A 288,358-nucleotide genomic window follows, 5' to 3' on the forward strand; every position below is an offset into this window, starting at 1 on the left:
CAGAACATCTCAAATGGAAGAACTCAGCCAGTTGTGCTCAGCTGGCTCTCCAGTGCTGTTACAGGAGCCTGGAGTTCCCCATCCTCCACAGTCCTCTCTACTTCCACAGTCTTTCACTGTTTTCCTGTATCAGTTCACCTGCGTGGACATCAAAAGCAACCACAACTGAACAACCCAAGGAAGTGGCTCTGAAGTGACTACTCATAGCAATTCCATCATGAGATCTCCAGATGAGAGCAGTCAGTCTTACAAGTGTTTTCTTTTTTTTTCCTCATCATTGCTGCAACAAGTTTCTAACAGTCCACACAAGAAAAAATTAATGCCTTCTCTTTCACTGTTTGCTACAATCTGAACAGAAGATTTCATAAGAAAAAAAAGTGAAAACTAAAATACTGGGATAGAGAAGGACCTAACTGATCCATATCTAGTGATTGGTAACTTGTACTTTGTGCACTGCAGATGGTCCAAATACTAGTGAGGTGGAGCAGATTGCATCGGTGATGGGAATGGGAGTAAAAAGCTGAGCATACAACAAAACACAGCACCGATATTATGCCATCAGGAAGCACGTGAAGCACAGGATGCAGGGCTGTTCCATGGCCTGGATGCTGCTGTACAAGGAACACAGAATGGCTGACACTCTGCTATCTACTACACCTGATGCAGCATGAGGCTTCAGTATTAAACCTGGAAGAAGACCACGGTCTACAAGAACTAATATAAAATAATGATGGGATTATATTTTTATTCCTACATGGGAATAATGGTAATTTTACTCTGAGGACCTTCTAAGATACTGTTAGTAATTTTTTATTTCCTGTTTTACTTCTCAATGGCAAACATAGTAAACAGGTGCTGAGTAAAACGCATGTACAGATGTCGCCTAAATGACCGTGTTATTTTCAATTATTCCTTTGTACTGCAGCCACTGCTCTCTCAGCACCTGTTTTTCTTCTCAGAGCAGGACCTAACAGGAAGCCAAGAGACAGGGGAGGCTTGTGGGTTTTTTTTGTCATAAGAAACCGCTGAAAATCCAAAATAGTAGCACTGTGTAAATAAACAATGTGCCCACTTAATCTGTTGTTCTCAGAAAAGGACACAGGTGATCGTCATCACCTCTGCGTGCTGTGCTGTCGCTCACGCAGCTACTGTAGGTTTGGGGTGGTTTTTTTTTTTGGTTTGCACATTTTCATTTCCAGCTTGACTGTGCTGCAGCCCCGGACTGCCAGCAAGAACAGAGCCCACATGACAGCCCCACAGTGCTGCTCCCATAAGCTGGCTCTCAGCATTCAGCAATTAGATGTATTAATTCTGCCTTTGACATGCTCAGTCCTACAAGACAGGGCTCAAAGACACCCCCTTAAGATACATGTATCAGGTTAAAAAAAAAAAGCTAACCCTGAAATTACTTCAGCAGTAAATTCTGAGAGGTCTGATCTGGACAGGTGGCTTTTGCCATGTGCTTACACCAACAAATTCCAAAAAGTTAAAAGAATAAATAAAACTAAAAACAGCCTCAGGTAGGCTCTCCCTGCCTTGCAGCTATAGGTTGAGCAGAGCGAACGTGCAGAGCTCTCCATCTCCCCTCAGGTGCCACCCCGCTGCCCTCCCCACGATCCCCAGCAGGTCCCATATGGCACCAACACAGCACTGTGGGCGAGAAGGGCCCACAGCCACCATCTCGTCCACCTGCTGCTGTGGGCAGGGACACCTCCCAGCTGGGCAGGTTGTCCAAAGCTTCGTGATACACTCATCCCAAGAGACACCACGACCCAGCTCATGGTTTGCTGGGAAGCCATGGACAAAAGCCGCTTACCTTACAGGCGGCTGGGCACCCAGGGCAGGAGCCGGTCCTGGCAGCAGCAGGCCCACATTCTTCTGCAGCACCCACAGCTGCCGCCGTCACTCCCAGCCCTCCCTGCTCACTCTGTAAATACTCACAGAGCAGGAGAGCGGGCGTGGAAAGAGGGAAATGTTACGTGCACAGCAAGCCTCTGCCTTATGTGTGAGGAAGCAGCCTGACATATCGAGTGCAAAGAGCTGGGGACTCCCAGGAAAATTTTCTCCAAAGCCTGAACACATTTGAGGATAAAAACAGAAATATATTTTTTAACATTAAGGTAAACTGAGTCTGAGAGGCCTGAGCCTGCTATATCCCAGCAATCCGTATGATTTCGTTGGAAGGTGTATTTCAATAGATGTATCACCAAAATCCCCCTCCCCATACTTGGTGGTACTGCTCGCCATGCTGTCCTACATAGCTAGAAACAAATAAATAGCACTGAGGGCACGTGGCTAACCAAACACACTAGGAAAGCACTACATGCTGACTCAGACATCTCACAGCTGGGAACAAGGAGCACCCAAGGAAAGCCAGTGCTCACTGTGTAGGCAGCAATGAGCATTCTTCAGGTGCCTCCAAGCTGGCACCAGGAAGCCATGAGCAGGATATGAGCTGTCCTTAAGAAACCAACTCCCACCGCACCTTGCTTTCACCACCTGTCTCTGCCCACTCTTATCAAACACAAAGCCTCGACAGTGACATTACTCAGTGCTGATAAGCAATGCTAGATCTCACCCCCACCTGCATCCCTCCTTTGTAGAATAAAAGTGAAATGTCGTTACCTGCTCCAGCACCTCCCATGGAAGAGACCAGAACATTTTGCTTAAGAAAAGCCTCAAATGCATAGCCAAGGCTTTGATTTTCTGGGGTGGCATATTCACCCACAAAACTATTTGATCAAAGTAAGCCATTCGTTTGCCTGGGTACTTCTGTCATTTTCTACGGTTCATTTGTGAACTTTTTTTTTTTTTTTTTTTTTTTTTTTGCCCACAGAGAGTGTTACCAACAAAAACTTACAGCAAAATTCTCCATGCTGCATTAGGCAATCTGCCTTTAAAATAAACCTGGTCAAAAAGATCATAGATCCAAGTGTCAAAAAGTTTTCTAAATACTGACAGCAACTCGTTAAGAGCATCTTATTTTAATAGCAAAATTTTTGATTTCCACAGCCAGAAGGGGAATCCAGAAACCAATGTACACAGTCTTGCAATTTTGCCACTCACTGAAACTACAATTAAAATCCCTACTAAAACATGATCCAGCACACGAGAGATGACCTAGCATAGCTCCTCTGACTCTCTTAAGCATTTTGGAAAGTAACTTACTTCCAAATATTTTTAAATATAATTTCTAATATTGACATCATCTAAACTAATTCAAATTGGAATGTTCATGCAAATAATACAGTTTTTATTATTAATGTTTGTTTTGCAAATGAATAAAAATTAGTTTAATACTCCTACTGCTGACAAATTATCTTCAATTAAAATGCTGATGTACAGAATAATGAAAAAGGCTGTAAGTGGATGAGCTGAAAGTGAGAAAAATCTTGATATGCTGCTATTGTGCACCTATGTTTTCAAAATAAAGTGTCCATTTTCTCTGTGGGAAATATTGACCTAACCAAGTGATAGCTGTACTCTCCTGGAAACTTCCTAATTCCTGTAAAGACAGCTAACAGCACTCACTTCAAGTCATATATGAACGATCATCTCAGAAATCATCCAGAATATGAATAAAAAATGAGGATCTACCAGGTCATTGAGCTGTGTAGTACTGTATTATTTTCACAGAAGAAGAAATTGTGTACAAACAGCAAACACCATCAAAGCACACTTTATGCACATTAAAGGAAGTCATTACAACTCAACCCAGCAGGACAAGATGCCACCTCTGAGTTAAGGCACCATCGCAGAGTCCCAGAGAAAAATTCCTAAAGGTTATTTGTAGGTTCCTTAAAAAAAATTAGAAATCTAAATGGCAGTGAAAAAGAATCAAAGTATTCAACGCTCGTACATGAATATTTATTCTTCAATGCTCATCTCCTATACATATTTACACATGGAATATTGCAATAAGGCAAATTTAAGGTGTTCTGCGTATATGCAAGTCAGGAGGAGAAATAATACATCAGGGGTAAGAAATTGCTTCTCACTTCACTCACAGATGCATAGCTGTGTAAGATGATTTCTTCATTTATGAGATTTCATAAAAACTAACTTGCAGATGCTATTTGAATCTGATATACATTTGTGTTACCAATATACTCAAATAAACTATTCTTTATTACACTTTAATGAAATATAGAATTCCAATGTAAATAACATTTCTCTGTGGGGGAAAAAAAGCCAGCACTATTTATAAGACGGAAAACAATTTTTTATTCTTATAGAAAACAATATTAAAAGGGACAGTTCAAAGGAACCTGCAGGTAGAAAAGAGGTAAGCTATAGAGACACAAAATGGACACAAGATTTGAAATATATATATACACATATATACACAGTGGTTTTCACCATGTTTCCAGATGAGTAGAAAATCATCTGTTGTTTCCATCACTGCTTTTAGTTGCTACAGAACGCGCTTACAGGAGGGTGTTGCAGCACGTGGAGACATTCACACCACCCCATGCAGAGCACGCTGCTTCAAGCACTCAGGTTCTGGCCAAAGGAGAGTTCAAAGCAACCAGACACAAACACGGGTTGTGCTCCTCTCGCCCCTGTTCAAATCCATCTTCTGTTATAGTTTTACCTACAAGTAAGGCATAGTGGTTCCAGTACTACATTAAATACCGTTGGACAATTGGAAAAAAAAAAAAAATCATCACAAACTCTTTCCAAAAAAGTACTTTATTAGGGAGGATAAAAAGCGCTGTTCAGACAGTCCGAGTAGGTGCGGCATTCTGTGCCATCAGGCTCCTCCATCTCAAAGTCATCTGGATCTGGGGGCAGCTGGTCAGTATCTTCATCAGAGGTCGAAGGGCGTGTGAGGATTATTCGAGGTATCTTTAGGAAGATGCAAAAGATTGCAGAGAAAATGAGTAAGGAAGAGTTTAAAACTGGTACTATGAAGGTACAGGTGATGAGCAAGAATATATGAGAGATGTAACACCACAAGGCTTTCTGAGGGGTGAACTGTTCTATGCCAAAAACTACAGTGATAGTTAAAGCAAAATTCAGATAAACTGCATTTTCTTCTCATTAGCTAACTTCTAAAAAGCTTCTATAGAAAGGAAAATTTGTCTATTTTAAAACAATCTTTTATGTAAGTATGAAAATATGAAAACTATACATACATATAACTTTATAAAATCTATACACTGAAAAGCAATACAAATTAAAAATAATAAATTTTAATAATAAAAGCAGATAAAACAGTAAGTTCATGCACCTAACAAGCAAATAATATATAATAAACTGTCTCCCTTGCCAGTAGTCAGAAAATTTTCAAAAAAGGCAGTAGTTCTTATGTATCTGTTACTCTGTTCCATTTCTTCAGACCTTCTAAGAGCGCTTAATGTTGACACCATACAACTCAATCATTGATGCATTATTTCCTTGCCATACACCACTTGATTTGGGAAACGACACATGCACAGAGATCCACCACCTGCACAGGGCCTGGCACCCAGCTCACAGGCAGCCACACCACACATAGGCACCAAAATACCAACATCAAGCCGGATTCTCACATATCATACATGCAAACCAATTTTAAAACCAGCCATATTTTTCTGTTACATTCCCATTTCTATTGAACACTCTCATATCTCCTTTTTCTTTTCTTCTTTTTCTTCCTTCTTTTGCTTAGACTAAGGAGGACACATTACTGGAAGCATTAAATAACCCTCTATAGATCAGAAGTACTGGGAAATTTTACTTCTGCCAATTTGTACAGCATTTACAAGATCTCCACCCACTGGAATTTCTCTTGATAGGTTCATTGCTAAAAGATGTTTAGTGACAGCCAGCTGCTTTGTGCTACAGCAAATGCATATTCTATATGGATAGGTATATATCCTATACGTACAGGTGGGTGTACTGGGTCATACTGCAGAATTCCACCACCTCAAAAAACAGAGATGAGGCCTTTGTATTTCACTAAGAAAGCTTTTCTTTAAATATTCTGTCTCTTCTGAAACATGCTTCTTGCACGCAACTTTCAAATACTACTATGGGACAAAGCCTTACACTCACAAAGTGGATTTGATTTACGTTTCTTCACAAAGAAAACAGGGAAAAAAAAAACCAACAATCAATGTCAGTGAGGCCTAACTCTAAAAATTTAAACTAGTAACATGAAGTTCTTGTGGGTATCCTGCTCTACCACATCATACACATACACACACTGTTTTGATATGGCACTAAGATCCTTTGGAGATTGTTTTTTAGGGCACTCTCATTTTAGAGATCATTCATTTGAGATATCATAAAAAATTGTCTTATTTTTCTTTTAACTAAATCTGAAAGAAACATAAATCCAAGACTAACAATATTGCCACTGGAGGAACGAATCCCACAGGATGTTCAAGTTCTGGCATGAAATCATCTTTTGCATCTCTCCATATGTTTGTTCAATACACTGCAAGCTGTATTTAGGCTTTCACAACTTCTCTGAAAACTTACCTCATTTCCTTAATAACACTCCCTTCCCTACACCCACAGTTGAAACATGTGGTCTGCAGACCGCACGCCTGTAGAGCCTAAGCTAAAGTTGAGCTCTTGGAAGGCATCCCATCCCCACCAACAGTGCAACAGACTATGATCTCCTGTTAGACATCCACCTGCCCACTGGTTCATGTTTGTGCAACACTGCTGTGGAACCTGTACTGATGGCATTCATTAAACAAGCAGCGTTGGAGGAAGTCTTCCATCTAGTCTTTCACACTGCTCTGTGTAAAAAAGAACTGGCACCAAATGACCGATCAACTTTCTATGGTGGAGGCTTCTCAGCCCAAAAAGGCTGCAAGGGCTGGAAATCTGTGCTCCCAAGAGGAGAGAACAGAACTGGCTCATGGCTAATCCACTGCAACTTGTGAATCCTCCAGGCAGATGACAGGTCTCACATATACCCACTTAGTGCTGTTTCAGACACTCATCACCGAGTTTCTACAACAAACCAAATTTACTGGTCCAAGCACAATCGTCTCCTCCATCTCTCTCAGCTTTCTGCACATCTCATCTCCTTTACTACTCTCTGTCTGAAAACCCACACTAACCTTTACCATTCCCAAGCCCTACCTGTTCTCTTCTCAGTGGCTAATTGACATGATAGGATTTGGAGGAGCCCAGATTTCCTCACAACTACATCATAAGCGCTAATAGGTGCTGGCTGTGAGCGGTGATACCTATGCAATTGAAGACTGGAAGCAAACACAGCTGAGAAACAGAGTCTGCTTTTTTCCAAGATTAGTTGCAGTGAAAGGAAACTCAAACCTCTACATCCAGCATCAAAAGCTATTGATTCATGACCTTAAAAACAACAACAACAAAAACAGAAGAAACCTCCATCATATTGTAACCAGTGTGAGTTTTCCATCTTTTCCCAGCTGTTCCCTAGGAACCTATAACTTTCCACCCCTACCTTCACATTCCCCCTGACTGCAACAAAAATCATGACCTAAGCTTTATCTACTTCCTTTTCAGTTCCAGTTCCGATTTGTTTGTTTAAAAGCAAAACAAAACAAACAAACAGAAAAAGCAGAGTAGGATAACTCAACAAGTACATTTTCATTGTATCTTTGCCTTTCGTACAGTCCTTTTTTCACACTCACTGCTTCTCTTCCCAGAATCCCAGTGGGATTCCTTATGCTCTTGCTTTCACGTTTCTGCATTTTATCTTCACTAATCACAGCTTCACCCTATTTAACTGGTAGGCTTTGCTTCTAAAGTTTTTTGGGTTTTTTTTTTTTTTTTTTTTTTCAGACAGGAGAACACATTTCACACACAAAAAAAACGTCACAGTAAAGATGAAGCAAACTGTCTCCAGTGCCCATTACAGACAGTTCAAGACACAGATTTATAAAGGGAACAAAGAAAACCTTTCCAGCATGGGCTGCTGAACTCTAAAGTCGCCTGCCTAAAGAAGGCGTGTAATTTCCATCTTCTACCAGTAATTCTTCAGAAAATGTTAATGTTGGTGTAGGAGGACAGTTTAAGCAGGATTCTGCAGTGTTCCATTGTTTTACCCCATTAGTTTTACCAAACAGTGCCTGAGCTTGCTCAAAATATTTCTGTTGAAATTGCAGAGTCCTCCTACTCACTTTCCATCATCAACTCATTATTAAGCAATTATCAATTCAAAACCATAAAAATAAGTGTTGGGTGTTGTTGGTTTTTTTTTCAGAAAAAAAAAAATGTGTAATTAATTATTTTAAACCAATTACTGTTTTCCGTTTCCCCCTTAAAAACATTTTCTGTGCCTAAAAAGTAAATTTGAAAAGGGACACATTCTGCATCAAAACCAATGTAATCACTACAGGAATTTCTTTTGTTGCTCTGTTTGCATCTTTCTTACTCTTAGCACTTTACAACATAAACACCAGGACTTAAAACACTAAAAAGGGATGCATTTTATTTTGATTTATAACTGGCCATCAGTAAAAATCAAATTATTTCAGACACTCATTTTATGGATTATTATCCTCCATTGAAAGCTGGAGTCCTTCAACTGAAACGCAATCCACTACAACAAGCATTGAAACAAATCAGTCTAAATAAGTCGGGTCAATCAATCTGCTGTGTTGGTTGCAAAAATTAATTCATATTGACACTGGAGAGGAATAAATATGCAACTGGCTATGATGTTTCAGCTGCAAGTATCTCCTTAAAGCTGAGAGCGATGGCACAAAGGCAGCCATTGGGGAAAGCCAGAGTACACAAGGAAGATCCCAAATTTTGAAGAATAGGGATTAGAAAAGCATTTAGATTGGTCTTTTGGAAGAAAAATCAGACTTAGTTTCGACTCTAGTTCAAGCAGGTGACTATTTAATATTCCATAGCTAGAAAACAACTTTAATAGACATGTATATACCTAATTCAGCTTCCCATATCTAAATAGTACATATACTAGAATTTTGACTGGCACCAGTGCTAAGACTATTATTTGGACACTTCACCTAGTGAAACAAGAGAGAAAAAAATCTACATGGTTGAGAGCATTTATAGGGGTTTATATAGACATGAATCATGTTGTGATTTCATACTTCATTTTATTATTTTTTCATCACTGGTGATGGCAATAGTACTTTAGATTTCAACAAAACAAAATTCAAGATTCTCACCAAACAATGAAAACTTGTCCTTGCTAGGTGCAAAAGACTGAAGTTGAAAATGACTGTATTTGCAAAAGGAACTGCCTAAATCAAGTTTCCTTCCTTGACCTGAGTGAAGGAGGGCATTCAGTCATGCCTAAGCTATGTTGCATGCAGCTGGAACTTTCAATAACAAGTTTAAAAAGATGCCAAAGTATACCCAACAAGAAAAGGAGAGAATGAACTGATCATTTTATCCAGGGTTCAGACAAAAACAGTATCTCCTGTTCTTTTTAATAAAAGTTTTGTCAATAAAGACAGGGACAGTACATAACAGCAGCCTTCTCCCCAAAAGAAAACAGAGAGAAAATATAAGTTAGAGATGAAGAAAGAGGTTTAATGAAATTGTGGTGTATTTGTTATTAACAAGTAATTTCCCTTTCCAGGGGGAAGCAGAAAAAGTAGGAGGAATGTGCAGAGGAGGATGACACAGTTCATCCTTGCCCCTTGAGCAGCCACAGCACTTGTGAGCACAGCTGAAGCCTTGCATAGGAGCTTTGGAGCTATAGTTTTGAAGGCACTGTCTCGGTCCTGACAACAGCAGTGAGAGTGACATCAGCCCTGAGCTGATGTTGATGAGGAGCTCATCCTTCCTCCCTGAGCTGGTCACTATTCTCATGCTCTCCTTTGTGATTTGATCCCAGATCTGTTGCAGCCCAGCATGGTTTCCTACAGGCTTAATGTGCTCAGCAAGTGCTCAGTCCAGGCGCTGTCTCCTAGAATGTACTCTGTGGGATTGATATCTTTTAGAGGCTATGATTAAAATCAGGTTTTTTCATCACTGATTACTAGGGTAACAAAAATATGCTTTCAACTTTATTTAATCAGTTTCCCAGCGAGTATTACATACTCTATTTGGGCACATCACATTTAGAGCAAAGTTCCTTTCTCTTTTTTGTCAGGCAGTTTTGTATCTACCATAGGAGGGGCACTAGGCAAGGAAGGTGGAGTTCAGTCAAATTACTTGGAGTTTTCCAGAAAATCCTAGATATAAATGAAACTCATATCTGGTGAACTATATGAAAAAATATCTAAAGGAATTCATGGGGCAAAGTTATACTAAGAATTAAACTGAACTACTAGATTGAAACATTTAAAGGATTTAATATAGTTCCAAGTATCCAAAGTATAGGCATTTTTATGATGTCTATAGTCCCAGAAAGACATCAGAGAAGACGACATGATGGCACACATCATTAGGGGCAAGAAATGCTGAAACCTGTCAACAGTCTCCATTTGGTGTCAGATAAAGCTAATTGAAAAGTTTAGCCAGGGCTTGAATGAAAATATTTTGATGGAGAAAAGCTGTGCAGAACTGGTTCAATGTTTGAGTGGAAAGTAGGGTATAGGTACTGTGGGCAGAAGACAGAAAAATTGAGAACTGAAAATAAACATCTCAGAATCAAGCAATATTACTTCTCTTAAAGTCAACATGGGGCACTACTGGCAATATTTGGTCATCTGTATCACTGATTTTTAATTTCTCAAAGTTAGAACCTCCCCCGCAAAGACAGGCTGAGGGAGCTGGGCTTGTTCAGCCTGGAGAAAAGAAGGCTGCAGGATACAACGGTGCAGCCTTTCAGTACCTAAAGGGAGCCTACAAACAGGAGGGGAATCAACTCTTTGAAATGGTAGATAACGGCAGGACACGGGGAAATAGTTTTAAGTCGAGGGAGGGAAGATTTAGGTTGGATGTCAGGGGGAAGTTCTGTACAGAGACAGTGGTGAGGTGCTGAAACAGGTTGGCCGGAGAGTTTGGGGATGCCCTGTCCCATCCCTGCAGGTGTTCAAGGCCAGGTTGGATGGGGCTCTGGGCAGCCTGGTCTAGTATTGAATGTGGAGGTTGGTGGCCCTGCATGTGGCAGGGGGGTTGGAGATTCGTGATCCTTGAGGTCCCTTCCAACCCTGGCCATTCTGTGATTCTGTGGTAGGCACACAGTATTATACACACAGGCTGCATGTGGATAGTTGTGGTTCTAATCTGCTATATTTTGATGTACATTTGTATTTTAAGATTACTGTTTTAAAATCCAAAGTCTTAGTTTAAGCTCGGTTATAATATTTTTATTTTCATATTCACATACTAAAAAAAGTAAAATAAACAGATTCCACATTTTTGAGGTGTGATTAATGTAACTGAATCAAATCTTAAAGCACAGAATGTCCAAAAATGCCTAACTGTAATTAAAGTTCTAGGGCTCTACACTTCTATAAAATAATTGTAAGTTAAAACAAAGGCAATTCTGTTTTTCCCTTTGCAAAACAATGGCTCTGATTGAAAGAAGTTCTCATTACCTGTCCAATGAGTTACTGCTCATTCATATAGTCACAAAATTCTTAAACCTGGCAGGCTTGTAGATTTGAACTTGGGTTTGGCTGGACTAGTTAACAAGTACAATGAGCCTTTCAAAAGACCTTTAAGCAACTAAACCCATGAAGAACAGAGAATAAACCTTAATGCAGCAGAGGCATCATCTTTTGTAATGTCAGAGTGGAAGGCTTGGATATAGAATGGAAAATGGCAGCAAATGGCTAGAGGGCCATGGCTGGCAAATGAGAGACAGCAATATTACCACAGATAACATATGTGAAAAGGATGTTTGGGATGTTTATTAACATCCAGTAAAAATAAATAGATGAAGACAGATTCCCTGCTAGAGGGCTGGAAGCAGCGATGATGTGAAAGAGTGGGAGAAAGAAGAGAGGCACAGAAACAGCTCATCCAGCACACAGTTCAGCTGTTGCAGGAAAAAATAACAGAAGCCCTTGACTTCTTTGACGCTGTGATTTTCTCCTATCTTTCCTCAGAGTAGGTGCACTCAGTTTCTCTTGAAACACAGAAATACAAAAGAAACAAACTTTCCTTGATTCCTAGAGGAGGAGAAGATTCTGTCATGTTTCAATGATCAACTGCCATTTGTTTATCTGAAGGTGCAAAGTGTATTTTCCATAAGCAGCAAGCACTGTAAACACCTTTCAGATAACAGTTACTTAGGACGAAGATGAATTTCACCAGAGTAAAGCCAGAGGGAGATGAGACATTGACCAGTTCCCTGAGTCAGCAGGATGCTCCTGAAAAGCCCATAATCCATAAGACTGACATGTCCTGCTCTAGGCTAAAAGGCAGTAATATACACAGTTTTGCTACAGCACAAAGATGTTGATAAAAAACAGAAACACCAACTTTTCTCCAGAGAAGAATTTGCACACTCGCTCATTTTGACAGCTGAAACATCTTCAGCCAGTTGGCTGCCTCTGGGCGCTTTGCTCTGAGATACTACATAGTCTTGTCTGTCTGCTCCTCCCTCTGCAGCTGAAGGCCTCTGGGGAGAGGCAGGAAAACTTGCTGCATTGTTTTACCAAGAGGAACACAAGAAATGATCATTTCCTTTCTTTGACTAAATACACTAAAAAGCCAGACAACTGCTACAAAAGGTTCAGCCCACTAGCACTGTACGAATCAGCCCTACCAACATCAATTGCTCTAACTGGAAGCCTCGTTTCCTGCCATGTGGGTTAAGACCATACAGAAACAGCTATCAAGTACAGCTGGATCAAAAAAAAAAAAGAAAAAAAAAAGAAAATGATGGAAGCATTCTCAATTGGAAAATGAAACTGGTCTGAATGTTTCACAAGATGACATTTAACCAGAAGCTGCAAATAGAAAATTTCTTTAAGCAACTAAGTAAAGAAGCAACCTTTATTAGAGCATCTTAAAGACAAAACACAAAAACATAGAGGAAAACAGATCTTTGATTGGAGTCTTTTATATAATGTGAACTTTCGTTTCTCACCATTAGCTGAGTTGTGAGTGGTATTGCTACAAAAGGACAAAAAAGGCTGGGAGAAGAGGAATCAAGCAAAGCATTCCTCTGGCATTTGCTGCAAGAGACACAGTTGCTGCTGCCTGAGACTTCAGTCTCAGTACAAGTGGGATGCTTTTTGACCTTATAATTCAAATATTTTCATCCTATTGTATCTTCCTAGTAAAGCTTGAATTTCAGATGTGCAGGCAGATGACTGAGTGTGGTAGGTCTTTAGATAGCTTAACTTTTTACCAAATCACATAAAAATGGATCAGAATTCTAAAAAACACGTTGGAGGCTCAGCCATTTCCTTTAGCGATGTTTAAGGTAGGGGTAATTTTGTCTGACACCAGCTAAAATACGGGCAGTCTTAGCCTGCAATGTAAGCTCCCCTTAAAGCAAAAGCATAAAAAATGAGCACCTGTAGGTAGCAGCTGAACCTCTCCTTCCTAAAAGAGGAGTCCTGGGTATGATGCTCTTCCCATCAGCTAGAATCCTGGCAACAAATTAAGGTGAAGGGAGTAGACATCATTATTAGAGCTTCCAAACCACAGTGGTTCGTATGGTCTGATCTGCTATGCTGGTGCTTGACCAGGAGCTGAGCACTTCCAGAAGTTGAATTCTGGCTGCAGTGACAACCACCAGGGACACATGGCAGGGTCACTGATCACTGGTACGCGCTCTACTTTGACTCAGCCTGTCAAAAGTTTTGTGCCAGTCTTTACTATCTTTACTAGATAGAATTAATGACAGACAAAACACAGTTATTTAGCAGGATTTGTTAGTTGCTGTGGTCATTGTACTTACTGTTATGACATGGTTTAATGGCTGGAAGGGGCTGCCTTTAGATGAAGTTTCAGTAGGACCAGCATCATGTGTGTTGGGTTCTGAAATTAGGGATCCCTTTAAAAACAAAACAGCAGAAGTGCATTGTTTATTCCAAACACTGCTCAAGGAAAGCAAGTCCCTCCCTCTCAGGTGACTGTACAAACACCTAACCCTTTTGTTACATATGGCTGCACAACAAAAGCAAATAAATTTGCAATTCTTGTTCCCTATCTGCTGAACACACTGTATATTTGAACTGCTGAAATGGCCAGTTCAGAATAAGAATGTATAACACAACAAATCATGATCAAAATACCAGACTCCTGCAGTTCACCTGAATTAATTAATTCCTTCTCGTCTCCCACATATACCGAGTCAGGTCTTTAAATAGATGAATGATTCTGCCATCTTGTGGGAGACAGAGAAAACAACTATTTGTAGGATAGCTGACTGAACAGTACAGAATGTATTTCTCTTTTTTTTTTTTTAACCTCCATCATTAACAGACATTATTATATAGTATATTTCAAATAACTCCAAAACTAATTATGAATTACAACCTCACAGAGGAACATGAGCAAATCTGTTGGTTTTTAAGATATCAAAAACTCCTCAGAAGTTGAAGGTACAATAACTAGAAATCTTGACTTTTTCCTTATGATCTGTTGATGTTAAATGAATAATGAATTAATTTCTCTCTCATCTTATTTAAAATAAAAAAAAATATATGAATAATTCATTTCTAAAAAGGAAAAGGTAAAATGATCCAGAATTTTGTCAGGATGTGAGGGTCAAACTCAAAATCTACTGTGAAAATCAAAGAGCAGGCCAGAGTGCTGAAAAAAATGTGATCAGAAAAGATGGGGAGTGGAGCTGCCAGAGACACACATTTATTACTTGGCACTGTAAGCCTCCTCCAACAGTGGAGTTACTTTAAGCTGTTCTCTCCTGACCAAAAATTTCCTTGGAGAAGCAAGCAGACGTAGTTTGTACTTATTTGTAAGACCTGCAATAAGCTCATCTAGTATAACTAATGTAGTGTCAAAAGAAAGTTTCTAAATACAATTGCATTTGTGCTTACCAAGGCCACTATTCTCCTTTACATCAGCCATTAAAGTGAATAATATTTTGTTTAGCACATTGAACATAAAGATCAGAAAACCAGAATGTAATAAAAAGGAATACCAAGAGTAAATATCATTCTAGCTTCTTTACAACAGACATAAGTCACTCTGAAAGTAATGCCTCCTATTGGTTTCCATAGAAACTGCAAGAGATGCAAAAGAATACAATAACACTATTTGATAGAGCAAATTCTCAGCTACAAAACACTATTTTTCAACATAGTCACCAACATCAGCTATGCAATTTCTGCAGTGATGAATAAGAGCCTTCATGTTGCGTTCATAAAAATCTGCACAAGGGAAGGTGACCCACAGTTTCACAGTTGTTATGATGGCATAATTAATATAATAAAAGTTGTTATGATGGTTGCTAGGAAAATGTCATCCAGACAGTTCATCTTTCATTGGCCTGGACAGATGGAAGCCAAATCCGGACTATACCGTAATACAGTCCAGCCAAGATTAGCAATGTGCTCCAGTCTTCAAACTGGTATGGGGTCTGGTGTTATCAGGCTGCAAGAGAAAGGTTGTCTTCTCTCGCCTGACTCTGAAAGCTTGATCCTTCAGCTTAGTTAGCATCATAATGTAGTGGTCAGAGTTGATGGTCTGAGTTCCAGGAAATCCAGAAGGATCACTCCTTTACTACTGCAAAAGACAGCAGATATCCATCACTTCCCCTGCCGAGTGCTACGTCTTGCACTTTTTTTTTTAACAGGAAACTCTCTTCTTCAGCCTCATATTGGTTCAGTAGTTCCTGACAAATTTGTGTACAGTGTTCTTTCTATTCCTGTGTGAGCATTCACGGGATCCACTTGTTGCAAACTCTGCAATATTCCAGTGTTGCCACCATAATTTTCAACATACTGAAGTCAATATCCAGCTCTGTATACAGTTCCCTAGTCAAAATCTGCCAGATAAGTTGATGAAGGATTTTCATTTTGTGGCGTGACAGCTCTGCATGGTCATCCAGAACATGGCTTGTCTTTCACGTCATTACTGTCACTGTTGAAATGCACCACCCATCACCTCACTGTGCTCACATCCCTATTGTGTCTCCATAAACATTCAGTAAGAGTTGATGCATGTCAATGAGTGCAAAGGTTCCCATGTGGAGGAATTCAGTGACACATTATTGCTTCATATTCACTTCCATGTCTGATGCCTTTTTGTCAGAGTGCTCCTCTGCTGCCATCTGTCACATGGCAACAAAATGTACAGAATTTTGGCAGGAAGGTTCAGTCTTTACAGTCACCCCACCAACATCCACCTCTGATGTTTGTGGGCCAACATAATAAAATAGGAGGCATTACTTTCAGAGTAGCCTTTATAATAATTTGGGAAGTATCTGAAAAGCTAAGCCTAAATCTAGATCTCCAGCTCCCCATATCTGATTGCTTTGAATTAAAGCTTACAACAAAAGAACACACTCTACATTTACAAACAAAACAACTACCTCTGCCGCTCTTTCTCCTGCTCGTATCCCAGCCACATCTGCTGGACAATCTTTTGGTAGTCGTGTAATCAAAATTCCCTGGTAACAAAAGAACACATTTCAAACCTCTCACAGTTTCTTCTACTGTTCTTAGTTGTAAAAAGCAAATGGAAAGTAATTAATTTTCATGTGTTGTTCTGCTGCCTCTATTAAAGTAGAAACTAGAGTCTTAAGAATATTAGCAGGCAAAAAGGCTTTCATGATCGACTATACACACCACAATGCACAAAAGTCATTAATTGTTTATACCATGCCATGGGGGACAGACTAGGAAACAAGGATTTATTTAAATGATAATTGAGAAGATGCAAAAAACATCTCTCTTAAATCAAGTTAGCTCCTAGGAACGCGCAAATAAAATGGCAGAGGCAAGCGGATTGCAAACAGAGTGACACAGGCAAAAAGTGGGAATTAGCCAACGGTGTTCCAGCCATGTGGTTGTCTTTGGAAAATCATTTTTTCGAAAATCAGGTTCTCTCTTCCAAAGTCACTCCTCCAGGAGCTTTCCCATCAAAATCAACTGTCAGCTGTTGCTTTGAGAAATAAGTTGCCCATGTTTCCCCTTGTCAATTTTATTATTATGACAACCTCAGAGGACAACCTCAGAAAGCAAACAACAAAACACATTATCTGAATAAATAAATAAATGAAAATAAACTGCTTATCAGTCTCTTTCTAACAAGTACTAGATAAATGTTGAGTAATGAAATGCACCTCATCATTGTCTTTATATGGAGATGAGCCCTTTCCACCAGCAATGCTAATACCAAGACTCCCCATTTGACTGCACACAGTAATGGTTATCTGGAAAAGAATTATAGTTGATAAGTGGCCAGATTAATATAAACATTGCCTATTAATTACACAAGCAATGAAAATGTAGCTCCCATTCTCAACACCAACAGTTTTACCCCATATAAAGCTTAGCCTAGAGAGAACCTGTGCTATTCTTCAATACCAGCACACGCTAGGCTAGACTTTACTTTCCTATAACTACAAGAATGCATTATTTCTAAAATTCAGGTTTTCACATGCCAAAACATTATAAGGCTGTTTACTGAATGTGTTTTGTTTTATCCACAGAGTCTTCAGCCTGAAAACTCTTCATCCTCTGGAGAAATGCAGACCGACCCACTTAGCTCATAAAACCCACCAATTTACTGAGCGTTCATGATGGCAACAACACTATCATATATTAGGAGCAAAAAGCAAATATTTTTGTTTACATTTATGAAAAAACTTTTCTTTGAATCGCCCCTCATCTACAGTCTGAATTATTTACTCCATTCTTTTGAGAGCAAGTAATTGAATTTGAGCACTCTTATTGTAGCATCATCAAACAGACTTTCCATGTATGTGCTGCTCGGTCAGACGACTCAACATTAACCACTGACTTAAAATATCAATATTTAAATATTTTTTAAAGCAGCATACATTGTAATCCATCTAGCTACTCTCTTCTTATCCTGCCAGTATTGGCAAAAATTCAGTAAAGCTGCTCAGTAACTTAGATGAATTTTTGAATCTGTATAATGTAAAGCAAAGGCCACGTAAATTACTTTCACATCCTAAAGACAGGTTATATTCAAGAATTATTCCCATAAGTTGTCAATTTTTCTTTAATATATAACAATTCTTGTTACTTAATAACATGAAAATTGCTAAAACCACTATCAGGCTAAAGACAAGGAATACTTTGCTGCAGAGTAGCTGACTCTGAACGTAAATCACATTTCAACTCATCACATAAGAAAAATGATTTTACTTTCACTGATTTGGTTCATCTCTCTAAGACATTTCAGGCTTGAATAATTTCCGTGTTTGATAGTTAAGAATATTTCAACACAGCTGTGTTTTGAAAATTGACAAATGTGCAGTTATTCTTGCATATATAACATAGTCATTTGACATTCCTGATTTTAAAAAGGCATGAAAATACCCTGTCAGTCAAACAGAAAACACTGCCAAATTTAGCTCAGATTTACCTGCACACAAAGAACTCACTAGTAACTGTCAGCAATGCTTTGATGACAGGACATCAGTATAGGTGTCCCACCAGGACAGGTGGGCTGTCTTTTCTGCTGCTGTATCCCCAACATCTTGGGCTGTAGCACAACTTTGCATTTCCACTACTGTCCCTTGCTAGAGCTCATCTGGCATGTTTCCTTCTCACGTCCTCTAATGAATGCTGAGATGTGATACACTCATTGAATTCAGAATTTTCTCCATAAATATCAGACCAAACCTCACAGCTTCCACTGTTAAGTCTCCTCCTGAATACTGCTATCCACTCACAAGGGATGGAAGCTTGTCATGCTTTGAGGGTCATGTCACTGCTCCCACATCATGCATTTACAGGTGTAGCTGACTGTCCACCTGCACATAACTTTGGCTTGACTTACAATGGACCAAAGCTGGGTGTACAACATGAGACAATACTGAATGGCAGCTACAGAGGGCAGTTTGTTACCTTAAGCGGAGGCTGTGTCCCATCTGCAGTTCTGGAATCCTCCAGAAATCTGCTGCTCTCTCCGGACAAACTGCCTGCTGAGACAGGGGCCTGCGCCTTGCTGTTAGTCCCTGCAGCAGTTTTCCCCTTCGCTGCTGACTTGTGCCTGTCTTGAAGAGCTGCTCTGGAATTTCTTTTATCTCTTAAATGAACATCGTTATCAAAGAGGCTGCCAGAAAACTTGGAAATAGGTTCCTAGGGATTAAAGATCAAACAGGTAAGCAAAGTAACCGCACAGAGTAGAGCTACGTGGCACCCAAGTGCTACATGTAAATTGGGATTTCCTCCTTTCTATCATATTATCATTTGCTTCACTGAAGCAAACCTCTAATTTTAAAGCAAATGCACACAAACATATTTTTGTACAACTATTTCTGTAGGCATGGTTTCCCTCTGTGTGGTGGTGGAAGTTACAGGGCCAGGATTCACACAACATTTTACCCTGATGTTCACAGGCACATAGACCTCACACCCCTCCCCATCCCCATCCAGCAATGTTCTTCTGTATTTGAGCTCACAATGGTGGGAGGGAAGGTGAATCCCAGCTTTGTTCGACTGCATTAGTGAAAAAAAAAAGTAATTGGATTGACTTTATTGAGCTACAAATGGCAGTGGTTGGGGGACTGCAAAGTTGGCAGCAATCCTAGAGGGTCCGGTGGACGCGCAACCTCGTAAGTGCGGCATTCCAAATGCAGCTTTGACTCCTGGTTGTAGAATGTAGCTATGTTGAGATGCAGAACACTGAACAGACAATGTCACTCTACGCTTTGCTAAACCGTGAAGGTTTGAGGAGAGAAATACACAAGAAACATTTAGATTTGTACTGAGGGACATGGTTTAGCGGGAAATACTGGTGATAGGTGGATGGTTGGACTAGATGACCTTAGAGGTCTTTTTCAACCTTGGTGATTCTATGATTCTGAAACACATCCTCCCAATTATTTAAGTTTCAAACAAGACTGTCTGCAAAATAGAATAAAATTTTCCGGTTATCAGTTTTGCTTGGGAAGGTGGCTAAAAGAGATCCAGCCATGATCCTTCAACTCCATCTACATTTTATGGTTGCTTTATTTATATTTAACTGATTTTTTTTCTTCTTAAATTTGATGGGAAGTGTTGTATCAGATTTTCATATTACCATTGTCCTTATATCTTCTGCTGGCAGTAAAACAATGTAGCAAACAAATGGCAATGCCTTTGAAAATAAACTGCAGAAATGCCTTTAAAGCCAGAATTACAAAGGCAGTGGTAATACCATGAGCAGCTGCACAGAAACCCCATTGGACACTTTATCTCTAAATCTATGTTGGAGCATTCCCACAATGTCTATTTTGTTGGGATGAAAAGAAGCATCATGGACCCTCATGAGAGCAAGCAAGACATGACTGCTTCCTATTCCCACTTAAAGTTAAAAGAGAATTTGTTTAGCTTTAATTTACATTAAAAATATATATATCATTATTTCTCTAGTGGGAGAGATTGCTTTCTGGCAGCCCAGGGACATGTAAGAGACCTAGATTTAGACTAGATATTAGGAAGAAATTCCTTACTGTGAGGGTGGTGAGACTCTGGAACAGCTTGCCCAGTGAGGTTGTGAATGTTCCCAACTTGGAAGCATTCAAGGCCAGCTGGATGGGGCTATGAGCAACGTGGTCTAGAGGGAGGTGTCACTGCCTAAAGCACAGGGGTTGGAACTAGATGATCTTAAAGGTCCCTTCCAACCCAAACTATTCTATGATCCACCTGCATGCGGCCATGCCCTGCACACAAGGACTAGGAGCAGGGTTGGTGAAGGGACTTAGTGTCAGCAGATGGGGCTTGGAAGGAAGGCAAGATCCTGCCTGGCATGGGGTCAAAGGAGCAAGAGGATCAGTTCCTCCCTTAAATCCCTACAGACCTCTGGGAAAGCCTAGTGAGCAGTACCCTACAAGGCTGTGAGAGGGCAACCTCTTCTTCCAAGGCATGAATGAAAGACAGCCAAGTTGCCACTCCCCGATGGAAATGTGGTAGGGTGCAGGCAAGAGGAATTGCAGCATCCAGATCTTTCAAAACATCAGCACCCTGGGAGAGCACTGCACAAAAATACACGTGCAGTGGAGAAGCACATGTACATCCACCACTTGGGAGGCATTGAGCTGTAAGTGCCATGAGCAATCCTGGCTCTGGGCAGCCTGGTCTAGTGGTTGGCAACCCTGCCCAGGGCAGGGGGTTGAAACTAGATGATCTTTGAGTTCCTTTTCAACCCAGGCCATTCTGTGATTCTATGATGATTCTATGAACCCACTCACTCAAAAGAGATGGAGGGATGCTGACAACTAGAGATGCATGTAGGAAAAATATCTTAAAAAAAAAAAAAAAAAGTATGCATCTCATCAATGAGCAAAATACAAGTCTTCCTGTGCAAGTTGCATTGTACTCTTAGAAGTTAGGACCATCTAACTGCAAAGAAAGGAATAAAATAGTGAACAAAATTCTGCCCCATCTGTTACAAAACACAAGCACAGACATGAAGGTACAAATTAGAGCTTCAGGGAGGTGGCAAATGCAGCCTCTCACGAACCCAAAACACTCAGCCACCCAGCTCGAACAGTTTGTAGTTTCTTGGCGGACACAAAACATTCTCTCTCCTAAGTTAAAGGAAACCACCTACGTCTTCATCAGGATCCTCCAGTTCTTCCGCTTCTTGCTCGGGGCTGATCCTTCCTTCCCTCCATTTCCCATTGGCAGAGCTGAGTTTGTACAAGTTACCACCATGAAAACCTTCCTTTCCTTTTAATGAAGTCCAGCGAGAGCCCTGGGAGCTCCAGTTATGGCCACTGTACAGCTTAGGAGACTTGGGAAGCCACTTAATAGAGTCCTGACAGGAAGAGGACAGAAAAAAAAAATAGACATTGTACTGATTTTAAGAAAGTCACAGAAATACATACATGCAGAAATTGTCTGGAAAGTTCTGCAAGGTATTTAAGTATCGTGTTCATACCGGGTCTCCCCTTTTTACCTTGGGATGTACCTTCAGTCCTAGAGACACTTTGCCAGTTACAAATCAATACCGGTGATATAAGGAGAAAACAAAGGCTGCTGACATGAGAGGAAGCCTTCAGAGACTCAAATGAGTGTGGAGCCAAGCTCACCTTCAGCATCGTAAAGAATTACATAATGAACAACAGTCTTCAATAAAGCTACACCCTGCACTATGAAGAAAACAAACAAGAATACTTAGACATTTAGTGACTTTCATCTCATGCCCTGGAGTTTAAAAAAATAAAAAACAAAACCACAGCAAACTACCAAAGTCACTCCTCTCCTTTTACACTATTGATTAAATAAAGTGTGCCGTTTCTTGAGCGGCCTCAATCAAAAGCAGAACCCTAAATCAATGCATTAAAGTTTGCTGATTTTCAAATTATAGTCCAGTTTTCCTCAAATATCAATTATTTATTTATATCCAGAAAACCCTCTCTGCTTCATACTGGGTTTACACACATCAAGTTGTATATACCTTAACTTCACTGAACTTCAGAAATCATTTTTCACAATAATGCTTTCCTTTCTTTGAAGCATTAAACTTGCCTTTAAATTTCCTCAAGGCGATACAAATCCAACAGCAGAAAGCATCCTGATACCATATCAATAGCACCATTAGCACACATGCTTCACCCAGGCAAAGAGATGGAGAAAACAAACTAATTAAAAGAGTTATCAATGAGTTTATGGTAGGGCAATCAGAACACAGTGATTTCAAATTGTTAGAACAGGTAACTGATTTAGATCTAACACTTCTCTAAGCCTCAATTTTTCCCCTTTTAAATGCAAAATGGTTATATTCACAGAAACACAGATTTCTTGCTGTTATCAGCACCTAAGATGTCACCACCTCTACAATCTCTAAGGCTGAGAAAGGAGATAGGACAAGGCTGTCTGTGCTGGACATGCTGATCCATCTTCAGCTGCCAAAGGAGTTCCCCTTAGGACTCTTCTTTCACTTCTGGGTCTGGCATGGCTAAAAAAACTAGGAAATGGAATAGCACAATATCCCACTGTCTCTTTGGAAATAATTACAGATTCTTCTGTGAATTTTGAAAAGATCATAGCTCAGACAAAGGACTATTTGCATTTACATTGAATCAGTGATCAGCATCTGTAAGAAATTTGCTGTTAACTCGTATTTCATCAGAGAACGGAACGCAAGAGCAGCACAAACAATCATGAAATGTTAATGACTCCCATTCCTGACAATGCCAAACACTGAGCAGGATATCTCATGGCATTTCTTTATATTTGCCTTGAGCAAGTAAACACAGGATACCACTAAACAGAAACTTTGCTTCCCATGAATATTAACTAGGAGCATAGAAATTCTAATCAGATTATGAAACAGCATACTAACTAAAATTGTTTGCTATTGTTTCACAGAATCACAGAATCATAGGGGCTGGAAGGGACCTCCAGAGGTCATAGAGTCCAACCCAATGCCAAAGCAGACTCCCTAGACTAGGCTGCACAGGGAGGCATCCAGGCAGGTCTTGAATATCTCCATTGAATGACACTCCACAACCTCCCCGGGCAGCCTGTTCTACTGCTATGTCACCCTCACTGTGAAGAAGTTCTTTCACTTTGTTTAATTTCAAGATAGCTACTGTGACACCTCCTAGCATACAGTATATTGCCATAAACAGCCTAAGTCCTTGTCAGCTTTGAAGCTCATCAGAAAGGCATAAAGTGATTTCACTCTAGATTTAAATATAGGTATATGTGCAGTAGAAATTGCAACAGTTCAGCTACTACATAGTAGCTTCACACTCCAAAAATACAATTATCTTAAATATATACATATATATATATATATACTGCAGTAATTCCTTAGCTCATTCTTTATTCGAGTGAATAGTCTAGGACAATGCTTTGAGAAATACTGTCAAATATCTGAAGAGAGGAAAAATCAGTTCTCCTTACAGACCTTAGAGATGTTCATTGGTCTTCTCACTACCCAGGTAAAAGCAGGAAGTTTCTGCTTGTGTTTTATAAATGGGGAAGATGAGAACCAAAAGAATTTAAACAGTCAGTGTCTTAAGTCATGAGCAGCAAATACAAAGTGAAGTGTTTACTCTTACGTTCTCTTTAAAAATAAAACAAAAGGGAAGAGGAATTTAATTCTTTCAGTTTCTTGGATACTTGGGTTGTGTGACAATGCTGGTTTTGCGAATCTAGAAGAAATGCTTGGGGATAACAGTATGCCTCAGCATTTGTTACATTACATGGAAATATATTTTCAATGTCTTTTCATCAGTAACGACCCTTTCTTACTGGTAAACAGCTCATTTCCCTATGATATTTAACAACTATTAATTATTATTAACTATTATTATTTGTTTAACAACAAAGCAAGTCGGATGAGCTCCTTTTTTTGCCTCCTTCCCACCTGTTTTTCATGTTTTCCAAGGCGGTCTCTTCAGAACATAAATATTCCTCTGTATCATACCCCTGGAGGTTAAGAGGACAAATTGTTCTCATAAAGTACAAGGTGTCCAGTCTGATAAGATCTTGCTAATAAATCCTCTACAGAATGAATTTCCTTCAGGCAACAAAGGTTTGCAAAGTCTGTGTATAACCTTAAATCATTCTGTCAAATGAAAAAGAATCTAAAACACCCTAATATTAAAAGACAAGAAATGAAAACCACCCACATGTCTTAAGTAGCATACCTACACTGATAAACAAACAGTACGCTCACAGCAATAACCCAGTAACCAACTGCAAGTAGAAACCAATGTAAAACTGCTGGAGCTTTCTGTAAACTAGAGTATTTTCATAGTAATACACCTGGGGTTTCAACTGAAAACCCTATAAACCTTGTCCAGAAACACTTTAAGTGATTAGTAAAAATGGGAAAGAAAATGTCTTTAAAAATGAATTTCCAACAACAGAAAACACCATTTTTCTTTTAAGTACATCTATACATAAGATTCAGTATTCTGTTCATCGGAAAATATTTCAGAATCATTCCCTTTTCAAATTACAAAGAGCTAAAAGAGCTTTGTGTGATTCATATGAAAGACGAATGAAAGCTAACCAAAATGCTGTAGAAACAAAGGCATACTTGGATATGCTGCCTGAACAGGTTACTGAAGCAAGCCTTCAACAGGCAAACTTTGCTAGCAGTAAATACATGACTTAACTTTAAACTTAGATGTTCAAGTATTAATAAGCCTCAATCTCTCAATTTCCTAAAGACACTCTTAAAAAAAAAAGTTGTAGGTTATGCTGAAAGCATCCACTATGCAAATTCCCTTCAGACTCACAGATTTCTCCCTTTTGAATAGCAACAGATCATCCAAATAATCACTTTCTGTTGATTCAGATTCAGTTTTGATTTTATGTTGCTTGGTGAAGTACATAATGCCATCAATGAACTATACGTGCAGAGAAATTCACTCATGTTTATAACCTTGTAGTGCTTTGCTTAATATTCCAGAAATCTAGGATAATCGTACCTCCTATAAGCAATTTCAGAATGATTTAATGCAGGCCATTTATTCTGAGTTTGGGTAAAGCTGGAAAGTTACTGGGAGAGACCAGAGAGAATCAAACTATTTGCATCAGTAGCACAGTCCCGTAATTTGCTCAAGGAGCAAAAGGAGGTAGTTTTAGTCTGATATCAGATTAACTTTTAAGTATTAAGTCCTATCTCGGCGCTATTCTGGGGATGCTCACAAACAGAAATTCAAGTTACTGATGATTTGGTGGTATTCACAAGCTGTGTGTGCATCCATGGATTTTAAGTAAAGTTACTACAGTCAGTACTTGTTCACGTTCACTGCAGAGGAGTTGGACTAGACATCCTTTAAAAGTCTCTTCCAACTCCAATGACTCAAAGATTCTACAAACTTACTTATCTAGAGAGTGTTTGTTTTGATTATGGTTACCATGCCTTCAGCTCATAACCCAGATATTTCAGTCAAAGACCCCTATGCATCCCGCTGTTCCAGATTCCAAGGCTGGCCATTCTGTTGGCTTTACTGATAAAATGCATCACATCTCCAACATCTACCAGAAGAGCAGATAAGATGGCTCCTGCAAAGCAGCCCTCAAACCAAGTGCCTGCATTTCCACTCTGGAAATCTCACATTTTTCATTAAACTGGTTGAAATCTGAGTATTCTGCTGAATTCAGAACAAAAAAAGAAAGGCAACATCCCACTGAAAATGTCATAAATGGCTTGGGAGGAAGGGAACACCCAAAACATTTGATAACCAAGGCCAATTCACTTTTCTCATCTTCTTTGACAGTAACCTAAGCACGGAAACAGACTTGTGTGTTTGGCAGAAATAGAAGGTAGGAAACATTCTCACCAAGCCAACTGAAAAAAATCAAAATAATGCTATTTCCCAGATGCAAGGCAAAGAAAGGCAGTGAAATCTCCATTTACAAGAGGTCTACGTATTTCTTATAATAGCACACACCAATCTCAGTGGGAGGGACACGATTCACAGCTAACCATATATTCAACATTCAGGCTACATCAACTAACATACTAAAGAGTATACTTCACAAAAATTTAGTTCTTGGTATCATTACTTTCCTCTCAAAAGTTAAATTCATAAGCATCAAGTAATGAAACATGCTGAATAGCTATATAGCCAAAAATAGTTCACTCAGCACAGGTAAAAGCACTCCCCGTTAGACAAGGAACAGTCTGATCAGCTTGTCCTGGACACAAACAAGTAATTTCTTGGGGGGGGGGGGGGAAATTAATGTGCATGTTTCTAGTACCCACTTCACAACCACACACTGATTATCAAAAACATGAAATGCAAGCTAGAAAAATAGTCTTGACATATAAATTATATAGAAACTGTGAAAAACATCTGCAGCAAGAAAAGGGGGATGGAAAAAATCACTTGCTACACCAACTATTGCTTTTGCTTTTCTAAGCCTATGGAATTGTGACTTTCAATAAAAACAGGTTAATATTAAATCCACTCCATCACTATGGTCAATTGGTTTTCCCTCGTTAACCATTTAGCTAATAACAGCATGCAAATAATGCAGTGTTACTTTCCATGCATTAAACCACCTCCCAAATGGCTTACAAAGCAATTGAAAGAGTAGAAGTTTAAAGAGGGAGAAAAAAAGGAAAAAAAAACTTTAAAAAATATGTTCACTATTCAGGCTCCCAAAAGCATCAGCAAGACTAAAGAAGGCCAGACAGGGAGACTAGAAAGGGAAAGCTCCTGTTTTCAAGGACAGATTCTCAAATTCCTTCAGGACCAGGTTTTTCTGCCTAAAAATAGGGTTAAAATTGCCTGGATCTGTATCGGCACTGTTGGGAGTACAAGTGTACTCTTTATCAAATGTCATGTATGCAGACCATTTGAGAGATCACAGGAATCCACTGATCTGGGCTACCAGCATGTTCAATGGGTGGAATGATATGCAACCCCTCCTTTTATGATGAACCCAGTGGGAACCCAACATTTAGACTGGGGGAAAGAGAAGGTAGCAATTTGCCACTGTTTGGACTAGGAATATACACGCATTCTTCTACCTATTAAAAAAAAAAAAAAAAGACACTCCTTTCAGGATAGTAGTAAGATGGTCTCACAGTAGACATCAGCTCCTATAATCTCTAGATGAATCACATTTTGAACTAACTTTATTTTCTTTTACGAATCAATGGAAGCAAAGAAACACCTTCAGTAAGCAACTCAGATCACCTATCTTCGGCTTGGATGACAACAGGGAGACTAGACTACTCATCCACCTAGGATGAAATTACATGACACCATTCCAAATGAAAGCAACAGGTCTGGATCCCTCATTCACTGCTGTCCTTTTACGTTTAGCTAACATGGCAGAAAAACTGAAACAAATATTTCTCCCATGACTCAAAAGAAAAGTAAAAAGACTCTCAAGCAATTACTTCATATCAAAGTTAAGACAGCAAGTACTGCCTGCTTTCCAACTAGCTTTTGGGTTGCAGAACTGTTTCCACAAGCCTTCCAGAGCATGCAAAAAGCAATTACCTAACAGAATAGAACAGTTCAGTTCAAAAAAAGCTTCATCAAGTACAGCTGCCTGACCACTTCAGGACTGAACAAAAGTTAAGCCCCATTTCTCTGCCTCTTTAGGGGGACTAAAAGCCCATTTTTAAAAATAAAACAATGACAAAGCAAATATCATAAAGCTATTACAAGGTTTATGGATAATTCGGACTTCATCGGGGGGAGTAGGTGCATGGTTTAAATGCCCTAAATCATAGAATCTCAGAATCACCAAGGTAAGGTTGGAAAAGACCTCCAAGATTATCCAAGTTCAACCGTTCACCTAAAACCAATACTTCTGCACTAAACCATGTCCCTCAGTACAACATCTAAACGTTTCTTGAACGCCTCCCAGGATGGTGACTCCATCACTTCCCCAGACAGCCTGTTCCAGTGTCTGACCACTCTTTCAAAGGCAAAAAAAAAATCCCAATATCCAACCTGAATCTCCCCTGGCACAACTTGAGGCCATTCCCTCTAGTGCTGTTGCTAGTTTTGTGGGAGAAGAGGCTGATCCCCAGCTTGTCACAACCTCTTTTAACGTAGTTATAGAGAGCAAGGTCTCCCTTGAGCCTCCTCTTCTCCGGACTAAACAATCCCAGCTCCCTCAGCCACTCCCCATAAGACTTGTGCTCCAGACCCTTCACAGCTTTGTTGCCCTTCTCTGGACACACTCCAGAGCCTCCATGTCCTTCTTGGGGTGAGGGGCCTACAAGTGAACACAGTACTCAAGGTGCAGCCTCACCAGAGCTGAGCACAGAGGAATGACCACTTCCCTGCTTCTGCTGGCAAGACTGTTTCTGACAAAAGCCAGGATGCCACTGGCCTTATTGGCCACCTGGGCACGCTGCTGGCTCATGTTCAGCTGAGCATCAACCAACACCCCCAGGTCCATTTCTTCCACATAGTCTTCCTGCCACTCTGCCCCAAGCCTGTAGCATTTCTTGTGGTTGTTGCGTCGAAAGTGAGGGACATGGCACACGGTCTTGTTGAATGTCATCCCACTGGTCTCAGGCCAGTGATCCAGACTGTCCAGATCCCTCTAAAGGGCCTTCCTACACCCAGGATGAAAATGAAAAAGGCTGTATCTATCATCAAAGATAAAATAGTCTTTCTGCCTTTGTCTTTGGTCCAACTTTTTTAGGAACTCATTTTCACCTCATTCACAAGGATTTGCTAAGTTTTGCTTGGGTTCTAATGGTTAGCGTTTCCTCTTTTTTGTTGTTTTTTTTGTTTGCTTGTTTGTTTTTTTAAACTTTTGGTTCTGCCAATACCAGTAAATACTTTAAAAGACAAATTCTACACAAAATTAGTGTCAACTATATCAAAACCTCATTTTCTTTCTCATGTTATTTTAATAGCAGCTTATCAAGAATAATTGCCAGAACTCTACCTTGGGAAGAATGCAGCTTCACCATCCATGAATTAACGTAACGCCTATCAAACCATAGCAGCTCTTCCAAAGAGATTATGCCTCAAAGATTAGGAGGAGTCATTGGGATGAGAAGAAATAAAAACTCAAATATATTTTGCCAGTTCAGGTTTGAATATTTGGAGATGGCTTGCAATACCTACTTGTGTGATTTAAAAATAGAAAGGAATGCAGTCTGTAGAAGCCTCAAGTAATAATTTAAGAAACTACAAAAACAATCAAATACTGTAGATTGTTATTAATTTTAACACAGAAGCTATCATGGCTCACTCCTTTTCCTCTTTCCCCAAAAATTCTATTACAACCAATGCATACTAGAATAAACTTCAGGTGGAAGAATGGACGTGGTTAGCCATACGTGCAGAAGCGTCATGTCTTTCATTTTGTTGAAATTTGATTTCACTGCATTAGGTCACACTAAAAATGTAAGATCTCTGCCCTGAACTCAGACTGCTCAAGTCTCTTTGCTGAAGAAGTTAGAGACTTTTGTTAGTTCATGGCACACAGAGAACCCGTAGAACCAAAAATCAATGTTTATCAGCCTTTTGCAAAATTGTTACTTACTGAATTCAGCTCAGTTAATTCTTACCTTTATAAACAAACCAGAACCCACAGATTTAATAAGACCTTGAAATCACCACTGGAAGTGCAACACGGTAACAATGCCAATTTGTAGAGTGCAACGTGGTAAATGCCAATATTGATCCATACATACTTTAATTGCTATTTTAATGATACAATAAATCTATTGAAGCTTTTAAAGATTTTTATTATTATTATTATTATTATTATGGTTTTATAAACTTGTATAAAACCACCAAAGCACTTAAAAGAATCATGCTTTCTTGTGTAATACATAAAACTAGAATTATACTGTGCTTCCGAAAATCGTGCTGCTTTTGAAGTTATTTTTACAGATGGCACATTTGGGGAAAAAAAAAAAAAAAAAAAGCATGAATTTCTAGTGACTGCAATGCAACACTGCATCCAAAACAAGTTGTTCTGTTACAACTAAATTAAAGTGTGAGTGCATAACATAATAAACAATAGCAGTTGGGTCATTTTAATCTTAATTCCATATATAACAAAACTAACATTTGTGCTTTGTGAACTAAAATCCCATGATATAAACATAAATTCCATTTTGTAAAAATCTCAACAAATTACTGTCTGAAAAGAAAAACACAGTTAAAACAGGAGACCAAGTTTAAATGTACTCACTTTCCTCAAGAACTGCTATTTTAAGACTAGAATGACATACGAGACACAATAAGGCACAATGGGTGGTACAAACAAATGAATACAGTTGTCCATGAAACTTGTTCTCTTCCACAAATACTAAAATATGTACCGCTCAAGATAAATTTTCTCTTAAAAATGAAATACATCATTTTGTTATGAAAGTTCTATACAAAATTTTAAAATTTACACCATCTGAGCTGCCAAAAAAATTAAAAAAAAAAAAAAAAAAAAAAGAGAGAGAGAGTGTATCAATTTTCCACAAAACTAAATTTCTCACCAGCACATCCAGCCACTGGGAAGAAGATATCCCAGCACTCTGGAAAAGAAAAGCATTATTTCCCCTGTGTTTATGACAAAAATATTGTATTCTGCGTACAGTAGTGTATTATACTTAAAAAAAACCGTAGTACTATTAAAATTACAATATTGATTTGGAAATGATTGATTCGCTGCCTGGATGAAATAAGGCACTTCCTTCCAGTGGGTAGTACTTTTCACATATATGGAGACGATGAATCAGGCTCTGGTTAAAAACAAAAAGGGAGCTCAGTGAGGTCCCAGAAGACGACAGGAACATTTCAACAGCAGGGGAAGACACAGGAGGTAAAAACCTGGAGATGAAATTCTACACAGAAGTGGTCACTCTGTCAATGGCATTATTGACCTCGTTTTTGTTTGAATCCAGTCCTTTAGCAGCATTCATATCATTCCGTAAATTCTCCACTGTCTTTTTCATGTTCTTTAATTCTCCAGGGTGTGGAGTGGCTCGCCTTAGAAGTGTTCTCTAAAAATAAACAGTGCAATAAGTGGTTTTGCCTTTGTCTCTGAAAAACAACACACGCTTTCAAGGCTTTAGCATTTGCATATAAAATACTACCTATTCATTTTTTTTTCTTCTTCATTTTTCCTCCTTTTCCTTTTCAAACTACTATGCTTTATTTTGAAAGTTATTTTCATAGCTGCTTGTTTGTGAAGACAAATAAAAGACGTTTTAAGAACTATTTAAGAGCAAAAGTTTTCCCCTCTTGACCTACACATCTGAAAGCCACTCAAATGAAGTGCAATTACAAATTCTGAAGTAAAGATTCTATCATAAGTATAGTTGGGATTTTTTTATTTTTTCAAAAATATCCAGGTGATATAAGATCATATTTCAAAATAAAACAAAAAATCATGATCCGGCTTGTTTTGAAAAAATCCCACAAGATCATACACATGCAAAGTATATGCATGCCATTGACATGTAAACTACAGAGGAACTGATGTCCCAGCTATAAATAAGCGGATTGGTCAAGACTTCTTTAGAAATCACCACCCTCCCCAAAAAGGATCATAAGCCTCTTTTTTCCCTGTAAAGGTCCTCATGTCAGTCCACAATACCACGACTGAAAACAGTTATCATTAACAACCCAGCCCTGGTAGGGGCATTCTTAGGTAATACAGTTGTTAACAAGCATCATTCTGAACTTTCTTATCAGTCAATCTACAAACAATGCTTGTCAAAGACATTTGGTTTCCAGCTTCGGGCTAAGCAAGCATCTTATTTGGAAACTTAAATGCTCATTTCCCTACCAGGTAAGAATCTTTAGAGCCACTTTCCAAAGAAAGACCATGCTTATAGCACGCTACAATCCAGACAGCGCTCTGAAGTACTTCAGGCTGAGCTCTAATGAGAACAACTAACAAGTTTTTAGAGCATTCAAGAGGCATGCCAAAACATTTGATTGAAGCATTCTTAATCTTTACAGAGATTTATACTTGTTAATAAAAGTTAGTAAAGTTAAAGATTAAGTTGCATTTTGATCTACAGGACATGCAGCGCCCAACTTGATGGAGAGGTCTTTAAGTACAGTGACAGATGTTCCCACATCCTTGGTTTAAGTGGGAAACTAATGAGCATTTCAATGCAAACAGTGAAAAAGAATAAAAGAAGAAATGCAGAAAGAGACCAGAAATAGAAATGAGAGAGAAACAATGTAGCTGGGTAGCAAACTTAGCGGAGACGCATGCCAGAGTGCTGGAATCCTAAATTAGATTCTATATACTTTCAGGCAGTAAAGCTTCACAGATGCAGAGGAAGATCCTATCTTGTTTCTGGAAAGCTGGAGAGAAAGCATCCTGAGGAAACACAGGAAAAGAAAGCAAAACAAAGACTGCCCTGCATCAGAACTTAAAGTTATATTCAAAGCAAATCAAAAAGGAGAAAAAAAAAAAAAGCAGCATTTCATGTCAATATGAAAAGTTTCAGCAGTCAATATGAACAGTTTCTACAATTAGTATGACCAAAATGCATGCAGTCACAGCTGAAATATTTACAGCAAAACAGCTCAGATCCTTTTCACACTTTCGCATTAAGATTGCAGTGCCTGCAGGTGTCCAAACTCTTGGAAAACATACCATTTCATTATCCTCTTCATCTTTTTCATCTTCTAAGAAGCGAATTGCACTGACTCTGTTCACTGCCCGTTCATTCCATGTCTCATCTGACATTTCATTTACCAAACTCTCCAACGCACCACATCGTGGCAGGTTATCTGCGAGAACAGCAACATAACTGAAGATTCACAGAAAGTCTAAAACATCAGCATGCTACAAGCGTCAATAACTGCAATGTCCAGCCAACCTCCAATCCAGATATGCAACTGTCTATTTATGTATTTTGGACAAAAAAACAGAGCTAGCATTAGTTTTCTGTTATCAAGTACATGTGATAAGTAGTTTCCATATAAACAAGAAATTTCTATACTTGGGGCTATTTCAGGTTTGTGATGGCTTTACAATCTGAATATATAACTTAATGTACTTGCCATTATATGTTTGTCTTTCAGATTAGATTTGCTACTTGTTAGCCAGTGATATGGCCTTCCATATCACAATATCATTACTTTTACTGTTGCTAGACGCACATGTCCAACAATCTTAATTCCAAGTCTTTTATTCCTGAAGCCATAAGAAGAAATTTTTGGAGAAGATGAGATTTTCTACTAGTCAAGCCTTTAGAGAGACATTCCGTCTCCATTACCCTTCTTGAGGTAACTAATTTTCTCATAATCTAAAGAGGTTGATTCATTTATTTTTTTAATTCTTAATGTAATTTGTACTACCATAAAACCCTGAAATTCACACACAACAGCCATTTCCACACTTCAGCTGTTAAAACAGTTCCTATTTGCTCCAGCTCCACAGTACTGAAAGACTGAATTACCGTCATCTAAGCACAGTCACTTAAAACACAGATATCTACAGCTGAGCTCTTCTCCTCAGGCTCCCTTTGTACCTGAGAGAGAGCAATCCATGTGGTTTATTCTAAAAGTTGATTCTGAGACAGGATACATTACTCTCCAATGGTTACAGTAAGAGTTTAAATATTTGGTGCAGGTAAATCCCCTTCAATGTTTACACACCGCTATAAGAATTTTGGAAGACAAATAACATCCAGAAGCCACCGGAACAGCAAACAGTGAAGACGAGTTTACAGTTCCACTTGAGAGGCAAGCATAAAGTGTAAATGCAACTTAAAACTATGCTTCTATGTTTGTTGAAGAACACAAATTACTGTAAAGTAGATCTGCTTGAAAGAAACCTAGGGCGCTAAGAAGTAAAACATCTACTGCTTATTACTGGCAATTCAATTATTTTTCTGGCAAAGAGACTGTAGCAGGAAGACCAACCATTTTCATCATGTATATATGTGTAATTTAAAATGCATAAACAATGTATGCAAATATGGACTCCATTACTTGGCCCACTGGCAAATCTCAGAATTAATTAAGCCATCCTCCTCCAGGTCTGTATTTCATACATTGTAACCGCTGGCATTTTATTGTCATTAACATTCCCAATCATGTTTGCAAGTCTTCTGAAGCCTAGCACGATTACCGAGAAATAATTAAAAGTAAAAATTAAACCAGAACTGTGCTCAGTAGAGTTGATGCACAGATTTCAAAAAGCTTGATTTACAAATCTTTACAGAACAGAAAACACAGTAAACAAAGAAGTATTTCTATTATGCAATCAAAAACTCACTCTAAGCATTTACCTTGGCAACCAGGCTCAGAAGGCATTTGAGGAAGTAATACACATGTTAAGATCTTTTCTCCTGTTTCAGGGTCTGTGTCAGTCTGAAACGTCAGCAAAGGTTGGGACTGGTTATCAGACAACCACAAAGCCTTCAGCTTTAAGGTGGTCAGTGAGAAGGGAAGATACGTCAGCCTAGTTCAAAAAAAAAAAAAAAAAAAAAGGAAAAAGTCAAGGTAACATCTGGGAGACTTATGAGTCAACTTCATGAGCATCTATTCAGTACACAGCTTTGAGATGGAATAAATTGGAGTGAGGTTAATGCCTCTAATACAAGGCATTATAGTATTCATCAACTTGAACTATTCTTTTAAAAAGAACCTGCAGCTTAATTCCCTGTAGCTATGAATAAGCTAAAATAATGCTGAGCTTTTTTACTGCAGTAAACTGCCCTGGGACGCAGATTGCTGCTTCTGCTCTGGAACCTCACCTACACAATTGCCACAACAGAAGTGCTTATGAAGTAATTACATGGCACAGATGAGGTGCCACTTGTCTTCCATTTATTTTCTTTCACTTTAGTTCTTGCTAAGCAACTGCATTTATTTGCTGGTTTATGCTTCAACCTGATCCCTTTTGCACTTTGATTTCTGAAGCGTATCAGCTAAGATTCATGAGAAGCAGCGCAGCGAAAGTTGCATTATTTGCCACTCATGCTAGTATCCCTAAGATACTCAATATTAGTGTTACTTCACATTAAGGTAGGCAGTTTCTGCTGAAGCTCTACAAAATTGTCTAGGTTATCAGGTTTAATTCACAAATACAGATCCAGAGGGGTTTTTAAATCCTATCCTCTCCTTAAGTGAAAGCAATCCAGAATACCTTTACACAAAAACACATGATTTATGCTCCTTTGTGCCAGAGAAGATTACTTCGACATTTTCAACAGTAATGCTAACACTACAGTCACAACTGTCTTTTTGCAACTTCATTATTAGACCGAGTGTTGTCTGTCATCAGAAAGAATGATGTAAAACCAGCAAAAGAACACGACACACAAAAGTCTTACCTGTTTCCAGCAACATCCAGGACATGGAGTTCAGTGGCTTGTGAAATTTCAGAGGGAATTCGAGATAATCTGTTGTCACGTACAGAAAACACATTAAGACTGCAGCATCCCCCAATCTATATTAGAAAGGAGAAAAAGAAAGACTTTTTGTTGCAGTAATGTAATATAAACAATGGCATGCAGTACGGGTCACGTAAGATGTCACTGTACATTCAAGTTACAATGCCTGCCAGACACTTCACCCAGAGGAACAGACTGCAAACAAGTGTTAACTTAAAAGAAGCCTGACCTGAAGACAGTATGCTCTAGTAGTTTCTTAAACAGCTTTATTTGAGAATAATGTGTACCTTTACAAACAGGTCAGGCTCTACCTACCCTTTTATCACCTTCCAAGCCAGGAAGAAGTCAATAACCAGCCACTTTGCTGACTACCCTCAGAAAAAACTAGCTTTAACATTCAACTTTTTTTAACTCAATGTTTACATACTAATTCTCTTTCTTTCCTCATGCTAACTTTATTTTGTTCTAAGCAATACTGAATCAAATAAATAAACCAATCAACTCCTGACATTTATTGAGTCAACAAAGTGTGATGAAAAGTTCACAAAAAGTAGAAAACATCTTTGTTTTCTACTGAAAAGTAGATAACATCTTTGGTGTCCTGATAGAAACATCTCATTTCAGAATAATTCCCATCTGGACTGGCCAATTCAGTCTAATTTCCTATGTCTCTACCAATTTATCCAAACATAGGCATCTTCATTCCTAGGCTAATTTTCAGGTGTAAAGGATGAGAGTTCAGTTTTACCCTTAAAATATCTGTAATTTGTATCAAAGGTATTTCTCAGAAAAATAAAGCTTTTATCTTAAATTAAAAGAAAACGTTCCACCTTTTTGTTCCAGATGGTAAATGCTACTTCTATAAACATCAAGATAATTAATTTTAGCAGCTTGAAAGCTGTTCTAAGTAACTCTTTGTTTCTAGTCACAAAGAAAAACCTAGCTTTATTTGCTTATCTTACATAGCTTCAAAAAGCTCTACGGCTTATTTCTCAGTTACAAAATTCATGAGCAGGAAAAAAGAAGAAAACAACAACAACAAAAAAAGTGCATTTCCTCCCTTATTCCAAATATTACCATCAAAATATTGAAAGCCTTTTGAAGCTTTCCAGTTAAGCAGACTTAGATCTGAAGTATAGACAGCAAACCCACTAGAAGACCTCATCTGAAAAAATTAGTGACTTCTACAGTAACATACACGTAAGAAGGTTCTTTTCTTACAGTGCAGGCAACACCTCATTTAACCTTGGTCTCAAGTAACCAATTCTGGGCTAGAATTGCCTATATATTCTTGTTAACTGTCAGTTCTGACTCTGCAAAATCCACAACCCAGTCCAAAACAAAGTTTTAGATTACAGGCATACCACAAAAGTTTTGCTGTAGACAAAGTAAAAATCATTTCAATTTAACCTGTACTATTTACCAAGCAAAAAAAATGCATTTTAGAAAGGATGCCACCGTGAGTTCGAAGACAAACAAAATGAGCATTCATAGCCCACTCAACTTCCTTTATATTTCAAGTACATTTTAATGGAAGAAGGCAGCCATGAGCTGCTCATGGCTTCTGATTCACAAGCTGTTTACTGTGCAAAGTTACAGTACAATATTCTGTTGACAAAACAAAATCTGTGTTGGTTTCCCTTAAATCATTGCCACCTATGATGCAGCTATTTCACGAGAGGATCAGCCTTTCAGGGTCCATATGTACACCAGGAGCAGCAATCCTGTTAGCTATTTTAGCTTGTGAATCAAAGCCCTTAGAAACCAATGCTCAACTCACACGCAAACCTTTTGTAGTACAAAACTCCTGCTTATCACTTGAAAGCAAGTATAGATTCTCAAATAACGTGCCTTGATGCATTCATAGAATATGGAGAGCCATACATTAAAAAAAAAAAAAAACCAGTATATATGCTGTCTAATTAGTTTATCTGACACAAGGAGCCATGAAAAGCAAGAGATACAATTAAGTGAATGTTGATGAGCTGGCAAGTGATGCCCTAACTGTAGACAGTGTTTGTTTTACTAAGAATGAAGTTTGCATTATTCAGTCTTAGAGCATGAAGATCCAAACAGTTTAGGCAAACAAACAAAGGAAGCCATGCAGCCCTGATGAGATTGGCACTTCTCTACTTGTGACAATGGAAAAATGCAGCAGTGGAACCAGCCAGCCCAAGACATCATGCATTTAAAGCAGTTTAATGAAAGGTAACAGTAGAACTGTGGACTGAATAATACTTACAGGGTTAGCAATTTACCTGACCCATAATTTTCCAAGCGGCTAACAATTAAGAAAATACAAAAGATGTTCAATTTATTTTTCTTTATCCATACTGGACAAGAGCATGCCAACAAATGGAGACAGAACATACATTCTTCAACTCTAAAAAGGGTTAGATCTTGGAAGCTGCTGCTGTCTTCAGCTACTTTTACTTTGGGCTATCAGTTAACAGATAGTTATTCAAAGTCTGTTTCACTCAGAGGTAGTGAAGACATTTTTTTTTTTTTTTAATTTTTTTTAAGAGGGCAGCCGAGGGGAGATAACAGACAGATACAGAAATCTTTTTATGAAACTTTCAAAAACACAGGCAGCACCTAACAAGCAGTTAGCATCAGGCGAGATATCACAGAGAAAAAAGACAAGCCAACAGTTAAATTAAAAAAATCACCTTCATTTCATAAAAGACTGCACTCATCCGGCAGTACAGAAAGACATCAAACCCAACATTTGAAGAAACCTAAACATGAAGTGTTATCACTGAGGCACAGGGCACACACCGAAGGCATGCTGAAAGGAAAGCATCGCTTTGACCACAATGAAGTAATACAATACAGGGAGCTTTGTTGGTTTGGCTGAAAGTCATTAACGGACAAAGAACCAGGCACGCTCTGCTCATGCTTTCCCTGGTTTTCATCACATGCTTACAAAAGACCTTGCCAAACCATGACGGAGGCACCAAGTACACAGTTTGGACCACAAGCCCATTTAACAGTTAAGCACATCGTTCATTTTGAGCACAAGACTTCACTTAATGGACAAATATGTGCTTTATTCTAGGCACACAGATAACTATTCTAAACTCTGGAGGCTTTACCAAGCCCTCACATTCTTCTGTAGTGAACTGGGTACAAGGAAAACATCTCTAAAGAGTTGTGTATGTCTACGTCACATACAACTGATCAGAGCATTATTTCACTCTAGCCACTTCAGTAAGAGTTATTCACTTCTCCTATCCCACCATCTTCAGAGAACAGTCAGCTCAGACTAAAAACAAAGAATAACAAAAACTTCAGTCAGACTGAATCTAAGATAGAAAATGATTGTTAATACAAAGGGCTAACTCTGAGATAATTGATTTTACAGTACAGCAAAGCCTGAACAAAACCTACAAGGAGCAACTGAAGGAACTGGGGCTGTTTAGTCTGGAAGAGAGGAGGTTGAGGGGAGACCTTATTGCTCTCTTCCAATATCTGAAAGGTGCTTATAGCAAGAGTGGGGTTGGTTTCTTCTCACTGGTGACAGGATGAGGGAAATGGCCTCATGTTGTGCCAGTGGAGGTTTAGGTTGGATATCAGGAAAAACTTCTTTACAGAAAGGGATGTTCAGCACTGGAATAGGCTCCCCAGGGAGGTGGTTGAGTCACCATCCCTGCATGTGTTTAAAAACCGCTTGGATGTGGTGCTGAGGGACATGATTTAGCGGAGGGTTGTTAGAGTTAGGGTAGTGTGGTTAGGTTGTGGTTGGACTCGATGATCCTTAAGGTCTTTTCCAAATTGAGCGATTCTACAATTCTGTGATTTTTTTAATGCTCATCTGAATCTGGACGGCTTTCTACAACTATGGGTGCCACTAAGATTTCTTTAGGTTTCACACAAAACTGGAGGTGTTGTTCTTCTGTCTCATTCTAATGTTCAGCTTCCTTTTTCTGGAGAAACATTAAGACCTTGGACATACACAAAGAACATGTCAACTCGTCCTACTAAAACTCCCCTCCACAATCTCATCACAGTCAGTGTTCACCACTTCAGTCTTCCACTTTCTAGACATCCACATACTCAGTACCAACTTAACAGTCCTCTGGAACTGTTGCACCTTAGAACTTCTCTTCTGGTGCTGCTGACGACTCCTTTACTGCATGGTGGCTGCTATTTTGACACTTCCATTAGATGAATATTTTTTGATCATCTGACTTCTGTAGCAGTTTTCTGTAAGAATAACCTTGCAACTGCCATTTGTTTTTTCTTATTGTTGACATCTCTGCATTCAAGTTATAGCTTTCTGTAGATGAACCCATGAAGAGTTTACAGATTCAATCCTCTCTTGCCTTGTAGATCCCTCCCAAAAACTTACTTTCCCTCCCTCTCTTGAGCTTAGCTGAGCAGTCACAGCCACTCATCATCACTGATCAATTCTCAGTGACTATGACATACTCTCATTAGCATTCTAAAACCAAATCACAAATTAGAGGTGGGAAACTTAGAAAACCTGAAAGTTACTTTAGTTGAATAAATGTGTTTTGATCTCAGCAACTGCTAACTGCCCAAAATTTATGAACCAATTTCACTGTCCTTTAACAGTTAGCATCTTTCACAGAGGCATAAGAAATGCAAGAAAATACAATATTGTTATAAATATTATGATTACTCTTTAGTATGTGACCAGTTGAGGTTCATCTCTTTTGTTGGTCATTTCTTTCTCTTAGCTTTTAGTATAGCTGTCAGTATCAAGAACTCTCAATAAGCTTATACAATTCTAATTTAAACAGTTACTACCTTTGTTGTAAAACCTTTTTCAGGGTGTCACAAACCAAAACCCTGACTGCATTCAGAGCAAATAAAAACAGAGTTTTCCTTGGCCACAGACTAGAAGGATTAATTCTTTAATTGCAAGCACAGCAATATTAGAAGTAGAAGAAATTGCATAATTCATAAATAACACTAGCAGCTATTCCTAACTTTACACTGGTTAGGAGAATTTTCTGCAAACTCACTTTAACATCCCCTGCACCACCAGTGAATGGTATGAGAGGAACCCGGCAATAAAGCTTCTCTGTCGTATGACTCAAGCCAAATTTTCCTACATTTTTCCTCAGCGTCTTTTTCCCCTTTGTGAGATACAAACATACTTCTACAAAAATGAGGAAAAAAAAAATCTAAAATGTAAAAAGAGCAGCTACTGCCCCCAAAAAACAATTACAGTTTCATCAACTGTAGCAGTAAATCTCAGCCATAATACACCTCAGAGCTAGGAAGACATTACCAGATCTCTGCAAGTTGTAGAGACTCATTAACGAAAGCACATGAAGTGGAAAACATTCCAAAGAGATTATTTATGTAAGTGCCAAAATCAACACTCCAGTTTCACCAGCATTTCAGTGCCAGAGTGGGATTTCAATATGAAAGAGTCACCAGGCAGGTCTTTCAGGTTTCAGGGGAAAAACATTTGTAACTACAAACAGGTTTAGACAAACTCAGTTCTTGCTGAAGTATGCTACAGCACTCACTTCACTGAGAGTGATCAAGCTGCAAGATGAGATACTGAAGATGAAATCTGACAGTGACTCAAGCCTTTGTCAGGCATTCAGCTGTTTCACATTTTATCTTATATATCCACACCAGATACAGAACAACCCTTGAATCAGGAAACTTTGAAAGGCTATTGCAAGCAAATTCCTCAATAATCTAAAGTCAAGAACTCTTACACCAGAAAGCAGAGAGTGATTTTACAAGTGTGCATAGAAACAGTCTGGCAGAATAATGGCTTGTCAGGCTGACCCAAATCCAATCCAATTAAACTGCTAACAACTACAGAAACAAAACCCAAGCAAATGAACAAAAAGCTGAAATTCATACATTATCTCACTAAGTTATATAAGAATATCATAGCAGGCATACAATTTCTGTCATTATATACATACATACATATGTGTGTGTGTGCATGTATAAAAAATGTTCACTACTTTGGAGTGAACGATAAAGATACCAGTGGGTAAACTTATCTGTTGCATGTGTTCTTCTCCATAGCATGAAGTCCCACATTTTCCATATGCATTTTACAAGACTGTACCTTTAACAGAAATTCGTTAATTCATGTTCCAAACCCATTTCTGATAGGGATGAAGATCGTGACAGCACAGCTGGTCTAGCAGAGCTTAGGTGTTCAATCAATACATTTTGCTTTTCTCTTTTTTTTTTTTTTTTTTTTTTTTTCTCTCCAAGCCAGTAACAAAAGAAGTGTAAAAAGAACATTCCATTCCACCACAATACCAAATCATTTCTCCCTGCCAACCACAGGGAAACTGATCATTGGCATCTTTGCTGTTAGTGCCCTCCCCATCCACTCCTGTGGATGCTTTGCATAACAGCAAACAGCACTTGTTACACCTGTGTGCTCTATTTACACAATTGTTTTTTAGAGCTATGAAATTTTTTTAGAAGGCAATCTGAAGAGTTTGAAGAGAGAGTATGAAGTCACATGAAACAGAAGGTGAAAGTGTTTGCTCGAATGAGAAAGATATTTAGGTGTGGAGACCTTTACAGAAAATAAATAGATTTATTTCAAAGAAGTGGATTCCAAGGAGCTGTTTCCTCTGTTTCTCTGCCAAGTTTCTTGTAAAACATCCTTTCTCATCCTTATTTCAAGGATTTCCTACAAATCCTTAGCTCCTGTCATTCCAGAGACCACCTTTCCTTTTCTCATCACTCACCTTGCTCAAACACAAATTTGCCCCTTACTTTAGGCCATCCTTTGTGCAAGTACCCACTCCCCTTTCCATCCAGTGCTGAAAGTTACACGCAGTAATGACCTTCACACACACTCCTGTTCTTCACTTCACCCTTTGATGTCCCCAACTCCTTCACTAATCAGGCAAAGCTTTCTCCCTCTACCCTTCAATTCTCTATTTTTTGTTCAGCATCTGTAACTTCCTTTCCCATGGCCAAGACCTCACTTCTGTTATCACATCCAGACAAATGTATCCCATATTTATCCTGCTTTACTTGCTCCTGAATCCAAATCTTCTGCTCTTATGCTTTCCCCTGATCCTTCCAAGCCACATTTCTTGCCCTCACACACTTTGTAAAAGACCCTATACACCATCTCCAAGTCCCAGCAAACACAGCCAATACTTATCTTACAGGTTATCCCCCACAGGGTAATAAGTTACTGCCCCTGAATCAGCAAACAGAGGATACATTGATTTTCCTGTGATGCTTTCACAGTCCAGGCACTCCACATTTCCTCAGTTTGCCTTTAATACACACACATTATATGGAAGACTCCCTTCTTTCCAACTCCATTGATATGGTATGGTCCCCTCTTTCCAGTACCTGAAGGGGACCTACAGGAAAGCTAAGGAGAGACTTTTTATAAGGGCAGGTAGCAACAGAATGAGGGGAAATGGCTTTAAACTGGAAGAGGGTAGATTTAGACTAGATATTAGGAAGAAATTCTTTACTGTGAGGGTGGTGAAACATTGGAACAGGCTGCCCAGTGAGGTTGTGGATGTTCTCACCCTGGAGGCATTTAAGGCCAGGCTGGATGGGGCTGTGAGCAACCTGGTCCAGTGGGAAGTGTCCTTGTCAATAGAAGGGGGGTTGGAACTAGATGATCTTAAAGGTCCCTTCCAACCCAAACCATTCTATAATTCTATGATATAACTAACCAAGAAAAGTTTCTATACACTACATAAACTATTAATGGATCATGCATCAGTAAAACCTTCCATGCTTTAAACTATAGGCTAGTTTAAAGCTAAACTAGACATAATTATACAAGCACAGATGCTTAGGACACTCATGAAATGCATTAAGTTCTTTGTAAAGACATGGAAAGCTTTTTGCTGAATGAGCACAAAATCACACTGTCATTACATCCTAACCCAGAAACAGTTTTCTCAAGATCCTGTCTCTTGCTAGCATCTATGCAATTCATCTGGGTGCACCTTTGGTAATTTCCTCTTTAGCACTAGTGGCATCTCGATGCAGGAGTCACAGTCCTGCCAGAGGAGCTGCAGTACTCCTGTCTTTCTCTTTCCTCTCTCATCAAACGCACTTTCAAACCAAACCAGAAAGGAACAACAAGGCAGCCTGTTTTCTGCAACCAACATATTGAAGCTCAGACCAGGCCATTGGAGAATCTCTTGGACAAAAGCAAGAGAAATAGCAGTGCAAACAGAATTAGTTCTCAGTTACACGCTTTAACCAATCACAAGTAAATGAGAAAAGAGGATGCAGCATAAATATTGATCTGATCTCTTTCCAGAACTTAAACTTGTAAGGCCACCATTATATTTAGCTTCACACCAGAAATTCTACCTTCATTCACTCCTTATATTGTTATAATATACAAAAAGCACTTCAGGGAGCACTTTCAGGTAATACTTCTTTACTGCAAGCATACACACTAGCACAGGCTGCCCAGAGGATGTAGAATCTCATTCTTGGAGATCTTCAGAAGCCAGAAGTAGAGTCCTGGGCACCTTACTCTGCGTGTCCCTGCTTGAATAGGTCCAGTTGGACTCAGAGATCCCTGTCAGCCTCTGTGATTCTGTGTAGAAGTCCCAGAGAGCATAGCTGTAAGGTTTCAGATATCACTGATTCTGGTCACTTCAGTTCCTCATATTAAAAGTAGTCTGAGATCTCCACAATTAAGAAGACAGTCAAAACAATATTTTTTCATAATATGAAAATCCTCTTTTCAGTCTTGCTCACAAGATTGAGTGTAGAAAGATTGCTGGCAGAATTTTTATACTATCTACAGAAGAAGCATACCTATGTTTAAAAATGCATTCACTTAAACAGAACTTTCAGTTTTCAAATAGTGCTTGACCTGACATCCACATTGAGAATAACTAGTCACAAGTTGATTAGATCCGTCTCTTGTAATGAGAGACATTTTGCACTTCCAAGCCACCAAATCAACACATATGTTGCTCAGATTTAATCTGTTGAGATCTTATGGGCACATTTCTGGTAGCAACCTTTTCGGGAAGAACATCCAGTGGATCAAAGCCATCTGCTACTACTTTGAAGAACACGACATTAGAATTTTCTGTTTATATAATCACATCTATTCAAGTTAATTGCATTAGATTTACCTCTTTGGGCAAAGATATTAATTTGTTTCTATCGGCATTCAAATTGTTCAGCTTCTTCAGTTTTCCAATGCTCTTCGGTAATATCTGTGCCAACAGAAACAAAGAAATATGCAAATTAATTCTGTAAACACAAAAAGACAGAACAAAACTCATCTCAGTTTAAAAATGAATTAAGAGACTGATCCATTTTCAAAATTAGTATGTAGTTATTTCTGGTTATTACCGTGCCTTCTGAAGGAGTTCCAAGGTTTTATCTTGCAGAAGAAACGTCTAAGAATTTCAGTTCCTAACACTAATTCACTCATGAGTTATCTCTGCCCTAAGATGGTAGACAGATGACAGCTGCAAAGAGAAGCACGTATGCAGAAATAGTACCATAGTACCTAAGAGGAAGCTCCCTAGGTAGCCAACTGAGAGGTAAGTCTGTTAGCTAGGTGCTATGAACTGACCTCTTTCCAAAAGACATAAACTCTTATCATGCTTAAGAAATGCTCTACGTTAGATTTTTACAAACTTTTCCACTTTCGATTTCAAATGTCAACATAATGTGAACACAGCTTTGAAGAAAGAGAAGAAAACACCTGGTGGGAGTCTGGAATTTCATTTTAATTGACTACATATCATATTTAGTACCTCACTGAAGCAAATCAGCAGAGCAAGAAACAGTATGACAGCAGTTCTGCATCAGTTGGAGCTTTTATTCAGTTCCAACAAGCCTGATCCAGATAATGCAAAACAAAAATTGGCGAAAACATAATGCAGCACAACCTCTACATTAAAAACACAACAAAGTAAATGATACCTGCACCCCAGGTACTCCAGTTCCCTTAGTGATCATGAAAGATTCAAGAGTGAATATACATAACTGCTTACATCTTTAGAAGAGAGAATTTTTACTATGCACAACTTGATCTTCAGCACTCATTTAACAGGTTAGAAATAAAATACATTTAAAGAAAGCATGCTACTTAGCAAGTAGGGATGGTGAGTAGCCTTAGAAGCTAAGTGAATCAGCACTTCCCAACAAGCCTTTTTACCGCTAGCCGTTTGAGCAGTCAAGAACATACTTACCTGCAGTTGATTTTCTGTTAGAACTAGTTCAGTAAGGCTTTCACAGTCTCCAATTGAATCTGTTAGCTGAATAAGTTTGTTCTGATCAACCTTTAAAATTGACAGCTTTCTCAATTTTCCTAGGCAGAGGAAGAATACATTTGTTTGGCTTAGTAACTTTGCTTTAATTATGAGAATCATCCTGCTGAAAAACTTTCATAAATTCTCCAACACAATTAAATGCTCTTTTTCAGGTAAGATAATAAAGAAGCCTCCCAAACAGAAACCTGCAGTTCAGGTGGTGCACAGAGCTCCGCACCTGGACGGAATAACCTTGCGCACCCATATAGCCAGGAAAGTGACTGGAAAGTGACTGCTAGGAAGGACCTCAGGACCACAGTGGACACCAGATTGAATATGGACTAGCAGTGAGCTGTCACCAGATGTAAATTAAACAGGCTAAATTTGGGAAATTTCATTCAGCAGATACAATAAGTTGCTGTGTTTCATCTAATGGACACTGATGAGGCCACATCTGTAAAAGCATGCTCGGTTTTGTGTCTCAAGCCCCTGCTAATTCAAAAGAAATGGGGAGAAGGCAGTGGAGGTCCAGCACAAAGCTATTTAGGGAGCTGGGACACATATGAGCTGAGGCTGAGGGAGCTGGCATTGTCTACTCCAACAGAAGGGCAGCCAAAGAGGCACCAAGGAAGAGCCCACAACTATATAAAAAACTGCGACAGAGGTGACAGAGCCAAACACTTCTCTGCAGTGCTGGTAAGACAGAAATGGCCACAAATTCAAGTGTGGAAGGCCTTAGTGAGACATCAAGAGAAGTTTCCTCACTTGGAGGTGGTGCTGCACTGAAACAGGCAGCTCAGGGGTGCTGGAGCATTTTTGTATTTATGACAAAAGCACACAGAGAAAATGCTACAAAGCACATGCAAACTAGGCTTGGCACAAAACGGCCTTGCCCTTCACAATCACCTTCCCTAGCAATGGATCTCTATTTATAAGGATTATTAAGAATAGGCAGCTCCTCTTGTTTAGCAGCTGGTGTTATAGACAAACTTCCCTCTTGCAAATCTGCATGATCTATACCCTTCCAAAAGATGATACATCACTTATGATGTACAACACTGCACTGGCTAGCTCACACCATAAGAAAGGGCTGCTACAGCTCTACCAAACACACACTATTCAACTGCAGGACAGGATTTAGCCCACACCCTTAAAATTTAAGAAATATTTATCTTTTCTCAGGCTCACATAGCATATGGAGAGAGTGGGGATGTCTGTCCATTCTTTTCCACTTTCTTATTTAAATTATTTCTCTGCTACAGGATTGAAAAGGGAAGGAAAAGCACACTCTCACATCAAGAAAAATTCTGGAAAAATAGCTGATGAGTAGTAAAGAAATAATGTCTCACTAGTTACTTCACAGGCAAAGATATTTACTTTAAAAAGGAAATTTGTAAACTGTTTTTCAAGTGTCACAAACCAGAAGGGTTGTAGTTCAGATCCACAGGGGTGAAGGCTGAAACTGGAAATCTCCCACTGGGTCCCATACAGGATTAACCACATCGTCCAGCTCAAGATAATTACACACCCCCACTAAAGAGGAAGGGTTCTTTGTAACAATACCATCAGCCAATCTTAGCAAGTGACCTACAGTATGTTACAAGCTAGAATTTTACAATGTTGAAGAGTTTTGACCATAACTTACACACAGTAGGAACAGTGAGGATATACTAACTTTTATTTTGTTCTAGTAAGTACCAAGTGCAGGCCAAAGAAGAATTAAGAGGTTACGTAGTAACTAATTACGTAGACAATTAAAATACTAAATTAATAGTTATGCATTTCATGCTAAGCAAAAAAAAAAAAAAAAAAGCTAAGACAAGCTCATCTCTTACACAAAAAGAGAAGACTTCAGAAGACATGAAAATAAACGACTTCCAGTTTACAGAGGATTAAACAGTTCTGAATGATAACATTCATTCTATATTTACCAATGCCATCAGGTAAGACTTGAAGTAAATTCTGAGAAACAAGCAAATCTGTTAAAGAAGTCAGACCATTAATTTCTTCAGGAAGGCATTCCAATTTATTTTCAGAAACATCCAGACAAAGCAGGTTTTTCAGGTTTCCTACTTCCTGCAACACAAGGTGAAATTTTAGTCACGCTCCAACATGTCACAAAGCAATTTGAAAAATGTGCTACCACATTGAAATTCCAGAAAGAAAAGCAACTCTTTGTATGACCTCTAAATGTTGAAAGAAATATGTAAGTAAATTTTGCATGATAAACCAACCAAGTTGCAGTTTCTTATTCTATATTTCACAACTGGCTTTAGTAGCCTTACAAGCTACACTAAGCATACCCAGGCAAGCACCAACCAAAACAGAGTAAAAAAAAACACAAGGAAAGAACAAAAAGCTGTTTTTTTTTTCAGAACTGATTATCAACCTTCACATAACTAATGTCTGCCCCTCCCAATTAATCTTAGGCAAATTAGGATTAGTCTCTCCTGTCCAATACAGCAACATGCCATGACATCTAGGGATTTCATATCTTCACATCTCCCAGCTGCAACAAATGAAGAAATCGGAATTGGGAGTGTTGCTCTAGCAAGCATCTTTGAAGTGCCAAGTTATACTGCCATCACCTACAATTATGATTACTTAATTTTTACAATGGTAATCTGACAATCAGCTTAAAAGTCTGACAGAGAAATACCTTTCTCCCTATTAAGTATAAGAGCAACCCTCCCATTCCCCATGTGCACATACACCCCTACACGTGTTCTACAGTAGTTCACGCTTCAGTCATTTAAATGATCTTTGGGAGAACAGAACGATAGGAGGAAGAAGGGAGTTGTCCTTTACTTTCACAAATACTGTATTTTCATACATAGACAGCCCTGACTCTAACTCAAAGGATGGCTTTTTTTTTTTTTTTTTTTTTTAGAAAATGTTTGCCTCTCAAGAGAATCTTTCATTAAACACACACATAGCTTTTATCCTACAAGTTCATCCCTCAGACATCAAACAAAACACACAGTTACAGCCAGCTTCAACAAAAGCAGCTGCTGAAGTCACTTTTGACCTTTTATGAATGATTATCAGTGTTTAAATAGATATACTTAAAAAATAATTAGGCCAAGCCAACAACCAAGTCAACAAAGTCCACTAAACTGTAACCAATTTCCAAGTTACATTGTTGACAGTGAGATCAATACAGCAAATGACAACAAGCTGAACAAGGAACACGGGAAAGCAGGTTTTAACTTGGCTCTAAATGAAAAAGGAAAAGAAACCCACCCACACATTATAGTTGTTCTTAGGGAAGGGAATTTAGAGTGCTGTAAGCTTTAAATGCTATGGTCCCTCTTCCATGACTGATGTCAGATGGGGGATTGCCTCCATAGATGAAAGTCTCCCCTCATGGCAACAGTAGAACCATTGTTCTACTACCAAGTAATGCATCTACGTGGAAGATGACAGTCGAAAACAGTGATTCATTCTCAAAATTGTCAAAACTGTGACTTAGATAGGTATAAAAGGCGAGGATTAGAGCAGCCAGTTAGTGGTTCCCTGATCATCGCACCAAGATCATAAAGAGTATGTCATCCTGCAAACCAAACAACTCTATTAGCAAACAATTTGTCTATTAGCAAACAATCCCTTTAACAAAAAGTTTAAAACGAAGTGTCTGACAGCATACGTGATTATACTTGATAACGTATAATCCCTTAAAGAGGAAATTATTAAAAAACTTAAAAATCCAAAGCCAAACCCATGCAAAATGAAATAAGAAAACAAGCCAGTTTTAGATTGTCTCCTTTTAGATAGTAATGAAAAGGTTTTCTTTTAAAAGCACCTTCAATACAGTATCACTAGAACCCATTCTTACCTGAGGTATTTCAGCTAATTGGTTTCCATCCAACCAGAGGTCTTTAAGATTGAAAAGTGCACCAATTGTTTCTGGCTGTAACATAAAAGGTAATGTCAAGTAAGACGGGACATATAAATAAATGGCCATCCCATAATTACTATTTGAGTAAAGCAATTCTTACTACAAGCATTACTTAGAGGTACCACAGCCAAATGCAGCAAGAGTGACTGTCACCATTTGGAAATTCCATCCTACAAACTAATTATTTAATATGCTAGACATCAGTTGACATGGAACTAATAAATTGCATGCATCCTCTTCATCTACTGCAAATCCAAGATTCAACTGAGCCAGCTTAATGAACATTACATACCTCCTGGTATACTTGTCTGACACAATTAAAGACATTGCAACTCTAAAGTCTGCCTCAGCATTATCCCAACGATTCCCAGTTCCAATTTGGAAATACAGTTGAGCATGCATCTGTGCTCACCCCTTCCAGTTCTCAACAAATGCTCGTGTGGTCATTTTGACTGTTAGTTCTAAGCTTGTGACCTTCCACTCTTTCATTTTTTCCATAGAAAGTGCTTGTGGAGTACTCTCATTCTCTGGAGAAGAACTGCAGGAGTTTTTCAGGCAAGATAATACTGCACTGAACAAGATGAAGCAGATATGGGAAGCTCTAACTCACTGCCAAAATGTACATATAAAAAGACTTCGCCTTCCGTGTATTCTTCTTTCTTCAATTTTAAATATCACATGGCCTATTTAAATTACTTAAGTGTGAAACAAGACCCATGTGCACTTTCTGTGGCATATTCTCTTACCAAGTGATAAAGTTCATTGTTTCCTAAATCAAGTTCTTCTAGACGCTGCAGCTGGGCAAGTGATCTGTGAGATAAGTCAAAACAAAACCACATCAGACTGAACCAACAGAAACCAAATGTATTTGAATGAGCTCATTTTACTGAAACTTGTATTTCAAATTACTACATATCGCAGACAGTTAATTTTACTGGGCATAGACTTCCTACAGCAACATCTCACTGAAAAAAATAATTTGGTTTGTCAGCATAATTGTATGCTCTCGAAACATAAAACTTAGTGTAAGCAATCAGATGATTATTCTCAATTTTAACCATCAGTCCTTGGGTGGACACAGTTCGGTATAGTTGGTTAGATTTATTTCAGGGGGCATTTACTGTTACGCAAGTGAATAATAATTCCACATTGTGGTCACATGTGACAGTACCTAAAACAGTGCTAATCAAGACTCACTAAATTCATCATTTGTCTTGTCAACCTAACCTATCAATTTCTGTAGAATTTTGGAATGGATTTGAGGATGCAAAGAAGCAAAATCCCAAAGGGATGTAAGAAGTTCTCTGAACGTGATACAAAGCATTAACTTCCTACTTCAAAGGCAGTCCACTGTAGAACTTTTGCTTACCTTTCCCAAAGCTGCAGTAATACAAAAACCAGAGACTTGTCAGTTACGTTACTGACACTCCAGATTTTCCAGTAGCAATAAAATTGTCAACATCTACGATAGCTTCTGTCTGACATTGAATGGAGAAACCTAGCTAGCAGTTCATAACTTCTGATCACTGACATTTCAAGTTCCCTGTGGCTCACAGCTATAAAGCACAGCAACAGAGGTACTGGGTAGATTGACAGGAAAAAGGGTTCCAAACATAACTGGGGAATAGGCAGTGAAGAAAGGAAACTACTCCATTACAGATAGAAACAGCTTCTTCCAAGCAAGCAAAAGGGACCCCCAGACTGTAAGATAACTCAATAATCATACAAAAAAAATCACAAACTACTCAGTCACAATACAGACGGTATAAAAACATCCAATTTTTGTGTCCCCCAACAAACCACTAGGGGAAGAGGGAGACAGAATTCAGCCATTGATAGGTCTAGATTTATATAAAGGATTTGATCTCCAGATTTTTGAAGCTTTTGTTCTCCTAAGTCCCCAACATGAATATTAATTTAAATTTCATGAAGGTACATATATCAATTCAGAGCCAAAAACTAAGAGATCCCACTATCCTGCCTGAAAACAGGAAAATTCAGCACAAGAGTAATCCAAACTACCACTCCCACTAAGCTCAGCTTAGTTAATACAGGAAGAAATATCTGACATTAATATATTTTATACAGAATAGCTATGCCCAGGAAAAAAAAATGAAATAAAATAAAAATAAAGAGACCATAGACTCCAGCAGCTAACCAGTTACATCCACAAAGAATGGATGTAAGTAGGTGTTGTTAAAACAAAGCTGCATTTCCTAATGGTTATCAACCTGAAACTGGATATATGTTTCTAGCTGTCATTCTGTTTCAGATGCCAGCATGTTCATAATCAGAACATTTTACACTGCCCCAATTTGAAATGTCACTTACTCGGGTAAATATGTCAGCAAATTCTCTCTGAGTTCCAGTGAAGCCAGGTTATAAAGACTAAAAGAAACAAAAACACAAGAACAACCAGTGTTTACACAGTTTATAACAAAAACGTTAAGAACAGTTATGGTTTTAATCAAAGCATATGCAAAGCATATGAGTGGAAATCTTTGCTTGTTTCTCTGTAATACTACAAAACAGAACAAAAGCTGGAAAGTGAACAGACAAAACATAATTTTCCATTTGCTAAGAAGAAAATTAATAAACAGAGTATAATCAGGTGAACTGAATTTGCACATCTGCTTTCAGAACCTGTCACAGGCTACAGAAGTTACAGAGCATCAGGTAAACTCGCTGCTGTTAGAACCACAGCACGCTCATTACCGTAAGTGACATTATGCTTCTAAGCGGCTCACTACTCCATATCCCAGGCTTTTACTAACATCACCATAGCAACATTCCGATTTTTCAGGGGTTTATTTATGACTAAATGGAACACAAGGAGTCGGACATTATTCCAACACGATAATCTGCTCTAATCCTCCACTGTCCCGGGGAAAAATACAAATCAGATACAGTGACTACAAATAAGTAGTTCCCTGCGACATAATATGTTCTCTATTGGTGTGCAGGGAGGAGGACAATATTGTATACCTTAAATAACTAGATTAAAAATATACATACATCACCAAATTTGAAACACCTGTTAAATCCAAGCCTAAAATGTTTGTTTATCTAAGGAAATATCTAAGGAATATCTAAGGAAAAAAAAAAAAAAAAAACATATACAAAGGCTACATAAAGCTGACACTTTTGTTTTCACTTCAAACAATACCAACATACTGAATCACATACAATCATTAGTTAGTGCCAGTAAAGAAAAGCAACCAGCATCCTGAATAAAAAGCTCTATTTCGTGACTCCTACAGAAGCAGGGAAGGCAACATAATTGATGCAATGAGTTATTAAAGGAGACAAAAGATTTTTCATAGATTGAATTTGGATGGTGTCTGAAAAAAATGCACCTTACTTCAAGCATCAGTTTTGCAATGCATTCAGAAAACACTGAATGAAATCTCAGAGGAGGTTGGACTACATTCTGAACAGTCCTCCCCAGCTTCTAAAATAAGCAAATGTTACCCAGTGTGCTCTGCATTCCTCCTAAAGAAATACATTTAAAACATACCATATGGGTACAGATATTTTAGTATAAATTATCATAAGAACAATTAAAGATAAGTGAGAATAACTCAATTAATGTCGCCCAAAAATCATTTGACAGAAACTAGGTTTAAGGAAGCCATCATTCCAATGACACAACTCTAAGATAAAAATTATAACACTAAAAACATGAGTGAGGATGGGACACAGTATCTAACATGCTTGCATAAACCACACCAGCAGAGGGGGAGAGGGAAGCAATGATGGAGGACCACTTCTCTCCAGAGCTTTCATAACACGGGTCTGCTCGCACTCAGATCACCACCTTTGAACTTCAACGTTTTGGTTTACAGGTTTCCTATCCAGAAACTTATTCCAATCTTCCTTCAAATTTTGCACTTTCTCTTCAAGCTCATATTAGGTCAGTCCCACGATCCACTTTCATCAAGAGAACACAAAAAGGACGCGTGCTCCACCAACATGCACGTAATCTTGTGTTTACAAATCATCCTGCCTCTACTTATCTCCCTCCCCATCGACACTGATGTGCCGATGAGTAAAATGGTGCAATAATCTCTTAATTTCTCTTCTTACATCAGACACCACTTCAGCTGTGGTTAAACAGAAATCTTTGTCAGCAAAACCACGTTAAACAGCAAGAACGTGGAAGCCACCTCCGCAGGCTGTCTCATTGTATCATTAAACTGGGACAGGTCAGTGAATCGGCTCAGGAAATTGATCCTCCTTAAAAATAACCCAGTGAAAAAGAATAACACGGATCCCTAATCCAACATACCGTAAATCCCCTTAGACACCTGGGCCAACACAACTGCCAGAAACGTGTAACGAAAGCATCAGTGCTGCCTAAGCCAGCTATGCCATGAGAAGCCCGAGGGTAGCTGTGGCCCTGGGGATAGCCAATTGAGAGCTGCATTTGAATCCAGCTGCTTATCATGTGCTTCAGAGTGACTGCAGCCGATCCCAGTCCCACGTTAGGTTCTCTTCTTATGCCACCTGCAGGATTATGTCTTCACACTTAGAGACACAGCTTTCCAGAAGAGAACTTCTTTACTCTGCAGTTACTCTTACTCACAGTGTGCTTACAATTACAACTTCACCCTGGAACAAAAAAGAGCCATCTCCCTCCACCCCTTTAATCTATCCTTTGTACTTCTTCCAGGTTCTTAGGTCCAGCCCAAACACAATATAAATAGACCCCAGTAGGCAAAATGAAGTAATGTTAAACAAAGGCAACTAAGTTTACATCAGCAAAGCTGGTCCATTAGGCTGAAATATTATGATTAGGTGGATCTTCCTGAAAAAAAAAAAAAAGAGGCCAGAAAATGTGAGGAAACTCATGATGCTTAAACCTCTACAAGTCACAGAACTGCTTCCAGCAAAGCTGTGTGTTGCAATTTAAAATGGGAAGACATGATAATTACCAAATAAAATAGCAGGCAAAAATGGAAAAGACATGCTGATGTACTGGAGCACCAACTTGATACATTACAGAGGGAAGGTCGCATCTTTCCCTTATATTTACCAAGAACTTCTTAGTCCATTATACATTCCTATTTTGCTACTTTTAACATATGTTAACAGACAGGACTTTTAGCCACATGCAAGAAAAATCCTTCGTTCTTGCTATTTTTCAAACACATTGCCTTATTTAATAACACATTCTCTGCAGAAAATGTATTCTTTCCCCCTTCTCAGGTACAAATAATGGTTTTTCACAACATTCTAATTGGAAGAATTTCCTTCTTTTCCCTCTGCCATTAATTTTACGGGTGCATTGTTAGTAGAGACTTTTTGAAGATTTTCAAAGGAACTAAAAGAAACCGTACCTTAACAGTTTCAGAATATTTCCCTAACCCCAACTTTAATGTAAGGGAGAAAAGCAATCACTGGGGGTTTTTAATATCAATCTGTAAAGCACACAGGCAGACCAGCCTACTCTGGCAAGAGACACAGCTCTGTCAGCAGCTGTTCACGGCCACATTTTGAAAAACAAACTGCAGAGCATTGCAGACTGCTCTAGAACAAAGAGACAAACAGCTTCCACTGCCCACAAAATCAGGAAATGTTCAAACAAAACATCATCCACGTTCTAAAGGGGGAAAATAAGCTGAGTACTTTTCCAAGGTCACTACTGTAAGAAGCTACGAAACTTGTAAAAGCATTAATATTGTAATAATTCTCACCACAAGAGCTACCACACGCACTGAATGGTGTGCATGTGTGTGAAATTACCGAGCACAAGGCAACAGCAAAATCAGTCAGAGGATTCAGTAGCTGAAATACAACAAGGCTTTCCGGATGATTTCCGCTTTAAAAGTGGAATCAAGCAGAAAGTAAAGCTTCAACATGGCTAAAAATGCCACTTTCAGTACAAGCCAGGTATGTTTATTCTGTGCTGTACTTGAAGTAACTTTAGATGCTCGTGATGACAGCTAGAAGAACAAAAAGAGAATGTGAAAGCAATAACTGAGAATAAAGCTAAGAGCAACAAAGCAGTCTGTAAATGCCGGAAACGTCTTTTCCTGGACCTATTTGTCAGGACTCAGAGACAATTTCACAATCCAACATGCTCTACAGAAGAGGTACGCCTGGGGAACTTCTCAAATACTCCTTCATGCCAACCTCTGTGCTCCTCTCAAACAGAGGGAATGCTAGAACAACTCTCTAACATCTGAATTAAAACAGATTCCTGCTCTTTCAAAGCGAGTTCATTTCTCTTTGGATTAATTGCAGAGAATCTATCAGCAGCAATGCCCTAGAAAAGTCATTTAAAAAGTGGATGACTGCAGATAACAATAGCTAACTGAACTAAACACTTTAACCTACAAATATAAGTTACTAAATACAAACCTGAGATGAGTTCTGCTGGTGCTTTAAGGCACAGTGTTATCATTAAGGCAACAGAAAGTCAGCCTTAAGAGTGACAACAGAGAGTGTCATCAGGCTCATTCTACCCCATCCCTTACCACATCATGACAGTGAGTGTTTAAGCACTGGCTACAGAAGTAAAGGCTTCTGAGGAAAGAATTGGAAAGTATAGTGGGAAGTATACACGTACTGTGAAAATGAAGAGAAAGAAATATGAAGGTGGAAAAGAAGAAATGTGAAAATAGCTTAGATTAAATAAAGATGGAGAATAAGAGGACTAACATGAAATGTAAAGGTGCTTAATTTAAAAAAAAAAAGAAAAGAAAACCAACAGCCTTCTCTTATTTCCTTAGTAGAAGTGTCAGGTATTCTGATTTAGAAACTGGCACTGCTGAGCATACAGGAAAAGTCAGACTTTGGGAACCGATCATAAAATGATAGAATCACCAAGGTTGGAAAAGACCCACAAGACCAGTCCAATCATTCCACCCATCACCAATAGTTCTCACTAAACCATGTCGCTCAACACAGCGGCCAAATGTTCCTTGAACACATCCAGGGTCGGTGACTCCACCACCTCCCTGGGCAGCCCATTCCACTGCCTGACAACTCTTTCAGAGTAGTATTTCCTAACTCCAGCCTGAATCTCCCCGGTGCAGCTTGAAGCCTCTAGTCCCATTACCTATTACACGAGACAAGAGGCCGATCCCCAGCCCACTACAACCTCCCTTCAGGTAGTTATACAGAGCAATGAGGTCTCCCCTGAGCCTCCTCTTCTCCAGACTGAACAATCCCAGCTCCTTCAGCTGCTCCTCATAAGGCCTGTGCTCCAGACCCCTCACCAGCTTTGTTGCCCTTCTTTGAACATGCTCCAGGGCCTAAACGATGGAGCAAAATTTCATGAGATGAAAATGACAAATTCTTGCAGAAATCTAATTCGCACCTTTCCAGCATGCTTCAGTTGACTAGCGGAATGCAAAATCTTAAATGCAATTTTGGAAACAGCAACTAATAAAGACAGATCTTTTCCTCCCCCCATTTCTAAGATTGCAAAGAGAAACAAAAGATGGGAAAGTTAGCACAGTCTTCATGTTCATATGAAACAAAGGCAAGTCCTACTAATAAGAATGATTCTGGGCACAGGAAGTCACCATTATCCTGACAGAATAAAGGAGAAGTAGCAGTCCACGAGATGCTTTGAGCTCTTACCTTTAATAAGCACTGTAGTGTAACACTTCACATGGGCAGTATGAGGATGGTTTTATTAAGGACGTCAGAAATAATAAGATATCAAAACTAACCTGCTGTAATACTCAAATGAAGGCATTCAGAAGCAATGGGAGAAGTAGATGAGGAAAATAAGAATGTCTTCTCAGAAAGTAGCAGTACTAGTAGTAGTAGTACAGGTACATCCCTGGTTCATCAGGGGATGATTTCTAAGAACAAGCATAAAACTCTGCTCTTCAGAGGCTACTGTATGAACACGATCAAGACTCAGTAGTTGGTCCAGTATAACGTTTTTTATGCAGCTACAGGCATGAGTACCCAACACAGTCCAAGCATACAGCATGAAGAAGTGTGATATGAAGTCTGCTTTCTGGCTATCTGCACCAGTTCAAAGGATTTCAGCCCACTGGGCCAACACCTAGATTGCTCTGACATTGGTAAGGTCCTGCCCCTACACCTTTACATGAGCAAACATTCGGCCACAACACTGGAGTAGGAAGGAAAGGAGTTTAAACTCAGCATTCCATCTTTTTCTGAGCAAACAAGCAACATGTCAGTCTTCCTGTCTGCCTAGAGTCTTCTGAGTCACCAGAGGCTAACTAATACTACAACACCAACAAACAAAGCATATGAAAGAAGTGTTGTACTTACATGCACTGCAGCCCATTCTCCCTCTGCAAAGGAAACACGTACAGCCCTGTCCCAGGACACAGCAGTTACGTGATCCTCTGACAGGATCCTACCAAGCTACTCCCATCCCACACAGCTTGTGGCTGTAGACTGACAGTTCACTCAGCACTGCAGGCTTAGGGCTGCCACAGAGTCTGAACAATCAGCTCCACAGGCGTTTTTGGCATAAGGTCACTTTCAACACAACAAAAGTAATGCTACCTTTGCAGGGAACGATTGCACTTCTCAAATTCCCTATGGTTCCACAAGCATATAACCATGAAGTCTGTGGTCTATACTCTCCCAGTAGGTATTTTACTCCCTTTTTTTAAAAGACTAAATATTATACACTTACTTTGCTTGTAACAACTGCTTAATATTGACATAATTAGGCAAAGTCGCCATGACATAACCTTAAAATTCGTATCTATTGTACCATAACTTATCACTAAGTACAGAATTGCAGCTAGCTTTTCGATCTTAAGACATTTATTTCTCCAAGAAGTCCAGTTTAATCTGAAAGCTTTTGTTTCCTCCTCTAAATGTCAGTTTTAATCTCCTGCCTTCATGTTTGGCTCCCCTTAGTTACAGAAACCAGTTCTACAGTGTGCATGATAAAGGAGAGCTCTAATGAATTTTTGCAAGAAAATACAGAAGAATTTAAAGAGAGACCTTAGATCCATACCATGCAATTAGGAAGTGTTTTTTTACAAATTTTTAGCTACTGAATCCTACAAATTTCTAGGTTTGCCAGAAACTACAGCAAGTATTATTTTCCTTTATGAGAGCACTCAGCCATTCAAAGCATACTTTCCTCATATATGTGAAGTCCTACTGTTCTACCTCGGAATATGTAATGTTATAAGAACTGCAATGCAAGATAACTAGGTTTAGTTTTGATGAAACTTATCACATATCCTTATCAGCATGCCTAAAGACCATTCATCCAAAAGTCATCTTTAAGACCATTTACTTTTCTTCTTTCTAGAGGCAAAGCAAACTTTGAAGTAACTTGCAATAAAGTTAAACACTATTTTCTGCAAAAATTACTTATATAAAATACAAGGGAAAGGAACAATAGTTTTCTCTTTCTTTAGCAATCCATCACCAGACTTGAGAAGCAGGATAATGTTCTAGTAAGAACAATGAGAAAATGTGAAAGAAAAGACTTGTGTTCTTTAAACTTGCCATTTTCTACGGAGCTGTGAAAAGCAGATACTACTTACAAACAGTGCTTCCTTGAAGAACTGACTTTAAATAGGCACCAAGGAAAGTAAAGATGGTAATTTTGTCATTCTAGACTCCAACAGGAAAGACACAAAGCCAGAGGGAGCACATTTGAATCATAAGTTTCTTGTATCAAACTGTCAATACAATTAGCTCATAAAAAAAGCTGCAGACCTTCCACAAGGGAAAATGGAAAGCAAAACATTAGTATCTTAAAAGGCACTAAATGGAGGTAAGACTGGATAGACAACTTAGCACAAGTCACATCCCAATTCTCAAAAGGGGGCAAAGTACTACAGTTTATGACCAAGAAACTCCCTAAATCCGTAACAGAGGTAGCCTAAGCTGCTAAGAATGGTTTTCTGCATACACTTAGTTTCCAAGTTGCTGAAATCAGTTGTATTCTTCCCATGTGCACAGCAACAAGCAAGTTCCAAAGACAGGGAAACTGAACTCAGTATGACCTTCAAAAGGGATCAGTAAGAGGCAAGAGAGATATTTGTAATTACGGCACAGCCTGTTCACTTCTGAATTCACTTTCTTCAATTCACTTATCAAGATTACTAAAACAGTATGGGGACACTAAGCCAATTCACTGTTACAAGATTTCATTTTGAAAACCTCTTCCATTCCACTCATACAACACTAGTTTTTCACTATTTAAACAAAATCTTGAATTATATAATTCAATATAATAAAATAATTGCTGAATACACGTGAAATACATCTTCCTTGTGTAGCATACAAGATGTAATACTTATTTAAAGGCCAGATGGCCCTGCATTCACTATTGTATTGTTGAACAGTAGTCCTGAAATAAATCTTCAAGTTCCTTAAAATTTAGTTTTGCCATTTAGGAAGCAGCTGTGATTAACACCGACTGCTCCACCTACTCAAACTCTGAAAATATTACTTGTCATGCTAAATTCAGATTAGCCAGAGAGAAAAATTTTGCTACTATTTAAATCAGCCTAGCCAGGCCACCTATAAACAGTTCTCCTTCTACGTGTTTGCAAAATAGGCCTCCTCCTTACTTTCGCTGTATCACGAAAAACCTTACTATGCTAAACCTTAATATTGACTTGCTCTAGGCAACTTTGAGAGCTTTTCCCACTCTGAGCAATGCTACCAGATGTATAATCTACACTTGTGATACTCTAGCATGCTAAGAAAAACACAGCCAAAGACTGGCCCAGGAATTCTTCAGCAAAATAAGCATGCGCTGATCTGCTTCTGGATCACGTGCATCAAGAGCATCATCCTTGCCTTCTTTTATCTTTCATTATCTTTTATTCTTCAGACTGTCCTATTCAGATCATCATTACAGACTGTGAATTCAGATGTTGCTGAAAACCTCTAGAAATAAAAACATATTATTAAAAAATCACGCTTAGTGACTTTGTTTCCCTAACATGAAATTTGGATACTTGTGGTTCCATGACTCTCAAAAGGCAAGCCTATAACAAATCTTTCTGCATGGCATTATTCCTAAGTGCTCTAACAGTTGCTCTACTCTTCTCATTGTGTTCATTTGCATTACAAAATGCATACACTAGCTGCAGACATTAGGAGGAAAATTTCTCTGCTTACCTGGATATTAATTCCTTTTTAGTAGTAAGATCCACAGATCCATTCAGCCTGCTTGCAGCTTGGGGGTAAACTAGACTCATCAGTCATTGGCATCAGAAGAATATCCCTCCCACCTAAATAAATTCTCACTTTCCAATTATAAAAATTTCTAATGCCAAAAAAAATGCTGTTCTGCTTTCCTACATCACAGACTGTACAGTTCTCTGAAGAAAGCTGGCGTTACAAATCATGGGAATACTACAAACTATGCTCAGGCATAGGCAAGATTGATGAAGAAAAGCTAAAGATTAGATAGGAGCTAGATGTTTCAAATGCTGATGGGCAGAAGGCCTTAAATCATAACTTCAAGAACAGTGGTAGAGTTATGCACCTTACTTCAGCCAAAAAGAAAGCTGTACCTGCTAATTTTATTGTCCCCACACAGTGAGACAGAAAACTAAGTCCTTTCAGCAAGAAATGCCTATTTGAACGTTTTTTTGGCTAGGGCAGATTCCTTTTGAAGCACAGATCTGAAAGCCCAATGCTAGATTAAACATCAGAGACTCACATAAAGGCTTTCAAAGATACCTGGACTTCATTCAGGATAAAGAACCACATCTGAATAAACATACAATGATGACAAACAATCTATCTTCTCTTTTGAGATATTAAATCATGAGTTTGGATGAAAATCTTTGTTGGTAAAAAGGCAGTATAACACTGTAGGGTGGGAGGAATTAATTCCGAGGTCAGTACTATGAAATTAATACATAAGGACAGAATGTGTTTGAAAAGTACATATATCTGATCATTCATAGCACTGTAAGGCATACCTGAGGAAGGCTGATAGACACCTTGATTCCTGAATTTCAGAAACAAGCTGTGCCCTGTGTTCTGGGTGTAACATAAATAAAGAACTACTGAAGAAAGACTCTGGAAGCAAATAGAAATTCCTAAATGCTACCCATGGCAATAAGAATGACCACATTTGCTCATTGAGCAGCTCTACCATCACAAGCAGAATACAGAGGGAAATCAGTCTTGCTTCATTAGGCTGAGAAACGTTGAAAGGACACTCCCACTAACAGCTTAAATTGTGTAACCTGTTTCTCTGAACGGTTCACCTAGGTAACAGGAAAACTCCTGCTTAAGATAATTATTAGCTTTAATATCTCACATACATTAGCACTCACTACTTTACTCCATGCGACACATTAAACATCGGAAATCACGGAGAAACACAAAAAAACCCCCAACATTGCTTACATTATAACATCTCAACTGTTACCACGTCCCAAAGCAGAGCTTACTAAAAAGAGATGTGACACAATAAAATTATATACAAGACACAGGCTTAAAAAACGAAAGGTTTTATCTAACAAGGGAAAACTTCTAGCGTGTATACTGGCAACTGATAAACAGTCTGAATTGGTGACACAGCTGATACACACTGAGACCATCCACGCACAAGGAGACAAAAGGGAATAGAGAGGCCTTGCCTATGTTCATCAAGCATCCACTTGGGACCCTAAAATACACTCAATTTTGGCAACACAAAGGAAAAAGAAAAACTTGAAAGGGCTATGCAGAAGAATTCTTAACGGCACAACAAAAATATAAACAGCAACTTTACATATCAAAAGCTAGAATACATTATGATACTTGCCTGAGACAGCAAAGCTGATCATTGATATTCATCTTATACACCAGACAATAGGAAAACTGGATTGGATATTTGGAAGACCTGCTTCCACAAAGAAGTTTCCCACAAGTGAAATGCAAGTCTTCTGATCACTGTACCACATTGAGTTGAATTTGATCTCAAATTCTGTCACTGACTGTATAAGGTGATTTCCCAGACAAGACTTTAAGGCCACGGAAATTTAAGATGCTTTTTCCTGATTTTCCAAATCTTCCCGTGGCCAAAAGACCAATAACAAGCACACAGACTCCAGGTTTTTTCCCGGGGCACAACCATACCAGAATAAGTCAGCAATATGCCACTATGTACTTTCTTGCTCAGGATTTGACTGATCGTATGTAAAGCACATAGCCCAAGTCTATTCCATTAAATAATAACATGGATCTTAATGCAAAGCACAAAGAAATTCCAGCAAGGCATTTTTAAACATATCCAAACACCTAGAAGAGTCTTTTTTCATCTCTTTAGCCAGAAAGAGACACTTCAGCTTGACTTTCTTTCAAATATTTAGCATTTTGGAGGTCCCAGAAAGCCAGGAAAGGCAGGAGAAAATGAACAGAGAAGGGAACAAGCAGCACAAGTGTGCTGTGTTTGGAGAACCCACAGACTGTTCCATTGCTTTTACCAAAACATAAGGCAGTCAACTGGACCAAATTCACTTAAATGATGACTTCATGCTTAAAATAAACTATAAAACTTTTGTGAAATAAAAAGGAAAAGCTGCACCTGTTGGCATCCAGACTGAAAAAATAGTTGTATTATTTATAGATGTAAGTGTATTCAAAAAAAAAAAATGTTTATGAAATTCACTCTCAGTGGTAAATGTAAGAACTTCAAGCTGCAGTCGTAATTGACTGCAAACAAGACCATTCAATCATTTCTAACTATAGTTAGACAGAATATCTTTCTCCTTGTCAACAGTGTCTGAAATTCCTTCGTTTGAAGAAGAGAAAAGGAGCATTGTTCTGTTATTTAACGTGAAGCGTGAGGTGCTTAGAAATAAATAAATAAAGTCACCAGATTCAGATCATTTGAATGTATTCCAGGAAGATCAACATTCCCCAGTAGACTTCAAGAACAATTACGTTTTTGTGGGACGTGTCATTACTTTCCCTCCTCTTCTGTTAATATCCTTCTATCTTGGAAAAGTCCAGGCTTACTTCCCAACTGCCATATTTCATTCTACTCTGAATACCCGACGAGCCAAAAACAAAAGCTCAACACATTTGTCCCTGCCTCTTTAAGCATAAATCGAATTAGCATAAATTTCTGCTAAAAAATTCAAGTGTTTTTGTATAAATAAAATATACATAATTTCAGAAAGCTATTCTGGGTGCGTTTGTCAGACTGAAGTAGGCCTATCAGATTTGAATAAAAGCCTAGCCCTCCAGGAAAATTCACCAAGAACAAGCATATGGCCCTTCTTGAAGCAAAATAGAGTCCCAGGGTTTCAGCTTCAGCATTGGCAACTGACTTTGAGGAAGAATGGGTTACACTGCCGTGTTCCGTAACAGCTCATATAAAGTTTAAATAGTTTCACAGCACCTTCTTGGACTGTTAAGGATCAATACTAGAAAAATTATTATACATATTCTTCTATAGTTCCACATACTGACATTTCTGCAAATGCCTGGTATTCCCATTTTAACCAAAATTGTTTCTATTCATTTGCTCCTAAAGAGAGCTTACCACCAGCCACATTTGTCAAATGACAAACAGGCTAAGCAAGGAGATAGAGCCACAGCAGTGACTTGTCAGGGAAGCCAGTGACCTTCCTCCAGGTATTAGTAGTAAAGAAGCAGTCTACTTTAAAATCTGAAAATCATTTCAGCTTGTCATGTTTCCTGTACTCATTTTCAGAATCAGGAAAGATCCAAAACTTTAGCCCTAGGTTTTCAGTAACTAAGAAGTTTGAACAAATCTGTTCTTAGCTGTCACTACTATGAAAAGCTGCATTTAAAGTTCTGTGAACTTGTTGTAGAAAAGGAAGAATGTCACAGAAGCCCCAGCCCACGCCATTTTTAATAAGACTTTGTCATAGTCAGTGGGCACACATTAGCTGTACCTGTTAGTGCTTGTGGAATGTTTTAAAAGATATTTCCTACTTCTATTGCTCCTGGACTGGTGCCCACTGACAGCTTTAATACTCACAGGAAGTGGCTAAAGCAATGCTGGTCTGGACTTGACTACACTGCAGGAGCTTTTAATAAGATCCCTTCTGGAGGACTCTTCTATTTATAAAGTTGGGCTTTAATGAGTGTTAGGGACTAAGCTGGCTCCCCAAAGAATTCTTGTTAAAAAACACTCCACTTTATGAAAGGATGTCCAAGATAAATAGGCCTCTACTGTTAGAGGACTCAACATCCAAGTTGTTCTTCCTGTGTTCCTAGGCTTTCTGAAGGAAGAAAGAGATCAAAGTGGTTTGAAGTTGTTCAGTACATGAAAACTTAGAACAATACAGGCACAGTAACCATAAAGGCAGGTACAGAGAGACACAGAAAACAAACTATCACGTGTTGCCAGAAAGTTCCATCTCTCTAAAACAGTACGTTTCCCAGCAAATCAGCAAATAAGCCTTTGCAGCTATTTGCCAGGGCCAAATACTACAGATGTCTCCCTAAGCTCAGTGAGAAACTGGACAAATATGTGGATCAGGATTCATTATGTCTACTATTAGACAAACCACAATCCAGGAAATCCCCTGAACCAGAGGATGGTAAGAGAGGTAATCAAACATGCATTTTTCTTAATCCACATCAGTACAGCTGTACAAGAAAGGTGGGCTAAATGTGCCCTTGGTCTAAACATTCTCGTATGTTTAATTAAGGAGATGTGGAATTACCTTTTCTCCTTCAAATCTCTCCACTAAGAGAAGAGAGATTCCTGTTTTGCAAGCTGGATAGTTGTTACTATCAAAAAGAGACAAATAAATGAAGTTCACTTTTCTTGTGTTTCTGCTTTAAAATTCTGTCCCTGCAATGATGCTCTACTTTCCAGAATTAACAAACATCTCAAAAGCTTATCAAATTTCATCTTAAGAGCTGCTTTGTGAATTTCCTTCTCCACGGTTCTCGCTGGAGTTCTTTCAGAACCAAACTGCTGCTATGGTTAGAAGCCCTCTAATTTCCAGCCTGATCATAGCCAGCTTTTACCCGTTTGTTCTTGTGCCAGCACTATTTGGTTTTGAGCTAAGCTGCAAGCTGGCTGACATGTTTACAATAACGGATCAATGGCCTTTACTACAAAAAAGGAAAGTAAAAGGTCAATTCTGCATCATAAAACACCTATTTAATTTTGCATTTAAAAATCCAAGTTAATCCAAATCCCTGAAAAGAGAGCCTAAATATACACACACATGATTCAGATTCTGAATTGACTTGCTAATGGTAAGTGAAAATGCAAAGAGATTCTTTTTTAACAGACTGATTAAAAAAAGCACAAAGCTGTAAATGACTTCATAGGTATATCACATTATATACAATTATGCATGTGACTTACACAGTATATGTACCAGGAAAGAAAATAAATGAAATAACAAAAAGGCTAAAGAACACTTACTTCCCAATGTTTTCAGGTAGTGCTTGCAGAGAGATATCATTTACTGAAAGACACGTTAGATTCTGTAATTCAGGAAAGCTTTCGGGCAACCTATGGAGATATTAATTCAAGTTTAGGACTTCCAGCATAAGCATTCACATTAACAGAATACACAGAGGAAAAAAGAACATGTTGCAGAAAATTAGAGTCTTTTTAGCCAATATACACAGAGAAGGGGAGGGATGTCTATGTTCCAGCATAAATCTTGAAAAATTCTAGGAATCACAGTAAGAAAAAAAACATTAATCTCTTTTCCTTGCCTCCAATTTGCAATGTTACAAAGCTATATACATATAGCTGCATTTAAAGCATTATAAAAAATTAAACTGAAAAAAAATACTCTGCTGGTATTTTCCTGCATCTGCTAGATGGTAAAATAATTACATCAATTACTTTGATTTAAGCTTCAGTTATGTACATGCTTACAGCAGGGCCATTTTGTGTTAGATAGCAGGCTGTTCTTCACTTGCTGCTTTTTGAAGAAACACTTTGTTCACCAGCAAGACAATGTTCTGTTGTTACAGCATTTCATATGTACTAGTCCATGTGAATCCCTCTCTTCTCACATTAAAAAAATGCAAGCAACACTTCCAAAATACCCAAAGCCTTCAGGTCCAACACCCAGTTTCCTGCACTGCTTGGCTTCCCTCTGCTCACACTGAAGAACTCCTTCACCCTCACCCGCAGACAGCCAGGTTGCACCAAACCTGATCCCCCCAGCATACAACCTAAGCTCAAGCTGTAGTTTGGTTCCTGCTCCCCACACCACCCAACTCTGGGCACACAGCATAATCCACAGACTGCTAGCAAACTGGAGATTCAAGTGTATGGGCAAGCACAGCTGTGTGTGATGGGGAAAAGGGAAGAGGAGGAGACAAATTACAAATTCTTGTGTGCTCAACCTCATACCGCGCTGTTTGTCATTTTCTGTCTTTCGTTAACAGAACATGTTTGGTATCTCTACAATGTGAGTGCTACTGTGACTGTTCAGCCCCCTTAGGTGTACAATAGTAATAGCATACTTTGAAAAAGCAGTTTTTACCATTTAGGAGCTAACAGTTTTAAAACTGTAGTTAAATGGTTTATCTATAGCATATAGCAGACTTCTAGTCTAACCTACTAAAATGCACCTCCTTCTTATTAATATAAACCTGAAAGCAGCTGAAAAGCAGCCACTTTTAGCAGCCACTGAAATCATTCAATTTGACAGTGAGACAACATTCTGTATTAGTGGAAGCACATTGATGGGGAAGTTCTACAACTGGCTTTTGAGCTCAGAGGAAACAAGAGCTAGGATCAATGGCTAAAAAAGGTTCCAGGATATCAACAAAAGGAAATGACTGCTAGGTTTTCTCACTCTATCTTGGGTAATTAGTGCCAAGATCTAAATGCTGTAGATACAGGTAAATACAGGTAAAACTGAAATTGTGGACTTTATCATAGAAAGTACCAGGCTACCATGTATAAACAGGTTGAACTGTCTGCATTTTCTAACTTACTAGACTGGTTGGAGTGATGTTTTCCAGTACATATATACATTTTTATCACGAATTTTTAAAATTCTCCTACAACCACCAGCAATGAGTTATGAGATCTATTTTAACCCCATTAAAAAGCCCTACAACTCTTTTGTCAGTTCCTCTCAGCTGCAGTCACGCATTACAGATACTGTTTAAAGAGATACAGTACTTGGGCCCTAAGCCTTATTTGGTTCACAAAATGGAGAATGATAGCTAACATGCTACTGCTTAATATGTTTTATTTCAATACCATCAGATGCAGCTCTGTGTTGTACGTACAGCACACTCATCTCTGAGAAAATGCTGTGCAGTGACTCTCATCACTTTATCTAAACATCAGCTCAGCTTCAGTTTGCTTTACCAGATTTTTGTGGTATTATTATCCTCAGCATATAAATGGGCTACAGAGGCAGAGGGATTAAGATCACAAGTGTCCCTTTAATGCTTAGAGAGCCGAATTTCCAGAGAACTTAGAATGCACTATGCACTATATTCAAAGCGCTGCTCTGAAGAATCTCAGCTGCCAATGTGGGAGAAGCTGCCCTGCAAAACCGCTGTAGCAGCTTAAGATATTACAGACACTCAGCTGTTTGTTACCACTCACGCACTCCAGCCAGCCAGCCAGCTAGCCAGCCAGCTAATCGTGCAAGTATTGCCAGCCTATCTCAGTGCAACGCAAAGAGAGCTGGTTAACGCCCACTGTGAATGCTCTGGTTTGTGTGAATTTCTAAGTATCACAAAGGAGCTCTGTGGGACAGGCCAGTTTAGGAAATGGTTCTCCAGATAGTGTTCAAAGGCTCCAGCTAGCAGATCACCTCTTCTGTCTTTTGTTATCTCCGGTCTCGGTTCACTGTATGAATTCCAAACTCTTCAGCAAATGGAACAGAAAAATGTAAACAAACCTCTTCTGTAAGTGTGTAATCCCTCGACTCCATCAGAACACAGACCAGGAACAACAGCAGCAACCAGTGATAGAGCAGTGCTTTTTTGCCACATGTTACTGCACGTCACTGTGTCCCAATTGACAGGAGAGTGTTGAAACACTAGTCTAAGCTTTAATCATTAGGAAAAGCCATTATCTGCAGCAGCTGAGCTACAATCTATTCCAAATTGTCAGGCACCTGGATTTGTGCCAATACATTCATGCTTACCATTGCTTTATCTCTCCCAGGTATGAGCGTGGTTTTCCTATGCATTTAAGAAGAGGAATGAAAATTACTTAGAAGAGAATCAGATTTGCATTTTTCCTGGTTGGCTAACAAATTTCATCCCCTCCCAAATCTGAACTTTTGCTACAGACCCTGCCAGAGACAGACATTGTTGGCAAGATTTCATAGAGATCCTAAATCACAATTCTTAAGGGCTTATTTAAAATTCTAATTGTTACAGCAAGATTGTAATTCTGGTATGGCAAGTACTAAGAAGAAGATGGAAATTACCTAGTTAGAGGATTCCCACTGAAATCTGCTACCTGTAGTGCCTTGCAGAATGAGATGCTTTCTGGTATTTCAGGAATATCTGCAGAAGAAAAAGAAAAAAAAAGGGGAAAAAAAACATCATCAAGAACTGTACAGCATCTACACTGAAACTATTGCCTCATTTCATGCGGTAATGTGCTACTGCAAGGAGTTATCTTAGTATCTTTCAAGCCATTTCAACATGCAAGGCTGCTTCATGCCCAAGTATTCACACTTGAAACCAGAGCAAGAGCAGCTACCAGCACAGAGCTGCATTACACTTTTTCAAATCCCATTTCACTTTCCTGCTCTGCACTGTTTTTCCTGATCCCAGACTGTTCACCTGTGCTTCAACCAATCTACATCAGCCTCCGTCCAGCAAAAAAAGGATTCTCTCTGTTCTAAGATTGTTCTGAAGAACCAATTAAAGTCTGAACCTTCTGTAATTTGATCGATACACACCTACAATTTGTGCTGGCAGAAAGTACAGGGGGAGGAAGAGCAAGGAAAGGAAGAAGAGAGTGTTCAAGGTTCTGTTCATAACGCACACTCATGGAAACAGAACCACACTAAAGATAAGCAATTTGAAAACATTATTCAAATCAACAGGTCCCAAATCAGTGCTAGCATGCTGTTACAGAAAGGCAGAAAGTAGTAAGAGTTACTCATACATGAAAACAGATTTTTTTCTTCTACCTCCAATACTATGTGTTTATCTACTGAAACCAATCATGCTACCATGAACACAACATTTTCTTTAGGGCCTCTTACTTCAGATTTCTATGAGCAGCCTGCGGGCCCTCTGTGTAAGCCCTTGTTTATTGAGATCCAGCAAGAATAAAACAGACATGTTTGGTTTCCTTGTTTAACAACTTAAGATTGATATGATTCACCTGGAAAGGGATTTAAAAAGAAGCCAAATCTTAAAATAAAAATCAGATTTGTGCTTCTGGGGTTTTCCTATTTCCATTCTTTCAGCATAGTACCTCTTTCATCTCCTCACACATTAGTCCCTTCTTATAGTAGGGACAAACAGCTAGGAACATCTAAATAACTACAAGAAAAAAAAAGTCATTATGAATGCCTGACTGAATAATCAGAGGTAATAAATTCTTGCAACACATGAAGTTCTCAGAAGTATTTGCTTGCCACTAATGCCATAGAAAGTAAAAGTAATGAAGTCATTGTAGGGACATTGCTGAGTCCTAAGAAACAGACAACTTTCTTTTTCTTTTTAAGCATTCATGTGAAAGCATTCCCTTTACAAAGTGCTCTAAGGAATAGAAGCAGCACATAGAACTGAAAACTTCCCCCTTCCCTACACAGAGAGGCCCATTAAATCAAAACAAAAAATCAAAACTGCATTTACAGTCTACAAAGCTGCTGCCTTTAATCACATCAGTCCTCTATGTGAGCACCATCTGTAGAAGCCTGAATTTACACTACAAGATTACTGAAGACAAAGGTCCTACCTACACTCAGCAGACATTAAAACCTCTGCCTGGTGTTACAGCAATGACAAATATGGACACTGAGTTCTGCTAATCACCAGCAAATTCAGAAGTTCATTATCCACCATCTAATCCTCATACCACCCTTCTCTGGATAACCAGTTGGAAAATGAACAGAACAGCATTGGCTCACTTTCTCTTACTTTTTAATAGCTTTGTCCCTCTCGCGCACCCTCTCCCCTTCCCCACATCAAAACTAGACATCATTTAACACGAGCCTTAATTAACTCAAAGTAGATCTTTATTTTGAACTATGGGAGCCCAGGTACTATTTGTCACTCCCAAAAGGAATAAGGGAAAGGCTGTTGATGTAGTCTACCAAGACTTCAGCAATGCCTTTGACACAGTCTCTCACAGGCTTCTGCTGGGGAAACTGGCTGCCCGTGATCTGGACTGGTATACCCTTCTTTGGATAAGGAACTGGCTAGAGGGCCGTGCCCAACGGGTAGTGGTTAATGGAGCTAAGTCCAGCTGGCGACCCATTACAAGTGGTGTCCCCCAGCAGTCGGTACTGGGGCCTTGTTTAATATCTTAATACAACTATATCTTGTTTCATATATTTATTGGTGACCTAGATTAAGGGATTGAGTGCACCCTCAGTAAGTTTGCAGATGACACCAAGTTGGGAGGTGGTGTTGATCTGCCTGAGGGTAGGGAGGCCCTTCAGAGGGATCCAGATAAGCTGGATCGCTGGGCTGAGGTGAATGGGTTGAGGTTCAACAAGGCCATGTGTTGGGTCCTGCACTTTGGCCACAACAACCCCATAGGCTTGGGGATGAGTGGCTGGATTACTGTGAAGAGAAAAAGGACCTGAGGGTGTTGGTTGATGCTCAGCTGAACATGAGCTGACAGTGTGCCCAGGTGGCCAAGAGGGCCAATGGCATCCTGGCCTGCATTAGAAATAGTGTGGCCAGCAGGAGCAGGGAGGTGATCATCCCCCTCTACTCAGCACTGGTGAGGCCACACCTCAAGTATTGTGATCAGTTCTGGGCCCCTCACTACAAGAAAGACAATGAGGCCTGGAACACGTCCAGAGACGGGAATGAAACTGGTGAGGGGTCTGGAGCACAAGTCTTATGAGGAGTGGCTGAGAGAGGTGGGATTGTTTAGTCTGGAGAAGAGGAGGCTCAGGGGAGACCTTACTGCTCTCTATAACTACCTGAAGGGAGGTTGTCATGAGGAGGGGTTTGGCCTCTTCTCCCAGGCAACAAACAGGACCCAAGGAAATGGCTACAAGTTGTACCAGAGGAAGTTTAGGTTGGACATAAGAAAGAACTTTTTCTCTCAGAGAGTGGTCAGGCAGTGGAATGGCCTGCCCAGGGAGCTGGTGGAATCGCCGTCCCTGGCAGTGTTCAAGAGGCATCTGGATGAGGAGCTATGAGATACGGGTTAGTGCTTGCGGTAGCAATGGTGATGGGAGGACAGTTGGACTAGATGATCTTGGAGGTCATTTCCAACCTTGTGATTCTATGATTCTATCACTGTTTTACATCCTCAGATGACTCAAAATAACTTGTCTTTGCAGACCAGTCAATGTCCACAACTTTTATACATGCATCTATGTACACATACATCTTTTCTGTATACAGATGCACGTATCGTGTGTGAATTATTCTCCTTAATTAAGTAAAAAGCAAACCTTGAGTAACTATTTTAATTTTTTGAAAAACAACCTATATACACATGTATACACACATATATATACCAAAAAATATAAAGCAGAAGATAAATTTTCCATGACAATACCATGTCTCTGAAACTACACATGCTATTGATTTCATCTATCAACGTGTGGCTTCATTGCCATGCTGTAAATATTTCCTCTTCTATTTCTAAGCATTCTTAAACCAAACTATTTTGATAATCTCCTTCTTTTACAAGTCTTAGCTATTATCTGTAAAAGCTAACAGTTAATTATCTGAACTATGTAAAATATACTCCAATATTAATTGCAATACAGCTGCACACAAATTATTTATAATTTGGATGCATTTGCAAACAACAAAATCAGTTCTGGAATTAACACATACTTTCCCATCCTGCTTATTCCAGGCTATAAAATCATTACGTGAGCAAAACTTATCACTAGAAAATGATAACAGATACAAGAGAAATTCCAGTTTCATACTAAGCTTTTTCTTCACATTTAAAGCGCATTTTCCTCCTGCTGATAATGCTTTCGCAATTTGCTTTTCTCCTCTATCAAACTGAATGAAGAACAGAAAAAAAAAAAAAAAAAGTCCATCCCTTTGGATTGAGGATTGTTATATGTTCAGTAAGCAAAACAAATATAAATATTGAAAAGATTTATCAGCCAGAACAGAAGCAGATTACTAGCAGACATTTTATCACTACGCATGATGACCACTGTAGGATTATTTTGAACAAATAAGCTCAGAAGAGAAAAGGAGCATTTTAATATATGGCAAAAAAATCTGGAGTGATTATTATAGCAGAGGTGATGACAGTCCATAACACTGGCATAATTAACTGAATTGCAATGTAGTATATCAAAGTACATTAAAAAGTCCATCTATTTCCTAATGGATTGAGCAGCTTTTGCCATTATTGCTTACTACTCGGTTTTGTTACAGACATTAACACATAAATCACTGCCAGCATCAGCAGCAGTATGTTAGAATGCTTTTCTTGCCACCGCTGGATAACTGACTCAAATCCTACTTAAATATCTAGGATTCTTCTAATACCACACACTGATGAACGCTCCACGTTTATATGATGCTCCCAGATGTTCTGGCATACAGATTGTGCAGCACTGCTCATAGTAAAGCTATAACCAAGCATAAGCCCTGTGACGTATGACAATGCAAATGCACCGGCAGGAAAAAATTCATGCCAGCAGAAAGTGGCAGTCATGTACAAGAGTGCATATACATATATACATACACAGACACACACACTTCTATTCAAGATGCCTCTTCAGATGTGTATCATCCTTGGAAATTCTGTACTGTATCAGTGCAAGAATTACTTATAAAAAAATCTTTTTACTCTCTGCTAATCTATTTTTGTTGAAGCTTTTTACAACAGCAATATGCCCCAATTTTTTCTCATTCCTTCTTCCCTTCCTCCGATGGCTGCAGGAGCTGAGGAGGAAGAAAATCTTCATTTTAAATTGATAAAGCCTCTTGTACAGCACTTTTTACTGTGTCTTTATATAAAATTTGAAAACCAGGCGATATTCTTTTCTTTATCCAAAGCCTACGTGGCCTGCATTCTTTACATACTCTGCACCAGTGAACATCATTTCCAATTATCAGTATCAAGATAGCAATGGTCAGTAAGGTCAGAAGCTGTGAGAGGACCATTAGACCTGAGCTACTTTCAGCTGCAAAGGCAATACGGAGCATTCTGCTTTGGTGGGGCTGGTTGATGAGCCACATCTATGAGCCACACCACATTTACACCCAGTAAACCCACTCCAGACTCAAAAACTACGAAACAAGGCAGCACTGTTCTTCAGGAGACAGATAACCAGACACTAAGCAGATCACATTCATCCCATTCAATACATGGAAGAATTTTCCTCTGTCTCTTCTCACATTACACATATATTATATGCACGAGTTAAAGGCCCAACAAGCCCATTACATCATCAAACACTGCGGTGCTTGAGCAAAGCAGGAGTCATGACGTTCCGCTTCCTTTCATAAGAACATGCACTGGTTTGGGTTGGAAGGGACCTCAAAGCCCAGCTGGTGCTGTGGACAGAGCTGCCTCCCACCAGCTCATCTGCCCAGGGCCCACCCAGCCTGGCCCTGAGCACCTCCAGGGAAGGGGCACCACAGCTCTCTGGGCAGCTGTGTCACTGCCTCACTGCCCTCTGCATGAAGAGTTTCCTCCTAATGACTATCCTAGATCTCCTCTCTTTCAGCTTAAAACCAACTCCAAGTGGTCCTTGCCATCCACACCACAGAGGCTTGAAGGCTGAAGCCTGACTTTGTAAAAACTATTCTGCCCTGCTCACCACCTCCTCCACCTTCCAAGCTTGAGAGGAGCAAACTATTCAATTAACCAAATGCCTTGCGAGGAGGAATTTGTGCTGCAAACGATTATTTGCCTTTGCAAAGGGCTCTTCAGCTGCTAAGCTCAGCTGAGGAGGTTGTTATTTCACAGACAGCAACAGGGCACCTCTCTCCCTTCCTGAGGGGCTGCTTCCTCCAGCAACACGGCTGAAGAAGGGTTAAACCTCCCTCCCTTTCCACATTAAAATCATGACATGTGGAATGATAAGCTCATCGCCTTTTTTTTTTTTTTCTCCATTCTAAAAGTCAGAAGGTTCTGCTACAAGCCCTGAAGGATGAAGTAATCAGCCTCTTTACCTGAAGTGTTACAATTTCTGGGACAAAATGTGACAGGAGTCATGTTGTTCTTGCAAAGTCTATTATGATTGAGTGGCTCTTGTACAAGTTGTAACATTTTCCTTTTGAAACTCTGAGGCTGAGGATATACAAGACACAAAAGAAACAGCTCTTTAAAGAACCGCCCTTACAGCTTTATGGAAAATACACAAACAGGTTCAGGGTGGGTTTTCTCAGCCAAATCCCTTACTATTTAATTAACAACAAACTGAATTGAGGTAAGTATATCTCTTCCTCCTCCTCCTCATTTCTGTACACTTCCCTCTTCCAAGGGAGGAGAGAAACAGGGAAAAATGTTGTTCACAAAAGAGCATTTCATAGCTACATAAAGAGTAGGCACGTTACTTAAAAGAAAACTGTGTGAAGACTTAAAAACAAGCTGGTTTTTCGAATAGTTGACATGCTGAAAATAAACAGACTGTCCTTCTCAGCTGCAGCAACTATCAGAAACGTGGGATCACATGCTGCAAATGGTAAGCATGAGAAAAAGAAAAGGGCCAGGGCTGAGGGAAACTCAAAGATTAGATCACAGGGAAACAGTAGTTTCAGGTGAATCCAACGGAACAGCAGAGCTCAGCAAGGAATTACATCTTCTGTTTTTCATCAGCACCTAACAGCCAGAGCGTTAAACAAGGCTAGGAGATGCTTTTATGAGAATTTCTGTCTTGGACCTTGAAGTTAGCAGAAATTAAAATCACAGAATCATAGTATCATAGAATGGTCTGGGTGGAAAAGGACCACAATGATCATCTAGTTTCAACCCTCCTGCTATGTGCAGGGTCATCAACCACTAGACCAGGCTGCCCAGAGCCACATCCAGCCTGCAAATACGTTTTATAAAAGCAAGGAAAAAAAGAAAAGTTAAAACTAGTATTCTACCTGAGAAGCTGCAGATGACAGATACTGCGTAAGCACTGCAACAGTCAAGCTGCATGTTTATTGGCATCTAACCTTCTCCATGAAAAGCCCCAAGAAGCTCTACAGAGAAAAGAATGAACAAAGCCTGTTTTGCAAATCCTCATTTTATGATCTCTAATCTAGATTACCCACAAACTGAAGTATTTATTTTATGTCACTCCCATATGGATTGACATTTAATGCTTGACCAAAGCTTTCTGTTTCCAGCTTGGCCTACTGGTTTCAGAAAAGCCCCACCTTTGAAACCTATGTCTCCTCTTGAATTTGGATGAAGCTATCAAATTTGCTAGATACACATCAAGGTTGCTAGACACCTAAACCAGCACAGTTCCCTTAGAAAAAACAGTAAAATCTGGCATAATGTACCACGATGGAAAAATCACTATGTTGCAAAATTCTAGTAGTCTGCAGTAGACATAGAATCATAGAGTCACAAGGTTGGAAAGGACCTGCAAGATTATCTAGTCCAACTGTCCCCCCATTACCACTGCTACCACAAGCACTAAACCATATCTTGCAGCTCCTCATCCAGACACCTCTTGAACACTGCTAGGGATGGCGACTCCACCACCTCCCTGGGCAGCATTCCAGTACCTGACCACTCTCACATTTTTTGTCCCCAGCACTTTTCTTTAAGAATCGATCCCTAAAATTCACATTTGAGATACGAAGATGATATTGTGCTAAAGCACATGTCTTAAACTAACTTCAGAAGAGGTATGGGAAACAATATAAAGAAAACATGCCAACAGAAATTAGAATTGTCCAAAAATTACTCAAAAAAAAAACACACAAACACACCACTGTCAGCAAGCAACTATTTGAAAGTGTGAAAAACCTGTTTTCTTCTGGTCTGCAGCTAGGCAGCCTTACTACCAATTAGCACCAAACAAACAAACAAGAATAAAATCACTTGCCCGATTGCCACACAGGCTAGAACTTACTATCAGCAGGAGTGATCTGCTGCTAACAAACTACAGCAGTTACTGGTGGGATATCCCATGGTTTCCAGGTATTCACAACAAGGGTTACAGTGAGTACATCCATAACATGCATTCTTGTCAGGTAAAAACCATCTACCACAGGAAAAGGAGTGCACAAAGGACACAGAGCAGTTCTGAAGGCAAAAAAGCAGCCTACCTAATCTAGCAGCTGAATATTTTAACAACAAATGTCTGTTTGCAAACCATACTGCCTCACTGCATGTCTTGCTGCCTTCTTCTTTCTTGCCCACTCAGCAAATATTAACCTACAGAAATGTCTCAGCTTACTACTTACTGCCAGAACCATACCAGCCTATTTGTGTCAGGGCCACTAGTGCCAAGTGGAGGGGAAGAGGACTTCCATGGAGAGGGTTCACATGCTGGAGAAGCACAGCAGAGGCAGACAGAGACATCTGAGGTTGAGCCAAAGATCAAAAAGCAGCAGGTGGTACATGAGAGAGTGTAGCCTGAGAGGAACTACAGGATAGGCTCAAAAGAGTTAGAGTGCTTCTGCCTACCTAGCTGATGTTCTCAATGCAAAACAGCTGGGTCACCAGCCCAGGCTGACTTGAAACAAGCATTCAAGCCTCTTCCTCTAGTCAGTACTTCTAGTTTGAAAACAGTGGTTATCTGGCTTTTTTGTGGGAATACTTACCCATTCTGTGGGCAGAAGGGAGGTAATTCTACAGAAAAGATGACAGGTATGTCTCTGATATAAGACAGCTGAATAAAAGGAGAAAGCATTGGTGTGCATGCCCCAACACAAACAAGCAATGTGAAGCCTTAAGAGTGAAGCAAGGATTACACATCTCTCCTGCTGCATTAACTGATGTTCTGTATATCAGCCGTGTGTGCTCACAAAGCATCTTAACAAAGCTTTAAAATACCTCTGTGATTAAGATGTACACATCACACAATACACAATGATTGTGGTGTTCTGAGGATGACTAAGAACTGTAAACAGACTTTTAAATAGATTGTAAAGTAGCTGAAAAGAATAAACCCTTCAAATAAAAAGCAGTAATATCAATCAGAAATTAAATACTGTTGCTGTTAGTTTCTGAATGTACAATGACAACTGAATCACAGAATCATAGATTCCTTAGAGCTGGAAGGGACCTCTGATGGCCACCTAGTCCAACTCCCCTGCAATACCACAGCTAGATCAGGTTGCCCAACGCCTTATCCAGCCTCGCCTTTAAAGTCTCCAGGGATTGGGCACCCACCACATCTCTGGGCAACCTGTTCCAGTGCCTCACCACCCTCACTGTAAAAGATTTTTTCCTTATATCTAACCTAAATCTGCCCTCCATGAGGTTGAAGCCATTTCCCCTTGTTCTGTCACCACAGACCTTGCTGAAGGGTCTGTCCCCTTCTTTCCTGTATCTCCCCTGTAAATACTGAAAGGCCACTATCAGGTCACCTTGCAGCCTTCTCTTCTCCACGCTAAACAGCCCCAGCTCTCTCAGCCTATTCTCGTAGGAGAGGTGTTCCACTCCATGGATCATTTTTGTGGCCCTTCTCTCAGATCTATGTCTTTCCTGTACTGAGGACTCCACAGCTGGATGCAGTGCTCCAGATGAGGTCTCAGCAGCACAGAGTAGAGGGGCAAAGACTGAAGATAATATAAAATAAGAATTTCCCAGTCTACAAACATAAGCCATTTTGGAAGCAAGGAAAAGGTAAAAGAAGGTTCTCTGCATTTGGGACATCAGCTTGCAGCTGCCAGAAATTGATCTCAAAGATCTTGGACACAGGTCAGACTGTCAGCCCTTAGCAGCAGCAGGTCATCTCTTCTTACACTACCATGTTACTCTTGTTTGGATGCTTCTGAGGAATTTGCAATTATTTTTACGTAAACTACTGCATATTTGCCATAATGTAGCAATTGTGTCAAGATGGGACTTTAGAATTGCAGATCTTGATTTCAGCATACTTGTATCCAAAACAACTGTACTATCAACAGTGTCATAAGCTCAGTTTAACCAGAAATTGCAGAAATGTTATTAAACAGCCATTTCCACAGCACAGAACCAACTGCACATATCAAAATTGAAATATTATCATTAACAGAGTAATAAACCATGAATTCAAAGTAAAGAACCATCCTGAGGACTCAGCATCATGCTGAGTCAAATATGTCTTAACAAGATCTGCCCACACACAGATTGCTTTAGTAGCTGCCACAGCAAACCTACCACTCCTGAGTTCAGAAAGTAACTGATCACAGCTGCACGGAGACAGGAGTCAGAAAAAGAGCCAGCATAATCCACCTACAGAGACCATCAAAATCCACTTAATACTTTTCCACTGCTTTGAGACTCAAGGCTTGGACACAAGAGAAAACTTGAAGGTTAGCGAGAGCTTCCACAGAGGATCACTACTGTCTTGCTGCCAGCTAGAGAACAACAGGCAGCATAGATCTGGTCTACAGCCATTACATCCATTGCATGACTAAGTTCTTGGTAAGCATGTTTAATGAGAACAAAAAGAGTAGCAGCAGAGAAGCCTGCCAAGCTTTTATCACAGAGAGACAGCAAACATATCCACAAGCGCAAAAGGCTCATCCCCCACACAGGCAGGAGGGTTAGCCTTCGTGGCAGGCAGGGGCACACAGCAGCTCTGTGCAACGGGGCTCCCACACCTGGGGGCGGCCACCAATGCCCAGCAGCCACTGTCCGGTGGGAAAGCTCACAGGGATTTTCCGTGGCTGAAACTGAAACGAACTGCTGAGCCACCTGTCAAAGGCGAGGAAAGGTACAGGAGGTTTTTTTAAAAAAAAAAAAATCCAGGACTCCACACTATAATATGTTATTATGAGAAATTACGCCAGCTAGAAACTTACTTCAGATACAAATACTATTACTAAGCAGGTTAACACCTTGAGGGGCATTTTAAAGAACATGCAATATCAGGAAAAGCGTATCGGGGAATCTGGAGGATTTAATATTTATCAAAGGCAAAGAAACAAGAAAATGTTCTTGTAGCAGGGATGCACCAAAAAGGAATGAACCACATCTGCAGCAGCGTGGCTTACACACACAGCAGACATACTCCCGTATATAAGCATGTGTCACATTAACTGCAGAAACTTTATGCTGTACCCCTTCTGTCTGGAGGAAGCTACAGAACGAGAAAAGCCATTAATATGGTAATGAATGTGAGATGGCAGGGCTCTAAGCTCTGTGAGTTTAGCCCCTAGGGGTTGCGAAGAAGAAAAAAGGAGGAGGGGATGCTGCAAGAAATCTCTGCGGTACCAGCAGCACGGGCAGCAGCCTGCTACAGTGCCAAGGGATTTCAAACAGTGGCACGTGCTTCTGGAGAGAAGGAAGCTTCAGCACAGTGCCTGCTGAGCTGCAGGAATTGAGGCACATCTTCCTTGCTTTGGATTGCATTACTTTTCTGAATCACAGGGTCTTCGGAGACTGAGAGTGGTCCCACGTGCTGTGGGAAAACACAGAGCACGCAAGCATTTCGTATTCTGCCTAGAGGAGAATCTCTTCTGCACCACGTAGGCAAAGACTTATTCCAAAACTCAATGCAAAGCATGGGAGCCCTGCCCAAACTACGTGTATTTTGCTTCAGCAAGACAGGGTCCCTGCAAAACTCCCTGGTGATGTGAGAATTCCGGACAGGATTCACCTAAATATGGGGCTTTGGAAGGATCCAGCAGTCATCTCAGACACACAGCAGATGAGCAGCAGAGTTCTGTGTGTCAGAAGATGCTACCTGGAACACTCCTAGTCTCAGACGCAACTTTGCCATTAACCCCAAAAGCTCCAGCAGCCACTGTTAAAATGCAGCAGGCCTGCTTTCTTTAGCTTTGAACCGGCTCACCAGCTGCTTGAACAACCTGACACTGAGAAGCAGAGATGAACTGTACTGATAGATAACTCTTCAAGTGTTCATCCTCACTATGCTATCTACTTAGCAAAGCTCTCCTCTGCCCTCTGATATTGCTATCTTTGGGCTTATCATACAGCCTTTGCTCAAACATCAGTCTCATCAAGGCTAGAAAACACAGGGGGATGCTTCCTTTGAAACCTACATTAATTCATCCTCATAAAGGAATAAGAAATAGCATTAGTGTGCAAAAAAGAAGGAAAACTTCAAGATCACATGGCTCTTAGCCTTTCCCCCAAATCCTCCTCCCCTTGCACCAGTAAGGCTGTCTTGCTTATTGTAACCAGAGCTCATTCGTGTACACTCCGCACAGTGAAAGGAAAGAGCACAGGAACATCAAGTTTACATCTCCAGAAGATTTTTATGTTTTACTTTGAAGGATTCTTGCAGTTTGATACTCACTCATTAACCAAAAACTGCTTGAAAGGTCAACTACATACTCAATCTTAATATACACAAATGTGCCTCAGATACTGTAAAGAATCTGAGAATATAAGAAAGCCACACTTGAAGAGTTTCCCTGCTCACCTTTGCTGGGAGCCCGTGGACTAGAGCTACACTGAAAGCACATAACATTGCACTGCACAGGCAGCCGGAGCTGGTGCCAGAGAGCCAGGAGAGATCCTGCCAGAGGGCATCAACCCACCTCCAAATACGCACATCACCACTGCACAAAATGCAGAGATAATGCTTCCACCATGGCCTGGATGTGTCCTGAAGTTCAGCTGTACGAGTGACACATCAGCTCAGGGAACTTCAAAGATCAAATGTAGACCAAAGGATTAGATGGAAACAAGGAAGGACAACACGTTACCATTTTATTAAGAGGGAGATGGAAGTACTTTGTTTATTCGAAAGACTTTCATCTTCCTCCTCCAACGAGAGGTTAAAATATAAAGGGCTACTACTGTACACAGATCGTTAAGTGAATTTATATTTGCATTTTTAAGCTCTTGAGGAAACAGAATGGCCAGAACTGAAAGCAATTAGCGCAGCGAACCAGACAGCTAAAATAACAAAAAACACAGAACAATCATCTCTTATTTCCCGAGTTCAGATGTCACCATCACACTTTTCTATTCATGCAGCACAGTGCATTTTGAAAAGCCGGGCTGTTTTTCTGTGCCTGAAAGGAATACAAAGAGTTCCTATTTTTTTTTCCCCTCCAAGTAGTTTAGTAATTAGAAAAACAAAAAGTGAGGAAATGCAAACCACTGAACGGGAGAAATCTTTGGCAGGTTGCAGATCTAACATATTGGAAATTGAGTTCAAAATACAAAAGCTAAGAAACCAAAATACTGCAAAATAGCCAAAACCTCGTGTGAGAATTTCCCCCTGCAGCATCACATATGCTGTGTGTTTTGCCATTTAACTCAGAGAGCCAAATGAGTTGCGAGACAACCTAAACATGACTAAAGAGTGGAAAGTAACATCAGTCATTTTCTGTTCTGCAGTGGTTTCCCTGTAGCACCTCACGATGTGTTTCGGTGTTAAGCCAAAGAGTCAAATTGTGTGTTATCTGTGAGTGTCCTCTGGGATGGCAGTACCAGTCACCTTCTGCAATGAATCACAGAGAGGAATCAGCAACGCAATAAAACGCATGATTAACACTGAACTTTGGATGTAGGAAAGAAATTGCTTCCCGCAACCTGCATACGTCCAACACATCACTTCAGAAAACACTTCCTCATGCAGTAACTTCTAATGACACGCATGCATCTACCCGGCCATAAATGTTCACACCATCTGTTCTTGTTACACTTGAGCTCTCAAGCCAACTTTCAAGTCAGGCTGACAATAGTTCACATGGCTCTGATCCATCAGCTCTTTTGCAGCTAGTAATTCATTTGCAGAAAGAACTACTCAGCCAACACAGTGTTTCCTTTTCACTGAGATCTGTCACAGACAGCACCAATCTCAGCCAAACTCAGTAGCCAAAAATACTGCACCAACGAACGCTCATCTATTTCTAAAACATTTTAGCTAATGTGATTTTTCTGTTTTTCAGACCATTTCTTTCCAGTTTTCTTCTCTTCCAAGGCTTGCAAATGTGCATAGCATTATATGGTTCACAGATATTTTTTTTTCAGAAACTGCCTAGAGACTCATTACGCTTCATCAGTTATATGGTCAGACAGCATTAAAAGCACCAAACTAATAAAGGGTAGATACAAAATGCAGGTAGTTAAAAGAACATGAGGTGACAACTGAATGTTCTTCTGTGACAAAGAGTCAATGTGATATTACAGTGTAACAAAAAACAAGGCTTCCTTTTGCACTATTTCTTCTCCTAACATTCAGTTACACCCCTCTCCTATTTACAAGGTTGCACAGCCGTGCCCCCTCCCAGCCCACCCATCACACACCTCAGAGAGCACTCTGAGCATATCCGAGGAATACAAGGAAGCAAAAATAGCTGACAGTTGCTCTAATTTGTTAACACTGATTCACTCTTTCTAGACCACTGGGTCATAAGGCTGCTTAAAGGTGACCCAGCAGGCCCTGACCTTCTTTGAGAATTGCTAAGTTCACCAGGATACAAGAAAACAGCCAAAATCCAACCCGCTTTCACTCCACCATGGCTTAGGACAATATAAGCAGCATTAGCAACTTAACAACAGAATGACAAACCCATATGGTTTCTAACAACATATTCTAAAATACAGTTTCTTCCAGCATCCTTTTCTGAATTTCTCTCCATAAGTAACAAAACATTCATTTACTAGAAGCAAAATGAGAAACACAAGCACTCTGACTCTTGTTAATGACAGGCAAAGAGGGGAGTAGAAAGAAAGAACTGGATTTCTAACCCAGAGGTACCTTTTCTGGGACAGATAGGAATTCTTTTTTCTCTCAATCTCTTTTTCTTTTTAAATTCTCAGCATTTTGGAGAGCTCAGGGAAAGAAATCAACATTGTGACAGATAAAAAAACAGGGTTTAAAGCATTCTACAAACTGATAAATAAAGCAGGCTCTCAGAAAGGCAGAACTAAAGTCCAGCATCATTTTACTGTTCTATTTCCACCGCTGCCTCTCCTCTGCTCATTCCTTCCTTTCCATTTAGAACTTCAGGTAAATCCATGCGTCACACAGAAAAGCATTCTGCGAGACACAGATAGCAGCTTCAGAGACAGAAAAACACTACTAACCCAGCTGTGTAGGTCCTGTGGTATGACAGTACAAAAATCAAAAGAAATTAACTTTGCAGCTCACCATTTCGAGACAAATCCAGTTCCACCAGCTGCATGAAATTCGCTATTTCTGGAGGGAGCCGCTGGATTTCATTATCACTAAGTCCAAGTTTCCGCAACTTCACAAGTTGGAAAAAAGGCTGAAAGAAAGAGAAACTCAGTGTCAGAAGGCATTTGTAAATCTCACATGAATCCGATAAGCGATGAGCAACAACAGAATGCGAAAGTTACACTGGAAGCTGCTCACCTCATTTGAGCTGAAGTTATTGCTTAGAATCGGTTATGTCTCTTTAAGACCTCTTTCAGAACTGCATCAGAATGAACGCTTTAATTTTTACATGCAAACACTAACTGCAAAGCCAGCCAGTAAAGATCACAGCAGATACACGCTAGTGAAATCCAGAGTGCCTGCTTCAAAATCATTAATGGGGTGAGGTTATCCATCAGGGTAATTAAAAGCATCCTAATTACACACCAGGGCTCATTAGGAAGTTAATGCACAGAGACACTTCTAAAGGATGATCCAGAAAACTCACACGGAGGGGCTGCCAAGATCTTTCTAACAGGCGACTGCAGGAACCAACTAGGTTATGGAGCTGCTCTCCCCCAGGAACACTTCCTTTCCAGTCTCATAAATCCCACGTTCCTGTCTGGAGAGTGGCCCCATTTCAGAAGGACTAATGAAAGTTGCGTGTGATGCACATGACTTCGAGCCTCTCCAGCACAAAGAGGAACCAAACCACCATCTGGCTCTATGATCAGCTTCTCCAGCCTCTCACACAGGCATGTGTACAGCCATGTTTCTGCAGTCTATGTCCAAGGGTGACTGCAGATACTGCAACAATTGCTTACCAACTGCAGGCACAACAGGGAGGGAAAGTGCATGCAAAGCAGGCAGGACACTAACTGCACCCCCAAGCTACATCCTGGCAGCCCTCAGGAAAAAAGAGCCATCAAATCACACCAGCCAAGCATGCAAAGGGCATCTTCACTGCACAGACTCATAGGCACAGCAAGGCACATCAGCCCTGCACTGCACTTATCAGGTGCAGAAGCAGCTGCTAATTGAGAGGCAAAAACGGTCTTTAAAAAGCTACTAAGACACAGGCACCCCTAGTGAGGGCCAAGAGCCCTTATCACAGCCTTTCTCTCTTCCAGACAGGCATTTGAAAAAGCCTGAAGCCCCATTCCTGGAGGTGTTCAAGGCCAGACTGAATGGGGCCCTGGGCAGCCTGGCCTGGTATTAAATGGGGAGGTTGGTGGCCCTGCCTGTGGCAGGGGGTTGGAGATTCATGATCCTTGAGGTCCTTTCCAACCCTGACCATTCCGTGACTTGACAAAAGTGGTGGGGATCTGGGCAGAAATCCATACTGTTAACTACATGGAATCTTGATGTTGAGTTCCATGTCACTGGGCTGCACAGACATTTCTGCACAGCAGTCAGAACTGGTCCACTTGATTATCTGCGATCCATTCTTGGAAATGAGCACCTCCATTCTGTGGGGTTTTTCTTTTTTTTTTTTTTTTGTTGGTTGGTTAGGGTTTTTTTTTGTTTGTTTCTCTGTTTTAGGTGCTGGAGTGCATATAGTGCATATCACAATTCATAATTACATTTTCCTATCGTTAACATCTTCTAAACCGAAGGCATTCTTTTTTGCTAAATGTTTGTTAATGTGATAAAACCAACAGTCAGACAGAAGCCTAGAAAAGCACTTAAAGACACATTTGTTAAAACACAGCAGGATTACATTCCACAGAAGAGATCCCAATCTGTCCTAGTACTGTCCAAAAAATACTTGGCAAGACCTACTGAAAAGGTGTCTGGCTGCAGTTTTTTCTCAGCCAGTTTGTAGCTGCTGAGCTACACAACAAATACTGATGTGCTGATAAAAACCTTCTCATAAGCAACAGTTGTCCTTGCAAGAGATCCTTCACAATCACAAATGAGAAAAAATAGAAGGAACACAATTAAAAGACAGAAGATTAAGAGACAAAATGATCATTAAAAAGGTATTGAGAGGTGGGGATCCACTGGAAGGCTTAGAAGCCCTCACCTCACCCACTGTCAGGGACGGATGCATTTATTTACTAGATGTGCAAAGCACACCTGTGCAACAAGCAAATTACACGACATCTAAAGGCACTCTTGTTTCTGTAACAGACTACTTAAAATAAATGCAAACCAGGAGCTCTGTTTCTAGTTTGCATGACAATTTCTAATGCATGACACAGTTTCCTTGATAAAATCATAAAGTGCAGTTATGTGAATGGCGTTTCTTTGAACTTTGTGCTTTGTTGTTTTTTTTTTCCCCTTAAACTACAGAACATAACAACTCCTGCCTGCTCAGTACATCCAACTCCCTTTTAGTAACTGCTCATCCTTTATCCAAGGCACAACATGAATGCTCTCGAGCACTACTGCAGTCACACAATAACTCCTTACTGCTGTATTTGCTTTACCTGTCAAAAAGTCCACAGGGAAGACAGGAAATCAAGAGTGTGCGGAATAGAGCTCAGCAACTATAAATAGCTTGTATATAGCAATATTTGATATGGCTACAGTATACACCAATCAGAAATGTTTCCAATATATTACATCAAATAGAGTTCAGGTCCTATTTGAAAAGCTGTAACAGCTGAAACACATTGCAGCTCCTGCATAAGGCAATCCAGGGCACAGCACAACATCCCCACAACACGCTGTAATAGCAGGGTTTGACTGCAGTCCCGACGTCTCTATGGGTATCTTGGCAACACTTTTAATACTACTCAGTTAAACCAGCCTAATTAACAGGGCTTCAATGAGACAAATAATTCCATGAGCATCAGCACTAACAGAGCCTACAACTTTCTATTCAGCAGCAATTTCCAGCCTTAAATTGAAGCTTTTCTTACTATCAAAGAATGTATAGAGATTTCTCTTATACATCTTGAATGGAGCCATTTTCTCACTGGAAAACTAATCAAGCCTCATCCACTCAGCCCTATATTTAAAAATAAACACAAAATAAAACCACGCCAACACTTCATTCTGGCAAAATTGGGTTCATGTCAGCCAATGGAAGAAGAAAGAAAAAAGAAACTGACTGAAGAGATAAGCAAGTAACTCACAGAAAGAGAGCTCATGTGAGCCAGCGGGGTTTGTTTGTTACAATGCAAGTGGCACTCTTGATTCTACAAATGAAAGTTAACAGAATTAAGCCAAACCAGTTGGATTGATAAAACTCAAGATTTTCCCTCAGGAAAGCGGCCAAAATGATGCTCGTCCCTTGAATGAGCCACTTGTGCAACAAAAGCATGAATGCCCAAAAACGCTGCCTCAATTCTTCAGCACCTTTCCTCAAAAAAAAAAAAAAAAAAAAAAAAAAAAAAAGATGGAAACAGCTGTCAACTGAAATCAAAAACACAGGAGGGCAGGAACACCTACTTGGAGCTACAGCTGTGTAAAGGGAGGAGCAGCATTTCAGTGCTAGAGCCTTCTAGTACTAGAGACACGGCAAAGCAAAACTCCATTTGGCACAGGTAGCGCAAATAAATGATAGCAGTCGGAAGCAAAATGTTTCTATATAAAGGTCATTACTAGCAGCAAAGACAACAAACATTAGAGGCGAATGTAATCTACTGACTGATTTTCAGCAGAAGTAAGAACGAGAGGGAGAGGAGGAGTGCTGCAAATTATCTCCGGGGTTGCAGGGTTGTATTTACACAGGAGAAAGATTTATTTACTTACATATTCTGTTGTCACATGCACTTGAGCTGGTGCTGACATGCTTAAAAATTTGTAAGTGCTTGCTTTTATGTCACATTTCCCTTTGACACCACGCTGTCTCTGCTTGTGAGAATTCACCAGTGGTACTACAGTACCTTACCAGGTCCTGATTCTTACTTTACTTATTTTCCAAACTTGTCAATGACCAGCAGAGGATATCGAAAGGACATTTTAGAATTAAACTACTTTTAAATTACTCCGTGCTACTTTTTAACTCTTCTTTGCATTCCTGCTTCAAATCTTCCTTCAAGCTTCATCTTCTTTTCCTATACTGTAAACAAAATGAAGGAGGGAAAGGCTTTGCTATATTTGTTCTTTTCCCCTGTTCAGTTAGTTGTCCTCTTCCAATACCCAGATAGCTAAAATTGAAATCAATCCTTCCCCCATCTTTCTCATACTGCTTCAGAAAGACATCAGAAAAGTCACACGTTTTTCTTTAGGCAAACACAAATGGAAGCTAAACTCATTTTTGGTAAGCTAACAAAACCCATGAGACAGTCTTAGGACGTAGCCAACACAACTCCCTCCACCCCTCCAGTTAGGCCCTGAATCACTACACTACAGAATCACTTGGGTTTGGTCCCTGGAAGTCGCTTTCTTGTTTTTGTAGTGGCAGGGTTTCAGCAAAAAAAAAAACAGGGGAAACCCAACCTTTCTTTATGCTAACATGTAGCCCACTAATCAGGACGCTACAGGAAGAGGGTTACATCTCGTAAGGCAGAATCAGTGCTGAGTTCTAGCAATCTGCTTCTCTGTGGAGTGTTTAATAAGCAAGTTCTTGCATAGGGATAAACACAAACACATTCCTCATGTTTACAAGAAGAGCAAGCACAAGGAGAGAAGAGTAGAATCCTCATTCCTTCCCCACTAGCCAGAAGGGAAGGATAAACCTGCTGATATGTGCTCTTCCTAATGCAGCCCAGAATAATGCCTTTGCCATGAGGGAGTCAGTTTGTCCATCAAGGCCCCCAGGGCCTTTTTCTTCAAAGCTGCTTTCCAGCTGATTGGCCCTCATACAGCCTGTACAGCAGCACAGGGTGAATCCCCCCCCAGGGGTAGAACTTTGCATTTCTCTTTACTGAGCTCCATGAGGTTCCTCTCTGTGCATTTCTCCAGCCTGCCAAGGTCCCCGTGGATCGCAGAACAACCCTCTGATGGATCAACCCCTCCTCCCAGTTTCATCTCATTTGCAAACTTGCTGATGGAGCACTCTGTCCCATCACTCAGATTATTAATGAAGATGTTAAGTATTACTGACCTCAGTATCAATGTCTGGTTACACCATCAGGGAATGACCTCCACCTGGACTTTATAGCACAGATCCTTGAGCCTGGCAAGTCAGCCCTTTTTCAGTCCACCTCACCATTCACTTATTCAGCCCATACTTTCTCAGCTTGCCCGTGAAGATATGGGAGACAGTGCTGAAAGCCTGGCTAAAGTCAAGACAAGGAACATCCACTGCTCACCCCAGCCACCAAGCCATTCATCTCATAGTAGAAAGCTATCAGATTGATGAAGCACAATTTCCCCTCCATAACTCCATGCCATCTTCCTGTCCTTTATCTGTCTGGAGCTGGTTTCCAGAAGGATTTTCACCATTACCTCCATAGATGAGGCTGATCAGACTGTAGTTTCCAACTCCTATCTTCAAGAAGGAAGATGTGGTATTTCTTTTTTCTGGTTCTCTGGAAACTCCCCTGATCACCAAGACCTTCTGAAGATAAGCAAGAGTGGCTTTACAATAAAACTAGCTAGCTCACTCAGCACTTGTGGGTCCATCCTGCCAGGTCCCATGCACTTGTCTATGTTCTCATTATTTAAATGTTACCTAACCTGATCATCCTCCACTAAAAGCAACTCTTTCTTTTTCCAGACTTTCCCCATTGATCTCAGGGACCCAGGATTGTTGAAGACCAGCCTAACAGGAGACCAAGATGAAGAAGTCTTTCAGCACCTCCACTTTTTCTGTGTCCTCTGTCACCATTTCAGCATTCTCCCACGTTATTCCTGTAGTTTATAGGTCATTTTCAACTGAGGTGAAACCTGGAATTTTCCTTTTCTTTTGCTGCTGATATACTTACTGATTATCATTTTGTCCTTATTAGCCCTTCCTAGATTCAATCCCAAATGGGCTTTGACCTTCTTAACCACATACAGTGTTCCTGGGGCACTCCCAAGTCAACTGTCAACACTCCATCCTCTTCTATGCTTCCTTTTTGTCTGAGTGTTTCAGGAGCTCTTGTTCATCTACGTAGACTTCCTGCCACCTTTGCTTGTTTTCCTGCTCATTGGAATGGTCTTCCTGAGCTTACAGGAGGTGACCAATGAAAATCAACTCTCTCTCCCATATCCGTCTCCTCTCCAGGACGGTGTCCCATAGACTGTTCCAAGCAGATTTCTGAACGTGCCAAAATCTGCTCTCCTAAAGTCCGTATCTGTGATCCTGTTTTTCGCTTTGTTCCTTTCTCTCAGGTTCCTAAACTCCACCATCTCACAGTCACTGCAAACAAGGGCACCATGGCTGCTACAGCCACAGCTGCCCCATCTACAAATCTCAGTGTGTCCTTTCTTGTTTATAAGCAGGACGCCCAGTAAAGCACTTCTGTCCGTTGTCTCCTTAATAGCCTGTGATAGCAAGCTGTCATTAGTACACCCCAGAAATCTCCTGGATCGCTCTCCCCATTAGGCTGTCCATCCAGTTAATGCCAGGCTGCTTCAGGTCTGCTGTGAGTACCTGGGTCTGCACATGAAGCTGCTGCTTCTAGTTATCTGAAGAAGGTCCCATTTATTTCTTCCTGATAGGGCAGTCTAGAGCAGACAGTAATGTTAGTATGCGCATTAATCCCAAGCTGCTCACAACTGGCCCATCATTCAGCCCAACCTTCACATATTCCCTCTGCTCTCTAAATTAAAGTTCAAGTTCCTCTCCCTGCCTTCCCAGTCTCTCCTGCTTAAAGAGCCAATATTCATCCACTGCAACACTCCAGCCATGTCAGATACCACACATCTCCACAATACCAATGAGATCTATCAATTTCAAAAAGCAAATAAAATTTACTAGATTTACACTTTGAGAAGGGACAGTTACAACCTCTACATACAAACCTAAAAAGAAGTTTAGACTATCAGTTCCTTCCACACCAGAATACCAGCTGTCAACCAAGCTGCATCATGAAAGAAATTATGGCAGAACAGTGAAATTTAGTCTAAGAGATATTTTCTAAAAACAAGGAGTGGTATGAGAAGAACAGAGTGCCCTTATTTTTAAAGAGCTTTCACAAGATTCTGGGATGATAACAGCACCCTGGATTTCAACACCCCGTGTAATAAAGAGATGCACAGACACTGCCCGAGCTGAATGCTAAGCGGCAGCTTACGTTTCTCCAACACAGAAACTGGAGCATGGGAGGTGGCCACTGTCTAACCAGGTCCCTCGTGGAAGTGGTCTCACCTCAGTCAAAGACCGGCACAGAGAAGCATTGGCATAGAACAGAGAATTTAACATTACAGATGACAGATACAGCTATGGGTAAGCTGAAAGAAGTGAAATGACTGAGTTACATCAGATTAGGTCTACAAATCCTACATATAAATAATCCCCAATAGAAGAAAGAGTTCAGCAGTCCTTTAAGCTAAACTGAGTGCATAGATAAAATTCTGCCTCTTCTTTTTTCTTCCCCCATTGGAGTTTTCATGTAAGAAACATCTGCTCAAAGTCTCATGGGAAAGTGGTCTTTTTCCTTTGAGTAAAGCAACACAGTAGTAGTTAGACAAAACAGCAGCAAAACAAGAGACAGAAATTACTTCCACTACTCACCAGTGAGAAGAACACTACTGATTTAAGATAAAAGCTAAAATAAAATATTGCCATCATAGGTTCTTAAGAAATTTCCATTTTCTAGGAAATAGGAGGAAAAAAGCAATGCTGAGATCAAGTTTTCTACAGCAAATTCAGAGACAGAGAGAAATTAAGCTGACAGGATGTACTGGCCCTTAAATTCTGATGCTCAGGAACAGGAGACAACACTTAATTGACCACAGGCTGATCTATAGAATTGAAAGCATCCATTTTTACCTGATGCTTTTCATTAGGTTAGCTATTGAAATGCATTGTGCAGAATGTGTTATTTTCTTCTATCAAAGCAATTTGCCAGAAAGCTTACTCTTCAGTGAAGTATAGCTCTTGACACATAGCAAATGATACACTACACATTACAGCTTAGCCTTCAAGTTTTCACTCACAAGGAAAATAAAAATGGTTTAGATTTAAGAAGAAAAACACAGGCTACATTTTTAAGTCGCTCTGTGCTCACAGGTGCCCACATAATACGTTTTTCCCAGTCAAATCAGATACAGCAAATATTCACTGGAAGGCTCTCGGATGGAATACTGCACACCCAACGCAGGAGGAATTTTTTAACAAGAGCCATACTCTTCAACTGGCCCTAGACAAAGGCCTTATTTTTAAGTCTGAAGGGTGCAGCTCTTTAATTTCTCTTGTAAAGCACAAGCAGTGAGAAGCATGTTGACAGCTAGAAATTGCTGTTCTGTGGGAAAATATCCACAACTGCCAAGAAAGGATATAGAGACCTCAGTATTGAGGAAAACCACCAGAAGCTTAGTGGCACAGCCTGCTCCTCCACACATCCCACCAGGCTGGCTCATCCTGCAGGAAGGGCAAGAGGAGACGATGGAACCTGCAAGGCAGCAGAGGAAGGGGAGGGAGCAGAGGGAGAGGGAACAGAGGGAGAGAGCAAGAAAACATCTTCAAGGGCAGTCAAGAATCAGGCACAGAAGGGATGTGAGAGAGAGGAAGCAAGGAGCAGAAAGAGCATTTAGACTGAAGGAAGTAAGCAAGATCCTGGGACATCCAAGGACATGGCAGGAAGGGAAAATATGCGTGGGCAGGGCAAGGAGCCTGAGACACCAGTGGTAGCAGCTAAGAAAGGTCACTGTCAACACAAACATGGGCAAGTTCTCTAGCACACTGCTGAGTAATGAGGCAGAACGGTTAGGGAGGCCTGGGAAAGGAAGAGGAGTGCTGAAATGGGAAACCAAAAGGATCCCTGTGCAACAGCAGAAGGATAATTATTTATTCTTTTTATTGAGCTACTGTAAAAATTATTAATTTGTGTTCCTGGGAGGATGATGGGTATATATTAAAAAAAAAAAAAAAAAAAAAAAGTAGGGAAGAAGGTCTCATCTTGGTTCATGTATGCCTTAATACAGAAAAGGAGAAAACAAAGTGGGGAGCAGAAATAATGGGGAGACATTCAGAGTTCTAGAACGGCTCTGGGCGGAAGGAATGTCAAAGATCGCCTAGCTCCAACTGCCTCCTGTGCGCAGCGCTGCTGACTGCTACATCAAGCAGCACTCAGGCTGCCCAGGCCCCCATCCAGCCCAGCCTTGAGCAGCTCCAGGGTCGGGGCACCCACAGCCTGTGCCTGAGCCTCACCGCCCGCTCCGTGACAAACTTCCCCGACACCTGATCTCCATCTCCCCGCCTTTAGTTTAAAACCATTCCCCCATCTCTACCTGCCCCGTGTAAAATGTCGATCTCCCTCCTGCCTGAAGCTCCCTTTAAAGTACTGGAAGGCCACAACGAGTTCTTCCCGGACCCTCCTCTCCTCCAGACCGCACGAGCCCAGCTCCCTCAGCCTCCCTTCACAGGAGCGGCGCTCCAGCCCTCCGACCATCCTCGCGTCCCTCCTCCGGACCCACTCCCACAGCTCCACGTTTTTCTCGCTCTGGGTGCCCCACACCCGGACGCAGAACACCACGAGGGCCCCGCACGGCCACCCCTCGCTCTCCCGGCGCGGCGCGGCGGCCACCTGCCGGGCTGCTCACCTGCGCCCTCCCTCCACCGCGCTCGGGCGACGCGGCGGCTCTGGAACCGGTTTCGCCCCGCCCGCCCCTTCCCCTCCCCGCGCTCACCTTGGGCAGTTCGCGGAGCTGGTTGGCGTCCAGCAGCAGTTCCTCCAGGCTGCGGCTGTAGCGGTAAATCTCCTCGGGCACGGCGGCCAGAGAGCAGTGCCGCTTGTCGATGGACTCCACGTGACGGTTGCACCGCCACAGGGGGATGCAGTGGAACATCACCGCGGAGCGCGCCGCCCCGCCGGGGGGACGGGCCGTTGGGGGCCGCGGGGCGGGCGACGCCGCTCACCGCCGCCCCCTCCCCACCGGCCGCTCGCCGCCGCGGGTCCCGGCGAGACGGCGGCAACGCGCATCCAGCGCGCCCCGGCGGAGGGAAGCGGCCCCGGGCGAGCGCGCCGCCGGCCCCGGGAAGGGGGAGAGAACGGCGGGCGGAAGCCGGAGCGCGGCGGGAGCAGCCCCCTATTGTCCCTCGGCGGGCCGCTGCCGGCCCCGCAAGGGCGTCGCGGGGCGCCGGGCGCTGCGCTGCTGGCGGACGCCGCGCATTCCCGCGCCTGACCCGGAACACGGCGGCCGCTCCCCCTCCCTCTCTCCCTCCCCTCCTCCCCCGTCCCGGCTGACATCAGCGGGGCCGGGCCCCGCCGCCCCGCCCCGGGCCGCGCCGCCGCAACTTTCCGCGGTCCCGCCGCCCTCATCCCGCGGCAGAGGCGCGGGACGAGCGGTGTGAAGGAGCTGCGGTGCCCTCAGGCCACCCCGCCCGCCCCCGTTGCCCGCCTTTGGCCCTGCCCGAGGCGCCCGTCAACCTCACGGAGCGTCTGCGGGTCGCGTCAGTGTTTTCTTTTTCATGTTTTCTTTTTCAACTATTCGAGCACAGAGTTATGAGGAAAGTGGTGAACTGAAAGTACGGGATGCTTAAACGAGCACCAGAGCCATTGCTGATCTTATTCCAAAAAAAAAAAGAAGAAAAAAAAAAAGAAAGAAAGAAAGAGAAGGAAGAAATCAATATGCTACGCTTAAGGCTTTCTGAAACGAGAGCCCCATCCAGCCTAACTTGGAATGTCTCCAGGGATGGAGAAGACACCACCTATCTGGGCAACCTGTTCCACTGCCTCACCACCCTCACTGTAACAAACTTCTGCCTTATTTCCAGCCTAACTCTCCTCTCTCAGTTTGAGATCATTTCACTTGCCCTATCACAACAGACAATGCTAAAGAGTCCTTCCCCTCCTTTTAGATACCGAAAAGCCACCATCGGGTCTCCCTGGAGCCTTCTCTTCTCCGTGGCCTCGGAGGGTCTCCATTGCTGGGTTCTGTAACGCCAGTTTGGGAACACACACGGTGATGTAAAATAGACTTGAAAACAGGCATCTGACATCAGAGCTTCTCTTGAAGTAGTACTACTTTCTTGCATAATGATAACTGCGTGCATTTACAGGAGTGGGGCGGAAGGAGAAGTTTATCATAGCAGCCTCTGCCCTTCTGTCCCTGCGTGCTACTGCAATAAGTAGTCATAAAATCACTTACTTTTTTTTTCCCCTTAAATGAACTGATAAATCTTGCAAGCTACGTTTGTCTAATTTCTGTGGACACTGCAGTGATCTGTCTATTTTATGGCTTTTTTGGACTGCGTGTACTGTTACAGTTTGCTGTCCTACAAACTAATAAACTTTTCAAAAGTTATCCTTTGTGTGTATTATTATATAATAATATATGAACCAATATAATCAGTAATTGAAATAAATATGTGGAAACTCCCCATGTATCTAAGTAAAGAACACAAAAAAGTCAGAGTGGAAAGGACTGTGAACATCTCTGACTTGATAACAACTAAGCTGAAAAGCTGTTTAGAAATCAGCAGGAAGTGATCAGCTGTACTGAATTCTGACCATGCTGTGATTAAAGATGTGTGTTGGAGAGAAAGTGTCAGTATTTCAGCATACATTTAATCCCTGTGGGTGTGCAAATTGTTTATAGCACATGAAAACAAAAGCTGTGATTGATCTTTCTCATCTTGCACGTGAAAAGATCTTCACCTGCGGACTTTGAGAGGAGTCTGATCCACTGCAAGTCTGTGGTTAAACTCATGGTGTGGAAACAGGCATCAAGGAGGCTGGGAGGCAAACAGTTGTTGAGGAAGCAGTATTCTCACAGCTGAACGCATCACCCTGAACTTCAGCTTGCAAATAAACCCATCCAGTTTGGGTAGGTGTAATGAGTTACTGGTCTCTGCTGCTCTGAGAATCAGCAGAATCAGACTGCCCCGGTGAGCAATCAGAGGATGACAGTACATTGACAGGATTTGTGCAGGCACATATGTGACAAACTTCTTAACGGGGTAATTGTGCCCCGCAGGGATAAGAGAAGCACTGCCTGCTCCGACAGCAGCGATCCTGCTGGTTTACACAGGTGAGTGGCACACCTGCAGAAGGAAGCAAGGGCTGTTCTCTCCCAGTTCTGCCTGTCTCCAACTGCCATTTGATAACCATTTGGTTTGCTTCCATTTTATTTTAAGGTTTTTTTTTAATCTAAGTCCTTCTCTTTCCTCTCCTTTTTTTTTTTTTTTTTTTTTTTTTTTTTTTTTTTTTTTTTGCTTCTTAAAGTACTTCCATAATTTTATATACTGTTTCCCTTGACTTTATTTACTCAAGACAGCTAGGTTTTGTCTTACAACTCTCCCAGCAATGCCCTGAGCTTTTGAGGTGTATGGAATCTGTAAGAGAGGCAATGCCACAGACATTTTTTGGTAGAGAAATGAATGCGTGCAGCAGGTTCTTTCTTGGCAAGCTGCTTTACTCAGCCTCAGGCAGACACGATTAGACTTCTCCAAACTCAGCTTTGGAGGGGAATAGATGAACTCTGGTTCACCATGATGCCACGGTTCACATTTTTTTTCTATTGTTCATACTGCAATCAGGCAACCCACACCAGGCTTTGTGTCCACCACCGTTGCTCTGCTAAAGTGCATTAAGGTGCATATAAACACAGGAGAAATTGTTACCAAAAACCTTCTAAAGAGGATGTACTCCTGAGGGCTGACTACACCCCAGTTACTCACAGCACGTGTGCAAGGAGCAGTCTCACCTACACAGGACTGCCAGCAGGGCTGTGCTGCGTGTAAGGGATCACCTTCTCAGCTGGAAATGGCGGCAGGTACTTGCTGCACGTTCTGTCATGTCAGAACTGAAATCTGGGAGACAGGTTACAACTGAAAACTTAGTATCTTCTGGACTATCAGACAAAAATCCTACAACCACTACCAGTTTGGTCTGGGTATGTAGGCAAGAACATCAGTCCTTTTATGTGCTTGCCAACAAACCTATACATATATACAGAAAAGTAGTTTTATATATATATATATATATATATATATATATATATATATATAAAACTACTTTTCTGTGATTTTAAGGACCTCAGACAATGAAATGTAAAATACAGATAAGGTGAAGCTGACCTCAGGAGCATTATTCCCAGTTATCATTCAGGAGAAGTGAGAGCAAGGTTACACTGCAGATCCCTTCCTTGGCACCAATTATGCAGAACTGCTCTCTGATTTTCCGAAAGGAACACTCCGTTTGTTTGCAATTCAAGCAACCAATGTCAAATTTTGAGTTCCTTATAATAGGCTTGATAATAGGCCCTGGTTTTCAGTGAATGTGAAGAAGGTGACTGCTGCAGCAAAAGCAGGAATAACTGAGTCAGGACAGTAAAGAGCATTTTGGAGTACAGAGGGGGAGAAAAAAAAAAGAGAGAGAATGGAGAGAAATAGCTTTTAGCATCATCATAGTTTAAGTAGTTTATAAAATTCAGAGTTTAAGACCCACTCAAATTAACAATAAGAAAATAATGAAAAGGGAAAAAAAGCACACCAAGTTCCTGAAGCTACTTCTGCATTAAGGCCTTCTTCCCTCCCGCAGCCAGGTTTCCCAGTGCCCTCAGAGAGGAGGAGATGCAATTACAGAGCGTGAAGAAGCAGAGGTAAAACAAGAAAGGCACAAAGAAAGGAGAAGGAGAGACTCACAGACTGCAGGTGATAGCAGCAGTCCAGGCTGCAATAATCTAACCAGCACTCTCAGTACACAGGCCTTAATGCCACTGGAGGAGGAGTTAGCCACCCCTGTGAACATTCAACTGAGTACTGCTAAACTACCAGCAAGCAGAAAGCCTGCAGAGCTGCTACAGCGCTGGAGTTTGCTAGCACTGACCTACTCCTCTCAGTTTTGCTGGATGAGGACTCCAACCACACTTATTCCTCGGTTTTTATTTGAATTGTTTAGAAGGGGGTTGTACAAGCAGCAGGTGGGTGGAAATACGAAGCATTCCTATGTTGATTATAGCTACAAAAACTGCAATGAATTCTGGTTACAAGCATCACATCCACAAAGTTTTTGTGCGTCTGAAATAATTGGTATGGAATAATGTTAATGTACCATTGTTACAAAGATATCCCTATGAGTTCCAATGAATTACCATCTGCTAATGCAAAGCTTCAGTGGCACATGCTGCCAGCGGTGCATTTAACACATTCAGCGTGTTTTTGTAGTGCTATAAATAGCAATCACTTTGAGCAATAGCTGCTGCATCACTTCTCTCCTCCTCTCCACTCCCACCCCCAAACAAATCGCTCACGTCACCTTTTATTTGAACACAATGAGCTGTAATCACATGAGGTATTACTTTGCTTTAATCCTATTTGCTTCAGTTTGGTTTGTAAGGAGTGGCCAATAATATGTGGTTCCATTGTATCCTATGGTTTCTTATTTCACACCAACTTTCTGGGGCTGACATCCATCATCCTCTTTGGCCAGAAGAACAAATTAATAGGTTCTGGCTGGTAGGGAGAAGCTTGTGACTGGGGATGTTTTTTTCTACCTTTAATTTTTTTTTTTTTTTTTTTTTTTGTCCTTTGCTTTCCTTTCCATTGCTATGCTGTCACAGCTGTTGGCTAGATTGTGAGCCCCAAATATTTTTCAGGCTTTCACTATTTTGCTTTGTCCAAAAAAGGTCTGATCTCTCACAGCAAATTTTTACTTCTTTTACTGTCAAGCAAACAAGTAGAGCCACAAATTCAGACCTGTGTTTGATTTTTTTTTTGAATCAACACCATAATTTAATTAAATATCACTCCACTGTGTGCAGTTTAGTGCTCCATTTCCCATGCCCAACAGAGACAACCGAGCTGCTGTGTTTGGGATTAAAATGAAATAACAGGCACCAGGAGGAGGTAAGTCACTCTACCCTGCATTCAGACCTGACAGAGAAACTTGGGGTTTTTGGTGGGCATCAAGCCACACCTTCATCCCATACTCTTCATCCACTAGATGCGGAGGAACCCATTTCCCAGTGGGCTCGAAGCCATATTCATTCAGCATTACTGTACAGGAAGCTGCAGCATTACTGTGCAGCATTACTGCCTGCTGGGGAGCTGGCCCAGGCAGGCTTCATAGAATCATAGAATTAAAATACTTTGAACTGAAAGGGACCCAGAAGGATAACCAACCTCAACTCCTGCTTCCACACAGGCCCGTCCAAAATTAAACCCTATGTCTGAGAGCATTTTCCAAAAGCTCCTTGAATTCCAGCAGCTTGGGGCCATGCCTACTGCCCCTCAGCTTTCTCTTCTCTGGCCTCAACGTACAAAGGGACTTCAGCCGCACCCAATACATCTTCTGTACTCATCACTGTCCTTGTTGGGGCAGAACTGTGACAGTGCAATGGCAGCAGCAAGTAACTTTGCTCATGCCAACACCATCTTTATGGGCCATTACTTTGGTACTGATCAATAGATCTGGAGAATACTTTGCTGAGTGATGGGAAGCAAAAGCAGCTAACACTGGAGGGTAGTAAAAATTTGACAGCTTTGAAAAAATATTTTAATTGGCTCATAATGTATATATACATATAGTTGTTGTATGGTTCATAATTTCCTTCTTCCTCCCATCTTAACTGGAAGGGAAGTTTAATGCCCTCAGGGTAATCACATGGGGTCTTATCTGCAATTATAGATGCACATACAATTCCACATTTGGAATTCATAAAGGCAAGTTTTAATGTTGATTATACTCTCCACTAATTTCCTATAATAGCTGTTTAGCTCATAGAGTGCACATTAATTAGACTGTTGTGCTTTAACTATTTTTGCCATAGATTTCTTTTTCAAATCATAAAATACAATAGAAAATGATTACTGATCTTCAGTAAAAAGAATGAAATATCTGACATTTCTCCATAGAAAAAGAAACATAGAATATGAAAGTGACTTATTTAATGAATCAGATCAAGAATAAAGGAAATACAAGCAGAATGTATTTAGAATGCCCGATAGAAAAATTGTAGTGAGCAGTTGCACCAGGTAACATTTTTTCTGCCTCTGTCGCAGCAACAATTGCAGTTAAGAGCTGATGACTGAATGCAATGAGTGACTAGGTGTTATGTAGCAGAGCAATGAGAAGCACAACTGCCTTCAGACTCAAATGCCCCTCTGAAGAGATATCATGCTGAATACCAAAAGGTAAATTAGCAGTGCAGGACATATATACTTCATATATATGATCTTCTAGTTATGAGAAAATATATAGTTGGAAAATAATTAGCTACCATTAAAAATAGGCAAATTGTAAAAAAAAAATAATAATAATAAATCCCATGAGCTTACTGTTTGCAGCAAAATGGTAAAGCATGAATGTCCAGGTCACAGCATCTATTAAACCAGCTATCTCCTTCTGTACAACCTGTGTTAAAACTGTCACAAACAATTGTTATCAAAAGAATTCAGGTCAAGTAAATCTTGGCAAACAGACATACTGTGGTGAATTAGGAAGTTTATGGACACTTATCAAACGCTCTGCAGGCCAACAGAAAGTAAACGGAAAGCAAGATGAGATGGAGTGGGACTCTGGATACCTTTCATGAACTCCCAAAGGCAAGAAACTGCTGTCAGATCATCATCAGCTTTCCTATGAGAGAGGGTTTCTCCAGATATCAATGTGCTTAGTAAAGACTGTATTGGATTTTAAGAACGTGTTCAAATTAATTTGATTATATGAAGAGATGAGATGACTACAAAAACTTGAAAATATGTGTACCAGAGAAAGATCTGATGATTCTGTTGGACACAAGCCTGAAAAACTGACTTCCTCCAATCACTATCTGTCGTGCAATATACACTTGCTCTTGCCCATTGGTGGGAATCCTCACATGGGAGTACCATCAACCAGAGGTGAAGGTGGATACCGCTCACTACAAAGTACCACTATTTATTCACCTCACATGCAAACACAGACCTTAAAGCTGAACATCTTATTCAAGATTTATACCATTCATTTATATTCAATGCTTCACCCAGATGCCCCACAGGCCTTGTAGACATAAGGGAATGTGAAACCTTGGCCTCCTTCCTGACACATGCTCCTTGCAGCCCCAGCTGGCAGGACGACACTGGTAATCCTGCTGCCTGCACATCCACCATCTTGTTCCGTACAGTGCTGGGTTTTTTTGGAGGGAGCTGGGTTTGCCTGCCTGATGCTGGATACTTGTTTCACCTAAGGAAAGCCTGGCTGGTCCCAGCCCAGAGCTCCTCACTGCATCCCTTGAACCATGCACGGTGATAAGCTCTGTCAAAACTGTATGGGCATGAAGGCAATGTCCCAAACACATCTCAGTCATCTCCATAGGGATGCCTTTCCACTCATGGAAATCATTGCCTGGGTGAGGAGGAAGTTAAAATCTATTAACATCCATGCTTAAAGGCACCAACGTTTTGTAACCTGCTTGAGCTGCTGGTACTCTGGAACAGGTTTGAGCTCTCATCTCAAAATCAGTTTAGTGGGTTCACTTGGTTGAGATCTTTTAAATGTCTTCAGTTTTCAGCCTGAAGCCATACAGACATGGTTCACCCAGTCTTGGTCCAATGCAGATGTGGCAAGATGATACAGTTTTTGTCTCAGCCTTCCTCTCTCTTCATCTTCTACAAGACCCTTGTGAGACCAAGGAAGTTCTACACTACACCATGAATTAATCTCAGGGCTGAAAACTGAGTAAAGGGAAAAATGAGAGGAAAACAGATATAAGTGAAGCCAGAAACAAAATTATTTGGCACTTTCTAGCTTCTGCAGAAACATGGTAAATCCTGCATGAGTCTCTTCTTCCCTCACACTGATATCCAAATGCTAAAAGTTTCTGACCTTCGCGTGCGCTTCCCTGCTCATCTTCCTCTGCTGAAATTCCCTCAAACTGAAAACAAAACCCTTCTTCACATTTTGAAATCTGTCTCAGAAGGGAGCCTTTTCTCCTTCTGTCATCACAAATGATGAGAGGAGCTGATAATCTCTATCACAAGTTGGCTCAGCACCGCCTTCTGTGAGATCTAGTTTCTACTTGCTCATAATCTCACCAGAGATGTTTTCTACCTCATGAGTCTGACTCAGATTCAGATATTTTGAAGAAAGCATCAGCTAAAATGATCACATCTTTCTGATGTGTTTGCCAGAGAATATAGCATGCAGTACACTGAAAAGACACACAGTAATCTTGCTATCCAGACCACCTTGCTTTAGCAAAAGTCATTTTAGCAGAGAGTTACAACTTTTGCTGCAACAACCATGACATTTGTACAAGATCCCTTTGGGAAAAAAAAAAAAACAAAAAAAAACAGTTTGCATACATTCAGCAGTACATGTGCCTAACGAGTTTAATATTTAACAGCTAAAAATCCCACATTCTCCATGAACTCATGGACACCAGTTTGAACATAAGTCAGCAGTGTGCCCTTGTCACTAAGAAGGCTAATGGCGCTGTGGGCTGCATTAGGCAAGGTATCACCAGCAGTGAGGGAGGTTCCTTCCCCTCAGCATTGGTGAAGCCACATCTGGAATCCTATGCTCATCTGGGGGCCCCTCACTACAGAAGGGAGTCCAAGGCCACAAAGATGAAGTGGCTGCAGCACTCTCTGGTGAGAAGCTGAGAGAGCTGGGACTGCTCAGCTTGGAAAAGAAGAGGCTCAGGGGGATCACATCAATGCTTATACATACCTGAAAGGAGGATGCAAAGAGAACAGAGCCAGCTTCATTTCTGTGGTGCCCAGTGCCAGGACAAGAGGTGACGGGCACAAAGCGAAACAGAGGGCATTCCCTCTGAGCACCAGAAAGTACTTCTGTGCTGTGCAGGTGACAGAGCACTGTCACAGGCTGCCCAGAGGCTATGGAGTCTCCTCCTTAGATATCTTCAATATGGATGTAGTCCTGAGCATCCTATTCTGGGTGTCCCTGCTTGAGCAGGGGTTGGGCCAGATGCACCCAGAGGCACCTGCCAATCTCAACCAGCCTGTGTTTCTGAGACACTAGTTGTTCCTTTTCAGGAAAGTGGACAACTTGGCTCTGCAACTTGGCTCCCCGACCCAGGGACGTCTTCTTGTGAGCAAGGTGCTTGCTCATTTACCAGATGAAGCAAAAGCGAAATTCCTCTTGAATTTGTCATAACACAGCACAGATTTACCTCTATATAGGGAACAAAGGCATGTGACCTGCACTGGCTGCACAGTCTATGATCTGTGGCATTAGGCAGCAAACAGAGAGAATCACAGCATGTTTGCTGAGCTTCATTCCATACCAGAAAATCTAAAAAGAGAGAGATTTATTTTGATTTCAGCCCTATACTGCTTGTTGTGAGGGAGAATGGAGAACTGTTGTCCGTAGAACTGACTTTATGGATGGCTGTTGTTTTTCAAGAGGTAAATCCTGGTTCCACCTCAAGCTTTAAAGGGCTCTGCACTTATCTAACAAGCTGTGTAGCAGTTCAGCATCGTCAGTCCTCTTACTGGCATCCAGCAGAAAAAGACATGGCCCCAGCTTGCTTCTAGAAGGAACCGGGCATTCCCTCTGTGATGAGAGCAGATACATTCACAGGCAGCCCAAGAACAAGCTGCTTAAAAGCAAAATGTGCACACAGGGATAAGGTTTTTTCAGCCTACATAAGTGTTGATGCATCTGTAAATGGATGTAGATCAATTATTGATTTTCATTGAAGCTGCATCAGAGTTCTCATACTAGGGACAGAAAAATCCTCTCTGTTCACTGCAAATCTAGGGTTTGCTGCTTGTAAAACCTTTTACCTCTTTTTCCAGCTTTCCAAATCAATTCTCCAATTTTGCAGTGGCCAAAAACAACATCTCCCATTTTCCAAAAGCCACCCAAAAATCACAGTGGGCTCCAGTTGTTAAGGGATGGCCATGGGTGCAGGAGGAAAAGCTTGCAGCTTGCTCAGGGACTGTTATCAGAACAATGGTGATGGGTTCCAGCTCTTTTTCTTCTTCACAGTTAGCATAGAGAACACTAGGAAAGGACTGATAAATCTGTTCCTTCAACAGGATGGCAACTGGATGCTGCCCTTGGCACCCTGCTTTGGGTGTCCCTTTTTGAACAAGGGTCAGATAGAGCCAAAAGATCCCTGTCAGCCTCAGTCAATTGGTGATTCTGTGACTCTTACCTCACATAGCCTCTTCTGAAGCTGCTCTCCTTCACTCAGTGTGTACAAGACAGTATGTTCCTTCCACACTCTGCTAGTTTCCCTGTTAGAGAAGCAGCAGGGTGTACTTGGAGTTAAGACAATGACACTGTGATCAAGCACAACATCACCTGGACCTGCAATGGGTGCTTTCCTTCTGTCATAGCTATCTTCTAGCATTCCAAATCTTTCTCTCTGCTTATTTGAATATTAAGTTTGGTTTAGAACCTAGAAACCAGCATGGTTGTTGAGTGGGGAACAAATATCCAGATTCAGAGTCTTTTGGTGCCTCTCAGGTCTCTATCCACATGGGAAGCTCTGGGCATGGCTCCTCTTCTGACCTGAGAGAATGAGTCTCCACAAAGACCCACCAGTCCTGCAGAACTGTGTTTGGAAAGATAACGTATCTGCCTCTTTCTGAAGCACTCATCAAATGCCATGCCACCTGAAGGACATCACAAAGTAGAAAAATAAAGGCACACTTGGCCAGTCACCTTAGAAGACTTCAGCAGCTATGGGAGATTGATCTTTATTGGAGAGATGCCTCATGCACCAGCAGGGAAGAACGGAACAACCGTGCTGGTACATGAAGCGAATGTGTCTAGCATAAATATGTCTGTTTATAACAGAAGAACCCTTTATAAGGGAAAGATGTCCAGCCTTAATTTTTCTACCGCGTTTGTCCTCTGGCAAAACTCGCTGTCATGATTTCAAACGTGTTTACATAGCACAGGCTTTCCATTGTTGGAAAGATGATGTGGTTTAACAGAAGCTTAAATTAAAGAAAATAAAAGGCTGAAAAAGCTAAGTAGATTGTTTTTCTTGAAACTTTAGACTGAAAAAAAAAAAAACCAACAAGGTAGTTTTTCATGAAGACGTTCACGTTTCATGAACAAACATGAAATTCTCATGTAGTTACAGATATCCTGTTGCCAACCTTCCCCCCAGCTCTGGTTTTTATAAGCTGTTGGAAAGTGTTTGACAAACCATATCAAGTAATAATCAAAAGATAGGAATGTTTGGCAAGGAGGATGATCCCATCAGACCTACAAGAAACAGCCTTAGCTGCAGGGGATGCTCAAGCATGGGAGCCTACAGCAAAGCAAAGGTGAGCAGTGATTGTTCACTTGCTTCAGGAGAAAGGAAGCCTTCTTCTGAGCAAAAGGGAGGGCCAGCTTTTAGGGCAAGGGCAGCAGGAGCATGTCATTACCTGCTGCTGGTAATGTCCTTGTGGGATCGGATCAGGGATTCCCCTGGGCTCACACTGCTGCTGATGCTGTTGTCAGCAGAACCAGCCCCTGTGGTCAGAGGGGTACAGCCTTCAAAAAGAATATGAATTTGGAAAGATCAAGCTCCAGTTAGAATCCACAGCAAAAACAGTAACCAAGTCTAGTAAACATAGCACTGCAAGGAGGAAGAAATGTAGTGAGCTACTCTGTGCCTTAAGTATGCAAGAGTGCAGCAATGCAAGCTTTTACAGAAACAAATAGTTCAGTCAACAAGAAAGATGGAACAAACTACATGTTCTGCATGCTGTAGGAGTTTAATAGCCCTAAGAAGTGAAACCAATTCTGCTGCTGATTCTCTTGCTTTATGGGTGGTAAGCTTGGAGTTTGGCAATACACAGCACACATAGAACATCTTTATGCAACACTCTACAAACGTCAACATGTTTCTTTCTGGCTGATCAACCTTTGCAGACCTTTGAAAACGAGGACATCCAGTGGCTAAACATTGCAGCAGCGATTTTCACGAAGGATTTATGTTTGTAGCAGAAACACCTGACCTGTTATGTCAAACTTCTGCACTTCACAGAGGCCTAAAGTAGGTCGTGTGTGGAATAAAGGCCCTTAGATAAGCTTTCCACACTGGAGTAATTCCACATAATCAAGGGCTCACAGCTGCAACAAACTGGGGGCAGCCTCAGTAAGTTTTACCCATTAATGTACAACCATGAATATTGCTTCATCTTCTTTTCTCTGCTTCCCTGTGATGATATGCTCACAATTTTATTTGCATCTTAAAACAAATAAAAATTAACAAACCCCATCACATTTCTAGGTTAGCCTCTAGATATATTATTTAGCTATAGATGGTAAACATGGCTGTGAGTTTTAAATGCCCTTTGTTTCAACCAGTCCCTTTGGAACCAATCAGTACAGCAAGCAACCTGCACCATACCATCAGAAATTTAACCTTAAATGCCCCAGTTGGAATATTAACTCCTAGCTCTTGTTACTGTAATATTGATAGCAATTAATTGCAAGAGATAATTTAAAACAACATTCTAGGATGCAAAAATTGCACCTTGTAGAAACCACAGTAGAAAGAAAAGGAAAATACATAAAAATCAAAATCTCTTCTGGAGGAAATGGGCCACTTTTGTACATTTACAGGCTTTGATTTTCCCTGGGGATTGGCTGCCCAGTATCACAACAAGGAGTAACATCTCACCTAAAGTCAGACTAGAGGAATGATGAAACAAGAAACCCTTACCTTATTCAAAAGTTGCTTTGAATTAATGTCACTTAGGATGAGAAGTAATGGCCTCAAGTTGCACCAGAGGAGGTTCAAGTTGGATATTAGGAAAAAATTATTCTCAGAAAGGGCAGTAAGGCACTGAAACAGGCTGCCTGGGGAAGTAGTGGAGTCACCATCCATGGAGGTGTTCAAGAAATGTGCAGATGTGGCACTGGGGGACATGGTTAGTGGGCATGGTTGGGATGGCAGTTAGACTAGTTGATCTTAATGGCCTTTTCTAATCTTAATGATTCTGTGGTTCTTTACTTACATGTTTCAGAGCAATCCCTTGAAGGTTTGTCAGGTAGCTCTTCATAACCCACCATAGCTTTGAACCAGCAAAGCACTGAAAGCAAGGGAATAAGCTCCAGACCTCCTTCCACTGGTAACATCTAGCATGGCATGCATGGAACAGTCAGAGAACAGGGACCTGTGTGATCTCTATCTCCTTCTCCCATTGCTCTTTTTCACTTTCATTTAAGCTAGGCTTAAATCTCTGCACCAGAAACTGAACCCAGTGCTCATAGTCAGCAAACAGAGAGTGCAGCTCCAAAGTACCCAACCCAGCACTGCTCTCTGGCAGTCAAGTGTAGACAGAGCAGCTCCCAGAGGTTTCAAGCCACCTGTCCATCCCAAGCCAATCTTTAGCCTAAACCTTTCAGCTGCTGAGAAAACACTCTTCTCCTTCATCTCCTCTTGCCCTGACTTTCCTATGCACTGGCTGCAGAAATAATCCAAATCAGTATGAGAAATACAAAAAGAAAGATTTATCTTTTTTCAATTATTATTGACATTGGTTTTTGAACCAATGCACCCTCTACTTACAAGAGCACTAGATCTTATTCCAGAAAGGAGGTGGAAATGTTTGCTCAGCAATTTGGGAACCTATTTTTACGAATGTGTCTCGCTGCTAAATTGGGAAAAAACTCAACTTGGTGCAATGAAGGGTTCAGGAACATAAGGCAAGAGAGGAGAGAAGCTCTGGCAATGCCAGTTGTGATGAGCTCACACTGCTATGATACTGTAAGAACTTACAGCTTTCACATTTGGGAACTATATTTAGAGCTCAGGGGAAAAAACAGCGAGCAGAGAACATGGTTAGCGCTCCCATTACTGTATTTGATGGAGAGTTGTAGTTTTCAAGACTGACTCTTCTTCCAGGATTACAGCATACTTTTCTTCTCTCATTGGGAGCTTAGGAAGGGCAGGAAATAAATCCCATCATGGATTTCTGCACACTTAAGTAAGAAGTTCCTGTATTATAGACGCTATCTGGGGCAGCCATGCCTTTTGGCTAACAGCATATAAATCCCTGCCATCTTTCACTTTGCAATGTGAAATTGAAGAGCAGGAGTGAGAAATTCAGGTTATTTTATTCTCCACTACTGTTGGGATCTTTGTCACTCTAGTATGTCACAGCTTTTCTGGACCATCAGTAACATACACAGATACTTATCTGATTTTACTTATTGGTAAAGTTATTTAACAATTTTTAAGCAGATGCTTGAAACTATGCACTAAGCAAAGTCAAGTCAAGGTTCCCAGTTAGACTGAATTGCCTGTCTTTTCTCTTTGTTCCTCCGCAGATGTAACTTTAATTACATAAACTTCATAAAGCAGCTCATGAGAGCAGCTAAATTACAGACAGCAGGCAGGGACAGGTGTGGAGAAGTAGTTTGGAGCTCTGAGAGGTGTTGCAACCTGTGCTGCAATGCAAGAGATTTGCCAAAGCAAGTGAATATCGTCAATAGCAGAGCTTCAAGGCTCTCTGCTTCCTACAGTGGCACCCTGATGAGTTTTTGACACAAAGCCCCTACCTGCTTGCAAGAACTTCATCCCAAAATTAGAGAGATCTTTTCAATTAGCTTAATTTTGCAGCTAAATTGTTCTGGCTTAGTACAAGGTATCTGCATTTCACTGAGTTCATTATGAATGCAACCACAAAGCATGTACTTATTTCTCCGGAGGCTGACTCAGATTATATGTTGACAAGTTATACATTGACAGATTACATGGTGACAAGCAATTCATCCTTCCACTCCTCTCACCAGTCCATCAAAGACTGAAACCCTACTGTACACAGACTGGAAGTGACAAAACAACCGCATTAGTTTCTTCTCATGCGTTTCATTTGGGTTCAGATGTCTGCTTTCAGCTGTGAGGCATAAAGGCAAAAATATTCCTCTTCTCTTTCAAGTGAAAAAAAAAAAAAGTTGTTTGTGTAAGAACTGTAAGTAACAAAACAACAGCAAATGCGTATTTCAATATTTCCAACTTGCATAGGCATTGTTGCTGCTAACATCAAACTCATGCCTGTACCAAAATAATTCTCCTCCCTCTGCTCTGTAAGACATTGAAAACGTTCTTTTTTGTCAAAGGCCTTCAAAAAATTACGCAGTATCCATGCTTCATCTTCCACGAATTAAAAAATATACACATCCATATCATCAATTTTCAACAAACCGGATGCTACAACATTGTCATTTTCTCCTTATCACCCTGAGCCTGTGATCTGGATGGAAACCTGCTGTCTGTAATCAGAAAAAAATATATGGCAGAGAATTGCTGGCTGGTTCTTGCTGGGGTCTGAAAATAGCAAGGCAATGTCTACTGGGTTTTGAAGAGATTTATCTAGCTTTGACCAGAGTGCTTGCAATTTTGAAGTCTGACTACAGCTATCATTATACATTGAAAAATAATAGTTGTGTATCACAGAGGTTTGTTTTTCCAGTTTGATGATAGTGATTTTTTGTACAACTATTGGACTTCAGACAATGAATATTGCAAAACAATTTATCTGACAGTCTAAGTGGATGTTATTGTTTCTGTATTTCTCAAGTTCCAGTATAAATGCTACAGAATAAATTGCAGAAGTTGAATATTAGCAGAGAAAAAAGAGGTACAGCTTGCGATCTGAGTCCAGGCCTCCACGTTCTCCATCCACCCACAGCAGTGCTTAGGAGTCAACCTCTCCACTCACATTTGCTCTTCAACATCTGGGAGTTTTATGTGGGTAACTCCTACTGATGTCTCCATAAAGCGAGTACAACCACCCTCATGGCCTGCCAGCATCAGCTTTCTCCGACTTCCTGAATCCCATTTTGCCAGAAGCATTGTCTCACACAAGCAAGGGATGTTCCAATACTATTTGCCATTCAGACAGGTAAAGAGGAAAAGCAGAGAGCCAGTGGGGCTTCCTGCAAATTGAAGCACAAGCCTCACGGTCTGAACACAAATGCACAGCGGCATGTCTGGCAAGCAGTGTCACTCTCCTTCACCCTCCTGTGCTTACATTTTCCTAAGTGGAAAGTGGCAGTGCATGATCAGCATGCCCCAGGGAACTGCTGCCTTGCCCCTAAGGAAATGTGACATTTCCTGCAAATTGCAGGGTGCCAAATGTGGCATTCGAGGAGTCTGAGCATGATTTCTGGAGGTTGGTGGTCTTTCCTGTGGCAGAGGGATTGGAACTTAATGATTCTTGGGGTCCCTTCCAACCCACGCCATTGTATGATTCTATGATGCCCAACTGAAGCGAGTTCAGACCTTTGCTCATGGGTGTTGCTGTGTGCCTGGAAAAGAACAGATCACAGCCACCAAGCCTCCTGGGAAAGATCACCAGGCCTCCATACAGCTGTCTGTGACCAGCTTTGTGCCATCAGCACGGCTTGTGCTGCTCTGAAGCTCTTTGTCCCCACTAGATGAAACAGCACAGAGGACAATCCCCCCCCAAAAAAAAAAAACAGCCTATCTAAAAAGCTATAAAAAAGCACCAGAGTTGCAGTGCTCAATCCTCATGACTCACCCACAGCTCCAGGTCCCCTTCAGCCCACACATGCAGGTTTCAGAGGAACAGTCCCATTTTCAAACGCTAAATTGGACATTCTAAGCCTGAGTTTGAGCTTAGCATTTGTGCTCGGGAACACAAGCACCTATTTCACACCAAATGTCAAATTGGTCAGTTAAAGTGTGAAGAAAACTTATTTAGCAGCCTGAAAAAAGTATGAGCAAGCACTCAGAGATAGCAAACATACCCTGTTTTTGAGCACATCAACAGTATCCTGATTATTTTGGGATCCATTATGCAGTAAGCAGCTGCATCCCTGAACTGGGAGGCTGCCTCTAGGAGCACTCTGCAAAAGGGAAATGCCACTGCAGACACATTTATAACATTATTAATGATTCAGAATAGGGATTGGTTTCAATGTGGCAACTAAGGGGACACCCTGAAAATGAGGGCTATAAAAAAAAATGCATGCACAACATGGGGAAGGTGGAATGTACACCAGGATATCCCACAAAGGTCTTCCTTCTGTAGCATTAAGTTGCTGCATTGCATCAGAGCTGGAGGATGAAGGGTTACAATGCAAGGGAGAGGCAGGCAGGCAGACAGCAAAGCCAGGTGGAACAATAAGAGAAGGGGTAAGGACACCACAAGGATTAATTCCCATTTGAGCTCCTGAAGAGAGGCTGGAAATGACAGCAGGCTTTAGCAGAAAAGAGGTAAAACATCTGGGGAAAGCTGGCAACACTAATAGCTCCATTAGCATGTTGGATGGGAGACCAGAAAAACTGAGTGTTATTTTTAATCTCTGATTAGCCTGATGTTGCTCTGATTTTTAAGGTTGCCCACACTTGCGGTTTGGCATGCATCTTGAGGAAAAACTTGCAAGCTGCATACCAGCCTGCTCAAAAGGCAATTGTTGCGAGGAAATGATCCAGACCACGATTTCTGTAATTGCTGAAGGGAGCTGCAGACTCAAACTGTGCTGAGCTTCAGGAGGAAGCGGGAGCCCAGATCTGCTGAAATACTCAAGAAGGAGACAATACAAGCCCTGCTCTCCCAGAAAGGACAACGAGAGGCAGAAGATAGGCTTCATGAAATTATAGAGGTGCCTGCAAGACCCAAACCACCTCTAACTCTTCTCAGGACTATACTCATGTGGTGATGTGGTCATCTTCTTCCATGCTTGCTGCCCAGAAATCAGAGTATAATAGCCTTCAAAAAAGCTGAACAACCTCTAAGCTCAGGTGAGCAACAATATCTGTGAGCAGGATCAGCCCCCAAACAAAAGCCCTCACTCTCCTTTGGGGGCAGGTCAGCTGGAAACTACCACTCTAAGAATTACAGCAATTCTTTCCTGGAATAAAGGATTTATTTTTTTTTAATTAAATTTAATTCAGCAGATGAATAGATGATGGATACAGGATGAAACTTCTTGTTCAGAGCCAGGAGAACTTCAGTAAGGCAAATGGTTGCCCTGTCCCATGCAAATTCAGCATCTCAGTGGGTTGTAACAACTACCAGGAACCATGAGGAATGCTAAGCACTGTGCCAGTCACAGTAGCACCAAAAACACAGTCTGTCACATACTTGATTTTTTCCTCACAAAACTCTCTCTGTGCTATAAGTGCCATAATTTGGAGAAAATTACACTGTTTTCAATGTTTACTTAAATGCAAAATATAGCTCAGTCTTACTCAAACAACTGAGACAAATGCTTAACACATGATGCATGAGTTCTTCCACAAAACTGTAAATACAGATTATAATCAAGACACACTGTCATTATAGCACTGAAAGTTTTGATAACACTGAATGATTAAATAACTCAACAGTAGAGCCAGTCTGAGCTTTTGTTGAGGAAGCTCTTCCCTAAGCCTCTCTTTTAGGCAGGCCAAAGAGATGTGCTTTTTGCTATTCAGGCAGGGCTCACATTGCTGTTCACCACTGCCATTAGCTGTGCATTTTCAGTGGTGACTACATTGAGAAATAGCATTTTGTAGTTGAGAATTTGCTCTATCAGTGCGACTGTGCTCTTTGTATCTATTGAACTTTCCATGGAAATAAGGAGGAGGCATTACTTTGAGTGATCTATGCGCATCACCCCAGTTCACTAGGCCAAAGAGTGGATGGGGAAGTCTGAGAGGCAAGGCATGCCTTATCTCCTTTTGTATTCCTCTCCCCCTTAAACATGAGATCATTTTGTACTATGACAACAAGTTCAGTATGGCTGCCAGCCTACTAATGATGCCACATACCCTAATAAAGACAAGAATTTGAAACACTGCCCACTTGATTATCCGGGTGATGAACACCCAGAAAAAACAAAACCTCATGGCACAGGGCCCCCAGCTCCTTGATGGGAGGAGGTCACTGCTGCACTCACCTTGCAGTTTCAGAGCACACCAAGGATTTTAACCAGAGGGATGTGCCACTCTGCTTGAGGTCAGCACTGCTCACCTCTCAGTAGCACAAGCAAGCTGAGGCTTTCTGGAAACCTGCAGAAGCTGCTTTGTGCTCAAGCCCCTGGGACTTCTACACAGTATTTCATTCTCCCCTTGATTTTCTAAATGCCGAAAGCCAGAATTCAGCTGTCAGCCCCAATCCAGCACAATACTAATGCTCTGAGAAGTCACACTTTAATGCACCACTTTAGCGTTTATCTAAGTTTCAGACAGACTAATTGTCTAACTTCCAGCCTGAAGGGTCTGAAAGCACAGCAACACAGGTAACTATAGGAGATGTGCTCTGCAGAGAGTTGGCTAGAGCACTTCTGTAGGAGAGAAAAGCAGGAACGTACTGTGTGCTGTAAAGAACTGTACAAAGGGAAAGTGCCTCACTGGGAAAAAGAAACTTTGGAACTGTAAGGAGCAGAGTAGCAGGAGGACAAGGCTTCAGCTTCCTCCCCTCAGAGGTCAGCATCTCAAGGAGACAGATCACCTCCCCTGCCGTGTCTCAGCAGCTTTCTTGCCTTCTGCAGAAAAGACTGCTTCCTTCTCCCAGAGGCAGGCAGCAGCCTGCTCGCCTGTTTCTGCCCAAACAGCTCATATTCCTGCTTCTGCAGGCTTCAGCAAGCAGCATCTCCTCTCCTGCAGGCTCCTCCATCTTGCAAACAGTTAAGAGATGGAGAACGGAGAAGAGGCAAAGAACAAAGAACTGTGTTTCCTACTTGCATCTCTGCAAAACAACAGGTATGTAAAAACTTCCTGAGCTGTGCAGCCCTTTCCTGAGGGACCACTTTTTCCAGACTTGTCCTCGGGGACAAGAGGAGGCAACTTTATCTGTAAACAGAGTTCACAAACGCAACGTGGCACACTTCCATAGGCCCCACCACTGCTCACAGCAAACACACCATCTAAAACTTAGTCTATAGAGATGATTTTAAAGTCTTGCATTTGGAGAGGGGAAAAAAAAAAAAAAAAAAAGAGAACGGAGGAAAAACAACTCAACACTCCATAGAAAAACCTTCTCCACTATTCTGACCTGAATATTTTCTTCATCATCAGCAAGCTTGGAGATAACATTAGGCTGAGTGATGTAGCTGACATGCTAGAAGGAAGGGATGTCATACAGAAGGACCTGGACAAGCTTGAGAGATTGGCCCATGCCAACCTCAAGAAGAGAAACAAAGCCAGGTGCAAGGTCTTGCCCCTGGATCAGGGCAACCCCAAGTACAAAAACAGGTCAGGCAGAAAATGGTTTGAGAGCAACCTTGAGGAGAAGGATTTTGGCGTGTCATCTGATGAAAGACACAACAACATGAGCCAGCAATGGGCACTTGCAGCCCAGAAGGCCAACTGTATCCCAGGTTGCATCAAGAGAAATGTGACCAATTCTGCTCCTCTACTCTACTCGAGATCACTCCTACAGTACTGCATCCAATTCTAAGTCCCCCAAGACAAGGACATCAAGCTGTCCAATCAAGTTCAGAAGAAGACCATGAAGAGGACCAGAGGGCTGGAGCACCTCACCTACAAGGACAGACTGAAAGTTGGGGCTCTTTAGCCTGGAGAAGAGAAGGCTCCAGGGGAATCTTATAGCAATCTTCCAGTACCTGAAGGGGGCTTATAGGAAAGCTGACCAGGGACTTGTTAAAAGGGCAGTTAGCAACAGGACAAGGGAAAATGGCTTTAAACTGGAAGAGGGTAGATTTAGAATACATATCAGGAATATATTATTTACTGTGAAGGTGTTGAGTCACTGGAACAGGCTGCCCAGAGAGCCTGTGGATGCCAGGCTGGATGGGTCTGTGATTCTACCAAATCCAAAAATTATTTAGATCCTGAAACTAGATTTCTATACCTTAAAAAAAAAAAAAAAAAAAAAAAAAAAAAAAAAAAAAAAAACCAGCATTGATCTCCTGAACACTAGAATGATTTATTTCTGGACAACTATGACAGCCTTATGCTACATTTTACTTTAGAGTCCTGGCACTTCTGAGCTCTGTTTTTAGTTTTTCTTATCTAGGACCACAGTGGTTATGCCAAATCCTAAGCCCTTTCCCAGCTCTGGGATAGGATTTAGCCTAGAATATGTGATCTGCAGTCCCTGTGAATAGCTCAGCTCCTGGAGCTTCACGTTTCCTCTGAGGGCAGTCTCATAAGAAAGAACACTTCACCTCAGAACTGTGCTGTTCTCTCCTCCTACCCTAAGTTCTGTTTGAAGCACAAGATCGTACATCCTCTTAAAAACAGAACAGCAGTCAGGCTGAGGTTTTCTTCTTGGGCTCAACCACTAACAGGACAGAAAACAATTCTGAATGCTATGAAACATTGGCAGGAAACATAACGTGCGTTTTATCCATGAAATGGACAGTTTAAGATATCTCCTTCATTTGTGGTCTTTTCCACAAGAGCAGGGCTTTCCTTTTGCAACCATAGTTTTCTTCCATTACTTATTTCATTTGCCAGAAACAAACAGAAATTGCTCATGGCATGGAGGGAAAAGCAGCCAGGCTGCTGGAAGAGAGAGGCAAGAAGTATTTACTACCTGCAATACAAGCCTCTAGTTGAGTTAAACTTCTGCCACTGACTGATTAGCAACTGTATGATGACCAGAGTCAGACTCATGAATGACATGTGGTATACTGACTGTTCAGCCAGGCTTGAGTCCTCAACATTTCCACTCAGAAAATATATTTACAGACATAGAAGACTGACACTGCAGCCCTATTACACTAGTCAGCACTTATTTGAGACAGTCACAACTCCTCCCCCAAGGGTTTCCAGATCAATATTCCTGCTCTGATCTCTCATTCCTTTCAGTGCAGCAATGCACAAAGAAAATCTACTAGGGCTGCTCTGAAAGTAATGCCTCCTATTTTATGATGTTGGCCTCGTGACTTCAGAGGCAGATGGTGGTGGTATGGCAATAGAGGCTGAACATATCCCATTATATTCTGTTGCTGTGTGACAGATGGTAGCAGAGGGGCAGTTTGGCAGAATGGTGTCTGACATGCATATGAAACAAAAGGCATGGAAATGAATTTTCCTCCATGCGGAAAAAATTGCACCCATTGACATTCATTGACACTTTGAACATTGACACATTGACACACTGAACATTTCTGGAGACCAAAGTGAGGATGTGAGCACTGTGAGGCAATGGGTGGCAATTTCAGCAGAGGCAACAATGGGTCACCTCCACTGGTGCAGAGTGTTGACAAGCACAGCATGCACAATGTTGTTAACTGATGGTAAAAATGCACATCTAATGGTAGCAACTGTGTTGAAAAAGAGCGCTGTGTGTAGCTGAGAATTTGCTCTATCCAATAGCATTATCGTGCTCTTTGTATCTGTTGTCGTTTCCATGGAAGTACATAGGCATTCATTTTGGAGCAACCTATTTATGTCTCTGTTCCTTTGACCAATAAACCATGATACACCACCTATGTGCTCACTTAAAATCCTAGTACAGAGCACTTGCACAAGCTTTGATGCATAGGCGAATACACACACCTTATCAGACTGATAAGATCTAGTTGTAGCAGTATTTTTTTTTTATTGAAAAAGTTACAGGATGCTGAGGCAACTCACACAAGGTTTCCTGACAAAGCAGCAGCTGCTAGTTTCACAACTGTCTTACCATGTGCCTCAGAATGCAAAGACCTATAGAAGAACCAAGTTAATAGCAAAACTATCTTGTACCTAGTGACTGCAGTCAGCCTCCAATCATGTGGAAGCCATGCCATGAAGGCAAAAATCAGACTTAAATTCCTGCAAATAAACTGTTTTAAGTGAAGCAACTAGGAATTCTCATTCCTAAAAGCAAGTCCGTTCATAGATCAGTCCCAAACTGCAGTAGCCTGCAGCTCATGAGAGGACAGCTATTTAAGACCCCATATCTTTTCACTCTGAACACAAAGGACCCATTCCTCAAGGTCTTGAGTTAGGGCTCTTCACAGCAGAGTCAGAGTAGCAGATCAGAGTATAAAACAACTTTTCTCCAGACTGCCCAGACTTACAGAAACTCTTAAACCAGTAAGATTCCAACAAGATGACCATAACATCAAGCTGACAAAGTTGTTGGCTTCTCTCCCATCTAATTTGTTCCCAAAATACTGACTACTGTACAAGGGCTTAGCACCTTTAGAGTCTTACACAATGAGAATATATATATATATTTTTTTTGTTTGTTTAATTCTTATACCAATAACATCCCAACAGCTGAATGGTGAACAGCTTTTCATTAACTCACTGCTGCAGTCTATCCTATTTGCCCCAGAAGTATATACAGCCTCCTTTAAAAAAAAAAAAAAAAAAAGAAAGAAATTCAAACTTAAGACATTCTTCTACCTCTCCTTTAAAGCTCACTGGAAAAAAAAAAAAAAACAAAACACAATTTTCTGTCCTAAGTAATGAAATATATTAAGTTTCCCTTTCTCAAATGCTTGTGCTAACTAACCTTGGCAAAATATATCCATGGCTTGAGTGCTTCCATCAAGAGCTTATTCAGATTTATACAAAACAGATAAAAACCTATAGAAGTCCATATGAACTGATTTGTTACCAAACACTGACCTTATTTCAGTTCAGTCTTCCTCATTCATGAATAAGGAAGTGGCAATATGAAAGGAGTCCACAGCTTCTTTTTTATTGCAAATCATTTGCTCCTGCAGCATACAACTATTTTTTCAAAGGTAAATTGGGAAGTTAACATTATTTTTACTTCCATTAACTGTAGCACAATATACAAACATTCCCATAAGCTTTCCATACACATCCTCATTTTATCGCCGTGCAGCTCTACATTTCAATGCCTTTAAAGTTTTCTTCATGATTGGTGCAATTTCTTCAATAACAAGAAAACAAGAGAGACCAGTCAGGATTACAGCATAATACAAGTAATTTATGTGATAGTAGCATAATATTAAGCATATATTAATAGTCAGCAAGTTAAAGCAATTACTCTGATAATCTCTCCACTTACTTTTAATAGGCTTCTTTCCATCTTGAGTCATTCCATTTGAGCTAGAGCTTCCACTGCTGCCAGTAGAGTTCAGATTTGATGAATTATTGTTTCCATCTCTGCTTTCTGGAGACCTTTTTCTTTTAAAGCCAGAAAATAATTAAAAAAAAAAATAGATTTTTCAATTAAGCTACTAGTGGCTTTGTCTCATCTGGAGAAAAATGCTGGCAGTGTTTTAACAAGTTTGCTTCATCATCAGTAGTGTGATATATATACCACAGTTGTGAGATAACTCAGGTTAGAAGGAATCCAAAGTGGTCATCCAGCCCATTTTTGTCCTTGCATAGATTTTCTTAGTTAGATATGATGCCTCTTATTTACCCTTAAAATTAAATGATCAGACTACGATGGATCAAAATATTTAGCAACACCATGATGACTCATGATGGGTCTTACGGCCCACGTTCAATTCCTTCCTATTTGCCTTTCTGAACACAACTGAACTAGCTCTCTGCCAGGAAACGAGAGCAAAGTGACACAGTGAGTTTTCAGCTGTGTTTTGTTGTTGTTTTTAAGTTAGGAATGCCTAGAAAAAGGCACAGTAACCCTAACTGTTAGGTTAGATATATCAGTCAACAGGACAAGGCCTGAGGTAACCGCAGGAGGCATCTGCTCTGTGCAGGACAGTTAAACCAACCCAGCATTTAGCTGCCAGCATGATGTCAGCAATCCAGGCAGCCTTATATGCCTCAGAGTCAGTTATTAACGCCTGCTGCCAGTTAAACTACCACATGGCAAAATGCAAACATCCTGCTGGGGATCTGCATGTGTGCCTCATGGCCCTTTTAGCTCCTGCAAGTGAAGATTTCAGACGTACACAGTAAAAGATGGAAGATTTTCAGAGAACATGCTCAAAGAAGTGAAGTTAATACATCTTGCCTAAACAAACTCATGTTTCCTAAGAAGGTAAAGCAGCAACCCTACTTACAGCTTCTTTCACACAACAGCAGATCCTCCTAATTTATGATATGTGAGTATGTCATTCAGTTGCTGGAGCAGAAAGGACATTACTGTACCTGAAGCACCTAAACCAGAAGGCTAATCTGTCACAGATGCAACCTCCCACAGGTTGCTGAAAGCAGAAGCTGCACTCAAAGTGCTTTAACCTACTACATCATTGATGGCAGGCTATCTTCTCACTGGTAACAGGATTTGGAAAGAACCTTCCTAATTTAATCACCTAAAGGTACAGCTGTGAAAAGGTCATATTTGGTATAAAAGCTTGTTTTAATAATTTCATACATACAAGGGGGCTCTTGTTCCTGCCTCCTATCAGCACCATCTCAAACAATAAGGCGGACGGCTCAATAAATCAAGTTCCTGAAATTAGCAGATTTTGTTCTTATATACTTTCCCAGTGTTTTCTAGTTGGCTTTTTTTTTGTTGTTTGTTTTTGGGGTGTTTTTCTCTCCTGTACTAGGGGTCAGTTTGCTTATCTTGTTCAGAGTCTTAGGCACAGAAACAATTACTCAGCATGACTACAGGCCCTGCAGCATGAGGACAGAAGCTATATGAAAGCAACTCTGCTGACATTGTTATAGTAAGTTAGAGCAAGCCTTATCCTTGCAACAGCTGAAGTTTTATACTCCCCATTCCCAGCTGTCACTTTACACTCACATATTCAGCAGCCTGCATGACTGTCGGCAAATTCAGAGTAACCAAGAACAATCAGAACAGTTTTCACCCAGAAGTGATCATTTTGACAGAGCTAGTTGCAGAGCAGCTTTGTCAGCATGGGGACACCAGACATTATGGAGAAAAGGGAGGCTGCAATGCTCAGCCACAGGCACAGCAAAGTAAGGGACCACAGTGCAAGATTCACACTGCCTGAACACAGGTATGTTTTTCCTCTTGGACAAGAGCAGATAAAATGAAGAAAAATCTCTTCATATAGTTGAGAAGGGAGTTGAAGCTGGTGCCACAGCTGGTTTATCTCCCTATTGCAGGCATCTTCTTAGGTGTAAGAGGAAATCATTAAGCCAGCAGAAATGACAGGACAAACCCCACAGCTCTTCTTTAGCTGTAGAACTGCCATGAACTAAGTGGTCAGAAACAAACAAATATTTGAGGAATCCTAATTTCCTGTTCCTCCAGAGATTAGTGTTAGCTGCTGCTACTGGACAGTCTTTTCCAGAGCAAAAGCCTAGTCAAGTGTGTTAATGGTTGCTGAGATTCTCTCTGGTCAGCTCCATCACACGCCAGGACCTTATGCTAACAGGATAATATGCAAGACTACTAAGCAGGTTTACAAATACAAAACATCAGCACTGGGGATCTCCCTAGGATGTCAAGCAGCATTAATGTAACCTACAGAAAAACAGTGGCCACTGACTCTTCAGCTGGGAGGATGAATTCATCAGCAACGCACGGAGAAACGTGCAATGACAGTGCACACACAGCAGAGGAGCAGACCAGACTTAAAAGGCAAGTTATTTTCTAGCCACAAGCTGCTTAAGGAAGTGAAGTAAACAGAGAGCTATTTATAACTTCAAAAATATTTTGCCAGCAAGTTTTTGTACTGACATCTCCAATTAAAAGGGCAGTACAGAACACTTACTTCCACTTATCTGTGAGGTGGAGTTGGGTGACAGATCCTGCTGTTCCATGGATTCCCTGTTGTCGGCGAATGCTTCTGGGTGGCTTTGCTGCACTGGTCACATAAGCCATCTTTACTTGCCGGCCTAATGCAGAAGCAAGGAGCAGAGGAAATGTGACTTCCCCCCCCATTTTTTTTTTTTATTATTTTTTTTTAAGTTCAAAATTTAGTTAAGAATATGATTGTGAGCCAATTTCTAGAAGTCTAACCAGTAAACTCAGGCTTGTCTACAACGTGCTGCACATATTACACGTTAACATGCTGTATCAATGCATGTATTCATTTTGTGTGCAATTTCTATTAATATATAAACAGCATCTTTACTTGATGCCTTCTCCTAGATATACAGCATCAGTGATTAGAGCAAACATGTCACTAAGCCCCACATAGTAAGTCTCAAGAAGAACAAAAGAGAGTGAGCTTTGAGAACTGGAAAGCTGTCCACAGATATTACCTTTTGGTTTCTCAGACTGAGCTGAAAGAATGTTTTTTGTAAGCATCTTCAGCTTTTCTTCTCTCTCATTGAAGAGTCTCAAGTACATTTCCCGCCAACATTCATATTCCAGGAGGCTCTCATTTTTAAAATCCCTCTGGCAGTGTTTCTTCCACAGATGGTCAGACTCTTCTGTAAACGTCTTAGTTTGAACACAAGGTATTTTAAATCAAGATTTTTAAGGCAACATTTCTAAGCGTACCTGCTTAGCTGAGACTGTAGGCAAAGCCAGATCACCCACTGGAGTGCAGAACAAATCCCACCAGATGTGCTCTCTCTAGTGCCCTCACCACAGGGCATGACAGTGCCATAGAGAGATGCCACCTTCAGCTTAGACATCCCGTAGCTCCAGCAGGGCTCTGTGTTTGGGTTAATGAGCTGTGCTTTCAGACTACATTTGTGTTTCCAGCACAGGCTCAGGCCATACCAGCTCTCAACTTCAGACATGCAGAGAAGTGATCAACTTACACCACAAAGTGGTGCACACTTAGAACACCTATGTCCAAACACATCATGGAGCCAAAAGCTTAGCACTGTACATGAGAGACCTAGCACACACAAATTGGGAAGTACCTGCAATGACATTTCATATATGCTTTGCAATCTTTGCTGGTTTTAAGCCTGAAAACACTTGGTCCTACTGTGCCAAATGTTATTTCTTTGTTGCTGGCTTTTCCACCCTCCCTCTCTTATTTTCAGGAAATAAAAATGCTTTTATTACCCACAATGACTTTCATTTAGACATCAGTAATAATTCTCTCAAATGCTTTAAATCCTAATAGTTGAGAAAGAAAGAAGTATATCAGGGCATAAGAAAAAGAAAACAGCGTAAGCCATTGAAGAACCTCTATCAAAAGGGGTGCAGGGAAGGCAGACAGATGCCCAATCTCCTCTGTGATTCCCTGAATTTAACAAGGCAGAATTTACCGGATTACATTCCTCTACTCGAAACAACTGCTCTGGTGTGCAGCGTGTTAGCACAGGCTCGAGGATCTCAAAGGGAACACCTCCTACTTCATGCAGCACTACAACAGAGGACAGCACTTGGAATAGCTGGCATGTTTTCCTCAGTGTGTAACACCACTTACCAAGCAGTTTAAAAATAAAAATAAAATTGTAGCAAAAACAGAAGAACACAAGTTTTTAAGTCAGAGCATAAAAATACTTGATTTCAACAGACTCAAACTGTCTGGCAGCAATGTGTGAGGATGGAATAAGCATCCTGGAATAGTTGCTGCCCTGTTTTTACTGATAGGCATCACTCCCCTCTCTGCATACATAACAGAATGAACGACTTCTTGATCACTCATTTTAGTTTACATAAACAGACATTTTGAAGGGAAGTCAGGTGTTGTGGGTTTTTTTTGGCTTTATAGGACCCCGTATTTTAACTAACAATTGGATCTTTTTCTGAAGTTAAGCCTTCAAAACAAAGGTACATTTCAACATGATTACAAATCCAGTTTTCTAAGTGCCTTTTGGTCTGCTCTGTCATTATCTATAGGGAGGGACAATGTCCATCTTCTAGAAGGCCAGCCTGGGCACAGAGAAAGAAAATAAATCAGATACTCATTCAGCACAGCCTGCTACAGAGCTCTTAAAATACTCACAATCAATATTATTTTGAAGCACACGGATGCACAGCTCGTACAGTGTAAGCATCTTTGAAAGACAGACTGGTTTAGAGCCGGAGTAGACTTGCATCTTGGAGTTCAGTCTCCGTCCTGTGAATTGAACTATCTCACCGACTTGCTGGTGTGCTTCCACAACAGGCTCTAGGGGAGTCACCAAGAAAACATCAGCCAGGGTTTCTTTTACCTTCAGGCACATTACAAGGCTTTAACCATTCAGCTCTCAGAGAAATGGCTATTAGTACACACAAATATTCGTGTTTCAAAAAAAAAAAAATAGTAATAATGTACCTGTTATAGTTTGGAGCCCTCATGACAGCAACTAACATCTAACAGCAAGACAGCAACTATACTGAAAGTGTAATCAAAGTGTAATTTGGGCTGCACAAACTCACATTAGGCTCACATTACTTAGCTCAGGTCTATGTGCATCAACTTTTGCCCAGCCTCAGCCTCCCCCTTCCAATCTGGATGCTTAGAATTACACGAGCTGTACTGACATCTGGGTTACTTCAAGCCACTAGTGCATCACATTCTATTGATCCTGGCAAGCCAGAAGGTGCAACAGCAATGATACTTCAAGACCACGGGGATGTGAAATCACTGAAACCTCACAGGAGCTACGAGGGGAAACCACTGGCACTTTGTGTCACCTACAAGTAAGGATGCAGCCAGCTCCTCTGCTGAAGACAGAACTAGTGTTTCCCTAAGACAATTCCTACTAGGGCTATACCCCCGTGATAAGGCATAGATAGACTGGAGCAAAGATAAATGGAGGCTATAGAACGACTACCTGACCTACATCTCCTCTACCTCCATGCTAATCTTTTACAGCATTTCTTCATTTAGAAAGCTGTAAGAGGGAAGCCATTATATCTCCCTTCAGATTCAAAACAAGTTCCGCAGAAAAGTAATTGAAAGAAAGGTGGTTTCTCACCACAGAAAGACGAGCTAATACAGCTTATTAGAAAGGAGATGAAGACAACCCTAGATAGAGATGTAAAAACATGTGCTGTTTCAGATTTCTCAGCATTGCGTACTACTTACCTTTAAAGTCAGCAGCATATGGGGGAGAAGAGATTAAGATGCCTGGCAGAAATTTAGGCAGTGGAGTATTAAGAAGATCTTGGAGGGATGCCACCTTGGCCTGTGCACAGTCAAGAAAACATTGCTTCGTTGTTACAATTTGGGTTTACCAAGGCTTAAAATAAACTACAGAAAAAGATTAAGTGAGACCAAAAATTACCTACAGTAACTGATACTACTGCTTCACTGCACTAAAATTTACTCACTGCATTGCTTTTCAGCATATTCTTCCATACTCTACCACAATACTACATCACTGAAGGAACTTAGTGGGATATCTGGAGACAGTGCATAATCAGCAATTAAAGAAAGGAACAGATGTGTTCAGCTAACAGGCTTACAGATGAGTTGCTACTGAGGTTACAGGCATGCAGTGAACGAGGCAAAACTGCAAGATGACAAAAACAGAGTTAGATGTTTAAAGGCAAGCTAAATGCCATGCTAGAGAAAAAAGCAAGAAACAGCTTTAGAGCTGGTTCTCCCTAGCCTCCAATACTGTGCTTGATCAGCCACATAATCTGAAGTCCTCCTGGACATACCCCTTAAAAAGTGATTTAAAAGCTCAGGAATCTGGTAAGTGCCTGCCTCCACCAACATCCACCATTTTGGACAATCCCTAAATCAGGTCTTGGATATCTTCTGGTTGTAAGCCAGGAACTCAGAACCCAGAACCTGCATCTTCCCAAACTTTATTGCAGCTATCTTTAATAACTTTTCACAACAAAAGCAAGATTCTTTGCTCAACTTTCCCTCAATTCTCAAGCTTATGCTGGAGTATCATGCACAAGCCCCCTATATTAATACTTCTCCATTGGCATAGATGTCACATTTGTACTGCAGATCCTTCATAAAATAAGCAGCCCCCAGAGCTTTCACTCACAATCAAGATAAGAGATCCAAGAGACCTCTAATTCCCTCTGCACAATCAGCTTCTTATAAGACCTAAATCATAAAGCATGTTTACTTGGTTTACTTTAATGCATTAGAAGTCTGTTTATTCCCAATGCAGATCTAACTAATAAAGAGCTGCTGCTTCTTACAGAACAGCTGTGTCATGCACAAACATCTGCTGCAACCATAAACTAAGCCAGTCAAGAATGAAGCTGTGGGTGAAAAGCAGACTAGCAGATATTGATCAAAGACCACTGCCAGATAGGAAATAGCTGAAAAATGAGACAAATTGATTAAAACTGTCAGTACACAACAAATCTTTTCTGCCCAAATTATCCATAAATATTGGCCAATACAACGCAATTTATGTCAAAACCACACAATCTGTTCTTGAAATAAACACAGCTGAATTTCACTGAAAGTAAGAGGCTGGAACACTTATTTGTCTGCAGTTGGTCTGCTTTCATCTCAATTGCACAGTGGTTTACCTTTTTGCTGGGAGTTCCTGATTGATCATCTTCAGCGTTTTGTACTTTTTTTCCTCCCTCATTTGCACGAGAAAACGTTGCAGTCTTTTGTGGTAATGAGCTGCTCTTCTGTTCACTGCACTTCTCTGGACGTTCACTTGTAGAACAAGCTTTCCTCTTTCTCTTTTTTGTAACCTGATCGTAATTCAGGTAAGATTCAAAAGACATAGTAGGGGGCTCAAATTCCTCATCACCAGATAATTCGCCTTTGCTTCTCACAGCAAGTTCTTCTTTCAATTTTGTCACAATCTTAGGATCTCTCTGTTTGGAAGCATGCTTAGGCTTCTCCTTCTTTGGGAAGGAGTCTTTACCAGCTCTACAGGAACGCTGCTTTTCTGGAGCTTTCTTGTTGTCCTCGGAGGCTCTCTTTTTACAGTCGCTTTCTTTACCTTGAGGACTTGTCTCCAGGGAAGTATGTTTAGAACCTCTGCCATGACATGTTCTTCTGTTATCACGGTCTTTTTGAGACTCAGGGTCTCTATTTTGGTGCTTTTTTTCAATACAGTTACGCTGCTTGTTCAACTTTCTAGATACGGACGAGCTATTGGAACTTTGGGAGGCTGGTACAGATGTTTTGGACTTCTCTGAAGGCTTCCCTTCCTTGGAAACTGAAGATTTTATCTCATCTTTTTCAATGTTTTGTTTTCTTTCTCTGTGACCACTGCAACACGAAAGGAATCATACCCCATGCTACAGCAGATGTTAAATCCTTGAAGAAACAGCCTTTTGTTTTATTAGAGTAAATAAAAAGCATTAAATCAGATCACATGGCATAATTCTTACAGGACTTGAAGTTTGAGTGCTGACTGGCTAATGGATCAAACCAGTCACTGGTTTGCTTTCTAGTTATTCTGCAAAAGTAACATTCATTTCTGTCATTCAGTTTATGGATTTGTCACAATGTATATTTGTCATTCCAAATACTTTTCTAAGATTTCCAAATTCTATTGTATTAAATTACACTGCAGTATAATTAACCCTTCCAAAAAAAAAAAAAGAAAAGAAAAGAAAAAGCAAGTTCACACCTACCTTTTGTCTTCTGGAGGAATGAGCTTTTTCCATTTCTTTACCAGGGATTTAGCTACATTTCCAGCAGTGGCATGTTTCCTAAAACTGTTAACTGTTTTGCCTATGCCAGTTTCCTGTTGGAGAAAAGTACAAGAAAGATGAGTGAAACCAATCACAGAGAGCATCCCAAGTAAAACCACCTCTAAAACTGTTACAAACCATACTAGCATGGAAGTCTGAGTAGTCTTATGGCAGCTAAATAAGCACACGCGTTGCACTACAAGCAGAAGTGAAAGCAAGGGATATAATTATAACCAAACATGGGGAACAACAAACAGCCTTAGTTCATAAAGCCACTTTTCTCCATTAAACTTATGTATATCAGAAATTTCACTTGGTCTGAACACTTAGGCCCACAAAATGGATACTGCTAAAGTAAACTAATTTAATCAATTCAGGTTTTCTTTAGGCTTATATATGTACAGTGTAGCATATTAGAGAGCACATATGAGCACTGTATTGTAATCTTAAAAAAATCTCAGTGAGGAGTATTACAAGGCAAAGGTGTCAGATAAGCAGAGTTCATATGAGTAAACTCAGTCACAGCCACAGAATAAACCCTTGATATTTAAGATCCATCATGTTCACTGTTCTACACTTCAATTATTTTCACGTTGTTGAGTCTTCAAATCTTGCTCTGCTGAGTTCTGTGTTGTCTGAACAGAACTATCCTGCAAACTTTTTGAGTATACAGTCACCATGGGTGAATTTTTCAATCCTGTGCTATCTGATTCACAAGCTCTCACTTTTAAGATGCATGCAAACTCTGGAATTTAAGTCAACAGCAATCTATTTACTGCTCTTGCTTACTAGTTAAGGATGTTCCCATAAGTTGTGAAGGATGTTCATCTCTCTTCCACTGCTCAGGAAGCTAGCTGGGCATCGGTTGGGGGTGGTGAGCAATTGCTTCTGCATTACTTGTTACATACACATTTTTATTTAGGCAAAGGCATTTACCTGCCTACAGACAGATGGCTTCTGCTAGGATACAGCAATTTTTTGGTATTTATTTTGGAAAATGAAGTAATCTTCATGTGAATTGTAATTAACTGTTTAAAATGACAAAGGGCTTCCATAGGCAATTTATGGAAATAAAAAGCCATGGCTTTTTACACACACACACACACACACACACACACACACACACACACACACACATGGCTTTTTATTTATATATACTCATAACTATTATCCTTTTCCTTTTCTCTGTTTTCATAAATTGTTTCATCTCAACCTACTAGTCCCATCCCTCTGGGAAGAAGGGGAAGAAATGAATGAACACCTGTGTGGTGCTTAGCCATCTGCCAGGTCAAACCACAGCACCATGCCAGTGCAGCATTTACATCCCTAGAAGAGCTTTAAGAAAAAAAAAATACATAGGATCTTCAATTGTTTAATAACTCTTTCCTCTATCTCTCTTGAAGGCTTCCATCACAGTCTGTCACATTGGAGCATGCAAGCAATTGCCTATGGAAGCTCTCTGTCATTTTAAATAGTTAATTACAATTCACATGAAGATTACTTCATTTTCCAAAATAAATACCAAAAAATTGCTGTATCCTAGCAGAAGCCATCTGTCTTTAGGCAGGTAAATGCCTTTGCCTAAATTAGCTGGCCAAATAATTACCATATTTTTCTCTCATTCTGCACTGAGCTCTCTCTCAACACACATTTTTCTTCTTTCCAAAATACAGACACATTGCCAAAGGAAACAGGAGCTTCCTAAACCAGTGTGAGAATTTCCAGTGCAAAACCTGACAGGATGTGGCTTGGGTAAGGACACAAAGGAGTCCCAAGTATTACTATAACTTGGGACACCTACTCTTTAAATGCAAGATGCTAACCCAGGGCTGCTAGTTAGAGAACGCATTTAGACAACTGACCTAATCAATCACCCACAATTGTTTCATCTTAAGCACTGATCTGAAAGCAATTGTAAAGCGAAAGGAAACCATCCTTAAATAGCAAAGCTTTCTCTGGACATTCAGATCTGCTCAATACTAACACTGTTGCTTCGATGCATTTGTCAAGTTGCACGGTTTCTGGAGAAGGCTCCAAAGCTTGTTATACAGAGTTCTAAGTGAACAATGGCTAAGAGTAGAATTACAAGATGTAACAGTGCTCACTGCTTCTGGGACAGCAGATCCCTGAATTTTGAACTCTTCCATAGTCATTCACTGTGTAAGGTTATTATTAGTCACTTACTGTGAGAATATCCAGCGATATATCCAAATCCTGTAGTAGCTCAAGTACTCTTAGAATCTGGAAGGAAATTTTCAAATTTTATTATATTTAGACATATGACTGTAAATCCTATCCTGCTTTTCTCATCCCCATTGCCGTGTTTAAACAATAAAGCTTGAGTAACATCCAGTAAATCCAGGAAAATGTGAGCTTGTATGTGTAGTATAGGAGTGCAATATAAGAAGTCTGAGCTGTAAACCAGCGTTGCTCTGCTATACCCCAAACTGCAGTAACACCAGAAAATCCAGTAAGTATGTACTTAATACTACAGAGATTACATTAGAGATCAATAATACAGCAGCACATGCTACATACACGACCCACTCCTGTTATGTCAGTGACCCTGCTCTAGCACAGAGTTCATTCAAAGGCTGCGCTGTGGAGAAACAGGACCTTGCAGAAAGCAGGGAGCCTCCACTCTCCTTCACCATTCAAGGCAAAGAGAAAACAAGCCCAAAGGCGTTCAGTGTGAAAAACAACAGGTTTTGAATCCTTAACTGCTGTTTGTATGCTAATAAGACCAAATCAAGCTACAAAAGCTGTTGTTTCACACCAGCAGAGCACGTATGTTTGATTAAATGCTGCTGTTGTGTGTTTGCTTCTTTTTTTTAATAAGTAGGAACGTATTTTTCAAATACACACTAAATAGCCCATTTTCTTTTGAGAGGGTTTTTTTAAAAAAAAAGAAATACAGAAGTTCCATTTGTAAACAGAGTATGAATTTCTTTGACGATGGGTGAGCAGCACATCTAAGTCTTGTGTTTGAATACACACAATTTTCCTTATCCTTCACAAACACCTACGAAGCTGTGTTATGCAATGACAAAATTAATGTGTAACTGAAATTACAGGATGTTGTAGGGCTCCAGCAAAGCCTGGAACACTTATCTGGGTTTTCAGATCATTACCACTTCTAAATGCAATGGCAGGAGCCTGCTGGAATGCAAAGATAATAATCCAAAAGCTTTTTTAACTTCAGTAATAGCAATGATGGTTTAAGTAACAAATGCCAGAATAACTGCCATTTAGCATACTAGATATTGCTTCTGAACAATAACAGGAGGCAAAAGGTATTAAAAAAAAAAAAAAGCGAGCAGCACTGTTTAAGAATAACTTACAAACTACATTACGGGGTTGTTTTTCTCTACAAAGATTCCCTGTTCATTGCAGGGGAGTTGGACTCGATGGCCTTCAGAGGTTCCTTCCAACTCGAAGGATTCTATGAAAAACCTCACTATTCCTGAAGTACGCTGGAAGTGGAGTATCACTGAACTTCATCGTGCAGAGGTTCTATCAGCATATCTGACATGCAGTGCTTCCTCTCACACATCTGTGCTACAGTACAGTTACTGAAATCTGAAGAACTTCAAGAGAAACGTTGCACAGCCTAGCAAGAAATTAAAACCAGTTTTCCATCTCAGGAGAATGGCTCATCCTCCTCAGGATGTTACAAGCTTGATGGTTACCTTTTCCTGGACTCTTCACAGATCCAGCCCACGAGCTGAAGACTTATCCTAAAAAAACCCCACCAGGAAAAAGTAGATGCTGCAAAGATGCTTACAAAGCTCAGTAAAAAAAATAATAATAATAATTTGCTCACAATGCTAATCACAAGCATTAAAAACTAAGTTATCAGTGTCAATTTTAGCTAATTTTGGTTCATTATTAAAATTATATTCATTCAATTTATTTTGCAATCAGAAGGAAGTAACCCATTGCTGAGCAGGTACATTTCGCTCTGTAGGCGGACTAGATAATCAAGCAGTACAAATCGCTGGGAATAAATCCCACAGAAACAATCCTACACACCACAATGCTAAAAGATGTTGTCATCAAGCTACAGAGACAATGGGGATTTGGAGAATTTTCTCTCGAGGGGTTAATTTATAGAGCTGAGTTCATTTCAGAAGAATCTCTGAAACAGATTCAGGAAGCAAGCAATTACTACTCATACAAATTCAGAATAGGCTGTGTTATAGAAGTACCCAGATGACAAGCATGTCTGAAAACAGTCAGCATGTCTTAATGAAAGACAAAACTTCCAATGTTTTCTAAGACAAAGTCCACACTGCTCATTTTGCTTTCCTGAGATGTATATGACGTTTGCAAACGTAAGATAAAACACAAGTTTCATTAAGAAGAAAACACAAAGCAATTACCAAATGCTAAAAATCCCTAGAAGAGAAGCACTGATCTCTTGAGAGCAGGGCACAGCTCAGTCTGCAGCAAGACCTGCAGCCCCGCACCTGAGGGACTGCTGAAGGAGAGAGCTCTGCCTGCCTGCGTTCACACTGTGAATGGACAGAAGCACAGCCTCACAGACAAACGGACAGCCAGCACACACATGCTGTCTGAAACAGAAGTCTAGATGCCAACAGAGCAAGCTGTGATGAAGGAGATGAGGCATACAGAAGCAGAGGGCAAAGGCAAGAAGCATGTGATCAGTTTTCCAGAGTGAAAATTGAAAGCAGAGCAATGATAAGAACAGGGCCAGGTACACCAGGCATGTCTGCTCCCTGCACAGAGCCCTGCAGACCTCCTGCACAGAGCCCTGGCATCACGTCCCTTCTGGCTGAGCCAGACCCTCAGAAGGATGGGGCCCACCTACAAGTCCCCAGGCCATCAGGCCAAGGGACTGGCTCATTTCATTTCACCACAGCAACTTCTCTTTCCCTCTCTCCTCTTCCTCACGCCTTCAAAGGGTTCCTTATGATTGTTTAGCCTGCTCTTTTCACTAACAGAGACCATCACATTTCAGCAAGTTGTGAATCTACATCAAGAACCACCTGAAAGAACGCTGCCCAGAGAGGCCTTTGGATGCTCCCTCTCTGGAGGCACTCAAGGCCAGGCTGAATGGGGCTTTGAGCAACCTGGTCTAGAAGGAGGTGTCCCTGCCTATAGCACAGGGGTTGGAACTAGATGATCTTAAACCAATTCTGATTCTACGATTAAAGACAGCAGGTTAGAAAACCCAGTGCATTCCCAAATGAGGCACTTGTATGATATGCTCAGTTGTCCTCACTAAATAAACCTGTTTCCAAATAAATAAAAAGTATAGCTTTGCTTTCAACTTTGACTCATTATCTTTTTGCTAACTAACAGAGCATAAGATTACCTTTTCCACAGTTTTAGGGCCAAACAGATTGAGTTCTTGAGCTTCAGAAGCTGTGCTAGCCATAACTACAACCATTCTGCTGCCACTGAAATCTTTTCAGCTTGACGCTTTTTTTTTTTTTAATAACAGCCCCCAGAGCACGATATAATATTCCTGTAATTGCCCCTCCAAAACTATATGACAGTAGTAACAACCCAAACTAACTAACAAATGCTAACTACCCAAAGATAGCATTTATTCCATAAGCCACTGCATTGTACTGCAATTTCATGCTCAAGCGGTAACACATCAGAGCTCCAAATCATTTTCTGAGTCAGTGCTTTCCAAAATACAGTCTCCTATCTGGAATGACCTATATCCATTGCTTCCAGCTGTGACTTTCCACTGAGCCATGTTAAAATGCATGCTGCTCAAATGAGCACAGCCTCGCACACGATCAAGGCTGCCCAGATTCTTCGTTATTTGATGCAAAGTTACTTTAGTACTTGTAACATTTTAATGCAATGCTTGCTGTCTTCTAAATTAAGAAAGATTTGAGTAAGATCCAGTCAAGAAGAGATGCGTAATCACTTCCCCCCCAGAAAACATTTTGTTCTGATGAGGGCTGTCACTTATTTTTGCTGAGTGCAATTTCAGTCCATTTTATGTATTGCATCAGGTATGTAACTCTGCTACAGTAACCAACATCATAGCAGCAAGTCAAATGTTCTAAGAGATTTTAAGCATATTTATGACAGGTACTATCAGCTGAATACAAAATGAATTTGGTGGTACATATCTACACGAAATCTCATCGAGTGGCACTGATCATAGCACCAAGCTTTAATTCTACACCAGTTGCACCTTACATGCAACATTTCACAGCTGCTCATTAAAATGCTTCACAGTCTTCAGTGGGACAGATGCTTTTGTTTACTGATAGAAAAAACAGCACAAAGCAACAGTTTTGTTTTTGGTTTCTTTTTCCAGACCCGATGAACTTCTCTACTTTCTTAAGGATCATTCAATACCTTAATCACCAGTTCTGCTCATTTTTTGGTCAGTTCTTTCTCTCCAGAGTAGCCATTAAACCTGACATACTGCAAAGCTTTTAAGATGAACAACTGATGTTCTGAATCTTCCCTGGTTCCTGTCACATCCAAGTATTTGGTAGCTAGTAAGAACAGTGACAAGATTAGACAAAGAAGCATGGAAAAGAAATATTCAGCAACACCAACACCTACCTGCGATACTGATTTATTATTGTTTCTGTACTTATTTAAAACATTCCTCTTTACCTTTAAATATGCCACAAATGTTTTCTTACTAGACTAACCTTTTATTACTAGCACAGTTCATGCCTGCCAATTTCCAGTTATCAGTTTCTCCCTTCCCTCCTCCTTATTCCTTGCTACCTATAGCTATTTCTATCTCACCAGACACAGCTCTACCAGGGCCTGCAGAAGTGCTACAGCACCACCATTAGACCCAGCTGACACAGCACTTGCTTTCAGCTCATCTGAGGTAAAAACTAAGCATCTCCTCACTTACAGAGCCAAATCCACCTCACCAGGGCCAACCACATTTTTGTCTCTTAAGCTGTCTGTTTTGAAAGCCCTTAAGAAGTTACTCCTGGAATCGTTTCTCTCTTCTTCATCTTCTGTTCAGAACAGCGTACGAACACTAAACTTAAGTTTAGATGTAAGGAAAACATTCTTTTACAGTGAGGCTCTGGAACAGGTCACCTCATCTTGTGGCTGATGCCCCATCCCTGGAGACATTCAAGGTGAGGCCCTGGGCAACCGGATCTAACTGTGGTGTCCCTATTCATCACAGGGGAATAGATGGCCCTCAGAGGCACCTTTCAACGCTAAGGATTCTATCAATTATAAGCAAATTGTAAAGACTAAAATCTGATCATTTCTGCAGCACAAGAACTGCAAGGTGAAACACCTGAAGTACCTCCTGCACACAGGTATTTCATTTGGACAGAAAAAGCTTATAGAATCAGCATTAGGAAGACAAACCATTACTGGCTAAGCAAAACAATATTTTTCAACATGTATAAACACACACAGTAGATTTGAACATAGTAATGAAGATTTTTTAAGTTTACTACCCACCAAGGACAACGCAAATTAAGCGCTCTTTGCTTCCAAGTACTTTCACAAGCTTGCATTAACTTCCAACACCCTGCAAACCAACCAACCCACCACGAAAGCGTGCTTTTTATTTTCAGCTAGAATTCAGCCCTTCAAGAAGTTCTGGTTTGGCTGCTTATCTTTACAGTCCCTTTTGAATACACTATCTTTTGTCAAACAACATTCACTAGGAAACTGCCTGCCAGATTCCTGCATCACTCCCACAGGGTGTGCCTTCCCTCCTTCTCCCCTCTCCGTGCCTCAAAACCTGAGGAGGGCCCATCTTACATGGCCCTGAGCCACTCTGAACGGATGCTTTTTTAGTGCAGGCACTCCTTATCTGCTTCCTGCAGCTACAGAGCAGCCCTGTTCTCCTACAGACAGCTTAATTCCTCCCAGGTAGGAGAGCAGCCCTATTCTCCCCGTACCAGGGACGTATCAGATCCCACACTGCGCACCATCGGAGCGCACCAGGAACGCCTCTCTCACTGCGAGAAGCCCTTACGAACACAGCACCGAGCACCGCCGCAGCTCAGCTCAGCTCAGCATCTCCAGCCAAGGCAGGACTTGACAGCACCGCTGCCACACAGCGTGCTTCAGGCACGGCAGCGCTATACCTAGGTACTCGGCCTTTCTCCTTGACGCCGCCCTAACAAGCTCTAACAGGCCCAGCAGCCTCCACTCAGCTACCTCCGCAGGGTCCTCCGCGCGGCTCAGGCGCGACTTCAGCGCCCGCACGCTGCTCCGCACCGCGCTCCGCCCCTCCGCCATCGCCGCGGCACAGAGCCCCGCCCCTCCGCCGCTCGCCCCACTTGTAGCCCAAGGGCGGTGCCTCCCCGCCCCGGCCTCGCCCTCCCGTCCCGAGGCGGGGTCGCAGTGCGCTCCCCGGCCCGCAGGGGGAGCGCCCGGCCGCTCCGAAGCTGCCTCCGGGCTCCTTGCCCGCCGGATTTTCTGCTGGGCCCGGGGATTGCTTGGCGATGCGATGCGATGCGATGCGGTGGGATGGATTCTCCATGAGACCCCGCAGAGAGAGATCTCGTCACACTGGAAGGCTTGCAGCCACTCACCACATGGAGTTTAACAGGAGTGAATGCTGGATTCTGTGCCTGGGACAGAGCAACCCCAGATATTCATACAGACTGGGAGCAGAGAGGCTGGAGAGCAGCCCCATGGAAAGGGATCTGGGGTTTTGGTTGCTGATGAGTTGGACAAAGCCAGCAGTGTGTCCTGGCAGCCCACAGGGCCAACGCACCCTGCAGTGCTCCAGGCCCAGCCCTGCCTCTGGGAGAGGGGAGGGATTGGGCTCTGCTCAGTGCTGTGCGGCCTCACTGTCTTATCGTCATGATCTAAATATGGGCTTTGGAGATGCATAATGCTTGCTGACTATACGCAAAGGGTTCCGAGCCAACAAACCAATCAGGATCTAAAGCTGAGCCATAATTTTGCTAATGTTTTTAGTGGAACAGGGCAGATCTCCACATAGCATGGCTGTGATGCTAGCATTCCGCCAACAAATCAGAACACGCTAACTTTAAAGAGAAGGTTTTACATTTACCAGAAAGCATGCAGCAATGGTGCTGCATGGATTAGAAAAGATTGTCTTGAGGATTGCCTAGAAGCTTCTTCCTTATTGCCAGTTCTGGTTCATGTCTGTGCAGATAACAGCAATTATTCTGGTTTACTGTTCTACGAACAAATCTCTTGAAATTTTTGGGTTTTTTTCCCCTAAAGAATGTTAAAACCTTAATACAGGACCTGCTGCATGGATTGATGGCATTGCCCTTAGCCGCTCACACCCAATTATGGAGAAAATTAAGTATTTTTTTCCCCCAACATTCACTCGTAGCTAAAAGGATATATCTTTACAAACTTAACATTACTGCCAAAATGTACCATCCTGTCTCTTAAAAGGCCATAATTCATAACTAGGTTGCTAGGATTTACATTTTCTGTGGAACATTATAAAAATATTTGTATAGTAATTAATTTCTATCCCATCAGAAAGGAAATAATGAGAAAGACAAGATTATTTTCAAGATATCGAGGAAATAATGTAAGAATATTTGAAAATTAAAAAAAAAATTGTTTGAATTTTAAAGATGCATCACAACCCACAGCGAATGCTGGTACTATTTGCTTCTGTAGAGACTTTGCTGTGTGCACATGAATGGAAAATGAGAATGACAGTTCCAAGATCAGTTTGGATGCTACATAATAGCCTCTGGTCTGGAGGCTGAGCGAGTAAGGGTTTCATGGTTTTGCCCTGAGGTACAACCAAAGTTTCAGAACTATGGAAATTATTTGACTGTGTCAGCATTAACATACATAAATGCTGAGGCCTGCCCCCCCATGATGGTTATCTCTGACCTGCACAGCACAGCTCAAAGCTTGTTTAGCCTTTTCTGGAAATAAGAAATTAGTTTTGTATTGTATTCCTCATTGTAGGTTGTGTGATATTTCTATTGCAGCAAATCACGTAGGGATATTGGAAATGTATTTTAAAGACTGAATAAGAGTTGAATTTATTTTACTATTTCCAAATATGTTTTTCAGAGTTGGTATTAAAATTAGAATGATATATTTTTTCTACAGAGCATGACAGAGTATTCTTCCTTGAGAATAAATATCCTCATTATCAAATAAGCTCACCGAAAAATGTCAGATAAGAAATTCTTTCTCTGAAAAATGTTGACTTTTCAGAACTTCTTTGATTATAAAAACTGATGGAAGTCTGAGTGAGAGCTGTTAGAACTGGTCTGACAGCATCCAACTCCTGCCTCTGTTTTTTGTCTTAAAACTTGGTAACTACGCTGACACAGAGATGTCCTGTTGTTTAAAAGTGCTATTTTGCATCAGTTGCTGTAAAAGCCCATCTGAGTCAGAGGCTAATCTAACAAATCTACCAGATGAAGTATTATATGAAGTCCAGCCAAAAGAAAGTCTTCTCTTTCTGTGACTTCCACACCCCCGATGCCTCTCTCTTCCCATGCAGTCACTTCTACCTTCTCTATCTCTTCCTCTCTCTTCTTTCCATCTCCCATGGTATGGAGTTCCTCTGGGATGTAGAGACCTGGCTTTAAACTAGCCAAAGGTAAAAGTAAAATGCTACAGTGTATTTTCCAACCCACAAATAGGGTTCATATGGGTTCAAAGGATTCAAAGTTCAAACCTTGGTGGAAATGTACCAGGAGATGTGAGCCAGCATCCTTGAAAGCCAAGGCAAGCTTTTATGGGAGCAGTGACCTAACTGACAAATAGGACATGACTGTGAATCCCTCCCCCCATCAGTCCATTTCCTTCCCTTTGCCCAGAGGTAAGCAGCTCGGTGCAACAAAACGTGGAACTGAAGTGCCAGCTTCTTTCTGGTGTTTCCCTCTGGTTATTTTAGATGCGTGTTTCACAGAGCACACTGGCTTTTGCACATCCCACCCTCAGATGTCAGCATTGCCAGGCAGTGCTCAGGGAGCCCAGGCACCCAAAGCAGGGTAATCTGATGGTCACCCTACTCTTACCTGGCACAAGCATTACCCGGTGTGGATATGTCATCTTCACCTTCCCCTCCTGCCTTGAACCTGAACGTGTCAGTTGTCCGCGTTTGCCCCCCTGGTTTCTGAAGGCTGGGCAGACTGGGGAAACTTAATGCCTGTGTCTGGGCAGAGGCAGGGAGCGAGGCACCGAGAGGAGGGGTCATTTTAAAGAGCACTCGAGCTCAGGCTGCGGTCTCTTTTGCTCACTGTGACAGCAAAGGGTCACAGTAGAAACCACAAGCTGGGACTTAGCAGGTGGCCTCTGATCTTCCTCTCTTCTTTTTACCACTTTTCCTCTCTTTTGTCTTCTCATTTTTCCTAGGAAGAGTCAATTTCACTGGCAGCGTCTTGGACAGCTCTGAGACAACATATTTCTGAGGAGGGTAAGGGGTTTTTAACTCCTCACGTTGATAGCATTTAGAAGATGGTATATTAAAGGGGGGAAGGTCGTGTGTTTGAGTGTGTTGTTTGGGGACCGTCAGCGTCATTTGGCATGAGTTGTTGTTAGTCTAAAGTAAATCAGATGAAGGCAAACAGCTATAGGAAAGAAAATTATCCAGGGCTTTCAAAGCTCAGCAACATGGAGTTGTAACAGTTCTTTGATTTGATTCACTGGTTCTGAATTTCCTGTTGCTCGTGCGTTTATGCACTGAACTAACTAGTGCAATTTCTGCTGACGGAAAAGTAATTTTCAGGAAAAAACTTTGGAGAGTGCACCTTTTTAACAAATTAAACATGTGCTTTGAATATTTAAATAAGGTCTACAAGGAATACAGTATTTAAATAAGCTCTACAAGTGAAGCAATAAACATTAAGTGATGTATTTATTGAAATGTTTAAGTTATGGGCCTCTAAAAATATGTATAACTACAAGTCTGTCTGCCAAAATAATGCATTGCCTTGCCAGCAATAAATTTGTGGCTATTAATATGTCTAAAGACACCCAACGGTTCTGTTTTGCTATTATTCTATGTCAACAATTATACATTGCAGGGCAGACAGCATAGTTTTATTGCAAAAAGTTGCATTCGACAACCAAGTAGACTAAAGCACCAGATGCACCTCCGATTGAACCTGTCTTAAAATGGCAAGCTGCTGGGAGGTTGCTATTCCTGGAGGTGACTCTGATAGCTCTCAACAGATGCAGCTCCTGGAATGCAGCCGGAGGGGGGGAGGCGGGGAGCAGCTGACCCCAGTGCTGGCACCCAGACATTTGGGGACTGCAGCTGACGTCAGCATGCGCTGACACTGACACTTCCAGCACACATGGCCTTCTCCCTCTCCTGCTCTGCACACAGTCGTCACCCGGCAGAAGAAGAAAAAAATTCCTGGTACTCACAGGCAGCAACCATTCCTTTCTAAAATTAAATTACCATTTTTTTATGTGCTGTGCACTTAAGGGAAAATCAACGTGCTGAGACTTCAGATTGAAATGTGATCAAACTTTTTTAAAGTTGATCTGAAGCAATCCAGAATGTTTTATCATGAATAAGCATTTCTTTCTGTTCTGTCTGCTATGAGCACAACGGTCGCAAAGAAAATCAGCTTAAGTGAGTTGTTTTAAAATCAATGGCTGTATCAAAGATAAATGTTATACCTGCATATATTGGAACGCTGATCTCAGCAATTCCATTTTAACTCTGTTACTGAAGATCAGCACTTTCTTTCAATGTGTATTTGCACACATAGATATATATTTAGGTAGCTCCTTTGATAAGCTTAATAGCCACGTCACTTTGTGTTTGACAAAAACCAGGCTCTTCATTTCGGCAAGAATTGGAACTTGTCCAGAGTTGATAAGTGCAATTCAAATTCAAAATATGCATGACTTTTTTTCAGATAAAAGTTAGCCGGCATCTCTTCTCCCTCAATCTCCTGAAAATCCTAAAAATAACATTATAACCATTTCAAATTACAGACAACAAGAAGCAGAGAGAGGATCTGTGAGTAGAAGATATTTGCAAATCTGACATGGAAAGTAGAATATCATCAGTCTCATAAATTATAAAAAGTTGAAGCAATTTGGAACAGATTTTAAATCTAAAATCAACATAAGATCATACCTGTAATTCACTTTCTTATATTTTATGTTACTATCTCCTTAAGAATTTTCCCCACTCTTAGTATTTCCTGGATACACTCTGAATTCACTTACCTGTAAATCTGTATTAGTCCTGGAGTGAGGATGAACAGAAGTAGGGGCCCATATTTTTCTTACACTTCGGATCTAGAACTAGCTCATTTCAGAATTGCACACTCTGGCATACTCATTTAATGTTTATTAGGAAGAGAATTTAACTCTTTGAACGTGTTGACAATAATTACTATTTTCATCTCATTAAAAAGAAAAGGAATTGTGGAATTACTTGTAGATGTATTCTTCATAATTTGAACATCCATTGTTACAAATAAGCAGCTACATTACCATCCAGGAGAGTACAACAGTTTACAGACAGATAGACTATCCTGTGTATTTTGGTTTTGTGGCCTTTATATGTATTGACAAAGGTTAGATTTGTTGCATAATCACTCAGGTATTAAATTTCACAACTGCAGTGCGGCTCTAAACATTTTCAATTTATTTTTAGCGAGCTCCTGGCTGTAATATTTCATTGCAGTCATGGCACCTAAGAAGAAGAACGTGAAGAAGAACAAAGCAGCAGATATCAATGAAATGACTATCATTGTGGAAGATGGCCCCCTCAGTAAACTAAATGGATTGAATGGACTCTTAGATGGAGGCAATGGTTTCAGCTGCGTCTCATCTGAAGTTTCCGACCCGTCATACAGCCCAAACCTCTTGGAAGGTCTAAGCAGAATGAGACTAGAAAATTTTCTTTGTGACTTGACTATCAGTACCAAAACCAAATCTTTCAGTGTTCATAAGGTGGTGATGGCTTCAATCAGTGACTACTTTCACAACATCTTAAAGAAAGATCCATCCACTCAAAGAGTAGACCTCAATGATGTATCCCCATTGGGTCTAGCTACTGTTATCACCTATGCTTACACTGGAAAGCTCACTCTCTCACTTTATACAATAGGTAGTATTATTTCCACAGCAATTTATCTTCAGATTCACACCCTTGTAAAGATGTGCTGTGATTTTCTAACCCAAGAAATCAGTGTTGAGAATTGTATGTACATTGCCAATATTGCAGAAACATATGGACTAAAAACAACCAAGGAAGCTGCACACAAATTTATTAGAGACAACTTCATTGAATTTTCAGAAACAGATCAGTTCTTAAAACTTACTTTTGATCAGATTAATGAACTTCTTGCAGATGATGACTTGCAGTTGCCTTCTGAAATTGTTGCATTCCAGATTGCAATAAAATGGCTGGAATTTGACCAAAAAAGAGTAAAGTTTGCTGCTGATCTCTTAGGTAACATTCGTTTTGGTACTATCTCGGCTCAAGACCTCGTCAATTATGTCCAAACTGTTCCAAGAATGATGCAAGATGCAGATTGCCATAAGCTCCTGGTAGATGCCATGAACTATCATTTGCTTCCCTATCATCAGAATACACTTCAGTCTAGAAGAACAAGGATTCGTGGAGGTTTCAGAGTGTTAGTCACCGTTGGGGGACGCCCTGCTCTAACAGAGAAGTCTCTTAGCAGAGACATCTTATACAGAGATCCTGAAAATGGATGGAAGAAGCTTAGTGAAATGCCCGCTAAAAGTTTTAACCAGTGCGTGACGGTGATGGACGGATTTCTTTACGTGGCCGGTGGAGAAGACCAGAATGATGCCAGGAACCAAGCCAAGCATGCCGTCAGCAATTTCTGCAGGTAACTCCTTTGTTTGTTTGTTTGTTTGTTTTTAATAATACTTATTTACTCCACACAGTGCAGAAAGGCCACGCTGAATTGTGACGTGCAGCGTGATCAGATCAGACACATAGAAAGATGGGGTGGAGGAGCTATAGATGCTATTCTTTACTAAACTCTGAATGAACAGAAAAGTGCAACTGAAATACACAGTAGCTTCACCATGATGCACAATGAGAACTGAGGAAGTGAGAAATTAATAAGGGAGGTTCTGAACTAGCACTAAAATGTATTAGATCAGATGAGACTTTAAATTTCAAGAGCTGATGACGCCTCACAGAAAACTGAAAAATACTCTGATGTATTATGATTCTGACTTTCTATGCACCACCACTTGTATTTTTAACATCTCTTATGATGCATTTCATATCCTTTAGCTTTTGATTCATGAAGAGCTTGGAAACCATGAAGGCTGAATGTCTCTTGCACAAGACACTCCAAATACCCCGCTTACAGTTCTTATCTGTAGTCATCCAAGAACTGCACAAGTGATAGCAAATACTATCACTTGTGCATAATCTAACATGTAGTAGTCAAATGAATGGTGGTGGTTTTTAAATAGCTTAGCCTAAAAGTTAGTGGCATGTAGTAGCTTGAAACAGGAGTTGAAAAAATTCACCTTCTATCTAGTAACAGACTATGGATACGCAACACCAACATTGCTTCCTTTTCTACTGCCAGAAAAGAACATTCAGATAACTTCTCCCAAAGAGGTCCACCAACATATAAAATTAATGACAATCTAGATAATTTCTGTTGTGTAATGTAATTTATCAGAAAAAAAATATATTACCTAAAGGAGATTACACTGTTGCTCTCCAAGCTTCTGCCTCTGAGCTATGCCTCAAATTCTACCAGGTCGTGTGCTTGGTGCATACCTGTGTTGTGCGGAGGAGTGGTGGAGTTCTTGTGGTCTGCTCAGTGTTCCGATCCCTCTTCTGCCATTTACCTTGGCAATGCTAATTAATATGAATATGTATGTGAACTTGCTTTCAGAGCTACCAATAATGATATATAAGAACTAACAATTATTGTTTGCTCTTCCATAGTCTTTTCCTCATTCACTAGTCCACTCAGCACGCAACAGGAAAAATGTAAGGGTCTGCTAATGTACCTTACAAAACGCCTTACCCTAAGGAACTGTAATTTTCTATTTGCTACTTCAAAACTGCTTATTGAATAGTCAAGGACAGAGAATGTTATTTAAGATAGGTATAGTATTAGGAAGCAAAGTTGCTCTCTCCACATAAATCTTAACTGACAGAAGTGGCAGGAGGAAACACCATTTAGAAAGTACTAAGAAGGTGCTAATACAAATCACAAACCAATGCTTTTTAAAACTCTGAGTCAATTTTGACAGCTTTTCAGTAAGCTTAAATTGCAAAATTTTACAATTTCTACTGTATTTTAAAAGCATCACTTTCTGATATTACGAAGAGGTTATTACACAAACTCAATTTTCAGAAGAGTCAGATTTATTTTATTTAAATAATACTGATTGTGAATGACATAAACACATTTTCCTCCAATTAAATTTATTTGGAAATTTAAGCAGGGATGGCAGTTTCATTCCACTGACTTCTACTGGGCTAAATAAGTAGCTGCACGTTATTGATTTAGCATTCCTCAACCACAGCAGAAGGGGGACAGATATAGGACTGTGGAATTTACCAGAGCTGCATGTGAGATGGTCACCCTCTGTTTTTAACGCTTGTAGATATGATCCTCGTTTCAACACCTGGATTCACCTGGCAAATATGAATCAGAAGCGTACCCACTTCAGCCTGAATGTGTTCAATGGCCTCCTATTTGCAGTGGGTGGTCGCAACTTGGAGGGTTGTCTCTCCTCGATGGAGTGCTACGTGCCTGCAACTAATCAGTGGCAGATGAAGGCACCCCTGGAGGTGCCCCGGTGCTGCCATGCCAGTGCTGTGGTGGATGGTAGGATCCTGGTCACGGGAGGTTACATTAATAATGCTTACTCTCGTTCAGTGTGCATGTATGACCCCAGCAATGACAGCTGGCAAGATAAGTCCAGCCTTAGCACCCCACGAGGGTGGCACTGTGCCGTGTCCCTGCTGGAGAGGGTCTATGTCATGGGTGGGTCACAGCTTGGGGGGAGAGGGGAAAGGATCGACGTTCTTCCTGTGGAGTGTTACAGCCCTTACACGGGGCAGTGGAGTTATGTGGCACCCCTTCAAACTGGAGTTAGCACAGCCGGCGCTTCAATGCTGGATGGGAAAATTTACTTAGTGGGGGGCTGGAATGAGATAGAGAAAAAATATAAGAAGTGTATTCAGTGCTATAACCCAGATCTCAATGAGTGGACGGAGGAAGATGAGCTGCCTGAAGCCACTGTGGGAGTATCCTGTTGTACTATATCTATGCCCAACACCAAGACAAGGGAGTCCAGAGCAAGCTCAGTCTCTTCTGTACCAGTCAGTATTTAAATCTTGGTCAAACCAGCAACCAGTACAAATGTTTACCAGCATAGCAGTACAATTAACCCTTTAAGTAGCATTTATGAGCTTATACAGAAAGAAACCAATTGACTTTGCAACAGTATTAATTGCAAATTTGCCAGTTTTCATTACCTATAAGACATGTGCTGTAAAACAACCTATTAGGGAAAAGATGACTTTTCTTAGCAGAGGGAGTTTTCTTAGAAGAGAGTTAAGCCATAACCACAGAGGGAATTTAATTCTGTTCCTCACTGTGCTACTGACTTACTGTGTTATCTGTGGCAAATCACACTTTCTTTGTGCCTTGATTTCCTTACCTGTAAAATAGAGATAAATTTGCTTCAGAAGATTGTTGTGAGGCTTTTTTTAATACTGAGTTTTAAATGCTTTCTGAACTCAAAGTGAAAGTCAAATGTTGGTAGTAATAAATCTCAACAGAAATTAGAAGTGTGCCATGTCAACATAAATTGGTCAGTTTTGTTATTTTTTAAGCTTTTTATATTTTGAGAAACAAAAAAAAAAGAAAAAAGGGAAAACAAAAAACAAAAAAAACCCTGCATATAGCATGTGCATACTTTACTTTTTAGAGCACTGATATTCACAGAAAATTTGTCAAAACTTTTTCTCCTTCAGAAGCTAGTAAGAGATCCCTATCTTCTGCATGAGAGCCTTTAATTCTCTTATCTGATGCTGTGACATGGCTTTCAAGACCAGAATCCACAAAATACATTAGCTTCTGTAAGCATTATGTCCAGCCCCAACATCTTCCTTGGGTGCTATGTTGCTCTCCTGGCCTCCATGTGTACACCATAGAGTAGACAACCACCTCCTCCTCCTCCTCATGCCAGAGAGACTCTCCTGTTGCTCCAGATGGAAGACATGAAGGCCATCCAGTGTGTCTCCTCCTTCCCCTACTCTACCCCACCTTTGTAGAAATGTACCTCTGGGTTGTCTTCTCTTCTGAGAAGGCCCATGCCAGAAGCCAGGAGGTGCCACAACAGGGACAAAATCTGGAAACTGAGTTCATGCCAGGAGGGACTGAGGGCTAAATGGTATTTCAGGATAGAGAAAGTGCACGGAGCATCTCTCCTACTCTATTGTTCTGAAAAAGAAAATTTCCCTGTGAGGTGATGAACAAAGATTAAATGAAGACTGCTTTTAAGCATAGGATAGATGTGTGGAAAGCCATGACTCATGGGAAACTGGATGAAATCAAAGAGACATTCCTTAATAGTAACAGAGAGATCTTAACACTTTTCTTACCAGGTGTAGGCACAACATCACACAAACTAACATTTTTCTTGATGTATTATTAAGTATCTCCTTTTGAATTCTTTGCTAGAGCCCTGTTTATATTTTGAGGAGCTCTTAGTCACATTTTCCAAAGGCTAGATTAACTCAGATTAATTTCCAAGAACTTTTTTTCCTAATCTCAACAGACAGTGGAGGTATTCGTGTAGTCAAAGGGATATGCAGCCCATAGATTCCCCAGAGAATTTGATTCTAAAGGACTGCTGTCAGTATAATATGTTTACATCCTTGTGTTTGAGAAGGAAAGAAGTAAAACTAGATAATAAAATGATTTAGTATAACAAAAAGGGTAACAATTCACTCAACATATGCAATAGTTTATCTCATTTGCAAAAGAGAAATGCTGTAAAATTGCCTGTATGTACAGTCTTTGCTGAGACAAGCATTTAAAGGACTCTCCTACTCAGTACTTTGTAGCTTTGTTACAACTCCATACTGAGCATGACACAGTTTGTTAGGGATGAAGTAATTCACGTTGTCATTTGCAATTACACTGAATGGTACTCGATCCTGTTTTCCAATCCTAAGTAAGAATTCACATCTGCATCCTGACTGCAGAAATTTAAATCCCAAATTCAATTTCTGAGTATTCCATGCTATTAGAACACACTGCATTACAATGACCTGTAATCAGAGTACCAGTCAGTTTGTTTTGTTAATTTGATTTGCATATAGTTATCCTTTACCTTGTCTAATTCAAATGAATAATAATTCAAATCCAGTCACAGAACAAAGCATGGCATTATGTAACAGAGTAGAATTACCATGTTTTAAATACAAAAATACTGTTCCTGCCCCCTCCAGTCAAAAACATTCTCATGGATGAGAGCAACATTTCTCCTTTCTCAAAGTCATGATCACGTGTTCCATACAAAAGTATTTAAGATGCTCTTTGAAAAATCCTTCTGCTCCAATAATTTTTTGCCAAATTAATTATAATACTGTAACTGTAGTTGCTTAGCCACCCAGATCAATGAAGAAACGAATTCACTGATATCTGTATATATATGCTAGTTATTTCATGCTTCTATGGTACCCATTAAGAGGGTAATAAGAACTGAATAAATAATCATTTTGCCTCAGATAAATAAGGGATAAAATTCTGTCATGCAAGCATCTCTTTTTTTCCTTTAGGAATTCAGATCCCAAATGATGTTAGTAGTCAGATGTTGCTGCATGCTTTCCTCTTTTGTGAACCGACACTTTCTGTACTTCAACACCAATCTTCTGGTTTTGGATATAAATTTATTTGTGAATGATGGGCTAAGTGCAATGAAACCACTCTCGTACTACTTAAAGGGTTAAAAACACTGGGGGCCAAATCCTTTTCATCTTACTCACAAAAAAATGTTCCATTGACTTCACTGGGACTACTGAATAAGATGTATAGGATTTAAAACTCTTGTCCAAATTCTGGCAGAACAATATATATAGATGCCTGCAAAACTGTCATATCCAGAGGGAAGATTGACCTCTCAGCCCTCACCGCCCTTGGCCACAGCAAATCTATAGGGAAGTGTCCTAGGACAGGAGTCAAGCACCGCTGGCCACGTGTTTCTTCCATTGCACAAACTAGGTACATACTATAGGCAAAAAATCTTAGGTAGATGAATAAAAGACATTGTTGTCGTGATGGCATTTCAGTGTGGCTTTGTATTTTCATTATTTTCTGTAAACATCTGTTTAGGCTTCAACTGCACATTGAGCCAGGATTTGGCCCTTAATATGTGACAATATCAGCTGAACTTAATATTTTTCTCATCATACCAACGTACTGAGCTAATTGTGACATTTTTATGTACAATCTCATTTTGTTAGAACTGTAAAAAGTGGTTTGTATGTTACGTGTTATGGGACGGTGTTCTTTCATTGTTCGGTACCATATCTTTAATCTCCAAATATTTAATAAGAAAATCTCAGTTGAATTTGAAATATTGTGTATCCCAAAAAGAAAATTTTAAATGCAGTTTAGGAAATATTGTAGACAGTGTTATAAAGTATAGTAGAGCTTCCAACTATGTGAGACGCAGGTTGCTAAAACACTACAAGGATCTTCTTTAATGCTATAGTAATATTTAAAGAAATAATAACGTTGTCTTCAAAGTTGTGCCCATGCATATATAGTCTACAACATCCGTGCTTCCAAGGAATTGAAACCTGAAAACGATCTCTCTTCAGTCTGTGAGTTAAACAATTTGATAACATTTAGTTTTCTTATTTAATAATGCTGGTATAGATGCATGGAAGAGTGTATTGTAAGGTTATGAGTGAGGAGCTTACTGTTGAAAAGTGATGCTGAAAGGGAGATTTTGTGCATAGTTCTTAACCACGATGAGACCATGACCATTCCTGAAGTTAACCTGTAAGATCATCTATGGATGAGTCAAGAGTCCACTAAGCTTAACTGCCAACTTCTAGCTGATCAGAGAGGGGAATAGTGAAAATTAGCATCAACCAAAACTACAAGGTGTTAAAAAGTGTTGTGTGTTGAGATTTTTAAATGGCAGTTCTTGCTGGAAAAAGTACGTGATTAATTAAATGACTGATGGCCATCCTGTATATTATCCTTAAGCCTAGATTCACTGATCCTACAGCTTAAACTCTTTCAAAACCCGTGATGGGTTCAGGGGGACTTTTTCCATAGCAACAAAAATAAGTTTTTAGCTGCAAACCCGGCAGTCATAAATATAGTTGTATGAGCACAAATCCCATTTGGAATACAGTGGGGCCTCTTATATATGTGTAGGCTTTGCAGTACTCTGTGCAACACACAGGACTGGAGATGCAAGAAGATCCAGACAGTGGAAAGCAGAAGATAGCATAGTCAGGAGATTAAGATTTTGATGCCATTTCTCAATGGTGTGTGAGAAATACATGCTAAAGGAAATATCTGCTTCAACACACACCTTTCCACAAGCAGCCTTTGTGTTACTTAACTGAAATTGGCCAACGTTTCTTATGAAAACCAAGTCTCAGTTTTCTATTGATTGTAATTTCCATTCTCAGTGGAATAGAATTTTCAACTTAGTGTAACCTTGGGGCTTACCCAAGCCAGGAAATATTTTTGAAGCTCTGAATCTACCTGCTTGGAGAATGCAGCTGAAGCCAATAGTCCTTCAACAGTTTCCTGGCATTTTTGCAATGAATCTTCTCATCCTTTTGTCAAAGATCTGCTTTATATAATTAATCAAAAATATTTTCCTGAACAGATTTGTACTCTGATTCCTCCATGCAGGAGGAGAATCTCATCCCTTTTTATTTTCTACTTTTTTGTCCATTATTAAGTGGTTCTCTCACAAGCAACCAAAACAGATGCTTATAGTGCACAGATACATAGAGTTCATAAAAGCTCATCTTAGTGAATCTAATTAAAAAAAAAAAAAAAAAACTCTTTGCTGGTGGCTGTGGTAAAGAAAAGGTCATAATCTGGAATGTCTGTTGGAAAAAAGGGGGTGAACAATGAGTCACAGGTGCTTATTTTTAAAATGAGGCACTGCTAAGAGCTCTATTCCCAGTAGTTCCCTAAAAGACAAAGGAAAACACATGCAATTCTGTATAGCTTGAGTGAGAGATTCAGATAACATCAGATGAGTTTTGCCATGCAAAATACTAGTGTGTTCATTGGTTTCTCAATGGAAATTAAATTTTCAGTAAAAATATAGACAGTAAATTTAGAAGGAATACATCATAAATATCAGTTGGTAAGAATGGGAGCACACACTTTTAGATACACTGGGTGTTGCACTGGCTGCTGCCTTGGCAGTTTTGTTGTCAACAAGTTAAAAAAGATAATTTATTTGTGTAAAGCATTTCCCTGGCTTATAAGTGTTAGACATACTGCTATACAAATAGGTTTTCTAATCATACACTGTAAGGATGAACTGTGATAACACATGGGAACATATTTCAACAGAAAAATCTATACATGTAATGTGAGAATGTTACTACTTAAAAATTAAAATTTGTGGTGCAGCAGTTGTTAAGTGGAATAAAACAGCATGTCAGTATTTTTCATCGTATGCTTCAAATAAAACTGTTGACACATAAAATGAGTTATTTTTGCTGTCAAGTCCATTTGTGTCTCTGGGACTGTCTTTCTATTCAGGCTAACCCCTGGCTGCAGTTTAAATGTCCTTTGTATTCCAAACCCCATGCTGATCACCTCTTCAATACCAGCTAATTGGCATGTTTGTCATACGCTGGCTGTCAAACCATGGTCATGGTGAGCTACGCAGGATGACGCTGGTACCACTTCTATCACAAGGAAAAAATCTTTCTTTTTAACAAAGCATTTCACAGTTATTTTTCATCATTCAAATGCCTTACAAGAAAAGATAACAGAGTAGATGTGTGATGAGCAATCTGACATATTTTCCTTTTCATTGTATGAGTAACATTGGAGGAAATAAAAGCATCTAAGTTTTGAGGGGAAAAAAATTAGTCACAATTCTAAAAGGCAATTAAGTTGTACCTTATGAGAGGTTTTGATGTATTGAAAAGTGTTCTGTGAGTTTTGACAAGAAGAGTTTTCTTCAAAGCATGATTTGCCATTCTATGGATGTCCAAGACAGCTTGATGAGACTGCTGAACAAGAACGTGATCTGCATGCAATTTTGGGCACCAGAATAGAAGAACATAAAGCTATTACAGAGTGTCCAAAGGAGGGCTACAAAGATGGTAGACAGTTTAGAGGGCAAGGTGTGCGAGGAGCAGCTCAGGTCCCTTGCTGTGCTCAGCGCAGAGCAGAGGAGCTGAGGAGAGGCCTGATGGCGGCTGCAGCTCCTCACAGGGAGCAGAGGGGCAGCGCTGAGCTCTGCTCTGTGTGGCAGCGACAGGGCCCGAGGGAACGGCATGGAGCTGTGTCAGGGGAGGGGCAGCTGGGGTTAGGGACAGGTCATGCACCAGAGGGTGGTGGGCATGGAACAGGGTGCCCAGGACTGTGGACACGGCCCTGAGTTGCCAGAGTTCAAAGTGTGTTTGCACAATGCTTTCAGACATAGGGTTTGAATTTTGGGTGATCCCATATGGATCCAGGTGTTGGACTTGATGATCCTCAGGACATTCTATGATTCTGTGGATCACGCACCTTTGGAGTATCAATGAGGTTCCTGTCATCTGACAAGATATCTGCCTTTGGTTATGCTCACCTGCACATCAAGTCTGAAAGTCTGAAAGTCAGGACTCGAGTGTCTTAATGTACCTCTCCAGTGTTATTTGACATGCTCTGGACTCCATCTGCTGTGGTTTTTCCAAAGGTCCCATGTCCTAACAGTCAGCCTTAAGCAGTTGTCCCAGGTGGTGTAAGGTGTCTCAACTGATGTGAGATGTTGATCTGTGAGTGACCTGTAAAAGGGGATTAAATTGCCTAAATATAGCATTTTATAACATTTTCAACACTGCAGGGAACTCCAGCTATCCTCTGCCTGGCAGTCCAGAAGTAGGTGGCCTTTCTGTTGGTATCCCAATGTATCAACAAGTCCTGGCTACCTCAAATTTGCTGAAGCCCCTATCCAAAAAGATGTGCTGAATTGTAAATTATAATTAATATAACTCAGTCTACTTCCCCTACATAAATCTATTATCAAAATCTAAATTATCTCTTCTTAGTTCCAAATTTACATTAGCCTTCCTTATCTCAAATCCTCGTAAGAACACTATTCAAAAGCTAAGTGTCAGCATCATTTCCGTCACGGGAGAGGTCTATTCAAAGTTTTAATGTCTGTCTTTGGCCCAATGTAGTAGGATATAATGTTGTTTCCTCTCAATGACGACCTGGCTGGTAATTTACCAGTGTAAGTACAGTGGTGCAAAAGTTCTTAGGGAATAGTAGATCCCTAGAGCATGCAACTTATATTTCATCTGGTTAATGGTGTGAAGCAGAAGGCAAAAGATTGAGGGATCATAGATGCAGAACTTCTGTCTAGCAAGCATGAAATGTTGATGTTTATCTGTAAAGCATTTTCAAGCGATCCTCAGGTATTTAAAATCTTTAAAAACTTAAATCTTTAATGGTGTCAGATTTCTTTCTTTGTGTGAATAGTGCTGTTGTTGAAGAAAAGGAGAGTGTTGCTTTGCTTGGCATAAGAAAATTGCTTTGTATAGAGTCATAAGCTATAAAAAGAGACTTAATATACGATATGCTATTCACCCACTCAAAGCAGAGTTTTACCATTTTTGTAAGGAAACATAACCAAGATCACAGCAGCCTGTGAGAGATTATGACCTGTTCCTGTTGTGCAGAATGGGAAGAGCAAGTCTCTCCCCTGATCCCTTGTCAAAGCTCACAGGACATAGGTCCCCACCTCTCAGAGTGCATGAGACTGGTATGGTATTGCTGTGTCCAAGCCATAAAACGTGCTACTGCCATGTCTCACCTGTAGATGAGTTCTCCCTGCATCCAGAGAGAGGATCAGAGAAGAAATGTTAAATTTCCAGCTCAGTCCTCTACAGCTACATGCTATCCTTCATCCATTGAGAGCAGATAGCAAAATGATCAGCTGTAACTTGCCTGTAAAAAAAAAACAGAGAGAGAGAGAGAAACTAACAAAGTATCACTACTTTGAACTTGTCTCTGTTCTAGCAAACCCTTCATGATCTGGCTGGAATCTTCAAAATAGTCCATGTAGCTGGAGTGGAAATAATAGTGTTAAGTGGTGTTAAAGGGTAAAAAAAAATAAAGAACTATGTAAATGATTGCTGGGAGCTAAAGTAGAGCAGATAAAAAATCAGGGGTGTTTTCGAGGAAGCAAAGTACAGGAGTCAAGTCATTAATCTATGTGGTAAAAAACTGCTAAAAAGTATTTCTAAATAAACCATGGTGTAAAAAGCAAAGATTTGAAGCAAGTCTTGCCAAATGCATTGTTTGGCAGCATAATTAAAGTTAAAAAAAAAAAAAAAAAGCCAGAGTAAAGTAAACATTGCCTGCATTCTTTCTTATTGCATTTGCCTTGTTACTTAAGGGTCTAAAAAAAATTATTTATTTTTCTGTATTCCAGATACATTTCAAAAATGACTATGCCATCATTTTCCTTCAAAACCAGTGAAACAGTATGAATGAAATATTTACTTAGGGAAAGCTTTTTTTTTCCCTAAGTTATCCAAAATGTACCTGTAGGACTTGCACAGATTTATGGTGTCCGTTATGCTAATGTGTAAAGGTGTAAAGGTCTATAAATCGATTTGTTTCTTCTTTCTGCAAAATGCTCTCAAAATAAATACAACCCAAACCTGTGACATTGCATTGTGTCTCATCTGAAGGACATTGTTTATCATTAAGCAGAATCTCTATGTAGCAAAATGAACACAGCCATGAAAACCCATAGGAAATGAAAAAGATTGCTTTTATCTTCTGCCATTTATGTATGGGATTATTCTGAGCCAAACAGTGAATTTGTTGAAGGTAAATATCACAGAATCATGGAATTGCAGAGGCTAGAAAAGACCTCAAGAGATAATCAAGTCCAACTCCCCTGCTAAAACAGGTTCCCTACAATAGGTCACACAGATAGGCATCCAGATGGGTCTTGAATATCTCCATAGAAGAAGACTCCACAACCTCTCTGGGCAACCTGTTCCAGTGCTCCATCACCCTTACCGTAAAGAAGTTCTTCTGCATGTCAGTATGGAACTTCCTGTGTTGAAGTTTTAGGCCATTGCTCCTTATCTTATCACTACACACCACTGAGAAGAACCTGGCCTCATCCATTTGCCTCCCACCTCCTTTTAGATATTTATAAATATCCCTCTCTGTCTTCTTTTCCCCAGGCTGAACTGACTCAGGTTTCTCAGCCTTTCCTCATGAAGGAAGATGCTCCAGACCCTTAATTATCTTTGTCACCCTCTGCTGGACTTCCTCTAGATCCCTGTCTTTTTGGAACTGGGGAGCTCAGAGGTGGACACAGTACTCCAGATATGGCCTCTCGAAGGGAGAGCAGAAGGGGAGAATCACCTCCCTTGACCTTCTGGCCACGCTCCTTTTAATGCACCCCAGCATCCCACTGGCCTTCTTAGCCAGTAGGGCACACTGCTGGCTCATGACCAATCTGTTGTCCACCAGGACCTCCAAGCCCATTTCCACGGAGCTCTTCTCCAGCAAATCACCCCCTAACCTGTACTGATGCATGAGGTTATTCCTTATAATTTATCTAAACAAAAAAGAAAAAATCTCAATAATGTTGCCTTCTGTAATATCCCCTAAAGCAAAAAAAGGACAAATAACAGAATCATAGAGTCATGGAATCATTAAGACCTCTAAGACCATCTAGTCCAACTGTCAGCCCATCACCACCATGCCCACTAGCCATGTCCCCCATCCAGTACTGCTATCTTTTAAATGAAGTGAAGATGATTGTACAGTGAACATCTTTGATAAGGCAGCGCTCCAGAATAGCATCGACACCTTCGGCTTCTCTTAGCCGAGGTTGATGTCAGTGATGCGCTGCTTACTTCAGCGAACGGAAATCAAACTGGAGGAGGAAGTCGGACCGCTGCTCCCACCGCGCGGCGCCATGGCGGCACAGGGACGCAGGAGGGCAGCAGCAGGAAGGACACGAGCCGGCGTGCTTGCAGTGCGGGGCACGGCGTGTCCACAACAAAAGGAGCAATCCAGGAGGAAAGCCAGAATCCTGACATCCTGTATTGTATCAGGAATGGTGTGGTGAGCAGCACTAGGGAAGTCATCCTGCCCCTGTACTCGGCGTTGGTGAGGCTTCACCTCAAGTACTGTGTTCGGTTTTGGGCACCTCAGTGCAGAAAGGACGTGAAGATGCTGGAGCAGGTCCAGAGAAGGGCAACAAGGCTTGTGAAGGGCTTGGAGAACATGCCCTACAAAGAGAGATTGAAAGAACTGGGGCTGTTTAGTCTGGGGAAGAAGAGGCTGAGGGGAGACTTCACTGCTCTCTTCCAATACCTGAAATGTGCTTACAGCGAGAGCGGGGTTGGTCTCTTCTCACTGGTGACAGGTGACAGGATGAGGGGAAATGGCCTCAAGTTGCACCAAGGTAAATTTAGGTTGGATGTCAGGAAACACTTCTTTACAGAAGGGGTTGTTAAGCACTGGAATAGGCTCCCCAGGGAGGTGGTTGAGTCACCATCCCTGGATGTGTTTAAAAACCATTTTGATGTGGTGCTCAGGGGCATGATTTAGCAGACGGTTGTTAGAGTTAGGGTAGTGTGGTTAGGTTATGGTTGGACTTGACGATCTTTAAGGTCTTTTCCAACCTGAGTGATTCTATGATTCAAACTCTTATTTTGGACAGGAATGCTGGGGTTGGAAAAAGAGGAGGAAAAGCAAAGATGACAGTTATATCGTGTAAAAAAAATGTCAGTGGCAGCCTGCCCTCTTTCCTTCATCTCCTATCCATCTCTGCATGAACACTTCGGGAGTGGACCGTGACTCGGGAGGAGCCCAACAGGGTGCTAAAGCAACCTAAAAAACATGCAGGCATTCAGTGATGGGGAGCTGAATGACTCCGGGTCAGTAACATCGCAGTACAGTGACACAGGAAGGCAGACAACATTTTCCTCAGTTAAAGTTTTCTTAGCTGTGGGATGCAATTCTGGCAGCCACAAGAGAGCATCATTCCCACAGCAAATAGGACACAGCTCTGGCAAGGGAGGACGAACAGCTTAACTCCTTTGGGCTCATAGTGGGAACTTTGTTGGCATGTTCCAGATCTGTGGTCCCTACCTCCAGTCTATATGAAGGTTCCTCTGTCTGCCCTGCCAGAGCGGTTCCAGAGGGACTACATAATATTTATCCCCACCAGAGAAGGAGAGTGCATAGATGTATTTTCTGCCTCCCAACCCAGTGCCCTAAATGCTGATCTTTCGGCTGCTCCAGGACAGTGTTTACAAGAATATTTTCTGCTTCCATCTCAGCACAACATGGAAATTACTAAAGTTTAGGAACTGAGGAAAACAGTTCTTTCCCATGTTTCTGGGAGGACAGTGCAACCAACAGATTTCGGCCCAGCTGCTTCTCTGAAGCTCGTGTGCTGGTGACTGCATACATTTGACTGTTCAGACAGTTAATTATAGCTTGCTATAATAAGAATGTTCTGCTTTTCATTAGATCACACTCACTGCAACAACAGCAAATGAACTGAGGCAGCCAACAGAGCCATCAGTGACATCTCAGGGTCTCTTTTCTTCATTCTTGGCTTCAAAGAAGTCCTGGCGAAAGGACACCTCAATGGCATTATCAGAAGGAACAGATCAGCTCGTCAGAAGGAAGAAGAGAGGTCCCAGTCCAGGTGAATACCAAAAACTCCAAGAATCTTAGCAAAACTAGAAAAAAAGTGATAGCAGATATCATAATTCTTGTACTAAAATTCAAGGCAGAACTCTCTCATGGTGTTATGCGAGTAATAAATAGCACTCTCAGCTCTTAGCAGCAGTCTGAATACTTCTTTATCAAAAAACGCTTTGAAACAAGAGATAGGCGCATTTCCAGGACTGACATTGTTGAAAGGAATGATGAAAAAGAGAACGGTTCACCCTCCAGAAGCAAAGCAAGTTTGGGTCACGCTGCCAGAAGTTGGAGCAGTTTGTGTGAGAAAAAAGTGTTCTGAAAATTTCTGCGTGATCTTATCTCTTTAGAGGGACAGACCACTTAGAGGAGGCCGGATAAGTCATGCAAGTTATGAAACTGAGTAGTTGCAGGCATTATTTGTTGGGAAAGCTAAATGTTTTTTAATCTACCATTGCTCCTTTGAAGCAGCCAGTGCAGCCATATCAAGTGACTTATTCAGTCACTCACAAGGTCCTACTTTAGGAAGAGCTGAACTGGTCTTCAGGCTTTACTGACTGTATTGGCTAGAGTCAAGATTCACCCCCATGTGTCCAGCACTGGGAACGTGTCCTGGCTGGCACCCAGCTGTTCCAGAAGGGCATGGGTTTCCCCTGTAACTTCCCTTGTCAGTGACGGCCAGTTGTCTCGGGCTTCTGAAATAGCACCGGCATTAAGTTGAGCCACTCATCTCCACTGACTGAGCCACTGATCTCCACAGGCAAAGCATAGCAAAGCATATTTATAGTAAACACGTTAAAGTAAAGGCATTCTCATGGAACTGGATTCTGCTCTAGATACTGTACATTTGTCTCTGCACTTGAAGATTTCTTTGGCTTGCAATTTTGTTTTGAGGCCATTGTGTCTTTTAATTGCAGAATCCCATGCATATTTGTCTTTCCACGAGGCAACCTGAAATAACTGTTCAGCAACAACTTACATTAATTGAGCCTTAACAGGTTGGTGAAGAACAGATGCACATGTAGAGGTAGTTCAGAGACTCTTTCTCGGCTTCCTTCTATCTGGCTTACTGCTAGTGACTGAACACTGGTATCAGCTGTGTTTTGCAAGACAGCCCCTGAAAGGCAGACCTATGGCAAAGAAAAAAATTGTTGGATAGCCACGGATGAGGCAGGAATGAAAGTATGCAAGAGACAAAGCAGTAAAGGGAGGACAAAGGAATGGTCAGTATTGGTACCCAGGAACATGACTGGCAGCAAACTGGAAAGAACTGAGAAATGACTCGTTTCCCTGTGATCAGAAGACCTATGCTTTGTCAGCAAAAGGATGGCAACAAGTTCACTGCATGTCACCGCCATGCTTCCTGCTGCTGTCCAACCCAGGGGACAAAGATACCCAAAGAAAGTAGTCTTGAGCAGTGGCCTTGCTGCAGATATATAGAGGTTGAAGCTTCTGAAGATGGAAGGAGGAGCCAGCATCCACTGTCTGTCATTCAGCACACAAATCCAAACAAAATTCTGGGCAGCATCAGCTTGGGGGTGATTGCTCCGGTTCATTTGTTCTGAAGTTTGTCACCAAGCCCATATTACTTATTTTGGTTTTCCTTTAATGAAACATAAACAAAAACTGCCTGCCTTTCGCACTGCTCTTTGAGTGAGTCACCGAATCGCCCTGTGGCTATGAGCAAACACTGAGCTATCTCTGTTATGCCTTTTGAAAAACAGTGAGCTATGCTTTGCTGATAATGAAAATGTGAACATGAATGGAATTGTGCCCATAAAGTAAATTACTAACTAAATATGCATTAGCAAGAGATTCTGAGATGAGAACAATCTTGTGGAGGCAACCAAACTAAGGCCAGCCTTGAGCAATGCCCTGCCTTATGGAAAGTCACCATGACAAAGCACAACTTATTATGAAGGTTATTAAGGTGGTAATGACTCTTTTCATTCAGTGACATTGCAGGGATTAACAGGCTCTTGAGAAATGTCTCCTTCTGGTCATTTCCTCCTGTGAGATGCTGTTGCTGCCAGTGTGTCTGCCTTTCCTGCAGCGATGCTGCTTCTCAGTCTTCTGCAAACAGCCAGGTGACTGAGATTAACCAGGAAACATTGCAGAGGGTACACTGTCACGATACATCCCAGACCCAGCATTTTAGAATGAGTACCGCCAACATTCAGTCATATAATCAGGACAGTATCAGAACAGTAATGTATTCCTAGTTGTTTATTTGCATTACCGTGCATTTTACAGATTTAGGTTTGTTGAGTAAGACATTTACTGCATGCAGCAAAGAGACGCTCTGACCCAGAGAACTTGGAGCAGGAGCAGGACAGCCACGGGAAATAGAGATAATGAATGTAGGGAGCAGCCTCAGCAGAGAAGTCACTCAGTCATCATCAGAACTTTAGCAGGCCCTGGGAAATTCAGAGAAAATAATTAGTTTTGCAGGTATTTGTGGTGACTTTTTCTGAGAAGGAAGAGTGGCAGTGAGGAAAAACACGGAAGTTCGAAAATTGTCAAGCTGAAAATGGAAATTGGCACCCTATGTTGATCAGAGGTAGGGCTTGGCCTCTGCATGACAAAAAGGTTGTTGTAGAAGCGGTTTCATCTGAGCAGTCACAGCATGCAGAATTGAGGTGAGTTCATGAGAACAAGCAATTAATTCTGTGAGAAGTAAATCCAGTGAAGACTTGCTTCTTACCAACTAGTGTCTTTTTTCTTACCCACCCATCACAACCCAAAGCTCTGTACCACTGTCTCCTCCCCTTGGCAGTGCACTCATCTCTTGGCACATTGCCTAGATACCAGCAGGATGAAGGGCACCATCAGCTCCCCTAGCTCCCAACAAGGGGTCAGTGCCAGCTACCAACCAGCTTGATACCCACAGCAGCTGACCACCTGCTAGCCACTGCTGGAGGGCACACAACACAGCTTTGGCCTCAATGGACATATAAATTTCATTTCTTACATAGAGCCGGTTTTCAGAAGTCTCATAGAAAACTCCACTATTAGGCTGTTCTTCATCTCAGCTGATGGGCCCAACTAAGTGGTACAGAAAGGCACTCTTGGCTTGTGATTCATGCTATCCCAAAATAGATGTCTGAATCAGGTCAGTTGAATCCAGTTGAGAAGAGCCAACTGGTCTCCACTAACTTAAGGACAACCTAAGGTGACAATTCAGATGATACTACATACTGATATGATATCCAGAGTCTAAACTTAGGTGAAATTAATCCGAATGCCTTTGAGCTGTGTGCCATACTATTGCAGTGTTAAAATTTGGCAGTCAGTTTAATAGTTAGTAGAGGGGGACAGATGAACAGACATGATCACCAAAGGGTTCCTTCCTTGGGATGCAAGGCTGAGAAATCAAGAAGTACAGGGTAAAGGCGAGAAAATAAAATATATATTTGTGCATATTTCCACAGAAGAAGATGCTGCATTCAATAAATTATTTGTTGTGTCAACTGGTCTGTTCTAGATTTCATGCCCATACATCAGATTTAAATATTTAAGGTCCCAGATAATAAACTGCATAAAGCTACACACTATAACTGCTGCGTGAAATTCACAACTATTCATTCAGTTAGATAATGTACTGAAAAAAAGGCAGCAAGTTTCAAGTTGACTTATCTTATTACAGTGTAAAAGTAAATTCAGAAAATTGCATTTATTGTGGGAGTCAGGAATTGGACTCTGTGATCCCTATGGGTCCCTTCCGATTCGGGATATTCCATGATTCTATGATTCTATTTATCGCTTTAATGGCCTAAAAAAGTTCTGTAGCACAGCTTTTCCAGACCTCAGGCCATTTGCTGCCTCTTTCTGAGCCCACTCCATCTGCTCAGCAGCCTTGTGTGTGTGTGGGCATCCTGAACAATGCAGCCTAGTGCTGGTGTCCTCACAGCAGCTAGAACCACCACTTCTTGCTTGACAGCAAGTACCAGCAAGCTGCCTTTTTCTACAATGGTGAATGTAATTCACTTCCCTTTCTGTCTTTTGCAAGTTTTTGCAGGAATTAATGTATGTTTTTCTAGTAAAGTTAAAGAAACAAAGCGATGAAAGCCAGAAGATCAAAGAGAAGTCATGCAAGATATGGGTTTCAACAAGATGAGAATATTAAGTTGTTCTGTGATGGAAAACAGAAAAGAAAAAAAAACAAACATCTATTAACTTGTAAAGGACATTGAGGCTTTCTTCCACATGTTCCTTTTAGAGTTCAGCTTGGGTTGCCACACACCTCTGTTTCTGCAAGCCTGGAGTTTGCCCACAAAATCCCTACTAAGGTCTACAGTGCAGATTCACAAGAGCTACAAGAATTCCGTGGAACGACTATAGAGTTTCTTGCTGGACACAAAAAAAGAATCCAGTCCAAGTTGCTAAGTACTTGGAAAGTTGCAGAAAACTGAGATAGCATCAGGGAATTTTGATTGGGGAAAAAAAAAAAATAGAAAAATGAATGCATTCCGTACATTGTATTAGAAAGACCTACATTACTGATAAAATGAAGACTTTCTCTAATGGCTTCAACACTGTTTCTTATTAGTCTGCTGAAGGAGAGCCAGCTTTCTCATGCTGATAGCACAAGTGAGTTGTGCAATGGCAACCTGTCCCAGCACTACGTGGCTCTGGGTATTTTATGCCCAGCATAATGTGCAAATATGAAGTTATTGGTTTGCTAGCAAGTTTGCTTATGTGAAACAGGGCCAAGAGAGGATGACTGGACAGAAATGAGAGAGACCTTTCACATTATGGAAGGGCACATGGTACACGAGCCTCATCATAGTCTGACAGCAAAGCTTTGTGTTTTTTGCAGAGAAGTAGAAGCTAACACAAAAGTTCAAGGACTTCCTTCTGTTAATTTAGTTACAAATAAATTGAGTTTTCAAGTCTATGTGAAATGTAACTTGGCCCTGAATTTTTATTTTTGGAGAGGACTGTTATTATATGGGTAACAGCATATAGAGTTGGTAGAGACTAAGCAATTTGACAAATCCTCATTTCTTTGTGAAATGAATTAGTAGATTTGGGCCATACTGCTCACTGACCCAGGCGTTGATCTGTCGCTGCTGCTACAATGTATGTTCTGTGGGATTTGTCTCAAAGCTGCCTCCTCCAGTTCTAAGTCCCTTTCTCCCAGAAACAGGAATGTGCTTCAAAAAGAAAGTCACTTGACTTTCCCATGAGTTTAATTTTTACAGCTATTTTTCCCCTGAAACTACTGTGCAAGATGCACTCCTGGATTTTCTGCTTGAAGCTTTTATAAATAATTTACAGTGCAAAGAATTGAAATAAGCCAACTAGTCAGAAGAGAAAATATCAACTGTCACAATTATTCATTTTTCTGGTTTACAGTGCTTCCTACCACTCTTGATAGGAAAGTGCAAAAGCTGTGGCAAATCTGATTTATTGGTTCCAATTAGAAATAAAAGTCATTTAGGAAGAACAGGTGCCAAGTGGAAAACAAGCAGACAGCTTAAAGGTAATTAAGGATAAAATATTAATCTATTTGCATTCCAGAAGGCTGCCCTTTGAACCTTCTTTGAGATAATACATTAACATCAGGGTGAAATGCTGACGTGCTGCCCAAACTTTTTACCTGATTCTAAATTACAATATCTGAATATATTATATGACTATACCATATGAATGCTGAGTCACTTTCTTATTAGTACAGTTAAATAGCATGACATAGCTCAAGTATGGGACCAGCCATATCTTTTTGGCTCCATTTGTTATGTCAGAAGAAAAAATTAAATGAATTCATAAAAAGGATCTATCTGTTCATTTGTTTTCTTAAAGAAGATTTGATCCTCTTAGATTATTCCAAATGACATCAAATTGGGTGTCCAACTACCAAGGAATCTGATTTCCATAGTACTGCTGCTGTGCTTGCCACAATAACCATCTAAGCATGGTTATATATGGCTATGTGTAAGCATAGTATGGCACACAGATACACAAAGAACGACTGTAGGAAAACCCATCCACAAATGTTAGTTGCTCTCCACTCCAAGCAGTCTGAGATTAAAACAAAAACTTTTAGGGGGGCACAAGACCAGCAGTTTGGTGCCAGTGGAGTCAGCCAGCTTATGCAGAGAGCACTGTCAGCCTTTTCTAAGAGACAGCAGCTTACTGAATCCCTACAAAATAGTATTAAACTTTCAGAAGTCAAGATCTTACTGCTGGGTCAGTAACTGAAGAACGGCTTTATCCAGGACAGCTTCTCTCTTTGCTCTCCATTTACTGGAGAAAAACTAACGATTTCTGTGGATTTCTGGCAATTACAATTACTTTTGGTATTGCTTCTCAAAATAATACTGTTCCATTTCAAAATCACAGTATCTATTGGTTGATCTCTCAGTGTTTCAAGAGCACGAGAATATTTACAGTATATATATTCTTATGCAATATATATCCTTAATGCAAACATTTCTTCATGAAACAAGGAAAGTTACTGCCTTCTGATCCCTTTCTCAGTTTTAATTATCTTTTTGATTCTGCTGCTGATCTGTAGGTCTTGGAGAAGTCAGTGTGCAAGTGGGACAAGCATCAAATGCAGAAATCTGAGATGTGCTTCCTTCACAAATACAAGTGGAATATGTTATTGGACAGCTAAGCAGCTATTATCCTTATTTTAGAGCAAGAAAATGAAATTGCATGCCTTAGGGAAAGAAAATGTGATAAAATCAGGACAGGAGCAAAAAAAAAAAATCTGATTGAGCTTTATTAAACATTTTCTGACTGGTACCATAAAACAAAGCTTGCAACACCAGTTCCAGGAAAGGGTATCCAGCTGTTCATAACTGAAGATCCTCATCTGACTTTGTAAAGCTGAAAGTTTTCATCCTTCATATCACTAAAAGTGATAAAATTAAAATTAACAAAAATGTTTGCTACTGCTAAGAAGAGAAGGCAAGAAATAAGCCTTCTTTTCATTTGTTGAGAACAAGACTAGGTAGGAAACGCCATGTTTTCTATGTTAAAGCTCCTACCGTTGATCCTTTGGGAAGCTCTTCAGTGAATTCTTCTATGAATTTGGTAGGAAATTTAAAATTTGGAGAGGTGAGAGCTGTGATCTATGTGGAAATCCTCAAATTCCTTAAAGAAATTCCTGCTCTGTTGTGCAGAGATGGAAGGCCACTGGTCACAGGCCTGAGGGCTGTGCCTGCCCTGCACAGCATCCTGCTGCTGCCCAGGCCCTGCACTGCCACATAGGCCCCAAGGCAAGAATCTGCACAAGGAGCCTGCAGGGAGAGCTAGGAAGGAAGAACAGAATCACAGAATTGTACAATCATAGAATCACAGAATGGATTAAGTTGGAAAGGACCTTTAACATCATCTATTTCCAAACTGCCAGCTATAGGCAGGAGCACCTCTCACTAGACCAGGTTGCTCACAGCCCCATCCAGCCTGGCCTTGAATGCCTCCAGGGTGGGAGCATCCACATCCTCTCTGGGCAACCTGTTCCAGTGCCTCACCACCCTCACAGTAAATTTATTCTAATATCTAGTCTAAATCTACCCTCCTCCAGTTTAAAGCCATTTGCCCTCATCCTGTCACTTCATGCCCTTATCAAAATCCTCTCCCCAGCTTTCCCATAGGCCCCCTTCAGTTACTAGATGGCTGCTAGACTTGCATGAGGGACCCATTTACAGCAAAGAAAGTATGAGAGCAAATAACTGGGCAGTTTTGGATTTATCTCATCTCAACTTCTTCTGGAGCCAGGAAAAAAACGGTTCCTTTGGTTGACAAGTAACGTGTGAAAGGCAGTGGGAGCACACACTATAGTGTCCTTTTGGGACTGATTCCTTGGGGACAACAACCTCTCAATGCATGTGTTCAAATGGTCTGGTAAACCTACAAATCACAACGCTGCACTGAATGAAAATTAGCATTGTAAAGTCAAACCCTCTAACATCGTGAAATGCTAGAATTAATTTAATGTGGCACCCTGCTGTTTATATATTACAGTACATCCTTCAAACAGTACAACTGCAGTAGCATTCCTTTCAGGAGATCTCTGTTTCATTCACTGTACAGGAACAGCAGAGGTTTCTTAATGAGAGTCAAGCCGAGATTTTTATTAGCAGTGCATTCACTGTGGCACTAATTCTGCTCTCCTGTCAACTTTTTAACTTAACTCTAAAGCCTTCCATATTCTGCAGTAAACACAGTTAAGACCCTTCAGGGAACAGAATCTTTCAGCTCAGCCCCAAAAGATGCACATCTTGTCTGCATTTCTGACTCGCTGCAGCGTAAGTTTGCAGAGTACAGAGAAATGCCTCAGGATATCATAGCGAAATGTGAAACTGAAAACCTGCAATTGCCTCTGATCTCTCACAGAATTGAACACCATATCAAGTACTGACATGCATGCACATTGAAGAACAGATTCCTTTTAGAAGGATCCTTAAGGTGGTCAGATGGGTCAAAACTGAGGGAATAAGGCAAAGCATCCATTCTTCCTGCTTCCCAAGAGACAGCACAAGGGCCATATTTGTGGCACCAGGAGCATTAGGCAAAGAGCTGTCTGTGGCAATGGCAGCTGCAGGGTGGTATTTGGTGGGATTCCAAAGATTCACCCTTCCTCACAACTTTCTGAATGAGATTAAACATACCTCCAAACTTCAAGGAATTCAAGGAAGAAAGCAATACAAATACTCTGTTTCTTAAAAAGAAGATAAGGTGGAAAAGGTGTCAGAGAACAATCTGTTAAGAAAAACAAGCACACTCTGCAGGCTACATCTTTCAACCATGCTCCTTCACACAATAGCGCTAGGATTTCTTCGAACAAGATTTAGGTTTTCCTAAGTAGATGCCATCTGAAGTACTCTACCATACCACATCTAGCCACCTACCAACATAGAGGGTGTAGAGATTCAAGAGGTCCTACGTCGTACCAGCAGTACCATGTGAATAGCTTGGCTACTTTGGGTAGCTTATGTCCAGACCTTGTGGACCTTGATCCCTACCAGCCATTTCACTGAGGCTCAGTGTTGAGGCATGTGTAGACTATCTGCTGCCCTGCACCTAATTCTCTAGCATACCTGCCCACTGCACCTGCCTATCTGATGCAGGATACCAAAGGCAATAAGTCACTGCGGTGCTCATCTCAAAATGCTATTGCATGAGGAGCATGTGTTTGCTGTGTTTTGGTTTTAATGAGCCTGAAGCTCTATTCCCCATCAAACTCAAAAAGAGGAAAATAAAACCTTTCATGGCCTTTCAGGAGAGGATAGCTTGGGAGGTGCCTTTCCTTTTATATCAGGCTTAGCAGAAGAATGAGGAAACAGTCAGATTACTGTTAAAATGAATGATGAATCCGCATATCAGATCACTGACTTAGCTCTGAAAAAATACCATATTTTATTATTTTAGGTTGAAAAAGAGAATGGTTCAGAATTTATGAGATTAAAACTCCTTCAACTGCAGCCAATGGAAACACTGACTTTGACTTCAGAAGAAACAGAAAATGTTTGAGTTAATTTGAAAAACACTTTGAACAATGGAGTGATTACCACTTGCTGACAATCATTAGCTTTCCTTCCTTTCCTCTGTCTGAATCACATAAAATCTCTCCAGGGCAGTACATTTATTTGTTTGCTATTTAGCTTCATAGTTTCTTTACAAATATTTGAGAGGAAGATGAAAAGTTGATGTATTTCCAGAAATCTAAGATAGGGGGAAAAAAAAGAAAAAAAAAAAAACAGAAAGAAAGAAAGCCTACCTAGATTCTGTGGAGATGGCAAGAGAGATTGTGGTTATCAGGTTATCTCTTGCAGGGAGCTGAAAAATGAGTTTACAAAATATCCAAACTTTATTGACCGTAATCCTGCAGAGCAAAGCCTTCTTGCTGCTGTGACACTGGCTGATCTGTAATATTGCAGTCAGCCACATATACTCACTCTGTGAAAAGCTAAATCGTAACAGCAAATAAAAACAACTTGTATTTATGGAATGGTGTAAAAACTGATTGTGCATGAACAGAACTTGGATGTTTGCTATTCAGGGGCAACAGCACATTACAAGCAAGATGATTTATTTACCAGCTTGCCTGTGAGATAAAGACCTTGTTTCCTATCTTCCTTTTCTGAGACCCAGACCCAGCATGCAGTCCTATCCACTAGCACTAGCTATGGTGCTCCTCAGTACATACCTTCATGGTTTGAGTCAAATCCACACACCATCACAAAATGATTCACCTTTTTCCAGTAAACTGAATTAGCTTGGTGCAGGGTCAAAAAAACACAAGCCAGTGCAAGTGAGGAGAGAAGGGCCAAGGTGAGGAGAGCAATGAGTAGAGCAAAGAGCTTTTTCCAGTATTTGCAAATGAGCTGTTAGATCATCTCAAGCCCAAACGTGTAATTTCACCTGTGACAGCTTTGTTGCAGACACTAATTCTCTGTTACTTGCCCTATAGACTTGTCTTAACAGCCATCTGCAGCCCATCAGTATTAATCAGCCTGGCTCTGAGTGTTGAGCAACAGTATGATCTATGGTGAACATAAAGAAGAACTTCAAGAGAAAACTTGAGAAGCTTAGTGATCTAAAATGTGCATAGCGTCCAATGATGTTTTCACAAGGCACTCTGCTAATCCCTGGGAGCTGTGCATTTCTTTTCATCTGTAGCACCTTCGTATTCCAAGAATCTCATCCTCACCTCCAGGCAACTTCTTTAGTCTATTAGGGGCACTTTTTTTCTGCAACAGATACTGAGAAACGCATGTAGTAACACTACCAAAGCTACTGCAACCCACTGTCCATAGCTACGTCTAACGGCAATGTTTGCACAGTGTATGGGAGCAACACTGAGGCAACAACCTGCTGAACTCTTCCCTTGTGACACAGCTTCTTACAGGGAGTAAGTAGTGCTGCTGAATCCACCTGTACATACTTTCCAGGAGAAAAGATCTTTCTAGAAACACAAGCTGTCACAGAAAGATACAAATAAGACATAAAATTATTTGACTACCTGAAACACTCAAAGAAGGCCAAGATTTCCTTTTTTGATGTAGTAGGTCTGTTTATTCAGAACTGAAATGGCATATTCATGTTTCTGCTTCACTAGCATTTGGTAACCTAGCTGAAAGCATTGTTGATTCTTGAGATGTCTGGAACATGCATTGGCTCACTAATAAATTTAATCTTCTGTTACCTCCAGTAATAAACAGGATTCTACTTGGGATTTTGAGCAACTATTTCATGATTAAGTTAAAGCTTTTTCCTTGGTGGAGTATTACACAGTATTACACAGCTCTTATGAAAAGAAAGATTAAAGTAGACTGGTGGAACAAGAATCATGAGAAATTTGAGAAGTACAAAGGTTTCTCATGGGATAATCCATGGGACCAAAACTTGTGCACATGCATACCGAAGGGGAACCTACTCCGCCCCTTAGCATTGAGCATGGATATATGTTGGACCAAAACACATCAGCATTGCTGCCTCAGCAGTGCCCTTACTGTCTCCTCCTGGAGACATATGACCCTACAGTTGGAAAGAACCAGGTGGTCATAGCTAATCCCATAAGCTAAACAGACAGGAGTCCTGCTGTAAGCACCACAAAGCATGGGAGCACAGCGTGTTTGGCAGGCAGAAGCTGCCTTTTTTACATAACTGTGCAAAGTACAGTTCCAGTGATAAAACTTTACAGTATCTTACAGGTTATATGGGGTAAGGGTTACATTTCCTCTACTCTTATCTTTGTGTCCGATACCTTCTTTCACAGAAATGGGGATTTGGGCAAAGACTAAAGAACATACGGTTATGAACTACTGGGTAACCACATACTGTTACCGGCAGTATTAGCAAGGGTTAGAATCCAAGCACTTATTTTCTATAAGCCTCAAATACAATGGAGACTTTAGGGATTTACTAATGGAAAGCTTGGTTTGGGTTCCAACTCTTACCTCACCTGCTAAGCATTAACTGTTTCTTCACATTTAAAATGAAAATCTTCATGAATTGCATATGACAGGTATATATATATAGTACAGAGCCTGAGCTGAAACTTGGAATATAAAACCACTGTACCTTGCACAAGGCAATGTTACTAATGCAAACACAAAAATGCAAAGGTAGCACTACTTTAAAACCTACTTGCATATTGTTATTGTTTTATGATCATAACTTTAGTATCAGCAGCTGAATGGCAAGGGGAATGTGGTTTGTCAAGCCTCCCAAGGGAATCAGTCAGAGAAAGTGAAGACACAGCACACATCATTTATCCGCTCCACTGACCTTCTGCACCAGGAGATCAGTAGGTCACCATCAAAAGGTTCAAGTTTCACATCAGTGGTTTGGTAGGGAACACACAGCTTTGCCCAAATGGTCTCTCATTAGTCCTGACCTTTTCAACTGTACTCTTCGGAATGGTGCTCTCCCCTGCAAAGCAGGCATAGGGCAGGGATGCCACTAAACCGTTCCGAGTTCCAGTTAGCTACACAGATGCACAAATGAGTGTGCCAGTGCAAATAGAGGGGACAGAAGAGAACAGGATGACAGACCATGTCTGGCAAGCTACTGCCCAGTTCACCACTTGCTGGTCCCAGTACCTCTGTCCACAGATTCCTGCCACTGTTCTTTCTTACGTGGTAATTTCACGCCATACTTTATGAGAAATTTATCCTCTTACCCTAAGATAACTGGAGCAGCCACTATAACTGATGATCTTCAGTTAAAGTAAAGCAATAATTACAGTATGTTTTTAAAGGAAACATCCTGGATCCCACCCGAAGCAGCTTGTCATCTGCCCCTCAGTTTGTCTACCTGCACACTAGGACTATTTATGCTTAAGGCCACTTTCCAGATCCTCAGAGGTGCTATAAATTGTAAAAATGTATTTAAAAATAAAGTGCTATAACACTAAGTACTAGGCCCACTTTTAAAACTGTAACAATTACTCCACTTAGAGAAATTAAAAAAAAAAAGGCATTTCCAGATTCCTGCAGCAGAGGAAGATGCAACTGATCTCTGCAAACTATCCTGTGTGTAATTATTAGCGGACCTTAAGGTATCCTGGTTTTCAATATATTCCCAAAAAAAGTACTTTTGTGCAATATTATGTCTGAAAATATATTTCTCCCCATTAGCCATAAAGAGCCACAAGTCACTCAGGAACTAATGTATGGCACTCAGTGTACGTCTGAGATTGCTTTCCAACAGTTTTACAATTGCAGCCAATGTTATGTAGTAATAGTATATAAACACCAGTTATTATTTTTCTTTCCATATGAACAATGACTTATTCTTTAAGGAAAATGATGTCCTAGTTATTAGTAAAATATCAAAGGGTATTTGCTGACTGCCTCAGTCTTTCTTACTGGATGCAGTTCTTTAGATTAAAATACACTCTGGGACTTAATGCTTGGGGAAAAATCAATAGAAGAGAATTTTTGTATAATCTTTTTGCAACCATCCCTGCTTCAAACTGACAAAAAGATCAAGTGTTTAAATCAGATCCTTTTTTGGGACTTTGGACTTATTTAGAAGCTTGGAAAGCTTTCACTAGAGCTTTTGAAAAGCTCTTATCAAATCTTACTCTGCTATCTCATTTTCTTCCTGAAGGTTAGGTAGTTTCTGCTGCTGCTTTATCAAAGATACAAAACACCTGTATGCATGGCCATTTAAAACAGGGAATCATTCCTATTTGGTTCATTGTTAGGTGGCCAAAGGCTTCCAGAATGAGCAATCTTGTAAATATTGACTATTCCCATCACAAATCAATCAACCAATTTAAACCACAGTAACAAAATTGAATGACTAAGGGAGAAAGAACTGCAATACAAAATGAGCTGCCAGGCAATGAACAGATGCACAAATTGGGTAAAAAATCAGATCCTGTCTTGGGAAGTCTGTGATATTTACAGCTTGCAGATCTAATACTGTGATTTTTCAGTACCTTGTGCTGGTCATGACCTGCATGCCTGCTGGTCCAAAAGAACCTGAGATTCATGCTAGGTATCTATACATTTCCTAGACATTTGCTTTCCCTGGGAAGGAGACCTCACCACAAGGGGACAAGTGGAACTGCTCCCAGGACAGGACAAGCTTGTGACTCCAGGTTGCTGCTGGACAGAACATCCCAAAGGAGGATGATTGAACCCAGGCTGCCCACTATGGCACACTCCACGGTGGGAGAAGTGCACAGCATTATGGCTGTTCTTCCCTTGGAGACTCCTGGCACAGCAGTCACAGGCTCTGCTTTCCTTTCCTGAAATATGGTGTTAAAATTCAGGTATGATGTGTTACATCACGGAATTGTAGGGTCTGTAAGAGTCTACCCCCATCAATTTGATTCCCACACTTTAGTTATTTATAAACAGTTATGGGATTCCCCTCTCAACCTCCTCCAGACTGAAGAATCCCAGGTATCTCAGCCTTTCCTCATACGGGAGATGTTCCAGGCCCTTAATCATCTTTGTAACCCTCTGCTGGACTCTGTCTGGGAGAACCCTGCCTCTTCTGAACCCTGAGAGCTCAAAACTGGACACAGTATTCCAGATGTGGCCTTACCAGGACAGAGAAGAGGTGGAGGATCACCTCCCTCTACCTGCTGGCTGTGCTGTTTTTAATGCATCCCAGGATCCCACTGGCCTTCTCGGCCACCAGGGCACACTGCTGGCTCATGACCAACTGCTGTCAACCAGGACCCCCAAGCCCTTTTCCACAGAACTCCTCTCCAGCAAATCAGCCATAGCTGTACTGAGGCATCTGGTTATTCTTCCCTTCCAATCCAGGCCATTCTGTGATTCAGTGAAGACTTTATGTTTGCTGTTGTTGAACTTCATTGGGTTCTTCTCTGTCCAGCACTCCAGTCTGTCCAGATCTTGTTGAATGATAGCACGGCCTTCTAGTGTGGCAGCTAGTCCTCCCAGCCGTATCATCAGCAAATTTGCTGAGGGTGCACCCCCTCCCTTCATCCAAGTCACTTACTTAGGAATTATGCTTTTGTTTTTTTCCACTATGGATCAGTATTTAGTACAGCTGCTAAACTTCTCTATGTAAAATAAATACACCACAGTTTGTGAATAGCAGGAAAGAAAAGGCAGTTGCTAAAGAGAAAAATGTTATGCATTTATTCTACTTTTCAACTAACTTGTGAATGTTTCAACTAATATTCAGCTGATGCTTGGGCTTTTGTGAGTTGTTTTTAGAAGTCAATTGTGGAATTAAGACTTTTTGGTGTGTCCTCTTTGACTGCAAGAAAAGAGCACAGACTAACAGTTCTATCTAAATAATCAAGTTGCTTTGTTAGGCTGCACATGTCTGAAATGAGTCCTTCTGAAAAGTGTGCTGTCAGCAAAGCCTTTGGAAGGACTTTGCACACACTCCTTGTTTCTGGTCATGCTTCCATTGTTCCTCATTTCTTATGCCTAAAAAGGAATCCATCTGATATTCATTGTAAATTACATGACATGCCAAAGAAAACAACTTGGCATGTGGAGTGGATTAGAAGTAAGTCTGTCTTCAGCTTTGTTACTGAGCATCTAGTATCATTTTATACTATACAGAGAAGACGCTAATTGAGAACCTAGTTTGGAGAAGAACCAGTATTATAGTTTGACTGGAGTAGGCCTCCGTTAGTCATCTTCTTCACTGCAGAACAGGAAGACCTTCACTGGATGACCCTCAGAAATCAAAGAATCATAGAACATCCTGAGTTGGAAGGGACCCATAAGGATCGTTGAGTCCAGCTCCTGGCTGCACAGAGGAACATGCAAAATTCCAACCCTATGTCTGAAAGCATTGTCTAAATACTCCTTGAACTTCTGCAACCTGTTCCATGCCCACCACCCTCTGGTGCATGACCTGTCCCTAACCCCCAGCTGCCCCTCCCCTGACACAGCTCCATGCCGTTCCCTCGGGCCCTGTCACTGTCACACAGAGCAGAGCTCAGCGCTGCCCCTCTGCTCCCTGTGAGGAGCTGCAGCCGCCATCAAGCCTCCCCTCAGCTCCTCTGCTCTGCGCTGAGTACAACGAGGGACCTCAGCGCTTCTCATGCGTCTTCTTCTCCAGACCCTTCAGCATTTTCATAGCCCTCCTCTGGACGCTTCTTACATTGTGGCAGCCAAACCTGCACACAGTGCTGGAGGTGAGGCCGCACAGCACAGAGCAGAGCAGGACAACCCCTCCCCTCTTCCAGAGGCAGTGCTGGGCCTGAAGCACCGCGGGTGCATTGGCCCTTTGGGCTGCCAGGACACACTGCTGCCTCACATCCAATTTGTCATCAACCAGAACCCCAGATCCCTTTTCACAGGCCCACTCTCCAGTCTCTCATACAATCACAGAATTATTCAGGTTGGAAGGGACCTCAAGGATCATCAAGTCCAACCGCAGCCTAACCATAGTACCCTAACTCTAACAACCCTCTGCTAAATCATATCTCCGAGCACCACATCCAAACGGCTCTTAAACACATGTAGGGATGGTGACTCAACTACCTCCCTGGGGAGCCTATTCCAATGTTTAACCACCCTTTCTGTAAAGAAGTGTTTCCTTATGTCCTACCTAAACTTACCTTGGTGCAACTTGAGGCCATTTCCCCTCGTTTTGTCACCTGTCACCAATGAGAAAAGACCTACCCCTCTCGCTGTAAGCACCTTTCAGGTACTGGAAGAGAATAATAAGGTCTCCCCTCAGCCACCTCTTCCCCAGACTAAACAGCTCCAGCTCCCTCAGCCTCTCCTCATAGGGCTGATTTTCCAAGCCCTTCACTAGCCTCGTTGCCCTTCTCTGGACCTGTTCCAGTACCTCCACGTCCTTTCCGTACTGAGGTGCCCAAAACTGAACACAGTACTCGAGGTGAGGCCTCACCAATGCCGAGTACAGGGGCAGGATGACTTCCCTAGTGCTGCTCACCACACCTTTCCTGATACAAGCCAGGATGCCATCGGCCTTCTTGGCCACCAGAGCACACTGCTGGCTCATGTTCAGCCGACTGTTCATCAGAACACCAAGGTCCCTTTCCATCAGGCAGCTTTCCAGCCACACTTCCCCAAGCCTGTAGGGTTGCCTGGGGTTGTTGTGACCAAAATGCAGGACCCAACACTTGGCCCTATTGAAACTCATGCCTTTAACCTTGGCCCATCGATACACCCTGTCCAGGTCCCTCTGCAGTGCCTTTCTCCCCTCAGGCAGATCAACATTCCCTCCCAGCTTGTTGTCATCTGCAAATTTACTGAGGGTGCACTCAATCCCCTCATAAAGATCATCAATTAAGATGTTAAACAGAAGCAGCCCCAGTACTGAGCCTTGGGGGACACCGCTTGTGACCGGCCGCCAACTAGATCCAACTCCATTGACCACGATTCTTTGGGCTCGGCCATCCAGCCAGTGCTTCACCCAAAGGAGCATACACCCATTCAGACCATGAGCAATCAGCTTCTCCATAAGAATGTTATGGTTGACAGTGTCAAAGGCCTTACTGAAGTCCAGGTACACCACATCAACAGCCTGACCCTCATCCACTAAGCAGGTCACCTTGTCATAGAATGAAATCAGGTTTGTCAGACAGGATCTACCATTCATAAATCCATGCTGACTGGGCCTGATCCCCTGGTTGACCTTTAATTGGTCCATGATGGTTCCTGAGATTATTCGTTCCATAACCTTCCCGGGCACTGATGTGAGACTGATAGGCCTGTAGCTACCAGGATCATCTTTCTGGCCCTTTTTGAAGATGGGTGTCACATTTGCCAGTTTCTAATCCACTGGGACATCCCCGGTTAGCCAGGACTGCTGAAGGATGATGGAGAGTGGCTTGGTAACTACATCCTCCAACTCCCTTTGCACTCTAGGGTGCAATCCATCTGGTCCCATGGACTTGTAAGCATCCAGCTTTCGCAGCAGATCCAAAACTATCTCGTCATGGATCATGAAGGGCTTATTCTGTTCCCCATCCCTGTTTACTAGCGCAGGGGGCTGTGTTCCCAGGGAGTAACAAGTCTTACTATTAAAGACTGAGGCAAAGAAGGCATTAAGTACCTCAGCCTTATCCCTATCCTTGGTGACCAGGTTGCCCTCAGCATCCAAAAGGGAATTAGATCCCCCAGCTTGTACATACATCCAGGGTTACCCTGTCCCAGGTACAGAATCTGACATATGCTCTTCTTAAACTTCATCTTACTGGTGATTCCCTATCTCTCTAATCTATTAAAATGTCTCTACATGGCGTCTCCATGCTAGAGAGAACTCCTCCTAATTTAGCATAGTCCACAAACTTACTTAGCATATCTTCAAGTCCTTCACTGAAAATATGTATAAAAACACTAAAGAGAACTGGCCCTAAAACAGAGTCCAGTGGAAGCCCACTGGTGACTGGCCACCAGCCTGATGAACCCCATTTACTATAACCTTTTGAGCCTGACCTGTCTTAACCCAAACAATCTGTTTAGTTCAAGTTACTTGTTAGAAAACTTTCTGCATCAAAAACCAATTGCCTGAGCACAGGTCTCTCCAATGCTTTAGGGAATGCCTGGAGGCCTCCTAACTCAAAAGGAGGCAGTTACCACATTTGCTCCTCATCTCTGTTGATACTGGATACAGGTGCATACCATAATTTACAGACTGGATCAAAAAATACAATATTTTTTTTCTACCAAACACACTACTCTAAAATGTTGAAAGGTGACTGTTCCAAATTAATTCTTCACTGTATTCACAGAATAACACAATATTCAGAAATGACAACTCAATAATCACTTTGAACAATGCTACTCCAAAAATTTTATCCGATGATTTATGAAGAAAAACAAACCTTTCTTTATCCCTTGTAATAACAGCCTCATCACAAGACATCTGCTTTTTACTTGTTACTTCTAGTGACAGCTGGTAAAACAAAGCTTTCTGTAGAACAGGGCTTTGAGCAACCAGGTCTAGTGGAAAATGTCTCTGCCCATGGCAGATGGTTGGAACTAGATGATTTTAAAGTCCCTTTCAACCCTACCATTCTGTGATTCTATGATTCTATGCCTGGTCTCATCCCCGAGTCTTTAACCTTTTCCATGAGTATATTCTCAAAGCTTCTAGCTACTTTATTTAGATTTAGTGGCAGTTGATTTTAACAGCTTAGCAGATAATCAAAATATGGAGTGAGTTGTACTCTTGGGAGTTTCTAGGAAGACAGGAACATATAAACGCTAGGCCAACTGCTCGCTATTACAGGTACTGTGCCATATATTCGCTTTCTACAACCCTATCTTCAACTTAAAAATACACAGGCCTTTAACTATTTCAGCTGGAAAACTTTTCAAGATCTCTACTGATCTTCATCTAGTAGAAATTCGAGTAGAACGTAGATAGTTTTGGAATGCTTTTCTAATGGCTTTCAAGGCAAGGATCAGTAAAATCACCCAGGACTTTTTAACTTTCGTACATTTTTTTTTCTTAAAATATTTGTTTCTTGGCATAGACTTCTCTGGGTGTTATCATGCCGCATCAACACTATCATAACACAGTTGAATCTAACCTGAAAATGATTTTTCCATCTCTGGGGGAAAAAAAAAGAAAAAAAAAGATAAATTCCTTTTTATGTTTGGATGCAATGCATTTGCTCCTTTTCATATAAGACAAGGGTCCTCCATTAAGTTTCTGTTTTAAATCAGAGCAGGGAGAACAAAAAGAAAGGAAAAGCTGATATTTATTTAACTGGATGCGTAATTCAATTAGAAAAAATATTCTAATTGCTCAAATGGTAAAAAAAAAAGCAAACAAACAAAAATAAAACAACACTCAAACACTGAAAGTGTACTAAAATTACATTCTCAAATAAATGATAATTTGCTGTGTAGATAAAGCTTCAGAAATGAGGAACAGAGTCCCTAGCTGGGACTGAAAAGCAGCTACTCAATAAACAAGTGGTTTGGCTCAGTTATAGCACAGATCTTGTTGAGGTAAAGTGAATTTGGACTGAGTCTGCCATATTAAAGTTCCATGTTGCTAAGTTTAGATAAAGGACATTTTTGGGGAGGAATTATTTCTTTTAAAAACGAATCCAGATTTTTCTTCGGACTGTCTGGAGAAAGTCACATCCTGGGGCTGGGAATATTGGTACTGGGTTAAACATGTCAACCAAAGCCCTGTATGTATGTTTGGAAAAGCTTCTTTTTCTCTTTTTTAATATTAAGTGTATCGGAAGCCATTATACATCACATCAAGTGCACTAGAAATGATGATGCAACATTACGAACACATGCAGATATTACACAATACTTGTGCATCTTGAAGTCATATTTGATGTTATGCATAAGTGAATACTTCTGCACATGATGCTTGTCAGCCTTAGGATAGTTTACACTTGTCTGTGCACAGTTCTCTGCAGAAGAAAAGGTTACATATATCTCAACGCTACCAAAACAAACATTTAGAACTGAAGGAAAAAGAAGCTTCAGCTGAAGACAGTAAACACCTCATAAACAGAGCTGATATGTTACACTGTGAAGCTAAAGATCACAATGTGAGAGAACAGTTTACATTTTTATCAGTTTTACTGGTGCAGGAGGAAAATAGCTTGGTTTTCTATCATAAACAGTGTACTACCTTAATAACTGATAAGCACACAAGAATGGGGGAAAAAAGTAGACAACAACACTGAAACAACTCAAAAATTAGTATATCAGTGGCAAGAGAAAGCCACTGAAAATGAGCTCTTGAATTTCAGGATGAAGAGTGGCATTCATGGTCAGCTGAAGAGTACAGACTGCTTAATAGCAGCTTGCATTAGCGTAAAGCTTAGTTTGGAAATATTGTGTATGTTGCTGGAAATGTACAGAACTGCGTGTGTACAGAACTGCGTGTAATTACACACAGTAGCACATTCAAGGCACTCTGGGATGATAACAAATACCCAAAGCTTACAAAAACTTCTCTCAGAACACAGCACTCCACCAGCCATGTGAACAGTGAGCACAAATCCTACATAACCCAGGCAGGTTCACCTGGATTCATATGATAACAAATGGAGTTTGCTCTGATACAATAACATTTGCTGCAAAACCAGGACAACTGCCCAAAGAGAAGGAAAGAGGCCAGTGGCAGAGTCATTTCATATTGTTTGGAAGCATTTGGTATTGATGGGATTCCTCACCTGCACCCATTTGGACGCTAAACCTATAGAAAACCTGAGATTGGGTGGCAGTGTAGTGGCACTGACATTTGAATCTCCGTCCTTTGGTGCAAGTGGCCTCAAAGGGGCCGCACATGCAGTCACTTTGTCTTCTCACAGCACAAAGTAGAAGTAGGTTCTGCATAAGCAATATTTTTCATGAGTCTTCTGTTTCCAAACGTGAAGATTTTCTAACTTCCCCATTTTTCAAAAATCAGAAAGACTGTGGGAATTTTGGAACTAACGGAAGAGATTATTTTCTTCTTCAAACTCAACAGGCCTTCTTCAGATCTACAACTGTATCTGCAGCACAATGCTTTCAGTTGGAGATCAGCCATGAATGAAAATTGTACTCAAAACCATGAGGCTTAACAAAGCTCTAAGCCCCTAAAACTAGTGCATAATTCTAATTACAGTGGTCACTGCCCTTCTTCTTGTAAAGCTTTTGTCAACATTGCCCTTTTAATGCAAATTTTAGTCACTGAAAAAATAACCAACACCTTTTAAATTCCAGTGGTTTGTACTTCACTATTTTCTGCTTTCCACTAATGCACGTTGGGCTTGTTATTTTCATGTGTTACAGGCCTGTCCTATCCTTGAGGCACCTCAAATCCTGGAAGAAAGACAATTAGGCAGTTTTTGTCTATATAATCTTTCAGTTAAGGGAATAACTAATAATACAATTCATCCATCAGTAGATTTACCACAATTTGAATGTTTTACTAGTCCTCAAACCCTTAACTATGCAGTCCTACTGCATGCCAGCCATGCTTTCCCCAAAGGCCTACAAAGAAGTAGCTGTGTAAATAGAATGAAAAACAGGGCTCAGGCAGAATGAATTGCCAAATCCGAGCCCTTGTCTACTTTGCAAACTTCCTTACATCCCTCGCTTTTCAATGGTGCCCAGAAAGGACAGCTCTCTGAGAAGCAAGTCTCTCTCTTCGCCTAAGGTTCAGCTCCTCGCTCGTCTTCCTTACTTAGATAACGCTTTCGATAACAGCGACACAGCCCTTCTCCCATTTTGTATCGAGCCTACAATGCACAGCGTGACACTTCCCTCCTTCCCTGTGAGGAACGAGGCCCCGGTTCGCCCCGAGGCAATGACCTGCGGCCTCTCTCCCCTCGGCACAACGGGACACAACCCCAGCGCGGGCAGCGCGGGCAGCGCGGGCAGCGCGGCTCGAGCACAACCGGCTCGGCAGGGCGAGGTGCTGCCTTCTGAATCTGAAACTATCTATTAATTTGCCTCAAGAGGACCCGAGCGCCCATCTCGCCGCAGCCAGGTGCTTACACCGACAAACGTGCAGGAACGAAGAGCGTAAGCTCCTTCCCGGCCTTTGTCCGGCAGGAGGGAGCGTTCTGCATCCCTCGACCTCCAGGAGGGCCCGGCCGGACCACCCGGCCCTCACGGCCCAGCATCGCCGCCCCGTCCGCCGTGCCCGCGGGGCTGCCCGCGGGCGCAGGAGCCGGGCGAAGCGGCGGGGCGGGGCTGCCGGCGGAAAGTGCTGAGTCACGGCCTGACGCGCCGCCGCCGTCACGTGCGGCGCCGGGCTCGGACCCGCCGCGCAGCGCGGCGCTCGGCGCAGATCGTTCCGAGCTCGTGCCGCGGCTCGTCGCTCGTTTCCGATCTCCGTCGCTACCCGGGGCCGGCATGGGGTTGCTGTCGCAGGGCTCGCCGCTGAGCTGGGAGGAGACGCGGCGGCACGCGGAGCACGTGCGGAAGCACGGCATCCTCCAGTTCCTCCACATCTACCGCGCGCTGCGCGACCGCCACAAGGACGTCCTCAAGTGGGGCGACGAGGTGAGCCTCCCCGGCACGGCCGCCCCGCGCCCTGCCCCGGCTTTGTTTCCCCGCCGGCGGTGCCGTAGCGCGGCCGCCCGGCGGTTCCCGGAGCGCTCTTCGCCCTGAGCGAAGCGCTCCGCCGCGCTCTCCGGGCTGCGCGCGCGGCCCCGTTCTCCCCCGCGGTCGGTGCGCGAGGGGCCGCGGGAGGCGGTCGTGCTGCCGCTGGCGGGCCCTGCGTGCTGTCGGGACGGGCCTCGGCCGCACCGAGCGCAGGGTCCCGGGCCGGCGGGGAAGGGAAGAGACGGGAAGGCCGCCTGCGGGATCTACTGGAGGCGGCCGCCGCGGGGCTGCCCTGCGCCTGCCTGGCGCGGAGCCGCTCGGCGCTGTCCGGCTGTAAAGGCCTATAGGAGCCCGGCGGCCGCATCCGCGCTTTGTGCTGCCGCCTCGCCGGGCTGCGCCTGGCGGCGGCCCCGGGCCTCTGGGAGCAGCGCCTGGCACTTACAGGTGCTCGTTGCCGGTGAAAACGCCGTTCTCCTGCACGGCAAGACCTCGTGTCCTCCGTGCGTTTTGCTGGCTGCTCAGGGGTTAGCGAGGCAAACTGAAATGCGTGGATCTACCTCTGTCTGACACTGGTGTTCCTATGGATGCTGCACAGCTGAGGCTGTGCTGGCAAAGAGCCTCGTGAGTTGTAGGTTCAAGAGTAAAAATGGAACAGAGTACTCCTGTTACTCCAGTGCTGAACTTGAGGATTTCCGCATGAACCTTTAACAGAGGTACCCACTTTTAGTGTAAGTCAGCTTTGTGTTCTCAGGTATGGTTCTGTATCCACAGCAGGTGAGGTAGATCTGCAGGCATGCTGGCCCAGCATCTCTCCCCAGCTCTCCCTGAACTGCTGTCACTGCCCAAGCTCAGGACCTGGCCTAAGCACCGGTCACCTGATCTTTCTTAGCATGGGCTGTTCTCACAGCAGCGCTTCACGGCAATCCAGCAAGCTGTAATTAAGGTGAGGCAAGCACTAGGAACTGTGGAGGAACAGGTGAGCAGCAGCAGCTGCTTGTTGAGTGTGCATTGTTATGTTCAAGTCACTGAGTTCATCACCTAGCTGTGGTTTAGCAAATGATAGTAACCTCAGGTGTGGCAGCTTATCTTTATTCTGTATTGTGCAATTTTGTATAGTGCAGCCTTAAGGCAAGCGTTACCGTGTTGAGTGTTTGTGCCACTCTGCAGTTGTGCAAAGCAGAATCACGCCTGTGTAGCTTGCTGTGCTGCAGGCAGCTAGTGGGGAAAGCAGTAAGCTTGTTTTCATATTTATTTTTTTTCCAATTTCTGGTTATTAGAAAGTGGACCCACACTTACACAGTTCAGCTAAGAGCTGGGCAGTTATCACTAACTTGCCTTCTATGCGTTTTGACTCTAATGTATAAAGTCATAGCCTGAGGGTATGTTACTGTCTGAAAAACTTGTGTAGACAGAAATCGAGGAGGAGGATGACAGGCCTCATGTAATGGTAGCAATGAAATCAGGATAAAGAAAATTACTTCTGTGTTAACAAGATGTTACTGAGACATAGTTTGGCAGAAGATAGTTTTTTCAACTTCGTGTTTGAGGACTACTTGCGAGCAAAACCCAACTCAGTGTAGCACGCACTGAGTTTGTCTTACACTGCAGACAGTGCAAGTATTGGGCAGATTGTCCTAATCTTGCTAAAGCTGTTGTGCGGAGGAAATATGATGGCTCTATACTCACTAGCAGAAAACCTTAGCTTTGATCATATTATTATCAGGGTTCTATCAAACAGCATATGCTGTAAGACTCCTTGAGAGTGCAGTGGTGGTCCTTTAGGGTGCTTGTAACCTGCTGTAGACTCCAGTGGTGCCAGATGAAACTGCAGGAAGCCGTTGTGTTACTGCCTGCCTCCTGCTGCCAGACAGGAGCGCTAAGGAGGTGGGCTGACAGAACGGTGTGGTGGCACTTGTTCAGAATGAAGCTGAGCTCCCACTGCTGCTCTGTACTCTGACTACAGAACTGAAGAGGTTGAAGCATTGGCTCTGTTGCCTCTGAGATAGCAGCTTCTTGCTTGCAGTGTTAGGAGAGCTAGGGTCTCTTCTGAACTGATCTTTGCTTTTTGAGGTCTGTTTTCTGGGGGCTTCATTTTCTACCACCATGAAGTTCTTGTTTGAATTTTCTTTTTTAAAAGAAAGATGCGGAATAAGACTTGTTTTAAAAACAAAATCTTTCTAAACATCTCTTTGAAGCTGTGTTTGCAGGTACGTGTCCTTTGCCCCTTAATTACCCTTCTGCCTCATCTACTTTAAAACTCCTTATTAATGCTTGGCATCTCATGGCTGTGGAAAATACAAAACATTGAACTGTCTCATTATCCATCATTAAGCATCTCTTTATGATCCTTGTCTTAATGCCTGTCTCACATTCTTCTGAGGTTTTCTTCCTTTTCTCCCCAGCAAGAATGCGTGCTTAACTATGTGTTTTCAGAGAAAAGTCATTAGATTTTTTTTTTTCCTGCGTGCAGCAAATGCAAAAACCTCCACCTTTTAATTACGGTGTATTAGCAGAGGTAGCAGGCACTACGTGAGACAACTGGATTGTGCTACTTGAAAGATATTTGTGGTATCAAGTGTTTAAACATTTTCTTTGAGTGTAAGACAAAACCTAGTCCATTGCTTCCCACATTTCCTGCTGAAAGCTGTCTTGTGTGCTGGTGTGCTACTGTGCTGTGCAGTGCCACTGCTTTGCTGTTTGCATTCCTCTAGCTGACAGCTGTTGCTTAAATTTCACTTTGCAGCTTAATGTGGATGTTCAGATCAGACAAGTGGAATGAGTGGCTCTTGGCTAGGCTCGGTTCCATCACTTTGTGCTGCGTGGGCATGTGTGTGTGCAGAGTAACAGCATCGCATGCAGATCTGCATACGTGGGTGCACATCCATTAGTACTTAGTGTGATAATTCAAGTTTTCTTGCCATCTGTTTCATCCCTGAATGGGACAGGTTGGTGTTCTGCAGGCTGAATGCCTGTCTGGGCTGGGAAAATGATGCAAGCAAGAAGAGCTGGAAAAGGGAAGTTGAAGGGGCAAAAAAACTGTAAAGAGTACATGAAAGTGTTTGGAGGGAGATCCCCTCAGAAGAAAAGCTGTTGAGAGCAAGGGTGAGCAACACATGATGGTTTTATTTGGAAGTACATGTAAGTTAGATGGCTTCTGACTAGTCTTGCTTAAAGAAATTGGACATAACCACCTCTTCATTGTGTGAGTCTTGCTGCTATCAGTGTTAGGTCATACAATGCACTGTGCATCTTCAGTTGTTGTCTTTGTGCTGACAGGGACTTATTTTAAAGACGTGAATTTTCCTATATTTGGTACTGAATTATATGAGACACTATGAAACGTGCTAGCGTACTGCTTTCAAGCAGTAGTCTTCCTGACTTCATTCTGTTGTGGCTTTTCTTTTGTTTCCTGCATAATGTTGCTTTCTCAGTCTTTTACCTCCTTTTGGTCTGTTTTCTTTTCCTATTCTTACTTTTGATGTACTCTTTTTAAATTATACCTTGTAAATTGAGAATGGAAATGAACATTTTCTGCTCAGCAATTCTTAATGCAGGCAACAAGGCATCCTTTCTCCAAAGGTGCTGAAAGGGAAGTCAGGGTTTTTGGCAAAGTGACCCACAAGGTGTTACTTCTGAGGAGAGGATCTCTAAAGTTTTCTGTTTTTTCTTGATAAAAGCCTGGACTGTAAGAAGAACTCCTCATCCTTTTGAATAATTCTTCTCAAGGACCTAGCTACAGTATTAATGTCTTGCTGCAGTTCATGGCCTTTGTTTTTTCCAGACAGGAACAACACAGTGCTGGGATCAGTGACGCTGCACCGCAGCCTACAGAATTTCAGGCTTGTAAAGTAATTGCTACAATTGAAGGAAATGAATTTGGGCTCAGATGGTTTGAGGCTCCTGTTTAATATTTGTTACTTATTTAAAACCAGAGACAAAGTCTAGGGCATTTTTTAACAATGATTAATCTAGCTCATCTGCTGTATGAAGTAAGTATAGTTCCTGTCTCTGAAACATACAGCTCAAGTTTTGGTCACCACTGCTCTAAAAGAATGCAGAGGCCCAGTGAGAGACGTGCAAGGAAGTACTCAGATGCAGGCCCTCTGCTGGACTCTCTCCTGGAGATGCCTGTCTTTTTTGTACCAGGGAGTCCAGAACTGGACACAGTACTCTAGGTGAGGCCTAACCAGGGGAAGGATCACCTCCCTTGACCTGCTGGCCACGTTCCTTTTAATGCACCCCAGGATCCCATTGGCCGCCTTGGCCACCAGAGCACACTGCTGGCTCACGGCCAACTGGTCAGTAAGCTAATGGAACAGAAAAGCAGTAGATTTAAAGCAGTTATCTTAGAAGGACAATGGTTAGATATCCTGTGGCATAGGATGCCAAGCAGTAGCTTTAAATCTAAGATGGACGCCTATGTGGATGACAAGAATAGGCAGTTTCTTAAGGCTTTTATTTACAAAACTCCATGTGCTGCAGGATGTCCATCCCTCTGTCCAAACCACGTAGACAATTTTCAGGTGGCTCATTGGGTTTCTTTAACATTCATCTGAAACTTTCTAATTAGCTTTTTATTGTATATGTTCTAAACAAAACAGAAGAGCAATAAATTGCTTTTGAATTTTCCTTTTAAGAAAAGCAAATAGTAAGATCTTAATGTGAGGAGCTCATAATCTCACTTTGTTCAAAATGCTCTGCAGAAATTACTATGAAAGCTTTCATGGAACTCTTGTGCTAGCAATAACGCCAATGTATTATCATCTTAAAAAAAGGTTTTTTTTGTTTTAGCATTTGAGCTCATGTCGCTTTAAGACAATCAGCTGTAGTCTCCCCCTCCCCCTGCAAAATTCCCCAAACAATGCATTTTTGAATTTCTCTCATGCAGAAATTCCTCACGATGGCTCTCTGCCAGATGCAGCGTGTCTGGATGCATCTGAATGGTAGTTGTCTTAATCAATGTGCTTGCCTGCTTGCCACGTAGGGAGAGGCAGCACTCATGAAAGATTGGGTTATATGTCACGTGTCTGCCTGCTCATACTTTCCCTCTGAGCTTTGACTAAATAAAGGGACAGTGGCATTATTTGTTTACAGGTAGTTGTGTTTCCTTTGTATTTTCATAGCTGCACGTGCTGTTTATTAGAGTAGTGTTCCTGGGGTATGATTTTAATGCATCGGCTGCCGCTGCTTGAAAGCTTTGAGTGTTTGAATACATTAATGAATATACTAATAAATGCAAACATATCTTCTTAAATCTTGATTTGAACAAGGTAGGTGCTAGGTGCCCTTGAAGAGTCATCTTGTTTATTCCTTCCCCGGTTGGTTTGGCTGACAGTTGTGAAACTACACTTCTGCCCTGCTTTAATCCTTGTATCACAACTGTAGCTGTTAGCCTTCTTGACGATTAATTATTTGCTTCAGCTGCTTCCTCCTCAGTTCTTCTGTGACCAGATTGCAAGACTTGCTCAAGCTGTACTGTGGCAACACTGACCTGTGAGCCGATGTGGTTGGGTGTGCTGAGAACGCAGCAGTGCAGAGCTCACGGCTCTGTCCAGTCCTGCTGGAAATAGTGTGCACCTTCCCTCAGACTGCTCACATGTGGTAGGTGCTGATCTGTTTCCTTATAAAACATGGTACATATCTGCAGTGCTCTACAGACACCGTGGGAAATGGATCTGGTGGCTCTTTCTGTGGAAATTGCTGTGTATAACTTCCTTTATACCTGGTATTTGCTGCGGTGGCCTTGTCTGCATTACCTCCTTGGCATAAAACAGATGGACTGCAGAAGAGATGAGCAAACAAACAGGAAGAGAAATGCAAGATACCTAATATTCAGAAGACTGGAGATGTTAGGCTGAGGAAATATGTGGAAGCTTAGATTTGGAGAGAGAACACAGATCTGAGGGAAGTTTAGCTCCAGAGCTCCCAGAAGTTTTGCTGGGTTTTGAGAAGCTCCTCCTAACTGCTGCTGCAGAAAAAACAACAAAACAAAAAGCACAAACACAAAGATTTGTACATCCTGGTGTTTTCTTTACCCTAGACTTTAGGAAAGCAGAAGCGATTCTCAATTCTTTCCATCTCAGCAAGTGAAAATACAGGTACAAGTCCTTTGTCTCACATTATGCTTTCAGTTCTCTTTATTTAAACTGTCTATAGATTTGGAGTTGCTCCCATAAAGTTTATTAATCTAATCCTACAGGTACTTGGCTGTGTCTTACTGAGTGTTTCAGCAAATAGTTTATAGTTGGTTGCTTTTTCTAAAGCTAATTTTGCAGTTCATGGAGAATGTGTTGGAGGGCTTATTTTTTTGTTTTCTCTAAACAAGCCATAATTCGTAACAAATAGTGATTGCATTGATCTCCTCCTCCACAATCACAGATTTAAATAAAAGGAGTTTTAATTATCTTCTGCTTGTATATTTCAGATAGAGAAATATTCTGTTCAGTGAACTTCCTGTTTGTGTGGATGTCAAATGAATTGCCATAATCTTGTCATGGAATTACCATCTATTGTTTCAGCATAATTCCTCTTTTGCTATAGACTTGCTCTTCTTGCTGTGCAGAGGTGTTATCTCAGTTAATGGTATTGGAAGGGCTGAGTAGGAGGGATGGGTACAGGAAAGGAGTTTTCTTCATCTTTTTTCTCTTGCTTTGTGATTCTAGAGGCAGCGTAGAAGCTTGTAGCATCTTGTTTAACAGTTGAAGAAATTATCTATTACTAGTCTACAAAAATTTCTAGCCTGTGTGAATTAGAAAATACAACTGTGCCAGAAAGACTTGTGCTTTTTTGTTTTAAATCTAAAAATTCATGAGTATCTTAAATTTGTCTTTGGAGAAATGTGAAATTAACATCATCTTAGTCTTTCATAGTATTACCTCAGATTTGACCCAGTTAGCAACTGAAGAGGAGACGCTTTGTTCTCTAATGTGCCCACGTCTCCTACCGGGGAGGAATGCAAATAGTTGCAACCTCTAGATTTAGTTTTGAGTAGCCCAGCTTCCTGCTATGTGCAACACAGGACATCCTCTCCTCATGTTGAATCACGTGCAAAAAAAGATTTGCAAACCTGATGTCAACAAGTGGGAGGGGAGCAGGCAGGAAGCCTTAGCTAGGTCTGTCTTGCCTCTTCTGCATCTTCATCTTTTGCGTGGTACAGAGGCGCTTCAGCTTTGTGTGTACTCTCAGTGTAATAAACATCAGTGACACTGGGTTTTTTGTTACTGTTCTGTAAGAGCACGATTGCTGTAGGTTGATTTTGTGTAGGGTTGCAGACTGTTTATTGGATTAGCTACTCCAACGGTGCTTTATCAAAATTACGCATTTTAGGAAATACATTTGAGTAACAAACCTAAAAAATAAAAAAATGTTTTAATGGCAGAAAACAGGGATTGCAGTCCCATGAGCCTGGAAGTGCTCTGCGTTGTGCCAGTGACTGATCTCAGGGCTTGCAGAGAAATGGGGGGACTGGCTTCATCTGCGATGCCAGAGTTGTTTTCCTCCCAAGTTCTCTCCCTCAGGACTTGGACTCTCCTTTATGGGCCTGCAAACCTTTCATTAAATGTTATGAGCTCCTTATTACTGTGACCCTGTTTTATGACAGCAATGGTGAGAAAGTAACTGCATTAAAAAAATATCACATGTATCACAAGTACTTACAGAACATTCTGCTTTTTCCGTGTTAACACTGTAGACCTATGGTAGAGCTTTTTAATGGGCAGATTATTAAAACTTTGTTCTTCTGTAGATTGTCATTTTAATGAAATGTGGCATTTTAATGATGCATTAAGTGACCAATAAGTGTTCTAAGGAATTACATCTTTTGCCACAATGGAGCTTAATAACTAGTGAAAACAGCTTGGGTTTTTTGTTTGTTTGAGGCTACTGAGAATAAAGGTTAACTTTAAATGTGTACATAAATACGTGAGGCATACTACATAAGAAGATGATAGATGTTTTTGTGGCTTTTGGGAACAGTAAACAGAAGTCTGGAGACCTTATTTGGTACTCAGAAAGAGATTTTTTTTTTTTTTTTTTTTTTTTTTTTTTTTAAAGCTCCAGGCCAAGGGGGAAGTATGAATCCAGAGACAGCTACTGAACTGGCGTTAAGGCAAGTTCAAGTAATGGCTCCAAGTACTCGTGTTCAGTGGTTGCCCAGTGAAGGCACTGCTAGGGAAAAAAAACATCAGTAAGGTTGTCTTCGAGGAAGAGTGGTGGTCTGTGAGTCATCCCAGGCTCTTCTGTTCTCCCGTGACTCATCTGTGTCAGTTTATTAGCCTGGGTAGAGAAGCCCAGGGAAAAGGTGAATGCAGAGGTTGTTTTTCCCCAGGAGAAAAGGGCAAGGCAGAGACGATGCAAACTTACACTTTTCTCTCAAAATCAGATTCTTTTCAGATAATTCTTTCAAAATTATTTCCCTCTGTGGTATAATCTCAGCCTCTTCAGCACCTTATTTCTGAGTTTACCAGCATGCAAGTCTGGATGCTTCCATGGGTATTTATATACAGAAATTGCTCATGGCAAATACATTGTACATTAAGAGCATCTGTTTAACGCTCTGGAGCAGAGCTTTGGCATTCAAATATCAACCAGACTTTGGTCCTGGTGTACTTAGCATAACAGTGTTACGTTGAGTGCCCTGGAAAGGCACTCCCTGATAGTGGATAATTGGCCCCTGCCAAGGCGAGTGTTTGTACACCGATACTCGTTGGACACACATCAATTCAAGTTCTTGTTTCTGCGAACTGCTGCAGAAACTTTGCTTGACTTATGTGTCTTAAAACTGAAGTGGTATGCTTTGTGGAGAAAGAGTACATGTGATTAATAAAAGTACATGAACTGTAGCATGCAGTTTTAGACATGCTTGCCCATTTCCAAAAAACAATTAGCTTCGGCATTGCTGCTGGGCAAGTCCAGTAACGGCTACTTGGCTTCTTGTGTAGAAAGAGGTTTGGCTCCTTCCCAGCCAAGGCTGGTTCACAGTCTTATCTGCAGTCGAATCTACAGAGGCAACATGAAAGAACTTCGAAAAGACCTAACGTTTCTCCAGTAGGCAGCTGTAAGAAGTAAACCTGACAAATGAAGCAACAGTGTTCTAGGAACTGTCCTGCCAGCAAGGTGCCCCAGGCCCAGCACAGCCACCAAGTGAGGGGTGGGGTGTTTTACCTGCAGCACTGTGTGGGCTTTAGGTGCCATAATAGAAAAGAGCATAAAACAGTTAGACAGTGTCAAAAGGAGGGTTGTGAAGATGGTGAAGGGTCAAGATGTATGAGGGGCAGTAAGATGTAAGAGGCCCCTTACTGTGTTTAGAGCAGGCAGTGTGTGGGGGGGCATCATGGCGGGTGCATCTCTTCACAGGGAGCAGCGGGGCAATGCTGAGCTCTGCTCTCTGCTGACAGCGATGGCCCTAGGGAACAGCACGGAGCTGTGTCAGGGGAGGATCAGTTTGGGTAAGGGAATGGTTCTTCACTGGAGGACTGTGGGCGTGGAACAGGCTGCCAAGTTCAAGGAGTGTTTATGCAGTGCTCTCAGACACAGAGTTTGAATTTTGCATGGTCTTGTGTGGAGCCAGGAGCTGGATTCAGTGATCTTTGTGGATCCTTTATAGCTTGGGATGTTCTGTGACTCTGTTCTCTGATATTGAATGTCTCCACTCTAGAAAACAACGGGATGAAACTGATGTGGATGCATTCTGCAGTTGCAGTGTGTTGCAAGTTGGTTAGGTTGAAGGAAGCTGACAAGGGATATTTTTTCTTTTATGTTGGCTCAAGGATAGATCTTTTATACTTGAATTAATTTATTGGTATGGACATTTATTTACCATTTGAATTTGAACCTATTTCTAGTTTTGCTGTATGTCTGGAGGGATTTTACCACTTCTCTATATTCCTTGCCAGTTTCTAGTTCTGTTTCCCAGTGATCTGTCTACAGCATTTCTGCAAGGTGAACGTACCCTTCTTGGTCAGAAGGTTTTATGTATTGGAACTGTTGTGCACCGTATTGCAGGGAGGAGCCTTTAGTCCTCACTGGTATCCTCCTCATACTGTGCATTCCAGATGGAGAAGAGCCGTTTGGATGTGGTGCTCGGAGATATGATTTAGCAGAGGATTGTTAGAGTTAGGGTACTATGGTTAGGCTGCGGTTGGACTTGATGATCCTTGAGATCCCTTCCAACCTAAATAATTCTATGATTCTATGTTTTGCTTTAGAGCAGGAACACCTGAGTGCATGAATCTATGATGTCTGCCTTTCTTACAGCGGCAGAGTGTGCTTCCCTAGTAGACCTAAGTAATGCTTCTTAGCTGTGTGCCTTAGTAATCTGACTTAGTGTGTATTTTGCTGCTCGCTTGGTAGGCTAGTTAAAACTAGGGAGAAAAGTGAACTGCAAGAGTTTGTCAAAACGTAAATTTGAGGTGAAACTCACATAATTGACTTTCAGACTCAAAGCACTTACAGATGTGCTGATGCTTTCGGCTTGGCCACGACTCTCTGGACATTATTGTGGATAAAAAACAAGCCAAGTCTGTGAATGAAGAGTTCAAGTTAAATGTAAAAGTGTGTGAACTGTAAAATTGTTTCCCTTTTTTAGCTGTAGGCTAAATCTTTTGATGAGCTTAAATTAAATTCTTTCAGAATGCCCATTCAGTCAATCCGTCTGTTGGCAAGATATTCTGTGGCAACTTCTAATTGTTGGCAGCTGTCTGAAGTTCTTCTTTCTCATTAATTTTAATGGGAGATCTTCTGTGTGTTAAGACAGCTTTGAAGATTTAGTCATTGTTTCTGGGGGCAAGGGTAGCAGTTGTTTCTAAAGCTAGATGCATAAATGGCATGTATTCACTACTGTACTCAGATCATGAAACGTTTTGATTTCCTTCTTACTGCCTTCTTAACTTAATGCTTCTTTACATTCTTTTGGCTTTTCTTTTGTGACACTTTTAAACTGTATATAATATAGTTCATAGAGAACGGCAGTGTTCTCACTACCAGATTATTGCAGTTAAATTACAATAGGGTTTTTTAAGATAGGAGGCTGATCACAGGAATGTATTTATACACGGACAAATGTTGGCCTTTTGGGGTCTCCGAAGAACAGCTGCAATTCTTTTGCCCTTTTTCTGCTCTCAGTCCCTCCTGAAGGATGCCATAAGGGCAGTGTGGAGGCCAGGTGCATAGGAGGCTTAAAGACAGGTCTGTGACTAGGTATTATAAGTTGAATTGTGCACTTAAGTACCTCTGATAGGTTAGGAGTGAAGGTAAGTTGGCTGAAGCTTTTCCAAAGCAGGAGGTGATGTTGACTGCGGTAGGAACCCAGGAAGTGTGAAAGAAGTCCCTTTGTATGGCCACTAATCGTGAGTCAGGTGTCACTTGATAATAACTAAATCAACTCTTGAGTGCATTCCGGTTGGCTGTTGTCTTGAGTAGATTATTATGGTATAATGCACACAAACCACAGAACGTGCTGCACAGAGAAACTCTGTGTTGCACAGAAACTAGAAATCATTATTTATCTTTAGGGGATTAAGATTTGATCTTACAAAGTATTGAGAACATGCCTAATTGCTTGATGAGTCTCTCCAGGATTTGTGTCTAATCAGATTCTATAGAATTACAGAGGTTCTCAGATAATTCCGGTTTAGATTTAATCATAAATCCTGGCAGAGTATTACATTCATTGTCACTGTAGCTAGCAACAACTCTTCTATGAATGCCAAAGTAACCAAAGACTAAGAAGCTCATGAATCCATTTAGTGTGATGGAAAACACTCCACAGGCTTTCCTGTGCTTTGCCAGACTGTTTTCCCAAATGCATCTCTGTATAAAAAGAGGTTGCTACCAGTTTGTACACTGGCACTTCAGAATCAGTGTTTTGTGTGCATCTCCTGGCACTGAGGTAGAATTGTTCAGAAAGTACCTCTGGATGCCTTTGTAGGCATAGTCAGAAATCATGACTAAGTGCAAATGCCGGTAAATTCTAGTTGTGGAAGTATAGTTTGAATTTATAACTAGAACTGGATGTTTGCATTAGATTAGTTGTGAAGGACTTGGAGCAGAGGTTTAAGAGCTGCAAACACAAAGTGTTGTGTATCAGTGTTGGTCCAGTCAGGACTTTCTGAAGCCATTATCCTTGTGATGCATTTCCATTTTATGACTTCTGATTTTACTTGGCAAGTAAAGCATCCCCTTCCAAATAAGTGTCAGAAAATAGAGTTGTGTCAGTAAGGGTTGAAGGGTTATAATGTCCAGGCAGCTGTCAGGGTGCTCTGCTTGGTAGTGCTTTACAAGTCCGTGAAGGAGGTTTTATCAAACACGCGTCAAGATTACAGAGTTTGAAATGAGAGTGTTCCGAGTTTGGCAATCTGGTAGGCAAACAGTTTCTTTCAGACCTGGGGCACAGCACTAGAGCTGCTTTCAGCAGCAGCTTGTGGGATTGAGGTCTCTACATGCATGGCATAGGAGCGAGCGAGGGGGCAGCCAGGAATAGGGGCAAGCAGAGGTCCTGAAGCACAGTGGGATGAGGTTAGGAAGGCAGGGAGGGAAGAAAAGCTGTGAAAGAGAAGCTGAAGCAAGCCTCCTGTGCTATACTAAGAGCTGGAGTGCATTAATAGCAGCCTGATGCTGTTTGTTACAACCGTGGGCTTCCCACAGTGTAAATGAGATTCTGCTGCACCACTCTTAATAATCAGTCACTTGTTGGAACTATAAATGGATGTCCTGTTTGTAGAATGAGAGTTTTTTGTTTTTATCAGCTGCAGCGACTAACCTGTGGGATGACAGATGTCTGTGGTTAGCAGTTTGCATGGGGTTTTAGCTTTACAAACTCAGAATCTTTCTGTGAAGTGTCTGTGATCAGAAAAAAAAAAAAGTCAAATTTCAAGAAACTTTTCAAGGTTTCTTGAGTATCTAAGATGAAATAAGCATGCAGACATCTTCTCCAGTGTTGTTTACCATATTCATAGGTAGCTGTGGGGTTTTTCAAGCTTCTGTTAAGTTCAGTGTGACATTTGACATCCCCTTACGCTTGATGCTTGAAATCATGTGCCAGTGAGAATTTGTGTATGAAGAAAACTCTACCACTAACTGCTTCTTTTCTTTTCTTTTTATTATTTACAAGGTGGAGTATATGTTAGTAAAATTTGACCATGAGAATAAGAAAGTACGCTTAGTGCTGAGTGGCGAAGAAGTTCTTCAAACACTGCAAGACAAGGGGGAGAAGATAAACCCCAAGTAAGTAGCTGTTTCCTGTTGCTTTTTCTTCCTCTTCTTGTGATGCTGTACAGAATTTTGTACAACTGATTTAACTTGGTCTGCTTTTTATAAAACTGTAAGACACAGGTATCAATATTCGCAGATTCCAGTGGGATGTGGATGGTGAAAGATTTTGAGTGCATCTGCAGGTTTTCCACGTACCTTTTATTTTAGACCTTGTAAAAACGAAGGACGTAATGATGAGCACACAGAAGTTTCAGTTTTAGGTATTTGTTTTGTCTTGCTCTGGTTTTGTGGTCATGTGTACAGAGTGCCTGCATACCAGAGCTTCCTGCCCTGCAAAGCGCGTATGCTCTCAGTGTCTCCCTGACTGCAGGAGCAGATGAGGTCTGTCTAAGGAGCTGTCATCTTTGGAAGCACTGTCCCATTTTTGATAGATTTAGGAAGATAGACATAAAATGGCAGGGCAGTTCTTCCCCATCCTCTGCTCTCCTGTGGAATTTGCAACGGTAATTAGATCATATCCCCACTTAAGCTGGCCATAGAACTGCAGTTCTGTGCTGCCTTCTAATTGATGGCAACAGATCTGTGTTTCCCGAGCAGAGAAACGGGATCAGAGATAGTGAAGTGTTTTGGCTGAAAAGAGCTAGCACTTAGAGGAAGCTAGAAAAACTGCTGTGGTGATGAAAGGTCTTTGTGCCCCAGGCCTGTCTGCTTCTTCCTAGGCGCCTTAACCTATGTCATCCAGAAAGGCTTGCCTGTTTTTCTTCTCAGTAGAGGGACCAGAAGGCCGACAAGAAGAAATACCTCTGTATTTAAGTCTTCGTGCTTGAAACCACTACTGTGTGAAGGAACAGCAGGGAAATGCTGCTCTGCCTTTGGATTCTATGGTTGTGAAGTGGTTTGTCAAGAAAGCAAGCTGTTTTTCAGGGTGATTGCTGGTGTCTTAAACTTTATTTCATTTCTTAACCTGATAGATTCATGATATCTGACCAGGTTTCCACTAGCAGCAGGAAGAAGAAATAGGGCACAACTTCCTTGTTTTGTGCTGTGACAAGTTAAAACCCCAAGAAACAAAAGATTGAGACATACTGAAGATAGTTGCAAGATGACATAAGCAAATTCTGCTTGCTGAATTATACAACAAACTTTCTAGCACAAAACTGTGCTTTAATTTCTCTTAACTGTCTCCTAGTGGTAAGATGCATTGGAATGTACATTGTGGTACTCCATCAAATAATCAGCTTTAGGAGATTTTTCTTTCAAGTTGCATTTGTCTGAAACTTATGCTAATAATCCATCTTCTGTAAAGTTGTAGAAAATTTAAATAAGGCTGTTTATGTATTAAAGCCACCCAACACTCTGGCGACCAGAATATGGAAGCTATATGATTGAAGGCACACCCGGGCAGCCATATGGGGGAACCATGTCTGAATTCAACACTGTTCAAGACAACATGAGGAAAAGGAGGCAAGAGGCCGCTTCTGTGCTGAAAGAAAACGAGGCTATTTGCACTGTGACATCTTTTCCAAGGTGAGATTGCTGTTTCAGATGTGTAATGCTGTATTTCCTTTCTTCCTTATTCTACTTAAATGCTTTTGCATAGAATCATAGAATGGCCTGGGTTGAAAAGGCCCACAGTGGTCATCTAGTTCCAGCCCCCATGCTATATGCAGGGTCGCCAACCACTAAACCAAGCTGCCCAGAGCCATGTCCTAAGCTGTACAATTAAATTAGCAAAATATGACTCAATTAACAGTCTTGTTTTCTATAACTTTTTATTGCCGTGAGTCAGAAATAAATGAACATCTTCTGTACTTCTAGGTTGCTTCTAATTTATGATGATTTTGCAATAGAATATCTGATTATTCATAACATAAAGTATTGTACGTAGAATAGCCTCCAGTACTGGATTGATATGGCACATCATACACAAAAGGTTTCTCTCTGTTTATTTTCCAAGCTTTGATGTAAAATGTGCCTAACTGATCTGTTCTTTTTTTTTCATACTACTTATTAGTGAAGCACACACGTTCTTCCTTTTATGGCTTTGAACATAATAGAAGAAGAATATGATTATCATTACAAAATGAAGATTTAAAACTTCTATAATCCTGTATTTACCAAATCTAGAAAGTAGTGCATCTCTCCTGAGTTTCCTGCATCTTTCCAAAGGGTACATTTCTTTGTCTTTTATTGTGAAGAGATTCTTGATGAAATGCATTCAGAATGTACTTCATTGCCTAGGAGAAACTGTACTTTGTGACCTTCCTTTCAAACACAGTTCTAAAGGAGGATTTAGTATGTTAGTTCTGAACCAGCCTGGTCAGCCAAACAAATGAAAATAGTTAAGCTTAAAGCAGTGTGGTTCATTGGTTGGTTGGCTGCTTTTTTTTTTTTTTTTTTTTTTGGCCTGGCTGTTTTTAGAAGTGAAAAAAGTTCTGCATTAGAATAGAAGCATTTGGGCTTACCACCTGGTTTCTTGTGTAGTACAGAATGAAATGGCCCTGAATTCTTACTGAGAGTATGTACACCACAGAATGTAACTTAGCAGCAAGTATCAGGTACCAAAATGCCCTCATGTATTCTACTTGAAGAACTCTGTTGATTAAAATGCACTTCCTCTATATGAGAACTGTACTAGACATCCCTATAGTAATGATGGCTTATATAAAGTCCAGTAGTTCAGTACATTACAGAATTGCATTTTGCCCTGCAGCATAATGAAAAGATGATGTCAGTGAATATCGTGTATGAAGATTTCAGAGCCAGTCTTGCAAATAATAAAGGGAGAGGGAGGGACTCATCACCTTATAGATACAGATAGTTTCTATATGACTGTAGAAGCAATGCATAAGAATTAAGTGAATGCCAGTAAATAATAAAATGTGCAGTCTACATGTGATTTATGTTTGGAATGATTCTTAGCTTCATCCTTCAGGATTTGTTCTCCCTAGATTATATACTTTCATATTACTGCCGTATGCTGTCTTGCCATTCCAAGTCCCTATTTGTTTAACTGTAATCCTGCTAACTTAGCTTATGAGATTTTTTTCTGCTGTTATTATAACATCTACAGTAGCATATAAATATGTCTGTTGATGTGTATATAACATAGAAAAAAATCTGTGCATCTGAAAAGAAAGAAAATGATAGAAGAAAGACCAAGAGTAGGCTTCTTCAGATGGATTCAGTTAAAATAAATTGCTTAAATGTTAGAACAACAGCAACAAAAATAACACTAACTTAAAAGCTAACTGACTCTCCCAGTTTTCAAATTTATGAGCCCTTGTTGCTGGAGCAAAAAACTTTTCTTTCTGGACTGGAGTGATGCAATTATAGCATTCTTTCTGATTCATCATGTAAGTGATAAAGTTGGATTTAAATGTTGTGGGACAGCTTGTATACTTAAGCTAAGAAGAAGAAAGCAATAGTGAAATACATGTTGAGCATAAGTCATTTTTACAGGAATATGAACCTCTTTTCTGGCATTTTGAGTAGCTTAATTATAACTTTTTCATATAGCCAAATACTGGAGTCTTTCTGGGTAATTCCGACTTTATCTTATTTACCACGCAGTATGGAGGAATTAATTGTATGCAGTTTTACTTTATTTGACTCAGCTGTATTGAAAAGCTACTTGTTCTTGTTTCAGATGGTTCTTAAACTTGCAAGGAGGACTCCAAAGCAAAAGACTTTATTTTGATTTTCTTGATCATCTCTCAGCATTTTATGCCTATTCAATTTCATATATTGGCGTATCTTTTACTTGCTTTCTATTGTTTCTCCCGTTTAGAGGATTCTTCAAAGTTCCAAAATCACAAGTTGTGACAAGTTTTTAAAAACCTTTTTATTCCTTTCTATACCAGAATTCTTATCTTAGGTCATCTGACACTTTTAAAATCAGTTTTCTTAACGACTTGGACTCTCATTGTTGTATTTCATAGGTTAGGGTGTCCTGGGTTTACGCTGCCGGAATACAAGCCAACGCCAGTAGAAGGAGGAGCTTCAAAATCCCTCTTCTTTCCAGATGAAGCCATCAATAAACATCCTAGATTTAGGTAAGAGTATTTGGAGAGTGTGAATGGGAGGCCAGATGGTTTACTTCACTGAATTATGGGCATACTTTCAGAAGAAAGCTACATGGCTGCATGTATGCCAGGGTCTTGGACAGAGATGGTTGTGATGCCATGTATTTTTTATCAGTGACTTAAAGTGAACTGTTAAGCTCAGGGAATTCTATGTAGTAATTTCATGACGTTATCAGACAAATGGTGTTGATTTTGCTCCTGCAAAATTGTTTCCAGTTAGAAATCCTGTGGTTAACCACTTTGCTCACTGTTAATCCAGCTCTTATTCAGTGATTTTTATTTCAGCAGCATCACAGTGTTCTGAACTTAGCCAGGTTCATCCGAAGTGGAGCAGAGCGTCAAACAACTTGTATGGTCCAGGAAGGGGTTTGATTATAGGGTGAGACTTCAGAGAATCAAATCATGTCATTTAAAAACTAAGCAGTACCTTTTCACTCACCCTTGTTTTCTTCAGGTCAGTAGCCTATTACTTCTGCCCATCAGTCCCTCAAAATAGGACTGACTTCAGCGAAGAAAAATTCAATTTGGAGTCTGTTGCAGTCTGTTGTAAAGCAGGGAAGGAAAGATCTCAAAGGAAAAGCTCAGAACAAACAGGAAGCTTATATTCTGAAATCTTGAACATTAATGAGAAATTAACTGTGAAACTATATATTTTTATCTTAGTACACTGACCAGAAACATTCGGCACCGAAGAGGAGAGAAGGTTGTCATAAATGTACCAAGTGAGTAAATCCAGTGTATCATTTCTTCTTTTTCAAATTAGGTGTTCAGTCTGTTACTCTGGGTTACTGAATATCTGTGTTCTCCACACAGTCTTTAAAGATAAGAACACACCATCACCGTTCATAGAAACATTTCCTAATGATGATGGAGAAGCAGCAAAAGCAGCAAAACCAGACTTTATATATATGGACGCTATGGGGTTTGGAATGGGCAACTGCTGTCTTCAGGTAAATGCATCTACTTTTGAGATGTAACTGAATGTCATCTTTCCTAAACTGTTGGTTTTTTTGTTTGTTTTTTTTAAAGTTGCCTTATGTCTCATTGCTGTAGCTTAATGTAGTTGATGCATTTTTCAGTCTGGCAAAAGGGGAAGTAAAATAACAGACTTACGTGTGACAGTGCCTTCTTAAAATCCAGATTTGTTTACCTGCATTATGTCTGTTTTCTGCAAATTTTCAATGGTAATTTGATGTTTTGCTGAAAGAGTTTGCTTGAACAGGCCACATCCCTTTCACAGACCTTCTCCTGAAACTCCAGCATTTTTGAAGTGTGAAAGATCTTCTGTTGTCTTCCTTCTTCAGGCATATCCAAAGAGCCTGGTAGAAATACAAACTGAACTGCCTAGTAGAAATGTTGTTTTTTTGGCTATTCACTTTGTATTTTTATCTCTTCCCAATTCTTAGAACAGTAAAAACAAAGAGTGACAAGAGGTCATTGGAGCACCTTTAAGAAATAAATAGCTCTTTTCTATATACATTTCTTTACAAACAGCTTTAACTCCTGCATACAGATTTCCTCATTAATGTATATGCTTAGCTACCTATCAAGAAGCTGCCTTCTCACTTCTTATACCATGAACCTACCAAATCTGTGTGGGCAGCTGCCTCCTGTTACTGCTTAATGAGGGACATACTGCTTCCTTTATTTCCTCTGTTAATACATTCCCTCTTTTTACTTTTCTTTTATTCATTTGCTGGACTTAAAGTGTCTAGTTTAAGTTCAAGCATTGTTTTCTTAGAGCTTTCAGTCTGGGGCTTCAGTGTTTCTCTTTCGCCCACTGGGGATGATGTCTTAGGTAGCAACGATGTATTTGACTGTTGTTAAAATCTGCCTGTTGCCTGCACTGGCAGCTTGTAAGCAGGGTGAGGAATAGGGTTGTGTTGGGTCTCCAGGGGATTAAAGGAAATTCTCCAAGCTCCTATTGTTTCACTGCACTGGCAGAAATAACCACATTCAAAACGCTTCTGTTTGAGGCTTAAGAAAGTTAAAAAGATGAACAGAAAGTGTTTTGGACAACAGCTGAGTATGATTGCTTGTTGCTGTAGGTAAACTAGGGACAATATGATGAAATAGTGAAATGTGCATAAAGTAAACACATGCAGTATTATATTATATGCAGCCTATTTTGTGCCAGCTCTTTTTATGGCTGTGTTGACCAACAAAGAAATCCGGCCTTTGCTTTCAGTCACTGTTTCAACTTAAAAAAAAAAAAAAAAAAAAAAAAAAAAAAAAAAAGTTAATCTCTGTTTATAGAACACAGTTTTGCTTTTTATCAAGCTTATAATCAGTGGTTAAATTCAGTACTCTTGTTATTGTCAAAAGGAGAATGAAAACAAAGTTGTTGGGTGCTGTAAGCAGCTGCTTATGTGTTAACTGTTAATTCCTGATAACCAAGACCAACCACTGTTAATTCCTTACAACGTGCTCCCTTCCTATTTTCTGTAGTTTGTAGTGTAGACTTCTTGTCTTTTTCTCACCGCACACATAGAGTACAACTTGGTTTGAGATATTTTTGGGGTCAGAAATAGTGTCCTGATCAGCTCAGTTGGGATCTTTTGCATAGGCACTGTCCCTTGTGAGCACAAGGCATAGTGCTGTGCTCCTGCCCTTGTTTAGGCTTCATGCACTGAGCCTGAGATGTTTTGGATGTTTCTGATTTGCTTTGGGTTTTTTGTTTTGTTTTGTTGGTTTTTTGTTTTTTTGTTTTTTTGTTTTTTTTTGAATCTTGCTCACAGGTGGGAAGGGCTTCAGTGGCAGGTTAGGAATCTTTGCCTTTGTTGGAGATTTTAATCATGGTCTGTGGTCAAGGATAACTGTATTCAACTGATGTTAGTCAGGCCAGTATGCAGTAATGGTGATTCAGAGTTGAAGCAGGTTGCGTAATGTCATGATAGGATCCATTCCAACCTAAATTACTCTGTGATTTATGAATGTGTAAACTCAGAAGAGGGAAACAGAGGCTTTTAATCTGTTTATCCTCTTTTAACAGTATTGAGGTGACTGGGCCCTCTCTGTGTTTCTCAAGTGCATGGAGTGGTGGTTTGAGAACTCTAGGGAGTAAAATCTGTTAGAAATGCATCTGGTATTTGATGCTGCTCTGAGCAAATTTCACCAAAATTGCAAAGAAATGATAGTTTCTAGGGATTTTGGTGGTACAGCTTCCACATCAGTGATGGTAAATAATATTTCATTTTGTGTTCATTTTCGTGTTGTGTCCTGGCCTCCAATGCAGTCAAAACTGTTCTTTCAAAAAAAGTTTATTTTTTCCCAGTTGCAGGATCAAACAAAAACATTCTGAAGGCAGTTCTTTAAAACAGGAATTGAAACAGGATTAGCTGTCACATAACGCAAATTTTACATCTATATCTGACTGTTATTTTAAGTGAGTAGGTTCCTGGTGTAGTTCCTGAATGCACATTATCAACCCACGTGTGTTGTAGATGTTAATTCATTTCTTCTTTGCTTCTTTGGCAAGTGTTTGTGTATCTGGCTTCACAGCTGAAGAGTTGTCATCTGAAGTGTTTTAATAAACATGGAGGATGTGGGGAAGGAAGCTTGTAATACAAATGCTGCTGATAGATGAGGCAAAAGTTTGTCCAAGTATCTTGAAAGAAAAAACAAACTTCTGATAGTAAGACTCTTTTACAGCATTGTAGGCTCTGATTCCACAAAGATTATGCTTGCACTAAGATTATAGAATCTGTAACAGCAACTATCCTTCCTCCATCAGGTAACATTCCAGGCTTGCAGCATTTCTGAAGCAAGATATCTCTATGATCAACTAGCCACAATCTGTCCCATTGTGGTGAGTAATGCACTTCTGTCACATCACATCCTCATTGTATGAAAGCCACCACATGTGAAAAATAAAATCTGAATTAAGACTTTAAATGCTAGCTACAAATTTAATATTCTGGGTAAAATGTTGATTTCTCTTACTATGCTATCACATTAACAGTGTCATTCATTTAATGTCCACATATGTTTAATGTATTTGAGCTATCGTTTGTTACAATCTTGGAAGAGAAGCATGTGATACCACAGAGCTTGTGCCTCTAACTTTACCCTGCTAAACTCATGAAAAATACTTCTGTTGAATACTTCTTGAAGTGCATTTGGGGAAGCTTTTCATGGAAAATAGCTGAAGTCACTCCTCCAGCAATTCTTACATTTTTGGCTTTGGTCAGTTTCACTTACATCTGTCCCTTTGTAAGCATGTGGAAGCAAGTATTACAATAAAATAAATATTAGTCTATTTTGGATGGTGAACAGCTCCAACTCTGAGTGAGATGTATTGTAGCTTTGCTGCTGAAGTGCCTGCCAAAGAAAAATAAAAAGATTGCTGGGTGAATTTCATGAGTGCGGAAGCACCGTACTTGCTGATCTTGTTAGGAAATTTCTTCTACTTCATCAACTTTCTGTTCCTTAAATGCTGAGGTAGTAATTATGGAGAGCATCAGGTGCCACTTCAGAAATGCTGACATTTAATCCAAACGTTTTATGGGGATAGGAGTTGAGAGACTTTGTGGTATGGGCTTTGTCTGCATGCTAAACTGAAATGTATACTTCATGCAAGTTTCCCTTTCCTGTGGGGTTAAGGCACTGTTTTTTGGTTCCTTGGCTTGTACTTCTGTTTTCACGTCAGGCTATTTTCTTTTAGATGGCCTTGAGTGCTGCATCTCCGTTCTACAGAGGCTATGTGTCTGATATTGATTGTCGCTGGGGAGTAATATCTGCATCTGTGGATGATCGAACGCGAGAAGAGAGGGGCCTAGAGGTAAGTGATATGGGTAGGAGGCATCTGCTTTTCTTCAGAGAAAAATGTTAAACTTTCATCAATACCAAATTCTGCTTGTGGTCGTCAGAGTCCCTGATGGGGGAATCTGGCAGTTGTTGTGGTAAATACAGAAGAGGTTGTGTAAGCAGTCATGTTGGTTGTGCAGCTTACAGAAGCAAATACCTTTTCAGTTAGGTATGGAATTTCAGTTAAACTCCTCTTTTACTCCTCCACAGCTTGCTAAAATTGTCCGTGTTTAAATTTTCCATTCTGTGCTTAGGCCCAAAAGGCAGAAATTGGTTTGAGTTAAATAGCAGGTGATGCTGAGTAATCCAGTAGTGTAAACTGGAGCTACATGAAAGGAGCAATTGATAGAACTTAGGAATTTCTGTAAGAATAAATTGGTATCTAAGGCACACAGTGTAACAATAAGAAAAAAGTCTACTTGAAATACTTCTTGAGCTACCCAGTTTAAGTCTATTTCTAGCAATGTGTGTGTAATAAACTGCATCAGTATGTGTTGAAATAGGTATAATAATGCTTTCCAGATAGTCGGGGTAATGTTGATTACATCAGGAAAATGTTTCCTTTTAAGATTCATGCTTTTAATAATTTTGAGGCTGTAGGGTTTTTTAAAACAGCATAATAATTCTGACATAAGTGTCATTAGTGAGCAAAACTTAGGTAACATTGTTAACAAGCTGTTAAAATATTGTATTCTTAAATTATATAGCCACTGAAGAACAACCATTATAGAATCAGTAAATCCAGATATGATTCCATAGACAGTTATCTATCTGAATGTGGTGAGAAATACAATGACATTGATTTGACAATAGACAAAGATATCTACGAGCACCTAATAAAGGAAGGTAAGTGATTGCTTCATTATGAGCAGGTTTAGAATTGTGCTTGCACTGTATGGGGATATTTTAGTTTTTTGTTTCAATCATTGTGATTTCCTGAGAGTGGCTCCTTTTGAGAAAGTATCTATGCACTGTGATCTTAAGAGTAAAAAATCTATATATTTATGCAAGAAACTGTCCCTAATTCCAGAAGCTTAGTGAATTGTGTACTAATCTTTTACTTTTGTGGAGAGACAGAACTGCTTTAGGAAACGTGGCACAGAGGCACGTCAGAAAACAGAAAGAATGGCAGCCACGCCAATATCCAACTGCCACTTCCAAAGAAGACCTTGTTCTTTTTTCTCTTTAATCATTTCCTTCCTTCCCAAAATCATCGTTTTGACTTTAACAGGATGTGGTGGGTTGAGGTAGTATTACAGAGTTGGATTTTTTCACTTTAGGTTCTTGTAAAACAAATCGTTTCTTAGAGCCTCCTTTGCTGCATTTGAATTGTTTCTCTGAATTTTCATTTTGTAGGTATTGACCACCTTTTGGCACAGCATATTGCACACTTGTTTATTCGAGACCCATTGACTTTGTTTGAGGAGAAAATACATCTAGATGATGCAAATGAATCCGACCATTTTGAGGTTGTGTCTGATTTAGAGGGATTTAATAAATATATATGTAAAATTTCTCTTTCTTTATAGTACTGCTTAGTTGAAGGATGGTTATATTGGCAAAGAATATTCTTTTTCCTGAATTTTTCATTTCAGATAGTTTTTTAGCATATGACTTTGCAGTTATAAGCACATACTTCTGTTTAGTCATTTACTTAGAAGAAGATGGTACCTTATATTTTAAATGCAACAAAATTAGAAGGGCACAAACCAGTTGTGTACATAATTGATATGGGGAATTGCCTTTTTTGTATGATTTCCTGAAAGCTCGTTTGCATGACATCTCTTATGCATGTGTCTCTCTAACACAAACTTCTGAAAATCTGTATAGCATGGCTATTATTTTGTAATCATAGTATGGTATTCTTATGTATTTTTACATTTGGATGTATCAGTCCCTTAGGAAAAGACCTGTTTAATCTCAGCTCAGCGTAGTATCTCATGTAATCCTCAAACAAAATAGTATAAGAAAGTATAGCATAGTTGCTTAGAGGATGAATAGTTATATTATGCTTTTTAGAAAGTCATCACTCAATTTCAACTATTTCTCTGTTAATTTGAGCTGCTTTGGGGGAATTAAGATGGTTCGTTTTGCTTTGATTATCTTGTATGATGATGCGTGTCTTAACTGTAACAGATAATTTCTTGTGCTTTGCAGAACATTCAGTCTACAAACTGGCAGACAATGAGATTCAAACCACCCCCTCCAAATTCAGATATAGGATGGAGAGTGGAATTCAGGCCTATGGAGGTAAGGAGAGAGTCAACTTGCACAAAAACCTGTTTACTTTTAAGTGGAAAAGTACTAGACGTGCTGCCATTCAGTATCAGACCCTTGTTACTTGTGTTTTCTCCCTCTGAGTTGCTAGATGCAAATGAAGTGGATAGCAGTGTTTAATCAGACGTGAACTGTGGAATGTAACTGACGGGAGAATCCACTGTAGCACAGCAAAGCATGCTAATGGGTTTGGGGTGACAGGGAAAGGAATTAGGCTTGTACTAAAACTTCTGCAAACAAAGACCCATTTAGTTCCCAGAGACCTTACTTCTCCAGTACTTTTATTGGTACTGAACAATTCCGCTGTCACTGTTTTGTGTTTTACAAGTGCTTTTATTTTATAGCTGTCTGAGTTGAGTCCCTTAAGTAGGAGTTTAAAAGCTGTAATGCATTTCTAATTACACAGAGCCTGTAGATACAGGTTATTAGGTAGCCTTTTGAAACACAAGTGCGCTTTGACATTGGTTTAAAGAGTTGAACTTGCTGAAGTGCCCTGTGTTGTACACTTGAAGGCACGATCATTCCAGCACGTACATCACTGTCTCTGCTAGTAGAATGTGTATGAATACACACGTCAGTGTGAATTGTTGGAGTCAAACCATTCTGAACTCTCTGATAGCCATCTGTTTCTATGGGCATGTTCCTGCTAGTGTAATTCCATCTCTAATTCTTTCATGTCTAGGTCCAGTTAACAGACTTTGAAAACTCTGCATACGTTGTGTTTGTGGTGCTGCTAACTCGAGTCATTCTGTCATACAAACTGGATTTTCTCATTCCTTTGTCCAAGGTAGGTGTGAAAGATGGGATTTGTTGGAGCTAATTGCAAAATATTTGCATCATGTTTAATTTTTATCCTCTGCAATCTAGGAATTACTGTGAGTGTGCTTACTGAACAATCATTTCTTTCAGTCAGTTTTCATTTGGGCCAGTAATTTGCTTCAATTTAAGTTCTGCAGTTGCAGATATTTTACTGCCATCTAATGGAGTTAAGCTTTCAGGGGTACTGTTAGCTGCCTCTTGATGTTTTATGACTCCCTTGAAAATGGCTGATGGGCCTTTATTTAGAAACTGTTTACAGAATGTCTTTATTTCTATTGTTTATTTCTTCTAAGAGCAGATGAATGTAGCTTCCAGCTTTTAGCAGTAAGAATATAGGCACACCTTACCCATGTTCCTGTTAGACAAAGCCAAAATGGAGTATCTATGAAAGGTGCTTTGACACAAATGTCAAAACCAAGCTGTTCTCAGGATCCCAAACCTAACTCTTCTACACATCTGATTTCATAGAATCACAGAATCATAAAATGGCTTGGGTTGAAAAGTGCCTAAAAGATCATCTGGTTTCAAACCACCTGCCATGGCCAGAGTTACCAATCACCAGATCAGGCTGCCCCTTCCCTCAAAGATCCACATTTTCAGCAGCTCAGAAAAATGCATGCCTCCTTGTTTTTTTCTCCACTTAGTCCTTTTAATTTCTACATTTTAAAATCCCATTTAGTGTTGCATTTATTCTTCCAGCACAAGTTTAAAGTTGTTTTTACTGCTTAATTCCAGTGTCCAGTTCTTTAAATCTCCACATAAGTTTATCCTGCATTCATAGAAATAAGCTTTAGACATCTATTCTAGGGCAAGTTCTGAAAAAGGAGGAAGGAACAAATGGCAACTATAATAAAGCTTACATGCTAAATGAAAGAGCTCTGTAAAAAAAATAAAAATAAAAATAAAAATGATGTATTTAATACATGCATCAAACCATTGCCTTCATTTCAGTTGTATGCTCCTTCTGCGGTCCTGCTGCTGTATGTCAGTGAGCAGTGGCCATGTGATATTATAGTTTTCCTTTTTGGTTGTTGTGTGGCTTCATGCTTGTTTAGTGAACACCAAACAAAATGCTTCCCTAAAGGCTTCCTTGCTCGTGGCATAGGAATTCCTGTGGTGCCCAACAATGTCAAGCAGCTACAGAGATGCTGATAAAGAACATTGTCCCAAAAATGTTTTGAGACTCAAAAAGGGCATGTTTCCACTGTTTTACAGGAAGAATAGACTGTGGAGTTCAAATAAACTTACTTAAGTATTTGTTTTAATGTGGTTATAGTGTGTGTCTTGTGTTCTTACTTCTTGTTGTTCGTATTTGGAGGAGAAGGGAAGGAGAAGCTGAGGTTCCTAAGCAGGGGGTACTTCCCCCTTAGCTTAAAGGAATTGTCCTGCACTGTTATGGGTAACCTTAAAGAAGATCTTGAAGGCTTTTGGCAGACTGTATAATAGAAAGCACTGCCAGTGCTGTCGGCATAGTGTCCTGATGCTTTTCTTAACATGTTTAATTAAAATATACTGATGTTGGAAACTAATGGTAGTTGTACCATACAGGTGGTGTGATCTCTTACAATATGAAATCATACCAAACCTACAAAGAGAAATTCTCTTACTTATGTCAGGGAATTCAGATTCCAAAAATAATACAGCACTTGGTGACACTGTTATGTGGAATGTCTCAAAAGCACAACAAATTTATTGAATGCTTGTTAAGACTGAAACAGAGTTTGGGTGCAGAAAGAATATGGAGAGAGTTTGAAGAAATAAATTGTCTGAGCCTGCCAAACGATTTAGCAGGTAATGCAGCACAGAACTGTACAGCTGTTAGTAAACTCACCTCTTTCAGTCCAAAAGAAACAATGCAGGTTTTTGAGACTAATCTTACACTAATCTCTTCCGTCTGATTGAGTACTGCTGTAGTTCAGTTAGCTAGTGTGTAAATAAATGCCATAATACAGAAAGAACAAAAACAGGCTTTTGAAAAGCAAAGCTTTGAAAGGTAAGAATTAAGTGATGATTTCAAATTATCCTTAAAGATGAAACAAGGAATTCAGCAATTAGCATCCCTTCTTCTACAGGCAGTGTAGTAAAACTAGTGTCCAAAGTAAGCAATGTTAATTCCCTGAGGATATACCCACTAAAGAACTTGAATAAATTCTCTGTCTGTAAACTTAGGAGTAATGCTTTGTTGTTTGTAGGTTTTCTGGGAAGTCTGCAATGTGGAACTCTTTTCCGGCAGCTTATTTGAGTATTTCACAGATGTTTGGATATGGGATATTCCCCTGCAATGTTACTGGAAGTGTTTGAGTTTATTTTAACTTTTCTTAGATACAGTTATAACTTTGCAGAAGACCTCAATGACCTTGTTAATAAAAGCGACCAACTATGGATAGGAAGATAGCAATCTTTGTCTGTACACAATTAAATTGCATCTGAATACACACACACACACACACACACACACAAAATCAGACGGAATGCAACCTGTTAAACACAGAACCTAAAAGATTAACGTAGCATTTTCTAACATAGTACCTCTCCTGCTGGAGAACCGATCTTATAGTGTCACCTTCTCGTGGTTTTGTACAGAACCAGTAAATACTTATTTCCAGTATTCAGTCTTATGTGGTAAAGCAATCAAAAACGTGAGACTAATGAGGGTTTGGAGAGTCCTTACTTTCTAAAATGCCATTGATCTCTGCAATACTTGCTTTGCCAGGTGGATGAAAATATGAAGATGGCCCAGAAAAGAGATGCTGTTCGGCAAGGAATGTTTTACTTCAGAAAGGATATTTGCAAAGGTATCCCAGCAAGCAATCTAACAACATGATTGTCAATAATTACTACATTTCTTCTGACTGACTTCTTTCCCTCTGTCTCTCACGAAGGTGGAAATGTCGTTGTGGATGGATGTGGCTCTGCACAAAATGGGACGGGCACAGACACAGAAGAGTACACCTTAATGAGCATCGATACAATTATAAACGGGAAGGTCATAGCCTCTTTACCTGGAACACACAGCCTTCCCCTCTCCTTCGTCCTCCCTGAATTGACTAAGCATGTTTCATGCTGACTGTGTTCTCTCATACAGGAAGGAGTCTTTCCTGGTTTGATCCCAATTTTGAATTCTTACCTTGAAAACATGGAGGTGGATGTGGACACAAGATGCACCATCCTAAACTACTTGAAGTTAATAAAAAAGAGAGCATCTGGTATGTTTGACACTTTCAGGCACTGATTTTCCTGCTGTTTTTCTGCTTTGAAAGTAATAAGGATGTTCTCTAAGTATCAGTTGGGTAGAACTAGTGGCAACTGTGAATTTCTGGTGAAGTGTTAAATCTTAGGAACAAAGGACTGACATGTCCTTGGCTTAAATTAGGTCACGTTTAATTCTGTTCATAAATGTTTTGTGATCCATTTTAGAACTCAACTTAGGAGTAATTGGTATATTACTCCCAAACTGCAGTTGTATTTCCAAGATATTTTTTTCAGCAGCATTTGTGCTGCTTTTGCCAGCGTGTGGTTTATGTTCCTATATAAACTAATCCACTTCTCCTTCAATGAGTTTTATGAGTATGTGGGGCTGGGTCTGATAGCCTGGCAAAGGGTGTGGCTCCAAAGTGTGCTGGCATTAAGTTTGGTTAAGCTCTGATACGTGAGAGCATGGAGACTTGTCTTTAGTTCTCTGATAAGAAAGCCCTTCTGTAAGTAGTGAAAATCCTTGAACTTAAAGCAAACCAGGTTCTTCCCCTGCTGCATTGCCTTCTCAGATAGGTGATATAATAACGACTTATGTTCCTTCTTAAAATGCAGCAGTGTACTGAGTAAAAGATGCAGGCCAAGGGCTTTCATTCAGAACTGGGCTTAACAGTCATTAGCAGCTTTATACTGAAGTACAAATCCTTCTTGTGCCTGCCATGCTCAGTTTAGCTAGACAGTTAACTTCAGTCATACAATGGGTTGGGTTGGAAGCGACCCCAAGGATCGTCAAGGCCCAAGCCCCTACCACAAGCAGGGCCACCAAGCTCCAGATCTGATACTAGACCAGGTTGTCCAGGACCACAGTCTTACGAGTCAAAACATAAATTTTATTTATTTGTGATACATTCATTAGTTTTAAATTAGTGTTGCGTTCCTTTTTAATTACTGAAGATTGCAATAGAACGTTCTAGCTAAAGATGTTTTTAAAACTGAAGCAAAAATCAGGTCTTTCTCCTGCCTCTTAATTTAATGCTTTAGCAACTCTTGAGAGTGGTAACACATTTTAATTAATTGTTGCTTTCACTGAAAATGTTCTTTCCAAAGCCTACTTGTTTCTCGAAGGTTTCTGTCCCTCAGGTAGCACAGATGAGGAGTTTGGTGCTTGACTTAACAAAGAGAAAGTAAACTGTTAAGAAGAAAACACTTAAGGTTCATTAACCCTCAAAGTAGCAGAGCTTCCAAAATATTCCATTATTTTGTATTGCTTAAAATCTAATCATAAAAATGCTTTTGGGGAAAAAAAAAAAAAAAAAAAAGATATGCAGAGATTTTTTTTTTGTATTCTTTTTTTTTTTTCCTGAAGAGATAATTAACCCAGGCTCAACCCTGTGCCACAGGTGTTTCACATCCAAATGCTTTCTAGTTCCTGTGCTGCACAGTAATGTTTCTGCAGTTACTTTGCAAAATCATGAACATTGAAGTCTGCTCACAAATGTAGTCTTCCAGTCATGAAATTCCTTCCTCCCATATTTCCTTATTTGCAAGTTTCCATGCACATTTGTTCTGCTTTTTCCTAATTCTGTTTTATTATATTCTTTTTTTTTTTTTTTTTTTTGAGAACTACATGCTGCTTTTAAGGTGAAGGTTTATACAGTGTATTATACAGTGTATTATACTATACAGTGTATGCACTTAGAAACAGCATCCTTTATTTTCAGTAGAGAGTGCTGAGTGGTTGGGCCGTCTGACCGCTAGGTGTCCACGTTGGTATGGGCTGCCAAGCTCTGGGTGGTGATAGTTGAGAACTGCATCTCTTGTGCTCAGCTCATCTCCCAGCCATGCTTCTCTGTGCTCGTGTGTCTAACACCTTCAGCAAATGTTTCTTGCATATATTTTGTTCTGCCACTTTTTTGTATAGAAGTAGTATAACCAGCCACATTTCTTAAAAACACAACTTGTTTTTTGAGGGATGCATCCTGTCAGCCTACTGTGATGTCTTACTGTCATAATTACCTTTATCTTGTACTCATTGGGGTTTGCTTGCATGTATTGCATTCAGGAGTGAGATTTGGTAGGCTGAATGCTGGTGTCCAGCTGGCCCACAGCTGCACAGGTCTCCTGCAGGCAGTGTGTGTTACTTGGTGCTGGGGGCCCTGGGGCATTTGATGGCTGCCCTGTGGCCAGCAGTACCCTGCATAGTGAAGCAGGAGCAGTGTGTGCAAGCCAGGAGCTGGTGTAATTGGGAACCTGCCTGTCTTCTGCTAGAGGAGCTGCCAGAGGGGAAAAAGTAAGAGAGTAATTAAGGGCACATGAAGCAGAGAGAGCAGCTGAGTTGGATGGAGAATTATATAGGATCACAGAATGGTTTGGGTTGGAAAGGTCCTTAGAGATCATCCAATTCAACCCCCTCCCATGGGCAGGGCTGGCACCCACCAGGTCTGGCTGCTTGGGGTCTGTCCAGCCTGGCCTTGAGTTCCTCTGGGCTTGGGGCATCCACAACTTCTCTGGGCAGCTGTGCCACTACCTCATGCCCTACATAATTATTGTAGTGGTGTCTGTTGGATTGTCTCAGACAGCTTTTCTATTAAAGTGTTTTAAAGACCTCTTGCTATCCAGTCTGTTGGTAACGCCTGTTCTAGCATTGAGTGTGATGCCTTTCTCTGTGCTGCCTTTATAAAAGATTTGAAATTTTGTAGATTGTACCAAAAGAGTTTGGGACTGTCAGTGATGCATCAGCTGAATTTTGCTTGAAGTTTTAGCCTCATTAAAAAGAAAAAAGTAGGAATGTGTTTCCTATGAAAGTATGAACTGTTAATTAATTGTGCGTAGAATGTTGTGTTTTACTGCTACGTTAGCTGTACTAACTGAAATTTGGTTTTGTTTTGCCCCCAGGAGAATTAATGACAGTTGCTCGATGGATGAGGGAATTCATCTCACAGCACCCAGACTACAAGCAGGATAGTGTGATAACAGATGAAATGAATTACAGCCTTATTTGGAAATGCAACCAAATCGCACTAGGCCAGGCAGAATGTCCAGAACTGTTGGGGGTAGGATTTAACAAGAAGCCAAGTGGAAACAAAACTGACCCTTTGTAATGAATATTTGTTAAATAATAGAAAGTTTTAAGTCTTAGCAAAGCACTAGTAAAGATACTGTGAATCTGATACAGTTTCATGGTGTGAAGACCAAAACAGGGATACTGTACTCTAAAATGGGCCAATGCCTAAATATTCATTTAAGGCATCCTAAAATGGGCATATTCTTATTGTTAAGGTTTATACAATGGACATGTAAATAGTAAAATATTTTTATGATTAACATCAATGTATTTTAATAAGCATTGTATCTAAAGTTATTGTGAATTAGCTTGTTAACTTTTTTATGCTTAGAAAAGGAAAATTGTCCTGAACAACTTTGTAAATGTAATGGTACTTGTATATTATATGCATTCCAGTTACTGAATGTTTACTGTAATTTTTTAACCTGGAATGTGCTGAGTAATCTACCTTATTGTGTAAGAAAGGAAAAAAAATCTTAACCTACCTGAACTCCCAGACTTCTTCCTTCCATTTTGGTTTTGAAAGTACTTAAGAACAGAAAAATGCATGTGCATCCCATTTGTTAATCTCTACAGCAGTTTCTCAGTTTCCACAAGACCTACATCTGGGTGTAGAATTGGAGGAACAGAGCTATCTCTAGTCAGGTAACACAACTCCCTGTCTCCTGGTAACTGCAGTTTTACACAAGTGCTGCCATATTCTTTCATAACCTGCATTTCCTACAACAAAAACTCCATCTTTTCCCAGAACTTTTTTTTTTTTCCTATCATGGTTCAGAAATTTGCCCCACTTTTTATGATTTGACAGAACAGCAGAAACAGGAGAGGTGATGTAAGAGAGGAGGAAGTGGGAGCTGAACATAAAACTGTCCTTATGCAGGAATCAGGTGACTGCTCTGGGTTCTGGCATTCCTTAACTGCTGGGAGAGCCTGCATTGCTGCTGCTCCCACAGTCAATAACAACTGCAGCACAAAACCCAAGGACCTTTTTGTTCTTCCTAATGGTTGAGTACCTCATTTCTCATTCACTATTAAAAATATTTCTGGCAGCATGTTTATACTTCATACAGGTAGCTGAGGTACCTATGGAGCTGTAAGTATGGGCAGCTTTACCTCCTCTGTAAAGTAGATGCAAGGAGATCACTGAGCATATGAGTCCTTTGAACTGGGAGCCAGTGCTGGCAGTGACTGTAAGATAGACAAAATTTAGCCACTGCAACTGTAAATAAAGCAAACTTACGGGGCCTTTTAATTTAGCTTCTTAACTGATTCCTAAAAGTGCATTGCATTATGGATACGTTATGCAAAGCTTAATGCAAGAGCATAGAAATATCTGAGGTGTAATGATCTTTACCAAGGACTAATGGAGAAACTGCGTTGAAAAGGTGCACTGAAGAGAGGCTTTTATGTACTGACATTGGAATTTGTTCTGTGTTCACAGGTGTGCTTTAGAGAATAAAAAGAATGCTTTTTATGTGGGGGCGAATTTGTTTTAATCAAGGTGTAGGCATATGCTAATTTAGTTTGTGTAATAAGGAAATAAAATAAAATTTGCAGTACGTGTTTGTCACTTGCATGAGTTGGAGTCGGTCTCAGATTCAAAAAAGGAACAGTTGTACTTCCTGAGGACTGATAGCAAAGGTTTTATCACTCCTGCAACAGAAATTGTGTCATCTTTGATGCAGCATCTGATTGACTGTGTAGCTGTAGAGGTGCTGTAATTGAAAGAACCCTTAGGAGAATGATAGTGCTTCACTACTGGTACCATGACAGTGTGTCCTTTAAATGTGGCATTAAGTCACCATTCTGGCCTAGCAGGTGGCTCCGTCCTCTAGATGACAGTAACTATTGTCCTGACACTTAAAAGCTGTGGCCTCAGGTATCCACTGTGCTGTATGCATACTTTAGGGCAGGATGGAAAGATCAAACCAGGCTGCTGCTTGTTTGCCCAGGTGTCCATGGCTTTGGTGCCTGAGCAGCTGATGTTTCCCAGATGAAGAGATCCTCTGGGTGCTGGACATGTGATGGCTCCCAGCCATTGGTGCAGGGAAGGGCAAGTTATACAGCTGGCTGGGGATGTGCCCAGAGGAGGCTGTGTGGTACCTTTGTGAAGAAATCCCTTGAGATATGTACAAAGGATTTGGGGTCCCACTGTCATGAGGTACTATTATGGATATAGCGAGCCTTCTGAAAGCCATGAGAGCAAAACTGAACACCCCAAATGAATGTGATCAATTCCTTGCCCAAAAACATTTATAGTGTCTTGATCGTGGCACTTTGCATAAGCATGACAATGACCTGGTTCCTGTTCAACTGCAGTAATCTGACTCCTGCCTGCCTTTTCAGCTGGAAGACCCTGTTCTGATTTCTTGGAAGTCTTGGCATCATAAACAATATTCTGGGACAGCTGTCCTTTTTCCTGAAAAATCATGCAGCTTGTAGAAACTGCATAACAAATGTTTACAGTCACCGTGTTTAGTTTTACTAGAGGATTAGGATTATATTCTGTGCGTTGCTCTGGTTTTGCAGCGAATTTAAGTGACAGCAGAGGTAGCTCCAGCAGCTGCTTAGATAGCTTGAGCTGGGTGTCAGCAAGAAGGAATTGCTGCAGTCCTCCAGGAGCTGGCCCATCCTTCTGGCTGCCTCTGATGCATATCAACATATGCAGAAACACAGTCCTGGGGGTATTCTTTAGGAAAGCAGATGAAAGGACAAAAGTGCAATAGTCCTCCAGCTGGCAGCAATGTGAAACAGAAGGTTGCTATTGAGCATAGTGCTGAGCAGTGTGAGAGCCTGTGATGTACCAGAGTCTAGAAACAAGAATGTGACATTGGAGTATGGTAGCAGGAAACATGGGTCTCTCCGAGTCCGAAAGACCTGATGGTTTGCTGGAATGTCCTTGAAGCATCTTTGCTTGGGGAGGACCAGCTCACCTGCCCCTTGCCAGTGCAACAAAAGGGCAAAAGCAAGGAAGTTCCTGGGTCACAGTAGACAGCTCAGTGAGTGAAGAGGAAAAAAACAAAGTGATGCAAAAGCATCCACGCACCACCTGTTTTCTCTGCCGGGAGTCAAATGGAGGTGGAAATGTGTCCTTGGCACACAGAGCAGAGGATGGGAGCAGGCAGCCCCTGCCGAGTAGTGCTGTGCCCTGTGCTGGGGTTTGGAGGAGGCAGTGACACCATCTCATCTCCCAGAGCTTCGAAGGATGCTCCTTCAGAAGAAAGTTCAGCTGTCTGCAAACTGAACAACCAAGCGAACAGCCTGTGTTAAGTAAGAAATGGCTCCCTAGTGTTTTCCAAGTCCATATGCATACGCACCTGTTAATTTAGCTCTTCAGTTTAATCCCGTATCACAGAATCACAGAATTGTAGGGGTTGGAAGGGACCTCTAGAGATCATCGAGACCAACCCCCCTGCCAAAGCAGGTTCCCTACACCAGGTCGCACAGGTAGGCGTCCAGGCGAGACTTGAATATCTCCAGAGAAGGAGACTCCACAACCTCCCTGGGCAGCCTGTTCCAGTGCTCCGTCACCCTCACCGTGAAGAAGTTCTTGCGCACATTCGTGCGAAACTTCCTGTGCTGCAGCTTATGTCCGTTTCCCCTCGTCCTGTCTCCACGTACCACTGAAAAGAGACTGGCCTCACCACTATGGCCGCCACACCTCAGATATTTATAAACCTGGATCAGGTCCCCTCTCAGTCTTCTTTTCTCAAGGCTAAACAGACCCAGTTCACTTAGCCTTTCTTCATGGGGGAGATGTTCCAGGCCCTTCACCATCCTTGTGGCCCTCCGCTGGACTCTTTACAAGAGATCCCTGTCTTTTTTGTACTGGGGAGCCCAGAACTGGACACAGTACTCCAGATGAGGCCTTACCAGGGCAGAGTAGAGGGGGAGGATCACCTCCCTCGACCTGCTGGACACGCTCTTCTTAATGCACCCCAGAATGCCATTGGCCTTCTTGGCCACGAGGGCACACTGCTGGCTCATGGCCAACCTGTCGTCCACCAGGACGCCCAGGTCCCTCTCTGCAGAGCTCCTCTCCAGCAGCTCATCCCCCAGCCTGTATTGGTGCATGCAATTATTCCTCCCTAGGTGTAAGACCCTACACTTGCTTGTGTTGAACCTCATCCGGTTTCTTACTGCCCAGCTCTCCAGCCTGTCCAGGTCTCGCTGAATGGCAGCACAGCCTTCAAGCGTGTCAGCCAATCCTCCCAACTTCGTATCATCAGCAAACTTGCTGAGGGTGGCCACTATCCCCTCATCAAGGTCATTGATGAAGATGAACAAGACCGGACCCAGCACAGACCCCTGGGGGACACCACTGGTTACAGGTCTTCAGCCAGGCTCCGCACCACCAACGATGACCCTCTGCGCTCTGCCAGTCAGCCAGTTCTCAACCCACCTCACTGTCCACTCATCTGTCCCACACTTCCTCAGCTTTGTTATAAGGATGTCGTGGGAGACAGTATCAAATGCCTTTCTAAAATCAAGGTAGACTACATCTACCGCTCTTCCCCCATCCAATCTCCAATCTCCAATATCTTCCCCAAACTACCTTGTTACATGGATCTAAGAGCGAGCTCTAATCATCCTGGCAGTGAGAAGGCAGAATGGTTCAGAGGGCAGCACAGGGAGGGCAGCACCCAGAGCCAGGCTGCTGACAGGAGTACTCAGAATCCTGCAGGGAAGTGCTGGTATGCGGTGGCTTTGCAGGGGGATGCTGGCGCGAAGTGGCTCGGTGAACTTGTTCGGGAGGAGGAGAGGTCGTGTGAGGTGAAAGCAGCTGCGAGAGGCGGAACAACGTCTGAAGCTGACGAGGTCGAGTGTCAGAAATTGCCCGCCCTCTCCCCGCGCAGCGATTCGCCAGGCAGCCGCACCAAGCTGACCTCCGGCTCCCTGGCATTTTTCAGCTCCGTTTAATCTTCCTCTTACACCACTTAGTAAGCTGGGCTCCGTGCCTTCAGTCCGTTCCCACAGGAGCACACAGATGCAGGGCCGCATAGCTAATCCCCGGTTTCCTCACAGCACGGGCACTCGGAGGCCAACGCTCGCACTGCTGTCCTCAGCCTGCTCAGCCATGTAACTCTGGGGTCTGCCCAGCCATGTAATTCAGGCCTCGCAGAGCGGCCTCTCCTGCCTGCAGCTTGTCCCAGGGGAGCGCAGAACGAGCCACGATCCTGCCTGGGATCTGCTCTCAACACAGAGCAAGCTCATTGCTAAGCCCGGGGCCAGCCCTAGGTGGCCTCCTAGGCTCAGAGGCAGGGCAGTGAGCTGGGAGCTGCAATTCACAGTCCTGGAGGAAGGAGGAGAGAAAGCAGTCACAGCCATAGCGGTATATCAGATCCAAACCCTCTCTGGGTTCTGGGTGCAGGTATCTGGTGCTGTGCTGAGCACCGGCTCATGCTGCATCCTGGTATGACAGCTGGGGACAGAGCTGGCAGCCCCTGTGGCATCAGCTGTCGCCTGCACAGGCTGGGAAATGGGGCAGGCAGTTCAGCTGCACTAAGAGCTCTGCTCGGAGCAAATCACCTCTGTGAATCACAGTGTGCAGCGTCCAGGTGCTCCTGGGCATGGCATGTCACAGTGGGCTCTGCAGGGTAGGCAAGAGAGCTCTGCTCCCAAATGAGGCAGGGGTTGCTCTTAAAGTGTGGCAAATGTTACTTTAGAAAACAACAAGTTCCTATCTAAGACTGCTCAGAGAATGGCAGAATGGCACAAAATAACATATTTCAGATTTTTCTCTCTTCCCCTTCATTTATGGCCTGCAGCCTGCTGTGTCCCTCAGTTGTGGCTCTGACTTCCCACAACGCAGCATCTGGCCTTGCTGGGAGCTGGCACAATACCCTGAATCCAAACCTGGCACTAGAACAAGACCATGTTTCTGATCCTACCTCAGAAAAGCAAAATCAAGTGCAAGGTCCTGCAGCTGGGTTGGGGCAATTCCAAGCACGAATCCAGGCTCCAAGGAGAATGGCTTGAGAGTAGCCCTGAGGAGAAGGATTTGGGGGTGTCAGTTGATGAAAGATTCAACATGAGCTGGCAGCGTGCGCTTGCAGCCCAGAAGGCCAAACGTATCCTGGGTTGCATCAAGAGAAATGTGACCAGTACGTCAAGGGAGGTGATTCTGCCCCTCCGCTCTGCTCTTGTGAGACTCTCCTCCTGCCCCCCTGGTTCTGGAGCCCCCAACACAAGAAGGATAGGGATTTGTTGAGCAGGGTCCAGAGGAGGGCCACGAAGATGATCAGAGGGCTACAGCACTTCCCCTACAAGGAAAGGCTGAGAGAGTTGGGGCTCTTCAGCCTGGAGAGAAGGCTGTGAGGGGACTTTACAACAGCCTTCCAGTATGTGAAGGGAGTCTACAGGAAAGCTGGGGAGGGGCTTGTTAAAAGGGCAGGTAGAAAGAGAAGGAGGGGAAGTGGCCTTAAACTGGAAGAGAGTAGATTTAGACTGGATAGTAGGAAGAAATTCTTCTCTGTGAGGGTGGTGAAACACAGGAACAGGTTGCACAAGTGAGGTTGTGGATACCGCCTCCCTGGAGGCTTTCAAGGCCAGGCTGGATGGGGCTTTGAGCAACCTGGTCTAGAGGGAGGTGTCCCTGCCTATAGCACAGGGGTTGGAACTAGATGATCTTAAAGATCCCTTCCAACCCAAACCATTTTATGGTTCTAAGAAATGGCACAGAAAGGAGGATTAAAGATGTGCAACAGAGTATCCAGAGGAGGACTCTGCAGGAGATTGTGTGCAGGCTTGCACAAAGCCTTGTTCTCAAGACAGAACAAAGCTAGCTGTTCTGAGCACAGAGGAATGCATCCTCTGGGGCTGTACTGTCCAGAGGTGGGGATGACCCAGGTGCATCCCTGCTTGGGATGTCATCACTTTGTTTCCATTAGGGATAACACTAACACTGGTCTTGAAGAACTTATTCTGTCTACCAGCTGCTCTATCTTTACCACATTTCCTCCACTGTGCCTAGAGCTTGAGAGAGGTGGTGCAGTGGCAACCTCAAACATGCATCTCCTATATGAAGAAAACACGAAGAAAACATGAAGAAAACATGAAGAAAACATGAAGAAAAATATACAGAGCATGTAGAAATTTGGACTGTATCAGAGACATCCTTGTAACAGCTTTTACCAGTGGAGCCCACTGGCAGGAAGGGCTTACAATCAGCCATTCTTGTGTTCATCTGATACCTACCGTGAGAAGACATCTGCGAGTTTTGCAGTGTTAGAACAGGCTCCAGGTGTCTTGCCTCCAGGGGACATTACAGATAACACTGAAGTCACTGAATGCTAGTGCTGTGTCCTCATGGCACATCACCATGATGGGTAAAGGCTGCTGTGACAGGCCCTGCAACAGGAGCCAGTGACATAGTAGCTGCTCTCAAAGCTCTTTACATGGGATAGGAAACACTCCATAGCATGAGGTTTCTGATTTTGTGACCTGCTTGGCGGTTTCTTTCTGGATAGGCAAGGGAGCGAATCTCAGCTACTCTGCTCTCATGAGTGCTCCCATGAGACCTCACACTTGACACAGAAGTTAGAAAGACAGCCTTCAGGGAAAACAGCTGGTTCCATCCTTGCTGCTCTCTTTAGCAGCCTGACCTTCTCCTCCAGCACGCCCCTCCCTTATCTCCAGGCAGAATGTCTCCACCACTGAGTCTCCTCTCCCTTGCTCTTGTGCAAGCTCTGCCTCCATCCTCCTGTCTGGGAAGATGACAGCTGCACATCCTTCCACAGCAGTACAACAGCAATCCTGAGCCCGCAGGAGGCAAAGCAGGAGTTGGTGATCTCTTCCTGGTGCCAGAGAGAGGTGAGAAAGGCAGGAAGACCTGTGGAGTCAGACATGGGAGCAAGCCATCCAGTAGCCCTCATTGAAAGGCCCCATTATTATTTCTTGTTCCCAAAGAAGTCTCAAGGGTTAGGCACTCTAAAGATGTACAAACTGAGGGGGAAGAAGGGATGTAAATGCTCATGTTACAAAGTTGTGTATGTCTGTTTTTTTGTCCATGGTTAACCAAAAAATTAAAAAAAAAAGAAGAGGGAGATGCTGAAGAGTCCCAAGCTCAGCTTACCTGGCCTCTCAAAGGCACAAACTGAGATTTCATTGTGGGCAAAAGACAGGGCTGGCACAGCTGTAAATGGTCTGCAAAGAAGTAGGCAGACGAAATTCTGCTTTCATCCAGAGACAGGAAAGCAGGCAGCAGCTATGGAGATCCTTTGGCCATAGAAGAGAAGTGAGAAGAAGAAGAGAACCCAACAAATGCAACCAGATAGAGTGAGGAGATAGCTGAAAGGGAGACCAGGAGCGGGCAAACATGAAAAACCCGGGGGAGATTCCACAGTGAGACAAGGTGATGGTGTCTGTGGCGCCTGATGGTCCTCAGAAGGTGAGGCTGGTGTGCTATTTAGGACCAGAGGCCTTTCTGGTTGCAAAATTTCATCTTGAAAAGATAAAATTAAAAGCAAAACAAAACAGCTCTAAGCCACTCCTTGACACTTAGACATCCACAAATGATTCCAGTGAATGTTCTTATATTCTTACCTCATGAGCTTCGGCATGTGGCAAAACAGGCAGGGTGCTTCTATGTGTGTGGCTAATGGGGAACAGGTTTAGGGTGTGCAACCAGGAACGCTTTTTCAGCAATCCTGAGTAATGCTTTCTCAGTGAGAAGAGCTGTGGTTTCCATCCTCATCTACATCTCTCTGTGTGACACGCATAGACTGGAAAGGAATTAAGCATTTCTGGGTAAAAATGGTAACTTCAGATGCTTCAGAGAAGCATCAAAGCTTGCTGAGAAAAGGGAGCACTGAGAGGGTGAGCTTGTGGGATGGCTGGGATTAAAGCAACAGAGACAGCACCATGAATGACAGTGGCTGTGTCACACTGCTGTATCATGGCAGCTGAAGCTTTATATCACTCATAGCAGTGATCCTAACTCAAAAGCTTTTGTGGGCTTACAGTAAATTTTAATCTAGAACTGGAGTGGCCAAAGTCCATTTATGTTGACAGTTTTCTCCAAGATGGACCACGGCATCAGACACTTGTTCATTTACTGCCTTCTCCAAGTGCCTGAGCTCTGGATTCCTCTCCAAGCTTGGACTGCATCTCCAAGCTTCCCGGCATCTCTGCAAGTACCCTCCAGATTCTGTGGAGCAGCAAAAGACCTATATAAATTGAATCATCATCCAAACCTACAATGCACAAGTCTCAGAGGGACAGATGTTGGGAGAAAGCAACAGGCAGTGGCAATCCACAGGTTGTGATAGTGGCATCTTTCGCTTTTTCAGCAAAGGCTTATCCTCCCTATTGGACTTTACTACAATAGAAAATAAAAAGAACAGAACATATTTTTAAACCTCTTTATAAATCAGTGATATACTGACATCTTCATTACTGTGCAGTGTTCTGCCTGCCTTACCTCAAGAGGCATAAAATAGAGCTAGAGACAGCCAAGGCCAAAGAGAACATTCAGGAAAAAAAAAGGAAAGGAAATAAAGAGGGAAAAAAAAAAGGAAAGGAAAGGCAAGGCAAGGCAAGGCAAGGCAAGGCAAGGCAAGGCAAGGCAAGGCAAGGCAAGGCAAGGCAAGGCAAGGCAAGGCAAGGCAAGGAAAGGAAAGGAAAGGAAAGGAAAGGAAAGGAAAGGAAAGGAAAGGAAAGGAAAGGAAAGGAAAGGAAAGGAAAGGAAAGGAAAGGAAAGGAAAGGAAAGGAAAGGAAAGGAAAGGAAAGGAAAGGAAAGGAAAGGAGATTTGAAAATATTAGAACTTGCTCTCTTGGAAAAGAGTCATCTGGAAGATGAACATGATGTACACTTTATGTACACTTTACATTTATGTACAAGGTACATAAAATTAAATTGTCTGACTAAATCATGGAACTGAACACTGCAAGATGTTATAGAGGCCAAAATAGAGAAGTGTCCAGCAAGAGATAAGCCAAACTCCAAGCTAATGGAAAAGATGTAGCCATATAGTTAGATAGTGGCATAATCATCATTATTATTACTGTTTATTGTTGTTGTTTTAACACTCAGCATTCTGGTTGCCATAGTCTCGGTGCCATCTCTGTCCATGGAAATCCTCAAACTTCTGCAACATGGAAAATATTTCAGGGAAGGATCACTTTGTACAGGCTATTTCTCATGTTCTTTTTTTTAAGCATCTACATCTGCAGGAGCGGGGGGGGATATTGGCCCTCTAGTCTGTCTGAGATAAACAATTTCTGTCTTCTTACATGATTCAGTGTTGAGGAGATAATGCAACCTAAGGCAGGGACTGCATTAGAAGCCCTGAGCATAGGGAGCTGCTTCAATATTCAAGCAGTTACCAGTAGAGTATGCAAAAGGAGAGCATGGGCCACTCAGACTTCTCATCTAGCAGCTAAACATCTCAATCAACAGCTTCCTTCAACCACCAACTTGCAGTGCACTGTAACTACAGAATGTGTCCACACTAGTTTCATGCCTTGGCCATGTTTACTATGAAGGAAGTCTTCATTATCGTAAGACAGAATCACAGAATACCCCAAGTTGGAAGGAACCCACAAGGATCATTGAGTCCAGCTCCTGACTCCACACAGAACCACTCCAAACTCAAACCTGACATCACTGTCCAAACATTCCTTGAGCTCCAGCAGCCTGGGGCCGTGACCACTGCCCTGGGCAGCCTGTTCCATGCCCACCGCCCTCTCGTGCAGAACCTTTCCTAACACCCAAACTGACCTTCCACTGACACAGCTCCATGCCATTCCCTCAGATCCTGTCTCTGTCAACAAAGAGATCAGTGCCTGCTCCCACACTCCACCTTAACCATCTCTTTTAGCCTTTCAAATCATCTTTTCTAACCTTACTAATGGGTATAGTCCACATTTTAGGAAGCACTGTTGTAATAGCCTGTTAACAGTAACTAGCCATTCTGGTTGCTTTGAATTCTAAAGATACATTACCTTCCCCATGAAGCAAACAGAGTTTTAGGCTAAAATATGTCCCTAGGAAAGCAAGCAGACATGGCGGGCCTAATATGCACATAAACATGTGGTTAGCTTACTTCCTGGCACAGTCCCAGCTTGATCTGACCGACAGTCTGCTAGCCTACACCCACACATGGCCCAAAGAGTTATGTAGGTGGGCAGGATGTGGCCATGCTGCTCAGATGGGCTGAGTTTTTGATTGTATGGCCACAAGCTGCCTCAAGGTGAGTTGATCTCCTTGGACTGTTTCATTTTCTAGTACAAATTTAACCTATGTACCTCATACCAGCTTCCACTGGAGGGAATATGACATATCCATAAATAGCTATGATGACTTTTAACTTTCATATATCCATATCTTTTCTTGGTTTTGCCAGCAGACTCTATACAGAACTAGAATTTATGCTGCTGTAGTTATATCTAGGAGTACTCGAAAGCATATTGTGTACTATAGAGGAACCAAGGAGCCCTTCACAGATGAAGAACCTGGTCAAGTCCAGCAGCTCCAAGCAAATGGCACAGCCTAAGAAATGTATGATTCAACCTTGTGAAAGTCAAGTGGGAGTCTCATATAATACACGTTCCTCATACACACTGTCTCCAAGTCCAGTTTTTAGTAAAATATCTGAAAAGCTACATGCAGATGTTCTGTCTGAAATAGCAAACAGATGTTATCATGCATGGAAAGGATCTATTTCATTGCATGTTCTCTAAAGCATGCACAGAAACTGATTTTCTGATAAACGAAAGTGCAGCTCAAACTGCCAAATGACAGAATAGAAGAACAAAACTGTAGAGGTTGGAAGAGTCCACTGGAGCTCATCCAGTCCAAAGCATTGCTCAAGGCACAATCAGATGAAATAAGTCACGCAGGACTGTGCCCAGTTGGATTTTGAATGTCTCCAAAATGGAGACTCTGCATCCTCTCTGGGCAACATGTACCAATCTCACAGTGACAAAGGTTTTTTTTCTAATTTCAGGTTTCAGTTCATGCCTCTCATCCTGTAACAGGGCACCACTGATAAGTGATAAGTGACTTTGTCTTTTTTAAACCCTCCCATCAGGTATTTCTTCATACCAACAATATCTCCTTTGAGACTTCTCTTTGCTAAGGAAAGCAGTCCCAGCTCTCTCAGCCTCTCCTCATATGACAGATACTCCAGTGACTTTATCACCTCGCTGATCCTTCATGGAGCCTCCCCTATAAGCTCATTCTTTCTTCTACTAGGGATACCAGGACACAGCATTCCAAGTGTGGCTTCACCTGGTGAGCAGAGTGTGAATTACATCTCTTGTTCTGCTGGCAACACTCTGCCAAATGCAGTACATCTTGACCTTCTTTGCCACGTGACAGAACTTCTGACTCATGGTCACTTTGTTGTCCACCAGGACCCCAAGAACATTTTTCTTCAAAGCTGCTTTCCTGTTGGTTGGCCTCCACACAGCCCGTATAGCAGCACAGGGTGACTCTTCCCCAGGGGCAGGACTCTATGTTTCTCTTTACTAAGCTTTAGAGGTTCCTCTCCATCTATTTCTCCAGCCTGCCAAGGTCCCTCTGGATGGCAGCACAACCCTCCGATGGATCAGCCACTCCTCCCAGTTTTGTCCCATCTGCAAACTTAATCAGTGAAGATGTTGAGTAATACTGGCCTCAGTATCAATGTCTGGTTACACCATTAGGGAATGACCTCCACCTGGATTTTGTGCCATTGATGATTTCTCTCTGAGATTGGCATGTCAGCCCTTTTTCAGCTGATAATTCCTTGGTTTGTCTATGAGAATTTATGGGAGTGCTGACAGGCTAAAGTCAAGCCAAATGACATCTACAACTCCCACCTCATCCACCAAGCCACTTATTGTAGAAGGCTACTATGTTGGTTATGGACAACTTCTCCTTCATAAATCTATGCTGATGGCTCATACTTTCTTCTTCTCTGCATGTCTGGAATGGGTTTCCAGGAGGTTTTTCTCTACCATCTTCCCTGGAATTGAGGCAGAGTTTTGCAGAGTCTTGACCTTGTGCCAGATGACAGGTAGTCACATCAACAATTTGGTTTTAGCTGCTCAACTGTTGTGATATGACAAGGGAAAATGTTTTCAAACTAAATGAGAGGAGATTTAGATTACACATACAGAATTTTTTTACAATAAGGGTGATGAGGCTCTGGAACAGGTTGCCCAGAGAAGTGGTGGAAGCCCCATCCTTGGAGATACTCAAGGTCAGACTGGACAGGGCTGTGAGCAACCTAAAAGAGCTGTAGGTGTCCCTGTTCACAGAGGGATTGGACTAGAGGATTTTTAAGAGTCCCTTCCAATTCAAATTCTAGGATTCTATGCTTCAGAACAGACTGTATCTCCTTGTATACCCACCCCACTGATGCCATCATATCCTCCCACTGATGCTTGCTTTCAGCTTCCCACTAGGTGCCCTTTCACTAGACCTGTTTGCTGTGCTTGGAGAACCTTCCTGATCTTTTAAACACAAATGCATTTCCACTTTTCCTTCAAGTTTTCATCGTTCATATTTATTTCCAGTGAAAGATGTTTCCAGTGCTACTAGCCATGGTTTGGTCCTCAATTTCTAACAGCTGTATGACATATATCTCAGAAAGATAGCACCTCAGAGCAGGGATGTGTTACCCGTGAAGACTGCAGAACCATGCAGAAGTTTGATTCACTGCCTGGTGGTAACTGATGTCCAGAGCATTCTGTATCAAAATAAAGCAGGCAGCCAAATTCTGGTTCTCTCACCTGTGTTGGTATGAATGTAGAGTTGCAGCTCTGAGGTTATCTCAACACTGTGCTGACAATAAGTGAGGGCAGGAACTTATACAGCAGGAGGGTTTTGCAATTGAAATGGGTAAATAGATTATCTTTTATTACTCTTAGCAGCTTATCCATTCTTTGCCAATGTTATATAACCTACACCTGCAGTCAGGGTTTGTTTAAACACAGAAGGCAATCTCCAGTTGCAGATACACTGAATTAATTTCAGAAAAATGTCGTTAAGCATTTTAACAAGAAGAAGGCGGAGCAGGAGTGCAGCGCATTTGCCTGCTGCTCAGTCCTTTCCACTATACCAGATACCAGCATCCAATGGCTAGAGAGAGAAAGCTGTGCCTGACGAATCCTCTTTTGAATGTTTAGAATTGTGCAGAACTGTTATAAGTGCATTTTAGGGGAGAGTAGAAGTCCTTTTGACAAAAGTCAGGAAGCTTTATTTTGATAAAAGCTTTATCCTTTTCAAAACTCATAAGGTAAGATATATGGCCTTGCAAATTTAGACATCATCCTTACTTATTCCTTGCATAGTAGATGTAAGAAAACGCCATACAACTTCGAATTACTGCAACAGGACACAGTGGTTATTGCACTACTGACATACCTTGTCTCTCTGGCAAGATAAAGGAGCCTGCAGAGTATCCACATTTTAAAGCTTCTTCCTGCAGCCAGAGAACATAATTAGGTCACAAAATACTGCAAGTGGTTTCTCGTAAACTGTTGTCTTCTTTGGTATTAGGATTAGTGAACAATGGAAGATTTTAAGGTGAAAATGAGTCATTTGAGCTGTTCTCGTGGCAAAACCGAAATCACCTCTTGCTGCAAGCTGAATTTCTCATGGATCTTGGAAGAAAGGGTAAAGAATCAACCAAAGGAGTGTGCACACATTACAGCTCATTGTTTTGCTTTCAGTAAAACCCTCTGTGAACCATGAAAAAATACATTTCTAGCTATCATCGTATGTTCAGCTCCTGCAGTTGCTGTTCGGCAAAAGATACTGAGCTGGCATAATCTTTGTAGCGTTGTAAAAATACAGATCAGCTTAGGAATATTTCTACACTAACAAGGCACTCGCGTTTATTTAACAGGCTTATCCAGCAGCCCCTGAGCAAGCAGAGAACTTGACAACTGGAAGTATAAAAGGGGAACACAGCTTCCAAGAGCAGGACACGTGCACCCAGCAGCACAGCACAGCCCAGGCCTGTCTGTTTGCCAGGGCTGAGGAATGCCTCATTGACAAAGACGGGAAGTGCTGATACATTTTCCCCAAGTCAGGCATTAGAACTGTTTTTTCCCTGTTATTGATGCCACCATTTTCAAAAATGCATTGAAAACAAAGGGCATTTGTTCCTACGGGTTTGGGGGGAAAAAAGTTTATATATAATAGGAATCAATCTTTTTATATTTTTTTCTTTGTCAGAAGTGGCTCTTTGGGGGCTTTTGGCCATACGTGTTCCAATTGTTTTCCTCTGTATTTTCTGAGTTTTTCAGTAGTTGTTCCTCTCTGAGAGGTCGGCAGCAGAAGTAAATCAGTTTCCATGTGCTTAAAAACAAAGGAACAATGAAACATTCAGCCAAGCTTGCCTGAACGGATCTCTTTTTTTTCTTTTTTCTTTTTTTTTTTTTTTTTAACTTTCAGAGCAATTTGCAATAGGAGAATGGCTGAACAACTTGAGATCCCAGAGCGTTTATGAGGAGAGGCTCAGAGTGCCAACTGTGACTGCTGGGAGATTCAGGGTCACATCCTCCCCCTCTTAAGCTCTCAAAAGTCCAAACTGAGCCGGGAGAAGGATTTGACCTTATTGTATTCTGAAAGTAAATCACCATGATGAGTGAGAAATGTTTGCTAACCGAAGACAGTAACTGGGTGTGTGTGATAACCGGCTCGAGGTTTTCCAACAGCACGAGCAAAAGCCAGGTTTGTGGTGGCAGTAGCACAGCAGATTCTGCTCGTGAGTCTGGGGGCTGGAAGTGCAAAGTGGAAGCAAGGCAGGTGGCAGGTGCCTGGGTTTGGAGGTGAGCACAGCCCACAGCTCCTAGCAGCTTGCTCCCACAGGCAGCCATCAGCTCTGTCATGTCTGCTCAGCCTGTGGCCCTTGTGAAATAAGTCTCATTGTTTAAATCCTTTCAGCTAACAGGTTTTACATGATAATCCCGCAGGATGATAGCACATAAGCAGTGGAGGCCAACTGTCATCTGAGAACCTGCCTGATTGCACACACACTTCCTTAAATGCAGATGGCACTTATAGTCAGGGCTTTCGGAGCAGGTGGTGCTGGGACCCTATTTTGTACCTTCTGAACAATTTCCATCCCTGTGGTCTGAAACTACAACAAAAATATTAACTGACCTGCTCTACTAACACATGAAAAACAGGTATGAGGACATTTCATCAGGACAACAGGTATGAGGACACTGCAGCATGCCCAATAGGTCAGGAGCTGCAGTTGTTTTGCGACACAGATGCTTCCACCCAGCGGGTCAGGCTGGTAAATGAAGAAAAATACCAAATTTGGTTTAAAGTAATTTCAGCAGGTGGAATGTAATCATGCAGGCTGGAAAATTGCCAAGGTGCTGATTAGCACCCTACAAAAAGCCACAGGGAATCACTAATAATCAGGGCTATTTGATTAGCTGCTGCTCCATTCTGCATGCAGAGCTGTGTTTCCCACTGTGCTTGGTAGCTCTCCTGGTGCTTGCCCTCACGTGCCCCCTCCACAGGGCTGGCAGGCACATCAGGGCACCCTTTTTCCCAGGAAAGTAAAGCTCTGCTGGCACATGAAGGATTGCCCTTTGTACCACGGCCTGAGCGCTACAGCCCCTGGTATGTTTTGTTTCTTGTTTGTGCCTTTCTTTGGGAGCGGGATTCAGCCTCGGTGCTGTCTGTGGAACTCTGCCTTTGGCTGGCTGTTTTGCTAGTGCTGGGAAGCGTTTCCCAGAAAGCTGAGTTACAGCTTCTATTGCTGGTTTAAAATAAGATATTTATGGTTCTATTTTTCACTACTGGTATTTCAAAAGAGAATGTTAAAACGGGTTTGGTATGAATGGCTGTATTCTTCACAGTTTTACAGCTTAGTCAACACTTCCTCTGCTTTTTCAGTCAGAACTTCCTTGTTATCATCTCTTTAAACCTTATCTAATTTCTGCTCTGTGGCTATTGTTTTTCAAGTGCCCTTCCTTTATTTTCTTCACTGAATCATTTCCATCAGTTTTCAATTTTACTTCCATCAAATCATAGAATGGTTTGGGCTGGAAGGGACCAAGGAAGGAGTTTCTTTTCTGATTCTTTTCCCCAGCTAACTAAAAAGAACTGCCAACACCATAAATACATGTAATTTAAGTGATACTTCATAAAAAGAATGGAGGCACAGGAAGGAAGTATGTATTTTTAGAAGAAGAGGATGTTGTGAAAGTACCTGCAGAGAGAAGCTTACCATGCTGATGCTGAAAGAACTGTATTAGAATGGATGGGTGCTTTTATGATTTAGTTTCATCTGAGGAATGAATCCTGGCCTGATGGAGGAACTTAGCTCCTGACCACAAGGATCAGTTTGTTCCTAAGGTGACAACATGACCACGCAGTTTCAATGTGAAGAAAGAGACTTCTGTATTGCTCTAGTAAACTAACCTCACATGTTCCAGTGCCAGGCCAAAGGGCTGCAGCCAACTGCCTTGGTCAGGAGGGCATAGCATCAACCTGGAACGGACACTTGGTACAGACAGAAAATCCCAAGGAAGTGCTCGTGTCACCCTGCAAATGGGTGAGACCAACAGATTGGATACTAGAGAAGGATGGAGGCAGTTTGTGTTCCAACTTCTATTAGTTCATGTAAACTCCATCTCAGCTCACTGCTCTTCCCAGTAAGAGCAAGTACTAGTAACGAAGCAGGTTGCAGTGTTTTGCTGGGCTACATCCCCAGCTGGGGCATCAGGATGGCTATGTCTAGCACTGGCTATTAGAATTTAAATGACTAAAATTATTTTTTAATAAAATTCTGGACAAATTCTACATCAGTAGAGACTTGTACCTCTCCCACCCAAGCAAAGCTTCTGCTAACAGTAACTACTGCACAAACACTATGCTCAGCAGAGCAGTGGGCTCTGAATAATACCTAATTCCTTTAGACCCATGGCTATCAGCAGAAGCCTCACGAGATATCTCCTCTCCACTCCTTATTTCTCTTTGCAAAACCATGCTCATTGCAAGAAATATGCACTTGTCCCACCTCCACATTGCACCTCAGGGAAAGGCTTTGGTGTTTCCTGCCCTGAGGCAGGACACCTCAGCAGGGCATCTCATTTGGCAAAGGCCAAAGTGATATAAAAAAAAAAAACACAAGGCATGAATAATCAGTCCCTACAAATCTCCTGTAACGTCTTGGGTCTCCACCAGAGATATTACTGGCATCTTGTGGTGCCTTCAAATGCCTTACAGCTGGGGAGAAGAGGGAGCTTGAACCAAGCCAAACAGTTGCTTATCTGAGGATTTACCCCAAATCCCTTCACGTTCCCAGTAAAACGTGCCTTGCAGTACCTCAGAGTGCAGCCTGTAACGGCACATCCTGAGGCAAGCGGCAGGCCTGACTGACAGCCTGGAAAACAGTTATCACTTCCAGGAAAGAGCTGGGCCCAGCCCACACCTGAGGTACACCATCCCTTGGAGAGCAAACTGCACTGGAAATGCTTCTTGTTTCATTCATCTCCTGTGCTGTGCATAACCCAGTGACCTCAGTGAGGGTTACCTGCTTCAACTTTGCATTGATGTTCTTGGAAAAGGGATATCCTGTCCTGCCTCTGCTGGTATAGAGCTCTGTGCAGATGGTAAATGCTCCTGCTGGGACCAGTGGCACAGTCTGCACTTCATCATTTTCTTTAAGTCTGAGATTTCTTCAGGTGGGCAAAGAATGGTGTGTCATGGCACTGAGCTTGGCAGGCACCAGCAATGGTGGTGGTTTGTTGAATCCCTTATCTAACACTTGGGACAAAGAGGGAATTTAGTACTCCTCCTTTGTTTACCAGGTAACAGTGCATCTGGGTAAGCCTGCTGCCTCACACCAGAATTCATACATACCCCAACCACCATGGAGCTTTTGCTTTTGCAAGGGAAAGACCAGGTATCTTTATCATCTCCAGGAGGAGGAGCTTTGCAAGAGGCTTCTTCGGTATTAACAGCCTATTTAAATTCTGGTATCAAAACTGTCAGCTTAGTAACAAAACAGCTGAGAAACAAAAATGCAAATAAACAAATCCTCATTACTTCACATAATGAGATTTCATTTTCAACCCATCTCAGAACAAAATGCTCCCGAACACAGACTCGTGGCTCTGCACTGGGCAACTGGTTGCACTGCAGTCTTTGATACAAGTTGTCAAGAATAATGCATTTTTCCTTTCAGAGACAAGGCTGGAAAGCTTCTGAGCCCTGGTGCCAGATCCAAAACTGTGGGGCTACATTTGATAAAGAAAACGTTTTGATTTAGAAAACAGTTTTAAGGAAAGGACACCTGGGAATGCCTAGACTGAAACCTAGGTGAGACTGAAACTGAGACTGAAAATATACTGAAACAAGCACCAAAATGTATCTCACAGATTTAATGGAATTCCTCTTGATTTGGAGTGCTCTGAGCTCTGAGAAGGGCTTGTGGTCTGGCACTTGGGAATTGCAAGCAGTAGGGTGACTACGGTTTGGCAACTGAGCCTTTGTCAACTGAATTTAAAGAAGTGCCTGAGGTAATGTTCCCAGTCTTGTGGAGGAGTTTTAAAATGACGTGTTCTATTTGCACATTGGTGTGTTTTGTGATTTTGAGCTCTGACTTCTTACTAAGGCAGGGTGACTGCTCTCTGGTCATGATCTGTGGTATCTGTAATTTCACTTCTTTACTTCTGTACAGAATGCAGAAGTATTGTTTGGTAATTAAAACTGAACTGAATGCAGTTTCTTTTTCTTCCTTCATAAGAAGTTACATTGGATAAAGTGGCATTTAAAAAGGGAACATGAGAAATATAGTGTTTTTAATAGCTTTTACCCAAAGTGATGTAATTTGTCATGACCCAAGAACAGTTTGCCACATGAAATCCAATTTTTTTTTTAATCTAAATCAATGAGGCTCATTCTTTCTGCTGTAAAAATCAATGGCAATTTAAGAAGTTGGGACCTGTTTCTGTGAAAATCTAAACCAGATCATTCTCTCTCATGTCTCTTCCTTTTTACAAATGAAATAAGCAAACCTATGCCATGTTAAGCTCATTCAGTTCTAAATAAATGTTGCTAAAGATAATTCTAAACGTACTTCACTCTTTTGCTTCAAATGTTTTCTTTACATCGTCTTACCCATACATCTGGATCTGTGGGCTTTCAACAATTCTACATGCATTTTCCAAAGTACAGAGAGCTGGACAGCTTTAGTATAGGTGATTGTTTCTCACTGCTGTGTGACTTTGGGAATCTTACTCTGCACATCCTAACAAGCTTCAGAGACATTCCTGAGACCCTTCAAAGTGCAGACATTGCTTCCACCAGATGTAGACTTGCTACAACTCACAGGGGCCAGTCATAGCATTCATTTGCTCTAAGGCTTCACTGACAAATGGAAAACCTAACTGAGGTTCAGTCAATACCTGCTACTGTAGCGTTGCTTTCTTTCAGCATTAGTTGTGTGAAATTGACTAACATGGTTTTCTTTCTCCTTGCCAAGGAAAGAAGAGTTAATGCAGGGAAGTAAACCTTTTTTGGGTAAAATCAACAACAACAAACACAAAAGAGCAAATTTAGAAAATGAATTAAGTGCCCATTTTTGAGAGACTGCAAGCAATTAAAGCAGAAAAGTCTGCTTCGAATGAGAGGAGCATACTGCAGTAAGTACTACAGCACCTGTCTCTGCACTGACAACTGACATTGCAGTTTCACTGCTCCTTAACCCAGCAAAGCACCCACTTGAGCAGAAAAGAGTGATCCTGTCTTCCCCTGCTCCCAGTTCTCAGTCCCATCCTCCATTGCATCCACACAAAGGTTCATGCAGCGTGCCAGATCCCATTGCTCTCTGAGCAGGTTCTTTTAGATATTCTGCATGAATAGGATGTAATGTTTTAATACCAAATTTATTTATTTGACAATATTTGACATTATGCAGGATTTTGATTATCCAGAGTGATGCACCGATATACTGAAATTATAACACATGTATAATACAGCAATTTTAATACACAGTTCTGTGTGTTCCCAACTGGTGGGAAAAAATAGGTGGGCTGTTCTCTTCAAACCTCATTTTGACGGTTGTTCAATTTTAGTACTCCGTGTTGGGCTCAGCCAGATATACACTTCTCCCATGCTGGTCTGGCTGGCTCAGGAAGATAATACTTTCTACTGACCATCTTAGAGAAGACTATTTACACAAGCAGTTGACCTGCTCAACTGATACTGTTGAACTGTAGTTGATTAGCTATAATAGTGACTACCTTCCAGCCCCCTTTGTGTTGAGATAAGTTCATCTTCTACATAGGCACTGGGGGACATACTTAGTGGTCATGGTGATTGGTGGTTGGACTAGATGGCCTTAGAGGTCTTTTCTGACCTTACTGACTCTGTGATTCTATGATTTCTTTGCAATAGCTGTGGTCACTTCCAAAGAAAATAATCTTTGCCTATCTCCTCTGAGCCTTCTTTCTTTGTTCTGTATGTTTTCTTTTAGGTATAGGATGTTGTGCTGTGATATCAAACCAGAAATTGTGTTTTACAAAGTTAAGTTACACACATTTGTTCATTTTGAGAGCCTATGTTTTTCCTGCAGATTCATGGCAAAATCCGTACTACACATTGTAGAGTGCAATAGTGTAATAAGAAACTATGATGAATATGAGCATTAAACACAGGAACAAAGATGTGGTGCTAACATACAGATGACAGAATTCAAAGCCTTCCAGTGCCTGTGCAGCCCTCTGTGTCGTCCCTGGAACAACCATCCCCAAAACCTTGGTTGTGGGAATGCTAAGCTTCATCCCCAGAGCCATCACCACACGTGGGATAACATGACTGCGACTTTCCAGTTGGTCCTGCAGATATTAGGGCTGGGGAAAGGGCAGAGGAAAGGCGAGCACTCTGTCTTGAAATAAACGCAGGATCTAAGTATAACAAAGCTATCTGCTGGAAGCAGCGGGGCAGCTAACAGCCCTGCCCTTGGTCATGGCCCATGGGAGCTCTGCATAGAGGAAGTAGGATCTCACTGTACCAGACACAGCACAGGAACATCTAGGGTAGAGCCCTGTGGCTTCAGGCACTCACAGGGCCACACATCACAGGCCCAAATGTCAGAACTGTACAATTATTAAACAAAATGCACTTTCCTACTATCCTTTAAAGAAGACAACCTTATATCATCAAAAGGGTGAGTTATGGTGAGTTTGCTTGTAGTTCTAATCCTAATGGACTTCATGCTGTTGCCATTATTAGACAAGCCTTTACCATGTGGGTGGAAGCCGAAAACCAGCCAAGAGTGAAGAGACAAATAAGAAACTATTTGAAGAATGGGGATTTCAAATGAGAGCCTTTGATGATTAATGCACTATTGCTGCAGTCATGAGAACTGGGCCAGAAGTCAAGACTCTGAGCTGCCTTTCCTGTGGAGTTAGTGCTCTAGCTACAGAGCTGGAGCAAAGCTGTGATGTTTATAGAAGAAGACACAATCAATGATCCATACAAGAGATGTAACAAGGCAACTACCTTGTCAAAATGACATGAGGAGGAGCAGTGTATAGTAAAAAGAAAATAGGCTTTGGTGATGCTTTTTTTCCTCATAAAAGTAGATTGAAGTAAGCAAGATGTATTGGAGCTGGCGGTGTATTGTTTGGCAGCAGTTTAAAGCGAGGACCTTGCTCACACTGTTTGGTGTGTGCACCTGCTATGTGCAAAAGGTAAAGGATGAGGGACACGGAGTCTTTCCACAGAATAAAGGGAGGAATTGCTTATTCCTCCTGAGTCACAGAGGATGCTCTGCACAGCCTCAGCATGGAAGAAACGTATTCAGGGAGTGTGTCTGAAACTGCAGTATAAAATAATAAAATCCTGATGTTTAATGCTGGTGGGTGTCCATACATAAAGGAATTATTTTAAAAAACACACCCCATTCAGCTTCTCCTGGTATACAACAAAAAGACAACAGAGCTGTTTACAAAGACCATTCATGCGTGGTTAAGTTCACACAGAAATCTCCATTCAAGTGAAAGGTGAGGTGGGTGTGAGGATACCGCCTATGCTAAGCTACAGCTTCAAAGTGGTTTTTCTCAGCAGAAATTGCATCCAGAATGTAGTGCATTTCACCAATAAGTAGGAGTTCAGACAATTTTTAACTCATCTAATTATAGCGCATTTGTTGTGATACTGTAATTAAGAGCATTGAGGCACTCTCATATGTATGCCTAGATGAGCTTCTGGTGCCAAGATGAGCTGTTAGCAGCTATAAGTGCTCTTGTTATACACACTGCTAATTTAGGTGTAGTTAAAATATATGTAAGCTCAGGCACCCTAAGTGAGTCCCTGCAGGCAAAAAAGTTCCTGTGCATGAACAGTAGCTAGAAGCCTGGCCCCGAGCGAGAGCAATGCATGGCAGCTTCAACCTGTGGAGATTTATGCTAATATACTTCATTTCTCACTTCCAACAGGAAATAAGAGCACAAGCAGTTTATTTCCATGGTTGAAATGATGCCTGGCAACTCACAGAATGGCAGTAGGGAGGAGTTTCTGAGTTCCAGCTGTTTCCCTCTGTCTCTCAGAGACAAAGGGATCTGGGGACATCGCAGCACAGTGATCCCTGCCCTGGAGCTGGATGCAGCAGGGAATGACTCACAGCAACTGCTCAGAAACGTTTGGTCCTTACTGTGTTTTACTGAAATATGTGACAAGGAGACCTTCAGGCAGGAACTTGACAAGGCTGACAAGAGCTGAAGGTTCATGAAATCTGGGATGGCAGAGCTGAAGGAAAATAAACCTAACGATACTTAATATCTTTCTTAAAAACAAAACAAAGCGGCCAGAGAAACAAACTCCTGCAAGCCTACAGCTTTGTCACACTCCCGGAGATAATCACACATTACACGAGTTATTTGCCTTGCAGTACTGCAACACTCAACTGCCTGTTTCAGTGTATCTGGGCTTCTTCAGTCAGCTTCTCAGAGTGCAGAAAGGAACTTGTGATTTCTGTTACAGAACACAAGAACAGTCTGAGGTTGGATATATGCTGTTAGAGCTTTCCATTTTAGAAAGTCAATGCATAAAATTACTCCCATAATAAAATTAAAATATAATAGGCCAATAATACTGAATCTCCATCTTTTGAATGAGAAAAAGACAATTACAAGAATTGCATACAATAGAGAATTTTTTATAGTTGATCAGATAAGAACATGGTATATACAGTTAGTAAATAATAACAATACAGCTATTAGACATTGATGCAGGTAAGTTGAGAATAGAACCTTTTACCACAGAAATCACTGAAAAGATTAACCTCACACACAAGAGATAAAACTATCCCAAAAGAGGAACTTAGTTTAATACGTAGTTATGCTAGAGAAATAAAGACAAAGAAAAAAGAAAGAAAAATACATCATCAAGAACTGGGTCTCGTAATCCCAATGCATTCATAAAAGTGGCTGCTCATATGCGTAAATCTACTGCTCTTCCTCTCTGAGTAGTCAACAAGCAAGCAACAGAGACAGCACATTGGGTGTGCAGAGAACTCATCTCCTGGGAAGAAGATATGCAGAAGGCAATTTTGTGTCCTGAGGATTCAATGTCTTGCAGCAAGGGAGGGAGGCCTAAAGCTGGTCTGTTCAGTGATTCCAGAATAAAACAGCTATTAAAATCACACACAGTAGTTCTTGTTGAGGATAAATGTACAGATATAATGGTTTTCTTTAAGAGAGAAGATCTTTTGTAAATACAACAGATTAAAAAGGGAGAAGAACTCTAGCAGAACCTGAGTGCAGTCAGGAAACAGCCTACTCAATAACATGGCTGCAGTAATGACCTAATACCTAATGATGGTTCAGATAAGAGGTGGTAGCACAAATTTTAGCAGCAGGGCAATTTGCATGAATTTAATACTTGAAAAATTAATTAAAATGTAATACTTGAAAAATTCCAAAAAGGAACAACAACCATTCAGACTTATGTACATACTCTAGTTAATTTGGAGTATCTACGAAAATACTTTTGCCTGCCTCTTTTGCATTAAGATGGTATGATTTGCTCTTAGCTCTAAGCAGTTGGTCGGTGTTTTCTCTCAACAACAGAATTCTCTCAAATGGTTTACACTGGCTATGATTAAAGAGAAGTGGATAGGGAGCATGGCATATGAACAGGATCACATCCCTCTCAGAGATACAGTCACTGGTGTTTTCCAGGTGAGGTTATGTGGGAGCACACCCGATTGCCTGTGCTCTCTGTAAAGCAAGTCTCCAACTGGCAGGACTGATTATCCAGGCAATAAGGAGTGAATGTCTGGAGATCTTTGATGAACTGCCTTTTTCAAATTGGGAAAATAAACCATTCCTAGGGCTTTGGGGTCAAATAGGTGTCTTGTATAGTAAATGATCCAATATCTGTTTCGACCTTACCTCAGCAGTGTGGACAACCCACTTCTCCTCCTCGTTCTCTTATTCTCTATTCCTCACTCTTTCATTCCTTTACTTCCTATGGAAAGCTGTCTTAGCCTACAGCCATCTATAAGGAAGCCTAACAAAAAGTTACATTCATATTACCCCTTCCATTCCCAAACAAATGGTGTTCAAAGCTGCTTCTCTAAACCAGAACATCTGAGACATTCAGTGGAAGTACAGAGGTGTACTCCTACCAGCTGAGTGATGTAACAAGTCCAGATGCCATTCCCACTGGTTTTCAGTTGAGATAGTAATGAAAGATAAAGCAGACAGGCTGCAGTGGACTGTGATGTTGTTTTGGAAGAACAAATGTTGCTTGAAGGATGTTGCAATCCATACAGTAAGCCAACAAAAAGATACCATAAAAGGAACAGTGAAGGAGTAAGCATCCTATTACTAACATAAAATAATGCAGTTCATCCTTTGATTGCAATTCCAATTAGGGCTGAGATGATCTTCACATCCCACTCCTTTCATCAACCAGCAAAACTCCGTAAGGGCTAAGTAGCTCATGTCCCACTAGAGGCTGGATTTGTACCAGACAGAGGTACACTTTGAGCAGTTTTGAAAATTAGATGCCTCTGACTGCCATTTCTAATGCAGGACCAACTGGTGCAGAATGACATGTGGGCACTACCTACACAGCTAGCTGAATATGCATAACCGAGTGCCTCTTGGTTAACTGACTGCTCTTTCCCTTGTGTTTTATCTTCATTACGTTTGTAACTACCGGCTCCTTTATTACTTGCTCATCAGAAACACCTTTAATGTCTCCTATTGATAGTGACAGCCATCTAGCAGTGCCAAAGGGGGAAACCAGCTAGTATACAGTGACAAGATCCTCAGGGCTCGTTGTTTTCTAAGCTTGGGGCAATCGAAGCTAAGCAGCCAACTGACGACACCGAAGAAAAATGCATGTAACTAAGATAAGCAGCACTGACAAGAGTGAATTTTCACCAAATTTTCTCTCTGACATGCAGCACTGTGAGAGAGAAAAGCATACTATCAACAACAGCATAGAAAACTTTCCAATTATTTAAACATATGTTCTGTTTGGCTAGAAATAAAACATTTTGCTATCGTAGGACACCATCTGTTCTGCCTCTGGGGTAAGCCTGGCTCTTAAAATACATCACAGGTTTGCTGAGTTGATACAGTCTTAGAAAATAATCATTTACCTACAGCACTGAACACTGAAGGGAGATATAAGAAGAGGAAATGCAGGAAAGTAACTTGTTAATACGAAATGCGTGAAATTGGATTAGAAATATGGGGCAGAACCCTGCCTCCCGTCTTGCATGGGAGAATTTTGCCCTTGATGGCAGAAAGCAAAAGCACTCTCAAAAGTTACAGCAGTTGGTAACATGATCATCCCTCAGAATAGAGCCAGTGTGTTCACACCAGTTCTGTGCTGAAGTCTCAAACCCTTAGCTTCACCCTGCCACTTTTTATAGAGCCTGCCAAGTAAGGAACTGCCAAGAAAACCCCATCCAGAAGCTTTTTGCACAACAATCAAATAATCAAAAGACACAGACAAAATTTTACAAGCAGCATAAATCATTTGTGCTTTGCACAGAAGAAATTGCCATATTCTGAGCAGAGAGATACTGAAACTCCAAGCCTGGTACTTTAGTCTGGTGTTTGATTTAAAGTGAACAGTAATCATATACCACTTATCTCACTGATAAAAAACATGGGACTGCCACAGTCAACCTGGACAGAAGCCAAAGCAAACTCAAGCAGAACTGAGAATTTGAGTTGAGATGACTGTCACAAGTGATGGTTGTTCATTCAAATCAAGAAAAATTGGATTGATCTGTTTCAAATTGCAGTAGAGACCTATTCATTATAACGTGCATGATGAACCACTACTAAATATGCATAGCATGGACATCTAGTTGATTTTAGAAAAGGAAAATTTCTGGTTCCTCACATCCCCCGTCCCCCAGAAAGAAAAATAAAATAAAATGTAGGCTCATTTCCCTACAATGCACACTTCCATCACTTTATCCAGGCTAATTTCAAGCAAAACACCAATGGACCTCCTACTCCAAACTCTTTATCCTGCGCTAAAGCTCACTGACTCTCAGTTCTACTTATGGCTGTTCCAGCCCTCCTATCTGCATTCTCAAGCACTAGCAGCTATTTAGCCTGCTCTCTTTGCTTATCATTGCAAAAGGAGCAAGTTGGTTTAGTGAGGACAACTGTGCCTGCTGAGGCCCTTTGCCATCTCTGCTGCAGATACCTAGGATGGGCGTTCATGGCTCAGCTTTTCACAGTCCTCTGCATTCTGCCTCTTCTCTCAGGACTATGATAGACCTGAGACACACATAAATCCCTGGTCAGGGACCTCTGCATGAAATAAGTTATTTAAATGCAAGGTATAACTTGCATTACGCCTGTCCTTGCTATCTTTCTGTCTGAATCCCCGACAATGTTTAATTGTCCCTCTTCCGAACTCCAGCCTCATCGATCCCGCTCTGATAACAAGGTCTACGAAGTCCATCCTGAGCAAACACACTGATAGCATTTCCATTAGCACTCAGCAGTGAGGCCAAGGGTGATGTCTTCGCTTGTGGAAAACTTGCAGATCTTCTAACAAAACACTTAGGAATCCAAGACTCAGTACATACGCAGCCCAAAATGACACTGGCCTGCCCCTAACTCCTCGGCGGTGATAAAACTACTCAGCAAATTTAAAACTCTTAAAGCATGAACAAACCAACCATTTGTTTACTTAGTTCTCCTAACAGGGTTATTCTGAAACAAAGCTTCCTATGCCATGACCTTGTTCTTATTTTCTGACTGATAAGAGCACAAGAACTTTAAAGAGGTCAGGTGAGGAAAAGAAGCAGCAAATCAGGGAGCTGGTACCACACTGGCAATGCCCAAATTCTCCAGCTTCACCTTCCCTCTTGTGCTAGCCACATCTCAGGCAGGAAGAAAGGAACTCTCTCCCATGCAGGGTACTGCTCGCCTTCCAGCCTGCCCCTTGTATTGGCATTCCCTGTGCTCTGCTTCTTCCCTTCTTGCATCCGAAGTTGCAGAGGCTGTTATTTATTTTTAAACTACCAGATTGAATCTTAATTATTTAAGCATCTTCCAGATATAGAAAGCTGTTTTGGCTGTGAAAGTAACATTCAGTACAATCATATCACATCAATAAACCATGGAAACAAATGTGTACACCTGTTGGGAAGCAACTTTATTTAAAGCACATTTAAAAGTCAAGTTCAGATTTACAGATGTGAAAAGACCTAACGTTGGTCACATTTCAATAAGCACATGACATTAGCTCAAGTGAGAAAAAAAAAAATGGGACTTGCACTTAATGCCACTGACTTTGTTAGAAGCACGATGGCTTTATCTGCCCTGAAACCAGAAGGAACGCCTGTGTGACACCCAAAATGAAAGTCTCGGCAAGAGGCCTTCAGACAGGTGTACTCACTTAATAGTTGTGCTAGCTTTCATTTTTCTTCTGAAGTGCTAAAACTTTATAGGTAAGGACAGCTGTGAATGCTCATGCCTTACTGACAACTGTTACAAAGGCTCAAATCACACAGACAAAGATCATACAGGGGCTCTGTTTCTTCAGAGAGAAAGGGAAATGGGAAACTTGGGCTTCAAAAGCAAAAACTGTACATTCTCAGAATGTACATTCTCAGAAAAAGTACATTCACAACATTATGGTGTGGCCACAATGTCCAGTTTGGAGAAATAATTTTTTTTTATGTCCCAATCTTAAGTAGGGTTTTTTTTTGTTTTTTTTTTCTGCTCACAATGGATAAATAAACAGTTAAAAAACGTTACCTGATAGAACAGAGTATCACCCTAGGGAAGTGTTTGCACACTGAAGTCAAACCAGGCCAGCTCTACATGCAACATGCTGCATAGGCTAAATGGCCATAGACGTAAGACCAGTGAATTACTACAGAAGGAGAGCTACTGGCTGGCAAGGTTAGCTATCATTTGCATTGATAGCTTCATCTGTACGGCCTTTTCTTACAGTCAGAGGGAAAAAAGATCCTTACTCCTCCATCTCTCTAAAATTGCTGACTGTGCAATTCAGTGCTGCCTGTTGAGCAGTAATCTTCGATCTTGAATACAACTCAAGCAAAATGCTGTTCTATTCCTCTCCTTAGCGAAGCAAAGCTACTCTTTATTTATGTAACATTTTCATTAAACTAGCAAAGAGATGGAGCAAACTCTCAAAACAAAAAAACGGAAAAAAAAGACAAGGAAAAAGCCATCTCTCTTCCAGCATAAGAGAGTACAAGCAGCAACCTGACTGGAAAAGAAATGGGCTGCTGATTAAACTCTGGCCACAGTGACCCCCAGGCTCCCCGCGGTTGCCTGGTATGGGTTGTCAGCATCCAGTGGAAGTATGGAACAGTCTGGGGTAGGTTCTTCACTGAATGTGCCGCCTGTTGGAGAGAAGCCAAAGAGAATGTGTTACGATTCCTTCCTCAGACATTTGACACAATCAGGACAGGCTTAGAATATATATCTAAATTACACAGCAAAATTAGGGTTTTATTATATGATCAAGATAAGATCTCGCCTTATTTACCACACACACCGCTTCCATTCAAATACATTATTATGTTGCAAAGAATTTTATTCCAAACATAGCAAAGAGATCAACAGAACCTACCTGCAATCTTTAATTTAGGCTTGTGGCTCACCTCATTATGGCAGTCTTTAATTACATTATCCCATATTGTTTTTCACTAGGATGGAAAATGCTCACTTAATGAGCAGCCTCTCAATATTTTGTTTAATCCTCAGGAGTCAGTGTGGAGGCTCAACTTGTTGGGCATAGCTAGAGGCAGCTGGACTTCCTGCTGGGCTCCCCATGGGCTCTCTGCATTGAGAGCCAAGTGCTGCCATTCCACCCTATGCCCTTGAAGCCAGCCTGACACCTCAAAACCATAGAATAATTGAATCATTAAGGATGGATAAGACCTGTAAGATCATCTAGTCCAGCCATCAACCCAGCACAGCCATCCCCACCATGCACACTAACCATGTCCCTCACTGCCACATCAACACATTTCTTGAACGCCTCCAGGGACTGTGACTCCAGCACCACCCCAGGCAGCCCATTCCAGTGCCTCACTGCCCTTTCTGAGAAGAAATTTTTCCTAATATCCAACCTGAACCTTCTCTGGTGCCACCCAAGGCCATTCCATCTCATCCTATCACTGTTACCTGGAGAAGAGGCTGGCCCCGCTCTTCCCCATAACCTCCTTTCAGGTAATTGTAGAGAGTAATAATGTTTCCCCTGAGCCTCCTTTTCTCCAGACTAAACAACCCCAGTTCCCTCAGCTGCTCCTCATAAGACTTGTGTTCCAGACTCCGCACAGCCTTGTTGTCCTTTGGACACGCTCCAGGGCCTCCACGCGCTTCTTGTGGTGAGGAGCCCATGGCTGAACACAGCACTCAAAGTGCAGCCTCATGAGTGCTGAATACAGAGGGATGGTCACCTCCCTGCTCCTGCTGGCAACACGACTGCTGACACAAGCCAGGATGCCACTGGCCTTCTTGGCCGCCTGGGCACACTGCTGGCTCACGTTCAGCCGGCTGTTCCCCAAATCCTTTGTCTCTGTGCAGCCCGCCAGTCACTCTGCCCCAAGCCTGTATGAATTCAGGGGTCCTTGTGATCACCAACCCACTCCATACCCACGAGGCCAACCCAGAGCACCCACAAAATGGCGGCGCGACCGCTCCCAAAACTTCCACCGCAGCCAAGGCTTTCTCCGACCATGACGTCACACCGCGCCCCCTCCCAACCCCCACTTCGCCACCCGCACCATCGTTACGTCACGATCAGCCCATGGGGGGCGGGACCGGGGGAGGACGCGGGGCGGCGGAGCCCCACCGCTCCGCCCCCGCCTCCGCCCCCGTCGCCCCGCAGCGTGCCAGAGCCGGCCGGTGCCGCCGCCGCCCGCAGCCCGCCGCGCCGTCAGGTAGGGCCGCCGGTCTGGGGTGCGGTCGTCCGTGCCCGGGAGGAAGAGGTGCCGGAAGGACGTGGGGTGGTCGGTGTGGCGGCGGCTGGGCTGGGGGCGGCAGCCGTGCGGGGGGCTGCGGGCGGCGGGGGCCGAACCGGGTTTTTTTCCCCCAAATCGCTTTCCGAAGAGCATGATGCAATCCGGCATCGCCATGGCTACTGCAGCTTCGCGACCCCCGCCCTCCCGCTTCGCGATGGGGAAGCGGGTCCTTCTCCTTGCGTGCTGTGTGGGGAGAGCGAAAAAAAAAGAAAAAAAAAAGGAATTAAAAAACAAAACAAAACGTGGAATCAAAAGCGTTGGCGGCGGAGCTATAACGGGAACGGCGGAGCCGCGGGGGCGGCGTCCGCGCTTTGTGCCCCGCGGAAGTGGATCGGAGCATCCCGAGCCCCGCGCGGCGCGGGGGCGCTGCCGGGCCGTGGGGGGGGGAGGCGCGACGGACGGGAGCGAGAGGCGGCCACGTGCCGTGGGCTCTGCCGAAAACTTCCCCGCGTCGCCGCCGCGTTCCGTCTCGAGTCTCGAGAGCGTGCCGCGTGGGGCCGTGGCGGGTGGAGGTGCCTCCGGGGAGCTCCCCGTCCGCAGACAAAGGCGGCTCTGCGGGGCCGAGCTCTCCCGCCGGGCACCGCTGCTTGCTCGGCACGACGGGCTCCGGCCGGATACGGATTGATGTATCGCTCCGGCTGCGGGAGGCTGGAGGTGCCGGCGGCGCCCCGGCGGCGCTGGGTTCCCACGCGGAGTATCTAGCGCCTCTGTGGAAAACGCAGGCGGAGAGCTCGGCCCGGCCGCCGGGGATGGTGAGGAGGGAAAAACAACACGAGAAAAAGGCGCGGGTGCTGTTGTATTTAGGATGCTTCCGAACAGGAAGTCTCGAAACCGCTCCGTGCAAACGACACACGCCCTGCAGCTGGAGCCAGGCGAGGGGGAGCTCGGGCAGCTCGGCCGGGCACGGCCATTCGCACGAGTCCGCTCCCAGGGTAAGGCAGCGCCCGACCTGCCGCCGGCCCTGGGACGGAGGGCTTTGCCGCCGGGACGCAGCGCGGATGCGTGTTGCAGGCAGAGAGGGAGAGGGTTTGTTTGTTTTTAATGCCAAGTCATGAATAGCACCGAAGGGTTTGGTGATCTAACGTAGGTATTCCAGCCTAAGCCTGCCTCGTTCCTTTGCCTGAGGGTTTGTTGGAAGGGTTCACGGCTCGTGCTGGGTGCTGGTGTGCCCTCGCTGCCAGGAGCAGCAGCACGAACAGCATCAGGGCTGTAAGCCTGCAGTGCACAACATTATCTGCTGCTATTCAGGAAGGAAGGTCAGAGCTTCTTCTAAAGAGTGCATGTATCTGAGCTGCAGCAGTCATAATCTGTTGCTGGAGCAGCAGGTAACCAAAGCATGTTCCAGAACGGGACCATTTTGCTGGCTGGGGTGTTTGTTGGTAGGCACAGATGAAGGGTTTCCCTTGAAATTTGCATGCCTGTGGATGGCCATGCTTGGCGTGCTGGAAATCCCTGCCAGCTTTCTGCACGTGTTAAAGAGAGCACTGCACCAAGGTTAGCAATGGGTTTGCCACATCAAAGATGCCAACCAACAGAGCTCATGGGTCCAGGACACTGTAAAACATGCCAGAATTTGGGATCTTGTGCTGGATTTCTTGCACGAGTAATGCATGCTGGAAGCACTTTGGGGTTTCTTTTTGTGTTTTTATTGTCCATAATAAGCAAAGGAAATTGTAAGCAGACTAAGCTAAGAGGCATGGTTTTAGAGACATGGTTTAGTGGGTACAGTGGTGATGAGTTGATGGTTGGACTACGTGGTCCTAGAAGTCTTTTCCAGCCTTAATAATTCTATGAATATGAATATACCCAGTATTTTAGCATTCAAAAGCAATTGGAGAGCAGTCATGAAGTTAATGTGTCACGGAGCTTTGTCTTGCAAGTTCAGGATGAGTTGCTCTGTTTGTCCCACTGTGGTCGTACTCATTTAAAAAGCAATCATACTTTGGGTAGTTTGGTTTACTTTCTGTATCAACAGTTGATTTCTTAGAATGAAACTCACGTGTATCTGTAGAGCATCATTAGGGGTATTCAGCTGATGTGCTGTTTGACTGACCTTTAGGTATACTTAGTGCAGTATTTCAATAAGTTGTTGTCTTTACGTTTCTCAGGAAGAATTCCTCACTGCATTCCTTGCCCTTAGAACAGTCAGAGCTGAAATTAAATATTTTGAATTCTCTCATCTTATCTGTTCTTTCCACACTGACCTTCGTAAGAGGCATTAACTTGGAGAAAATACAGTTAACAGAGCAACAACAGAGAAATCTATCTGTCAGTTGGGAAGAATACTGTGAGTTTGGCAGGCTCCTGTATAGTAACTTCAATTGCTCATTCTTGTGCAGCTTTTTGGAAAGACTGTTGAAGGTTCTGATTTTTTGGATGCAGATCTGACCATTGTAGGTTTCCAAACTGCTGTGGTGTTCCTGTTTGAGTTGTCACACGTGGGAAGCCCAGCATTGAGCTGTCGGTGAGCACGTTCTTTGTAAGTGCTGTTCTGCTGGTAACTGGTTAAATGCTTTCACACAGCAAACAGACCTCATTCCTTTACCTTCCTCATTTTTGGGCCACAAACGTTGCAACATGAAACACTTCTGTGGCTGTAGAGCTCAAAATATCCACCAGGGTACGGCAACATGGCATTGCTCAAATACAAAAGTGATTTGCAAGGCCAAAACAATTCCTGTCCTTGCTGTCTTCTACTGGTTCAGCACTACTTGAAGGAATGAGTCTCTGGAGCAGTGACTGTGCAAGAGAGCAGCTGGGAGGCATTCCAGCTGTCACTATTGCTGTCAGCTTGCTGCCTGGCCAAAGGTACCTGCCTCTGAGGCAAGAAGCCAAGCTGCTCTTGTCTTATGCAGAAGTGGTCTGCATAAGACAAGAGCATGTCTGCTGAAGTGGGCAGTGCTGGAGATGCTCCCTCAAACCTGCCTATACTTTCACTGCTGAGGAGCAGAAACACATAGAATCATAGATGGTGTGGGTCAGAAGGGACCTTAAAGACAGTACCTTTCCAACCCACTTGCCGTGGGTAGGGTTGCCACCCACTAATCAGGCTGCCCAGGCCCTATCCAGCCTGCACTGAACACCTCCAGGGAATACTTCTGCAAATGGTGTGTTATCCTGAGATGTTTCACAGACTGTTTCCTTTTCGAAGGTTCTGAATTCCATTAGAGATTTGCCACCTCTTTGTATAGGTCATGAAGACACCTATTTATTTTGATGCTTTTTGCTATAAGCTTCCCTGAGCAACCAGTCAATTTGCTCATTTTGTCTTAATCTCTGTCCTCCTTCGTTGCTGTATCTGGAATTGGCCTGATACATGTGAATGCTTTTGAGACTGTTGGCCTCAGCTCCAGCAGTAACATTCTCCTGTTTTTACAATGTACCAAATTATATCCTTCCAGGACGTAACATATGCTTCTGAAAGCTGTATAATAGACTTCAGAAATTGATGCTTACTGTGTGCCACTCAGACTTCAAAACACTTCACAAAACCGACAACAATCCTTGTAATCTGTAGCTGTTTTGTCATGTCCAGTGTAGTCTCTAATTGGTTTTGTGATTTCTAAGTGCTTTAACAGCACACAGATTCCTGCACTTCAAAGAATTTAAGCAGTTGTTCCCTTAGAGATCGCATACATTTGTCCACACCCAGACAAATCAAGAGAATAAGTAAGGAATTCTGTAGAAGTTAGGATGTTTGAAATCTTGCTTCCAGTTCAATTGCTTTTCTTTGTTCAAACAAATGATCAGATCACACAAATGCTGCCTTGAATCTTGCTGTCAACGTAGCTCTCATAGTTGTAGTGGACTGTATGCAGACTGTATGCTCTACTGAAATTGATCTTATTTCCTAAAATGTACCACCATGGTTTCTCTGTTTGTATTTTGGTGTTTGGGACGCGTTACTGAACAGGGTAAATAAGAGCACAAGAACAAACTTGCCCAAAGTATGTGACCTGGGAATGCTCTCCCAGTGCGGTCAACATGCTGAAGAATTATTTCATTTCCTCACTGAGATGGTTGGCTCACGGAAAGCACAAAGCACCAAGCGCTGAGAAAGCATGATGGCAGCTCAGCAAATTCCCTTACCAGGTGCACAACTCTGCAGATGTGTGTTGCTTAGTGTAGCTGTCACTTCTCCAAGAACAAATGAATCATGCTACTAATGCTGAACTCACTGTTGTAAACTAGGGTCGGGTCTCACCATCCCAGTGCATCTGGATATTTTGCATACCTGTGTTAAAGCATTATTAACTACATAAGTTATGCTTTGCTGATTGCTTCCTAATGGTATCTGTGAATTTACGCTGTCATTTACATTGAGCAACTGTCCTTGTCCTGCTACCTCTTCCAAGTGCTCCCCTCTCCCTCTGGTGACCTTGACAAAACTGTTATTCTTCTTACCAGCTGTAGTTGCATTGACTGGAGGATAACTGCTTCCTTCCCCTTGCAAATCAAGGCGCTCTGCAGTAAAAGAAATGCCATAGGCTTGACTTCAAATAGCACACTAGTATTCAGGGAAGCTGATAGATGTTTCTGTTGGTGTCACAATTTTAGGGATGATACCAGTAATAGACCAAAACTAACAGGTTTTGAGTTGCACAATATGGTGTTTAAGCTTATTAGACTAAAAAACACATCACAATATCCTATGGTTTTAGGCCACATGTATAACTACTTAGTTCATAAACATGCAAATTTTCAGGTGCCTTATTTCCCAATGCTTTTTTTGTAAATACTGGTACAGACATGCAGGGGAGCATTTAGGATTGAGGCAGTCTTTGTGCTGTGCCTATGCTGGCTGAGGAGCCCTTGGATGGGGCCAGCTATGAAACATGCCTCCCTCCTTCAGCTGCTGTACGTTTGAGGAACCTCGGCACCAAGAGGCTCATGGAAGTCTGAGGCAATTCCAGCAAGCACCACCTGCCACCAGGCTTCAAAGTAAACTAAAACTGTGGATGTGGATGGGGCAGTCCAGGGTTTGAAGCTCTCAGAAATGCACAAAAAAAATCTCCTTGTATGTTTGCTGTTACTTTATCAGCTGTTGATAGACTTATCCCAGCACAGGGCTGTGGTCTTGTGTCAGTCCTATGTCCTCTGCTATGGTTTCAGTCGAGGCAATCAACATCTGGAAAATTGGAAACCTTCATACTGTGATCTTGAAGACTTCCCCTCAAGAGTGCTGTTTCTATGCATGTTATTCAGTCAAAAAGCTTCTCTTAACCTTCTCCTGAAGGATTACATCCTGTTCCCAGCTGGCTTTTAGAAGTGCTGATCATCTTCTAGACAAGCACTACGGAGAACCTTTGACTTAAACAACAATAATTAAACAATTAACCATTAGTAGCATGGCATTCTGCAGCGCTTAACCCTGCTCTTTAAAAAAAGAAATTGGAGAAACCTTTATGTGTGCTGAAGTTTAGCTTGTATGATGGTTATGGTGTGTGGCTCTTATCCTTGCCAAAATGCATGCATGTTCAGCTCGTTCATACGGTGCTTACATGTTTCTGAGCTAGGCCTCCTGTAGGAGTTATAGGACAACTGTGGGCAGAAGGCCATGAAGCTGGATTTGGCTTTGAAGGACGCAGCCCCAAGTTATGTATCATATCCTAGAATCGTAGGATCACAGGCTTAGGAGGGATCTTAAAACCCATTCAATTCCACCTCCCTTGATATAGACAGGGCAGCCCTCCACCAGATCAGGCTGCCCAGGGCCCCATCCAGCCTGGCCTTGAACACCTCCAAGGATGAGACATTCACAGATTCTCTGGGCAGCTGTGCCAGTGCCTCACTGCCTTCTGAGTAAAAAACAATGAACAGACAAATATATAGAATCTTGAAGTTGCATTTGTATGTATGGTTACACTTGCATTTGTACGCATATGCTATGATGCTGTGTGGATTGCAGGGTCGCAGCTGTTTATAGTGAAATTCTGGACAGACATCCCTATCACCTTCTGCAAGAGCTTCAGAAGTAGTGTGGTTGCTGTAGGACGCACACATAGGGAGCACCAGCGATGTATGGAGTAGCAGACCCATTGTTTGATAGAGACAAAAGGCACCAGGTGAGTCAGTAAGGACTGATGCATTTCAGAAGCCTTGTTGTTCTGTTAAAAATAGGGAGGAAAAAAGAAATACAAGTGGTCGTCCCAGAAGGGTTGCTACATTTCAGTGTAGATCATGGCCCTGTTAATACAATAGCTGCTTATAGGTAAAAGTTTTGCATAGACATAAGCCATTATTAGAGTCAGTTTTGTGTTGTGCCTCTTACCATGACAGTTTACATGACTCTAGCTCTGTCTCCTGGTTTTGCAGCCATTACCAGGTTCCCAAGTAATCCTGAAATGTCTGGGGGTTCTTGAGGCACCACTCAGCCCTTGCTTCTCCTTGATAGGCTTCTGAAATCCCTGACTATGTTACCTGTTCTTCTGTCCTTTCAAAAATCGTCATCTGCCTTTGAAGCAAGCAAAGGCAAACTGCAAACCTGAGGATGCCTTGCAGAACAAAAATAACATACTTTGATACTTTTTTATCTTCTGTATTGATTTCTTGCTCTATCACCACTGCTAAGTGGTTGCATTATGATACAGGAAGGGATCAGTAATGTTCTTTTCAGAGGTTTTGTATTATTTTTTCAAATCCCCCACCTAATTGACTCGTTGCTTCTAGGTACAGTACAGAGCTCATTTAGGTAATGTATTCAAATATAAGCTCCAGCAGAGCTATCATGAACTTTCAGTTGTGAGGGCTAAACGCTCCTTGGTTTTATATCAGGCACATCAGGCTCAAATGATGTGCAGGGCTGAGTATCAGTTGCATGTAGCACAGGTCTGCTCTCTGGGCGTTTGTGTGGGCTGGCTCTGTGTGCTAAAACTGGTACTTAAGAAACTTAAAGTGGAGTTTGAGTCTTCAAGAAGGTAGGTGAGAACACAGGGCTCTCACCAGGTTTTAGCCAACTTTTAGAGTGTGTGGAAAATGATCACCTTAGAACAGCGCGTGTGCTTGAGTGCTCCTTGTTGCCTTTGGAGGAGGTGGCTATAACCTACTTACATAAGCGAGTTGCCAAATGTGTGCATGTGGTAGATTATCAATAACATTAAGAGCTTTTCTACTCTTCTTCTCCTTTCATTTTTCCTTTTCTCCCTTCTCCGTTTCTCTCTTCCCCTTTCTCAGCATTGCCCTTTGGAAGCTGGCTCAGCAGCTGTTCTGGGGGGTTGTTCTGCAGAACGGGTGAGCGGAGCTGGGCTCTGTGCTGAGCCATTGGAGGAGTCCTGGCTGGGGTCAGCACGTGAAAGACATTTGTGAGGCTGTGGGCTTGAGCACCGCACTTCCCCTGTCTGCAATGACAGGTCTACCTCGTGGAGAGTCCCTTTCTGCTGTTTGTTTTCAGGTGGCACGTCTGTGCGGGGGACTCATATGCCATAGTGGTAAAACTGTGGAACAACCACCTCCAATCACTGGGATTGTGTTTAGATATTTAAAGTAGGTCCATGGAAGAGGTATTTTGGACAAAAGAATTGTTTTTAATGTGAATTAAAAATAGACCCATGGTTGTGATGAGAAGCTGGGGGACAAGTTTCACAGAGTTGCCAACATTAGTAAGTGGTTTTATTATCTGAAGCATTCTGCGTTCTACCCAGTCTGTACGAAACATACATGAAATAGAATAACAGAATCACTGAACGGTTTGGGTTGGAAGGGATCTTTAAGATCACCTAGTTCCAAACCCCCTCCTATAGGCAGGGACACCTCCCTCTAGACCAGGTTGCTCACAGCTCCATCCAGCCAGGCCTTGAATGCTTCCAGAGAGGGAGCATCCACAGGTGCATCTCAGAAGGTAAAGGTCTGGTTTTGCTTTCTGGGCAACTTCATGTGCAGAGTACTACTATGCAGGCTAAAGTGCTTGTCTTTTCCATAGAATTAGAAGAGTTCTACTAGAGTGGCTAATGAAACAAAACTTAATTCCTTCCTATCTTTCACTCCTGGCAAAAGATTAGTGCTTATAAAATACACTGTAAGTTGGGTTTTCACTTTGCTGTAAGCAGAAAGGAGAAAGCTTCGTTTGTATTTCTAGTTATCTAGCAATGTGTTTTTCCTATATAATAAATTTAATTATCGGAGCTGGGTATTGAGTTGAACTACTTGGAATTATCAGAAAATCAAAGTCACTGACATTTCTTCTCAGGCTCCTGCACTTGAGTCTTGTCTCAGATCACTACTGAGGGCTTAATTATTGTTTCTTACAGTATAATATGCTTTAATACTGAGCATTAAGATATACTGATGAACATCTCCTCTGTCTTCCACAATCCTCAGCTTCAGACTGACTGTGTTTTTGGTCAGAGTCACCTGACACCTAGTGTTTAGCTTTTTATTTTTATCATTTCCTATTTCTCTCCACTGTTTCTGTTTCTGTTGGATATTCTTGCAGACTGACAGGTTGCCCCTTTGTGAAGGAGGCTGTCCTTGGTCTCTGTGCAATCTCTCAGTGGTCAGCTCCCTCCTCCCCCACCTTAAGTCCTGTTCTCTCACAGCTGGTTTGGATTGCATCCATCCTTGGTTCTGCATTTTGCAGGACAGATACTAATGCATCTTAAAATCTGTCTTTTGTATTGTGAACATCTTGGGCCTCTTTTATTGCTGCTTTTACAGTGCAATAATCTGTCAGTTCAAGCTGTAGTGTTTACATTTACGATGTCTCTATGAGGTAGCTCTGTATGACATTAGCACGTTCTGTATGACCTTCTGTGACTCTACGTACCGCATTTTTCCTTGTGCTTTCCACCAGAACACTTCCAATATGTAAGATGCAGTATGTACAACACATTTTACTTTGGCGATACTTGAATACTGTTTTATAATTCTGCCTTAAAAACAGAGGCATCTTTCTCCTTGTCTCTATTCTTCCGTTACCTGCCTTTTTGCTGCAGCCTTGGTTTCTTGCCATGTAGTGAGAAACAGGTGGTGGAATGGACATGGCCAAAAACTCCTCACTGGGTTGTTTCGGAGGGCTATCCTAACTTCCTCTGCTTTTTTCTCTGTAGGGCAGAGGCGGGGGTGCCCCTTGCATTTCTGTGCTGTCTTCCTTGAGCAGGCAAGCTGTGAGGCAGAAGGTGCCTATCTGGTACTGCTTGATAGGGAAAGAGATGGTTGTAGGGCAGAGGGAGGAAACTCATTACCTTGATGAGTTTGGATGTTTTGTCCCTGTGTTTGGAATAGGTACACCATGTGAATTACAGTACTGACCCTGCCTTTCACAGAATCATAGAATCATAGAATGGCCTGGGTTGAAAAGGAACACAGTGCCCATCCAGTTCCAACACCCTGCTATGTGCAGGATCGCCAACCACCAGACCAGGCTGCCCAGAGGCACATCCAGTCTGGCCTTCAATGCCTCCAGGGATGGGGCATCCACAACCTCCTAGGGCAACCTTTTCCAGTGTGTCACCACCCTCTGTGTGAAGGCACCCTCTGTGCTTTTGCTCTAAAGCTTTTGAAAGCATGAAAAGCCTGCACCTTGTCTGTGTTGCAGATGGGATTATATACTTTGTTTGTAAGAGAGAAGCAGCAGTGTGTTTTATTGCTACAAGGTAGTGCTTTAACAAAACTTACATGACCTAACAAGGCTCATGATGGCAAGGTCACCTGGTCGTGTGCTAACTAAAGAACAGGGTCAGACAAGGCTGCTGGGGATGCCCTCCCACTGCATCATGGGGTTGGAAGGGACCCCCTGGCCAACAATTTATATGTAAGGGATTATATGCACCATTACTCTTTTATATCACTCAATACCATAGCAAGTTAGTCAGCTATTAGCATATAGGAAGTCTTTTTCGAGGAGCTCGGTATTGGTCGCTTACTGGTATCTGTCACAGGTAAGGAGTTTCCATCTTGAGGATGACCTCATGAGGTGTCCCTGTGCTGGGGGCAGATGCTGGCACACAGCTCGCTGCCACAGAAGCAGAGCTCCTCGGGGATTTGATGGGGACTACGGGGGGGGGTCACTTTGCTCCATGGGATCTGTGCCTGTGGCCCAATATGCTAATGGACCTGTGATAGAATTTGTCAGACTGGGTCCCAAATTTAAGGAAGCTCCCTGACCCCAACAGCTGTTTGCTTTGTTCCCATTCAATATTATTCAGTCCCTACCACTTAAGCATACTTGCCACAAGTGATCGGTTTCAGTTTCACCTGGTTTTCTGTTATATGTCTCTTGCAAATATATTAATTGCAATGGATCCTGAGGCATGGTTTTTGTATTATGTTGCGGAGTAATGCCCCAAGGTCTCTCTGTTCTTTCTGTATGAACAGCAGGTCTGGCTTCATATTCAGGAGGATTTAAGGGAAACAAAGGATCATTTTCCTCTGGCTCGCTGTCATCGGAATCACCCCAGATATCCCCATCCCAGTGTTCAGGGGATACTCTTAGTGTCCTATAAAATGTGCAGTGCTGAGTGGGAGGAAGCCTGCATAAGCATAATCTCAGCCCTTTCTTCCAAATTTTTCCTTTTCTTCTTTTCCTCCTTTAACTGTTTCTGAAGTTGTTCAGCTTTTAAAGACTCCATAGCCTTAACAACTCCATAGCCTTCCTGTCCTCTATTTCTTCTCTAGGTCCTCTTCCTTTTTATTTCTGTTCTCCTCCATATGCAGCTTCTAACCAGGAACCAGCATCTTGCAGACAACTCCTTTCCTTTTCCATCTGTAGTGCAGCCCCTAGCTGCCTTTAGAAGCTTTCTAATTATGCTAGTTGTCATGAGCCCACTCTGCTGAGGAGCTGAGGCTTGAGCTCACTCCATGCCTCCTTATAAGCAGAGATACCACTTGCCATCTTGCTGGCTGCACCATCTTGTCATGGAGATCATACACCTTACTCATACAAGAGCAGCAGCAATGTGTTTCATTGCTATAAGGTAGTGAACTAAAAAAGCTTATACAACTTAGTAAGGTTTTTGTTGGCAAGGTCACCGGGTTGGATACTGGATAGAGAATGGGGTCAACCCCATAGCTGGGTTTTTAGTGCAGATGGTTTCTTCATTAGGAGAGATTTTAATGGCAAGAGTGTTTCCCTTGCACCAGGAATTTGCAGTGTCTTGCCAAAAGAAAAGAGCAACAACATTTTGGAGGAAACAAAATCATTGTGCTGGTATTCCCTGTGGGATTTCTGCAGGTGCCTGGATTTTTTTATATTATGAACTTGTGGAAAATGGCCTTGCAGCTGCCAGATGTGTGGACAATGCTTTTTATTTCTTGAGTAATCTTCTTGAAGTTCATAGAAAGAGCCAGCGATGTGATCATACCGAGCCTTACCACTGTTATCTTCTCAACTGGTTGGTCTTCCTTGCCCAAAAGCAAGCAGTAAAGAGCTGTAGTGCTTGCGTCTGGATGCATTAGTATTTTGAAAACCAGGATATCTATACATAGAAATGCTTTCTTTTCTAGTTTATCCCAGAGTCAGGCCTGCATTCCAGCAGCCCTTGTTGGGCTTTTGACCTGGTGCCCTGCATCACATGCATCTCGCTGACTTAGCCCTTTGGGGGCACAGCTGGTGCAGAGTCTCACACAGGTACAGCCCCAAAGTCCTTTGGGATCCCCCAGGCTTTTCAGCTCTCAGCTTCTGCAGCAGAAGTACCACCAGCTGGCTGCCTGTTGGCTTTTTTGGCACTCTTGAATGAAATGCTGCCAGGTACCCATGTTATACAGGAAGGGAAAGCATTGGGAGAGATGGGAGCAAGGCATCTGTGAGAAATCTCCTATGTCCCCTTCCTCTGCTGTTAGACCATCTAGTCTTTGCTTCTGACACTGCTTGTCAGTCCTGGGCAGGAAAAAAATCCATCTTGTTTTCCACAGAATTGTTTTTATCTCCTTTATTCTGTGAAAAGAGAGTGAGTTCTGAGTGCTTCAAGGGTAGCTGCTTTTCTGATCTATGAGCTCTGCATTTACACCATTTTAAGGCAAGAGAGATAGAAACAAGTCTGTGTTTTGTGAGAGTCAATCATTTTATCAAGAAAACAAAAAGATTCTTGAATGCATTGACCGCACCAGGAAGGCATTTACAGATAACCCAGAGTTTGGTAGCTGCAGGGTTTTGTTCTGAGCAGTATAATGTCATGGCCTAACAGTTGTATCTCAACAAAGCTTTTTCCTCTCTTCTCCATGTTACTTTGCCCACCATTCTGAGAGCTGCTTTAGTACCTTCTTCTATTCAAAGCTGTTCACACCCTGATTTTTTGATAGCACAACTGCATAGTGTATGATGCTGCCTGGCACGATGCTCAGCATCTTACACTGAAGGTACGGAGTATCAGTGCAGCTGCAGCCATGCAGCATTAGTTCATGCCTTCCAGGAAAATGCGTAAGTTTCAAGATGGACTTCTGGTAATGTGTGTCTCTCTGAGAAGAGATGGTAGCACAGCAAGCTGTAAGCTGGGCTTCCATTTTCTTTGTGTATAAGAGTAGAAAATGACTTTTTTTTTGAGGCCTGTAATGAATGCAGTGGCTGCATATATTTTTCTGTGTATTGCATCCCGCTGGGGAATTTCACTTCTCCACCATGCTTACTGGAAATAAGAGCAAGTGTGCAAATAAATAACATGCAGTGACTTGCCTAAAGTTGTCTTGTGGAGATGAATTTTTGTCTGTTTTCCCAAGCACAAATGGTCCTCCAAAAGATACCATTTACCCATTTGAACAAAGACTGTAGCTACATGGCTTAGCAAGGCTTTTAGATTTTGGTTTTGTGTTCTCTGTTATCCTTGTACTCATCAGGGTTGTATGGTGTAGCTTTATCTTTGTGACTGTCACCCTCTTGTTCATGATCTTCCTCTAATTTCTTGGCTTTTTGGTGATCACTGCATCTAGTCACCCCCTGGACCCTAGGTAATCTCCTTATCTCTAATCCTGTTAGCTGTGCTCAGCGCTCTTTGCTTAGCACAGTGTTTCATGTCTGCAGTAAAATCTCACATACTGTTGTAGGGCAGACTGCAAGCTTTTGCACATCAAGCTAATAAGTGCTAAGAAAATAGTTAAGAATTACAGAAGTCCTGTGCTTTGTTTCACTCTTGAGATGTCCACTGGGCTGACCAAGTCGGTGTGGCTGCTGTGGGGTGCTGAAGGAGATGATGGCTCACATGGCGGAGCGACTTCACTTAAAACTCTTTGTATTGCTACCTGCTCTGGTTTTAGTGTTTGTTTCTTTGTTTTTTAATATAATATATATGAAATGTGACTTTTTTTATTTCTTTGCTTGTTTGTCTGTTTATAAAGAAAGGGAAGAATAAGCTGGGGCTCAGTGTTGAAGCTGCACTGAGCTCTGTTGTCCGTGCTGGGTGCTGGTGATGGTCACTCAAGACCAGTCTTCTCTGTCCTTTGACTTTGTTGGCTGTGGTCTCAGCAACTCTGTTACTAGAAAATAACTTCACTGTGTACTGCTGGTACAGCTCAGTGTTTGTGTGTGTTGAGGTGCCAGCCTCATGACCAAGATGGCTCATGAAAATAGGCTTCACTGACCAGACTCAAGGTAAGAAGTTGACTCAAGGATGAGTACAGTCTGAGATGAGAGGAACTGCTTTATTAATGGAGAAGAGTTTTGCAGCCCTTGTTACAGGTGGCACTTGAATGATGGGAAATAAAAGCTGTGGCACTTGGCACTTAGTTCCTGGCTCCTCCTTTCTGTCACATCTCCTTATCTTCCCAGGCAGCTTGTTACTGGCTTGCAACAAACAAAATTCTGCTAGCAGTATTTTCTCGATTGCAATACCAGCAAAGCTTTTTGGGAAAAATAAAAAGAGAGCTTCACATTAGAAAAGCAGCTGTTTACCAAATACTTATATGCTGTGTGGGGAGGAGGGGTTTGGAGCAGAGTGTATAGGAAATGCTTTGCTTCTGCATTACTTCCAAAATAATCAGCCTGTATCTATTGTGCCTAATACAGATGCATATATTCTCCATTTCCATCCAGCCTAGTTTGATACAGATTTATCCACTCTTCTGCCTTATTTCCCATTTTTAAAAAATCAGTTCGTTAATAGCCAAGAGGTGGTTGGTTGTTCTGTGTCCTTGCACGTTTTGAAGCTGTGTGCTGTTCCATGCAAAGCAATTGAATCACCCTGCATGCTTTGCCTTTTCTTCCTCCTCGTTTTATTTCTGTAAATACTTTTGCTACGTGCACGTTATGACTCCAGCACCATGTTACAAGCTGGCAGCTGCGATGAGCGGTTCTGTGGTTATTGGATAACATGAGCAGTGGCTGGGCAAAGGACACTGCATTGAACGCATGATTCCTGGAAAATGCATACTGTTGCAAAAAGCATTTTACCGTAGCACCAAAGGATAGTGGATTCTCTGCTGCTAATTGGCACTTTGCAGCATGGAGAAACTATTATTTCTAGCTGGATGCATCCTTCTGGGCTTAAGAGAGAACGGTACACTCCTATTTTTCACCTGTTCTTAGCAATTCCATGGGAATGTTTGCTTGGTTCCTTCCAGCTTGTTCTTCCCTCTTGGCTGTCATCCTCAATGCCCTCCTTAAGGCTAAAGTTATCCTGTGGCATAGCACCAACCGTTGGCTGCAAGGGGATGAAATGCATGTGAATGTCCTAATCCTAAGATATTCAGATCCTAATTCAAGCTAAATCGAGTTAGTTGTGATCTGCTGAGAATGTGATTTAAATCAGGGATCTATGATTTGTCTTACCTCATCTATTTGATGGTGATTAGGTTTAATGAGGTATGGGGTATGAAAGACAATTAACTATTCCATTTTGCTGTACTCTTTCTTATATTTGTTTCTATCCTGTTAAACACTTCAGTTACCTCAGTTGTTCTTCATTGTAAAGGCAGTCACTGCCGAAGGATTTGGCGAGGCATGGGAGGAATGGCAGGAAAAAGTAATGGCATGAAATCATCCCCCTAATTATCTGGGCAAAGCTCTCCCTTACCCCTTCATTTTCACATTTTTCGAAGTACCACTGAGGTTAAACTTCTTGAGACTAGCTTCTTCCTTTGTCCTGTGTTGTTTTTTTTTTACACTTCCCTGAGTTTTGTGCAAATAATTTATTTCTAAGCTTCCTTACGTTTGTGCTGATGGAGAACATAAAAGCTCAGCACGGTGAGTCCTGGCGAGTCAGCAGCAGACAGGATGATTTACCATCAATGCAAGTTGGGCCGAAAATCTGCAATGCTTTGCTAGAGATACAGTTGCAAAGTGAAGTTTAAAAATAATTTATATATAATATAAATAAAAAATAAAAAAAATCTGCAGCGCTCACACTTCATATGGCTTCTCATAAAACATGTGTACCTATGCTTTCAGATTGAATGGACTATGAGTTATCCTAAACTTCATGTCAGTGCTAACAGGGAACATGCTGAAGGCTTAAAAAGGTGTTTAAAAAGGGAGAAAAAGGAAATCTGGGGCTGGTGACAAGTTAGAAGACAAAGAAAATGTATGTGAGTGAAGGATTTGGAAATGTGAAGAAGAAACTGAACAGCTTTGGCAAATGGGCAGCAAAAAGTTGCCAGTTTTGGTTATTGATGCTGTCTTCCCATTATCAAGCAGATGAGCACTTGCAAACAGCAGTGTGATGATTGTATTTGGAAAAGGGACCATTGCTATTTTTGGAGGAGAGAAAAGAGGAGCTACCTCTGCAGTGGTGAGGACTGCGAAACATCAACTAAAAACATTATTCAAGATTTTCAAAATCAAGTGCCTAAAATTAGGCTTTGAAGTCCTAATTTAAGAACTGAGAAAGTGGCTGATTTCCAAGAATGCAGAGCAGCCAGGCCTGACTCTGCATTGTGCTCAGAAGTCAGAACAATTATTTAGATGGATATTTTAGGATTTTTTTTAGCTCAACTTGAGGCACTTAGATTTGATAAATGGAATCTGTTATTTCAGGGAGTTCTGGAGAAGCAGGATAAAAGCTGAGGCCCTCTGCTTAAAGGGAGCGGGCTCTTAATGTATCGAGCATTCAGCCCAAAATGTTTTGTTGCTCTTGTTTGGGGCACAAGCCTTCAGGTTTTAGTGACTGGTCACTGGAACTGGAAACTGAAATTTGGACCTGGAAAATAAAGAAAAAACAACAAGAAAATGTGATTAAGAATTCTCAAATCAATTTTTGGCATAAAACCTCCAAAATGTGTTTTCTGTTGAAAGCGTAGGAGAAGAATTTCCCTTGAATGGAATAAGCTAGTAAAATGCTTCAGTGTTTAGCAGCTCTTCAGTTTTGATGTTCATTAGAAGGGCAAGTTCCCACTGCTATGTGAAAAACACTGATACATCAATAAAATGTCCTGAGAAAAAACACATCTGAATGTAGCTTTTGGCCTGTGCTTTCAGCTGCCAAGGATCACTTGTGCCCAAGGTGAGCATCTCAATAGCATTCAAGTTTTCCACCTGCACTGTATTGAGTATGTATGTGAAGTGCTAGAAATAGACAAAGCATATGAAACATTCTGTAGATGCCCCCAACTCCTATTTAGATAGGTGCAGAAGACTTTTGAAAAAAAACTACTATTTTTATGATAGGCTTTGATCTGGTTGGAGCAACATGAAACTATAGCCTTTGTTATGTTTGTGTTGTGGACTTGGAAGGCCAGTAATTAAAAGGGCCTGGGGACGGTTTTATGAAAATCAGAGTTGCCTAGAGCTGCCTTATAGCTTTAAAAATATGAAAAGAGTCAAAAATGTAATCTCTCAATTTGTTTGTTACTTCTTTGGTATAGTACTTGCTACTACAAAGGCGAAGGCTTAGTTAGAGTCATCTCTACTCTGTGCTTCCTGTTAATATCTTCTGTCCTCCTAGCATAGAAGCTTTGTGCTCTTCTGTACTCTAGTTACAACTGAAAAATATAGGGTTTTGTTTTCTCTTGAGCTATATGATCTGAGTAACCTGGATATGTTCATGTTCTGTGCCACCTAGTCAGCAAGAATTTTCTCTCTTCTGTATGATGGAACATCAGACCTCAAGAGATAAAGGTCAAAACAACCAACCCCTGAAAAAAAAAAAAGTATTTTTGTTATGTCTGTCCAAACCTTCCTCCCTATGGAATCTACTTCATTGTGCTCATCCTGGGCCTGTCAGTGCCTAATGCAGCTTGCCTCAGCCAGGACAGGAGATGATGTGCAAGTAGCTGCAGCAGCCACAGCCACAGCCCTTTGCCTGCCAACTTTAAACTTCATCTCATTTTCACAAATCAGTGGTTGTCTGCGTTTTTTATTGCCTTACAAAGTGTTCTTCTAAGACACAATCTGTAATGGGTACTCTACGCAGCCTAGCAATACCCTATCTCTGCTTATAGCATGCAAGTCATAGAGGAGGTTGAATATAAGCCAAGGAAACAGACACTGAGTACTTTGAAATGACAGCCTGGAATGACAACACATCTCTTCCTAGTATAAACAAATTAGCAGTGTACATGCTTCTTTTTTTCCTTTTTTCTTCTGGGAGTGGAAAGATGTTCATGTTTTCACTGGGACTGAGTTTCTTCCATCATCTGACAAGACCTTAGTCCTTCCATCTCTCCCAGTTTGCTGGCAGTTTTGGTTTCTGATGGACTTTTGTGGCATAACACAGTGATATCTCATGGCCTTCATGTGTGCCAGTGACTTCTATCCAGTGCAGGTAGTAGCTTCACAATGCCCTGAACTAAGACTTTTAATATATTGGTCACTGTGTGTGGGTAGGTGTCTGAGTTCTTCTGAGTTCTGATCAGATATCTGGTATTAGCATATCTTAATACTTGTAAAGAATTTCACAGTAACAGTAGCAGAAATGGATCTGGGCACATCACAGACTATTTTTTTCTAGAAGCCTTAATGGCTTTTTTGATGGATTTCCAAACTCTGCTCACTTACCGTCCTAAAAATGATAGGGAAAGAGAAAGTAAGAGCTGTTTTCATTCTGCTGAACATAATTGATAAAGTCAAGTAGTTAGGATGGATCTTTTCTTCATTTATGAATACCATTCTTGACCTTGATGAGGCTTATTTGGGAGCACTATCATGACTTTTCTGTGTACTAGAAGAGCAATTAAAATACAGTGCATTTTTCAGAGTGTACTGGAGGTCTGGTTTCTGCCCTTTAATGGGAATACCCATAAATTCTGAGGAATTCTCCATGTACGTATATGGAAGACTCCCCAGCATCTGGAAAAATCGGTTCTTTTTATTTTATTTTGCTTAAAACACCAGATCCTTGTTTTCCTAGATTAAATATTTGGACCTTAAGGAGTAAAGCCTGTTGTAGATCATCAACCTGAGCGCTTCTATATTGTGATCCAGCCTGCCCTGGTGTGCTGGGATCCTACTGCGTTGATAAAATATGGTAGCAGAGGATGGTTCATTTCCTGTCCACTGTAGAAAAACAAGTTAGAGAAAATGATGTATATAAAAGTACCTGTTTTAGAAAGCAGAGGGTGACATAATTGGGCAGTTGTCTTTCTCACTTCAGGTAGCAGTGGTGCCTTGCTGTGGTCTATGACTCCTAGGTAAAGGAGCACTGGGATTATCTGTTCACGTATATGGTGAGCTGCAGGATTTGTTTATTTGCAGTATTAGGAAACCTGCTGCTTACAATGTTTCGAATAGCAACTGGTTTAATTTTTCTGGAAGTTGATATTCCTCTGAATTGGGAAACTATTCTAATTAAAAAAGAACCCTTGTAGTTGCTGCAGTTGAAGCAGTGTTTAATGTTGTGCAGTTATTGGCAGCAGACTTGATGCATTTTCACATGACCCCCCTCTGGAACAAAAGCAGATTGTTTCACTCTGTTTTTGTATTATACAAATGAGCTCCCTTTGAAACAATTTCTTTTTTTTCCTGCAAATTCTGGAAATTAACACCAGGAGTAGTTCTTCCTCTACTGTGCCTTTTATGGTATGCTGTATAATAACTGTGGAACAAAAGCTACCTGGGGCAGCAGCCCTCCTACGTAGAAAGTCTTCTCCGTCTGCAGAAAGTCTTCTTTTGGGAGTGAGCTCTTCTTACAGTTTTATGAAAGGATTGAACATGGAGTTTCCTTTCTTTCCTTCTTTGCTATATATAGCTTGGTGTAATTTGTTTCTACTTTTCAAGTTGTTTTCATATCTGAATTTTCTTTCAATGTCTAGCAAAAAAATAATTAGTAGCCAATCAGTTATGAATTGAGCTCAGTTTGTGTAACAAGTCCTTGGTTTTGAATCAAACCGTACCATCTCAGGTATTCCCCTTCAAAGCGGGAAGCTGAAGTTAGAAGCAGGTTATGGTTTATCAGATGAATGTGTAACTAAGTTGTTATTGGATCAAAGGAGCAACTGATAAAGTAAGTGAGGTTTCAGACAACAAACTAAATAATCAGCTGCATAGTGAGCACTTTTCCTCCGGGGATACTTAATAGCTAACAGATTAAAAAAGAAGCTTGTTCTGGATAATTTTCTTTCTTTTTCTTGGAAATCGGGTACTTATTTCTAGAAGTCTTCCTGATGTTCATGCTTCTGATAGCGTAGCCTTCTCACTTAGATGTCAGTGCTCCTAGGACACCAGTGTGCCACCAGCACTCATAAATTGTGTCGTAATTGGTACAGTAAAGCAATTTAAAGAATGTATGTTCTTGTGAAGTAGATACTTATTTGGACCAGACTTCTTCAAAATTCTGAATGGGAAGTAAACTGGCATGAATCTGGACTACAAAAGACTTTTTACTCTCCCTGTTATTTTAATTGAGTTCTTGGTGTTGTTTTGTATGTGTGTGTGACTAAATTTCAGGGTAGTTTCTGTGTCTTTATGTAGACGAAAACACTAGAAATGGCTTTGTGTGCACAGATTAAGAAAGTTCTCTGTGTCCTTGAAAATGCAGTGGGTAAAGATGGGCTTGGGGCACAGCCAGAAATCCTCTAGGAGCGCTGGAGCCTCAAGGTTACGATATGGTGGAAAGGATGTGGCATTATACAGAACAACAAATGATGTAAATACATTCTTGTCTATTTAATTCTCCTGGTGTCATGGGTAGTAGAAGCTGAAATGAAATTGAGGCCCTGCCTGTCCTGCAGGCAGCCATGGGGATGGAGTGGGCCCCAGCTCTGCTTGGGGATGTGCATGGGACCCTGCACGTCCTTGGCATCCTGTTCACTGTTCTGCTGCCCTCAGGAGAAGTTGAGGCGTCAGTGCCAGCTGACCTAATACTTATTTTACTTATGTAAATCGGAAATATCCTAAAGGCAGTATTCTAACAGGTAAAAGTAAGGTGTTTCTATAGCTAGAAAAAAAAAAAAAAAAAAAAAACTTTGTTGTTAGCTATATACAAACTTGAAAACTTGCAGAATGGTTTCATGTTTCACTGTATGTTGACCTCTTATGAGTTGCTTGCATTATTTCCATGTGACTAAAAATTGCTGTTAATGCGAGTACTTAAGCGAAGAGAAACATCAAGAGGTGAAAATTATCCTGCTGGAAAAGGGCAAAATTATTTTAATGAAAGCTCTGTTATAATTTGAAGAAATTGGAAGGAATTCTGCTTAGACAAGAGGAAATTGTGTGTGTGTGTATATATATATACACACATAGAGATATATTTAAAGCAAAAAGAAAGTTTCTTCCTCTTCTCATAAGAATTTCATGAGTGTCTCAGTGAGGGCTACAAAGAAGGAGGAGGGTCTGGAGGTCGAGAGGTGTGAGGAGCGCTGAGGTCCCTCGGTGTGCTCAGCCCAGAGCAGAGGAGCTGAGGCGAGGCCTGATGGCAGCTGCGTGTGACAGCGACAGGGCCCGAGGGAACGACATGGAGCTGTGTCAGGGGAGGGGCTGGGGGTTAGGGGCAGGTTCTGCACCAGAGGGCAGTGGGCACGGCCCTGAGCTGCTGGAGCTCATGGAGCTTTTGGACAGTGCTCTCAAACAGAGTTTGAATTTTGGATGCTCCTGTGTGGAGCCAGGAGCTGGACTACAGATCCTTATGGGTCCCTCCTGTACCTGAGGGGTGTTATTTCATAAGAGTTTGCCAGTAAGGAAGTTGTGGAAATGAAGGTCTTCATGCTGTGAATTGCAGTATTTCCCTTCCCTGCCTGTGCAACACCGCTATTCCGTAGTTGTTCATCTGTTAGTTTTATGGGCTGTTAATCACAGCTGTAATCAGTCACCTATTCACAAAGTGATAGAGAGCCAGTTTTCACATTTTTCCTTCCCTTCCTCCTCCCCAGCTAATGTTGCCAACTATTTGAAGTTCTTTGTTAAAATAGCTTCATAGTATTTATGTGGGAATTTCAGTGTTGCTGTTCTTTTCAAGGTCCAGCTCTCCTCCTTGTAGAGCAATCATGCAAATTACCGTCCTTTATTTATACTCTTAAAATACTGAACTAGAAAGAACTTTCGGTTAATCTGCACTTATTGTTTTAAACCTCTGTGTTTCTGTGTCTGTGATTAAATGCACATCTTTACAGCTGTTTCTCTCTGACACTAGAATATGTTTTCTGTACTTGTACTGTCTTTGCTAATAATGTCCAGTATCTGTCTGCAATTTTTGTATATTAGAATTTTCTTTGTTAACTCGAGCAGTTGGTATTCAGATAATTAAACTGTTTTTGTGCAATGAAAAATAACTAACTTACTTTTCATTCTTCCATTTGATCAGATTGTAGAATGGAACGTCTGGATAAAACAATCAATAGCTACCTGGATGTTTGGCTTGGACCCAGAGGTAAGCTTTTTCAGAAAATAAAATAGTATAACTGATTCAAAAGAACAGACAGTGGAGCATAAGAAGAACATTCCTAGCAACCTGACTTTGAAAAGTGATCAGTTTTCTTACTATCTACAGAGCAACATAATGTGTGATTCTCTAAGAAAGTAGAAATGTCTCAGTGAATGTTCTCTTCTTACGTGGAGAACTGCTTATTTTTCAGCTACAGCAGTCTGAGATGCTGTTCTTTTTACTAGCAGTTCCATGCCAGTGTTAGCCTCAGTGACCTACTTATCTCACTCAGGTCTTCACAGGTTTTGTCTTAGAAGTTAATAATAGGTTGTATTGGAAAATAAATCTTGTTAGAATTTGCATTTGATGAAATAAAAATACTCTTATTCTCCTAATTGGAGCTGCTTACTTCGCTTTCACTGAAATAAATTTTAAAAAGTATTTTTTAGAATGTATTTCTTCTTTGCAACCATTCTTTTTAAAAAAACAGTGGTTTTGGTAGGCTGTTCACTGGGAAAAAGTTCACAAGTGGAGAGCAGAAATCCTGCTCATGAAGGGAGAGGCATTAACACCAGAGAAGACAGTGTCCTTGTGTGAGGGTTTTCATCCAGGCTTCTTGTGATCCCGTAACTGGTGTGCATAGTTAACCCATGTAGTGTTGCTCAGTACTTGTTTTTCCTCTTCCAGTAGCATACTTCCTTCTGCTGCCTACCCTCTTTCTCTATCCAAATGAAGCTCCTGCTGTTGCCTTGCAGGATGAGGTCCATCAGGGAGTTCCTGCTCTGCTGTGGAACAGGCCTCTGATCCTTCAGAGAGTGCTTTCTGCTTGCTCTTGAGTTGTTTGGTGCCCTGGTTGTGCTCACTTTCATGCTAAACCTGTTCAGATTAGTCAGGATGTTGTGATATGACACACTGTTCGTGCTTGCACGTAGCCTATATTTGCCATGTTTTGAAAATTAAGGCAGTAAAATCCAAACAGTTCCCAGGCTTTCTTAGCCATTTCCCAGCCTATGTTTTATAGCCTTATTTCTTACAATCAGCTTACACATTTGACTCCTTTACAAAGAAGACATTGCTGGTTTATGGTTTGGCAAGCATGGCTTCCATCCTTTAGACAGGGCTCAGGTAAAGGTAGTTAAATGCCATGCTGTTACTGGGTAGAGACCACGGCAGTGACTGTGGAAAAAAGTGTGACGCACTTGTCTCAGGCATTTCTCTGAAGTGCTCATTCTGAGCAGCTGGTGTGCTTTTTCTGTCAAGTTGATGTGCTTTTTCAATATTTTGCCAGCTGATCTGGTTAGTCAAACAGGACTGTTTTGTGTTTCATTGCAAACACAAGGACTACAAAATTTAAGTATCATAGGTAGCACATTTGTTAATCTAGTTAGGCTAGTATTGATACAATGCAGACTACAAAAAGCTATCAGAACCATCTGCTGAGACCCTCAGAGCATCCACTTCACTACTAGCTTTGCTGGCTCTATGAGGGAATAAAAACTGTGCTGTTGGGAAAGGCTGATTTGAGAGAAAGAGAGATGATAGAATCATAGAATCATAGGTTGGAAAAGACCTTAAGGGTCATCAAGTCGAACCGCAGCCTAACCATACTACCCTAACTCTAACAACCCTCTGTTAAATCATGTCCCTGAGCACTGTTTGCTGAAGCTTTGCTTTATAATTTGAACTCATCTTTGGTATTCAGGATGGATGAAGCTTCTGAGCAGTAGTTAGTATTTCACTAATAATAATTAGATAATAGTATAGAAATATCTTTGCCTTATAAAGATTTGTTTCCTTTAACAACCATGTAAATAAAATCTTGCTTCTGAAGTTGTTTGTTATTAGTAACATAGCCCTTGATAAAAAGATTTGCTGTTCTCCCTTCATCTTTCTCTGATCATTCTGATGCTAGAATCATTCTTGAGTAAAGATTTTTCTAGATGCATCGAGTTCTTCTCCATTCAACAGTCTAAGTGTTTGTAATTTTGTTTGTTTCAGATCCCAGAGTAAAAGGATGGCTTCTTCTGGAAAATTATACACCTACCTTTATCTTCTCAGTCTTGTACTTACTAATCGTATGGCTAGGACCAAAGTACATGCGGAACAAACAACCGTTCTCATGCAGGGGTATTCTAGTGGTCTACAACCTTGGACTCACACTGCTTTCTCTGTATATGTTTTATGAGGTAGGAAAAAGGATTTGAGTTGGGGTTATTTTGCAGTGTCTGTTTTAATTATATTGACTTATGTTGAAAATGATTTATGAAGTCCTCCTAAACATGGGGAAACATCAGCAAAAATGTTACACAATTCTTTGATGTCACTTCTGAGAGAATACTCCCATTGCCTAGAAGACAGGTTTAATTGGATTGCTTTGATAGACTGTACAACATACTTGGTAGCAAAATTATATCTTGTTTTGAGTGCAAAATGTGTTTTATTTAAATGTGTTTAATCACACTCACACTCTTTGCATCTGTCTGTGTAAGCTTTGAATAGCTTCTCATGTCCTCTTAATTTTGCTGAAACAAATTTTGCATCTAGACAGTTGTGATTCATCTGTTTGTGAATGTTAAAATCTGAACGTACAAATTGATTTTAAACTGAAGTGGACTTATTTTCTTTCTTAACAAAGCAAAAATTTATGCACTATCAAGTTTTCTGCTTCCATAGAGCAATTTAACTGCTTGTAATTGAGATTGCATGCCTTTGATTAACGTGAAAATGGAAAACTATGGAATTTAAATAAGAATATGGTAAATAAACGATGCAGCATGTGGCTTTAATGTACAGAACATTGTGGCTTGCCTTTAACCAGAAGCATTTCTCTTTTTGGTAAGGAGTTATTTCATTTTCAACATGGAATTACAAACAAGAACTAAAACTACTGCTTTCCTTGAGTGGAAGAGGGGGACATTTGCTTAGAAATACTTGCAACTTATGATTCTTAAAGGTTTGTAGTTTGTAGTGTCTTAAGAGATGAATTTAGGTAGGAAATGATTTAAAGGCAGTTTCTCTTGTATAGTGAAGAGTTTAGTCAAAATTGTTGTATTGATTCAGATTATTGAGAATTTTAATACTTAATTCTTTAGGATGAGCAGTGTGGGATTCAGTAGGTACTTAGAACAGCTTGTATTCTCTATTTGCTCTCGTTTCTAATCTTCCTTTCAGGATATTCTGAATCCTGAGTGAGTGTGTGAATGTGAGGAGTGCATACAGAATTTGCACATTGATATGTTAACACATAGTGTTGCTGTGGACTTCTAACTAACTACTAACAATACCTGCATTGTTAGTTTATGCAGAGATTACTTATACAGTAATTCATATTATTTTAACCTTTATATTGTAAGTGCCAACTTTTCTTCAGTTGTGCTAAGTATGGATAAAATTCTCAGAATAGCCAATCTTCTTTTCTTGAATACTTGAAATAATTCTCACAGTTCCCAAATGAAAACTACTGTATAAATGTAAACAATAGAAAAGATTTGAACTGCTGATTGTAGGCCTTTATAAGACTTTCCTTGCTAATAGTGAGTAGCTTATTAAGAAAAGTTTATGTTGAAGTTCCTTGTACTTGCAACCACCTGAATAGCTTTTATGTTGTCTCATCCTTCACAGTTAAAACAGGGTGAATATTAAGGTTTATGCTTTCTATAAAGTAAAACACTTCACACCAGTTTGAACCACCCTTTCTGTAAAGAAGTTTTTCCTGATATCCAAACTAAATGTCCCCCGGAGCAACTTGAGTTGTCCTTGTCGTGTCATATAAAGCTGCAGTGTTATGACTACTCATGATAAACTCATGATAACTCATGACAGTTACAACAAAATGCTTTTGAGATCATCTTGTAAGTGAGTTTGCTTTTTTGTAGCTTATGTTGTCTTAGAAGACCACTGGATGTTCTTTACTGTGAACATTCCATGCTTCTTCCCTGCCAATACAGCAATGGTGTGGTGGACTTTAGGGCTACAAAGGTGATGAGGGGCCTGGAGCATCTCTCTCACAAGGAGAGACTGAGAGACACAGGGCTGTTCAGGCTGAAGAAGATAAGAATGAGAGAGGATCTTGTCAATGCTTATCAAAGGATGGCAGTCAAGCGGATGGGGCCAGCCTCTTTTCAGTGGTGACCAGCAACGGGGTGAGGAGCAATGGGCACAAACTGAAGCATAGGAAGTTCCATACAAACATGACAAAAATTTTCTTTATAGTGAGGGTGACAAAACACTGGAACAGACTGCCCAGAGAGTCTTTTTCTCTGGAAATATTAAAAACCTGCTCAAATGCTAAATGTAGGTTGCTCCTGTGCAACCTACTGTAGGGAAACTGTTTTAGCAGAGGATTGAACTAGAACATCTCCAGAGGTCCCTTCCAACCCCTGTGATTCTGTGACTTGAGAGCAAGCAGTGATCTGCAGCAAGGACTGATGCCTTAAAATTTTGCAGGTAGAGAGCCTTGCTGACATAACACTATGCTGCTCGCTGTTTGCAGGATGAAAGCCCAAGAGCCAGGTAATAGGGAAAAAGTCAGATTCCTAAACTTAATGTACATCCGCTGGCTGCAGTGAGTGCCTCTGTAATAGCCATGTCAGTATAAAGCCAGCAACAGCCTCACTCAGACCACATCTGCCACTGAAATTTAGCTGTGAAGGATGAGTGATCATCAGTCACACTTCATGACACGCGTTCTTTTTCAAGCTAAAATGATGACAACTAACATTCAAAAAAAGGAAGAGGGAGGTATAATACCTTTCTTATCTCTGTATTTCATTGTATTTCAGCTAATTAAACTTTTATCAGACCTAGTTTGAGGAAAGCCATAAAACAGCACCACATACAAACTTGTTCAATATCCTATCTGAAAATAAACTGTTTTATTAGCTTGCTATTAAACTTCTGCCTGGGAATTTCTCCTGTGTTATAGCTGTCATGGTTCGGCTTGTGAATCATAGTATCACAGCTCAGTTTAAGTGCTGTGCGACCAAAGCATGATATTAAAATGAGGCATACTTCCAACCAGGATGAGAAAGATAATCTCGTTGGTTTTCTGACCTTTTTGTCTGAATGTTTGTATGCAGTAACATGAGGGGGAGAGGGGAGGAAGTGTGGGATTTGCATAATTCCAGCTACTGTGTTCTTGCTTCACTTGGTCTTCTGATGATCTTTTTGGACTTTAAAATCACTGAAAATCTTAAGAGTTCTTATTCAGGGTTTCTAGGTAGTATTTTACGTACATAATAAGTATAAATTATTTATTCTGACATTTAATGACTGGACAAAGCTGGAGTGTGTGTTCTGATACTATCAAAAGAGAGCAGTGGGCTGCTTGTCCCAGATAATTTTAGAGGAAAGCAGGCCCTGGGGAGTGGAAGAGGTTCCTCTCAACTGCCCTATCAGATCCTGTTTGAGGAAACTGGCCTGTGATGAAGGCTCACTTTCTAAAAGCAATCTCTTTGTCTTCACTCTTAATATAAAGCACCAGCCAGGCTCGGGCCTTGGCTGGTATCAGAACACAAAATCTTTCCCCACCAGCCATCTCCACAGCCAGTTCAGTCTACAGCAGTGCAGGTATGTTGCTTTATTTTGTATAGCAAATGTGATAAAAAGCACATGCTGCAGCATTTTGAGGTACTCGGCCGCAGCACAAACATAATATAACAATGAAAATTAGAGAGAAGGAAGAGAATCCTACTTAAGCACAAAAGCGACTTTGAACTGCAGTGTTCTCCCTGGGGTTGAGGAACTTAACATTGTCTTGGAGTGCTATTTTAACTGGATTATGAAGGAGCTGTCTTCCTGGCGTGTCATTTAAAAATGGCAAACTCTGAAAATGATTACAGTCAGCCTTTTGTAGACAGGCTAATTTCTCAAGAGAAGATAGCCTGTGGCCGTGCATCAGCAGTGCCATTAGCAAGCCTGAGCTCCTGCTAGCCTGGAGCTGGAGGACGTCCTGGGGTCAGCTTGCCAGGAAAGGCCATCTTGGGCCCACAGCAGCTGTAGGAGGGCTCAGGAGGTGGGAGCAGGCCCCAGGAAGCACAATAAATTACTTAAATGCACCTGCTGACAATTTGTGACACCAACATTTTAAGAGAATAGCTCCATTTATCATTTTCTGCATTGATGTGCCCAGCTCTGTACACAACACAGCCGTTTGGGAACTGTTGTTGGTCGGGTCTCAGAGCAACCCATTGTTTTTTGTTTTCTGAAGCCTTCCAGCATGTGCTGAAAGTACTGTGGCTGTAATAAATAGTGGGAGAGCAGCTGACTCCCTCTGAAAAACCATTACCTATGGGTGCCGTGTGTTACTCAAAGCAAGGTTCATGGGCAGTAGTATTATGGCAGCTTTTGACCTCTTAGTTTCTTTTGGAAGGGAAGGTTTGATTTTTCTTTAGTAACTATACTATTTCTATGTTAATAGATACTACTGTTTCTTACAAACGTTGCTTTGCTTGTATCATTTACAGCATTATGGCTGTGAAGTAACACTATCATCCCTAGCATATTACAATATGCTCTTTTGGAAACAGAGGAATACTTGACTGAAGTTTGACTGAAGCTTCTTACATCCACACTGATGCCTTTATTCTTTAAATAGCAGAATCAATCTGGACATCTTCTGTCAAGCTTTAGGTAGTGAACCTGTATCTGTGCAGGGAAAGCCCCCTGGGTGTCCGTGTGCTAGGCTTTGCTCTGAAGGAATTCCTGGAAGAGCTGGAGATGGAGGCTGACCCTCGCTGTTTGCATGGTGTTTATTCCTCTATTTCTCACCCTTCTTTGAACTGCATGAAGACATCTGTAAGCTCTTAGCAACACTGTTACAGCATAGTGTGGTCTGCAGGATGGACTAGTGGGCACCCAAGAAACCTTACAGGCTTTCCCTCAGTGCTGTCAGAGCAGCTTGGTGTAAGGCCTGTCCAGAGAGGGTAGCTGGTACCTGGATGAGTTCTCCTTGTTGCTTGGATAGAGAAATTGCTTGGGTCTGCTGCTGATGCACAAAGCTGCCTTGCTGTCACTGTGGCATGGTAATATTGATTGTTCTCCATTACATGAGGTAATTTCAGGTCTTTATGTTAAGGTATTACTGGATGTCTTTCCTCCCCCCCTCCTCCCCCCACTAAATAGTGGCCATAGTTCTATTTCTGTAGGTCTAAAATAATGACCTAGACTGATTGGGTATTTTTAAAGGTAATTTAGGGAGAAAATGAGCCATGAAAGAAATAACATTAGGAAAAGGTCATTTAAATCATAATCTTTATTGTACCTTTCAGAATTAATTTCCCACTCACTGTTCTGGACAGCATTTAATAGCACCAGTTATTGTAGTCTTTTAATCAACTAATTATTTTAAATGACTTACAGTACATTGAGTTTTTAACTGTGGTCTTACAAAGCCTTTTTTTTTTTTCTAAATTCTCCATGAGTGTAGATAAGGCCCAGAATGGACAAGTCACTTGTGCAGGATGCCTGTCCGTGTTTTTAGAAGGTTTTCTTAGGTTGCCTTCCCATTCTTTTTACAATTGGAAGTAGTCTAAATTTCCTATTCCTCTTCTAATGCTATTTCCAAGAGGAAAAAATGTCATTCTAAACATCAAGCAGGCTCTTCTGTCATGATTATTACTTCAATAGAAGCACTGATGGCAACCTCTTAAAAGTCAGAGGCCAGAACCAGGGTATACTCCTTGGTTTTAAAAATAAATAGCTTAAATAGCAAGCTGCCTCCTGGCCACAGGTATAAGCCAAGACACTTGTTCTCATCTTGTCCTCACACCTACTGCCCTCTCAGGGCCCACTTTCAAAATCTCCCCTTCCAGGTGCTCCTCCATCTCCCCCTTCAGAGCCTGCTTCAGCCTCTCCCTTTGTAGTCTGCCTGCTCCCCATCTCCCCTCATATACAGAGCTCAGGGACAGCAGCGCGATCCGCCAGCTGTGGGAAAAGGGTGGAACATGGGCAGCTGGCAGTGGATCTGGATTCCACCTTGGTTTCAACCAGCCCCAGGCAAAGGACTCCTTGTCACCCTCTCAGGACTGATAGCTAGCTGGTCATTACTTTTAAATTACTCTGCAAAGTAATTTTGCCATATTTGAGGTATTATTTGATATGTCAGGAAGTCAGGCAGGCAGTGACAGATAATGAAGAGGAAATCACTTGGATGGTGAAGATTGTGATGTGCTTGGAATTAGGGATTTATTTAAAAAGATTCTGAAGAATCAACATATGGTAAAGCATCAGTTGTTAACTGTTAAGGATAGCAAAGCTGAAAGGTTTGTTCTGTTATACGGCTGAAAAAATTGTAATCAGATCCTCGTGTTTGTAATTGTATTTTGTAGTCTTTGGTATTACCAATTATAATTTGTAATCTTTGGTTGTTCCCTTTCTCCGGCAATGAGATCATAAGCTGAAGGGAGAATCTGTGTAGGAACAAACACATGCTGTATGGCATAAGCTGGAGCACCATTTCCTACTTTTTATTTCCACTATTTCCTACTTTTTATTCTGTTATGCTGCAATTGGAAGAATTTCTATTGATTCACCCTTCTTTATGATTCAGCTAGTGCCTGAAGCTGAAACCCAGCCTAGTGTCACGTTGAGGTGTCCATAGATGCCTTGTCACCAGGTGTCTCCCAAAGCTTCTGTCAGGGTGTGGGTTCACTGTGAGGCACGGTATTGGTACCGACTGACACTTTGTTCTTTGCTCTCCCCAGTTGGTGACAGGAGTATGGGAGGGAGGATACAATTTCTACTGTCAGGATACACGCAGTGGAGGTGAAGCTGATATGAAGGTAATGTAATCAAGACTTCAAGCTAATTACATTTTCAATTGTCCCCTTGAATGTAAGTAGAAAGCAGAATGGTATTGATCATGCAGTTTTTGTTCAAACTGTATGTTTTTTTTTCCTTCCACAGTATGGATGGGTGATGCATGGTCAGACATAAGAATTAATCGACAGTATATTCATTGATATTTACGATTTCAGTGAATAATTGTATATATGCTTTCATGTGTTCCCAACTCAAAAAGCAGAATTGGTCTTCAGTCTGTATCTGGCCACCGTGTGTCCGTTCTCTGTCTGTGGGAAGGTGTGGTGATGATTTCTTCTCAGATCTTGCCTCTACAGGCAGCACTACAGCATTTTTTGCCATAGTTTACTAAATACTGCCTGGTCACAATGTGCAGTACTTTTAAAACTTGTTTCCTCTTTTCTAGATCATACATGTCCTCTGGTGGTATTATTTCTCCAAACTCATTGAGTTCATGGATACCTTCTTTTTCATTTTGCGGAAAAATAATCATCAGATCACTGTCCTGCATGTCTATCACCATGCAACGATGCTGAATATTTGGTGGTTTGTTATGAACTGGGTGCCTTGTGGTCACTGTAAGTACTGGGTTATGATGGGATATGCTTGCATCAGAGGCCTTGTTTTGATTTTCATTTGGTCAAATCAAACATTTCTGGTATCTTCAAGTGCAGGATGTGTTGTTTCTGATACTAAGCTATTTTGCTGAATTGCAACTAGTTGCTGGAGATATTAAGATGCCTGTGGGGTGTCTGGAAAATACATGACTATATAGCTTGAAGATTTTACTTGAGAGTTTGACATTTGTTTTCTGCAGCAGTCCAGGTCTGGCACTTCTCAGCCTTGCTTTCTCTTTTTTTGTAGACCCTCAAATGAAACAGTGCTTTTTTCCAAGGAAGGACCAGAAATGTGTTTTGACTGCAAGAGTCTAATAGTGACACTTGTCCTTAAATGTGTAAAGTTCACCTGAGATGTAACTTTCACAAATTAATCTCATTTTATACTTGTAACCACAGCAAATGATTTCAATTAAAATGTTGTTGTCTCTGAGCACTAATGAACTTGACTGAATGTGTCTTAAGTGAAAGGTTTCCATATCTCTCTTGTCTAAATCCTTCTAACCTCTGGCAATCTTGCCAGATTCTTTAATGTCCTTTGTTTTTAGTTGTCATTTACTTTACTAACTGTATTAGCATGGTTCAGTTGTGGTTCAAATGTGCACATTAATCCAAGAGAAACCTTTTGAAATCCAGTGGGTGTGAACTAGGGTCAGCAATGCAGACCAAGTAGCTGGATTGCTCAGGAGTCTGCTTTCCTAGCCAAACAACATAGAAACTCATATTTGTTTTGTGTTGTCAGCACAACAGTGAGTAATGTTGAACTTATGAGAAGCGTGTATCCAGAACCACATTTTCCTCTAAAGAAGTCAATCTCTGTTTATAGAACAGTCAAAAGTGCAAGTACTTAGAGTCTATCTTGAGTTTTTGTGGTCTTGAAAATACTTTTGTGCTATTTCTGGTCATGTGTTTTTCTTCTTCCTTACCAATCTCTGTGTCGTGCGTGGTCATCCAGTACCACACAGTTTGGTGCTAAGCTAAAACTGAAATTTATTTGATGACTAAAGATGCTGCAAACAAGGACAAATGCAATGGTTGGCTTTCACATTCAGAAGCTACCAGTTGCTTTTGCTTATAAATGACCAAATAGGCTCCCTCCCAGAAAGTGAAATTGGCCTAAAATTAGATTGGAGAAGCTGTGGATTGTTGGGCATGTTTACATGACTCATTTTTATCAGCTTCCTATTGACAAGATGGAGTGTAGAAAAATAATAAATAGAGGAAACAAAATCAGAAGGGTGATATAGAGCACACAGTGGCAAAGCATCTCAAACACTCAGTTGAGTCAACATGAATTTCAGGAGAGTGGAGTTTTTTGCTTTTGTTCTAAGAGAAATCATATTTTAAATAGTGGCATTTTGAGCTTTTGGTTCCATGTAACAGCATTTTCCTGGTAATTCAGTGTACTTTCTTTCTCCTTTGCTGTTTCAGCTTATTTCGGTGCCACACTGAACAGCTTTATCCATGTCCTCATGTACTCCTACTATGGATTGTCAGCTGTTCCAGCGATGCGTCCTTATCTGTGGTGGAAGAAGTACATCACTCAGGGGCAGCTGGTGAGTGATGAGTTCTTGTAGTGCTTCAGCAGGTTCTTGTATTCTCAGTGGGATCTTTTGGCCTTTACCAACAGAAAATTTTGGTATGGATAGAAGGGGAAGTGAAATCTAAAAGCTTTTACATCTTCATGCACACAAATCACTTTAGAAATCCAGCTTCTGCCTCTCTGTACTGATTTCAGGGCAAAAGGGAGGTAGGAACTGATGGCATGCATAAATCAATGCTGAGCAGTTCAGTAGGATCTTTTTGTATCTCTCCAAGCTGCGTGCCAAGAGGTATTGGGGAATCTCAGTACTGGGTTTTTGGGGTCTTGGGAGCTAAAGAGGAGGAGCCTGTGTAAGTAGTGTGCCCGTCTGAGTGCTTGTTGCTCAGGCTGATGCTGAGAGGGCAGAGCAGAAGCAGAGTGCTACACAGTCTGCAACTAACAAGGCCCTTCATTCTAGTCCTGCAGGACAATGGATTTTCTGTCCCACTTTTTGCATGCAGTTGCAAATGGTTTATTAAAAACTGTTCAATATTTCTGTTCTCCTTCCGCACTTTAAATGGGCAGATTTTTTTTCACTTGTAATTCTGCGTTGTGTTTGTTGCATCCATTTGTATTGTTTCCTGGGTGTACAGAGATGAAGCCTGAATGCTGTGGACTGGGGGTGAAAAGAGCACTGAAATTAAGCAGTGAGGCACACGCAGCAGTGACACTGATGTGTATAACGTGTCAGAGCTGCACAAGGAAGTGTGCATTTGCATTTTGTTCTCCTCGTTTTATAGATGGGGAAGACAAAGCCTAGAGATTTTTTAAATTGTTATTAATATTTACTTCTATGATTCTTTCTCTCCCCACTTCTCTCCCCGCTCTCAGAACTCTGATTAGGTTTAGTAGCATTTGCTGGTGATTATCAGCAATTTAGAGTTCGATTCTCAAAATCTTTTTTCTTAGCACTGTTTCTTCCAGAAGGAAGGCGAAGCACAGCAGAGTTCTGTGTGGTTTAGCAGCTTGTTTTGTTTTGTTCCCCTTCCAGATTTAGGCCCTGTTCTTCATCTGTGCTGTCCGAGCACTGCAGATTGCAACTGCCTCTGCGGTGTAGCTGCTCCCCTGGCTATTGTCACAGCACTTCCATTTCCCTGCCTGCTCTGCATGCATAACTATTAGGCCAGTAAAACAGCAGAACAGAGCTGTCTTTCTCTTTTAAAATAAACATACCCTAATCTGGTAGCCTTCATGTAAGGATGAATTTTTTGCCTGAAGGCCTTTGCAGCACGTAAGCCCAAACTGTTGTTTTTTTTCCAAAAGAGAAAACCAAAGATAGTTGTAAACAGATGTAATAAACCTCTGATTTCTTCCATGCCCCCACTCCCCCAGCTTCTCTGCTTCGTATGTGCACTTTTTGCTTAAAATTCTTTCACTGGAGCCATATATAGGGTAGTCTCAGCCTGTGGGAGAGGTGACTCTGGATTTTTAGCAGAGCTACTGTGCTGGGTTGTCAGAGCCAAACCCTGGTGAGCTCTCCCTCGGGAGGTGGTGGTCTTTGTTCCCTAGGGCACTTATAAACTGATTCTGTGTATTCTAATGCTCTAAAATGGAACAATATTAAATAAAAATCACTCAAGCAACAGAATATCACAACCTGAAAGTCTTGCTAAATCGTGTTTACTTTGTTTTAGTCAAATAGAGAAAAGGAATGCATCAAAATTAGGGTTTTTTTGGCTCGTTTTGGAGACACTTAATTAGGTTTTGGTCAATAAAGGCTTTTTCCCTTCTTGCACTGATGTGCTCTCACTTTTGTTTTGTTTTGTTCTGTTTTGTTTTTTCTTTCCCCAGATTCAGTTTGTCCTGACAATCTTCCAGACCAGCTGTGGTGTTGTTTGGCCATGTGCGTTTCCTCAGGGGTGGCTGTATTTCCAGATTTTTTATATGATTTCTTTGATTATCCTCTTCACAAATTTCTACATTCAGGTAAAAGTAATAATATTCATAGATTCTTTATAGCATTCTGCTGGTTTTGTTTCACTGGAAAGCTGTTTTACAGAAAGACCTGCTTGAAATACCCTTTTTCTTCCAGCAACATGCATGCATTTTTAATGTATTCCACTTGTTGGTCTACCCACAGCTTTGAGAGCTTCAGGTGTGCTGTCTACAAAATTCAAAACTGTAAGAAATCTCTATAAGCAGGGTATCACAGAAACACATTTTACTAATGCAGTTTTAACTACAGATAAGGGAGAGGAGAAGCTTAATTTAGGAAACAGTTTTTCATTTTGAAATAAAACAGCAACCTCTGAAGTGCACAAGCAAATTGTTCCCTACTATACTTACAAGGGTAAATGCTTAGTTTATTGCCTGAGAAACATCTGAAACTATCAGCATACAAAAATATCTGGTTTGGGTTCACCTTTATAAGCATTTTCCGCGTGGAAAATTTGCATTTTGTATTGAGTTTCTGTGGCACTTGTTTCATGTCTGAACACATCTAGACTCGGTCTGTGTTGTTCAGAGTAGGTCACAGTCAGGCTCTGGGCAAAGATGTACCCGTCTTCAGGAAATCAAACCCGTGCAGTCTACTGACCTCAGTGTTACCTAGTTGAAATGTCTCTTTAAAGAGATGAACCTTTCAGGTCTGGTGAGAGCACTGAGACAGGAGAGAACACAGCAGACGTCACCTTTCTGATCTTTTGGTATTTCTTAAAATCAGTCCTGTGGTCTTATCACTTCCTCCGTATGAACACGCTAATTAAAGATGATCATATATCCCAAATATTATTCTACTTCCTTCATCAGGGTTACTCATATTTTGACTTTCCTTCACGTGCACGGTTTGGAAATTTGTTCTCATCAGGCAGTTGAACCCCTTTGACAAAGATTAAGTCATGCATGTTTTTTCACTGTCACTGATTTTTGTGCTGAGACTCCTGAAAGCTGTTAGTTTTCACTCCTTTCTTGCTTTGCAAGTCTGCTGCAGCAAATTTGTTTCATATTTCTGTCTCTGAAATTGCCCTCGCTGTTCTTGTTTACCCACTTCTCGTTCTGGCACCGCTGGAGATAGTCACCTGCAGTGCATCAAACCTCCCTCCTCCCTTGTCATTTTGAGTATATTCTTGTGCCATAGTCTGCTCATAAAATTGCTTTCCTGCTTCTAATTTACTGTTTACAAAGTACTACCAGTGCTACCATCGTACAGCAATCCCTGTTCTTTGCCAGTGAGCTAATTCTCTTCTTGTGATGAATGAAACACACAATATAGCCTCATACACAAAAAATGTTAGCTTGTTAGACTCTGCTGCCAGCACAAGGCCTTGACAGATGCAGGTTTACTTCTCTGCTTCTTGAATTGCTGTGAGAAAATTGTCTGAAATCTATTTAAGCAAAACCATGTGTCTTTCTGTATATTCTAGACTTACAACAAGAAGGCATCCTCGAGGAGGAAAGAGTATCAGAATGGCTCTACAGCCACTGTGAACGGGTACACAAACAGCTTTTCTTCCCTTGAGAACAATGTGAAACAAAGAAAACAAAGGAAGGATTGAAGACCAAACTGAAAAACCATTTTGATAACCCCAACAACAAAATCATCTGATTGTAAAAGCACAATAAGAGTTGTGCACTAATACTCTAATGGCTACTGTAACTATTCCTGCCTAGAATAGTGTGACTTATGTAGGACTTAACCAGTGCAAACACCCTAGAAACTGTATACAGAACATAAAAGTAGGTTGAAGTTTAAAAATAATTCTGGGCTGTCACTGACCCCGCTATAGACTGTGGAAGGGAGTATTATTGTAGTATACGACACTGCTGTTGCCTTACTAGTCAATACGATAGGTGCTGAATTATGATTCACAATTTGAAAACACTGTAATCTAAACTCCATTTTTTTTACTGTAGATCATGCATGTGATTGTAGAGGTAATTTGTATGATGCTGGTTTCAGTAGTTAAACACACATGCCTTAAATTAAAAAGCAGGGCCCAAAGCTTATGACTGGTTTAAAAATTAGGGTATGTTTCAACTTTTCAGTTGACTGACTTTTTATTAAAAAGTCATGTAGAGGAATCCATTATCATTTTACTGGTCTGTACGTGATACACACTGTTAGGTATCTCTTACGTGATACAGTGAAATTAGAAATGGTGCATTTAGTTTTGTATATTTGGCTTTAGCTGACTAAGCAGTCACAAACCAGATGGAAAAGTTATTTTACCTTTTTAATAGATCTTATTTTTTTATTTGAAGTATGTCACTACTGTAAAATTAATTGGCGCTTACTCAGTCCGGTAAGACTTAAATATTTGTCTCTGAGGTTTAGGGTATATACAGGGTGGACCCATCTTTTATTTTCTCTTTCTTATTTCTGGGAATTCTTAAATGCTAAATGAAGAGTGGTTTTTAGTATGGAAACTGGCAGAATTTCAAGTGTTGTTACCATAGCCATATCCACACTTTAAGAGCTACTGTTTAAATCTGTAACATACCCAGAGGTGTATTTAAAAACGAAGACGGAAGGATGCTTTTCTGATGGAATTGTCTGTATTTAAGTTGGTATCTGTGTTGGTCTTCATGTAGCGTATGTTCATTTTTAAAATGTGCCTAACAAACATCTTTTCCCAACAAGCAAAATTAAGTGGTCTAAGTCAAACGTAATGTTTTTTAAGTGTTACTGAAATGTGCTGGAGATGTCTGTTTCTGTAGTGTGAGTTGTATTTGTCACCAGTAATGTCTTGGCTTGTTTGATTTGTTTAGAGAGCTTCTAAAGTTGCTCCTGTAAAATGTTGCCTTGCACATATGAGGAGCCAGCTGCAAAGCTGAGATCTGTTGCTGGGATGTTACTCTGGTATCGGCCATGGTGGAGCCTGGTTTATGAATATCTCATTCATTAAGCTCTGAGAAATGGAATTGTGCAAGATGTTCAGTTGGTTATTACTCAAGTTTAGCTATTTTTGATATTTATATAAATGCCAGTTTTAACTTGTTTAATTTTTCTTTTTTTAAATTAAACCTTTTTAAAATTTTTTGCACATCTCTTAGGGAATTAATAAGTTTTCCTGCTAGCCTTGTGGGTTTTCATTCCTTGTTTTGAAGGAGACAGTGTCTGTCATGTTTACATTATCGAAGCTCGTGTGTGTGTCTTCATTTCTAGGTACTGGTTTGCAGAGTCTTTACATAGCTCAGTACAGCAGCTATACTGTTCAAAATAGGCTGTCTAAATGTGCTAGAAATAAACTCTTGGCTCATCTGAGTATACCTACGTTGTTAATGTTTGACATGGTTTAATCATTAAAACACTTTTGATGATCTCTGCCTGAATTTTATAGTGGGTTTGTACAGATTTACTATATTACTGATTCCTGTGTAACACCAAGAAGTTGTCTTGACCAAAGGGCAGCTGCAGATATTGGGAGAAATTTAGCATGCCAGAGATCTGGTATCACATTCCATGCAAAAACCTTTGGCTGAACACCGATCCATTGCCTGGCTGCAGAAATTATTATCTGTGCAGTGGATTAAACCTCCCAGTGGAATTAGTGAAAGCAGAACACCCCAAGGGGCTCTGAGGCTGAGTCTTGGGAGCAAAACTTAGCATGGGCTTTCTGCCTCATATACACTGTCGTAGAATGGGAATGATAGCTCTCTCCAGAATGTGAGCACTTTTGCAGTTTCTCTGTAGCTCCTATTGCCCTTTGGGTGATCAATTCTGAGCCCTGTGTGGTTTGAGCAGCAAGCTCAGACAGCTTGATGATGGACTTACTGAAAACAGAAATACTTAAAAATACTTAAAAAATATATCTGTCTTCAGCTTGCAGGCTCTCAATACAAGAAACCTAGAGCAAGGAAACGACTTTTGCGTTCTGTGCGAAAGGCTCAGAGGTTTTGTGTCATTCTGGTTACTTCTGGCAAGTTACTTCTGGCAGGTGACTGCTAAGACAGTTTCTTTCTCCTGCATGTGCAGATTCAGCTGGAAAATAAGTGTTCTGAACAGGGCTCTGAAGGCTTACCAGGGGCAACATAGTACCTTGGGTGCTGAGCCAAGTCTGCAGGTTGTTCCTTGAAGGCTATAGCATCGACCCAGCCTTGCCCAGGGAGGGTATCTGGCCCCTGGGTAGCCTACCCTGGCCAAAAGGACGTACAGCATCAGTAGCCCTTCATACCTGCAGGTCAGAAGGCTGGCTCCTAGGCACTCTTCTACAGTCTCAGCAGCAGCTGCCACGTGGATGAGAGCTGTAGGGGTTCGGATGTCACTTCACCGTAGCCAGCAGCCAACCTGATGGGCTGAGTCTGGACCTCTGTACCTTGTTCTGCTTCCAAAGCACTGCCCAGCCTGGGATAATAGCAGCCTTTGGGTTGCCTGCTGTTCTGTTCATAGATATAACTGCCTGGGGCTTGGGATCCTCGGGGTCCTCTGAACAGACCTTTGGCGTTGTAAAGGCTGGAGGAGTGAAAAAAGACCAGCTGCTGCCACAGGCCTGGAGGGGTTTCATGTGAAACAGGCCAAGGAGAAAAAAACATCACTTCAGTGACTGTTTGCAAAGAGTGAATGACCAAGCTGCAAACTGTACCATTAAGATCTCATGTAGTTAGTGAGCTGACCACATCACTTCTTTTGTTGGAACCCTGCAGGATTTTGTGGTGGAGAGGGAGGAAGGCAAATGCTTCTGTTCAACACAAAGGGGCCACAAACGCATGGCTGCACAGCACAGCTATTCTTGGAGCAGTCCTGATGTGAGTACCCACAGAGCTGTGTTGCTGTGGCACGAGGCACTTCGAACTGGGGGCACGTAGGTACTGGTCTGGGGGGGTTGCAGAGGGTAATGCAAAAGCAGAGAAAAACTCTGACAGTTTAGGAAGTCTTCTGCATTGTTTATTTCACCTGACACAGATCAGGTATTAAACAAATGCTGGAGCTTCTGATACACCTTTTACAACCAAGATTAGAGCAATGAAACCCCCTAAAGCCCTACACCTGGTGGAGTTTTCTAGGGGTTGCCTCTACCTTTGGTGTTTGATTGCTGTGTTGAGAGACAGGTTGATAAAAATGTGTGTTGTGTGTGACTGGAATAAATTGTTAAAAGGGTATGCATTATTTAAAAAAACAAACGTAGAAGTAAGCTGGATGCTGAAGGAAAATGTGAATAAATCATACATGAAATTGCTTTGACAGTGGGGGTTCTGCTGGGAGCCCGCTAGAAAACAGTGCAAGAGGTGATTAAGTTATGGAGGGAGATCTCTCTTGCTAGAGAAGTGCTGCTGAGAATTGTGTTGATACATGAGATTAACTTCACACTGTCATCACCCTCTTGCCAAGAACTGCTGAACCAGCAAAGGTGTTTAGTTGCAATTATCAAGATTTTGCAAGAACTGGCTCTAAAAGAAATGAACTTGAATTCAATTTCAAATTTTCAAACCATTTAGGTGGAGGACAAAACAAAGTCTGAATATTTCTTGATTTCAGAGGAACAAATGTGGATGAACAAGAGAAGCTGAGTGCCCAGGTACTCAAAAGACTTGGCAAAAGAAGGGGCAATAAATTTTAAGTCAAAGGTGTTAAAATCATCACAAAATGGGAAAAAATAGTTACAGATACCCAATTTAAATTTAGAAGAGTTTGCGATGCTGAGTCAAGCTGGAATGAGAAGGAGAGAAAAAAATGACATGGTTTGTGTTTCAAAGATATACAATGTTGATGCTGTATTTTCTATAGGAGGAATGTAAATAGTGGCACCAGGTAACAGGTAGGCCTGAGAGTCTGACCTCCATATGGTGCAAGGCTTCAGAATACATAGAAGGAGTGGTTGAGAGAAAGGAATTAAACACAAAAGGGGAGAAATTGAATAGGTTTTCTGAAAGCAACTCACACCTCTTACTGTTATTGCATAATAAAAATACTGTCAAAAAGGAAATTTATATTTTATCCATCTGCAATAGGTAAAAATTTTAATCTAAACTAATTTAGATAACTAGTTATCTAAACTGAAGAGTGTGGTGACCCAGCCATAGGATCTACAGTCAGGCGAGGATCAAACTGGTGAGGAGGTGCTGTGTCCTGAAGGCAGGCCATTAATAGTGCTTTCAGTAATGACTATAAAAAGGAGCAATATTGGCAGATGACAATGCTAGGAAACTGCATCATTACCAAGCAAGGGGGATTGTATTTCCTACAGCAACAACCAGATGTTCCAGTCCTGGGTGGCTGCAGTGAGAGGCAGGATTAGTGTGTGAAGTCATTCCCTCAGGGAGCAGCACCAGAGTTCCAATTTTAGTTGGAAATAACTGAAGAGGAAAGATATTTTGTAATCATCTGCTCATAACTCAGAAGGAAAAAAACCTCATTTGCTAATCAGTCTGTATTTTGTAGAAACAGGAACGTGCTGTGGCAGGAGACTGATGCTTTGGTGAGGTTTCCTTCCAAAAGACACATTTCTCCCCCCGACTGCTGTCACTCATCTTCAAGAAAACTGAGCTGAAAAGAAGCTGTACGGATGGGGTGGTCAGAGGAATGGAGAAGCCTGGCAAGAGGAGGGAGGGAGTAGGGCAGAAAGGAGGAAGGAGCAGCAGAGAGGAGCTGTCAGGGCTGACCACAGCCTCGTTCACCATCAGTGCTGCACTGCTTGGGCTGGAGCATAACAGTGAAGCTGTTTCTGGACAGAAGAAGGATGGCAAGAAGGTGGTGTGGGTATTGTCTGTGTTTCTCACCATTCAATCCTTATCTCAACCCTCAGACTTACCACCTTATCTTGTCCCCATGCCCTGTGGAGGAGGGGGAGTGAGAGAATGGAATTCTAAAGAGGACCAATAGCCGTGATGCAGCCAGAGCTCTCACTGCCCAGGGAAACACTCCCTGGAGTGAAGCAGCCGCATTCTTTTACTTTCTTTCTTCCAAGTACAGCCCATGGCAAGGCAACACCTTTTCCAGGCACCTGCCCTGTAGTTTTTAGAAAGATTTTAAAGGTAATAGATGAACCTCCTGCCTGCTGAGGAAAGGTGCCACAGTAGCACCATGTGTGGTAGAAGCCAACCGTCAGCAGAAAGGTCCGAACTTTCCTGGTGGGAAGAATTGCCTCACAGTAGAGGCAGAAGGAGACCTGTTGTTTTAGAAACGGGGATTGGGCAGCAGTGCAAGAGCAGGAAAGGAGGATCATTCACACTGCATTTTGTTTGAGAACAGGTAGATCTTGGTGGGAAATGAATCTGTTCACATAAAAATGCAGTCCCCTATGAGTTGGCTCTGTCTTTGCGTTTGCTTTTCCTGAGTTGGTGTGGAGGGGAATGCATAAATACTGTGGCACGATTTCATTGTTTCTGTTACATTCACAGCATTCCCTGTAGGATTAGCCAGCACAGAGTGATAATCAACATTGTGTGATGATAAATTACCTGGTTCAAGTATTTAAAGAGAAAGCAAGAACATATGTTCTGTGCATACTGAAGTACTGCAGCATTTGTGTGGCTGCCTGGCCACATGGTGTTATGTCCCAAGCAGGAAACCTGTCTTCATGAACATACTACTACATACTACGTACTACATACTACATATGTAGTATACTACTACTACCTGCCCCTAGAAGCCAATGTTTACTAAATACTACAAATGCCATTTTACCCGCTGCTGTAGGAAAGCAGCATCTCAAATTGTACCACAAAAATAGGAGCTTCTGGGGGAAAAAAAGGAGAATCCATAGCCTTGCATTATTATTTAAATATATTGCTTCCATTAAAGTCAATGGGACCTCGGTGCCTCAGGGCCTTTCTAGGGCTAAGTTCCTAATGTGCTTCTGTGCCTTTGGAAAGGATTCCCTCTGAAAGTTCTTCTGTTCATTTCCCAGTTTGTTTTGCTTCCCACAGCACTTGGGGAAGTGCTGGGAGCTGCGCGGGGTGCGCTGAGCTACTGCAGCCTCTCTGATGCAAATGAACTTCTGCTCACTGGAATAGCAATGAGTTTGCAGAAAAGACTAGGAAATACCTCCTGTGCATACAGATGGCCTAACTATTATCAGCTGTTATCAGCTTTGTTTCCTTTCTATTTTATTTTTTTTTAAGTTTTTTGAAAATCATTGTGAAAAACATCCCCCTAGCTTAAATAAAGAGCTAAGGAGTCCTCATAGCATCTCACCCTGGTTTCTGAACTGAGTACAACTCAGTTGGAAATGTTGGGGAAATGTGCTGGCTATGCCCACTGTTATAGAATCATAGAATTGCTTGGGTTGGAGAAGCCTTAAAGACTACCAATTTTAACCCTCTGCCATGGGCAGAGCTGCCCCCCACCAGATCAGGATGCCCAGGGCCCACCCAACCTGGCCTGGAGCACCTCCTGGGTCTCTTCCAATTTACACCATCCTATGAGCACCAAAGCAACCAAACAAGCAGAACCCCCAAAACCTATCACAGCCTCTCAAATTCCCAACCCTTTACCACACTTCTGTTAGGAAGTCTTTTTCCTACTGCCTGCTTCAGCATATTCTTGTGAGCCCCAATAAACGGTGAGCATCACAGCAGGGGTGCACATCTTGCTATTGCAGGATGCCCTCTCCTGGCGGCACAAGAGAGGCGACGGAGGGGTGGGGGGACAGGCTGAGCCTCCTTTGGGTCCTCTACAAAAGAAGAGAACTGAGCAGGAGGAAAATTTTTAGGTGAAAAGATCTCCTGTTCTGTATTTGAAACACCCACAGCAGGTCCTAGCAAAATAACAGTATAGTTACAGATATGCAAAGCGTTGCAGTTATAGTTTTGTAAAGTGGAGGCCAGAGTGAAATAATGTTGTCCTTTGTTTCACTGCTTCAAAGCCTTTACAATCAGGAGTTAGTGTGGGAAGAGGGGTCGTAAAGGAAGATGAGATTAAAAGGAAGTGTATCCTGTATTATGGATTTGGTGCTGCATCTGCCCCCAGTTACACAAATTAGCTTGGGAGCAGCGATTCAGAGGGAAAGTAGGAGGTGGTTGGATAAAAATGATTGGAGTACAGATCTGTGTGTTCTGGTACTCAGGACTACTCAGAGCATTTTACAGGTGGAAATGAATGAGTATGTGTAAGTGGGGGAGAAAGAAAAGAAAAGAAAAGAAAAGAAAAGAAAAGAAAAGAAAAGAAAAGAAAAGAAAAGAAAAGAAAAGAAAAGAAAAGAAAAGAAAAGAAAAGAAAAGAAAAGAAAAGAAAAGAAAAGAAAAGAAAAGAAAAGAAAGGAAGAGAAAAGAAAGGAAGAGAGAAAGAAATTCAGCTTAAATCTGAAATCAGACACATCTAAATGTTATTCTGCAATGATTATTATTGTAATACCACATCAGCTGCTGAGCACATACAAATGGCTGTAATTACTTAATAGCATTTGGTATTGATTGTGCTCTATACCAGACAACGATGAGTGAGCACAGCCCACAAAGTCTGCCTTGGAGGAGCACCAACTTGGGAAAAACAGATCAAAAGAAGCCCAGCATCACTTCATGGGCATGCACATGGGTCAGGACAGCAGCTGGCCACACCGCAGCCCAGAAGCAGCAGAGTGCAGTGCTTATTTCCCTGTTCCATGCCAACATTTCCTAGGAACTCCTGACCCCAGTCTCTCTACATGGGACACGATTAGTGGGCATGGTAGGGATGGGTTGATGCCTGTACTAGATGATCATAGAGGTCTTTTCCAACTGTAATGATTCTGCAATTCTGTGAAAAGACAGAGGGGCATGAATCACAACCCAGTGCTCCCCCTGAAATGAGTGTCTCTTGACAGCCACATGGACCTGGGAAGCTTTTCAGGCAGAGCCATTGGGATCATTGGAGCTGCAGGAGCTGCTTTCTCCTGGCACCAGGTCTGGCCCCATGCCACACTGCTTCTCTTCTCTAATGCTTTTCGTAAGTTCACCTCCAAGTTTGTGATTTTTCCGTGCCTACCAGTGGATTCTTGCTTTCAAGTGAAGAACAGCAGGAACTGCTGCTTTCTACAACTGGGGCTCAGACTTGCCCTTTTTCACTGGATCCAATTTCAACTTATCCCTTTGCCCAGACCCTGCTACCTTTGGCTTCCTTCTGTACAATCTGCCATTCAGAAGTGAAGGTAGTGGGTCTCAAATAAGCAATCCTTGAAAATAGAAAGGAAAAATCAGGGGTTTTTTGCTTGCTTACTTTTTGTCTAAAATCTAACATCCCAATTCTGAGTTTCTGCTACATCCCCTTGGCCTAGCTCAGGCTTCTTGGGTTTTCCTTCTCCCACCTCTCTGACTCTTTTTCATCAAAATGATGTCCTTTCAGTTGCACTCACTGCAGTGCTCTGGCAAGTTCCCAGGAGCATTCAATGGGAGAATACTGTGTCTATTACCACTGAGATCCTAAGACAACATTTGTTTTGCCATTCATTTCAGCAGCAATTTGCCAGTTCTTTTGCTGGGAAAAAATAAATAAATAAATCACTTTTTTCACACATTTCCGTTTCTGTCAACATGATTTATGGAAAAACGCAAAACACAAATACTCTCCTACTCCCAGTACTAAAAGACAAATCAGAAGAAGACATGGTCTTAGGTGTTGAGGAGCCTGCCTGGTGTCTGCTCTATTGCAGCAACCACCCGTAAAACAAGCCTTGTCCTGCTGGCTGCTGAAAGATCACATCACTTCAGTGCAGCAGCATCCCATTGAAATAATGATGGAAAATACATCTCACGAGTGCGATGAGAAGTGTGCTTGAGCTGCAGAACTGTAATAACTTTGCTGGCTGTTGAGATGCCAGCTTCTCCCGAGGGAAAGGTTATACGTTAATCATTCGTGGTACAACACAGAGAGATCAGGTCATAAGGAGACCGAACACATTCTAAAAATAATGTAATCCGGGTAGGAAATGAAGAGCTCTGCAAGATGCTAAATTAGAGGTCTTGACTCTTTTGTCCTTTGAAACTGAAGATCCCAGATCAAATCCTACTTTAGCAGTGTAAGAATGGGAGAATTGAAGGCAGCATCCCATGCTTAAATTCTGATGGAGAGTTGAGTAACAAGATCCTACAAGAGCTGGGGGCAGCCATTCCCACTGGCTCCTCTTGACCTTTGGGCAACTCAGGAGAGGCCATGTGATCTCCATCCTTGGAAATTTCAAAGCTCGGTCAGCCAGGCCCTGGGCAGCCTGCTGCAATGTCAGAGTTAGTTAGCCTTCTTTGAGTGGGGGTCGTCTCCAGAGGGCTCCTCCAACCTAAATTATTCTCATTGTGACAGTGTAGAGAATGAGATCTTGTTGAGGGAGAAACGACTGAAGTAGTTTCTCTCCTCCAGGCAAGTGGAGGGATTTGGCTTTGGCTTTGCCCAAGCCAAGTGTGTCTGCACAGGAGTTACTGCCGGAGGCAAGTCGGTAGCATATGAGCTTCACGTATGTGAACTCTAAGTGATGGAAGTAAATGTCACCTGAAAGCAAACAGTTTGAAACTTGAACTTTTTAAAAACAGCTGTGCAATAATAGGATAAATAGCACAACCTTGTCCTTCCAACTAGCTTTGTGTTTGCAATGAGATGCAAATGCTGGCACCAAACTGTTTCTGCTTCTGTTTCCTCTGTTCTTAATACTCCTAGGCCGTCCTGCTAGGCATTCCTCCTCCTGAGCTAGACATTCTTATGATGAATGCTTCATCTGAGTACAGTCCATGAGGACTACATTACAATTTTCAAACTTTCTGGAACTTAGCTGGATTTTTACCAGTTTACAAGTTTTCCTCAGTTTCAGGGGTTTCCACACTGGAATTTTTCCACTGGGTGCAGCAAAGCTTTCACCTTTGCTCTGGAGCTTAGGAAAGATGCAAGCAGGAACGTGTGATGGTCATCTCCCCTGCTTTGCATTCATCTGTTTGCAAATTTTTCTGAAATTTCTTCATGTCTTTTCTTCATATCTGGCTCCACCACCCAAACTGCCACATCTATTGCACACTCATTGCTAAATTAACACGGTATTGTTCTGTTTTTTTTAAAAAAAGTAACTAACTGACTAAATGAAGCTCAGCTTATTGGACAAACAGTTCCATCTTCATTTTGAGATTTTGAGGAACATTTATGTTGAATGTTCCATGGTTGTTAATACTTCTTGTCAGAGATATTTACACTTACTGTCCTTTGCTATTTGTCCTATCCCTATTCAGCTATCTTAACATTTTAGCAGAAAGTCAGGCTGTACTTGCTCTGTTTATTCCTTTATGAGCTCCTTCCTTCTCTATTCTGCTTCCTACAAATAAGGGCAAACTTCCCCATCAGAAGCCACTTAGCCTCCCAAGAAACTGATCAAAGCTCACCTGTGCCATAATGCCTAGAAGTGTTAATAGCCAAGTCTGTAATTACAGCAAACAAATTACCCTGTTAATAATGAAGAGTTGTTTACTTGCATCTCTGTCCTGCAGGGAGCTGAGCTTTAAAGAAACACAAGCAACAGAAATGAATTAACAATCAGGGTCAGAGGAGGAATGTCTTGCGGACTTGAGGGCAAGGAGAGAAGTGTCACTAGAGGCTTGCAAACAAGGCTTTAAAGATTTGTTTCACAAGGGCAATTGCCTGCTGTCTCCATCTAAGGGAAATAAGGGCAGTTATCAAAGATGCGTTGGGCTGCTTCCTCCATGCGGTTGGTTGGATCGCAGCTCTGCCTTGTGATGGAGTTTTGGCTTCTGGGACTTTTCTTCTGTTACTGATTACACAGTGTGCCAAAACATGTGTGTCAGCTGTGCTCAAACAAGAAAG

General features: G+C 41.5%; 6 protein-coding genes and 2 long non-coding RNA genes across 13 annotated transcripts; 4 read left to right on the top strand and 4 right to left on the bottom strand.

The window, feature by feature from the left end:
* Nucleotides 1-4,200: 4,200 nt before the first annotated feature.
* LRRC1 (leucine rich repeat containing 1) lies at nt 4,201-94,001 on the bottom strand. 3 transcript variants are annotated; one of them, XM_085217904.1, is made up of 20 exons: nt 93,843-94,001; nt 84,162-84,279; nt 69,234-69,312; nt 66,236-66,325; nt 52,234-52,290; nt 50,649-50,712; nt 49,840-49,914; nt 47,936-48,080; nt 45,945-46,063; nt 44,874-44,957; nt 35,716-35,831; nt 34,669-34,841; nt 33,027-33,163; nt 31,294-31,413; nt 21,565-21,771; nt 18,876-19,109; nt 17,120-17,209; nt 16,367-16,444; nt 13,769-13,864; nt 4,201-4,848 (listed from the first exon to the last, which is right to left on the bottom strand). In XM_085217904.1, the coding sequence occupies exons 1-20, from the start codon at nt 93,999-94,001 to the stop codon at nt 4,696-4,698; spliced, it is 2,394 nt and encodes a 797-aa protein (XP_085074030.1). In that variant the 3' UTR covers nt 4,201-4,695. The 3 variants fall into 3 exon arrangements, with proteins under 3 accessions (XP_085074030.1, XP_085074031.1, XP_085074032.1); XM_085217906.1 differs by having other exon boundaries at nt 4,677-13,457; XM_085217905.1 differs by lacking the exon at nt 17,120-17,209.
* On the top strand, nt 93,988-95,459 carry LOC146545075 (uncharacterized). Its single transcript, XM_085217907.1, has 2 exons — nt 93,988-94,903; nt 95,014-95,459. Exon 1 carries the CDS (start codon nt 93,988-93,990, stop codon nt 94,504-94,506), a length of 519 nt encoding a protein of 172 aa, XP_085074033.1. The 3' UTR covers nt 94,507-94,903; nt 95,014-95,459.
* A 22,188-nt stretch (nt 95,460-117,647) lies between these two features.
* LOC104909960 (elongin-A-like) lies at nt 117,648-134,796 on the bottom strand. The gene is made up of 11 exons (XM_031552247.2): nt 134,509-134,796; nt 128,545-128,601; nt 126,301-126,413; nt 125,233-125,932; nt 123,815-123,914; nt 122,747-122,911; nt 122,064-122,161; nt 121,098-121,278; nt 120,605-120,728; nt 118,009-118,127; nt 117,648-117,870 (listed from the first exon to the last, which is right to left on the bottom strand). Exons 1-11 carry the CDS (start codon nt 134,587-134,589, stop codon nt 117,809-117,811), a joined length of 1,800 nt encoding a protein of 599 aa, XP_031408107.2. The 5' UTR covers nt 134,590-134,796; the 3' UTR covers nt 117,648-117,808.
* A 1,975-nt stretch (nt 134,797-136,771) lies between these two features.
* On the bottom strand, nt 136,772-137,422 carry LOC146545076 (uncharacterized). Its single transcript, XR_014881566.1, has 3 exons — nt 137,331-137,422; nt 136,988-137,065; nt 136,772-136,899 (listed from the first exon to the last, which is right to left on the bottom strand). It is a non-coding gene; the product is annotated as an uncharacterized LOC146545076 (long non-coding RNA).
* Nucleotides 137,423-137,521: 99 nt separating this feature from the next.
* KLHL31 (kelch like family member 31) lies at nt 137,522-149,004 on the top strand. The gene is made up of 3 exons (XM_003204429.5): nt 137,522-137,728; nt 139,934-141,140; nt 142,897-149,004. Exons 2-3 carry the CDS (start codon nt 139,966-139,968, stop codon nt 143,627-143,629), a joined length of 1,908 nt encoding a protein of 635 aa, XP_003204477.1. The 5' UTR covers nt 137,522-137,728; nt 139,934-139,965; the 3' UTR covers nt 143,630-149,004.
* LOC146545077 (uncharacterized) lies at nt 148,525-156,325 on the bottom strand. 2 transcript variants are annotated; one of them, XR_014881565.1, is made up of 4 exons: nt 156,181-156,325; nt 155,036-155,239; nt 151,327-151,460; nt 148,525-150,295 (listed from the first exon to the last, which is right to left on the bottom strand). It is a non-coding gene; the product is annotated as an uncharacterized LOC146545077 (long non-coding RNA). The 2 variants fall into 2 exon arrangements; XR_014881564.1 differs by lacking the exons at nt 155,036-155,239; nt 156,181-156,325 and having other exon boundaries at nt 151,327-154,976.
* A 21,485-nt stretch (nt 156,326-177,810) lies between these two features.
* Nucleotides 177,811-211,164, top strand: GCLC (glutamate-cysteine ligase catalytic subunit). Its single transcript, XM_085217909.1, has 16 exons — nt 177,811-178,111; nt 191,262-191,374; nt 192,707-192,889; nt 195,304-195,417; nt 196,111-196,169; nt 196,261-196,397; nt 199,181-199,255; nt 200,111-200,227; nt 200,961-201,099; nt 201,610-201,722; nt 202,411-202,503; nt 203,213-203,317; nt 206,063-206,144; nt 206,232-206,335; nt 206,435-206,555; nt 209,437-211,164. The coding sequence occupies exons 1-16, from the start codon at nt 177,962-177,964 to the stop codon at nt 209,640-209,642; spliced, it is 1,911 nt and encodes a 636-aa protein (XP_085074035.1). The 5' UTR covers nt 177,811-177,961; the 3' UTR covers nt 209,643-211,164.
* A 29,672-nt stretch (nt 211,165-240,836) lies between these two features.
* On the top strand, nt 240,837-278,970 carry ELOVL5 (ELOVL fatty acid elongase 5). Of its 3 annotated transcripts, none has more exons than XM_085216931.1 (8): nt 240,837-240,976; nt 262,654-262,719; nt 264,712-264,899; nt 271,416-271,493; nt 271,919-272,090; nt 273,561-273,685; nt 275,503-275,637; nt 277,074-278,970. In XM_085216931.1, the coding sequence occupies exons 1-8, from the start codon at nt 240,844-240,846 to the stop codon at nt 277,203-277,205; spliced, it is 1,029 nt and encodes a 342-aa protein (XP_085073057.1). In that variant the 5' UTR covers nt 240,837-240,843; the 3' UTR covers nt 277,206-278,970.
* Nucleotides 278,971-288,358: the final 9,388 nt, after the last annotated feature.

This window comes from Meleagris gallopavo, chromosome 2 (assembly GCF_905368555.1).
Source record: "Meleagris gallopavo chromosome 2, MGAL_WU_HG_1.1, whole genome shotgun sequence".
Taxonomy (NCBI): domain Eukaryota; kingdom Metazoa; phylum Chordata; class Aves; order Galliformes; family Phasianidae; genus Meleagris; species Meleagris gallopavo.

Coding starts and splice junctions, on each gene's coding strand:
- LOC146545075 (XM_085217907.1), top strand. CDS start 93,988: ATGCAGTGGAACATCACCGCGGAGCGCGCCGCCCCGCCGGGGGGACGG.
- ELOVL5 (XM_085216931.1), top strand. CDS start 240,844: ATGGGGGGCGGGACCGGGGGAGGACGCGGGGCGGCGGAGCCCCACCGC. Junction 272,091..273,560: donor CTGGGTGCCTTGTGGTCACT/GTAAGTACTGGG, acceptor TTGCTGTTTCAG/CTTATTTCGGTGCCACACTG. Junction 273,686..275,502: donor ACATCACTCAGGGGCAGCTG/GTGAGTGATGAG, acceptor TTCTTTCCCCAG/ATTCAGTTTGTCCTGACAAT.
- KLHL31 (XM_003204429.5), top strand. CDS start 139,966: ATGGCACCTAAGAAGAAGAACGTGAAGAAGAACAAAGCAGCAGATATC. Junction 141,141..142,896: donor GCCGTCAGCAATTTCTGCAG/GTAACTCCTTTG, acceptor TAACGCTTGTAG/ATATGATCCTCGTTTCAACA.
- GCLC (XM_085217909.1), top strand. CDS start 177,962: ATGGGGTTGCTGTCGCAGGGCTCGCCGCTGAGCTGGGAGGAGACGCGG. Junction 192,890..195,303: donor ACTGTGACATCTTTTCCAAG/GTGAGATTGCTG, acceptor TGTATTTCATAG/GTTAGGGTGTCCTGGGTTTA. Junction 195,418..196,110: donor AATAAACATCCTAGATTTAG/GTAAGAGTATTT, acceptor TTTTTATCTTAG/TACACTGACCAGAAACATTC.
- LOC104909960 (XM_031552247.2), bottom strand. CDS start 134,589: ATGGCGGAGGGGCGGAGCGCGGTGCGGAGCAGCGTGCGGGCGCTGAAG. Junction 125,933..126,300: donor ATTCCTCCAGAAGACAAAAG/GTAGGTGTGAAC, acceptor TTCGTGTTGCAG/TGGTCACAGAGAAAGAAAAC. Junction 121,279..122,063: donor GAGTAGAGGAATGTAATCCG/GTAAATTCTGCC, acceptor GTTCAAACTAAG/ACGTTTACAGAAGAGTCTGA.
- LRRC1 (XM_085217904.1), bottom strand. CDS start 94,001: ATGTTCCACTGCATCCCCCTGTGGCGGTGCAACCGTCACGTGGAGTCC. Junction 48,081..49,839: donor AATTAGCTGAAATACCTCAG/GTAAGAATGGGT, acceptor CTTGTGTTGCAG/GAAGTAGGAAACCTGAAAAA. Junction 46,064..47,935: donor AGTCTTACCTGATGGCATTG/GTAAATATAGAA, acceptor TCCTCTGCCTAG/GAAAATTGAGAAAGCTGTCA.